The sequence below is a fragment of the Lonchura striata genome, chromosome 4, assembly GCF_046129695.1.
Source record: "Lonchura striata isolate bLonStr1 chromosome 4, bLonStr1.mat, whole genome shotgun sequence".
In the NCBI taxonomy this organism is placed as follows: Eukaryota; Metazoa; Chordata; class Aves; order Passeriformes; family Estrildidae; genus Lonchura; species Lonchura striata.
The window spans coordinates 38,412,437-38,700,794 of record NC_134606.1 but is presented as its reverse complement, the minus strand read 5'-3'; the positions used below and the strand labels follow the sequence as shown (position 1 = coordinate 38,700,794).

Sequence of the window (288,358 nt, the reverse complement as noted above, 5' to 3'; positions counted from 1 at the left end):
ATGATATTGCAGATAGCTCTGTCTGGAATTAGTGGTGTTATAGAAATTGAGTCCCTCTGTGTTGTGTTCAACTTGGAGCTTTATTTCTTTTGCTGTACAATTAATCTACTAGCAAATGATAGATTTACAAACATGGCTCTTGTTAGAATTATGATTCTTAAAGTCTTCAGCTTAGATGTGGGATCTTTTATTCTAGGAGAATCCAATATAGCAGAAAATGCAGTCTTAAAGGGAGTGAAAGATACGAGTCACAAAAAAGCAGAAAGGAGAAGGTCGTATTATTCTTATCTCAGTATTAAGTACGTAAAGAACCAATCTACTAAAACTGAATGACTTGCCTCAATGTGATCCAATTTTTTTTTGTAGCAAAGCCAAGAAGATGATTTTGATTTCCTTAATGCTTAACCCCACCCTTCCTTCACAATATTCATTATTTTAAAGCAATCCCTAAATCCTGTTAATATCAAGTGAGAGCAAAAGAAATCTTTGCATCTTGACAGAGACATGTTGTTAATTTGCAAAGAATGCCCAAAGGTTTGACAGTATAAATCCTGCAGTACCTGGTAGCATATGGATGCATTCCTTGCCCCCAGGGTCTTTGATACAGGGATTAAGGTTTTTTTTTAATTCTTCTTTTGCCTACATGTAGAATGCTATCTATATGTTAAAATGGTCAATCTGCTTACTCATTACTGGCAAGAGAAACAAATTTTGAAACAACTTCTGGCACATCTCCATCCCTAAATCTGCTGCACATAGCTGTTCTAATGTTTCCTTTTTTCCCCAGAGTAGGCACAGTCACTCTTTGTCCTCTACAGAGCAGATCAGTACACAGGGAAATCTCATCTCAGCCCCAGTACAACTTGACTCCTGTGGTGCTTCAGTACTTTATTCTGGCCATCTGTGTCTAACTGCTTCAGCAAGTTTCCTCTTAGTATTATCATTAAGCATTTTCTGCACACAGACTTTGCACTTGGAAATGAGCAATGTTGTGTTAATCTAATTCTAGTGAATCAGCTAGACTGTGTAAATTTGCAGGAACATGTTGTTTGGACCAGAATACATATTTTCTCTCCTCCCCACCCTATATTTCCTATTTTCCTTTCTTCTTTTTCTTCTTGCTACTATTCTTCTAGCCACTTTCTATTCAGATATCTGTCCTATTGCTGATTACTAATTACTTTACTCTGAAAAGAAACCCTGACTTCCTCAGAAATATAGTGCCTCTTTATAACTGAAAATTATAACTGAAAGTTATAAAGGCCAGTTATCAGGCCTTTTTGATGCCAAGACATGATGCAAAGACATTTAGGCAAGAGGAAGGGTTCACAAAGCAGTTTGATTATAGGTGTTGATCTTGGTTTCCTGACACCTGCTGAATATTATATACATAATATCCAGTGGTGTAAGAATATAAACATGCTTTTGAAGAAAGTAAAGAAGCTTCTTTTCAAGACTTTTCTACTGTCATTCTGCAGAGATGTGCTGTTTTTCTCATTAGAGATCTTTAAAATAAAACACAAAAGCAACAAAAACCAAAATAAAAGCCAGAAACACATTTTCTATTAAAAAAAATATTAAAGAAAAGTGTTTCATCTTTCCAATTAATAGTGGGTAACAATCAGAAATCTGTTAGTGATGGGATGCCTGTTTAATTGGCTATTCTTCACAGCAAACAGATGCTTCCTACCATAAAACATTTTACATCTAAATAGATTATGAAAAATGAGCAGATATGGAAGTCAGGAAACATGGACTTGTTGAGCTGCAGTAAAAGTGGGAAAAGATAGAAGTGGGTAGCTCAGTAAAGAAAGCTGACAGCTTCTGCATAGACCAAAGTATCGACTGGATCAGGTTGACATGTGCAACAGAGAACAGAGGGCTTTTGGGCATAGTACCTTTACATTTGAAGTGCTACAGGGTCCTGGAAATAGCTTCCAGTGCAATATACATCCAATTCTGGAAAGCAAATGTTCCATCGTCTTTGTATTATACAACATATTTTCCTCTGTTTTTTGGCTTTGAGTTCAACAGAGGGAGTCTTAACAATTCAGGAACCATTTTGAGCTTGTGAAGCCTGGTCCAAGGAAAAACACTATAGTGAATGTGTTCTCACATTTTTTTCTCTTAGCTCTGGAGCACACTGTATTTTGCAGGACAACTACAGAAATGCAGAACAAGTGGCCCACTGCCACTGCTGCAAGGACAAGTGGAGTCATCCCAGTGATGATGAAGATGGTTGCTGTCATACAGCCCTGCTGTCACATAGGTGTTTCCAGCAGCTGGCTGGGCTGGCAGCTGTAGTTTTCTGTCTTTTTTATCACTATTAGAGTTCCAGAAGCTTGCTTTGTGATTACTTAAGGAAAAAAGTTTTGTTACTATCTGTTGCCTTTTCTTGTCTTTCTGATAGCTTTTCTGTGCTCAGTTGCATGAGTAGGTTGGTCAGCTGCAAACTTTTTACTTGTCTACTTTTTGTGGACAAAAGTTAATTCAAGCAAAATGTTCACTGGGATTTTTTGATTGACTGTGGTGCACAGATACTGCTTATTTATTGCTACTTTTTTGTATTTGGTAGTGACAGACACCCCTGTATTAGGGAGCAAACAATTCTTAGCCTTATTTAATAAGCTGCACAGCCCTGCTGAGTAGAAATAACCACTTAAGGAAAAAAGTGAAAGAAATGGCATAATGAGAAGGCTGTTCTTAATGACCTGCATGAGATTTGCAAGCAGTGATTTAATCTGAACAAGACTGTCCCTATTAAAAAAAAAACAACAAATCTCTTGGATGACTGGAAGAATCCTCCCTGATCCCACTACACGTTGGATGAGGATATTTGCAGATGAAACTTCTTTATAAAGTTGTACTTTGAGAATTCTTTGAATCTCCCAGAATAGGAATTGCATTTAAGCAATTTTTTATTATCTTTGATGTAATATGAATTTGCATTTTTTTTTTTTTTCAATCTGAGGATTAATGTATCAGAAAACTAAATTTGTGGTAATGGGTGCTCCATAGCAGCTGAAAGTCCTTGGGTGAAGGACTCCAACTGCTGGCTTGTGCTGTGGTCTGGCACCTGTGAGCCAAGTGTGGTGAGAGGCTTGGATAATGAGGGAGGTTGATGAATGTAGGATCGTTTGACATAGTTTTTTTTTTTTTTTACATAACAGCACAGCAGTTCTGAAAATATACAAATACATTCTAAATGTTTGGCTCAGGTTGTCAGATTTATTATTCTTTTAGGTTTATTGCAGATGGTAAATTCTTTTTAATCTTACTTTTTCATGTTCTGTACATTTGTTTGTCAATTCCTTTACTTTGGGAACATCTGTATTTTGTTTTTCTCAGTATTATTAAAGTTGCATCAGATTTGCATTCAGAATATCATTATGTGCAGCAGCGCCACCAGATTAAAGAGATTATTATGATTATGAACTCCCTATGCATTTAGTTCTCAGTTCTGTGCCAGTCTGTGAGCTGCCTGAGTGGATCTGATTTGCAGCACGGCTGTTTTCTACAATATGCAGATGATTAAGGCCTATAATTAACTAATGATTTATACAGCAATTTGACAAAACCTTTTTGCTCTTGTTGTCTACTCCCAACAGAAACCTTTCTGTACCTTCAGAGAAATTTCTGCTCCTGTCTCCTCTAAACCTCAGCTATGAAATATCCTTTAATTTATAAAGCAACTTAGCATTCCTCTTTGTTGTGGTGGATATGGCTGTGCAAACTTCACAGCTTAGCATGGAGCATGAGGGGAAATACAAACTTTAAAAGTCCCTAGGTCAAAGAAGAGCTTTTCGCAGCTATCCTCCAAGTGCAGCCAGCAGCAGTGGCAGCCAGCCATCCTCTGCAGAGGGTAAAGCTATAAACATGGCTTTTGAGGGCAGAACAACCCATTATTTCTGAAGTAACTGTACATGTAGCATCTCCTTTAAGTGACAACCTGAAACAATAATAGTGTTTCAGAACAATGCCTTGTTAAGAGTAAGTGATGCTGGAACAAGGGGACCGTAGTCACCCTTGACTTTCTGACAGCCAGTGAGGAAGTGCAGATGGAGCCAGTCTACATCAGCCTCTTCACACTCACTTCTTTTTCATTTCAAACAGCAGGAAAATATTGAGCAGTGCCAAAGTCCAAATGAACCACTCTGCATACAATGGGAAAAATCACAGAGCACTGAAGACCACCTTAGATGTGAGTTCAAAAGAAAAATGTGTATACACATCTTGCAATTGCTGATCCTCTTCCTTTAAATCCCCACTATGAATTTTCTAGGAAAACGTGGGACAAACAACAAAGAGAAAGTTCTCTGATTTATGTTCTATTCTGGAATGGAAGAAGAGAATGTTGGAAAATATTCAGTGTTGTTTAGAAAATGGGGGCACATCTCAGAAAAGCGAATTTAAAGCCCTATCAGTCTCCTATTTAAATCAGTGGCAAACTTCCAAGTGGCTTCAGAGAAAGACTCAGCACTGAGAAAACTGACCATGAACATATTTTTTAGCTTATTCTGTCCACCTCCCCTTTTAAATGACTGAAAACATAAACCATGTTTAATGCAAATGGTTCTCACTGGCAATATGAAATGTGTCCAGTTGTATTGTAACTACTTTGACCATACCAGAAGCTACAATACCACTCCATCCCCCTCCAGAAATTATAACTATGAGGAACAAGTTTCAACCATTAGAAGTAAAAAAAAAAGCTTGTATCTTCAGTTAGAGGAAAGGCTTAGAAGAAAAACTGATTATGGCAAAACAATATAAAGATTAAGAAAACTCTGGTTAAAACCAAAGACCATCTGCAAGAATGGATAATACCTGAAGATCAAATTTTTTGGGACAAATAAGATATTTTCAATTCAAGGAGATGAGCTCATTTCTTTCAGTGGCTTTGAATTCTGGCTTTGAATTGGATTAAAATTATTATGCCACAATATCTTCAGCAGTAAAGGTGTAAAACTAGGTTTTTGCAAGCTGGTGGCCTGCTATGTGTAAGGAAGTCATGGGGTAAGTCAACAAATCAGGAGAAGGTTGTATTTATCCTGACTATTGAATTATATTTTATATTCTGGTCTTCAGACTGTTTTGTCACACCTTTGTACTCCTTCAGCATTAACTGAAAAGATATTCATAATGACAGTTGGGGAAAAATTGAATTCCATCTGTTTCCTCCTTAGTAAGTAACAGGAATGAAGGTCTTAATAAAGAATTCCCCCTTGCTAAACATCACATCAATGCTATTTGTGGTGAAATTCTAGCTTAATGTATTTGGGCCCAGAAAAACTGCTTTCCTATGCAGAAGTCCATATGATCAGACAGCAGTGACAGCTGATCATCCAATCTGGTTAAAAACACTCAGCCATTTCTGCTGTGTAACAGCTTTTGGATTTTTTACTGGTACATCAAGGCAATTTTAGTAGGATAAGTTTTATAGGGAAAGTTGTATGAAAGAGAATTCCAGGTCTTTCTAATGACCACTTTAATTGTGACACAGTCATCCAGAAATTTCTTTAGGTTTATTAAAATGTTTCTCATTCTTTCATAGATTAGACTCTTTCAGGTTCTTCTATCCAGGCTTTTTTTTTAAATTTTATTTTACATTGCTTACCGCTGATCTGCAAGACAAGTAAAAAATAATGTTTTCTGCAAGGACCTAAATGTTAGAATTTGTATGTTGAAGCCTATCTGTCATTACAAACTCTATCTAATACAACAGTCAGTTCTATTACTTGGATGTAGATAGCAGGGTAATACAGAAAATAAACCCAGAGAACTGTAGTCATAGGCATTGACCCCAGCTCTAGTTACCCCTGGGGCCAGGGAAGTAGATCTGGGGTGCATCAGAGCGAAGACAAAGGAAATGGCTAGTGAATATTGTACAAAAATATTTTTGTATGTCTGATATAGCTGAGGAAAATGTGAGGTGAATCTTAAATGGTATTGCATTTCAGCCACCTTACATCTGCTTACTCTCCTAAATTATTGAAGATTCATAACTTACGAAGAAATTGGCACACGTTCCCTGATAGCTTGTTCTGAGTGGTCTGAGAAATGGATGTAGGGTCTGTAGGTATCTGAAAGCAAGTGTTGGCTGCCCCTTTTGCCACAGAACCCACCAGTGCAGGGTGGCATCCCGGTCATTCCCCGGTCATTGCCAGAGATACACAGCTATCTCTAGGACCAAATAACTCTGCTGCTAGAGATGTTTGTCACTGCCACAGATAAAACACAGACTTGAGCTGAATATAGTTGTTCCTGACCAGAGGAACTAAAAGGTGGAGTCCAAGAGCTCTGCACTATGCTGTTTTATTCTTTTCCTGAGAAAATAATGGGATGGAAACTATCACGTATTAATAATTTTCATTATATTTCCTTTCCATGTCCCTCTTATATGTCCTTTCTGCCTAGTTTATGACTTCACATGCAATTACAGTCTCAAAGTGCAGGTCACCATGTTCAAAATGTTACACCCGTTTCTGGCAACATCCTCATAAATAGCCTGGAGCATATGCTTCCTGTATCGTCCCCTCTCTTAGGGACAGAGGCTGTTATTGCTGATAACAAATCAGCTCCTTGGTGATTAATGGGAATTAAAAGCCAATAAAACCTGAAACATTTCTATCTGCCCCAGCCTTACCACTTGATAATATGTCCTTACTCAGGACTTCTTAGAATGGTGTGGTCACCACCTCCTGATGCTCTTTGGCATGAGCGAAGTCTTCAATGCCCTCGGGTAAAATGACTTTACTTTTTGGAACAGAATTTTATTTTCTACATCAGTAGTTTTCACTGATTCCATGGAAACTACTTGCAGGACCTTGTCTATTTTTCACTTGCATTTATGGGCAATTTGCCATTCAGCATTGGGATTATTTTTGCATTCAAATGTTTTTTCTCTGTGACTGTGATTAGAAAAAAAAAATCATTGACAACAAACTGACTTATAAAATTCAGAGAAGTGATTAAAAATAGACTCTTCTCAAGACTTAGATCCCCTGCTACAGTCTGCTCCTTGGATAAATTTCTCTGCAGATCAAGAGTAGTGAATGTTGTATTTAGAACATTTGAAACTCATGGAACATGAAGGGCTCATTGGCTGAACTATGCTTTAGACAGATTTCATCTGTGTCAGTCTTGTACAGTGTGTTTTGTGGATCCTTCACAGCTGGAACTGGGTATTACAGCAAAAATTTCTTTTAACTTTTGTAAGAATCTCTCACATTCAGGGCAAGCAACCTTTTAAAGACATCTCTGTTACAACTGTGGCAAAGTAAACCAAATTTCACTCATAAGTATATTGCAGGTCTGTTTTTCACCTATAAAGCTATATTGTTAAAAACTATGCCATACATGCAAAAAATGAAAACAAATTTATCTGAATCTGCGACTATGAGTTTGATCTTGAAAAGATACAAAAGGAAAAACCCCTAACAAAAGTGTAATCTGAAAATTATTCTAATACTGTGTGTAAAAACATCCTATACATGCCCCCTGTTTAGAGTCAACCTAGATATCCAGTTTGAGAATCTAATCTATCATAAATTATGGTTTTCAAGCAGAACTGATACAATATCCCTGCATTTCTCAGTCGATTTAATTGAACAATCAACCTCACCTTCTGAAATCCAAGGATCATTTCACAGCATGTTGTCAGGATTGTTTATATTTACAACTCTGTCACACTCTCTCTTTGTGTATATATATGTGTACATGTGTATTTTAAAGCAAAGTAGACTGAAAAGTAAAACTTCAATGAAGGCAGGGTTTGAAGGGTCTGTGATAGCTGTTCTGGAATTGCTTGAAGCCTACATTTTTTGTAGCTGATTTGTCTGGGGTTTTCTCCCATTCTCACAAGCACGTGTGTGTGGTTGTCTGCCTATCTGGATTCGAATTAGCATGTATTGCAAACTTCAAAAGAAATGGGTGGAGTCTGAAGTTGTGTAGCTTTTAAACAAAAATGTCAGGTCGTCAGTAATTTTTTTGTATCTAAGAAAATATCTGTGCCTGAGGCACAAAGTAACTCTTAGCCATATCTTTCCATGCCTTGTGGATTTGATTTTATTTAAAGATGTCTGCAGAATGGAAAAAAATCAAAACCAAAATGGCCCAGGAAACTCAGCACTGAAGTAATTAAGCTTGTTGATAATTACTATCACATTTTCAGTGTTTTGCTGATTAATTGAAAGATCTCAATGTGTCCAATGACACAATAAATTTAGCAGATCTAGGAATGACTTTCTGATATGCTAATGTCAGGATTGTTTTCTACCTTTCTCTAATAGCAATTCTACATGCTGCATTCTTTTTAGAATGTAGCCTGTTGATAAAAAGCTCAGTAAAGATGGCCTTTAAAGAAGCCAGGATGATTATTTTCCCCTCACACAACCGACTCTGCCTCTCCTTCTAAATCACAACTCAAAGCAGGCATTCCTGCCCCTTGATGTTAAAGGGTGCTACTTCACAAAGAGAGAAGTCATGATCTGACTAGATACTGTCATTTTTGATTTTCTGTGGATTATAAGAAACATTACATACATTCCTTTGTAGTGTATTTTTCCACTGTCTTTTTGTCCTACAGGGTTTTTGCTGTTTTCTGACAAGAAAGCCGATTTCCCTACACTGATGGTTCTGGGGCAGGGAATAATAAAGCATGGAGTGCCCTCCACTTAATTTAAAAGTAAGCTTTAACAAAACAAAAATGACCAGCAGGCTTTCTGCAGTGCATTAGTGAGATTATTTGCTTGTTTTTTTAATGTTTATTTAAATGCCTTCTCTGATAACCTGCAGTGGGAGGGATTTGAAGCCCTACCTCAACATCTATTCAGGTACCAACTGGGACAATGCAACATTTGTCCTCCCTCTGCACAGAGAGGAGGACGAATGCAGATGAGAAGGGCTCATCCCTGGGCTGTCAGACCAGCAGGGTGCAGGAGGCACTGGCACAGCCCAGGGTTGCACTGTAAATCAGGGTAGGAGGAATCTGGTGTGTGGCTGCGGGGGTGAAATAGGCTCTGTGGAGCAGCCCTGCAGCTTCATAGCAACTAAGGAGAGTAAGATAGGAAGATTACTTGGCAATTTCCATTCAGTCTGATCCTGAAAGAATCTAATTATGCAAGTTAGTTCAAGCATTCCACAAGATGCATGAGCATTCAGCACCTCAACATGTCAGGACCAGAAATGGGGAGAAAAGGGAAATGATTGCTCCTCATGATTGCCAAATATCTGTATTTGTACAAATCTAGCACTTAATAAATAGCAAGCTATGTCCTTGTAACAGTTAATAAACTATAAACATTCATTTAAATGTTTTCTAATCTAAATGTGATGATTAGTTGTTGGTTTTTGTTTTTCTGTTAAAAAATGTAACACACATTCATTTGTTAAAAATCTTGATGGAAGTAGAGAACAGTTTCTGCTTATGTCCTTAGGAAAATTGGCCCATCAATTTTCAGTTCCTATAAAAGGGGGTAGAAGAGAGTTCCCAAGGACTAGACGAGCAGATTGTGGAGGTCCATCCCATCCTACTTAATGCAGTTCAGATGTAGGAGTTTCCACCTACTCTAAAAGATGATTAGCTTCTAGTGATTTTCCATCACTAGCATAATTTTTAATGCTGTGCAATGTCTGTCTGCAATCCAATGGTTCTGGTGAAAGCACTGACACAGATCGTATATACCAGTGTATGTGTGCACCAGGAATTTTTTTCTGTCTGTCTCGACCTCCCTCCTCCAGAACTGAGTTTTCAGACACACCCAAATGTACACTGATTCTTAAAAAACCCAAACAATTATATTTAAAGGAATAGAGAATAGTTGTTCTATTTTTATCTGACTCTTTGTCACAGACTGTGGGGATATAAGAGGCTTTGAGGAGCTGTGGTGTGAGTCATTCCAGTAAGAAGATTTGTAATCACAGGCTGTGTATCTTGTTAGTTAATTTGAAGTACAGAAACAAGTTTCATCAAAAGTTTGTAGCAGCAAAGTGATTTGTCTGCCTTAGGCACCCAGCTAAGGAGAATCTGAAGTTGGAGAGAGTATAAAGTGCATCTGACAGCACTCAAAGCATTTGTTTGCCTCACTGTGCTTACTATGTAAAGCCACCACAGTTTTTGTTACCTTAAATTGATTATAAAATGTTGCTGTCACAGTTTTGGGGTTTCTTTACAATGTTTCCAATATGCTAGTTCATATGACTTTAATGCAATTTAATCTCCAACTTCTTTGGACCTAATGATATAAATATGTGTTATATTTTTTGTTTGGATCAAACATATCCTCTCAAAGGGAATTTTCTGGTCATCCTCTCCTTTCAGTGCATTTTGGATTGTTTTTGGGAGTATATGAGTTAGGATGTGTTTGGCCACTGTAAGCACCCCAAAGCCCATATAGGTCCATGGCAGCTCCTGTGTCCAGCAAATAGATCTCCTGTGCTGAATGGGGTGTGCTCAGCACTGGGCAGTATCCTGGGGCAGTGCTCTGTTCTCTGTAAGGACTGGGGGGCTGTGCACAGCTCCCAGTTCACTTAGAGCATCTCCCTTTGTGCAAGGATGAGGTGCCAAGCTCTGAGCAAGCCAGCACTGTGCAGCACACAGCGTGCTCTTCCCAGCCGGCGCCGTGCACCAGTGGCATGGTGACTGCTGCCGTGGAAACTGCTGCTGTGATGGGCAGTGTCCTAACTCCCTATCTTAGCAGCAAGCTATTCCACCTGCAGAACACCCAATCACAAATTTAACTTAATGAGTAGGACAATGTGAGAAAGTTGCTAAGTGAGGTTCTCTGGGTAAATGTGAATGTTTTTCTTTCAGTGTACATTAGATTAATTTCACTATTTCTATCTTTTTATAATCTCCATAATGTTCAGTTTTGCAAGTAGTCTCCCAGGTACTGTGTTAACATCTATCTGAAAAGCTCCTGGCAATACCCCCAAAGATTTCTCTCCCATCTCCTCTGTGAGTCCTCAGTATTGAATCTGAATACTGAAGGTGGTACAGATGGAAAATAGAGAAGGGAGAATGTAATTTGTAAGAATTGATAAAATAAGCATTGTCAAAGTCCTCTGCAGAATGACAAAGTGAAGAAGCTTGGTAGAAATAAGGGCTGAGAGGTTCCTTTTAGTTTTTCTCCTTTGACATACTCCTGTTGGTGTCACTCTGAGATATTTTAGGGAAGCCTCTGTGTAATTCAAGACCAGGGGAACTGAGTGACCAGCCACTTTACTAGCTTGCTGTAACACCTTTTATTGTGTTACTTGTGTCACAGTATTCATCCCTCCCTAGAGTTTGTTTAAAAATAAAATTTTAGTGAGGGATTCCTGAACTGTAGCTAACATTGCAAAGGATTTTGCTTCACACAAAAAAACTGTGTAACAGCACCATGACATGACACTTATTACTTGGCTTTATGCATTTTTTATTTTTCCACAAATAGCTTTTTGGCTCAACCAAAAGGAGTGCTGGATGAAAAAATTCACTGTCAGCAACTTCATATCCTCTCTATTTCTTTATTTACTTCTTTCTTGAAAAATCTCACTTGTGTTCTTAATTTTACTGGGCACTTGCTGATCAGTTTTCTCATCACAGCAAGACAAATTATTCTCTGTGGACATTATTTTCACATTCGTTGGTGGCAGGGGAGGAACCATGTCGGTTTATCAGATTGGCAGATGTGATCTAGGCGAACTTCAGTTTAACTTCTTAGTCTCTATTTTCCAATTAATCTTCTATGTTTTCTTAAATGGTCTTTTAAAGAGCTGGATTCTGTCTTGTTTATTTATAGAATAAGTAAAACTAAGATAAAAAGAGTCTGGCATAAGACTCTGCTCTGCTTGGTGCTGCTGTATCGAGCAGTGAGGATGGTACAGTACTGTCAGAGCACCTCACAGAGAGGATGCTGGATCCCATTGCTTCTGGGATACAGAGACACTCTGAAAAAGTCATCGGATGATCTTCAAAGTATCAACAGCAAGGTCATTAAAGACCTGCCAAGTGCAATGTCTGTTGGATTCTAGAAAACAAAACACTATTTCAGGACTAATGGAAATTTCCATGAAACAAGCAGGATGTGACAAAAAGCCCTGCACCCAGCCAACCCTTTAAAATATTGCAGGTTATAAGGTAAATGTATTTGTAATATTTTGTGGAACTATAGGAAGCTTTCCACAAAAAGAGTATAAGATGATGTCACAGTATGTGATGCCTGAAATATAGAAAAGAGTTAGGTTTTTTAATGCATAATTATACTTACATATGTATGTCACTTTTTCATTGCATATCACATTTCAAGTGTAAATAAGACTGCCTCTTCCATTTCAGATAAAAATTCCCTTTATTTAAAATATTGCTGCAGAAAAGAAAGAAGTAAAAAACACAGGACTTGGTTCTCCAGTAGCAAAAAAGTCTTGTAAACCAATAGTTGTCCTTTGCTTAATGGGAAGCTAAGCAAGAATATTTCTGTCAGCTCTGCTGGTGTAAGGGATTCAGAAGCAGTGTGTGGCCAAGGAACATAAGGAAGAGTGACCTTGGTATCTTTAAATATTTCTTTGTTTTTCTTCTCTGTTTTGGTGAAGCTGTGCTAATTTGGGGAATTTGTCTTATTGTGATCCAAATGATAAATAATGTACTAGCAAAAGCTGCAAAACAGAAATTAAATACTTTTGAAGTTGTTAAAAATATTTTTAATACAGTTTGGAACATTTTTCTTTGTAGTTTTACCCTAAAGAATAAATCTTGAATATGATTAAGATGAAGAGACAATTTAAATACAGATTAAATAACAGTTTGTTCTACTTACTTGCATCTGTCTTTGGTTGGTTTTCTTTGCTGTTGTTTGCTTTGGGTCTTTTAGGGGATTTTTTTTTTTTTTAATGCTGATTTTTTTTCCTGTTTTCTTCTTTTGTCTTACAAATTCATTCCGTTTTTGCAATATTCTTTCTTAATTTCATTTTACCTGGGAACTCCTAAGGCATAACAATTATAATTGTTTTACCTTTTAAACTCTCTTTAAAAATAATTTATTAATGTGTAGCTATGTAGAATATATAGAATTATGCCCATATATCTAATTCTGATTAAAGTGAAAAATTAAATATTTCCTTTTTGACATGATCTAACAGAACAGGAAGAGTTAATTGACATACTGTAAGAGATTAAAGCAGAGGATTTGCTAATACTTGCAATTTGCCTAGCAGAAAAATGGTGGATTTTTTTTTTTTAATATTGGGGCATTGGATATTACTCCAGCAGGATCTCTCCTCTCTCGTGACAAGTGCCAGGAGTCTAAGGTATGGTGTGATGCTGAGTCAGGGGAGGTTTATCATAGGCTAGATATCAGGAGAAAGTCTTCATGCAGAGGATAGCTGGGCACTGGAAAAGCTCCCCAGGGAAGTGGTCACAGTTCCAAGCCTGTCTTGAGTTCAAGAAGTGTTTGTCCAGTGCTCTCAGGCACATGGTGTGACTCCTGGGGATGGTCCTGTGCAGTTGGACTTGATGATCCTGATGTATCCCTTCCAACTGAGCATATTCAATGAAAATTATAAAGCTAGTGTCTCCCTTTAAATGGACTGAAACAGAGTTATTATTGATGAGTCAGCTTTTCTTCAATGCATGGAAAACTACTGGAACTAAAAATTAAGCTAAGTATTTGTAGGTACTTTGAAAAAGGAGAGTAACAAAAGAAGGTAAGTAATAGTTAATACAGACCTGTCAAAAATACATTAAATCTAATTAATTTCCACTCAGGACTGGCTAATACCCCTTGTCAGTAGAAAGAAGGTATTACATATTGTTACATTAGGGTTGGAGATATTTTTATGAGCAAAGGAGATACCGTCTAGACATAAGATGAATCACTAGAGGATGAATTCAGACTCAGACTATGCTCAGCAGTTTTGTGCAGTCCACTATCCACCCTTTTAATTATCTATCTGGATAGTTGGTTGGGGAGTGTTCTCATTATCCTTGTAAGCAGCATCCTCCTGGGAGAGTCAGCAAGAGCTTTCAGGCAGGGTTGGACTTTGAGATAAGCACTGTGATGGGAGGAGGATCATGGTGTTACCCCCGAGCGCAGGACAGAACAGAACCACTGTCTCTTGGATGGGGTCAGTTTGGCTGGCAGTGACCACAGGTGGGCCTGCTTCACACTAATGTCACGCTGAGATCTGTCAGTGGGGCGTGCTGGAGGCGTGACAGGGCGTGCAACAGCTTCTGCTCAGAGCTGGGACAGCCTTGGAGCTGCTCTCTGTTGTCAGCCTTGGGACACTCCTCTTTCTGCAGGAATTGGCTCTTGGAGACAGTCAGTGGCTGAGCAGCTGATATTGTCAGAACCTGTGAAACTGGGAAAATGTTGAATCTAGAGGAGACAAGTTAAACCTTCACATAAGTAAAAGTTTCCACTAAAGCTGGGTAATGCAAGAGGAAATTAATTAATTGTGCCATGAAAGATTTCTGTTAGATTTTAGCAAAATGTGATGGCTACCCATGAGATTAAATAAGTACTGGGATAGATTCTTGGAAAAGACTTTCATTACTAAGAGCCTGAACAGTCAAATTAAAGAAGTATCTATTTGCCATGAACATCTGACTGCACTTTGATCCAGCTTAGTGGAGGTAGAGAGCTTAATGATCCACCTTTTAGTTTCCCTTCCAACTTTGTTTTAAGATTTCATGATAAGAAAAAAGATTCCAGAGCAAAAAGATAGCTTTATATTTCAGTCAGTGGAGAATGTTCTGAAGAGCCAAAATTCACATTTTGAAAGTAGGCATATGTGAAGTTTATTTGACAAGATCCAAGAAAATATAAAGATGGGCCCATGCAACCTTTAGAAGACCTCTATCTCCTTTTTCTATAACGTGCTAGCAATTAGGGTGACTCTCCATAATGCCATAGCATTGTCTGATTTGTGGAGGGGCTGGTGTTTTCCAGAGATCTTTCCCCCCCAACTCTTCATCTATAAAAATGGCTCCCTCAGAGGTTTTTGATTAACACAGAACAAAGAAATATTATTTCACTTGTGAGGATATTTTTGCAATACTGGAAATTTTCTCAAGACTGTGAACTTTATGGGGAGTGTTTAACAACATAGATTCCACCTATTTTCCCACATTTGCTTTATAATTTCAAGTCTGAGTTCAAACAAAGTTAGCATTTCCACTGAACATTTTCTCTAGTAAAACCCTATTAAAACCATATTTCTGAAACAAAAATTACAGTATGACCAAAACAGTTGGAATGTTCCCACTAAGGCGTATCTGCAGTACTTGATAGTTATTGGCATTTTAGATTTATGAAGGGCCAGCTGCGAGACGTTCACAAACCAGAACTTTAGATTTATTATTAACAAGCAGAAGCCTGCATTGAAAAATAAATTGCACAATGTGACAAGCTAAGGAAATGAGTAAATTCTTTGTGCCAAACATGTGACTGTGCATTTGCATAATGAATTCATTTGCTCATAAATGGTCAGAAAAAGGCCCATCCCCCCATATACAAAATATTCCATGCTTTGATTATTTTTAAAGTTTGTATGATGAATAAACATGATAAAACTGCATTTTAGCATATGCCAGAAATAAGTTTTGTTGGTTGCTAGTAATCTGCTGTCAGAAAGCCATCAACTTATCCATGTGATCTTTAGCTTTGAAAATATATTATTTTCCTCTTTTCAGATATGCATGGCTAATTATTGCATAATTGTTTACAGAACTAGCAGGGGAACTACTGAAATTCATTCTGTTTTTCAAAACAGCTTGTCAGCTCATACATAGATATTGAGACCCATCCAGTTTCCCACTCATAGGGAGTTGCCTTTCTATTTATCAGTGGTATTTACTTCTACCAAATATCTACCTGACTCCTCCTTCAGATTTATCTACAAATTTAGCAATGCTATTTTAATAAATCATAGTTTCAGTTTCTTTCTTCATACATCTTTGGTTAGGGAGAAAGGTTGTAGCATTTGATAATATCCTTGTAATAGTTTATTTCTGTGCAAAGAAAGATGTTATTGCTGGCAGTGTGATAAAATAAATAGTTTAATAAATATGTCTAAGTCCAGTTCATTTAGGGAGGAGCCATTTGAGAAACCAGAATACTCACAGGTTTCTGGTTTCAGATTTATCTAAGTGTTCTTTTTTATTGAAGGAAAAGATATATCTGATCTAGTGCAATTCTACTGAATAGCCAGGGGCCCAAACCACATATTATTGAACCTTAAAAATAGATTCCATTGTTTGACTGTAGTTTAAATTCTGAGGCAATATGCAAAAAAAATCCTCAGCATGTTTACATACCACAAGTTGTACGAACAATAAAACTGGACTATATAGTCAAAATGTCTATTTTATGAGAACATGGTGTTTCATCTTGTAATATCACAGAATACTACTATAAATTCATTATTGTAATTTGGTAATTAAAAAAAAAATTATTGTAGATATGCAGTAGGATTTAAAACAGTACTATTTTCTGTAGGAACTTACTCCAAATAATAGTAAGTCTGCTTCCTTGCCATTGTTGTCCAATGACATTTTGTTATTCTTTTGTTATGCTTCTGGTTGAATTTTAGAATAAAAAGTAGGAGCTGTGGTGATATTGTTTGTTAATGACATGGCTCCCTGTGATGTCAATAAATCCATACCCCATTATACTTACATTTCTGTTTCAGGTCCCATGGGTATGTATGATATTGCATAGGTAGTAATCTCACATAGGTCTATGCTTGTTAATTATGGAAATGTAAATTTAGGGTATAAAATCAGCTTAGAGTATAAAATTTAATAAATTAAAAAAAATATCTATTTGAAAAGAAGTAAATTAGATCTACAATCTACAGGACCCTCTTTTCAAAATCAGTAACCTAATATGGCTTTCTACATTTGAAACTGAATCAGCAAAAGAATGGACCAGTGCTCATCCTGACTCATGTCCAAAACCATTTCAGTGAATGAAATGCACCTATTGAGATCAGTGACCTTTGACTCACACTATGCCTCATGCCTATTGGTGTTGAGATATGTAAAATAGGTGAATATGAACTTGATGGGCCATCAAGTTAGAAAAACATCATCCTACATGATTATTAACCAGCTATCAATTTCTCACTTATGTGGTCTTTAAGTCTCTAAAACCCTCATGGATGTGGCATGAAGGATGCAGAGCTTTGGTTTCTTAGTGTTTCAGCAAAATGCTTAAATTGGATAAAGCTGCAAAATAGTATCTGACAGTTTTGAAGCCCATTTAAAAAATCTGTATGAGTTTTTCTTATTCATTTGCATGACAGCAGTCAAGGCTGTTTACTGTAACATGGCCAAAAATAATCAAATTTCATTTAAAGCAGGTAAAGAACTAAATTCATCTCTATAGGATACTTTTAGTGAGAACTCCAGAAAGTTAAGTAAACAGAAGAGTCATAAATATGTAGTTTTGCCTGGTATTCAAAATTCAATATCCCTGTTTTTTTTGGGGAAAATGTACCAGGAATGCTCTGGTGAAATTCATGTTCCTATTTCAGATTAATTTTTAATGTCTTTCTTACATGCTAAGTCCTTAATGTAAATTGCTGATCATGCTTTCTTTCATCTACCAAATCTCTGAACTTCTTCTTTAACTATGAACAAATCAAGATGTCATTTCTGATAGGACTGAGAATTTCCTGACAGCTCATTTCTCTATCAATAATAAAATCTGATCTTTCTCATATGGGCCAGATTCCGCACTGTGGCTCAAATAAAAATGAAAAGCATGTGATGATGCTGGCTTTTCAAATATAAAATAATGATCAAAATCCTGACAGATATTTATTATAATAAGCTTTCTTTTCTTAAGCAATATTAATAGTTGAATGAATCAGAGTTATTTCTCTAAAGAAGGTTCTTTTCTCCTTGTACCTCCCTTCAGATTTTGGGAAGTTAAACATGCCTCTCTCTTGCTGTTTTTCTTCATTCCATGTCTTGGAAGAAACTGCTCTCAAACAGGTCTGTACTCTTTCTATGCCAGAAGAAAAAGAATATACTGGGGAGCAGGGAACATCTTGAGGTATTTAGAAACCTACCTTGTTAGACTCACTTCACTCTGGGTGAAGAATAGCTTGACACAAACTACTTGCTTGGATATTACAGTAACCTACTATAAGACAAAATACAATAGAAATACATTATCACCTTATATACCCTGAAAATATAGTCCAAAAGTTTTGTTCAGATAGGTAAAAAAGTGAAAAGAAACCCCACTGTTATGACCTACTTAGTGACAGATCAAACCAAGAAGATGTCTCAGGAGGTCTGGTTCTCTGCTAGCTGCTTTCTGGCTATTTAGGGTTGCAATTCTCTCTTATTCTGTGACTGCTTTCCACAGAAGTATCCCACTCCCTGGGAAATGTGAAATGTGCTTGCTTTTATAGCCAGATTCTTTCTTGGAGCCTTCCAGGGATTCCATTCAGATCCAGTTTTTCTTTAATTTTAAATTTTTGGTGGAAGGTTTTGATATATTACCTATTAGATTACTAGGAGTCTCTCCTTCCTTTCTATGTAAAATCATGTCTGCAGCCCTGTCTTCATCTCTTGTATTTGGCTGGCTTGCAGGTGACTGTGACTGGAAGGAAAGCCTAATGATCTTGTCAGTGTCCGAAGGTAAGGTATCCTCTCTTTCCAAGAAACACTGATGTGAGAGGTTTTGGTTGGTTACTGGAATCATTCAGACAGGACTTTCACTTTGCTATCATCTCAGATGTTGTTACACCTTTTTGTGTGGATGTGTTGTAAAAACAGATCCACAAAATAGTTCAGGTTAAGAGTAAACTCTTATTATTCAACAGCATAATTTCTTTATGGAGTGTGTATGTTCAGTGCAAAGGGCCTCCATCCTCTGAAACTTGTAATTGAAAACCTATATATTGGAAAAATACTTAATATACACATCTAGATGAGGTTAATGTATACAATCACAGCATGCTCTTAAGTGAGCCTAAACATATCAGTAATTAAGCATTGCAGGATTATAACATGTATGAGGCAACTACAGTTAAAATCTATATTGGAAAAAAACATTATTGGAAAATATTCTTTGCAAGTAAATTCTAACAGTAATTACCTCTAACAGTGATTATCTAAGATCTCTGAATACACAAGAGACCCCATATCAAATAAATATGCATAAAATATAAATAATATTAGGTTCTTATTAATTTGGGGTTTTTTTCCTGTTTGTTTTTTTTTTTATATCAATGGACCTGTCATCTGGATATATAAATGAGAGGAAGACTGAAATCAATATGCTTATAAGAAATCCCTTATCAGATTTCTTTCAGAGCCTGGGTAAACTTTCTGCAGTGCTTTGGTGTGGATGAGTAGTTTTTCAGGTTTTTTTTTTTTTTTTGTTTTGGTTTTTTTTTTTGGGGTTTTTTTTTCCTGGTACACCCATGTATCTAGGTCTGTCCAGCTTCCAAATCTTGCGCAGTCTCAGAATAGCATAAAATCAATACACATCCAATACTCTTGCTTTTGCCTCAACAGTAAAGAGCTAATGGTGCTGACAGTCTTTAAAAAGCTTTCCAGGTGGCCCAATGTGGCATAAATTATCCTGAAAATGGAGTTAGAAGTCTTTTCCAGCTATGCTATTATCGTAGTGCATTCCATCAACAATACCTATAAGTGTTTAATAATACATTATAGCATTGCAGGTTAATGGGGGATACTACCTTTCATACAGAAAAACTGGTATGTGGTACCTTTGTTTTTTCCTAAGAAAACTACTCCTCAAAGCAAGAACTGGAAACTTTCTATTGCAGCTTCAAACATTGAGCCTTAAAGAAATAAACTGAATGTAAAATACGTGTGTAATTTCTTTAGAAACCAATTTAGAGAAAAAAAGGAGCATAACAATTTGTTACATTTTCTTAACACAGGTGTCAGCTGCGACTTTTTTTCAAAAGCACGTGTGTCACTTTAATTCTGTAAATCTACAGATGCTGATGTGACTTCTCATGTATGAGCATGATACACACATATGCTAAGGGATGCTCTTTTGCCATAAAAGGAGAAAAAAATATCTTATGTGTCTTGTTTCTTCTTCCCTGTTGTATTTCTTTTCAAATGTCCTTGCCTTTTTGTCTTCCTTAAATTGGAATCCTCTGCCCTTCTGGTACTTCTGCCTTTCCGGTGAACAGAGATATCAGATACGAGCTTGGCCAATATCTATTACCTCATTAATGTCCACAACCCTCCTGTGTTGCTGCCTCTTCAGCAGTGCCAACACACTCGTTTGTAGAGTTGTGTAGTGAAACACCTTAGGGTGAAAAAGATTTAATAGGTGTTATTTAATAAATTGTGTTCCGGGGTTACTCACCTGGCTCGCCGTGAGGCTGAGCTGTGGCTGGTGTGCCCAAGCGAGTCGCAGTTAACTGCAGGGAAGCACTGCAGGGCAGTGGGGACAAAAGGGCAGCCATGGCAAGGGTCAGGGTACCACAGGGCAGTGCTGAAGATGGCATTTCTGACAGTGCTTCATATCTCAGATAAGGCCTGAGGACAACACTGCTTTAAGAAATGAACACAGCCTGATTTCCAGATGAGAAGTGGACAAGTCTGTGGGATAACTAGTGATGTAACTGGGTACAGCTTGACCTCTTCAGTTTAGGGGGAAACTGTCTGTACAGCCGTCAAAATTCAAAAGGTCATGTCTACTGATGATCATAAATAGTTTAAAAATATTATTAAATTCATAGCAATGCAGTCTATAAACAATTGGAGTTTGCTTGTTTATAATGCCTTTAAACTTTTGCCTATAAAAAGTTGAGATGCATGCTGTACTTAGAAACAGTTTTTGAGATTCCATGTGAAGTCAGGCCTTGATACTGTGATTCCAAGCTGCAAAATTACATTGAAAAATGTAATCTCAGACGAGATCTCATACAAGGGGGACAATATCATGTTATGTGACTCTTTAAACATGCAGATTTTGTTCCTACTCTTTTTGTACTTTTTTTGTGATGATATGGTGAGTCCATCTGCGTGTGCTTAAAGAAATTCACCTGAAACTTTTGCTAGTAGTACTGTCTGCTGTGGAGCAAGATGGAAATTTCCTAAGTCTAAGTTTTTAGAGTGAAACTCCCCAGATAGTTATATAAAAAAAATATAAAAAGGGATTGTTACTGTAAAGAATCAGAAACTTTTCCCACCATATGTACGATAATTTAACAGAAGAGGAATTTTATTATTTGTATGTTATCAACAAAACAATTATTTTCAAACTTGTATTTAGTTTGGATGTTTGGAAAGGAAAACAAACAGTCACTGGATCAAATATTTATTCTGGCCAATTTTCAGCTAACATAATTCCATATACTTTTTTAAATAAGAAAAAGATTTTTGCAGATACTGTTTTGTGGTTTTAAGTGCTCTTGGCAGGAAGGATAGGTATATAGAAAGGACATTTTGTATGGAGCTGTTTGCTGTCAGATTTTACTATTTATTCTCAAGAGCTAGGTATACAGATTGGGAGTGCAAAAAGAATAGAAGGAAATCAACCAAAACCCCCAACAGAGACAACAAAAATGCCCTTACAAGATTGCTTGTGGGGATTGTAAATAACATGACTGACTGCAATTAGCACAGGGCCATTGTTCTTTATAGATTAATGGATGGAAAACATTTGATTTCCACTTACCTAACATTGCTTTACTTTCAGTTTGCAACCAGACCATGGCTATACTTGACACTGTTAAAACTTACCTGAGTAATTACAGCCTATTAACAAGGCTAAAATGGAAATGAGAAGGAGAGTTGGAAAAATAAAAAGCATCAGTGGTGCTTTAGTACCAAGAAGGGATGGGAAACGGCAATAAATTTACAGTGAAACTGGAGTATAGCCAGGACGATGAGGGCAATATTCTTTCTCTTTTCCCTTATCTAGAGTGAATATAATTATTTTTTTCCAAGATGCTTTTTTCTTCATTTTAGGAAATTCTTGTTTGTTGCACAAACCTCCACAGAAATATTGAATACCTTATATCAGCTAATCTAATTTCAAAGATATTACCCTGTATGGTATTATACACTAGAATATGCCATACTCCTACATTGCAAGTAATTGGAACACCTAAGACCTCAGAGCAAGGGCAGTCAATAATTTTCCTAATATCAAATATGAAAATCTTGCTTTTTTTGTATTTTGGCAAAAGGGACTTCCTATTCCCTTGAGAGTTTTTCATTGATTTGGCCCTTCTTGCCTATGAAACCCAAGCCTGGGTATAACATTGAATTAGTAATGAATGACTGTGATGGCTGACATTAGTAGAAGAAAACAGAAATGGATAATGTGGAGGTATCTATTGAGGTTCCCATTGCTATGGTTATATATAATTTTCACATAGATAGAATCATAACATTAGTGCAGAGTTTGCGTCAGTTCCATGTTTCTGTTGCAGCTGGAGTCTCTTGTTTGTAGATAAGTGGCCCTAATAACTGTGAACACAGAGCAGATGCCCCAAGGTGCCCAGTCCTTTTGGCATGCAGAAAAGATGTCTCTTCTAATCAGTAAGTAATCACTGATTATATCCAAGTGTTAGGAGAAAAAGACTGCTAGCTGAGATGCATAGAGGTTCAAAGAATAGAAGATTTAAACTCTGTAATGAATCAATTTTAAAATTACCATATTTGAGATTTTCAAGTTTGGAACTAAATATTTTCCTGTCTTGAGATTTATGAAGAGTTCTGTTTCTACCAAATGTATCTGCATACTTTCTCCTGAAGAACATAAGTTTACTTCAATAAGCTAGCTATTTCTGAATAGCAAAATGTATCAGTTTCCCCACACCACTTCTAATTTTTTTCCACTGTTTAAAATGTGCCACAAATTAGCATAATCTTATAGGTGATAATATTAAGGACACAAAGTATTTGTGTAGTGTTGTGTTTTACTTATCCTTTCTACAGTTTCCATAGTTCAGGGTTATACCACTTATTCTTCCTGATGGCAAATGCATTCATTTATTATTTACTGAGAATGGTGCTTTACAGCAAGGATGCATGAAATTGAAAAGATTGACATCTAAGGGAAGATTACCTGTACCTATTTGACTATCAACCTGGAAATGACTGGAGCTGTTTATAATTTGTTGAAATACTTGGGAAAATTTCTGTTTGACCTTTTTTCTTATTATTTTGTTGAAAAAAAGCACTGAACGAAACAAAGCATACTACTTTTGACTAGCAACAAAAAAATAGTCATGAATGAAAAATAGGAAAAAGAAAGGAAATATAACTGGAGAGCTGGAAGCAAAGAGCTGGAAAAACTGGAACAGAAGCAGTTTCTGAATGTTCTTGTGAAATTCTTTCAGTTCCAGCTTTCCACCCAGATACTTAGCAGAAATGTGATCACATTGTATTTGCTAAGACATATGCTTGCTATTTTCCCTCATCCCTTTTATCTGCCTAAGTGTTGATAGGAAGTACAACCTCTGTATTTGATGTTAAAGTGAAGTTGCAGATCTAGCTGATGTTTAGTTTGGTGCTGATGGCTGCCTTCCATTTCCCCCAGTGAGAATTCTCAATGTTCTGATAAAGTATAGTTGTTGCCAATGGACCTTTTCCTTCCCTTTCTTCAGCACTGCAATCCAGCTCTCTACTGAGTACAGGGAAAATAGCTGACTGCCCAAGGTTAAAGCAAGGACATTTTTCTCTTGTTGGAAAACTGACAGTGAGCAGAACAACTCTGCCTGAAGAAAAGGACTTACCCAAACCACTCCTATTAAATGATCTTTTCATTCCACTTGACATTCATGCATCTACTGGTGGTGGTTATTGAATAACTAAATCTAAGGCAACCGTTTTAAATCAAATTAACTCTAGAGGAAACTCAAGATTTTCCAGACATTTTTGGCATTGCTTTAAGGCATGTGCGTGCCTTTACCAGCAGGCTGTTAGACACCATTTTGTTTCAGCAAGGAGTTTCTGCTGAAGATGTGTAGACTCAAGTATCTTCTATATAATTTGTATGTCACCTTAAAGAAAAATCTGAGATTGATGCTGTTTAAATAATTTTGAAATTTGATTCCTAGCCTATCATCTGATCTCTACTCAGCTGGAAGATCTTGTCATGAAAGGTCAAACCTCAGTGTACCAGAAATTCAGTCTAACACTGATTAGCAACACTATTAGATACTGTACTCTAAAACTTCAGTACCTCAAGACACTGACAAGTATCTTGTGAGTTTATTAATAATGTCTTTAAAAATAATTATTTAAGTAGGAAAGAAAATTAAAGGTCACCTTATACTTGTCCAGTGTTATTTCTGTCAGTGAATTTAATGGATCCTAAGCACTTTGCTATACGTATTGTCAGCCTTAGAGTTCTGTCAAGAAAGTGGTAAATATCCCTTAAATGTCAGAGCAATCAAGAGTCAAAGGAAAGCCTCCAGCTGATTCTTCACAGAGCTGAAAGTAAGAATAGCCTCTCTTTGTGCTACTGGGTCAACTATATCCTGCTGCTGGTCAGCTTAGTGTAAGTTTGAGATTCATTGACCTGCAGTCAGAATTTTCTTCTGAAGATCAAGAGAGCCAAGAAAGATTAACTTTCCAACATTGTCATAAAGTTTTCTTGCAACAGACTATGGAAGCAAATTGCTTTAAAATTGTTAGTTCTGTTAACGACCTTCCAATGAGTTTTTTGGTCTGAGATCTAAAAACTTCTGCCAGAGCCCAATCACAAGTGTTCACAATCTCATATGACATTTTCAGTTCTCTTAATAAAAATGCCAAAATGAAATAACATTTTAGCTTCATGAACATTTTAACATTTTAACTTCACTACTGTAATATTCAGAAGCAGGTGAAAAGTTAATTCAAAAAGGGAAAAGCATAAATGTAAATAAAATTTTTTAGCATGGGATCCAAGAATATGTCATTAGTGAAAAAGGTAATAATATGGAAAAAGGGTCAGAGAAATTCGGATTTTTTTGCAGTGGCTCAGCATGAGGTTGATTTAAAGATTAGCATCCACATCAAATTGAAATTTGACCCTAAACTTATTCTTGAATTGATGTCTGTGGTATTTACTTGCTAGTGCTAGAACTGAATTAAATTCCCAGTGACACAACAGTTGTAAAGGTGTTCCTGAAAATACAGCATTTGAAAGGTAATTCACAAATTTAGAAAGTAAATCATAATAGCAGACCAGTATAATTTTATGTGTGATTGAATTTTTCTCAAGCTGTACCTTACTGAAATTGAAGGATGACGAAGCTGATGATGGAAGACTGGCTGTTACCTTTACATTGGACAATAAATATTTCTTTTACAGATTGAATTTTAATCTTATATTACAGGACTTAAAATTCTTGCCAGAGGGTAAAACACTAACCTGTGTTCTATGTGTCTCACACAGAACTGATGTTTATTCATATTTTTAAATCAAAGTTGATTGTTCAAAGTTCTCTAAACAATTCTCTGTACACAGGATCATGTTATGAGCAAGCTTTGTGCCAGAACAGTCTTGTTTTTTCCTCATGCTTTTGACATTATTTGGGATTGACTCTCCATTGGGGATATATTTCCTGAATCTCAGTTCAATTTCTATTAAGAATTAAAGAATTGTGAAGTATCTTTATCCTCCCATTTCAGTGGACAGTGGGCTAAGCAGTTAGTTGTTACACTTGCATAGATGCTGCTGGATCATACTCATGTTTCCTTCTAATTTTAAGTAGTAAATCCAAAAAGTGTAACATAGTAGAACCCTTAAAATTAACAAAGAGTTCCTGTTGTCTTATGATAATATTTAATGGTCAAGTTTTTAAAAGATAAGCCAGTTTAAATCAGATGAGGTTAAAGACTGAACTCCTATATCAGAAGAGCTGCATTGTGACTCTGCAGTAGGGTGCTCTCCTTTGCCCCATAGCTATCAGTCTCCACTTAAATTGCCTGTCAGAAAATACATGCAGTTCACATTTGTTACCATGAAAATGTGAATAAATATTAAGTATTGCTTTGTTTCCATCCCTTGCTTGAGGCTCAGCAAGCGTATCACACTGCTATGTGCCCCTTTTCCTGACCTTGTATCCTGGAGAACTTAGACCATCTTAATGGCTAAACATGAATGATGCACAGCAAGAAGTTGGTCAGTCAAGAATCAAATGCTTCTGAAATTCACTGTTATGGACAGTGAATTATCTTTATTTAGTACCATTGCTACTGGTTTTCTGTAAACCAGCTGTTAGCAGTTTTACATGTTCAAAGATTTCTGAAGAAGGAGCATGCTAATGGAATTGAGCGCATAGCAAAATTACTAGGTCTACTCTATTTTAGAAATGCAATTATTAAAAAATAATTATGATGAATCCTTATATCATGACAGAGGCATAAAATACTAGTGAGTCTGACTGCTGGCAGTGAGTTTTGATCCATGTACAGCTAGGTCTGGCCTTGAATGTGGGTAACTAACTTAAAACTTGAAATTCAGTTTAAGAATTTAAAAACCTCAGTGGGTGATTTCTGTCTCTGAGATAAATAGGTCAAAATAGGACACAAAGGATAAAATTTCTCATCTGTTTTCTACCTGTGAGAGAAGAACTATTCCCTCAAATGGGAAAAGCCCAGTGGAAAGAACCTGCTGAAGTGATTGTGGTTTTAGCCATTTCTCCCTTGCAGCTGTCTTAAAAATTGAAGCGCTCAGTTTGAAGTAATGTTGCTGTTATATATATCTTCTCAATAGGATTAATTATTATAGGATCATAGCATCATTTAGATTGGAAAAGACCACTAACATGGTCAAGTCCAACAGTTAATTGATGTGAACTGTACATTTTTTATATTCAATTCTTATTGCTAGAATCCATAAACATATCAGGGTTATGTAATTACAAAATTTCATTTCAGAAACAGCAAGTACATTGAAGAAACATTTATTTCTTTGTGCACCGAATGCAAGTTAATATACAGCAAAATGCTATGCAAAACCAGTGTGATTTGTTAATCTAATAATTTAGTGTCTTATTAGAAAGATAAAATTCTGGATAAAGAAACATATACTTTTGGTACCTTTTTATTCCTTTATACTTTCATTTGAATTTAAGCATATAAAGTTCTTTAAGAAACTCAAAAATGTAAAAAAGGACCAGTTACTCAGTGGTGCACTTTTTGTATTTCTTCCCTTTATTCAGTACAAGACAATAAAAGGGATTATGAAATGTCCTTCTTGTTTTTTAAGTCTCAGACACTGTATAAAAAGTAGAACACCTGAACATATGGAAACTTAGATTTTGACAAATCAAAATCTAAAATTTTTACTTGAAAAAAAATTGCATTTCCTTGTGATCATATGTGCTGGTTTACTTAAAAATCATAGCATTATTTATATACTTCATCACATAAAGAAATCTAGTATTTATTAAAGGTGTCTGTGTGGATAAAATCAACAATTTTATTAAGACTGTTCACAGAAAGCCGAAGTCAAAAATGTTAAATGAGTTCATGCTTCCTCTTCAAATACCTTTTCCAAAGCTTTTTGTGGTGTTCGTGCAGCTTTACTTGGACTTTAAGGCTGCTGCTCATGGCTTAGCTTTATTTAGCCACTTCAAAAGAAGTGAGGGGAGAAGGATCAGACTTTTCTGCTGAGAGTATAGGCTTTTTTCATCTTGCTGCCTTTGACAGAACTCACAGGAAGAGTCCAAGCTGGTGAGGGAAAACTGCTTTTGAAATTTCTGAGTAACATCTCCTGTGTTGTCTATCTTGTTCTTTCATCTCAGGCACTTTTATTTTCAACATGAGTAACTGTCACGATAAATAATCTTCACAAGTTTCAGAGGGCATTATTTGCTCTGTTGAATTTTCTCAATGATCTTGACTCAAATATCAAAAACTCTTCACAGAGGTGGGAAAACCTTTTCATTCCCAAACCAGGGAAGCAATTTTGCTGGTATAGCGATCGAGCCAGCTCAGCTATAGAAAAGAATGCAGTTCTCCTGTTGCTATGCTGGAAAAAAAGGTCCAAGTAATTGTTGTCGTTCTTGTGGCTGTGCTTTCTCTTCCATGGTTCTGTTTCAATCTCTGTGACCTTGCAGCTGCTGCAGCCATGTTGCTTTGTCTCAGCAATGAGGCCTTAGCAATTTTCCTTTATGCTGTGAAGACCGTGACCCATTGACTTGTTATGATTTTTTAAAAGCTCTCCATAGAATTTAATCCAGTTGTTCACATCTGGAAAGTAGAAACATAACTGCCTGATTTTTTTTTTCAGTGGGGAGAATGAGGAGGGGAGGAGAGGTAAAGGAAAGGATCAGGATTTGGATTTTAATTACTTCTACTTCTTGCTGAACTAGTTTTATTGATTTGTAGAAATTGAACCCACACAGAGAGAGAGGCCCAGTTTTATTCTTCAGACAGTTCAAAGTCTGAATTTTCTGTACAAAAATCTTAATAGAAACATGCAATTATGTGGCTGCCAGCTAAAGAAAATACTTAGGAATTAAAACATGTCTTCATCTAGTTTAAATGCAACTTTTTCTGGTTACTAGGGGTTTCTGTTGGAATAGGCTTTTCAGGTTGTTGCATCCCAATTAGTCAGATTCTTCCATTTTACTCAGAATGGATTCAAACAGGTAGCATAAAAGAAAAAGCTTTTATTTTTGTGTTCTAGATTTAAGTTTTTTAAAAATATCATTCATTGAACTAGCACTTTTTCAACCTGTGTGCCGGGTTCTCCAAGCCAAGAACACATTTCTTGTGAGAGAATTAGTTGCAGTGGGAGCTAGTGACTTGAACAGCAAGCTCACGTATTTTTACAATCTGGATCTTTTCATTGTGCTAATTTGAATATAAGACTTGTGAATGCATGACTGTTTATCTGTATGTAGCAGTACATGACACCACCACGTACTCCTCCAAGTATTACAAAAAACAGAAATGAGACAGAAAAATGATTAACAAAGGAGTAATCTGTGTTTAGTAATGGGATCTACGAGCTGAAGCAACCTATAAATCTACAATGTTGATGAAAGTTTATTTATTACTGGGCTGTCAGTGTAACTAGTAATGATCTGGGCAGTAGTTTTCTTACTGAGGCAATAAGAAAATTAGGTGCTTTTACTGGCAAAAAACCTGAAGCACTAGGGAATTATACAATGAGATCTGGGAAATTTAACATTTTCTTGGTAGTGTAGGGGTGATGGAGTTAGGGAAAATGCAAGTCAACATAAATTTTCTAGTGAAAAAAATTTTTTGATACAACAGAGATTAGTGCTCATGTATGGCTTGACCTGTGATAAGAAGAGATAGGACTTATTTAGCCGCAATGATGGTATTAATTTCTGTAAAATTAAATGTGGTAATAACTACATGAATCCTTTTGCTTCTAAGCACCAGGAAAGCAGAAGAATGCTGAAGAAATTCCTTAACAAGTAAAGGGAATTGTCAAATCTAAGTATTTGTAGACACAGCTAGGTGTCAGATACAGTAAGATCAATACAGCTGCATGGAGAATTCTACAGTGAAAGGGAGAATAGTCTCTTCAACTATACTATTGAAATTTTTGTAATCAGGTTAATTGTGAGTTTTCCTCATCCAGCTAATTCTCTGAGAATGAATGAGTTGTGATATTTCTTAGCAATAATAAAGTGGCATAATTTAAACAAGTGAAAATAAATGGAAGGAAAAAGGCAATATTTTCAAAGGTTTTGGTAAACTAATAAATGCAGTCATTGCCAGCATCCTTGAACAACTGGATGTGCATAAAGTAAATAATCTTCTATGCTTTGTATTTTGGCAATTTATGAATTGTCATAATTTTACAAGTCAATCTTCTTGACTTTTTACACTTTTGAGGTAAATTGCTCAACATATTTTTCACTTGATGGTCTACACATTAAATTCTGATCCTGAAATCTTCTACTTATTTTATGGTGTAGGCATTCTAAAATGAATCATTATGAAATATAATTATTAAAAGCTGATGAATGTGTCCTAATGGCTGATTCTAACTCCTTCTAGGAAACCAGTTCTACATGTGTTTGATTAATTCTTAATATTTTATCTTCTGATTATTTTCAAGACTTCTCTCTTATAAAATAATTTGTTCTGAATATAAGAAAACTTATGGATAACTTGGAGTTGCTTTTAGGAAAAAAGTACTATATAAAAACTATTTTAAGGGCCAGATATCTTGATCTTATGCTGATTGTACTTGAGCTATAAATAAGGAAATATATAGGTTAACTGTTTATTCAGGAAATCCAAATATTATTATTGTAAAGGGGGAATAGAAACAATTTTGAAAAGACACTTAAAGTAAATGGAAGGAAATTAAAAGCCAAAGTGTTTTTTGTATTTTTCATTTATATTTTTTAGATAAATATATTTTTGTTTTCTTGCTTGTGAGAAAAAAGTGCATAAATTTTATATCAAGCAGTGTGTTCTACGTGATAACATTGCTAGGTAGTAATATCCAATCTACTTGGACAAGAAAAACTCAGAAATTATATTACTAACCTGGCATTTTGAAATCGCAAAAAGTTTTTAGTTATTTTTGTTCTGGCACTGTTCACCTTTCCCAGTAACATGGATTGTAGTACTGTACTGTAGCTGCATAAACATGAGAAATATAAGGAAAATATTTTAATTTCCTTTAAAAGGAATCGATAAAAAGTGGGTTATGGATATGTTTGAATATATCTTAGTGAGTTTCAATTATGTTTGAATATAACTTACTGGAAAAATGGATTAATTTGAGAGCACAACATTTCTCAAGTGTATCATTTGTTATTTTTAGATTGTGTCTTTATTAATGGGAAATTTGCTGAGTGAAGAGTTTTAACAGAGCTTATACAAAACAGTCAAATGGGACCCCTATTCATTTACCAGTAGTGTAAATAGCAGGTTTCGTTTTTTGGGGTTGATTTGTTTTTTGTTTTCTTTCTTCTTTCACTGGCTGGATCAACTTGTATTTGTGGTATGTAGAGTAATGCTATAAAACTATAGGTGTGGTCAGAGGTGTCTCTGAAATGTCAGATGGTTTTATTCAGATAGGAATAAATATCTAGGTATTAAAATTAGAAGTATTTCTCCTAGAGCCAAGTTTGTGAATAGCCATTGTATCCTTAGTGGTTTGAATACATTAAATTTTGAAGGAAATGAAAAACATTATCAGAATTTGATGTCTTGGTTTATCAGTACTTTTTCATAATAGCAAATTCAGATTTAGTAAATTCATTGTGCTTAATCATCACATGGAAATCACCTATGTAATTTCTGAGTCAGGAGGACAAGAGTGAGCTGTGCTGCTCATTGCAAAATCTGTGAATTTGCTTTCTGTACACTTGGAGCACAAGCAATAAAAATTAAGCAATTTTGCTTATTTCAGGTAGGTCTAGGCTGTTACTCTCTAAATAGAAAAGGGCATTGTAATTTCATTGGTATGGAGCTAGTCAGGGAAATTCAGTTGTCTGGGAAGGTATTTTGTGCTGCATTTGGTTTTGACCAAAAATAGTTAGGAGTGGCCAATTCTAAAGGGAAAGGGTGTGTATTCTTTTATCCAGGATTGGAATTTAAAAAAAACCAAACAAACAAACATAAAGGAGTAAGTTAATAAGTGTTTTATTCAATACACAATTATAAAGTTAGAAATTGAATTAAGTTTATAAAAGCAAGCACACATCAGAGATTCAGTCCTACAGATGACAACTCTTATCACTGAAATAAACAAAACTGAAATAATTGTTGCTAGTGTTATAGTAGCTTTTTGCCTTTTTTGGGTTTCTAAAATAAAGACTTGTGCAACAATTTTTCTATAAAACCATACTTTAACCATACTAAAACCATACCATACTTTAAAAGATGTTAATGACTCACACCGACCTTTTCATCTCATACGTGTTATAACTGTGACTTAGATGAACAAACTCAGATGTAGGATGTAAATGAATAATAGTGGAAGTGGCCAGAAAGACAGGGGCTTGGACCATCAGCTGGACTCGTGTCTTTCTGTTACTTTTCAAGGAAGATGGGTTTTGATTTTGATTTTGAAACGTGTCACGGCCCACAGCTTGCTTTAAAAACCAAAGAGCTTACTATAAAAGTATTACATTGTGATTACTGTCTCCTAGGTTTTTAATCAGTTTTGTGCTTTTGAGATTTTTAACTGTGAGGTCTAGGATTGGCAAGGGTTGGGGAGCATTTAGTTTCGCTTTGTTTGGTTTCAAATACTTCTGGTTTAAATACCCACTTCCTGAAGATGTTTGCAAATTACTAATCACTACTGCTGCATGGCAACTCACAGATGGAGGAGACCCTCTGCTGTGAGGACCCTGTAGCCAGAGAAGGTGCTGAGCACTACCTAGAGCTCTTCTCTGGCTGGGAATGAAAGTGCTCCTGCAGCACAAAAACAGGGGGAATATTCCTTTTAATAAATGGAAGAACTTGCAGGAAACAAAATGACATCTGCATCTTTTCGGTACTGCTGTTGCATATACAACAGCTGACAGTCCTCCAAAAAGTGAAGCAAATGTTTCAGAAGTCTCACTGTAAATTTTATCTGCTCATTTATGGATGGAACATGAATTAAATGAAGTGAGTCCTTCCAGTCTGCAGTTCTCCCATGACTAGATAAATAACAATGAAAGAATTAAAAACAGTGTTGCCCTGGGGACAGTAAGTCTCTCAAGATTACTAGTTTGTATTTTTACTGTGTCAGCAAGGATGTAGATTTGTAAATATCCCAGACTACCCAAAAGGGCAATAAGTTATTCCCCTTTTGTTGTTTTCTTACGTAATATACTTCCTTATTTTCATAGAGGAGGAAATATAATGCTGAGAACCAGTGCTAGAAGTTGCCTACTCAGAGTCTTTCTCATAAATATGAGTGAGTCAGAAGTTGCCAATTTGTTCAGGAAAAGCTATGTAAGACCAGCACACAGAGATGAAAGAAATGTATTTTCTTAAGGATGCCTTGTACTACCAGAAGTTTTAAAGGCTGATTAATTATAAAGGTCAGAAGTTAATCTTTGTTTTCAGGATAAAAACTCTGCTTTAGGAAAAAACTTGAGTCATTTACTGTCAGTAGTGACAGCTTGGATTACATTCATTTATAGCTTGTATTCGGCTATACATGGTGGTGCTTTTATATTGAAATGACCATGTCATAGGAAAGCATGCGTAACAAAGTCTGTGCTAAAGGATGTAGGTATCATTGAGGAGTCATTAAAGTCAGAAAGACTTCTACTGTTAATCTCAGTGAAGGTATGATTTCTACCCATTTCATCTCTAGACCACTGCCAGTCTTAAAATGACAGATTGGGCTGGAGTTTCCAGTAAAACCTTTCTCAGCTTGTAACTAAATTCCTTCTTTGTGTGTCTTGCTTCTGCCACCGTGTTAGCTGTTAGTATCCAGGAAGCTTTTCAACCGACTGGCTGCTGAAATGCTTCTCTGGTGCCTCTGGGACTCTGTGGACTCAATTTCGTTGCCTAAACTTCCCTATTTAATGCCATATGGACTGCCATGATGTATGTGAAGCACTTGTGCAAGAGATATAGAAGGAAGATGAAAGAATTTATGAGAATTTAGTTCAGAGAGCCCTTGGTTACAATAAGGCTAGTTTATAAGGACATTTAAACACCATCCCATAAAAAAAAAAAAAAGCAACTTCACAAAAGCCTTTGTATTTTATTCTCTTTTTCTGATTTAGTGTCTTTGAAGTATTTGTTTTGAAAGCATAATTTACTTTTAAAATGAATACTAATTATTGCAAATAAAAATGGGGCTTAAATTCTATACATAATATTGAAGTTATGGAAGACAAATTCTAGTTTTTTATTTTTTGAACATGAACTTCAAAAAGTGTTCATTTCAGTCTGACGACATCTCCTGCATTGTATTCATTAGTTCAGGGCCTGAATTAATATAAATTCACCCTTTTTTCAGCCCTTGACTTTCCCACAAAAATGCTATTGTAGGATGTCTTTCAGAGTAATTCTCTTACAACTTCTTCCAGTCTGAAGGACTGGTGGGATTTAAAGCACCCTGTTTTCCTTTGCATCTTGTCAAGTTTGAAGGCCATAGTTGGAGCCAGAGCAGTGCCCCGTGGTGTTGTCAGACCTCTGAATCCCACCCAGTCTTGTATTACTGATCTGGCCTCTGGCAGGGAGATGTGGATTCCAGGGCCTGCCAGGTAGTTGAATATTAAAACGAAATCCTCAAACGGTATTGGAACTCTTATCTTCAACATTAGCTCCCACTCAGCTCTGAGTGCTTGGGCTTTAACTGGATGGGATGAATCCTCTTGTCAGGAAGTGAATGGCATGCCAGAATAGGTCTGCTCTGGATAATGCTATTTCCTCACATTTTATGGACTTGGTGTGAAGTTCTGATGCCATTTAGTAGTAATTTTGCCTTCAACTGAACTGGCTCTAGATTTGGTCTTTTTTTTCTTGGAACTTGAGCTATGTCAGGTTTTCTATATTTTTCATATAGAAATTTTTGTCAGTCCTTTGCCAAGATAAATAATTCCCTTAGGGAACATAAATTGAAATGTTTTCATCTCCTCTGAGTCTAAATGATCTACTGATCTGTTTATCTAATCAGCCTGTTTTCTTTCTTATCTATTATGTTGACATCTGAATCTTCATCTGTTATGTGATAGATTAAACTTAAACAAGTGCCCTCTAAAATCTCAGTATTCTCTCACACTTCCCCTCTGTTTCTAACTTACAAGAGATGCTTTAACAGTGGATTTTAAAATTATTCCAGAATGGCTTATATTATTTTTTAATTCAAATTTCAGTTCTCAAAACTAATGCTGATTTAGAGGGAATTCTCTCTCTAATAAAGATCTCTAAAAATCAAGTTACATTTAGGTCAGTGCTTTCAACTGGTGATACTATTTTGTAGGAATGCCAGTGTTAATAAATATCGTATCCAGATATTTGTATTTAAAATCAGTCTTCCTTTGAATTTTATTTGCAAAAATCAGAAAGGAAGTATTCAATTCAATCTCATGGGGTGACACAAAGTTATAAATTCACACAAAAAACCCCCAAAAAGCAAAACAAAAAGAAAATCAGAAAATCAGAAAAGTATACAGTAAAAACATTGTTTTCTCAGTGTCGTTTCATTACATATTAGTCATACTTTGTCAGCTTAGTTAATGGACATCAACAGAAGGGACCAGGAGTTACTGTCTAATAGATGCAAACATTCCTATTGTCTATTTCCTACAGTGTGGAGTGTTTTATTTATTGTGTTAGATCTGTTAGGTTCCTGTTTTCTGACTACTTTGCTGTGCCCTATGTGAGTAACCATACGATTGTCCCCATACAAGTTACTCACACAGGTAAGCACAGTTTAATCCTTCTGAAGTACTAGAATCCCATTGTGTTAAAAAGTTTTCTGACTTTGTGGGCTTTTTTCTGATTTTATTTTTCTAAGGAAGCAAAATATCTTCATGAGGAAAGGATAGTTCTGTGATTGAGATGGTATACAGTAAACCACCATGATTGGTCTAACCTCTGTAATATGTTCCTAAATCATCCTCAGCCAAATTTGTCTGGGTTGTTTGTTTTGGTTTTTGTTTGTTTTTAATTAAGACGTAGATCTTCTGATTAGATAGAGAACAGGTAAGGGCTTTACATGTTTTTTTTTCACAGTATTCTATGATAGCTCTGTAGGACTCCGCATATCCTGCCTCCTAGTCCCTCAGAAAAGGGGGAATCAATTCACTGAGGCAGCAGTAGAAACTTCAAAGAATGAGTGCCTAGCACAATTGAACTGAGAAAACTTGATTCATGCTTGAAATAGTTCAGTCACCGCCTGGATACTGGCATCTGTATTTACTGTCTTAGTGTGTCTGTATATATTTTTTCTATAGAAAAGGAAATAAGTATTATGTGCAGGATTAATGTTAGTAAGAGATCATGAGATGAACGATGCCATGGAGCTAAAAATTGTTTTGAGTATATTTAAGTCCTGAATTTTATTTTTTTCCCCTTAGATATGACTGAATTTCCCTACTAGACTGAAACTAGGTCAATGAGCAGATAATTTATTCACATAACAACAAGTATTTTTTAGGGTTGCTGGTTTCACTGTTTTTCTTGTTTATCGTGATATATAATGAGATTTTGATATGTTCAGCCAGTTTCCATTGGTTACTAAATTTTCACAGTTATCTATTATGTGTATAGAAAAGAAGGAGCAGGTCTTGCAAGGTGCTGTATGGTGTAAAATTTCCTTGACACCAGTAAAGGTCAGCATTTTCATTGCCTCCCAGGACTGTAATGGAATATATGAAAATATTTTATTGCTCCATTTTAATATTTATGGTTTTGCCTTTCATGCAATGGGATTTGAAACCACACTACAAATCGACAATGAAATGTGAAACTTTCAAGAGGTTGATTTTTGTTTTGAAGGCATTGTAGTGTTCCTGTTGAAAAAAGCGGTAATGGACTCCAATTAGTATCTGGGCTGCAAAGAAACAGAATTATTCTTCTGAATCCAGATGACTCATAAAAATATGCAGTCTGAAGAGTTTTTATTGGTTGGTGGCCATAGAATTTCATTTTTCCTTGGATCATATCTATGCTGGCTTTTTGGTATTTTTTCTTAATACTCTTTAACAGTTCAGCTTAATCTAATTTTGATGTTTAATATTGCTTTGTTTAAATAGTATCTCATTTTAAGAAAAATATTTTAAAGGGCATAATTGCACTCTCAGGTTTACATTAACATCTTGTGAAATAAGATACATGTTAAATTAGTACTGGTCAGGAATTAACTATTACCATGAGGCCTCTGTGTTTCCTTGTTTAACTGCTAAAATCGTGAAACTTGAGAAAATATCTAACTTCCACCTCTCCTTAACAACACAGAAGTGTTGGCTGCACTTTTGGCCAACCTGATGCCATTCAACAAAAACTGAAGAGAAATACTATGTTTACTGCAATTAGTAGCATATTGAAATAGTTTCCTGTAGAAAAGCTACTCATGAAAGCAGACTCCATCCTCAAAAGCACTGAATCAAATCCCCTCCTGTCCAGCTCATAGGATATCTTTCTGGAATCTCACTGTATTCACTGATAAAAATCCAAAGACTGAGATATCATATGAAATTTTTTGCCTGGCCACTTTACTCTGGGCCACTAAGTTATGTATTAGATTATTTGTTACTGGCTACAAATTTGCATTCAGAGCATAGAACAAAATCATAGAATAGTATGCAGGGCTATCTTCAACTCCATTAGGTTGCTCAGAGCACTGTCCAGACTTGAATGTTTCTAGGGATGGGCATCTACCACCTCTCTGGGGAACCTATTCCAGTGTTTCAACACCCTCCCTGTAGAAAAATGTATTCCTTACACCTATTCTAAAGCAACCCATCTTTCTTTTAAAATAATCTCTTGTTCTGTTTTGGCATCCCTTGTCCGTTTGCTAAGAGTTTTGTCCCCTTAGTAATTTTACAGCATTTTATCCAGCAACTGACCAAACCTTAGTAATTTTATAATATTTTGTTCAGCAACTGACCAAACTTTACGTGCAAAACCTGCCTTCTCTCCTTCCCCTTCTTCCCATCCCCTAAACTAGAGTAGCACTTTTGCGGGATGTTAGAAAATATTTCTGTTATTGGAGGAGAGTTTTGGAGTAAAATCAAAACCAAAGAGAAAATGTTGAACCTACTTTAGGTTTTTCCAACAGATGTTTCAATTTTTTGCCTGAAATCACAAAGGAACTTAAGTGCCATTCACAAGGTGAGGCATAAAGCATAAGATATGTTTATATCCTTTAAATTCTTAGGCAGTATACAGACCAAAATGGATATCTCAATACAAGTGTGAGGGAAATTTTCCTATTTCCATGTTTTAGAGTAATAAGACATTACTCTTTCTTCTATTAGTAGTAGTCCTCCACTATTCAGTGATTTAGAATTTGAATTTACTATCTGAGAATATTATTTTTCAATATTTTAACTGCTTCAATTCAAACCCTAGTTAATGATGAACATTGTACCCTTTCCACTGGCTATGTTGCTAGAGAAAGAGGTATTATCCTGTCTTTTATCCTCTCGTGATTTTTTTTTTTTTTTGGGAAGTGAATCATGCTAATCTTTTTCTTTGTATATTTGCAGCAAAATAGAAAGATCATGCAGTCTTGGATCTCTTTTGTATATACACTAAATACACTCAATATTTCCCTTATACATTGTGGAAAAAGTAGATGACTTACAAGGAAAATTTTTTGCACTTTTCTATGAAATGAGTACTTTCAAATAAAGTTATATTATTTTTGATCTTATGTACATGATATTATGTTTTAAATTGGAGAAAGAAAGGTAATAGCAAACTCACTGTGTTATGCAAACCAGACCTTTTAAACATGCAGAACTATAGTAGAAGGATCCCGTGTTTTTTATTTGAGCTTATTGAAGATGTCAGTTTTTATAAACTGGACTAAATGCTCCTCTGGCAAGGACAATTTTCCCTTTATTTTTGGCTTCTCTTGTTTCACTAACTGGTATCAGTCCTTGAAGGTGCATCTTTAATGACTCTTCTCCACAGGAGCACTGCAATATTTCAATGAGGGCTGCAGTTGATGGGAATAATGTTCAAAGAGAGCTGGCATAATCCCCAAAGAATTGTGTGTCATATATTGTGGTATGAGATGCAGGCCTCTCAAATCTGGTACTGCTCCTTAGCAGATCAAGCAGCAGACAAGATGAGAGTGGGTGTTATAACACATTTAGGGTTAGGGTCTGTAGAACATATAAGGTTATATGTCAGAGTAAAGTGTAATTTTGTAGTTTTTTAGGGGTGTCTTCAACACTTGACTTATGGTATTAGCATAGTAGAATTATTCACTGTGACTAATATTTAATTCTGTGTTCTAATTTATGACTTTCTATCAGTCTCCTGGCAAAGGCATGCTTCAAACTTATTTCTTTAGCTGAGAAGCATAAGCAGGTACTTAAGTCTTGTAACAAAACAGACTTAAGATGCATGGAAGGGTATTAGTATTAATTTTTTAGAGAGAAAAATCACTAAATTCTTTCCTCCCTATCTGATTTGCTCAATAGAACATGTAACACAGACCAAAATACTAATTTTTAACATTACTTTTGCAAAAAAATTTCTCACTTTAAAAAACAAAACCACCCTGCTCTTTTTTTAAATATTACTGACTCAAACAAATGTATAAAAATGAAATTGTCATGAACAGTCTCTTGCTAAACAGACTACACTCTTTGTGAGTTCAAAGGCTAAACCACTGCCAGAATGAAATTTAAACTTGTCTCTGCTAAACATCTGTGCTCTCAGAGTTACCAGTGATGTGTCCCTTTGACCTGTTTCATTTGAACTTTGCTGGAAATGAATTTTCAAACTACTAAATCTAACTTCAGGGTGTGAATCACTACTGGGTGATGATAGGTAATTGGATGGTGAACTCACAAGGGGCATGAGAGTACCAGAGCTCATATGTTCTCAAATGAAAGAACAAAAAAAGTTAGGGATAGGTGAGGGTGGAGTTTCTCTTTATTATAAAGAAAGCAGATTTTGTGGTGTGTTTGTTTTATGACAGTTAATTTTTATATCAACAGGTGAAGATTTTTTATGTATCATGTATTAATATAACTGAGGATAACACGGAAACATACTGGGTAGATGAAATATTCTTATTTATAGCAGGCAAATAAGCCTCTCTGAACAGATTTTTTGAGTGGAACAAGCATGAACCTATTCTGCTATTGCAGGACTGGTAACATTCAAGAATCATTAGGATTTCTGGATGGCCTGTCCTGGGAGAGGGTAATCCTTGCCCACAGGCTACCTGGCAGCTCATCAGTTACTGTGTACTTAGTGGTGAAAAGAGTGCAAGTTAGACTATGTGATACACACATATTAGTCTTGAAAAGATGAGCTCTACTAGGTCTGCTGCTTTTATTTCTATGTGAAAGAGGCAGGATTTGCCTCTGTGCTGATGAAATATGCTTGTACAATCATTCTTACTAGTACCATCCAGTTCTACTAATGAAATATGTTTCTCCTGTATTTTTTGTAACCTGGGAAAATTCATCAGCCTTGGGTTTCCCCAAGGTTACTTTAATTGAGTCAAATTTTCCTCTTGGTAGCAGTCCTACCTACATGATGGGTTTGCTGGTGTTTGAACAAGAGAACCTATCTGCAATATGTGTTTGCAATCTTGTTTCCATCTGAAATGACTTGTGTTAATTATTTTTTGCCTGATATGATTGCCAGTCTTCTGCTGGGAATGCATTATCAGTGTGTTTCTGTGTAGATGTAGGCTCTTAAGCAAAGTGTGTATTGCTCCACAGGGAGCCAGAGGGTGAGAAGTGGGTGAGGTTTATTGTTGCAGTGAACTATACTAATGGGGATTCAAAACATAGCGGAAAAGGACACTTTGGGATTCATTCAACAACATGCATAACCTTGGCACAGATCCCAGTGTATCGGTGTTGAACTGAATAAAACAAATATTGGATTGCTGAACAGAGCTTTCTGAAGTGTCTTGCATGTGTTTCTGCTTTACATGGTAAATATTTGTAGATCTGTTTTTAGTTAATATTATTGACACAGATTAGGTGAGGAAAGGAGACCCAAACTCAAAAAACATTCAGAAGCTTGCTTAAACTATTAGTTTATCCCTTCTAATGCTCTGTGATACTACTTCAGTATGTATTTATTTCTGTGGAAATACCAGAGTGTCTGTGTTTCCTAACCATACCACATTTAATAGCACTTCTGAGAGAAAAGCTTACTGTATGATTGATATCATATTTTTACTGAAGACACAATGAAAAACAAGAAAGACAAATAATGAAAACCCTTTGTACAACTTTGAATCTTATTTCTTTAATGTTCTATTGCTTGATTAGAAGAAAAGGAAGATGAGAAACTATGTCCTGCCTTCTAGTTAAAAGAAAAATCTAAATGTTCCACTGAACCTCCTTTTTAGAGCTCTTAATTTTTCTCCCTGCCCCTCTGAAGAAGTTCACTACACTCTGGTCCCTGAATATTAAGGTCAGTGCAGATTTTCCCATTATGGAAGGCCATCTGTACAGATTTTTAATCAGTAACTGTGTTCTTTCCTAACTGAGGCAAAATGGCTTCAGCAGCACCTCCCTCTCTGTTACCTTCTCCCACACTGGCACGTTGGGCTGCAAAAACATTTGGCACTTTTCTCAGACGTCTTTCCGTAATTACTTGTGCCTGTTTTCTTTCTCAAGTTAGCCTCTGTGAGAATGGCTTACAACTATGTTTATAGGAACAATGCTCTGTAGAAAAGACCCAAAAATAATGCAGATGTTATGTTACTAATTTATTAGCTGCTATTGTGAATTTGGAGGTAGAGATTTATTAAGAGCACTTGTGCAAATAGTCATGGTTGATAATATAAGGGCTGACGCACGGCGTCTTCAAAACCCCTAAATATAAATGGCACTGGTCAACCTGTCACTGCAGACTGGCCTTGGTAGCTTTGACAGCATATGGCTTTTAAAATTTCCTTATCATGGACATTAAGCTAATTGAAACACTCCAGCCCTTCTGCAAAGCAGAAGAAAATGACCTCAAGCACTAAGCAGACACCAACATTTAGTGTGTCCTGCCCTACTTTCCTCAGCAGCCTCTGCGCAGCTGTGGAATTAGCACTGTTGGAGCAGTAGTCCTACCTGGACACCAGTGCAGGTAAATAGCTCACAGGGAGTTTTTCAGAACACAGAAGTAGACAACCCTTTTCTGCCTCTGGGCTTGCTCTGCAGCAGCTGTTATTGATAAGTTCCTGCGTTCTTGGAGGTTAAGCAAGCATTACAGGTGGTGGCTGGATCTCTCTGGAGGGATGTACACAAGAGTGCAGTTGAAACATGACCCCTCCATTACAATAGCTCCTGTCTGAGAGTCTAGAAGTAATCCCTTTCCAATCTTATTTTCAAACACGTAGTCAATGCAGGGGCTGGCCTGTGAGCTGCCAGCCTATGTTTCTCTTCAACTGTGTCCTTACATCTAAGAAAAAAAAATCAAACCCCAGCTAATTTTATGAGAAATCAAAACTATCTTCTTTGAACACACTTCTTTCTCTACTGAGGTTATCAGGACAAATATAAGGTAGATGGAAGATATATTAGAAGGTGCTTATTTAGGAGTAAATATTGAACATAAATTGTATTTCCCTTTCCATTTTTCCAAAGCTGCTAATGATACATTCAGAATTCTTTGCTCTATATCCATTTCTTATAAATGTACTTTGAGGTTTAGAATATAGAAACCTAGTGTCCTGGGATAAGTGCAGGTTTCTGGAACACAATAGGAAGCAATACATCACAGGAAAGTGTGGCTAGGGAGTGGAAGAAGAGCTCATGAGGAGAAACAGACAAGGTAGGCATATGTGGCAATCTATACACATTCTTAACACCTGACCTTGTCAAAGTGTGATCTCTTTAGTGGAAACCTTACTGAAATGAAAATTAATGTTAAACTTCAGTTAGATGTGTGTGATATTGCACCTTTAAAATATGAATATTTACTGTTTTGTAAGTTGATTAGTCTTTTAATGTGCATTCAGCACATCAGACAGGGCATAGTAATGGTTTCTTGCCCTACTCAATCTGTTATTATTGGCGTATTTTTTCACCAGTACGTAATCATTTTGGCAAACAGAGTGGCCAATAGTGATTTTGGCTGATGGGTGTAGAAAAAGGTCATTGGCTAGCTAAATCCTGTCAAAATTTCCTTTACACATAATTTAGCTGGTAGGGTTTTAAAAATTCCTCTGTAATAGATCCTTTTGCACCAAGCCATGCATGACTCTTCCGTTATTTACAATTAAAACCAAGTATTTGGGATCTGAAATACCATGTCTCCCGATTCAGCTTGTATTTGTACCTACACAGGTCTGATTATTATTATTATTATTATTATTATTATTATTATTATTATAGTTTTATAGATACAGGTTTTCATTTTGATTGAAATTTTATTGTCTAAAACCCACTACCAGGAAAAGGGAGTGATACTAATTTTCCTATTATTTTTGGTTTTTTCCTTCTTCTTTAAAACAAATCTCAAAGTGGTTAAGATCAAATATGAAACCTTTAGTAGATTTACTTTCCAAGTCAATGAGGAGGCCATTCACAGAAAAGTGTTAGTAAAATGGAAGTTATGAGAGGAAAAATTTTCTCATTGTAAGGGACGACAGCACACAGTGAAAAGCAGTATCCTTTTGTATGACAAGCAAGAAATATACCCCTTCCTTCCCTGGTTCCCGTGGTCCCAGAGCAGCCGTGGCGAGCCTTATCTGCACCTCAGCTGGGCCAGGAGTGAGCAGTGCTTGCCTTCAGTGGGCTGACCTGGCCAGTGAGGGCTCAAGGATGTGTGTGAGGTGTGTGTCCTCAGTCCTGCTCCTGCAGAGGCTGACAAGGCTGCAGGAGAGCCCAAGGAATCCCCGAGAGTCTCGTTTCATAAGCACAAGGTCTTATTGACCTCTTTGGATCTGGTGCTTTTGGCCATCAATTTCTCATAAATTGTTTCAGAGGAGTGGAATGACAGGAAGGTGACTTTCTAGCAATTGAAAAATGTATTTTCTGATTCAGCGGTGAAATACCCAAAGAGCTCTGTCTTCCAGGCCCTGATGTTGGCCTCAACACAAATGCTCATAGATTATGACAAGCTACATGTCCACCACAAGAATTCTTGGAAGTTTTGAGCTGTACCCCACTGCTGGCTGATATACTTTGGCCTCCATGTGGCTTTCAGCTTCAGACTTGCACTGGGGTTGTTGAAATAGTCTGTGTGTGTCAGCTCTGTTGATGTCTTCTCATTTGGCCACTTGGAAATGTTCATAGAAGGAAACCTATAGATGCAGGTTCTGCTCCCTGGCAGCCATGGTAGCAGTGTGTATGAGGGGAAGGAGCCTGGTGGTTGGCTCTTTTTGTTGCATTTCTGTTGCTCTGGAACATGATGGACATGGCATGTTTTAAGACACACTGACATGAATTTTGGGCAGGCTGGGGAAAAAGAAATTGCAGCAGATTGTGTTGACATCTTCTGTATGTTTAGGACACCAGCACATCTTGTTAGCCCCTGCATTTCCTTAACATGCTACCTCTGTATTTCTCCTTAGAGTAGCGTCCAGACAAAAAGGAATAGAAACACATTGGGTGGCTGTGGAGATGGGCAAGTGATACATAAATGCAGCTCAAAGCTACTGCAGCAGCTCACAGCTGTAGGCACAGGCAGCAGCTGAATGGTGGTTCAGGTCAGCACTTGGAGGATTCTGCCTAGTTCTTTTTGTTTTGCATCAGATGCTTAGGAAAATTTCATAGTTATTAGGTTACTGAACCGATTTTCACCTGCCGTTTTGTCTTAAACTGGAACAAATATCATGGAAATCAGCCTGACAGTAAGCATTTGGTCCCCCAGCACAGCACAGTAGTTTAGCAATGCCTTTGGGCAGTCAGACAGAGGTAGCTGGCTGTCATATGTGCCATGCAGGAACACCAGAATACACTCCTGGTACTAAAATGGCTCGAAGAATCTCCCGTCATACAGCATTGTGCAGTGCAGATATACTCAAAGTATCTAGGCCAGGGCAGGCACTCCCACTTCCAATGTTTACTGTCCCTCTGTGTTTTGACCAGTGCAGAAGTGCTTAAAATGATGTGAGTCTTTCGGGGTTTATTGAAGTATTTAATTTTATAAAGCATGCTCATTGAAGGCAGGTTTTGCTGTCATCACTACAGATGCAGATCTCATCATTGCATCACTGAAGGTTGCTCTTGGGACTTGTATCTGAACATCTTGTCCTTGCATTCCTTAATAGAGAGGCAAGAGGTTTCAAAACACCTCATTCACATCTTAATCTATTTAGACTCCTTGCTACCACATTTTTAACAATATCATGTGTGAAATGAATACTCTGTGATGCTTTTTGTATTTGTGTATTCCCAAGATTTGAACACACTTGGAGCTGACCTTGTACTTCAGTACCCAATCAATTTAAAATATATTTCACAGTCTTATTTTTCTTCATCAGAAGCATCTAGCTGCTGCTTGAGGCATTTATAAATTATTCGTAGAAGCACATACAAAAATTATATTGGATCAATATTCACAAACCAGCAAGGTTTCAAATAACATGTAGGCATTTTGCTCTAGGCTATTAAAGTCTGTTCCAGTTTTGAAATAACTATTACTTTTAAATCCTTATAAATCTGTGGGAAATTATAATATTGATCCTTTTATTTTTGTCTTGCTGCACATTCAATTTGTATCCTACAGAGTGCACTGTATAACTTTTCCTAAAGTAAACAGGACAGGATCATCTATACAGATGAGAGCTGTGATATATTGCATGTATAAAATATCTTTATAGTTGGACAATGATTAAAAATAAAATGTGCATTGAACCAATCTCATATTTCTGTTCCTACACACTGTCAAGAATCCCTAAGAAATGCCCTTATCAAGAATTGACAGAGTATTATGCAAACATTGACTTTTTATTGCAACTTCAATCTGGATTTATGCCTGAAAACCTCTGCTATATTGTTATTTTGAGTAATGAGAGGCATTTATAATGCACTGAAGCATGAACAAATTTTGAAGGCAACTGTTATATCTCTCTGAGGTCTTTAGTATGCTGAGAGCCTGTAGTTGAAGTCTTCCAGGCCCAAGGATTTCTACAACAGCTACATTTCAGATTTTTTAGCATATGAATTGGGTTGGGTTTTTTTTTAATCTATTGGGACAGATTTTAAGTACTATCAGTCATTTTGAAAATGGCCCAGGATTCTAGGTCAATTCAGATGCAGATTCACAGTTTCCTGAATTATACACATATGCACAAAAAGGTCAGCAGGTAATCCAGAAGAAAACCAGGTGCATTTATGATCAGACCTGCCTGTATTTCATGGGAATTTTGTTGGAAAGACATATTCCTGGGAGGTAGTTAATTTTCAAGTAAGTAGCATTTTTGTTTAGGGCAACATTCTGTCAGAAAATTTAGAGCTGTCATCACCAGATTTTGCTGCTGTGCTTAGAAATGGCTGGTGAAGGTCTCAGCATTTCTGTGTTGAGAATGTTACTGTTTTCCTTTGCAGAATGAGTTAAGCACTGCCACAGACAAAAGCTTCAGTCTCTTTTACAGCAGCCTGCTGGGACTGCTGAGTCTCCTCTCCAGCTCACACTCATGCATTTGGAGAACACAATTTTCCCCACATCTGCTACAGGGAAGACAAGAATGTTGTTAGGTATTTAGCTCATCATTTGATAAATGTTTGAGCAGAAGAGGTGGATATACTCTTCCTCTTCCAATCTGTATAAATAGTTCCAGAGATGCTGATGGCTCTGTGTCCTATAGCATTAACTGTTTTTAAATTAAAATCTAGGGCAAGTGCTGTCCTCTTTTAATACAGTTCTCATTTTTAGTGACAGAATTCTGGACAGAAAGAAAAAGTAGTGTTGCTTCAAGTTGGGCCTAGACTGGAAAGATAGAACAGTCTTTTGCTTTTCTTGGTAATTCTATTATCAGCTCATATGATGACTATAAATGCTTTTTTCCTCAACAGCTTTACTAATGCCCTGACAAACTGAAATGATTTACACCAAAAATTACCTATGTTACTAGGCCTTTAGGGCAGGACATATATAATTTTTGTTTATACACACTTGGGTACTTGTGATGTTCAGACAAAAAATAAAGCATCTGTAATGGTATGCAAGTGACACATCTGTATGCCGTGTCACAGCAGATGAAGTGTCAAAATTCCCTGAACTCTCTTTGGAACAAACCCCAGTATAAACCTTTCATTGCAGTGTATACTGGTCACAAACAGAAGCTCTATATTAGATTCCTGTAAAAAGGCATGTTGGCTTTCAGCACCAGAAATTCAAATGCCTGTCAGATGGACTGTGCTCAATTTCCAAGCCAAAGAATGGGGACTTACTTAACTGCCAGTAGTCCAACTGAGGCAAGTGCCTAAAATTCAGGAAGAGTCATAAAGGTGCTGCCCTTAGAATTAAAATAGGGAATATTTAATGTACAGCTAGAAGGAAAAAATTCTTTCTGTTGGAGTTAAGGAAATATTACTTTGTCTTCTTTCATTTTATAATTAGTTAAGCAAGTGAGAACTAAAATTCAAATGGTGAGGGGATCAAGCACTGTTTGATCAATTACCTATCTAGTATCTTCTTCACAGATAAGTACTGCATTTTGACACTGATATAGACGTAATTTTCAATTTTGTTGGTGTATGTAGTTGGATTTCACAGCAACTTGAGAATATTTTCCTGATAGGAATAGATAAAGAATAATTCAGGCTAAATTAGATGTAGTTGAAAAAGGAACTGAATTTTTTTCATTGAATAGTAGAGGCTTATTTTTTTAAAATATCTTGATAAATACCACTTTTCATTCTATTTTTTAATGGGAAACTCCAGTAGAATATATATAAATTTTTTTAAAGCTCTGTGTTTTCAGCTTAACTTTTATTTTCTCTTTCTTCCTTCATTAAAAGAAGAAGGAATTATGTCATCTGGGACTGTTGTGTATATGTTGCCTTCTATTTTGGCTTTTCAAATCTTTGCCAAGCTTAGAAAAATAATTGTGGGAAAAAGTGGAAAAATACCAACTTTTGAAACTTTGCCATTGTGTACTGAAAGCATGGAGAGATTTTAAAAAGACAAAGGGAAAGGGAAGGAGAAAATATGAACATTATTCATTTTCTTGTAGCTAGTATCATAGCAATGGGAGTACAACACAAATTCAAAAGTCTGATATTTAAACATTTCTATTTCCAATGTTTTGTAGTTTCTTGCAAACTGTTGTCTGAAAAACAGTACTCAGCTTAGAAATTTGTAAGTATTTTCTAAATAGTTTTGCAATAACTGAATGAGTTGTAGATGAACTGGAACTGTGTTAAGGTCATAAGATATGAGATTAACTTGATCACCTTGTCATTGTTGCCACATTCAGTTCTTCAGAGACCAGAAAGTACTCAGCAATGACCACTCATAAAGTAGCTCCATTTATATCAATTAAGTTATGGAAATCTATCCCTGCTGCTGATATGACCTCCATTTAGTGCCTGTCACTATCAGCTGTGAACAGATTTTATTCTTGTTACCGCTGAAGAACCTCACGGTAAAATTAAATCTGTTGTAACTTAGAACAACCGAGTAATTAAATTACTCCTATGATGGAAAACTTAGCTGAGCAATGGCTTATGAACCATGAAATAAATTATATTTGGCTTCTTAGCTGGACACAACAAAGAGATAAATAATTATTTCTGCCAGACAGTCTCAAAAAGTTTGAAGACACACTTTTTTTCCGACAGGAGAAGACCACAAAGAGCTGTGTAACTTGTCCATGTCTCTTTTTAAGCAGTCTATTAATGTGTTGTACTGACAATTGGTACAGCTTTTGAAGTGGTGTTAGCTGCTTAGTTGAGATGAGAAAAGCTTTTCAAGTTTCTTATTTTGTTTCACAAAAAGCAAATTGTTTACTCAGAGGAATAAGGGACATCTCTATTTTGTTTATCATGGAGTTATTTTGGTAATTTACCCTGACCATATTTTTTTTTAGTTTTGTTTCTAAAGCTACCTTATGCCTAATCTTAACAAAATTCTGTCCACAGTTAGGTGTTGTAATGTAGAGTATTAGAAATGTAGCATATTGTTAGGAACTTAAATAGCAAATGAATGTGCAGTGATCAATATTGACCACTTATGTTGTGCTTAGTTTTGACTAGGAAAATGTCTCCCTGAAGATATTTGAAAACGGAAATGTTACTGACATTTTTGGCCTTTCCATTGGATTTTTAAGACATATGGATCAAAAGTTGAAGGCAGTCCTAAAACTCATGCAAAAATGGCAACATCTTTCACAGAATTTCAATACAAGTAAGTCTTATGTGTTCCTGCAAAATTCACCAGGGCTATCTTCCCATGCAGAGCTAGCTCCACCACAGTGCAAGAGCTGTGTTCTGTATACTTTAACCCCACCCCACGCTGAAGTCCCTGAGTACAGTATTCTTTGGCTGTCATTCAGTATCCAGAAGCCAAATCATCTGTGTTTGTGTAACTTGGTAAAAGAGAATTTTAAAAATCTATTCAGTTTAAGGGAGCTTCTGCTTCTAGGTCAGACAGACAATAACTCTTCTCTACTATAAAGCCTTATATGCTGAATCAGTAATTCTAGGCCATCTGAACAATAGTATCTGAACATGATGGTATCATTTATGTATTCCCAAGGAACTAAAACGATTGCTTGAAGAATGTTTTTCAGGCAGTTTTTCTCTGAATAATTCTCCCTTGAAAATTTGAGGCCACATAAATGAATTGCACATGTAAAGTCTCAGATTCTCTTGTCAGCTTATCTCAGCAAGCACTTGAATCTCAGATCATTATCATTATCAATACACAAGTGTAAGAATTCATTTATCAGTGCAGGTGTCTCAGGAAAAAGTGTGCCTACCTCTTTGAAATACTACACAACTATTTTTTGCACTAACTTTCTGTCAGTAATAAGCATGTATATGACTACTTCAACAATAAATTGCTGGCACTTCTACATGAAATATTCATGTTTAATGCAACTCAAGTGTTTATATCTTGGATGAAATAGATGTTAATTTCTCCCAATCAGAAACGTTTGCATTATTCTTGATCTATATGGGAGAGGAATTTTAAACTCCTAACTAATTCCAGGTTTTTTATCAGTTATTCCCCACTATACCAGTCTCACATGTGATCAGGTTATGAGAAACCAAGACTTAAAAGATGATAAGAAGATAACTGTATCCATGTTATTGAGAAAGATTTACCATGGATTATATTTCACTTAGCCTTAAAAATCTGCCTCAGACTGAACAATGAACAGCAGAGCTTATGGATTTTAGGGCTACAAGCAACCATGATAACTCAGAGCCGTGTTTTCCAGTAAAATGGAGCTCAATTGGCTATTGGTATTTAAAGCACATGTCTCAAGTTTGGCTGTTTAAGAATGAGCACCCAAAATGTCACTAGAAAATAAGAAAAATTGATTCTGAAAGATCTACCATCAATGTCTAGGGGGAAAAATGGCAACAAACAAGCATTCTTTTTTAGATGAAATTATTCCAAGGAAATTTTATTGAGAACTACAAAACATTTTATGGTTATAGCTATCCCATTCATTGAGGGATATTGCTTCATGTGGTTGAGGGACTGATGAGTTGGATAGGTCAGTTTCATGAACTTCTCTGCACTTGATCATCTTTCAATATTTTTCATTTTAAGTTATTATTCTGTTCTAGGAATGTTTTAGTGGTGAGAGTGGGGAAGTTTAATTTATTTGGTCTGAAGCTGGAGAATTTCACATCATTTCAGAACTGAGACATTGCTTTCTATTGGCCAGTGGACTGTAACTAGTTAGCAGATGTCAGATCACTAACCCCTAATAAAAGATGTGGAAGTGCTAAATTGGCCAAGATTGAGATGAAGTCACTGTATTTAATTGAAGCTTTGCCATAACATCCTTACAGTCCGTGATCAAACATATCCCAGTGCACTATACAGCTGCTCAAATATATCACTGCTTAGACAGCAGTATGTTTTTATTGGATTCAGCCCATGGAAATACCCTTTCTAGGGGTAGCATTTTACACAAATTATGTTAATTTCTTCCATGAGTTGTTAGGCTGGAAGTGAAGTCTCCTGTAGGAGAAATAAATATGATCTAAGATCATTGGTTCTATTTATTGCAACTCAGTCAAGAAAAAAAAAATATGTTTGTCACATTACTGAATAAAACAAAACCACTTTAGAATTATCCATGCCACAGGAGTCTTCTCTCCATTTTCTACACATTTCAGCCAGATATATCCCTGCTATTTTCTGCTTAGGTCATGACCTTCTTATTTTTTATAATAAAAGTATGTTCTTGCCATTGACCCTCTATTCAGCATGAAGAACTACTGCTAAACCTTATTTCTACTGTAAAAGGTTTCTTTTCATGTGGTCTGTAATCCCTCATGGTTCAGCTTTATCACCAGAAATAAAACTGAAATAGCTCTTTCCCTAATTTTGTCTGAAAAATTTGTCTGTATTCTGCTGAGGTAAAAAAATGGCAAGTTTTAGGTGAAGACACTATACTGAGAAGCATAAGCTGGTAAAGCCATTTATATTCAGTTATTAAAAGATTATGAAAATCTCTTTTCAGGGTGACAATAAGAATTAAATTGGACAGTGAGAGTGTCATGAGGTGGTAGGCAGAAGACCTCAAAGTTGCTGTTATAGAAGAGAAGCAACCTAAAGAGCATATCCTACCTTGCTTGTAAACATTCACTGGGGACAGTAATGCAGTGCAGGCAGCTGTGTGCCATCCACAGCTTTGGCTGGCTCTGTGTGGAGCCTGGGAGTGTGATGGATCCATGGCCACCAGCCTCTTACCTATAGAGGAGCCTTGTGCTGTGTGGGTGGCTTGAAAACCGCTGCTTGCTCAGGTAGGATTTGTGATTGGTTATGATTTTGGAATGCTTCCAAGGCACCTTGCAGCTGCACTCACATGTAATTGTCATTTCTGTATTGTGCCAGTCACATGTTTTATACAGTATGGTGTTATGTGCCACTGCTTCACCACAGGTAAGGTGTAGAAAGTTGTAGGGCAGAAGAACATGAATATCTGAAGGGGTATTATTTGGTTTAACTTGGGAAATGTTTACAGGAATTATGTTGCTATCATATTGAGGAATATAAAATACTAAAATATAGGTGCAGGAGACTTGCCTGAACATAGCCATCTTCCTAGGTCAGAAAATTTACCTGTAAACAGAAACATTACCAGCATGGATGTGCGTGTGATCTGCACATAGGGCTGGACTATGGGAACACTGAAGGCAGTAATGCCTTTTCCAACTGTAGGAGATGTGCTCTTCCACATAAAAGCTACTGCAAAGCATTTTCCTGCAGATAGCAATCTTATCAAATTATTAGATAGGACTTCAGACATAATTTGCTTTCACAAAAGTAATTATGCTCAAAGAAGCAAATATGATTTTTTTTAAAGGTTGGAAGGACATTGACACGAGAAAAGGTTTGGTTGGTTATTTAAGAAATAAGTTATTTTATCTAAGCTATCTTTCTATTTCTATTCTACTGTAGAATGCAGCAAGTGGTACGATTTAGCTGGTTTAGTATTTCACTTTAAGAATTTTCCAACAGAGTCCCTTCCTGCCCAACACACTCAGCTGTGGTTCCCCGCGGTGGTTTGATTCATAGTTCCAATTGCTTCTCTGACGTGCTCACGTCCCTGGCCATAGGAAGCTTTGGCATTAACAGGTACAATTCCTTCTGAAGTCCATGAGATATCCACTCCAGCTGAGAGCTGGGTTTTACTCCTGAACTGTAACAGAACAAAATGTTCCCCCTATAGTGTGGCTGAGAACACATCACGTCTTGAATCTTTGTTTGCCTTGTAACTAGAAATTGTCTTTGCAGCTTGCTGCTAATATGTTGATATGGCACAGGCATGGAATTGCAAAGAGTTTTTGTGCTATCATCACTGCTGCTTAGCTTTGATAGTTTTACACACATTATTATTTTAACAATTTTATCTTGTGTATTTGCCCTTGAATTTGACACTAATGTATACAACATTTGTTGTGGCTTTTTGTCCCAGATGAGGAAAATTTTTGCTACAGAACAAGAAAAAACAGCACAATTTCTTAAAAAAAAAATAAACTTGGCTTTGATCCAGTAAAAAAAAAAAACAAACCAACAACAGAAAGCTGCTGTCTTTATTACCAAACCCAAGGGGACCATTAAACTGTCACTGATGCCCAGATGAAAACATTTGTTTTGCACTCAAGTTGTTATTTTAAATCAGTATAAAATTTAAATTTAAATAAGATGTGTCTGGAAAAAAACTTGTTGAACTGATGTTTTATTTAGATATTCCTTATCTCTTACTGAATAGAGATACTTTGTATAAATTACACTTATGTGGGAAATATTTTATTTTGTCCCTAAGCTCTTTTGCATTTAGGACATAGAATAAAATCAGTAGCAGTTCTCCTGCAAAATACCTGTTGCAACAGGACTGTGGTTTATTTTCTACCAGGCTACCAATCAGTATTTTCAAGACTTAAAAACATATTTCTAACTTTAAAAGGAGGTTTAAGCCATTATGAATAATTTAATGAAGTCATTAGGCTTTCCATTGAGCATTAGCACTCAACATTGTGCTTCTGAGAAAGTGACCTCAATATAAATTGGACCAGAAAGAGCTAGAAGGAGAAATTCTCTGGGAACAAAAGGCATAAAGTAGGGAACTTCTTTCTTGCAGAGCCAATTGCAACAAAGCCCCTAAAACAGGCTAATGAAGTTCACTAGATGAAAAAAACCCCAAACCAGAAAATCCCCCCAACCACTAAAATAAGTAACCATTAAGCATGGAATATCTCTAATATTTTCAATAATAATTACTTGCCTTCTACCTGCAGAATATATTGCTTGTCCCTTTCTCCATTATTTGTCTAGAGGATCTCAATTTTTGCTTTTTTCTATAAACTCTTCAGGCTGCTATTTGCACATAATAATTTTTTGAACATCTTTGCTTTGCTGGGCCATTTCTTGCAATTGTGCTCTCCTGTCATTCTGATGGTCTCAAGGACTCTGCATATGTGTTCCTAGCCAATGAATATTTTTTACTCAGAAATTTCTTTCAGCCTGATATCATAATAAACTTAATTAGAAGGATAGACAGGCAAGAGATTTTATTTTATTGTTTTGTTAATGTCAATCAAACATCCAATCTAGGCTATGGAAGATGCTACTATTTTTCTTCTTTCTCTAGTTTTCTCTTGAAATTTCTAGGACTCTGCACTAGAATCCCAACACTGATCACAGATGTGTTCAATAGCAGTCATGGGCAAGGCTGGTGAGTAGATGCCCATTACAAAACTATTAGTGGGGATTTTCACCTTTTTTGTGTTTTAGTACAGAAGCCGAGTCTGTGTTGCAATCAAAGATCAGCTAGGTAGAATTTTTGCAGAGATTTTAAAACTGGCTGCAGAGAGATTGTGTCTAAAGGGTCTCAATGTTTTAGATGTTTAGCTCATTTGATCTAATATCACATAAACAAGTAATTCCTATAAGAGATGACAAATTTTAATTAAATTACAGCATATTCCTGAGTGCAAATCCATAATTTTATGTTATTGTCCAAGTAAAACTGTGGGCCTTAGAATTTAGGTCAGAAAATACTAAATTTTTCCCCTCTGATAGATTGATATGGAAGGGCAATTGGAACAGAAAGGACTTGTCTTGCTCTCACCTCAGGGACTTATTCTTGTTGCCTTGCCTTGGAGATGGATGCGATTAGGAATGTCCTATTTTATGAGCTCAGACCTTCTCTCAGTTTCAAGAGACAGTCTGTTATTATGAAAACTGGTAAATAATGCACACTGTTTTTCAACATGTAGAGCTTTACTGGAAAATAATTCAGCAATCATGGATAATTATTTTACGTGATGACACATTTCCAGGGATAATTCCATGATACTTGGTACATCTTCTTAAGTGCTTGGGCTTGTAAGTGGTGAAGATACTTTACAAAATACACATTATATGTGATATTTCTTGGATAACAAAATGAATTAAAATTAACTTGTTCTGGAATCACTGTTTCCAACTTCTAATAAGAGATTTTGAGGAAAAGTCTCATTTGAAATTATCACTTAATGAATTAGCAAATCTTGAGACAACATAGATAAATCCTGCCTTTTATTTAAAAAGAACTTATATCTAGTGTGATTTTCCAGAGGAAACTGAACCCAGATGTAAAACATCCATGTTCTGGATGATTGTTTTTCATTATGGCCTTTGATGGCTAAATGGGATTTTTCTTTTGGTGAATACAACAGCCAACATTTGAAATTAATCTTTTCAAATAAACAAGTGGCTATTGTTATGTTCAAATTCTTGTGTGGTCAAACCCTTCTCCTGAATAAACTTTGTATAAATTTCTGTCACTTTTTTATGTGCATTGTGAGCATTGGATCTCTGTAGGGCCATCTTTGAGGAAAAACTAAAAACAACCCTTGGGTCTTATTTTTAATCATGAAACCACTTTGCATGTGAGTTAGATCTCTTTTCCCAAACAAATATTTACTAAAAATGCATGGTATAACAACTCTTGTGAATATAAATGTGTTTTGAATAATTATACTTTCATTTGGGTAGAGTTAAACCACATTCTTTAAATGAAAGAGACTTCCCCAGTAGCAAAAGCACAACATTCAGTCAGCAGAACTGGGCCTGAATAAGTGTTTTTAAAAGGTGCCTGCTAAGTTAAGATCCATTTCTCCTGTTGCTTCTGACCAATCCAGATCTGTGAATAAAAATTGTTAGCTTACATTAGTTCATTGTTTTGCTGCATTGTTTTGCTACTGTCAAAAATTAACTATTTTGCAACATCTAACAATTTCTTTACTAGTCAAATCACGTTTATTTGTCAGAAGGTAGAGATCTACCAGCAGTTTTCAAGACATACATCTCAGTTGCTTTATAACAAAGATGATGGTGAGCACTAAGGCTGACAAGCTGTCTTCATTCAAGAAATCAATTAATTTCTTTTTGTTTTTTTTTACTGTTATCCATTTATTTAGTTAAAACATAAAGAGCTGGCTCATAGTTTCTAATATATATTACAATTCTGTAACTCTTAGACTTTTACATGTGTTTTTTTTTAAAATGAATGGATTAAATTACTATTGATATGAACATGAGCATTTTCATGCAAGGGTCCTTATACTGCAAAGGCTTTCAGAAGTTATTCAGCTTGCAAGAGAGAGTTTACAGGGCATTTAGAAGAGAAGTTAGCAGGGTTGTTTGATGTTGTGTCAGAACATCTGGGTTTTTCACCAACATAATACTGTCATATGGAAGCAGTACATTTCCTTAAACGGGCTTTTGGCTTTGTTTTACAGAATGCTTGTTACGGAATTTATAGAGGATAGTAAACATAAAAGATCTTTACTCTAAAGCTTAGTATAAAAACTTCTGCATGGTTTATTTCACTGTGTAAATTTATTTTCTTCTCAAGTGCTTTTAAAGCAACAACATTGTGAATCTCTGCGTTCAGGCATTAATTAGAATTTTAAAAAATATTATTGACTATCAATGTAGGTTGATCAAAGTTGTAGATTGTCTGCTGAGTTTTTCTGTTTGTAATTAGAAGGTCTTAGGAGAGAGTTTATTTCAGAAGTCATGCAAAATAGTCATCAGAGCATGGTCAGAAGACAAGTTTTCTCAGTGACCTGGACTTGCTGTCACAGTAGGAGGAAACATTATATTGTAACCAAAGACACATTGCCCAAGTCCAAATCTAAAGTGAGAATACAAGGAGCAAGTGAACAAAAAATAATTAAAAAACCCTAATGCAAGTTTGCTGGCAGATTCCTTTTTCTGAAATGTCAGAACTAAATGGCACTTTTTTACTTTGTCTCTTTTTTCATCTTTCTCCCTGCTGTCTAACTATAATGAGCTTGTACATATATTAAAAAATGTATTAATTCAGGTATGCTTCCCCCTGGATAGTGTCATGTTTTTGAGGGCTTTTCCTGAAAGTAGAAAAGGTTGCTCTCTTCACATTTCTCTAGCTCAGAGAAAATAATGAAGGAAATTTTTACTGTTCTTAATGAGCAACATAATATTTGGATAATTCATATTTTAAAGGCAATCTGTATCAGTCCTGCAGTATTGCTTGTGTATACAGGAAAGTGGACATTAAAAAGCCTTTTAAAGCTGAAAATCAGAGTGAAGTATAGCCAACCAGTGAAGGTGGCAAAACTTGCCTTTCATTTAGACTAGGGAGAGGTTGTCCAGCTTCTTGATTTGGTTTATATGCATCTGGTTTTCATCTTTCAATTTCTTCTTTTATTTTTCAAAGTAAGTTTTAAATGCCACCTTTGTTGTTTGTAGGTGGAAGGTTCTGGATTGCCCTTGTTAGGATGTTACATTATTTTTTGCCTGTCTGGGGAAAAAAATGGTTTTTCTGTTTGTTTGTTAGTTTGTTTCAGGCTGACCTAGGATGTTTTCAGTTTTCTGCCCAAAAACTAGAACAAAAGTTCTTTCCAGACCTGCCACACAGCCCAAGCCCTCTTTGTGTAACTTTATACCCGAAAAGAAGTGTGAGCCAGTTTGCTTGGACCACATTCCCATGGACAGCCTGCTATTTTTCAAGTATCTTCACATCAAACAAAGCCAGGAACAAAAGAAAGACATTTTTTTTCTCTTTTAATTCCAACAAAGATAGAAGAAGGGCAGATGAAATACATGTGTGTTGAAGACCAACAACTGATGGGAGAGGTAAATAGTCGTCCAAGTTGGCATAGATTAGAAACAGGGTATTTTAACAAAATTATATATTTAACCCATATAGTTTCTTTAAGCTTCTTGCAGACTTGAATTGCAGCTTTGGCAAGGCTCAAAATCTTGCTGAATAAATGTTTTTTTGTGTTGTCTGTGACAACAGAAAACAGTAGTATTAATAACAAGGAACTATTATAGAGATAGCTCATCATTTTTAATGTAAGAGAGGAAGTAAATCACGGTCATATGTATCGTTTGTCTTGCTTGGAATTATCTCTATCATGTTGGAAGTTTTTATTCGGAAGTCTGTGTTGACTCTCATGATTAGGGACAGGAATCCTACAGCTGACAGGAAAGTGACCTATAAATAATGGTCCATGATGGACTTGTCATATAGTCACTAAATGAAATATTCTAGTACCTGTTTCCTTTGTCTTGTTTCTCAGTTTCTGTCTTGTTTAAGGTTATTTCTTTTGACATATCCCACTAGCTATGTGGTAGGAGTGAGCTTTCTTTGTGCTGTGAATGTATTCCATTTTCATCAGAAAAGTGTCACTGAAAATATTGGAAATTTTTTTGTGAACAAGAACTTCACTTGAATACAACTGGATATATAGTTGTTAACAGATTTCCAAGTCAAAAATAAATAACATTTTTTATAAAGTAAAGGTTTATAATTACATACATACCAATATTTTATAAAATAGAATTAGAAGTCTTACAAAGTAGTATGAATTCAGGATCTTTGAGCAAATGAAAATGTTAGTTTAGTAACAATATAAATTTGCAACACATCATAATAATAATGATCTACATGCATTCTCTTACTACCATGCAGTAATACTAGCTGTAGAAAATCAGTAAGCTCATGATACCAGCCCATTTACACTCTCTGAGTCAATAAAAAATACCAATTTTCCAGCAAGGAATAAATTATTTTATTTAGTTTACTAATGGTGGAAAATGTGCATGTGGGATGATAGCATCATGTAGCAGATGTGCTCTGACTTTGAATTATAACTTGTGTGGTCATGTCTCTAATGATAAGAACCTGATGCTTCTAATTGATAGTTGCAAAAAGGATCTGTGCTAAATCTGTCCTCAAAAAGGGGACATTGCTGTTATTGAGGTGGAGAAAGATGTTAGGAGAGAGGAACCCTGCCTCCACACTAGCCCATGTGAATTTTACCTTTCAGTTCATTGAGTCCAGGGTTGCACCCCAAACTTGTAGTTCAGATGTCCTTTATTTACTCAAGAGTAAAGAGGCAAGCAGAAGCAGCCATGCCAAATGTGCTTGGTTAGCAGGCTTTCAGTGAGCCTGCCAGGAGTGAGCTCCCCTTGCAACACAGTTCAGTCAGTGTTGCACACATCACACTGGCAGCTGACACTGCTTAAAAGTCTACAATAGAACACTGCATGAAAGAAGAGCCATAAATCTGCTTTTGGGCCACCTATATTTCTGCAAAACTTGCAGAAAATTTATGTTGGCAAATAAATTAGGCTGTGCTTCATAAAAAGTAGAAACTCAGTTGTTTTGACCTTTGTTTTAGTTTATAAGATTATGACATCTGCAAAAAAGATATGACAGCAAGACCCTCATTGTTGTGTCTGCCAGTCTCACCTTCCCTCCCTTTTGAAGTCAAGGTGATTTAGTGCAGGAACAGGAATAATAAATATGTCTAAGTGGCTTAGTGGACCAGATACTTCTGCTTGAGATTATGCTTGGTTGATGGAATAAATTAAAGTACTTGTAGTTTTTTTCCAGTTGAACCTAGAAGATAAAATTTATCTCATTTATAATTGAGCTCACTGTGTTTGAGTAACTCAATACATACACTGCTTAGTCATACTGAATTCCAGCTTTTGAGCCTACATCATTTTCTAGAGTAGAAAACATGCTGTGGCCTGTGCCATGACCACTACTTGTCATGACTATGAGACAACTGGAGTGACTAACACAGTTCTTTGAAGACTACTCATATATTCAAGATGCAGTTATGATTTAATTTGCTTTATGAAGGTTGCACATCTGCTCATTAATTTTCACTTCTTGTCCAATCTGGAAATTATGTTTTTCCACTGCAGAGCTGCAGCTCTTCTACTCATCTGTCTAGTCACACACTAACCACAAAAAAGAGGAATCACATTTCATAACTGGAGATGGAGCTATTCCACCCCTATTTCCCTTTTGGTTAGTAAACTTGAACAATTGAGGAGATAGAGCAATAGAAGGTGAAAGGCATGTTTGCAACAGTGATAATAGTAAAAAGCCCTACAAATACCAAAAATCAACTTGCTGTTTCTCTAATCAGCTCTACAAAACACTCATGGAGAAGCAGAAAGTATAATAGCTGCAAAAAAGTTGATAGAAACACAAGGTAGCTGATACAGAGTGGCCTTAAATGTGTAAAATAAGGAAAACAATGAGTTCATACTTGTACTACAAGAGCTTGTTTTAATGGCCGTAATTGTATTAGATGAAGTCAGCTACATTTCAGTCAAACTATTCATTGTGGGCCCTATTTACATACTAATTTTCAGTAAAAAGAGTGTAGATTCCATGTTATGATCTGAATGGGCTGAATAACATCAGTATTGAAGAAAAATTACTAATATTGAAATAAGTTATGATCGCTGTGTGATGGCAAAAGCACATCAATATTCCCAATGCACCAAGTGTGTCCTTTCAGATTGTTCAGGTATCAGCTGGACAACTAAAGGAGCCCACTGCATTCATTGCCTCTTTTTTGTCTCCTCATCCTTGTGTAAAACAAACCTCTTCGCAACATGACAACCAACTTGCTATAGTTGAAAGCATGCTAACTGTATAGCTTCTTATCCAGACAGCTAGGTAATACTAAGAGTATATAATACATATATAATTAATGATACGTTATGAATTAAGAGCCTATAATGAAATAAATCATTACATGAAAATTCAATCTGAAAAAAGCCTTTTACCTAAATAAAATGGGTGGAAATAAGGCCTTTGTTTTTATCACTGTTTGCCGAGTTGAGAAGACTTAAATGTGTTGAAGTTTGGGCTCTTTAATTTTCAGGATAATAGCAACCAAATAATTTTAATTTAGGATATTTCTATAAGCTCAGAATCTCAAAGTTATATAGGAGTTATATAGGCATTGTATAGGCTTGTTAGTAAATAGCACATTGTGTTTTCTTTTCCAAGGTATGGCTTGCTATTTATTTGCTCATCTGCATTTTTAACTTTTTATAAAATGATTCAGAAAATCCACTTTGTATGCTTAGGAAATCTGAGATCCTGAACCATTTCTCAGACTCCTTGAAAAGCACTTAAAAACACATTTGGTAAATTGTTTCATGTGAGTAACACACCAGTAACATGTAGATTTTCAATGATGTCAGAAGTAGAATTTTGATTTCTGGATCTTACCATTTCAGTTTGTTTATATCAGCAGCAAATATTTGTTTGCAAAAAACCTTTTTTTTTTCCAGATGTGTTACAAGGTGGCATCAGTACAAAGACTTGAAATGCTGTGCCTTTTTAGTGAGATAATTTTAATGGATGATTTTCTTATTAACTTCCAGCACTTGCTTTTGCCTAATTCTTCAGTTCTAATATACTTGAATGAATAGTAGCCTGTGGAGTAATGTCAAATAAACACATATTTCAAACGAGAGCAGGGGGAAGTGTAATTTTCTACGCAGTAACAGGCTAACCATATATTCAGAAGAGGTATTTGGCAGGAGTTTTATTCAATAAGTTATGAATAGCCACTACCTGCTGTTTTACTACACCCCCTACACACGGCTGCATCAAAGACCTGCAAAATTCACAATTGCAAATGGGACCTAAATTCCAGGGTGGTAGGAGTCCAATATTTGACATCAGCAGGAGAACTACCAAGCTAGCAATGGCCAAGGAAGAAACAGAACTCTAATCAAGAGTGAATTAATGTTGACGTGATGACTTGAAACCCATCATGAAAAACAAAACAATAGCAGATCTGGCCCTATATGGTCTGATAATGCCACCCAGCCTGAATTGCTGTTGAGAGCTTGTAATTTATTGCACCAGCATGCCTGATTGCTGTCATTGTGCCAGAGGTTTGATATTCCTGAAATCTGGATGGGAAAGGAAAGTAGATCATATCTGAAAATAAACCATCAAATGAAAATTTCTGTGGCAGAATTTCTGTGTTTACCATATCTTCAGATAAGCAGCTGAAGTTTGCTGAGTATGAATTTCATAAGGATTGTATGGTGCTATTAATACTCAGCTTTTTATTTCCTGTAAATCTATACAATGAAACTGAGCATTTTTTCTCTACTTTATGGCATTAGATATCAGACTGTATAAGTCTAGGGAGAGATTATTCATGAACAAGGAGTTTGAATTCCTGTTCCCTTTTGTGGTAGAAACCCACGTCCACACAGGACTTGATCAAGAGAAAAACCAAAACAAAATAAAACCACTGGAAATCTTCAATGGAATACAATTGGATTTGAAACAGACCACAAGTCAGCTGCATCAGAGAGGCATAACAGAGCCCTTTTTATGTCCTCTAGCTAATGGCCAAAGCAAAACAGTGCAGCAGTAATATAGCTTCAGACAGCTATGGTTTAATTCAAAGGTCTGATCTTCCATTGATTTTTGTCCTTTCCACGCTCACTGAATCAGAATGGGTACAGTCGGAAGGGACCACAGCAGCTCACCTGGTCCAGCATTGCAGAGAATAAAGAAGCAACAAGTTACATGATTATGGGCCTCCAAGTTGATTGCATTGAAAAGAACGTCTCCTTAAAATTTGTATTACCAGTAATTCTCCTTGTATGTCTCAAGTTTAAGACAGTAGCCAATGAAGCTGTCATTTTGGCTCTCATCACTTGGGTTTCTGACTTAGTGTAAGGCCATCTCCAATCCTCAGGCACTGTTAGAAGTACTTTCCTTTAAAACAAACTTCCATTACTGTCACTTCTGTATCTGCAGGTTCAAGAACATCAACATTGTGTTGCTGACAGGCTTTGGCAATACAGTAAGGCAATTACATTAGGTGGGGTTTCCCTTCTACTTAAGAGATCTTGAGCACAACTTCTTCCATCCTGACAGCAGCTACTTGACATTCAAAGCATACTAGGGGCAGATAATTTACTAAGAACAATGACAAATTAATCCAAAAACATTTTGGAAAAGCAATGAATAATAGGCTTTAATTGCTTCAGCCATGTTGGTCAAAAAATTCCCTAAATCTACTAAATCTAGATTCAGCCACACCCTAGCCAGTTGTTTCAAGATTGCAAGACCAAGCCCATTAGTACAGGGTCCTCTATTTATATTTTTATGATAGTACATGGTTCAATTCACATATTATTTTATTTATGTCCAAATATGTAACAGAATTCCAACTGACATGGCATACAGTCAATTTAGAATTGAGTAAGCTATATTGAAATCAGGGAGGCATTTGAGGTGTAACATGCTATTAACATAACATAGAAGAGAGAGTCCAACTAAAAAACAATTCAATGAAAAATGTTTCTCTCACATTTATTTTCAAATTATTTGTAATGGTTTGATTGCCTCCCTTCACGGCTCATAAGAATGACATCTGTTCTTACTGATAACCTTCAAACTGCACATCTGCTATCAGAATTTTGTATCAGATACCTTCTGTCTTCATCATGGCTGATGTGTTTATATACTTAAGGTGCTATGTTTGTTACTGAATAGATAAGCACTTTGAAGCAGATATTTTTATAAGATCTTGAAGTGATCTAGGTCTGGACTTCAGGTCCCCTACTCTTTCTGTCTAATTTTATCTGTATGTGTATGTTTGGAAATATATAAAATAAATTTATAAGCAAGTTGTTGGAGTTGAGTTGTGAGAAGATATCAGTGAAATTAATTTAAGTGAGTTTTGCATCCTTAAGTTGGTCCGACTTTGAGCATACATGGGGCTTAAAGCCCATGTCCTGTTTAAATGTGACTGTTCTTCATCTACAGCAGGTGGTTCAAAGAAAAACAATCCTTAGTGTACTTTAGCTTTGGGCTGTCTATTTCCAGAGAGATCCATAAACTTTGCAAAACAGATGGCTATATTGACAGCTTGCCAGAAGCCTAGGGACCACACTTAGTCTAAATAGAAACATGAAAAAAATCACTATTTATTTCTATCATGACACATCTAGTAACTGAATTAAACTGAACTGCTGCTCTTTAAACCTAACAGTGATGGGTTTTGTAAAAAGCTGGGGGTAAGTGGTGATGATAGTCCTAGTTTAAGACCTTTTCAGGTACTATCTTAGATAACCCTTTCTTGATAAATAAATAAAAAGGGACCTTAGTAGAAGCCATTTAATCAAGCATGCTGGCAATGCGTGCTTCAGTTCTCTGAAGGGAGGAAATGGGATTTCCTGGCGTGGTGTGCCAATGTGAAATGCATTACATGCTACTGAGGGAGCTCCTGGCCCACCCTGTACCAGGAGGCTCATTTAACAGTTTTGCTAATGTGGTTTTCAGTGCAAGGTACCCTGCTTCTCCAGCTCGTTAACCTCTGCTGTGTTCTGAGTACATGAGGTACAGGCAAAAGTAAGCTGCAAGCAGTGGTGTATACCAGCTTTGTCTAAGATCAACAACTTTTCCTTTATTCAGTGAGAGTCAAGCAAAAAACAGAAGATGCAGTCAGCAACCTTGGCTTTCTATAGTTTTCTGCTGACATTCAAATGTAGAAAGTTTTTTTTTTATTTCATCTTCAAACTTTGAGCTCTCCATCCAACCTCAAATATCACCAGGAAGAAATGCCACTTAAGTCTGAGAGGAACATACAGCAGAACATAACATATTGAAGCTGCAGTTCTTAGTAGGTTTTTCAGCAGCTGCTGAAACTGAAGGAATCAAATGTCTATCAAACAAATGCAGCAACACAGACCAAAAAGTTTTGTGCAAGTAGGAGGCTGAGTACACTTTGTATCATACATTTTACTCCTTCTGCTTTCCCTCTTGTTCAAACAGCAGGACTTCAGGGCAAACAGCCAAGATGGATTCAGCCCTTTGCTGAGACTGATTCCACAAGCCTGACATCCTTCCACAGGCACAAGGCTATGCCTTTGCAGAGTACAGCTTGATTGACACTCAGTGTGATGACTCATAAAGTCAATATTTGGATGCTATGTTTACCGGTTGCACAAAAAAATGAAGATTCCCTACTAGTGTCTCCTGAGCTGTGTGAAGCTTCAAGTGCAGCCTGACCCAGAGCTGACCTTAGGAGCTGGCAGTGGAGGTTTCTGGTTAATGTATTAGGCAGTGAAGGGATCTGTCTGTAGGGTGAGGTTTGGGGCTCCTGTGCAAAGTACTGTTGGAAGAGTTGGTCTTTACTGAGCTCTTTCTTTCACTTTAAAATCCATGTGTAGAGATTTATCTTTTAAGGACTTGACAGGATTTGCAAGGAATCCCATTGCTATCATCCTGGACATATATGCAGTCCTGGCAGGCTAAAGTATTCTTGGCTGCAGGGATGCAGTTTATGATAAGCACCTGCTTTTCCAGTATACCACAGAGCTAGGAGAGCTGTTTTTTCCCTCAGTCTCAGTATTATGAATGGTCCTCCTCAAGATGAGATAAAGTATCTCTGAGCAGTCCTCTTATTAGGTGGGTGCCTGGGCCTGCATCAGAGAAGCCTTATTGCTGTTGCCAAGAACTGATTGGGCTGGGAGTTATCTACCAGATTTTACAACTACTATCTAGTAGATAATAATTCCTGTCACAAATGCTGTGACCTCTTAGCTCCCACTGCCCTCTAAGCTCTATAAGTTTTATTGTTAAGGGATTTCCACCCCATCCCTATTCATTACCCTGGAAACAAAAACAGAAGCATTACTGAAAATGTCTAATAATGAATTTAGCCTAAGCACCCTGCTGGGAGGTAGAGGAACATTATTATCCCCATTTTACAGTTGAAGAATAAGCTGCAGAGTTCAAAGCTGTCCACCATATCTCCTTCTGCCAAGTCTGTTCTGCCTATCTGACTAGGCTATTAACTTGAATTCCTCTTCTGACCACGAATACAACAGAATCTATTGCAAGATAGGTGGTCTCTCATGTAATCAGATTTGAAACCTTTGAGGCTCCCTCTATATTAAAAACAACAGTTTAAATCCTGCCCATAAACTTGCTAGCATTCACTACAGGTTTCTGCAGTGTCAATTTAATAGACTCTCTCTGTGAAACACTGCTTATTAGAAGGCAGAATGCAGCTGCTGCTGCTTAGGTAAGTATATCACCTCTATGTGCAGCTTCCTTGCAAATCCCAGAGCAACAGTTTAACATGACTGAGAGCCATGTACTTCTCACTCTTTCACAACAGAAATGAAAAAGTCGTTGGTATCTCAGTTTTCCATCTAGATACAGCTTATTTTAAACATTGAGAAATCAAGGCATTGGCTTTAAAATAATGAGATTTTAAACATATACAGTTCACTGAACCTCTCCTAATTTTGTGTGAGGAGGATTAATGTTTTTAAGTATTTCTTCAAGAGAAAAAGAGCTTCAGGTTGGTGGGGTTCTTCAATATAGGAGAGAATATTTGTATAATCTCTTGAATCCTATTGTGTGGATTTTAGCAAACCAGCACAATTCTGGTAAAGTTGAAAGATATGGAAAAATCTCTCTTGCAAGTGCCTTAAACTCTGAGGTGGTTGTCATAGAAAAGCAGATGTTGCCAGTGGCATAGAAATTAATAAAATATCTCAGATGGGAGAATGGAACAAATAAAAATCCCATTTTAGTTGAAACTCTTTGGCAAATTACAAGTCAAGTGAGGCAAGTTCAAAGAATGCTTGATTCTATATGCTCAAACATGAATGTCACTCAGAAGGAAAATACTGAAGAATGTGTTATTTTGTACACTTTTAGTCTATATAATACTTCTCTGTTAACTCAGGCAGGTAAAACAAACTGAAGTTATAATATTGTAATCTGTGTAAGGAAGCAATGTGGAATGTGGAAGAGACATTTTGAGAGGATTGAAAAGAAAAATTCTATTTGGAGCCCATGCCCATGTGAAAAGAACTAGCAAAGGCACTCAAAACATCTTTATGTTTTGAGTGCCTTTGCTGAACTCTGTGGAACCAGACTTCAGCATGGCAGCCAACAACAGTTATGTGAGTCAAAGATCTGCAAAAAGAAATGCACTGGGATGGAGTTTGGGTAATGTTCATCATGAATAAAAAGGACAATTATACCACTCACTCAGATGAATGTCTTTTAGCTCCAAGTATGTGCAGTTTCAGTGAAAGATAAGTAGACTTTCCTATAAAATAGAGGCTTTAGTGTGTCAGTCAAATGGAAGAAAACCCTCAGAAGATACACAGGCAGATTAAAATTCAGGACACAAGTAGGAACATTTCCACTAGAAGAGTACATGAACCACTTATGATTAGTTATTAGCTTAGAAGACACACAGGAAGGTGCTAATGATAAGCATATCCAAGGTTGGACTACAAATCCATAAAACCTTTGATCTCACGGAAGGGGGTGTGTATTAGAGTGGAAGACAAATGTGGTGAGTGAAGAGCCTTTGATAGTGTTTTCTTGGAAAGAGAGTAATAATCAAGAAAAGAACAGAAGTATTCAAGCTTTCCATGCATTAAATTATTGAGGGAAAATGAATTATAAAAACATTCATAAGAAAGAGGAACATTTCTAAGAAGGAAGGGCACTGAGGATAAGTCAAATGCCCCTTAGCTTGATAAACCTGCAGAATTCTGGTAGGTACTATTTGAAGAAACAAGATCCATGCTTGTGCATGCATCACTTACTAGATTTTTTTGGTTTTTCACTGTCCCTTGAACAACAAGGTGTTTCAAAAGGATTCTCAGAAAAAAAAAAATATTCAAGGCACTAGGAAAACAGTTTCTCGGTGACAGGAAAACAAAGTATAGTGGTATAAAGATGGATTATTTTGGTAGGAATTTGAGCTGCTGCATAAACAAATCCAGGGTGCACTTATAAGAAAAATTAATTCTGAGCTGTATGGTTAAAGCTTTCAAGAGGCAGGGATTCTGTAGTTATCTAAAAAGGTTCTGTGACAAACTATGCAAAAAAAAACCCTGAAAAAAATGCTTACTGGGCTTGCTCAGAAGAGTAACCTGAGTGTGCTATTTGGAATAGATATCCAGAGTACATGAGAAACAATTCTTAATAAACAGTTTGAGAGATGGCAATTAATTAATCTACAGCCAGGAAGGATGTGGAATAATGGCATAATGAACCTTATTCTATTACACTTGTGCTGTCAGCTAGGTCCAGGAAGAAGGCTTAAAGTGGGAGGCACTGGAAAGCCTTAGGAAGCATGAAACTTGTCCCAAACTTCTCCTTGCTGAATCAATAGGTCTTGGGGTTTGTATAAAAGTGTTAGGATAGCCTATTGCAGCTGTGGGCTTACTGTGAAGAAAACCACTGGTTAAACCAAGTATTTATTTGAACTGTGCTTCTTTAAAAATCTTGAATACTGTGCTTGAGGGATTTGAACTCCTGAGTAGGAGCAAGAACACAGATGGAGTGGATGGGGGTAAGACTGAAACTTTGGAACAATGAGACAACTATTTTGTTTTTCTTTATAGTAATTTACCAAATTCCTATACACTACAAGTGTATTTTTCTCCAGCTTTCTGGTGACATAGCAGAAATGTGCCAGGATCATCCTCGGCAATTGGATGGACCTAGGAACAGCTGGGCAATATTTGTAACCTTGGTCCGTGGGCAAACCCTGCTCAGGGGTAAAGGACTCTGTCTAGACAGGCACATCCCACCTAAAATATGAGCTTCTGCTCTTCCAGCATTTGGGGGCATAACTATTTCTAGTGTTAAAGTCCTAAAGAGATACCCAGGAGAAATAAAGTGCTGAGGTAGAAATGAATTGCTAGTTAGGAAATTCAAGGAAATGCTGTCATTTCCTGTGTTTACAGAGCAGTACACCTTATGTATAAATTCTACATTAATGGCATGAAATGTGAGGAAGCTGATGGCACTGGCTGGAAGCCAGAAGTGCTGTTCTTGCTCCTTCATGGCTGCTTTTACACCGGTCCAGTGAATAAATGTTCATTAAAATATTAGAAACTTACCACAACAGCTCAGTGTCTCCATCACTTTATGCCAAATTCAGGGCAATAGTTGGTAGCAATGCCTTCCCCTAGCTACCCTACTGCCAGGTTCTCTAGTGGGAGTTTTTCTCAGTCCCTGCAGCATCAGCTCTTTGAATCTGCTTTAAAGCTATAAATACTAAGATATACACATGTGGCCAGGTTGGATAGGGCACCAGTTTAAGTGCCTCACTAGATGGCCAGTCACTTGGAAAAACAAGAGTGTTATTTTCTGTAAAGAACAAGGACAGCTGTAACCACTACAAGCACCAGCACAGGCCAAAGCAAGATCCCGTCCTCCAAAGGTGAATTTTGAATCCTGATCATCACCCAGATTCAGAATACTTATTTTGGCTTCCCTTATCCAATAGCTTCTCTTACCCAATAGCTTATCCAATTTATTCCTTTCTGTTTAATAAATCTATTTTCTGTAAAACCAAAGCTTTTGTGGCTGAAAATTTTAAATATATTAGTTCCAAATTGATTAATCATTTGGCATGGACAAAACTACACCTTCTTGGTAAGTGAACCATTTGTCAGTTACCTGCCTAGATCTAGCTGTGAATGTCTTACTCATGTTTTCATTTACAAAGGCAATAATCATGACCTCCACAACATTGCTCCTCATGAGGCAAAGGCCCTTACTCATGTTGGGTGGCAATCCCAGCACGACTTTCAAAGCTATTTCCTTGAAAGCTGTGTCTAGCAAATAAGCTCCTTCAAGCATTTGCAATCTAAAAGGACAGACCAACCCCAAAAGTGGAGAGTGCCAGTCTTTACTCTATTTGCACTCTACTGCAGAAGCTATAAGCCTCTGATTATAGCTATAAGCTGTTCATCTGTGGGCCTGCTGATAGAAGGGAGCTTGGTGCACTGTGGAAGCTGAACTAGGAGAAATGATCATGCACGCTGGCAGATGATACACAGCAAAAGGAATGGAAAGTTCAGGGGGGGAAATTATCACATATAAGAGTGATAATTTCAAGAAAGTCAAGAGCAGAGCTGAGAAACTGGCACTTGAGGAAAAGCCTAAATGAATTGTGAAAGTATCCTGCAGTAAAGGATGCAGCTGTCTTATGTTATCCACCTAATCTTCCATCTCCTGGGGCAAAATATACTAAATGAATGATGCCAAATTTGTTCTCCTTGCAAGTAGAACACGTTGTGTAGAACAACACTCATAAAATGGAATCTATCCAATATTTCCCTTTCTGAATGTCCTATGTTAGTCTTCCTCAGACTTCCTTTGGTCTTCCTCTGGGTCAAGTTGTTCATTTGCCAACCTCACTCTCACCAACACAGTCATACACACAGGTATCAATTATAGTTTTAGATGGGAATTTAAAAATTCAAACAATTTATAAAGCATATTTGTCCTTCCTAATAGCTACAAGATCTCCTGTTTCCAAAGTAGCAATACCAGCTAAAACTGGACTTTGGACAATACCAGCTAAAACTGGACTTTGGATAAATCACTTACGGGACTACAGTTGGGCCACCTCATTCATTTGGTAGAGTGATTAAAGGAGAGTGATTTAAGATCATTTTCATGCAAGTGGGGGTACTCTTCACAATATTGATTCAACTGCTTTATATGCTGGTAACTCTGGGTATTCCTGCTGTTGTCAAGACATAACATTTGCAGTAATGCATATGGTAGTCTAAAAATTAGTAGGTTATTAAACAGAGTTGAAGTACTGTCTGAAACTTATAAGAGAAATATACCATGTGTTCATGTAAATATTATTCTGAATTATGTCTAAACTCTTGGTTAGTGTTTGGCTCAAAATGAAGGGAGGATGATCTTAAACATAAATGCTAAAAGAGTTGCCTACAGTAACTGGCTTTCTCTGAGCTTTGAAAATTCAACCCTTTCTTTTTAAAAAAAATTAAATAGGGAAGAAGAACTCTTGACTGGGTTTGGATTTATTGAATGATTTATTCACTGATGACATAACATATATTATTAATATAGATTTTAATTTTATGTATCTAATTTATTGCTGCTCAGTCTCCTCTCCCTAGACCATGCCCACACAGTTTAGATATATTGAGAGTATAAAAGTAAAAATGCTGTGCATCAGAGGCTGTCATCTCCAATTTGTTTCTTATGCAGATAGGTAGGTAGCAAATTTTGTGAGTAAATAGCACATTAATTTATCTTTTTTGGTACTTAGAAAGCCCCACATAATATATATATTTGGCATTAGTGACATTTTTCATTATGACCTCCAGGGTCACAAAAGGAAACTCTGAACACTCATGATAGAACCTTTAAATGAATAGTAGAAAGAAAAACTCTATATACTTTCAATTCTTTTTACAAATCTGCTTGTTTTAAGAGAAGGGTTGGCCAGAAAACAAGAATTCTATTTGCAAAACTATTTGAGGTTTAAAATATACAACAATTTTGCTGTGGAACATTCACATGACCTTTTAGAATTTCTTATAAGTATTGATTCATTCTGGCATAACTAATTTATTGGGTAGAAAACTTTTCTTAGGCTGTGGGGAATTTTATACTTAGGGTTTCTTTCCTCTAGTGTATAGTTTTTTCCCATCTGTCTTAATATTGGTATTTAATAGAAAAATACATAAAATGGATAAGATAGTACAGCTCTTACAGAACAAAAAGTGTTGAGCCGGGAAGAAGATGGATTCTGAAACTTGAGTCTTCCAGAATCCCTTCAAGTGGTCAGGCTCTTAATTACTTTGGTTTTGGCCAGCTAGTTCATTCTGGACTGGAAAAAAAATAGCAATAGTGCTGACATAGAATCTTGCATGATGATTTGGGTAATTGTCAATACTCTAAGAATTTTTGATGCTCTTGTACAACCTGGAAGTTGCTGCCTTCTGAAATCACAGTTAAGCAAGATTTAAGAAATTGTTAGGGTTTTAATGATTAAAAAAAAATCAGTATGTTTTATTTCCTGTTTAATGTCCCTTGAAAAATATAGAGAACATAATTCTTGTCCAAGCACAAGACTTGTAACTACCACAATTCAGAATCAGAAATTAGATTAAACTGTGCTTCTAAAGTCAGTAAGAAAGCACATCACCCAAGGCTTATAAAATCTTTCCCTTCCTTGCTACACTCAATAAGGATTTCTTTCTAATTACTGGTTGGTGTAAGTTAATTGCTGAGTGTGTGAGGAAAGAAAAGAACTACTTAGAAATTACAAACTGCATTAAGTTTATAGTTTACCAGTCCTTTTAAACACACTGTAATAATTCAGTATCCAAAGTGCTGATGTCTTCTGGAAAATTCTCTCCCTCAAAGGAAAATAAAAAATAATACTATTAGTCCTTAATTGTGGGTGTGGAATACTTTGCAGTTCTGGCTCTGACCTGAACTCCATTACACCTAGTGATACTCATGCACTGACATATGGATACACCCTCACATCAGCATCCTATTTCTATTTGGCCCAGTTAGCTCTTAGAAAAACAAATATTTCTAAACCAGCATAATTTTCTTTGGTTCTGGCATGAAATAACTGAGCCACAGCATCTGATGATGTGAAAGTGCTCTGCTTTCCCTGCCTTGCCCATGTCAAGCGTCAGTCTTCCACATGTTTTCGTGACACAGTCTTGTAGGAGTCAGCAGAGTGCTGTATAGACTTTGGCCCAAACAGCTGGATGACTGACTGGATCTGCTCACTGACTTCAAATCACATGTTATCAGTGAAACCTTTGCTGCTGTGTTTCCTTTCATTGTGTCCTTAAGCTGACCATTTCCTGTTCATGTCCTTTAAGCAGAGAATATGCAGAAGATCAGGGTCAGCCCCGATGCTGCAAATGCTTCACTTATGGTTTGGGAAGATAAAAGTGTTATTTTAATAGGGTTTGAACAAACATAAAAGTTGCCTACACTTCTTTTTTTTCTAATCAGTCACAAAGAACTGATCATAAAAATTGCCTACCTCACCAATTTTTAGCCAATATTGAACCATTTTTTTTAAGCATGGTGTGTAGTTGCAGCTGGATACATGCAAGCTATTGCAATCTGGTGGAGAAACCAGAGTGTTTTTAAATGACCCTGCACCATAACCTAAGCCAAGTAAATATAATGATTCACCCCGGGAAGATAAATTATTGCCTGGAAAAATACCAAAGCATTTTAATTTGTAACTCCAACATGTCTCTCTTGGAACCCATTGTAGGGTGTCTGGGATACAAATTTATTTTCCAAAATGTTATATAACTTCATAATTCATTGTGAGGTTTTTTCCTTTCTCATCCAGCACACATATACATATGCTTAATTTAGACAAAAAGTTTGCTTTAAATAGCCACCTGAAAATCTTCTGCTATAACACCACGGGGGGGAAATTACCTTAGTTGTGATTTTCAGTAACATTCAAGATTTCAAATTAGAGCTGCAGCAGGTGTCAGGGGGCTACTTGTCACCACAGCTTGGAAATGTGACAATTCGTCAGAGCTGGTTGGATGTCCTAGGCTGTTATTAGCCATCTGTTTGCAGCTCTGGGAGGGTCAGCTGCCTGGACTTGACCAATGCCACCCCTCAATTACAGAATTTACAGTTTCAGCCAATTTAGAGCTGATTTTGTTTACTGTTTATAAAAGAAAGATGTACCACATGGTGCTGCGCAGGCTTGTTTATGGGATTTTGTAGAAATTGTGGTATACAATTTAGGATTCAACTGCCTAACTCTCTCCTGGGCACAAAGTGGGCGTGAGCCTGTACCTCTGTGCCCTGCTCTGGGTACCTTCTCTTCTGACATGTCAAGACTTTCAGCTGGGAAGGAGAAGTTACTGTTTGCTGTTTATGTTCATTGTATGCCATCCTTACAGCAACCAGACTCAGGGTTACTCTTGCAAACTCCCTTCTCAGCTCCCGGTGCTTTAAAGAGATCATTCGTTCCTGTAATAGCTCCCAGAGAAGTCAGTCTTCTGAAATTTAAAAGTTCAGTGGCTAAAAAAGGATAAAATATTGTTATGTCCTATTCCTTTAGCAGAATACTGAAGTTTCATCATGTTCCTACCATTTCCAAGACCAAATAAATACTTGAAAACAGAATAGAAAGAACTGTATTTTGATAGCTCTAGCAGGCTTTCCTTTTTTTCTCTGAAACATATTTGAAAACACTCTGTAGCTAACTGGATTTACTTTGCAAACCAAAGGAAGTTGTGATGAGGTTAACCAAAAATAAAATTTTTTTATTGTATTGTATACTTTGTTAGCTATCTAAAATATTTTATGATATTCATCAGAATAGAAGGATATTAATGATACCACTTATATTTTTAAAAATTTCTTAGTGTACTAAAGTGTCTGAAGAAATTAATGGCACACTTAAAATCCTGAAAAATTCTATAAATTATATTTTACTGTACTGGAAGAAAAAAACAATTCAGTATATTTGGTACTAGCATTCTGTACTGTTAGTTTTCTACTTAGGAAGAATTCTTGTATGGGCAATGACAATGGTCTAATACATTTTACCTTCTTCTATTTTTATAATATAATTAGCTTATTAAATAATAAAAATGGACAGGAGCAGTTACTGTGTCTTGGCATGTTAGTCAAACTCGCTCTGATACCTCTTTGCCATAACTGGCCTGCACCTCAGTTTAAAGTAGCTATCATGAACTGAGTTTTTAGTATCCCCTCCTCCTTCTGTGCCTATAGCCTTTAGAGTTCTGTCAGGATATACTAATGCAATATGAATTGACGTGTGCCCCATAGTTTTGTTGGAAGATCAGGCAAGAGAAAGCTCTTCTGTTCAGGAATTGTATAGGACACATTTCTGGAACAAGCATGGATCTCTCCTTTTCCTTGTATTATAGTGTAACTCTGGACATCAGAGCCATAAAAGCCTTATAAATCAATAAAATAACAGTTTATATATTTTGTAGATGATGTGCATCAAAATATAACAAGGGAAGTTCTGACTACAGAGAATATAGTTCCACCGAGAGTTTCTGCTAAGATCATGCTGTAAATCAAGAATGGCTTGCACAGTTTAAAGAACATTAATGTAGCATTCAAGATCCTTAACTAAAGTTACCAAGCTTTAACAGTGAATGGATTAAACCTATATTGTGTGTACATATAGGTCTCTGCACATCCTACCTATATCTCAGTGCAATTCTTGGGTTTGTGAAACTATATGCGGGATCTGGTGATCCTTAGAGTTGAACAAAGATTTCCTCAAAGTGGCATTTTTTTCCTTACTGAAGTTACTCATTTCCCCCCCATCCTTCCAGCTTCTTTAACATTTCACAGAAACAGGTATTGGGAAATTTCCATTAGCCTGCACTATTTGTCTGTGGTAACAGAATATGACTACAGTGTTATCACATGTCAAGCCAACCAGGTTTCCCTTGTATGGTAAGGTGAGCAAATGCAGCTCAGTGAAACTTTAGGAAAAATCAGTGGCAAAAGAAGGTTAGGGACAGGATGAGGAAGTCATAATTTCAGACTGAAAGAGGGTAGACTTAAATTAGATGTTAGGAAGAAATACTTCTCTGTAAGTGTGATGAGGCACCAGGAGAGGCTGCCCAGAGAAGATGTGGATGGCCCATCCCTGGCAGTGTTTTGGGCAAGGCTGGATGGGGCTCTGAGATCCCATCTACTGGGACGTGCCCCTGCCCATGAAAGGGGGATTTGGAACTAGATGATCTTTAAGGTCTTTTCCAAATCAAACCATTCTGAGGTTTTATGATTCTAGGATAAGGTTCTCAACAAAATTATATAATTTTATAGTAATATATTCTACAACTTTTTTCTAATATATGGAAGTGAATTACAGCTTACACCTGAAATAGTGTTTTACCTAGATACTCTCCATCTACTGTAAATAGTAATGGAGATGCATCTAAAGCACATAGTATTCAGAGTCTATGCCTATGCATCTTGGATCCTCCCGGAGAAAACAAGGACGGGAGAATTTTATAGTAAGTCTGTCTCAGATAAGAAATAATAAATGAATTCTCACTTGTATGACACTTGCTAAGAAGTTGACATTGACTCAGTCTACATAATCTGCCTGCGTGATCGTCATATACATTTAAAAAAATTCCTTAAATTTTAGAAAAACTTATTTCAGTGGAAAGGAGAGAAGTAATGATTGTGTCACACAAAATAAGTAACTATTTTCTTGTCTCACTGGGTATTGGTGTACATATATATTTGTTGATTGAAGGACATGCACTCACAATCAGTATGACTGATCAGAACTGTAATTGTATGGATTTATGGATTTTTTTCTTGATTTCTAAACTAAGAAAACACTTCCAGGGAAAGAGAAAATTAATGTATAAGAATAGAAGTGGGAGAGAGGTTGAGCTCATATGTGTGTGTGTGTGTGTGTGTGTGTGTGTACATCTGTTAAACTCGGTGTCTTTCATTTAAAACTGAAAAATAAAGAACTGGGTTAGTGGTTTTTTTTGTTTGGGTTTTTTTTTTTTTGTTATGTAGTAAATAGAAGTTTTTCTTGTTTTAAAGGTTTGGTTAGTAAAAAATTTTGACTTAATTGGAGCAAGGAGTGTTCAAAGTCATCTTTTGTCTGTGGAAGGTTAACTAATTTGTAATACACTCTCTCCTCAAAGGGAGCAGATTTATATTTCCTAGCAATAGTGGAATGTCTGGACCACAGAATGAGTCTTAAAAACCCTGTTTTGAAGAAATCTCTGCCAATACTGGATTGTCACAGTAATGTTTCTTTTTCCTTCTGTTTTTCATGCATTATTTGGGAGGACCACACAGCATAGGGAGCAGTGGTGTACCATAACTGCCACTGAAATAACTGCAGTCTGAGAAAATGTGAGCACAAAGAAATAGAAGATATTTGGATTGGAACTACTGAGGATTTATGACCCAAAGGCTGCAGAAATGTTTATGTTTGTTTACATTTTAATAATAGTGGGTTTCCAGTTTCTGCTGTGATCAAGTATTTTAACTGGATGGATACTCATAGGATGCTACCAGTCACTGGCTATGATTAAATGTTATCCAAACACAGCCAATTAAGTACCTGTTACAGCTTGTTCCTTTTATTTGCAAAAAACCATAGCTTGGTCTGCTAGGAGTCCATAAATATAAACACCAGATTTTAAGGCTTTTACTCTGAGTTTGGAGTTTTTAGAGAGTAGAACAAATTTTGTTTTAAAACTTGGTAATACTTTTTCAAATATAAATAACGGATACTTTTCTGGAGAACAGCTAAATTTCATTATTAAAAACAATAAAGACCCCATCAATCAAATTCAGCATACTAGAAATCAATGAAGAACAAAACTCTAACAGCATCAGACCATGCCAACAGTGTTAGACACTAATTGGCCTAATTTCTGTGTTATGATATTAATTACAACTTGGCTGTGTCTGTCAGGTTGGGCTGAACAAATACTAAACATGGCATGACTGAAATATCTGCTACAAACTTATTTGGCTTTTTATTATTTTTAACTGTTAAGTTAACAGGAATATAAAAGTTAAGAGTAGAACTTCACATTTCATAGTTGCATTCTCTGTTTAAAGTAAGATTGACGCTGAATGTTTCAAAGTTTATTAACATCTGTCAATAATTTGTACTCTAAATTTTGACCATAGTGTAACAAATCAGTGAATAAAGTAAAGTAATACAGATATCTACATGTGGGGACTATGCTTAGAAGAATATTTACATATGAATAGGTCAATCTTTATGCAAAAATGTACCTTGAACTGCCCAAATTATTCTCAAGTGCATTTTATGAATTGAACCTCATTACTTTAAATTATACTGACCCAAAGGCACTTCACATTGAATTTTGCTCTCATACCCTTATATATACCTGTATTAAAAAATAGTCATATTTAGCAATTTCATATGGCAATTAAAACTTTAAGCATTGTCAGCACTTCAGGTCAATATGTATTTCAGAGCTATGTGTGTTGTGCTACTCTTACACAATGGGGAAAGAGTTTTAGTCCTGGCTGTCTGTCTTCATGAATTTGAGCTGAGGCATTCTCTTTATGCAAATACACACTCTTTTATACTCCTTTTGTAGCTTAATTACATACTGCAATCTTCTTCCCAAATATCTAATTTCACTGAAATTGTTAGTAATTCTATCATGACATATGCAGATATATTGGGGGAAATACAGTGAATGTTTGGAATGTCCTTGTTAGTGAACTGGAAAACTGATGTCAAATTTATCTTTTGAAAAGTGTGAATTGTGAGTTTAAAGTGAAAAAAGGATGGTTTAAACAGTCTAGTTAATTCAAGTCCCTTGAACCAGTTCCAGTCATCTTGTCATTTTTTAAATCTTTGCTAAGTTTAAAAGGTTTTCATTAAGAAATGCAATGGGTAAATTTTGCTCAAACTGTCAATAGCAGCAGCTGCTTTTCCTTTATGAATTATCTGTAAAGACAGACACATTTGGGACCTTTCAACAGAGGAGAAAATGTATTACTTGCTATAGTGGCAAGTTTTCCATTTCATGATGTAGCACCACTTAAGGGTCATTCTGTCCCCTTCCAGAGCCATGTTTGCACAAGAATTGTTTAATGCAAAATAACAGGACAGGGAATTCTGTATTCCTGCTTTTGTCTGAGTGCAGTGTAGCAGATGAAGTAAGAGTGTGCTAGGTGACCAGATGACTCTCCCTGAAGACAGAAAGTAATCTCTGAACCAGTTATGGATTATAGGCCACAAACTACTGAACAAAGGATATATTTGAGCTGTTAATTTCAGCCAAGATTTAAGATTTCTCTCTGTTTCAGCTAACTCTTTGCTGCTTAATATTTGTGGTCAGTGACCACATGACTGAAGAAGGAAAATCAGAGGTTTGAAAAAGTCCTAATGAACATTCCTAGGCGTGAGCCTTTGTACAAGTACTCATGAGACTTCTTGTTTTCCTCAAGCATTTTGGCTAAAAAAACACTCACATGTTTTCTGAAAATAAATACAAAAGGTCATAAATACCACTGAGGTGAATTCATGGTTTTACTGTAATACATATCTCTGAGTACTTTGCAGTATTCACCCATGTCTGAATAGTGACAAGGGAACTCTTGGAATGCTAATGTTCTTTATCAGCTGGGAAACAAGAAAAAAATCCATGTTATATACAGCATCGTGCCTCTAGATCTGAATCTGCCACACATGCAAAAACACAGAACAAAAGTAAAATTGTGAAAATAAAATTTCATTGTGCCTGGGAAAGGCTGAAGGAAAACACCATTAAAAGTAAATCACATTTAAACTGTGTAAAAAACTGCTGTATAGACTGCTAAATGCTACTGAGGGACTCGATGTGTTACAGCTGCAGATGTTGATTTGTAATAATAGGCCATGCAAATGTTCTTCTAGGGACAAATACACTGTAGAACTAAAATATTACTAAGTTAAAAAAAGTCTTATATAGTACAATTATTTGTTTATGGTAGAAGCTTCAAAACTGCAAGGAAAATCATTAGAGAGGTATTCTTAACCTAACATTGCTGATGTATGCAATCTTAGAAAATGATCTTCAGAAGTGTTAATTTTAATAGAACTACTGCTATTTATGAGTTCCTATGTATATCACAGTCCTGCAAGCAGAGCAGGCAAATGGGAGCTCTGGGGACTTAGTGGACCTCATTGACTGAACAGTGAACACCCAGTTTTTCTTCATTCTGTCAGATGTTTTGTACAGAATGCTGAGCTGCTTCTAAAAATTAAATTAAATGGGAATTTCAGAAAGCCTGGATTTTCAAAATCAACTTACATTTCATAAGAGGCTGTTAAATGTATACATTATCCTTTAAATATTTTTATCTATAAATGAGTATTCTTTTCTTTTCATTTTAAAAGAGAAATGAAAATGTAGCATTTTCACAAAAGAACTGACTTGGTTTACAGAGATCCAGAATGACTGTTGTTCTTGTATCCTTAATAAATGAGAAGTTCATAAGATTCTTTTAAAGTAATTTTTATGAAAACAGAGTAAATTAATATCTGTAAAAAATATTTGACATGATGCACAAAATGGGCAATTCCATAGCATGACATGAAAGGGTGCTATGCACAGAAATTATTATTCTCAGAAAAAAATTGGTTGTTGAATTGTCAAAAACTGACATGGAATGGCATTCTTTCAGCTATAGTAATATATTGGTCATGGATGCATTTTCTGACTCCTTAAAATTTCTATTGAGCTGGGAAAACTGAAAGTTAAAATCATCGGGTGGCAGGGAGAAAATGATTTACACCTTGTAATCAGATAAGAACAAAATAACCATTTCCCTTTGACATTCTTGCCATTTTTTATTACTTCTCTTATAGCACGGGGCATTCTTATTTGAACACCCTTTTAACACTACTTAGTATGTCCTTCAACGCATGCACTATTGATATCAAAAGTTCATTGTCTTAGAAACTTTTTATTAGGATTCATAGCCTTTGAACTTTGTATTGTTATCTGCCAAAACAAAATGACAATCAAATAATTCTGCCACCCCTTTTTTTCTGTCTTTCCACTTTTTTTCAACTTCCTTGCTTTTCATTATGACTGTTACACTGAAACGACATTATCACAGTGGAACATAAACAAAAGATTAGGTATCTCATCTGGATTAGCTTCGTGGCCTCTCTCCTTTTCACCCCCAAAAGCTCGATGACCTGCTAAAATATGATATCAGCTGCGTTTTCTTTGGCCAGCTTGGTTCACTTGACTTGACACTAGCAAGATCAAACTACTGCAGACTGTCAGCATAAGGGATATCCTTTGAAAAACAGAAGTTTTTCTTCTTTAGGGTCAGACCTTTTTCCTAACTCCTTTCTCCTTTGTATTTTGGATTCCCCTTCCCATCTTCACAAAATTAAAATAAGTCATTGTATACCTACAGTTGTGCTTGCAGTGTTGCTCTATAAAACAGCAATTATATATTGAATATTGCAGCAGAAATTAAAAACCTATTCCAAAGATAAAAAGCAAGTAATGTTTTTCCTCTATCTTAAAATTTAGATCTCAAAATTAAGAAAATTTTGCTTTCCAGTTTGCAGATGTTTAAGCAACTGAAAGATAACTCCTCAAAATTATGCTGATATTAACATTACTTTCTTCTAAATTTTATTGTAGAAAGGAAAGAACTAAGCACTTTTGAAATATTAACCTACTAATAAAGCTAAAAATACAATCATGGAAAAGCTCTTCTCAATGGAAGACAAGACTGTTTACTGGGTGAAAATTTGTAATTGCATTATACTGTCTTTACATGCACATTCAGAAAAGAAATTGTTTGCATGGTTAATGATTACAATGATTTGCTATGATAAAGGCCAATACAGTAAAGTTCCATTCTTCCATCAAGGAAGCCATCTTCCCCCATTACAGACATGTGCCTGAGTATTCCATTTGGTCCCGAGGGCATCATGAATTCTGAGCAGGGTATGGTGTTCCATTTGATTCATTAGTTCTGCTGCTGAAATTGCTCTGATATCAAAGGATTTTAGGGAACAGCTTAACTTATGAAAGCTGACTATGATGAAGGTTTTCAAACCTCTTCCACAAGTCTTGTGGAAGGAGAGGAATTATGACCTAGTAATTTCTTTTTCTTAATTAATCTGGAAATTAAACTGTGTCTGTAGAGCTTGGAACTCTATAATGGTAAAATATGAGAAATTATGAAATGAAGATAGAACTACAGTTCACAAATTCAGGGTTGAAAGAATCCAAATTAAAAATGGAGGTTGAACGGCTTTTGCTGCTTCAGGCAGTTCACAAAGATTTCATGCAGCTGTATAGATTGAGTAGGAACCCAATGGCATTACTGAAAATTGAATATTTCTGGTTGAGCTTTCCTGGGTGAATGCAGAAACCCATTTCTATATAGTGCTTTATTAATTGTTGTTCTAAAAGATACACCATCTGTATGCTTTGCTCCTGTAAGGGAGACTGAGCTGGATACAAAAGACCTAAATATAAACATGTAGCCTGAGAAGCTCAGCAGGGTATCAAAGAATAAGCTGACCCACTAATAAGTAAGGGGTATGAATTTTATAGCTGTGATGTTTATGAAATCTCTTCAGTGAACTGTGTGTGTATGGCACTATTGTGTAATGGTTATGAAACATTCAAGTTCTAGCCTTTGGAAATATTTTAGTTTACTGAAAAATAACTTCAAAATAGCAGTTATTTTAGATTAGTAGATAGAAAGACAGAAACAATATTACTATAAAAGAAATTTCAATCATAAAAGTAGACTATAAAGAACTGCAATCTATACATATAAGAAAATATGGACATACTGTGTGTCTACATCCTGTTCACTCCAGAGGTAATATGATCCCAGTTTTTTCTTATAGGAGACTTTTAAAATGTATAGTGACATTTCCCAAAGATATTATCTGTACTTTGGTATGAGGCATGGTGATTGTACGTGTAAGTTTTATATTTTACAGTATATGAAATTATGGTGAATTGCAGTGAGAAGCTCCAACTTCTGACTGGTTTTCTGCACTCTTCTAACAGTGTCACTTTGTGACAAGTCTCTATGAACATGAGGAAGGAAAAAACGGGGCAAAAAGCTAATAGTTACTGGGGCTGCCAAAAACCCTAGTTAACAAAGGCTTCTGCCTCAAAGCCACAGCATTAACAGGCAAACACCGGTGATCATCTGGCAAATGTCTTGGGCTTGTTCTGTCTCCTGTAGCCCCATTTGTAGGGCCCATTTATATCCAGCTCCTGCTGTGCACCACTAGGCTGGCTTTGCTTCACACTCATATACACTTCCTTACAATTCCCATTGTTTATTTTGCCCCCTGTCTGCCTTTAGGTTGTGCTCTTGACTCGCTCTTCTGGGATACATGGACTTGCTCCTTTAACCTCTGGCAGTAACCTTGTTTGCCTTCTCCCCCAGTGTTTCAGCTCAGCTGGCTGTGCAGATGTGTCTGACCCTTCAGTTACCTGTAAGCAGCCCATGCTCAGCCACCAGGCCTTCCTACTGATCTACTGCTGCAAAAAGCTCTGTCCCCTCCATGAATGTCAAAACTAATCTTGAACTCACGCCTCAGTGGCTCACTCTCACCATAAAAGAAGATTTTACACAGGTAACTAACATACAATGGGAGCCCCACAGAACAATTTCCATTTATTTTTCTCAAATAAAACAAATTTGCTAGGTTTCATTTGAGTTGGTGCTCAGCCTGATTGCAGAAAGGAGCTGGAGTCAGACATTCCACTCTGCTCAGCACTTAGAGTCCTCACGTTGCCCAGGCAGATGGAATATGTGCTTCTCTGCACAACATGTCACTGTGAGCAGGAATTTCCATCATTATAAATGTAATTTTAAATGCATTTCCATATTAAATTTGTTGCCAAAAGTTGTATTAGAGATGTTTGTTTCCCTTCATGCGGGCTTTCCAGACACATCTTTCTCATTTTGAGATAACCAATACTGGCTGTGAACAGCTAGTGTATAATGGACTTTGCACTTTGCTAGTCATATCATTATAACTAATACAATAAACACTGAAGTGGATTGGATTGATTACAGTATGCTGCATGCACAAAACCCAACGCTTTCAGGGAATAATATATTTTTAAGAGATTCTGTCTATTCAGTATATCCTCTGAAGAGGCAGCCCACTGAGCCAACGACTGCTAACATAATGTACTTCTCCGGTTTTATTTTTATGATGTATTTTATTTTATTTTACAACCTAGTGAGCAGCATCCCTCTCCACAGGTGTGGAGGGCTGGAACTAGATGATCTCTAAGGTCCCATCCAACTCAGGCCATTCTGTGATTCTACATGTTTATACAATTTTTTTATTTTTAGTCTCTATAAATTTACAGCAAAGTGCAGAATAGCAGAGTGACTGGTAATAGGGATAGAAAGTCTCCCTGTTTTAGGCTATTGCTTCTTAATCTGGTCCTGGAAAAGAACTTCAGGAGGACAAAATCCCCGCTGTGAGACAGCAGCTGTGGTGTGAGTCACATATACCCTTCCAGTACAGTTGGACTTGTAGCACAATTGTACAAGAACTAAAGAAGGTAATATTTTAATTATTAACACGTTCATCTAGGAAACTTTGAAAGTAAACCAAAGAGAGAGTCATACATTCATTTCTGTTTCCCTATTAAATGATGGCCTGGCATAATTTGGTCAGCAGTTGCATTGTAGAGCAACTCAGTCAAAATATTATTTTGGAGTCTTTATTAAGACTATTATGAAGTAGTTCAGATTTGGGGAAATTTTTTCACTAAATTGTTTTTGGGTAGTAAAAGCTAGAGCTCTCACAATATACAATCACAAAATCAGAGGTAAATTTTGCTTAGGTTTTTGATAATCTATTAGAGTTGAGATCTTAGCTTCAAGAAATTTTTGATTACAGATGATGCAGACAGGTGATCAGATACTCAACATATTTTTCAATATGAAAATGCAGCCCATACTCTACATAACTTTTGAGATAGCAGCATCTGTGGAAGAGTGATCCTCTACAGACTAAAAATAATAAAACCTTACTCACTTATGGGGAGAATTGTAAACAGTGAGAAAAACTGTCAGAGGTATAAACATGCTTGGAGGTTTCATCTGTGGGGAGTACTTTAATACGTGGAGCAGATGCTATTCATAAACATAATTGGAAAAAAATATGATATCTGTTCTGTACACATGACATTCAGTTCTCCCTTAAAAACTTGATTGGAGTTTTTACTTTCACTTGACTGGAAAAGATACCTTGATTAAAAAAAAAAATAGATATATATATATATACTATTCCTTATATCCCTGGCATCCTCAGATACTTGGAGAATAAGCACAGTGGTCCACATGAAAAAAAGTAAGACAGAAAAAGGAAATCAAGTTTTTGCTTTGTCTTTGATTTCTGTGGAGCTAGGTCCTTAACATGAGCCTCGTCACAGCTATTCTTAGAAGAGGAGGAGGAGAAAAAGTAGTAACCATGCCACATAGTTACTGGTGTCCTTCTAATTAAGAAATATAGCAAGGGCCCCAAGTGATTTGTTCATTGGCCTGGGTGCTGATCACCCTAGAGGTTATCAACCCATATCATTCTCCCCTTTTCAGCCAAGTCTGTTATGGCCACAGAAAACAATGCTGAAGACATAATTTCTAAAAATATGATTCTGTCACAAAGGCAGATGGTTCATTTGTTCCATTCAGCAAATGTTAGCTTGATCCATTTTATTTATTCTCTATTAAATGAATGGAACATACAAAAGGAGTAGCTTCCTGGATGATAGTTATGCCAGGCTCTGATGAAGCATCTTATTTTCCAAAAATACCTTACAGCTGAGCAGACACTGAGGCTTTTAGGTTAATAAGACATATATATATTCAAGGTCAACTTCACTGAATTCATGGCATTTTGATAATGTAAGTAGATAAAGGCAAGGAAGAGAATCCCATTTGAAGTAAAAGTATTTTTAATAAACACAATAGAGTCTAGAAACATACTTACTAATCATGAAATAACCAAAATAACAAATAGGTATTTGGCATGTTACTGATTTAATACAGTCTCTTTAAGTTCTCAAATTTCATATGCAAAACTGATATACCTGAAAATTTGTGGATAAGGAAATGTTTCTGATGCAAAGTGCTTTTAAGAATGACTATAAAAAATTTACTCTTGTAATCATAAGAATAGTATCACAATTTATGCAGCACAAGTTTTAATAATAAGTTTAATTATATTCGAGATGGTTTTACTCAGTGTTAGAATCCTCCAGTTACATGGACTTGTAAAATAACTTTTTTAAACTATAAAATTAAATAAGCCTTCTCATTTCTTGCTGTCCTTTACTATGCCCATAAGTGAAAGGGAATATGTATTTGTCATTGTAATAATTTTAATTTCTTAGCCATATGGATGCTCCAGAGCCTTTATTGCAGACAGATCTGGTCTGTTGCTGCATGCTGGAGAGCCTTCTGTCTAAAGCATTTTCCCCTTGAGCATACTGTTGTGTCAGCTGTGCAACTGTTCAAGACTTGTGCTTGGCCTCAGTGTGCTTCCTTTTTCTTCCTTCTCATCCTTAAACACGTTTAAACCCACTTTCCAGCAGTGAACCTTTACTTGCACCATGCTACCAGATCTAATCCTGAATACTCATTTGCTAGTTTTGCCTGGAAGAAGCTGGTGGGGAGATAACACCGGGTTGTAAAAGAGCCGATTTCCTGCTCTTGGTGCTCTTGACTGTGTGACTCTGGTCCCCTGTGCCAGGCTGTGCCCTGCATGCCCTGTGCACCCTCACCAGGCAGCACGGTGAAGGTGTTTGTGTTACAGGGCTCTAAGACTATTTGTACTTCTATTTACTGAACAAGGATTCCTGCTAAACGTTTTGCTGCATTTAGAAAAGATTAAAAGAGTAGGCAAGTTTAATTTAGCCACAAGGAGCATATATTACCTGAGGATGCTTTCCTCTGTTGGTTTCTGATCATAAGGGAAAGGCCAAGGGGGACAAATACATAGTTTTGAAAGAGCTGAAGAGTCATTCTTGCCTTCAATTCTGCACCATTTTCTAATGGTGCTTTTTTTTTTTTTTTCATCTGCATTACAGAATCTTTATAATTAGAGGCAATTTCTTAATGTTTAAAAGAAGTGGGAAAATAATGTTCAAGGAAGAAGCAGGTATGTTTGAAGGCTCTGCTCTGCTGAAGGTTGGAAAAGACAGGATCAGGATTTGGAAGTGTCAAACAAAATCTGTGCATGCAGGGGTAAAAATTAAGGAGTTTTATAAAATATTGGTTAGAGATTTTAAAGATGCATGTTCTGATACTGAACATGCATACATGCTTTGAAAATAGGGATCCATCACTTGTGAAATATTTTTTTTTTCCTCAATATCACTCCCTCTAACAGGTCTGCAAAAGATATCTTCAAGATCTTCCATTTTGAAATTACACAAGGGGAAATAATCTTGCCAAGAAGTTTTCCATCTCCAAGTGTTAAGGTCCCAGCTGAAAGCATGGCCAGTCTCATTGTGGTCAGCATTGTGGCCAGCCTTCTTTCTCTTTCTTCCCCCATTTCCTTTCTATTGTGGAAGAACACAATAGAAACTTCACAAAGAGGAAAATACTTGTAGTATTTAGGGTGGATCAAACACTAATACAAAGACCAAGGAGGACATTCATCCAAATAGCAAGATATAAAAATTATGCCTTAACTAAAAATAACTATGCTTTTCCTAGATGTACCTTGTAGGTAGTCTATGCTAGTTCTAGTTCTTTTTCCTGTGTTAAGTTCTTAATTATAAATCATCACATATATTCTAAGAGTATTTGAAAAACTAATAATGTAGTAGACTGCTGTTTATGATACTGTTTGAACTTCTACCTTTCATTGCCCTTTTTTCCCACTTTTCCTTTCCCTTTTTTATTACTTTCATCACAGATTGCACCCAGGCACCAAACACTGGAAAAATATTCTCCCAGAAGCAATAATGTAAGATATGGGCTGAAAGGCTCCTTCTCTCAGCAGCTTTGCTAACTGTTTTCCAGATGCCTTTGCTCAGTCTAATCAAGGTGTTTGAGTAAAGTGGAAGCTACAATTTCCTAGAGGCAGATGACTGCAACAACTGACTAAAGATATTTTGCTAAACTGTTTTGTATTTTCAAGAGATTTAGTTCTTAAAAACCATATTAAAAATCATATTAATCAACTCTGGAATGAATTTGCTGATTCTAATGAATGCATGAGCATTGAACACTTTGATAAAAGGCGGTTCCAGAAACCTCTTTTGGGATGTGCTTTAGATTTTGGCACTACAATGCTTTGCTCAGTCTTTACTCGTTATGTCTGTGTGTGTTAGCCTCTAATGGAGTGTGAAATCTCACTGACTGTATCAGTAAGTTGTGAGGATTCCATCACATGTAACAAAGGCAGGGCTTCTTGCAGCAAGGATATACCAGTACAACAGCAGTGTAGGAAGAAGACATGGGTATTATCTGGTACAGAGTCAGGGTAGCTGCAGGGAACTCTGAGCTATTTAGGTCATAATAAGAACAAGAGAATTTCTAGTATAGGTAAACAAGACCTTCATCTCTTTCCAGCTAATGACAAAATTATTTTGATGGCAATGTTTATATGTGGAGATTATGACCACAGTTATTCTGATCTATTCACATACACTCCTATAAGTTTTGTTCATTTCTTGGTAAATAGCTGGATGGTCCCATTGTAGTTACCATTCTGTGAAAGAACATGTGTGAGTTAATTAGAACAAGCTTTGTAAACCTCAGCCCCTATTGCTGTAATCCAAACAGCAAAAATACTCTGTTTAGAAGTAATAGCGAGACAATAATTTGTCTTTTTTTTCTTTTCCCTATAAAGAAGGTGTATGTCTTTCTGGTTCTGTGTGCCTTCTAAGAAGGATCCTAGGAAAAAAGAAAACTGTGTAAATAAATACCTTTTCAGAAAAAACCATAGGGAGTCCATCAACAGTCCATCAACATATCCTTCACCCCAATGGCTATCAGATTTGCTACCATCAGGCACTGATTTTCACCCCTTACTTAAAAACATTTTCACCAATTTTTCCCCTTTTGTTTACAGATCACCCTAAACTTCATTTTGTTGCCTTTGCAAACCACTAAAAATCAAAAATAATTTTTAATATAACCTTGACTAATACAATAATATGAAAAAAGTGTTGAATTTTAAGACTGATGCATTCAAATAAAAGCTGAAACTTTCAGAAATTGAGTATTAACTAGGTATAGATTGCTTAGTGAAAAAGAAAAGGACTTTGGGAAAGCAGCTGTTTTTGGTCTGATGTCCACACATTTTTCATACTTTGGAGGAAATATTTATTGGGGATTTTTTTTTTTTGCTGTAAGAATTTTGTAGGTGGGAAGCTGACAAATGGATAGAGAAAAAGGACTCATGAAGTGTCAGAACTGAGTTTACTCATCTGCTAAAACACTATGAGCTCATTATGTAGCACAGGTCAAAGCAGTGTCAAAGTATAATTTAAGAACAAATGTGGAAGGAAGATGTGAAATACATAGAAAATGAACACTGAAGTTATTAAAATAAATACTGAAAATTAACTGTTGTTTAATTAAAAACAGAGAATAAAATGTGCCAGACAGTTGACAAAATGTACAGCTGGAATAGCACTAAAATGAAAACAGTTTCTTTAGTATCACAGGTTTAATACTTGACATGGGTTTTGTAAATTAATTTGACTTTCAGAAGTCAAAATGTGTAGATTAAATTTAAAAAGCATTTGTTTGGTGGGTGTAAATATATTAAGAGGGGTCAATAAACCTTTTTTTAATTGTGAGTGCATTATCAGGCAAACCTATATTGCCTCATGCTGCGATAAGAAAGCAGATAAGGCCTTTGCCATCTGTTCTGAAGGTCCTGAGTTTAATTCTCCATGGGAGTTAGTACATTATGCTGGTAGGAGGGGAGGTATTCATTTGAGAAACTGTTTATCTTTCCTTTGGAGAAAAAAAAAAACATTTTAAAAATAATATTATTTTAATCAGAAGAGATTTCAACTAATTTCTCTGCTTTTTTGAGGTTTACAGTGAATTTTAAGTAAACAATCCTTGCAGGAAATAAATTACTAAAGGAGACAGGGATATTTATCAAAAGTGGACTTTGGTGGTTTAAAAGCAATGTATAAATATCCTGTTTGTATTATATCCATGTTCACAAATTTTGCATGTGTACTACTTTCTAAACCTTAACATTGTCATGATGATTAAACTCCATTCACACAAAATTAATAATATTCTGATGGATGAAAGAGAAAGAGCAAATTGGTGATATACAGGAACTGGTCTCTTTTCTTTTATTTTTTTGTTTTACTTTTTCCACAGGTAGCAAACAAGTTTTCAGCCTATTGGTCAGAAGATGAGTTCTTTACTTCTGGTAGTTTTCGTCCAAATAACAAACAAATGCAGGACACTCTACTCATCTAGTGTTTTCTTTCTTATCCTTTCCCACCAAAGACATTTTAAAGAGATGATCATAGATGTCGGTCACATAGAGCTATCACCTGCTGACTTCTTCAAGTCATATGAGGGTTCACTTAAATCTGTGCCAAAGACCCTGCTTTATAATTTTATTTCCACCTTTATCATTGTGTGCACAGATGTATCTTTATGAAATATATGCATGTGATAAAGATTTTGCACACAGATGCAAGGCATTGGTTCTGGTTAGATGTTTCAGAGACTTTTTTACAACAATGTCCTTTTACAGCCAAAGTTAACAAAGCCAGAAATCCTCATTAATATAAAATGAAACTGAGTTTGTAACAACTGGTTCTCTCCACTGTGCTGTCTCAGAGTTTCATGACTTTTGCTTCTGGGATTGATTATGGGGGAAAGTGGTAATGGTATATGAGCTTATAAGTGATTCTGTCTCGCATATTGATCTTCTCTGACTAGACATGTTCAGGAGAGGGGCAGCAAAATGATGTGGAGGAACAGGAGATGCAGTTGCAGAGTTACACAGCTGTTTTGTTCAAGCTGGGAATACAGAGATCAAAGGAGCTCTGCACTATTAAATGGGCTCTCTGGGGAGAGGGAAAGAGACAGTGAGGATAGAAGGATGCAAATAGGAATTATGGGTCTGCTGTTCCTGCTGACGAGGCAGATGTGAGATATAGATGTAGAGCCCAGGGGATGCAACATAAAGCAGTGTTTCCCCAGCTTCTTGGGAATAGTAAGACATAGGGAATGATAGGAATAGGTGCTGGGCTGTTTTAAAATTCTTTTTTCTTGGAGATACTTCTAATTACGCTTTGATCCAAGGAGGCTGCCAGGTACCAATGGCATTGCTCCTACAGAGACCAGAAGCCATAAGCCACCACCGCTGTTCCAGTTGGCAGTGGTGGGAGCTGTCTGCAGGTAAAGATTTGCTTCAGGGTGGATTGACTCCACAATGACACCCCGAGGGAAGTGACAGCTCTGCTTATGAGGCAGGGAAGTGGAGTTATTTGGCATTGTTCTCTAGTGGCACTAGAGAGCCTTTCTTTCAGGAGGCAGTGAGACAATATTGCTGAAGAGCGATCTAAAATGGGAGATTCAAAATCTCACATTGTACATACATAAGTAGTAATCTGCTTTTCTTCTACTACATTTTTCATTAAGAAATTTTGTCTATTTTCTAGGTTTCATGTGTACAGAATGACTGAAAATCATGACTTTAACAAGACAATAAAAAACTCTTAGAATTACTTCTCCAGGTGTTTTAAATAAAGCAACTTTTTATTATTATTTCTACTGGTTCTGATAATAAATAAGGCATCATAGTGGTGATCTTAATAGTATTCAGGTTCACAACTTTACACAAATATTTTGTTTCCACTTGAAGAAAGGGTCCGGATCCTTACAGTTAAAAGGCATACATTGAAATAAAGGACCAATGACCTTATAGTCCGATAGCAGGATCTGTTCTTGTAATCAGAAATTACTTTGAGTAGAAAGACTTTTCAGAAGCCAAAAAACCATAAATGTTTTGGTTCCCATCTGGGTTTAAAATAATGGGATTTATAATTCTGACTTAAGTGCTTATAAAAATGTTGCCCTTGTGTATTAAAAAATGCAACAAAGGGACAAATACACTTGAAGTTTAGATATGCCCCTAAGTTTCTTTGATTTCAAGGCAAATTGAGAGCCTAGAGGCTTATGAAAATTCATTTAAACACCTAGTTCAGCCCAAAAGCTGAAGCCTAAGTTTCAGTCTTGTGATATAACTCTATAGAGAATTAATGCGAACATTGTGGATCTGGACCTCTGGACAGTTTCACCTCTATAACATTAATTACTGGTTGATGTTAAATGTTGTTTATTTTGAAATGACACAAATATTAATGCTACTGGGACTTTTATTTTCTAGAAAATTTGTCTTTTACTTTTTTTGGGGTCACTAAGTGATTCTTTTAAGTTAACAGGATAAGCAACATGATAGTAAGCAACACAACAGAATTACTTAAAATTACTTAAAATATTTAAGTAATTTACAATTTTCAGAACATTTTCCATAATTGGGTTTTGAGCCTGGATCACTGCTGTTATATGCTCTGCCAGTATGGAACTTCTCAAATTAAATAAATAGCAATAATTTAATTTGCAATATATTTAAATGTAGTAATGCTGTAACATGATACTGAAAAGCTGTAATATAATTTGGGTAATTTAAGAAAAAAACAATTACTTAAATTAGATTGCCAAGCACCTGTACTTACATTGCTTGTCTTTGTACAGCTAAGGAAGGCAAAGAATAAGGTAGTAGAGGGAAGCTGTGCTGGTATGTGTAGTGTATATGTATCTGCACACATCTGCAGACATGCTAATATATAGATTTATTCACACTTCCGTCCATGGCTGGTGAGTGTGGAAGCAGGATGTGCTGTAACTAACAATACTACAGCTGCCTGAAGGTGAGATGGGCAGACAAATTGTGCAGTTTGGATGTGGAAAGACTCATAAATTTTCATATGAAAATTTTCTTAGAATTTACTTTGAATAAGAAAACACATAGTGATTGCAAGAACCTTTGCTGATCAGTTTTAGGGTCTGGTTTTCTGAAATAGTTATCAGTTATTACTCTTATATCCAAACTCATAAATTGGATAATATTAATATATCATAAATATGAAAAATATTTTCAGCTATAATGAAATTCTCTGAAACATCCAAGTTGTTCTGACTGCACACATAAGAAAGCTGGTTTGAGATGCTCAGGAAAGGTCTGGGTCTCCTCTATGTCTGAGTGCTAGCATGCCTACTTGGGGTACACGAAAAGAGCCCAGATTCCTCTCTCAGCCTGGTAAGAAGAAGGTTTTCCCACCTTCCAAGGAACTGCCTTAAGCCTGGAGCTGCCAGGCATTTTGAAATGGAGATCTTCTGGGAAGATATCAAGCTGATGGAAGGAATGATCCTATAGCTGTGTTACAGTATGAATAATGCCTTATAAAAATGAAGCATCTTATCTGTGTCAGTTCTGTGTGTTTGGATTGACGTCAGACCATTTGTCCTTCTGTTCCCTAGCTCATCTTGCATGACCTTTAGAATAACAGCAGAAGAATATTGGTACTGCTCCAGTTTTCTGACGTTGACTCAAGTTATTAAAAAGTCTCAGAAAATAAAAACAATCAGCAGAAATCCTCTCAGCTTCTCTTCTGGGAGTCCTACGTGGAATTTCAAAATATTTAACTCTAGATAGCATAAGGTTTTTCTACATATTCTGTAGTAACTAGCCCAGTTTGAAAAAGTTTATTCTTCCTTAAAGATTGAGTATCTCATCCTTCTTTCCAGATAGAAAACAGCACTGCACAGAATAACCTGCACTAGTAAACATTTTATTTTTGCTTTAGTCATTGCCAAGTACGTATACTTTCTTGATCTTCTCAGTTTTATCAATTTTGCCTAGGTCATTAATTTTACGTAATATATTTTTCTAGTTGTAACTGTGGTACTTTCTAAGTCACAGTGGCTGTGTGCAGAGGAATGGAAGCTGCCTGATAACCTGATGGTTGCAATATCCTACTGGGAGAGAGGGGCCTTTTTCCAAGTCAGTGTGATCGAGCACGTGAGCTGCGAGTAACCTTTGGCTCTCAGAGCCAGAGCCATTTCCGGATGCGCTGGTGAGCCTTCTCCCCGGCTAACCTCTGCCCAAGTCCCAGCATGTAGAGCAGAAGGCCCAACAGAGGGGTTTTGGCTGGCAAATCACTGTCATATTTGAACTGGAAACCTACCTAGAAGCTGAACCCTCCTTCATTCTGATGGTCATTTGCAAGATGTTGCCTGACACGAATCCTGGTGGAGTAGGGCATTGGCCTTCCCAGATTCCCTCCCTCAGCCTACCCTCCCCCTCAAGCCCTGTGTCCTTCTCATGCAAAGGCACCAATATGTTTATAGTTAACTTCCTCTGTGGTATTCTGTTCTATACAGTAGGTCAGTGAGGCCTTTTGGATTTACTGGAAATAGTGCACACATTTCAGCATGCCATTTGCTGAAGAGGATGGTCAGCACATTCAGGTCTTCACCCATGCTCAAACAAAAGAGAGGAAAAAAATCTCAATCCATGTTTTCTTTGTGAGCTCTGGCTGCTATTGATTACTGTGCAGATGAAATGTATCCTGGTGTCAGCCTCTTTATCCAAATCACTTTATTTTCCCCCCTTTTATGCCAACAGAATAAAACCAAGGCAGGAAGTACCCAAAATAAGAGCAGAATGAGTGCATATCATACAAGACCCAAGAAAAGTAATGTAGTGTTTGCAGAACTAACAGCAATTTTGACGGTCTTCTAGAAACAGGCATCAATAGTATATGATAAAGCCAGAGATAGGGTTTCATTTGATTAGATCAGTAAGTGCTTTGAAAACATGGAAGAGACATTTAATGAATGTAGTTCTATTATACAGCTGGCTTTATAAAATGGCTTTGTAGTTTATTGTTTTGTGACATGTGGCCCACTTCTAGCACTTTCTTTAGATGTTCCAGGGATCTGTACTCCCTGATACTTATCAAGTATCCTCATGTATTAATGACAGTTTGTGTTGTTTTGGGATGGAGCAGACAGAGGAGAGGACCACAACACAGCTTGTGTTAAATAGGAGGAACAAGTCCAGAAAAAGATAGCTGTTGGATATAAAATAAAATTAATCAAAAGAAACCTTACACAATAAGGTTTTAGAGATCCACAGTATAGAGACCTAAATGGACAAGAATGCAAAACTCTCCAGCCTCAGCAATCAAGGAACTGTATTATGTAAGCTGTCTCAGCATATACTTCTGCCAGAAAAAAATGAACCCAAATCTACTATGTCTTGTTGAGATGTTTTATTTTCAGTTTTAATGTTAGGATTTATTGCAAGTTTGGAATTTCACTGTTCTCTTTTTATTGCTTGACACAGTGAAGGGTCAAGGTGTTTGCACTGAAAAGTTCTGATGTCTAGTTGCTAGGATACTGCCTTTTTCAAGTTTTTTATCAACTAAAGTAGAATATAATGCTGTTTATTTTTTTTCTAACATAGATTTTGCATCAAAATACAGTCATGAAAACTGGTGAAGATTTGTTTAAGCCCTGCTTTTTTACTGTCTTGCTAAAGTTATCTGAGCAGTTCAAACCCAGTACCTGAACACAAAGCAATTGCTACATTTAAGTCAAAAGTCAGTGGTTTGTTGCTATTTATATTTGGCAGACTACATTTCAATATCTGAGACACAATTTCCTCTATTCTGTTTATATGTACTAGAATTCTCTAAAACTCAAAAGTGCACTGTATATGTTCCAGAGTTACATTTCAAAATTTGCTAAATATTCAGTGATCTCAGAAGGGGGAGCTTATAATTTGTGTATGTTTAAAATATACTTATAATATTAGAGAAAATGGTTTAATTTAAATGCATAAGATAAGTTGAAGTGGTGAATTAAATGTTTTTATAATTATCAAAGTATTTATAAACAAGCATGACCATAATACAAAATCTCATATGCTTAAAGTTAAATCAAGATAATAGAATCCAAAAATCACAGAATGGTTGGAGTCGAAGGGCCCTCAAACATCATCTCATTTCAATGCCCCCTGCCAAGGACAGGGACACCTTTCACTATCCCAGGTTGCTCAAAACCCCATCCAACCCGCTCTTGGACACTTCTGGGAGTGGGGCGTCCAGAATATCTTTGGGCAACCTGTTCCAGTGTCTCATATCTCCACTGTAAAAATTTCATGCTTATAACTGATCTAAATATATCTTCTTTCAGCTTAAAACTCTTGCCCTTTGTGTTGTCACTGCAGGCCCTGGTAAAAGTCACCATCTCTCACAAAATCTCCATGAGCCTTTTCTTCTCCAGGTTAAGCAACTCCATCTCTTTCAGCTTTTCTTCATAGGAGAGGTGTGTGCTCCAGTCCTCTGGTCATATTCATGGCCCTCCTCTGGAATTTCCACTAACAAGGGAATTTTACTTTCTTCCAAGCCCTCTACCCCATTTCATTCTGATTTATTCATCACTAAAATATATTTTCTGCTTTATGCATAATTAAATGTTTGAACAGGTTCAATATTGTATTTGAGTTTGGGCGAGTGCTTTCTAACTAGAATTCAGTTCAGTTACTTCAAAATTCTCCCAAGAACAGCCTCTGCACCAGAAAGAGGATCAGGAGAACAGCAGTTCTTTAGGTATTTTAGCCCTACTTTGTATCATCAGAAGAATCTTTTAGTAAAACCAGCAGTGATGAAGCTGATCATTCTTACTCTAGGCCAAAGCTTGGCTGCTCCAAATCTGCTACACCACATTAAGGAACTCACCTCATATGCTGAATGTTTTTGAGAAGTCTGTATAAAGGGTTCCATTTAGCACTGGTCAAATGAATTACTAAATGCATATTTATGAATTTTGATCATCTTCTCACTTAGAAAGCCCAGAGTGCTTTGCTCTGTTTCTTGGGCTTCAGTGAAAAGATATAGAAATATGTTACTAGATTGGAAACAGTCCACTGGAATAATGAAGATATGTAAAAATGCTACGATAAGCATACTTATCTAACCAGCATAATTTGTTTTATGTAAGCAGTCAAATCCTGCATCTCTAACAGCTTGTTTTAACATCTTAAGTAAGATTGGATTTTCTAGCACTTGGGTAGCTGTCCAAGTACAAGCACATAAGTCATGACACCACTTTGTTGACTCCGTGGTCTGTAAAGCATTTAGATCATATTAGCAGGGAACCGTGTCTAAGCTTGTAAATCCTGCTTGCTTGTGCTTCATAGAGAGGTTGAGAGGGTCAGCTTCTGAATCTCTGAAGAATTTTGGGACATTAAAATCTTGTGTGGTGCTTGTGTGGTCAGAGAGCGAGTGAACTAGTTCATGACTGTCTGCATCCAATTGCACAGGGAGAGATCAGCGAATAACAGCAGGGGTGAAGTCAGCAGAGAACCCCGGTGCTACACCCATTACTCTAGGATGATGTGTATCAGCTCTGTTGTTGGGTGCAACTTCTTGTTGTAACAGGTACACACAGATTTTTTTGATGTAACTGTTTGATTCTCACAATATATCTGTACTGCTCTGAATGCTCAGTGCATCTGAAGTCCAGTGTTGCATGGCATCAATAAGCCCAGTGAAGTTCTTCCACACTGAGAGCTTCCTGTCTGCTCTGCCAGCAGGGAAAAGGAAACAGAACACAACCAAGACTATTACCTACTACCTTTGGTGTCAGAATTTATTCAGTAAAGGATGGTGCTTTCTGGTGTGAAATCTTTAAAAAGTTGCTCTGGCAAAACTCATGAAACAGCACCCTAATATGCCCTGAGGTTCAAGTGATTACAGAACATTTTTTCACCATCAGTGCCACACTGCTTTATTGTGTTGCTGTGCTACTCACCACTTTTTCTTCACCCTAGAAAAACTTAGAAATCGTTCTTGGAAGTGGAGCTCCAAGCATATGTGATGGGAAAACCTCCAGGAGTGAGGAACAAAAGTTTTTACATACTTTTTGCTCCATTGGCTCTTGTTCCCAACATTAATGAGTTCAACTAGAGTTGAGGAACTTGTTCAGTACTGCAGTCCCCAGAAGTTTACATTTCAACAAACATATAATATGAACAAAGGAGACAAAAAGAACAGAGAAAGGAAGGATATGGCTTCAAACAAGTGAAGCCAATATAAGTCAAAATATAACTAAAGAAAGAGAGGAAGAGTAAATCCTTTAAATAAGTGTTATTAGTCACAAAGCCCCAAATGTATATGGGAAAAAAGAAGAACAAATGGGAATTATTCATAGAAGCTCACACCCTCCTCTGGAGCCTGCAAACTGCTGAACATGCTGAGGCTCTGAAGGCCCTTCTATTCCTGGTTTTAACACCAGCACTGAACATAGCATTCCTCTTTCCCTGAGTGCACTAATAGGCATTAGGGTCCCTGAGCAGCCTCACTTGGGACCCCCACCCACACACCCTCTGCCTACAGGTCCTGGGTCTCCATAAAGCTCAGACCTGCAACTCCAGTTCCTTCTAGAGCTGTGCTGGATCTGTATGTCTGTCCATCCCTGCCGGACCTTGAACTTGCATTGCAGGTAGCCTGTTGCTTAGTGCTATCCCTTGCTTCCTGTTGCAGCCTTAACTCAAGTCTTGTCTCCACCTGCTCCCTACTGGAGTGCCTGGATGGACCCTGTGTCCAGTGCCTCTTCTGCCCATGGTGTTGATGTGCTGTGGGGCTGTGCCAGGTGCTGGGATTGCCCTGGGCTCCTGCTCCTCCAGAGCAGCACTGCCTGTGCTGCTGCCTGGCAGCACCAAGTGCTGGAGCCCTGGTGTGCTGCGACAGAAAACATGGGGCGTGAGCTTCTGAAATCTGTTTCTCTGCTGCTTCAAAACAAAGTACTTTCCAGATCTAGAATTTCAGGGAGGAGGGATGTTTTTTCAAAATAATCTCTTGCTGTGAGATGGCTGTCAGGTCTTGCAGAAGGTCCAGCTCTCAGGAATGGTCAAAGAATAATGAAAGCCTGAATTTCGGGCTTTTAGCTTCTAAATGAGCTGTACACGTACCAGAGACTTGTGCTAAGGGAGGGAAAGGACATCTGTTTTAGGAGAGATTCAGAAACTTAATGCCTTTAAATTAGAATTTCTACAAAAAGTTAAATTTCCTTCAGAATGGAATGACAATTTGTGTCCAACTTGACAGAGCACTCAGAAGAGAAATGACACAGAACAAGGTCTGTAGGATCTCTGTGTTTGTCAGGTAGGCCTGAGGAATATGAAGAGACTCATCAGCATCCTTCTGGAGTGAGCAAGCCTGTGACCTGGAGGGAATCAGAAAGCAGGATTTGAAAATAACTTAATCTGCCAGAATTACATTAAAATCAAAACATCTCTGGAAGACATATAAATATTAGTGGATAGGCAAATTGAGAATAGAATGTTCAACAAAAGGAGCAGTGTTGTTGTTTTCCACTCCAATTGGATCCACTGGTAATTCTCCTTCCATACCATAAAGCAGTAGTTGGTATGGTTCCATATGGCTTTTTTTTTTTTTTTTTTTTTTTGGAGTTTTTGGTTATTTTAAAATTTCTTTGCTCATAACTATTGATTTAGAAAACAAAAACCTCTTAATCGCCCAAGAGTTAAGAAATAGAATTAAGACTGTTGAGGCCATTATAGTTCAATCCCTGTGTACATTATGAGATAGTCTTTAATTACATGATCTCATCCTTTGTTTTCCCACAGGAATGCCTCATTCAGTGTGCAGGATGAACTGTGCTTGGAATGAATCAGCACAACACAGTGAAAGAGTCTGTTGTTTGCAAGACTCATCTCAGTTTTGCTGAGGAAGTTGGGATATGTGTTTCAAATGAGTTGGGATGTCAAGAAAAGAAAGGATGGTCTTGTAGCTGAGGAAACTGTGTGTTGTCCTGGAGAATGAGTTTCTGTCATTGTCTTTGCTAAAAAGATCCTGTGAGATACTGTTCTGGGAGAGAAAAAGCAAAACACCTAATTTCCTGAGAAATCTGAGGGCATGGGTCCACATTCTGTGCTAGTAATATGAAAAAAAGTGTTGAATCTTGTGATTACTATTATTCTTGCACTTAAGGGAAAATGTAATGTGCAATCACATTAAAAGTTGTTTTGCAAAGGAATCATATAAATGTATCTTGTGCTTTCAGTACACCATATTCTACACTCATTATAGCTATTTGAAGTATTAATAACAGTTATCTGTATACATATATCTAACATTTAGTCATCTGTTAAATAGAAAACTAGAAAAAGTTACTAGAAGCAAGTTAGTCTTTGGTATATATGGATATGAAATGGTAATGCAAACTACCAAACATATTGATTACAAGTTTCCTAATTTATTGTGACAATGTGCATTTATCTTTGATACTCAGATCTATGTCTTACTAGAGTAGCTTCAAACTCTCTGTGAAGGACTTGTTTTCTTTTATAATGTTTTGAAATAATCTGTTTCTTTTCATTATAAGGGATTTTTTTTAAATCACTACCAAAATGAAAGTGATGTATCAGCTTTAAAAAATTCAATTTGCATCTGGTCTGTTCTCCATATATCTCACTATGATTACCCTTTCCATTTCAACACCTACTTTTAGACATCAATTTAGCCAATGCTACAATGATGCAGCCAGAATTAATTTTTCCTCATTCTAGAACAAAGTAGAAGTAATCCAGTTGGCCTCTGTTCCTGTGTAACTAGGTTTTACTTAGGAAGGGTTTAATCAATGAAGAGTAGAATCCACACTGCACTTAAAAGTTGCACTGCAGGCTCCAAACTGCTGAGATGAATTATTACTAAAATGTGAATATGATTTTTCTTCAAATCATACTATCATAAGATAAAAAAAATATTTTTCCTCCTTATCTCTGACATCTTCAAACTATGTGCTTTCAGCAATACAAACAGGATCTCTATGTCATAGCTCATAAAGGGATTCCAACCTTTCTATCCCACCAAGATATTATTGGTTTCCAGTCCCCATGCTTTGAAGTTACTGAACTGAAAATCACTTCATTGTTTTACACTGGAAAATCAACCTGAGATTCCCAAAATCTTATTTTCTAAGTGTTTGATCACTTAGCACATAGTCCCATTATCTCTTCACTTATTACATGACAAAATATAATGTATATGGCAATACATTAGTAATCTCAAAATATTTCCTAACATGTGAACATTTATCCAACTTGTTATTACTCTACATTTTAGCAGTTTGTTTTCAGGATTTTTGAATGTTTAAATACTTTTAAAAATATTCTGGTAAGAATTTGGATTTTGGATTGACAGCAAACAATAAAGGAAAAGGTAACAACAAGTGAAATTAATCCGATGGTTCTGCTGGATTCTCATGTATTTTAAAGTCATAAAATATTATCTTGCTTTAAAAGTAGTTATTCATCATAGAAGCTAGGCAAAATCATAAACTTGTATCGGATGTTTTTACTTAAGCTTTATCTACAGCAATCAACCTTAGCTGGGGAAATAAAGCCTGAGCTTTATGAGACTATCCCAGGGTTGAGGAGGGTCCGGATGCGACGGTGACTGTGAGCATGGCCGTGTGTACTCGGCACGGGGGGACACGGGGGGACACGGGAATATCTCTGACACCGCAGCACAAGCAGCCTGAGCCACACAGGAGTCAATCCAGCTGAGTAAGTGAGGCTTCCAGCCAGGGATGGGAAGCCTCAACAAAGCAAAGCTCTGCTGGGTGCCACACTGTAAGATGTAGCTTAAATCAAACAAGGATACTGGATTTAGAGGGTAGAGAATGACTTAGAAAGGCCAGATAAGTCATAGAACTTTTTCTGTTCATTTCCTGCTTATGTACAAAAAGCTGTGAATCTTCCAATAGTCTTCTGAATCTTACGTTAGAATCAAATTACAGCCTGGGAAAAAAAAAAAATTATAGGAGGGTTTTCTATCTTATCTCCAGATTCTCTTATTAAGAGTAATAGCCATGGGCCATTTCCAAATTGTCAGAGCCATCTGTTTCCTTAAAACTTTCTTTGGATGAACTATGAGATGTGTTACTTTGATTTTTCCTATATCCTGTATCAACTATAGCAATCTGATGTAATTCAGGTGGAGGCCAGTATTTCTAAATCTGTCATGACAATGGGACAGTGTTGAAATAAATTAATTTTAAAAATAATAGTTAGCCTTTTTGTCCCATTGTTACCTAGAGATGTACAAATGCAGATACTGTGACAGATCAGGTGACATCAGCTTTTCCTTAACACTAATATTAGTACTTAGCCTGGGGATATAGAAAGTTCTGTGCAATTCACTGCCTTCTTTCTGAATGATCAAATCTCTTTGTATGAGAAGGGCTATAAATACCCTCTTTGTTTACTCGGCAGCCCAAGGGCAAATCTGTGATAGAGACAGAATTTCTGCAGCCACAGAATTATAGAGAACTCAGCATTCTACTGTGCCATTAATAGGAGCTTCTAAGTACTTTTGAGATGACCTAAAAATAAGTCAGTGTAGCTCAACAGTTTTATGGACAAATTTATTAGAGACATGGTGGGAGGGGGCCGGAGAAGACAAAAAGTTATATATAAGCAAATCTTTAGAAGCAATGTTTTCTAAAGGGTTTTTTCTACATAGGTAAAACTTGCACTTAAGTCCAGTGTGAACTCCCCATCTAAATTAAATTACGTAACTCAAAAATGTTGGTTGTGAGCCAGCTAGTGCTGAGAATGAAGCAGCATCTAATCAAGGTGCTTTTCAGTTGTAGTGGAGAATGATAAACCCAGTCTAAATAGATTCTGGGACTACCACTGCAAAAAAGCCACAAAATCTCCTCTCCCATTTCACTTAGACAAACTGAGACTGTCCACAATCAATGGCTGTAAGTAGTACTTGACTTTATCAATAGATAAAGGTATAGCACCAGGTTCAAACCTGTAATGCAAATGAAACATTGAGCTGCTCAGGCCTCCCTGGGACAAAGATTCCATCACATTCTTAGACAGGTCATATGTTCTCTTTTGAAATCTCTTTGAAAAGTAGATGGGATTTCTTTCTTTATTATTCCTTTTGGACAGTGGTATCAGACTATCTTTACCAGTTAATGTAATTCTTGAGCAGTTTGTGAATTTTTTTTCTTGTGTTGACTTTTCTTACATAGTTAATTTGTTTTCCACTGCTCTTATAGGAACCTAACATATCCCTTCAAATGATTTTGAAGTGCTCTCTTAATAGCCTCCTGGAAAAGAGGCTCTCCATTCCTTTGATAAAAAGAATGGCATATATGCACCATTACAAGTAATGTTCATTGAGCTTGTAATATGTCATCGATGTTTCTTTTTTTTAATTGAAAATATCTTGGCTCAGAGATGCTGGATTGTGTTTCTCTTTCATGGGTATAGGAGGTTGATAATAATTTTGTTTGACTATTTAATTAATATCATTCTTCAATCACTCTTTATGCCTGAGATCCCAGAAACAATGCTTGTTGTTATGCTTTATTTATGACCTTGCATTTCATACAATTCATTTTCATCCAATTACTATTACTTTGGTTTCCAAGGTCGTTCACTTCTAGTATGGTAGTGCAATTATTTTCTGCGTGGATAATTCATCTCAATAATGTATTATCAGCAGATCTCAGCAGTAGATTTTCTTTTGTATGATAAGTTTATGAATGAAAGTATTAAATAATATATGCCCTATAGTAGCTTTCTGAGAATCCCACTAGAAAATACAAAAAACTTTTTTGGGTCCAGTTTAAAGTTTCTGTCTGTGTGAAGAATGTAGACTCACAATTTATTTAGCATTTATTTAACTGATTTGTTGTTCCCTGCAACATTTGAGAAACATTTGCAAAGCTTATATGAACTTTCTCTTTGCATATATACAGTTGATATTTATTTGAAAAATAAATACAATTAAAAAGTTGTAAAAATTCAAATGGGTGTATAGGAAAACAATGTAGGTTTTTTGCTGTACATTTGTTTTGGTAGTGAATCTTTTAGTCTGACATAGGTGGTAGAAAAACTAGCAGCATAAAAGTTACCTTTGATGTGGAAAATGACAAGTCTGCATGTCTTCTTTCTTTGAGAAGAAAAAAATACAGTTCTCTATAACAATATAAAGCAATGCTGACACCTACAGAGAATGTATGTAAATATCAACTTACAATTTGCATTTTTCGTGAGAATTTCCAGAATTATTTGGTTAAAGAACAAATGACTATAGAAAGCTTTTATAATGATGCAGAAAAAAACAGATCTTTATTTTTTGCTTAGATCAGTCTTCAAAAAATAAGATACATAAATCTGAACAAAAACTATATGCTTTATAAAATATATAATTTACTTTTAGTAATGTACACTTCCAATTGCATAAAAATATTTTTAAAGAAATTGATTTATGCAGCAGTGAAGGACCCAATAGCCTTGAACCAAGCCATCAGCCTGATGTACATTGCTGCCAGAATCAGGTTTACTCCTCTGACAGAGTGTTTGCCCTCCCTCTCTCAGTGTGACACAGCAGGATTAGATTGGTATTTAGAGGGTTTGCAGCCTCTCTGCTCAGCCAAACAGCTGTACAAAAACTCCTGTGTAGCAGGCTGCCCCTATGTGGGGCAAAGTTAAAGAAAAATTAGCCCAGCAGATTGAGGAGAGGTTTTGCAGAAGAGACACAGCTCTTTTACTATTTGTTCACTGATGTACTATTATGGGTTATGCAAGCTGTGATATTCACCATACTGCTGCAGAAAGGTGAACTCCTGTCTTTCCTTTGAAGTGTATAATAGATAGATGTTTTCAATACATAAAAGAAGTATAACTAACAATGAATTCTCCACACTAGTCATTTTCTCAGAGGCAATATATAGGCTTGACAGTATGTTGCTTAAAGTGGTGATTTAGCAAAGTAAGCAATAGATAGGAGGCACTAAACCATGTAAGAGAAACTTTGGAAAAATAGGAGATGGCAGTTGTAGGCTTGTCTAACATTCATATTATCCATGCTCCCATTATGTAAACCTCTGTGAGAATTTTAACTCTCAAAGAAAATCGTTTGAGTGAATTCAAAGTAGGCTTTTAAATCTGAACTGCTGAAGATCTTTTAGTTTTGATTGTAAACAGATGGAAACTTCTAGGAAGACTGACTAGAAGGCTTGAATTTGAGTTTAGTGGGTTTTAGAAAGCTATGAATCAGAAGACAATTCTATTCATCAAAGGCAAGCCATAATTATTTTGATGTAAAACACTGAATAAACCCCCCTCATTCTAGGCCTCTACTGCTTCTTTAGAAATTTATATATTACAAGAAATTAATATGTCTCTTTGAAAACCAGGTGCATTTCATAACCTGGAACCTTTTAATCTGACAGATAACAGTGCTTCGCCAGTAAGATAGTCAAGATCTTCCCACTGAAAAAGTATATTATGTATATATATTATGTATATTATAATTTCAATTGGATACTCACAACTAAATTTCTGGCATGTATATTTTTAGCGTTAGGTAGAATTGTTTGTATGTTTTATTTGTTAATTGTAGGAATTAAAACAGCAGACTCTCCCCTTTCCTACTGCAGCTGTGGCCCTGCACGTGTGCACAGTATGTCTCTATACAGAGCACAGTTTGATATTTACCATTGTCTGTAAGTTCAAACACACATTCTGATGCACGTATACCAACTTAATCTTAGCTGAAGGAACTAAACCAAGTTGAGAAATACCCTTTCCTCTTCCATAATTGCATGTTTACATTTTCAGCTTTTAATTCACGTATGTGTTTAGAACAGAACCAATCACTGTTTTAAACTCCATTGTTCTGGTGGATCTGAGCATGATGACAACAGCATAAAGCTTAGCTTGCAAATGTGCGTGCTGTGAGACAAACTTCTCACCAAGTTTTCCTAGCAGCAGCGGGCAAACAAACACATTTATTTCTCTACTGATCGTCGCTATTTGCAAAGGCTTAGGCCTCACGTGCAGATAATTAAGTAGAAGTGGAGCTGGCAGTTTTCTTTTTTTCTGTCTTTCCTGGGGTGCTATGTAGAAGATGAGTCCTGTTTCTCGTCTCTCCCTCCACTGCTTTGAGAGTTTACAGCAGCTTTTTTGTGAAGCTGCAACACAATCAGCGCATTGTTTCGAAGCAAGCAAAGGCAACGCGTTATGATGTTTTTATAGCAGCTTTCAGTCAGTAAACGGGGGAAGCGGCAATCCCCAGGGAGATGTTCTGCCCGCGACCTGGAAATCGCCGGTGCCCGGCGGAGCCCGCCGGCGCTGGCAGCCCGGGCGGGGGCAGGGGCGGCCCCGGCTCTCACTAGGGGTCGCAGGATGCCAAAAAATCGCTGCCTGCTCGGAGGGCAGGGATGCCACCACACGCCTGCACCTTACCTCCAATGCCATCGCTGGCGAGTTTGCGATTCCTGGGAAAACGCGCGCAAGTGTCGGGACGGTGCCGGGGCCGGGCGCTGCCCTCTCCGGGTGGTTTCTTGCTAAAACCGGGCTTTGATCAAGACAGGAGGGTCGAGTCTGGGAGGACGATCCATCTACTTAATATTAACTAAGTGTTCTGGGTAATCTGTAAAAAAGGCCCATCGCTGGGACACGTGAGATTATTTTTGTTGCAGACCTTAACCTGGACATTAACAGCAGACTTGGTCAGGGAGTGTTTTTCGTATTATACTCATTAAGTGCTCACTGTTGAAAATTAATAAGTTTTCTTTATAAGTGCCAGTCTCTTCTTTCACACAGAATCCTTGCTTGTGGCGTTTTATCACTTCTCTGGCTAACTATGTGATTAACTTAATTATGTGTACACTGTCTGAAGAACTAGTGTAGGCTACTTCAACGTGATTCCTTGTTAATGTTCTGATACTAAAATGTAACCACAGATTGGGTTTCAGAAGAGAGCTCTCTCGTCTAGTTTGCCACTGCTTTTTAAACCAAACCTCAGACACAGTCCACTATCTTTATTTCCCCAACAAACAGATATTCTGTTCCTGTGATGACACTGACGATGGAAGTTATAGAAAGAAATGTAACAAGTGATAACCACCAAAGATCCAAATTTACTGATGGAGACGCTTGGCAAACTGATCTGTTCATTAAAGTGAATGGAACTGGGACAAGATTAGAGAATTTGTTAGAAATACATCAAGCATCTGTATTAAAATCAAATGAAATATGCAAATATGAAAAACTGTGTTCAACAGTTTGACATTTGACATCAAAGAAATAATTACTTATAAAGATAAAAATGAACTTACAGCATCAATTTCTATAGAGATCTGAGTGACAAACGAATGGGTTTCAGCATATTTATGACAGGTTACAGGAACATAATACAGAGAGCAGAAAACAGGTTTAAGAAGGAGGAAAAGGAGTAGTAGGAGGGTTTCTCACAAAATGAAGGCTGGTTGAATAGTTTAGAAGTTGTAATCTCTTGCTTTAATGTACGTTAGTCTTAAACCACGAATATTTTTGACTGTTTTCGTTACTAGCATTTTGTGCAAAGTTTATCTGCAATGTCTGTCCTGCAAACTGCTACTCATGTCACCCACTGAAAAAGAAGATCCACGCAGATACAAATTTGGCTATGGTATATGAAGGTAGGGAGTTTTTTAGACATTGGAAATTAAGTGCAATTGGTAAGTGCAATTCTTTAACAAATAAAATGCACATGCGCACACATACTTAAAAAATTCTACCTGTTGTGCAGTTCTACATGATAATAAACAGGAATGCAAATGTACGCCTTGATTCTTATGCTTCGTACTTGAAGATTCTGAGTTGTTCATGTATTTAATGTTTTAAGCCTGCACTCATAAAGTAAGGGCTTCAGTGACTAATTTGACAAGGGCATCCCTGCCAGCACGTGGGAAACACAAGCTTAGATGTCTGGAGAATGTATAATAAATCCAACTGTTCAGAAAACCCTCACTGCTTTGAGTGAGAATGGAGTCTATTAAATACAACACAGAACTGTGCATACACAAATGGTGCCTAGGACCTCTTTCACTCTTCTTGGAAAGATAAAGTCTTTATGTAAATGCTGTTTTCAGATTGTGGAATTAATTCTGGAAGTGCTTTGGTCTCAGAGTTTAGTTTGGGTGCTTTATATTGAGTATTCATAGATATGAGCTCCCAACTGACAATAGCTATCCCTACTCAGTCATCTCTGACATCTCTTGTATTGCAAATTATATAGCTTTAAAGTGTGTGTGTGGGGGTGGACAAAAATGAATTGCAAGATCTTAGTACTGTAATCATGCTGAAGGAAAATTATACTAAAATGGCTTGCAAGTTAAGCTTAAATTGTAAAACGTATATTCCATATATGTGTGTGTAATTACTGTGAAATATGTATTATTTACAGCAAATATTGGTTGTGCCTGCACAAAACTATCATCTTAGTGATAAGCATGTGAAAGAGCATTCAGCTTTAGAATACAATATCATCCCTGACATCTCCAGACAGAGGTTGTTAATTACTGCTGCATGGTGCATCACTGCCTTCTTTCAAAAGAAGCTCTTGCTAGAAAATGTTCTATTTTAGTAAAGAAGAATTGACAATAAGCAGAGTGCAAATAATTTTGGATAGGGCAGGATAATGTGGATGCAATTAAATTAGTTTTGCCATAGACATTTATGATCTTATGACACTGAAGATAAGAAAAATGTGCCAAGTAAGACACCTTAAGTATATGAGGAGTTTTGTTTTTTTTGATAGATGCACCATAAATTTCACTGGGCATTTTACTACCTGTATTAATGAGAAATATATGTTAGATGTTGTTGAAAAAGGTAAAAGTTCTCTGCTGTTTAGAGAACTTAGAATTCTAAGTATTACCACAGCTAAAACAATGCTGATAACTACAGGACAATATTTCTGTCATTGATAGTGCTTGTATCATGGTTTCATGCTGCTTCCTGTAATACAATTGCCATTCTTCTTCCCGGGTGCTGGTGATAGACCTTATTTATCTTCAGTGAGCCAGAGTTAGAATACTTGTGTCTACATAGAAACCCAATTAGGACAAGGTTCCTGTTACTGTATTTGCTTGGATTTCTTACCTCCAGTGTCACTGTTACATGTTTTCTGCCATAAGTGCCAGAGATGTTATAAATGATAAATTACAATGCAAACTAAACCAGAGGTTTTTCATCTGAGTGGCTCATGGCTCAAAACAGTGACTCCTGTTTGTCAAGGTGCTGAGCTGCTTTGTTTTCCAAAAATGAATGGAAGATCAAAATGCTGAGCAGTCACTCAAGATCAGGCTCATTAGAGGCTTTCTTCTGTCAGAAATCATCCACTGACTCCCAGCTATGTGACAGTATGCTGAATACTGGAGGGCAAGATTAACCCTGTACGCCTAGTCAGTCTAATAACAAATGTCACTTCTGAGTCTAACAGCAACATTTGTTCATAGAAGAACAGATCTGGGAGTAATTTTAATATTTTATTACACTTACATTATCATAGAATTACCAAAGAAACTATAGTCACCAGTTACCAGTGTCTAGAATGATGATTGAAAAGTGACCCTGACCAGCTCCGATACAAATCAGCCGCAAATTTGCTGTCGACTTTGACAAGGAGCAGCATCTTACAAAGCTGAGAATTGGATCCTGAATGATTTATCAACTTGTAAGCATAAACAACAAACTTCAAACCAAACAGCTTTTAGCTATTGTTTCTGGGGGATGGGGGGTGTTGGTTTTTTGGGGATGGGGTGGGGTGTTGGGTTTTTTTTTTTTACTTGGTTTTTGTTTGTTTATTTTATGTTAGACAATAAAGTAAACCAAACAAAATCAAGTTAGCAAATATTTACATGCCACTTTTTCATCTGGCAACCTCTATCTTCTGAAGAACTGCAAGCTAAGCTCTGCTAAGCTCAAAACTCACAGACTTTGTTTTTTTAATTAAGAGAAGGTCAGGATGCCTCCTAATACTTGGAATGCAGCTGTTTTCAGACAAGTGAATATTTAATATGACCTCTTATACTAACCTCCTAACTTTGAACGTTGCTTTAACAATTAAGCTCTTCTGGCCCTGTGTTTAAATAGCTGTCCACAGCTACTGCAAATTGATTTATTGCTTGATGAGGATCAGGGATGCTGAGCAAACACAGAACAGTTTCTAATTTAAGTAGTGCCCCAGTGGTTTTGTTGTTGTTGCTTGATTACTTGTTTTAACATCAGTATATGCTATCAATGTGGTTTTGCTCACTGCAGCTTTTAGAGGATTAAAAATGGAGAGAACATAACACAAACCATGTTGTAAACACAATCTGGTTGGGCATCTAATATTAAGTGTTTTTACTGTTTACTGGTAGATATTTTTAAAGTTGCTTATACACCTTTACTTAATGGTGAAGGTTTGGTATGATAAAGTCATACTAGTATCAGCTATGAGCTGATTTTCAATTTTAATTTCTTCATCAATCTTTCCTTCAGAATGTTAGCTCAAATTATCAAGGTATTTCAAAATGAAACATGGAAATATATGAGTTTGATCCTAATAAAAAATCACAACAGTATTTTTGGAAGGGCTTCAGTATGCTCAGCCTGTAGGAAATGTTAAAGTTAAATCTTGAGCAAAATATAAAGAAGGATAATATCCATCCTTATGCAAAGTGATGTATTTTTTTTCCTGTTAACATTAGTATGGACTTACACATGACCACAGCCAGCCTTGAACAGATGCAGTTTTAAAACCTCCCTTACCTGAGTGTGCCACCTGCACATGATCGTTTGGAGCAGTGCCTTGCTTGGAACTCTAACTGAATTGAGAAGAAGCTGTAATTCCAGGTGCTTAATCCACCTCAGCCATACCTGTGGCATGGGGAGGGGAAGGTTGTCTCACTTGAATAGATGGGGAGGAAGAACTGATTTTGCAGCGTGGTAGAGCCAGCACAAAGCTCCTGAGAAAGAATGTGGATCAGGAGAGAGAATGTGATGAGGAGAAATCAGCAGTGGGAATGACAGACATATTTTGAGACAACAAAATTTTTCGTGTAAGGAAACTGTGTCTGAGTAGTAACAGAGTGAAGAGGTAGATGGAAGGTAGCAAACAAGCAAAAACTGCCTCAACAGCAATGTAAGGACTGGAGTGAGGACTTTCCCTCTGCAACTGGGAGATATGGTCAAGGAGCAAGACCAGCTTTGTGGTGCACACCTGGAATGAAGAATAGACAAGGAGGGTGGATGTCAACATATCTAAAAGTTAAATTGGGTGAGAAGTCAGAAGAGAAAGATCAACTAGGTAAAGGGAGTGAAAACAAAACAACAGCAAAAACAACAACAGAAGAACTCTGCATCGCTAAAGACTAATCTGAGAGTGAGAAGTCCCAGAATGAGAGCAAAGAAAAGTACAACTAGGGCAGCTGGAACTGGGATGATAATCAAACACTAGCATTAACTAGATAAGAAAAACAAAAGTAGGATCAGCCAAGACTGAAGAGATAATGAAGACAGGTTTGAAATAACAAGCCAAGATAAGGCAAAGCATGGACATGGGAAGCAAGCAGATGTGAATGTGCTATGTAAAAACACCCTCTCCCAGAGTTTGGAAGGGATCCCAAGATTCTTTCTTCTGCCATGAAACCCAGTGGTGAAGAGAGACACATATTTTCAAATGCTGGGCCAAACACAGCATGACATATTCATGCTAACAGGTAATGTGTTGAGGAGCAGAAGATTCAAAGCAGTGGATGAATTACGTGAGTATTATTAATTATGGGGCTGTTGCTGGCAAGAGTCTGGCTGTGTTTATTCTAGAAACTGAAGGAAGCATTGAAGAAAAAGAATCCTGGGAAGACAAGTGCTGTCAAAAGTCTTGAGAGAGCTGAACAGTTTGAAATTTGTCTTAGCTCTTGTCTCTGCCACAGAGTTTCTTGATAGAGCTGGTTCTAGGCTTTTAAATTACACTTCTTGATAATTTGCTTCTCGTTTTCAGATGCTTGAAAACTCCAGAAATAGTTAGTCACTGACTAAAATTACTGCAACTGAAAGCAGTGGAAACCAGGCCTTGAAGAAATAAGCTTTTCTATAATGCCAAGTCCTGACAGGTCTACAAGATATCAAACCAGGTAATCTGTAACTGTTTCCCAAATGTAATATTCATATCCTGTCATAATATCCTCTCTCTGAGAGGCGTATTATAAAACTAAAATAGTTAATTTTTTTGAAGCCCATGAATACTGTGGCAACAAGGTCCATAAAATGCCCATGAGGAAATTAATAACTCTGTATGCAGAATAGGATCTGAACAAATGCATAATGAATAAAGCATGGGAAATGCTTTCAAAAGTAAAACAGAAAGCATAACATTGGAGGGATTTTTGTTTATTAAGCACAGAGGTTTGCAGGAAAAAATGATATGTGAACATACAATGAGCAACTTTTATAATATATGATCACATGTACAAGAGAAGGGAGAAGTATGGTTTCTCTGGTGAGCTCACTGCTGCTATGATCATGAGTGCTTGATTCTTCATTTCAAAAGTTTATTTTTACTTTGTATGGTTCACTCAGTACAGAGTTATGATTGTGTATATGCATGTTTGTTACTGTAGACACTTTATTTGTCACAATGTGCTTTCAGCTTCAGTATTTCCCAACAGAATCACCACTTGGAGAGTGGGAAAATACTTAAACATAACTACAGCTGTCTCAGAAGTGCTCTAGGTGCCTCAGAGTGAATATGTTTATCACGAGATAAGGCAGGAAGGTAACCAGCTTCTACAGAACTTCTCTGTTTCAGCCTCCTGAAAAGTCCCATGAGTCCTGGTCCAAAGGAGCTGACCCACCACGGTCTTCAGCCTTCAAAGCCTTAGGCATGTGCTGAGCTTGATGTTTTGAATAAGCTCATTGTGTCCACCCACCTAAAACTCCACACTAGATGGAGGCCTAAGCAGCAGACAGATAGCCAAAGAATGAGGAGGAGGTGTGAGCAACGATGTTTCATATGTATTTTGTTTTTTAGTTCTGTGATTGTGTTTGTCTTTTGTACATACTTGTCCTTTTTTTAAAGTTTTTTTCTGTTTTGGTTGTTTCTTTTTTGTGTAGGAAGAGCTGAAAAACCTCCAGCTTTCTGGATTAAAAATAATAATAATATATATACAAAAATGCCATCACCACTTTTAACATAACTACATTTACCATTATCTCTGTCCCTGTAATATACCCACAAACCAGGAAATTTAAAATAAAAGGAAAATGGCTTTGTTGTTGCTGTTGTTGTGTTCCTTTGGTTGGTTTCCTTCCAGCTTAAGCATTCTGTCTTCCTGGCTATGTATTCGTTTCTTTGGAAACGGCTGTAGGATGGATTTTTGATTGACTGTGTTGTCAGATGGATTATCAGAGTTGTGAGCTTTTTGGAATGGTAGACATGAATGTGTGATAAGGAAAAAATATTTTTTACTTAAAATGTTTCAAAAATTTGCATCATGAAAGGAGTTAGGTTGAATAATTAACAGGTTACTTAGGGAAAAAGTTTTTTTTTAATGTGGAACAGTTTGATTTCTAGGAAAAAATTATTTTAATATAAAGAAAGCTTTTTACTCGTGTGACTGATGGGAATATTAATACCTAAGCAATGTCGAATAGTTTCTGCAGAGCTGCAATGCATATTTTAAAGAGTAATTCTAATGTGTAGCTGCTTTGGGTTACAAGCAGAAAACAGCTTTTACCCTGACATATACACACATTTGTTACAGCACTCATGTGCCCAGATTTCTGCATGACTCCCATCTAGCGTTTCTGAGTTTGTTTCCTGTCTTAGTCAGGGCTCTGCAAGGCCAGCTGTCCTCAAGGCAGTGAGTGCTTGGTGCTGCTCTGCCTGTGCTGGGGATGCTGAGGTCGGGGGCAGATTGAGGCTGAAGGTGACGTCAGTGCCTACCTTGCTGGGAGAGTTAATCTCCCTCTGCAAAAGCTCTAATAATCTCATCACTTGGGAGACTGGCATGCTGAGGATTGCATACTGTACATTCCTCTTCTTGGGCTGTAAAGCAATCAGCAAAACCAGTGTTTCTAAAGCTCTGTTGACAAACATGTACTTGCTAGACAGAGATTGTTCCTTTTTTGGCATGGTGGTGCAAAGGCACAGGAAAGAAAATTAACTTTTTAAAGGTGTGTATATATGAAGTAAGAGCAAGCAAAGTAACAAAACCAGGTTAGGGGGATCCACTTTTTCAAATGAGCCTGTTATTAATAACACTGCAAAATAAGCTGCCTCCTTTGTGGACATAAAAAATACCAGAAGCCATATTTCAGATTGGATCAGGCTGGTTTCCTTAGCAAAACACAGCCCACCAAACCATCACACTGCAAACAAAGGTAGTCACCAGCCCCAACACTGCTCTGAGGGACAGACAGAAAGGGTCTCTGGTAACTAACTTCCTTGGAGTCAGTTCCAAGTATCTGAGGTGGCCATTCATAGAAAGTATATTGAGGAAGAGGGGAAAAGAGCAGGCCACAAGTTTCTCAGGCTTTTCTTTCATCTGGTATATGGTGCTTTTTGAGGTCTTTATGAAACATAGCAAACTGAACTGCTGGGAGAAAGACTGCCTAGTGAAGGCTGCACCTTTTCAGTGGCAACTCCCCATTGCTTGGCTTTCATGTCTGCAGCAAAAAGACTGAGTTAGGAGCACTGTGGACACAACCTGCATGCCAAAAATAAAAGGAAGCACATGGATGCTTCAAAGACACTGACGCTACTCGGTGCCAGACTTCTTAATATTGTTAAACACCTATTAGCTCCGTCTTAACCGACCGTTCCAGTTGTAATGTTATGACCTGCCGAGAGTGCCTATCTATAGCAGCACTAACCCTTCGTTCGCAGGACGGCAGGGGCAGACGCAGAGCATCCGAGTAGGCACTACAGGTTTCGTCATTCGAAAGGAGGCTTTGCACCTTGCCCCCGCCCGACCCCCGTGTTTTGGGGGCAGCTAAGTCGACAGCGGCGATAGGAAGTTGTGTCCCTTCCCTTCCTCCCTCCCTCGATAGCTGCGATAGCACAGTGCCCACCCGGAGTTTGGGAAGTGCCTCCGGCGCGCCCCCGCGGCACCTGGAGCGGCCCGCGGGGCCAAGGGGCGCGCCGCCGGCGCTGCCTGCGCTCCTGGCACAGCCGGGGGAACGCATTGTCTCCGGATTTCCAGCCCTGTCACACAGGGAAGGCTACCGGGAAGTGCTGCGGGGAAAGCGAACCTGTGCGGGCTTGGACGTGAGAGAAAGACGCAGCCACTTCTTCGCGGCAGCCCTTTCAAAAGCCCGTGTTAAATGTGACACCCCGGCGAAATGGGAGCAGAAGAAACACCCCTCTACCCGCCCCTCGTCGTCCCCCCCGCCCTTTTCCATGGAAACTCGTAAAAGGAGGAGGAGTAGAGTTTGCTACGGAAAAGTCTCACCTTGGTCTGAAACAGTTTCAGGCGTTTCTGCAGGATCGGAGCTGCCCGTCTCGGGGGAGGGGAGGAGGCAGGCAGGGAGATCTCTAGATACCTATACATGTATACATATTTTTTCCCCCGCTTGATCTTATTTTATTCCAGCAGCACGTATCTCTGCCCCTCCTCCCCCTCCCTCTCCAGGTTGATCGGCTGAAATGAGGCTTTGCGCGCTGATCCCTTCTCGGGCTTTAAAACAAAACCCGGCCCCGCGCAGCCGGCGGCAGCTCGGGGCGCCTCGGCGCTGAAGCGCGGCGGGGCCGGGCGAGGCGCGGCAGTTCACCGCGGAGCGGGGCGGTGGCTCCCGCGGAAACTTCGCTTGGAAAATAAACCTCCACCACTTTCCTGGAGACCCACGTGAGAGCAGGAAAGCCCGACTGCAAGATCTCTGCGCTGCTGCTGCATGCTGCAATTTTACTTTTTGTTTGCCTTGATTATTTTTTTTTCCTGTTTGTTTGTTTGTTCTTACTTTCATTTTGGAACGGTTTCCCATCTGCTTGGCTAAACTTCTGGAGACCAGGAGACCAGTGGACCTTTTATAATGCCTGCTTCTGTTTTAAACAAACTGTGGGCTCTTAAACTTTTCTCTTTCCCCCTCCCCCTCGCTCCTTAACCCGCACCCTTCAGCTCATGGGGCTAGCACTGCAAAGCAGCAGAGGGGCAAATATACAGACACTGATTTATTTTCCTGCCTCCTAAATGGTAGTTAATTGTCATCGTCCTCCTCATCACCCATTTTCTCGCGCTTTTTTGGCTGCCGGGTGTCGATCTGTGCATTGTTTTATCTGATCTCGATCCTTTTGTTGTTGTTGTTTAAATGGCACGCACTGCTTATCTAGAGAGAAAGCTATATGGAGATAGAGGCGTATAGTGAATGCGCGTGTGTTTCCATAAGACACACTATCAAGGGAGCAGATCAGAAGCAGCCCGGATCCTGACCCTGACTGTATGAATAAGTAAGCAGGATGCTGACGACTGTGTGTTAGTTGCCTGTAAGGTTTTCGTAAGTTAAAGGGGGACGGAGGAGGGGGGACAGGCCAGAGACAGAGCTTAGAGTGTTTGTGCAGAGGGGGGCGAAACTCTGACACTTTGCTCCTTCCAGCATAGCTGCTGCCTCCCATCAGTAGAGCTCCGCGGTTTGCTGTAGTGCACCCCACCTCCCTCTCCCTCCTCCCCGCTCCCTTTTCTTCCCTTCCTCCTTTTTTTTTTTTTTTTTTTTCTCTTTTCCCCCCTCTCCCCGAGGTAGTTTGCTGATGTGCAGCCCGGATCCATCTTCTGGCAGCATCAGCGGGAGCGGGGTCGGCGGCGCGGCGGTCGGCGGGCGCGCAGCAGGGCGCGGGCCGGGCGCGGAGCGGGACGCGGGCAGCAGCAGCCACCGCCGCCGCCTCCTCCTCCGCGGGAAGTTTGGCTGGGTTTTGACAGAGGCGAGGGGAAGCCCTGACAGACAGGATCTCCCGGACTGAGTCCACCCCCTGCGCCCACCCACACACCCAGCGACTTTTCCCCGGCGAGGGGGCAGGGGGGGCAGCGACGCTCATGCTCCTCACTCTGTGTCGCACCCGCCTGACTGGGGCTACCTAGGGAGCACCGTCTCTTGGAAGAGCCTTGAGGTGGATAAGGAAAAAAATACCAATCTCCCCCAAAACCTATGGGTTCTCCATCCCTTACCCTCCTTTCCCAAGCCGGCGTGGACAGCAGAGCCGGCCGCCTAGTTCACCCTCGCCCTGCTCGCCACCTCTCCGCCCGAGGGAGGATGAAGATGCTTTGCTGGAGGATGGCACTGTGGCTGGCTGGGTGGACTGTCTGCGGGAAGCCTTCTTCCTGCTCTGGCCTTGATTATGATTACACTTACGATTTCACTGAAGAGGATAAAGCCGAGGCGATAGATTATAAGGATCCTTGCAAAGCCGGTAAGTGACTTCTACGTCTAATGCAGCTCCCCGCCCCCTCCCCAGATGGTGACTTTGTCTCTGCTTTATTTACGCGGGGTGCGTGTGGGGTTCCGGGCTCACCTGCTCCCTCCCGGGGCAGCAGCGGCGAGCGCAGCCGGAGCCCGGCGTCCAGCCGCCTTAGCTGGGGAAGGTGCCCTGGACCTGCTTTTCTGGGACTTCCCACTTACTTCCTACGCTCTCCGGCTGGGCTGGGAGAGAGGCGCGGCGGCGGGCAGGGCTGGACCGGCGGGCAGGGCTGGACCGGCCGCCAGCGCTCCGCGGCCCCGGGGCCGTCGTGCCGGCCGAGGAGCCGCGGAAGTTCGGAGAGCATTTCGGCGGGGCTCGAAGGTGTCGAGGCGGGACTGCACCCCGCAGCACCAGCCGGGAACACGGAGCAGCCGGCCCGGGCTCTGCCGGAGGGTGGCGGCTCCTCCCGGGGCCCTGCCCGCCCCCGCGGCGGGAGCGGGTGCCGCCTCCGTCTCCCTGTCGCCTTCTTCCATCCCAACCTGTCGCTCCCCGGCCGGGCACCCCTTGCCGTGGGCCGGGGCGGGTCCCATGGATGTGGATGCGCTAAGTGCGGCTCCGAGCGGGAGGGCTGCGAGGGATGGTGACTGTGCCGGGCTCTGAGCCGGGCGAGCCCGCGCGTCCCGCTGCCGGAGCCCGACTGGTGGTGCTGCGGGCTGGTTCCACAGCCTGTGCCGTGGGGCCTCCCGCCAGCTCGGTGCCTGACCTTTCTCCACTGTGCGGGAAGAGCTGAGGTACAGCCTCTTCTCACTTCGTACAGTGATTTTCTAGAACGTTTTTATCCTACTGATTTAGGACTGCAGCCTCTTTAATGTGAGATACAATTCTTCACCGATTAAAGTTCTCAGTAACAAGAACTGACCTCAGGAACCGGGTTCACTGGTATTTCATTAGACAAGTGTATCTCGATGATGCTTTTTTATCCTCCCCAAGGTGTTATCAGTGGCTGTCCATTCCCTACAGCTCTATTGTTAAACATGCGCTCAAGTTTTCTAGTGGCCTCCTTTGCATTAATTAGTTACTTTATATTCTGAAAACTAGTTCAGCCAAAGGTTGTGTTCTCTATATCTGCGTGGTTTTCTTTAATTTATTGAAGAGAATGTGGTGTACATATATGCCAGATATGCAGACGCTCTGTTTTTCTAATCACAAAAATATTTTGTTCCTAAGTGTGAATTGTTAAGTCTGACTTGCTTACAACAGAAGAATGTTCAAGTTCAAAAAGAACAGAAGCAGCTGCAATCAAAACATTATTTTTTCCTAAATTAACACTCACAAATAAGTATAAGTAACTGGTCATTTTTAACCTGAACTCTTTTCTTCTGGTCTGTAATTATTTAAGAAGATTCATATGCATCATTTCATATAATGAGAAGTTCCTGTTTACTCTCAGTTTGCTGTGGGATTCTTGTTTCATAGTGGGAATAATTAGCAATTATAATTCATGATACTAAGTGTTTTGAGGTTATGCATGAGAGAAAGACAACAGTAGGAGACTGCAATTTGATCTGCATTGCCAATTCTCTACCATCACTTTGTTTTGCCTGGAGAAAGAAGCATTTGTTTGGAAAATTTGGCCCGTAGAAACATTTTACTGAAGTTCTTACTTGTGCTGCTTCACAAGTATAGGGACCTTAGGTACTACAGGGACAAGAGATAGGTAGGTATACAAAGAGTTACCTGTGTGTAGTTCCTCTTAGTCTTAAAAGTTGTCACTTTGAGGTTGTCTATCCAGTAAAAAAACCTTTTTTTTTTCTTTGCTTCTTAGTGTGTGGTAGTTCTTCAGAAATAAAAATGCACCTCACTGTGTACCATGTACGCATCAGTTTTAATCAAAAATTGAAAGCTCTAGATATCAATGAAACTGATCCTCCAAGAGTATTTCCCAATTTACTTTTCCTGGTAGATCTTCCTTAAAGGCTCCATTAATCTCAGCCTGTAAAGTACTGGTGCCTGATCAAAGATGCTGGGAGCAGCGGGTGTTCAGCCTCTTTTTGCAGCATAGCCCAAGTGTGTGTTCTCCCTAGGTCAGCTCTTATCGTCTGGGGTGGGTTTTCAACTCCCAGGAGTAAATTTACTATCTCTGCCATTAGGATGGGTTCCGCAGTGAGGCCCTATAGAAGGACAAAGCCAGGCTTCACACTCAGGGGTGTGAGACGCTCACACTCAAATTTGTGTGTTCTATGCACAAGGTAACAGGATAAAATAAGTCAATTGTTGCTGAGATAACGCTCAAGGTATGCAAGCTTTGTAGATATAATTAACACCTGCTTTTACTGCATCTTGAGGGCCTGCAGCTGAGCCTGTAAAAGTGCCTTTTTTTTTTTTTTTTTTTTTTTGCTGTTCAGGCTGGTCAGTTGGGTCAGTGTTTTCTGTTAGGAATGAGATATGAGTTTCTGCAGCATAGTAAACACCCAAAGTCATTTATGGTTTTATCCAGTTCAAAAACTTCAGTGATACCCCTGCAAACATGTTAGAATAATTTGACCAACCACCAAATATGCTGATGCAAGATTATCTCACCTGTGTTTTAGAAGTTATTTGCATTCAAATTTTCTCCAGTGAGTGGTTTTTGCTGCTTAGTTTTTTACTGCATAGACTACGTTTGCAATCTTGTGACAGAAAGCACTGCCCATAAAGCGTGAGATCCATAGTTAGATGAAGTTATAATTCTATATCTCCTTACACATACCTGCCTCTGTTGAAAAAATGTTTTTTTGGTAGGTCCCTTTCTCCCTGTTTTATAGTGAAGAAACGGAAGGAATTTACCAGAAATACAATGTGACAGCTTTGTGGCTGTCATTACCAGGCACAAGGTGACTCCATATATGAGGAGTTATTTATAGGTATTCTGTGGGATTTTTTATGGGTACTATATGTGTGTTGTAACATTTTCAGAAGGAAGGGATCATTTTAGTGAATATGCCTAGATTCACACTGTTGCTTTGACTTAAAACTCCCAGGAGCAGCACAGTACAGGATGCTATAGAGGCTGAAAAGTATATTTTCTTAAAATATTTCCAGCTTTCTGAAAAATCTACAGATAACAGGTGTCTGTCAGATGCCCTGTAGCACTAGGAGGTGTTTCTGGAGCTGATGCTGTCATTTGCATCTAAAACAGCAGCTATTTTATGCAACACCAAAGTACAGTAGTAAAGCCAGCAACTGGGAGCCCTGGAGCTTCAGGGAAAAGAAGGGCCTGGAGAAATGTTGTGATGCTGTTGGGGAGACAACCTCTGGAAGGAAGCTGTTGACATTGTGCAGAAGAACTTGATGAGCTGTGTGGTTTCCCATAGGTTTGTCTGCAGACCTTTAACCTGTGTGTGAATTTTGGGTCACGCTGCTCCTCCTTGTAACAAGAATCCTGGCACACTGTAACAGCGGGATATGATGTAACACAGTTTCTGTGCTTCTGATGTCTCGGATATTTCCTTGTGTCTCTCTGCAGGATATTGCCCTCAGTGTTTACCGTTGTGAGTTCAAGTGTAAGGCATTCGTAGTTCATCTTCAAGATGTAATTTGCTAGAAGATGTGAAACTGGGAACGCCATACTCTAAATCTAAGGACATAGATCAGCATTTGTATAATCAGATATAATTCCAAAGAAGAAAATGCGGAGACAGATTTCAAGGGGCATCATCAGACTTTTCAGATTGCAGCATGCACCTGCATTTACTTGTCAATTCCTGAAATTTTTATTTTTTTCCATTCTTAACACAGTTTATAACTGATTCAGGATATCTGCTAAGAAATGTAGAGAGTGAGATGGCTAAGAAAATAATTTCCCATCCTGTAATACTTGTTCATAGCCTGCACTTAGTTGATAGTCAAGGTTTTTTGAAGGCTTTAGTTTTGTTTTCTCAACAACTTTGTTTTCCTAAAACAGAGCAAAGCAAATAAAAAAAGTGGGCGTACTCTGGTGTTCCAATTAAAATACCATGAACAGTGGGAGATTAGACAAGAAGTCTTAGTTCTGTTGTATAGCTACAGTGCTGAGCTCTGTTTCAGCCTCTGGACAGCTGACTGTCCTCAGATAAGTCTCTTTTAGCATTTCTTCTGTGAGGTATTTCACTTCCTAAAACAAATGTTAAAGGTTTGGGGAATAAACTTGTAGTTGGGATCCTTGGGCTATTATTTTTCCCTTTTGTGGGCCTGTCTTTTTTTTGCAGGGGTTGGGGGGGGGGGGGGGGCGGGGTTCGCACTGGAAATTTTGTCTTATACTAGGAGAAGTTCTCCCAAGGAAAACATCATTGAAACTTTTACAGTTTTCACTGCTGTTAGTTTGGATTACTCCCCTTGTGAAAACCCAGTTAATTGGGACTTTTTTTCCTTTCAAATGATGCATGAATTGCTTTTATTTTTTTTTCCCTCAGTAAAGCTAGATAAAAATGTCAAAAAGAAAGAATATTGTAAACAAGCAATTAAATTTACAGCCTTATACCTTGAAAGTTAGTTACCATGCAATTATTTGACTAAGAACAAATTCTGTATGTATGCATGCTTGTCTGGTTAAGAATTAGAGATAATTAAGTCAGGCTGTCCTTAGATGTCCATTTCTCCCTCCTGTGAGAATCTAAGGAACTAGTTTGTTTACTCTGCACCTTTATAAATAATAATAAAAAAAGTTTGGATTGTCCTTAATATTTCCCTCATCACTGAAGTGTCAAACCTAGTAATATATTTTATTTGTAAAATAGATGAACCGGAAAGATTGATGGTAAATGTTGAGTACAATTATTAAACAATGTCATCAACAATGTCATCAACAATGTAACTGCAGTCTAACTATTGTTTCCTGATGTTGTAGCAGGAACTTTCTATATGGCTACATTTTAATTTTAGTTTCCCTCTTGTGCTCTGGGACATGTGTTCAGTTGTAAGCACTCTAATTGTGCATTCTGGTGATAGGAAAATTCTTAAAACCTCTGATTCTGTATTTTGAATCTGTTGCATGATTTAGGTAATTGAGATCTTTCATATTTACAGTTCAGTCATGTAGTAGACTCTTAAAGCTATATTATGCAGTTTGTACTAATATAGAGGTTGTGCTGCTAATATCACTTGCCAGATTGTCAGGACTGTGACTGTTCATGTAGTAAATGCATAGTGTAGGCAGCTGAAAGAGAAACAAGCTTTTCTGAAGAGTCTTCCCAACTGGTTTCCATCTTGCTGTGGATAAATAAGTACTTAAATAAGTAAGTAAATAAGACTACTGACAAATTTAGCTTTTAGATATTTTTTCTCTCAGAATTCTCCACCGTTACTTTATCTTTTATACCCTTAAATGTGGTATCTCAACACCTTTGAAAGAGATTTGTGAGAACATAAAGTTCTTTTCCTCCTCAGCTTTATTGAAAAGATTAATTCATAAAACTCTGGGAAAACGACATTAAATGGATATGTTTTATGTTCTAACTTTGTGAATGTCCTTCCACACCAAAGGCTCAATTTCATGTCCAGACCACTTTCCATAGGCATCTGTTTCTGAATATATATATCCGGTGTGTCGAACGAGTGACCTGCAAGGAGCAGTATGACATCACTGCAAAATTAGTCTAATTGACAAATCTAATTGAGCTTGGAATCAAGTCCCCAAGGCAAACTGTGAAACATTCACCACACCTGGATATCTGTCTTATGTCATTGTGATTGCCCCTCTGGACAATAGGGTTGATAGGCTTATGACATCATTTCATTCACTTCTTTTTGGAGAGAAAAAAAATGGTGCGTTCTGTAAAATGGAAGAGCTGTAAGATTGAAGAGTCAACTTCTGGTTTTCACAAGCACAATGGACCCTGTGGAGAGGAAGACTTCTTTCTTCCCTTCCTGGATGCATTATAGTAGTCTAAATTTTATAACAGTGAATGAACAATGCAAGAAATCTCTAGTCTTTCTTTAGACAAGATGTATTTATGCTTAAACTGAAATAGCTTTTTATAGTCTGGCTTTCAACATAGAGAAAAATATTCTATTATTTATTTTTTGTTTTTAATATGTATTTGTAGAAAAGATAAATTCTAAGAGCAGTGTTACAGAGCAAAACTAAGTTTTGGCTTTTCAAAGCTTTCAGTTGGATGAGCAGCATTTCATAGGGTTTTTCAGACTTTTCTCAGCCTCTTTAGGAGATTTCTAACCTACTTGTTTCAGTCACTAGTGAATGCAGTCCATACACCCCATTCTTAACCAGAAGCAGCCTGTCTCCACCTCCCTACTACATCTCTTCGGAGTAACAGAACTGAAAGTGTGACTAGAGAAATCTTTGTTTATTTTTAGTTCTGTCTTGTCAGGATATTTTTCTTGGCTGAGAGTTAATGGCCAATCTGTTAATGTGTTTTAATGCATATCCATTCTTTGTGTCTGCTGTGTATCTTCTACTTCTTTTCCTATAATTTCTTTCAGTGTTACTATGGCAAGTTTCCTTGTTTCTGGATTCTCCCTCCACTGAAGTCACTTTTCACTTGTTTTTCAGCTTTTCCTCGGGCTGCCTGACCAGTCTTCTACTCCTGCCTGCTTTCTTCCCTCAATGTGTTATTATCTTGCTTACAATTATCAGTTATTCCCTCCAAATAGAACTTCTAGCTCATCATCAGGCTTTCTGTAAGATTGTCCTCTTGTGTTTTGATAGCTCTGTAGCAAAGAAACTGGGCACCTGTGTGCACAGCTGGAAACGAGGAGGAGGAGAAAGATGAGTGGGCTGTGTGTGACCAGCATGTTCTCAGAGGCCTCGTGCTGGATGCTCAGTGGGCTGCACTGATCTGTTAAGCACTGCACAGCCAGTCCCAAAATACCCAGCTACAAATGTTTATGTACAATGCATATGTGAGCCTCCTTCCTCTGTTGGAGTCACATACCTAAATATTAAGATTTGATGCGAAGACAGTCCCTTGCTGACCAAGAGGAACAGGAATACTCTAAGTACTTGAGGTGTAAAGGTTGTATAAATAGTAGCAGGGCAGAACAGGTTGAGCTGGGAAGTGTGAAGGTGGAGGCTGTGCTGGGGACATATGCAGAGTGTCGGTGTGCGACCCATGTGAGTGATTGCTCCTGCAGGCTGCTGCGGAGGCAGCTCCCACTCAAACAGATACTCTCAGATGGCTTTTTGGGGGGGAGTTTTGCCTGAGTAATGGTCTGCAAGTGCAAATGTTGAGTGACTATGAGTATCAGGTGTTTGAAAATATTTGAGCACAATCAGATAGCTCTTACAGGGCAATAATGCTCCAAAATGTACGTTTGTGGGTTTTCTCTTCAATATTACAAAACAGAGACTGTCAAGACCAGAATGCCAAAAAATCAATATTATTCTAAAAGAGCTCCTAATTTTATTCTTGAGGTGTGTGAAAAATGATGCCTAATAGGATATGCAGTGTCTATTAAACCAGTTTCTTTGCTATAAATACTTTAATGATAAAAAGGTCCATCAATAATTGATTAGAATTGATTTAGAATTTTTTCCCTTCATTTTGATGGTCATAAGTGATGCCTGATCAGGAAATAATAATCAAAATCAGGATACAAAATTGCAAAGGAAGGAGGTTTATTTTAAAATTCTTTTTCCGTGCATTTAAATCTGACTTTGGAAATTCTCTATCTTGCTCTCCTTATGAATTTCATGTCTTCCTACAAAAACTGAATGACAGAGACACATTGCTGCATTTGAAAGGTGCCAGTGCCACTCCAGCCACATTGTGATTTTTGGATATTGTAAATTGCATTGTGGAACCTAAGTATCAGCTTTTGTAAGAAGTGAGGTGACAGGGACAAGGACATCAGCTGGGCAGGTTGTATCAAAATAGTTGCCCAGACAAATTACATTATTCTCATGCTGGTAGCAGCAGTTAAATATATTCCTAATAACAAGTTTAATTGCTAGCAAACAAGAATATATCCATTTTATTGGTGTCTGATGTTTTAATTTTTGCTAGTTAGGTGGGTTCTTGCTCTCATGGGCACTTGCTGTCATAGTAGCACTAAAGATCTTCCACACTTTTCCACTTTCCCAAAAATGTATAAGGAATTTTGCTTAGGGCACAGTGATTATCCAAAGAGTGGCCAAAGGGCAGAACTTCTGATGTTTCCAGATGATGTATTCAGATAAGCAATGATAATAATTTCAGATAGTTCTTATATAATATCTAGATTTATTTAAACAGTTTACTTGCAGAGTGAATTATATTTGCTTTCATGAAGAGTAGTTTTAGAACAACTCTTGAGTGTGAGAACATGACGATGGACTGCCCAATTTCTCCATCTGGTAAAATGTCCTTATATTTATAACAAATTTGCATACATCTTCTTTTTCACTTGTACTTACTTTTTTCCCTTACTCAACATTACTCCTACAATTGTGCACATATTTCAGCTTTATTTGTAGGTAGGTTATGCCACCCTACTTTACAACTGTTTCCATACTTATAATTCTGCACTTCATCCCTTGCATAAATGTATAGGCAAATGGATAAATTAGGTATCTTGTGTTCAGGCAATATGCTGAGCCCTTTTCTAATGAAGAGCATAGTATATTTCCATGAAAAATTGCCAGCACCATGTTGATGGCATGTTACCCATTGTTTATGATCTTAAGTTTAGTACCAGGATCTCTGATATGTACATCAACCCACCCTTTTGTCATAATATAAACTACTCAGTCTTTAACTGTGGAACTCTTCAAGACTGATTCAGGACTGAGTTGTGGAATCCTTTTTCTGTTGTTACTGATATGCCATAACTGCATTATGTTCTGATAACTTACAGAGCTTAATCTTTTATACTTGGAAAAGAAATTGTTAAAGAAAAACCCAGAATAAACCCTTAGACAGAAAATATTAATTCAGCCTGTAAAACGCTAAGGAATGAGTCTTACGTGGATATTTAATTCCTTCAAGGTTGCATCATTAGAAAAACTGTTTAACAAAAACAGGGTAAAAAGGTGTTCAAGATAGCAAAGACAAAATGAAAAAGAAAGAACATGATAAACATGAACAATTTCAGAAATTATACAAGAAGATTAAATAGAAGATATTTGTTTCTACTTCTATTAGTCTGTTTAATTCTGAAGTGGAAAATTCAAAACAGAGACGTGGGGATTTTATGCAAGTTCTTTTTTAGATTGAAATCTGCTAAAGGATTCCATGGAGTCAGTATTTCGTTATATGATATGACATTTACATAGGTAGCAGGAATATCTGGAGGGCTGATATTTAGTAATGGTAGCAATAGTGATTTTCCAGTGGATATGTACCTCAGGCTTCAGAGTTCAAGCCAGTATTTAGTAGCTTTGAAACAAAGATGAACCCTAATATGTGGCAAGATTATGCCTGTCTACCTACTGCAAATTCTTGTTTCTTTCTGTGAAGCAGCTGGTGGTGACTGCTGTCAAAGACAGGACCTTGGATATGATCCAGTGTTGCAGTTCCTTTGTTCCTCAGCCATCCCTAAGTGCTATTTCAAAAACTCCTGTCTTGTAGCATGCCTAAAAGATAAATGCAATTTAGCTATTTTGGGATGTGAATGAATTTCAAAGCTCAATATCACTGAAAACACATTGACCAACTATAGCTGATGAAAATGAATGTATGCAGGCATACAAGAAGAAAACTGTGTTTAGCTATGTCTATAGATTGTCAGTATGGGTCCAGTGGATCACTTGTACACATTTATCTAAAAACCACATGTATGCACACACTCACCTGTCTACCTAAGGAGGTACCATGGAAGCATAGATGCCTGTAGAACTATCTATAGAGGCTCTTTGAAGGCATGTGTTCAGATTGTGTGGGTGCTTTTCTTCTTTTTGCTTTCCCCCCATTTATAAATGCCAAGGTAACTTGTGTGTAAATCTAACCTAGAGGCCATTAGACTCAGTGTGAGTGTTTCCAGTTACTTCAGAGATCATGTTTATAGGTGAATAAGTAATAAGCAGAGCTGACTAATTCAGTTCTGTGTACTTGGGCTATGGCTTACTTGTATGCATGTGCTCACATGCTTTGCAGGCACATCAATGAAAGCAGTTGGATTTTTGCCCCAGTTTCTGTAGTTGTCATCACTAACACAAGAGTATCAAGAAATCTTGCATTCAGTGACCTTGTGATTACAGGCTCTTTCTTGCTGGACTGGGGTGTGAAAAAAATCCAGCAGCTTGAAGAGCATCTGATTTTCTCTTTTTTTTTTCTCCTTTATGAGAAGCCACAGGATAAGACTGGATTTTGATTACTGCAACAGTTTCTCAACTGTTAGAGATAGGTTTCTTATCATAACTGAATAATCTATTAACTGGGCAATCTGATAAATGGCTCAAGATGCTGAAGAACATGATGGTTGCAGTTGCATATACAGTTCCTTATATGTATAATTTCAAGAAATGTAAAGTCAAAGATAAGAAGCCATTTGTTACAAAATACAGCAGGCATGTGAAACTGGTATCAGTCATGTACCATTTAGGTAAAGTTTGACAAGCCCAGAAATCTTCAATCACAATCAAAGCACTGAAATCTTCAGGGATTTGCAATATCCCCAAGATAATACATTTTATAATCCAGAGGCTGCTGGAAGCTGAAGAGATCTTGAAAATTAGGAGGAACAAGTGTACTAATATTCCCATTTATTTAGTAAATGGAAGAAAGTATTTTTTTCCCCACAGCTATGTGCAGTTTGGATATATTGGGAAAGCTCTAGATTGCTGTGTAGAATTAAGTAATCTTGTAACATAGCCTAACTCTGTGCAAATCTTGCATTTAACCACATAGTTTATTACTTTCGTGTTTTGAAAACTTCTGTTTTCTTTCTGATGTTGTTTCTTCAATGTGTTGAACTTAAATCATAGCCAGAATGAGAAAAGCAGATGATAAACGAGTCTAGATTTGACTTAGGATTCTTGTTGAAGAAAGTTCTTTGCTTTAGTCATGGAGTTTTCTGGAGTTACTTGGTAAGGAAAAGAAGTAAGGAGAAAAATCTTTCCCCCTCATGAAAAAATTAACTTTCTACAGTTTTTTGATCCTTTGATTACTAAATGACAGATGCAGTAGAGATGCACAGAGAGTAAGAGAGGAGTTTCTTGTGTTTTTTTCCAGTGTTTTAATGCATTCTTGAGGATAGGATGAGACCTTTTCACACATGAAATGCAGGTGAAAATACAGGAACCTAGTCCAAGTTGTTTGGATGTTTTCATTCATGATACCTTTAATTTGGAAGAAGCTGAATTAAATATGAATTGTAGTGCTGATGGATCACAGTCAGTGTGTCTACACAAGTGAAGCATGAGTAAAGAGAATTTATAACATACGCTTCCCTTTGCATTATGGAAGAGAGCCAAACACAAAGATGCCTCCTAGATCAGTAATGTGTTTATGGATATAGGCAGATCTTTTAGCTAAAGCTAAAATGTTAGGGAGAAATGCAAGCTATTCTATGGTGCTTTAAATCAAAAATGTGGAGAGCCAGCTAAAGTCGTGACAATCTTTATCAACTTGGACAAAATTAATTTTTCTTGGCTATTTTTTGAGATTTTAATAACGTGTCTTAGATTTATTTGGTATATGGTATAGCATTCCATCACATATAATGTATTTTTACTGATTCATTGATCTAGACATTCTAGGTTCAAGTTTGTATAAGAAATTGAATACTTTCCTGAATGACTCACACTTATAATCAAGTCTTTCCAAATATTTTGTTTGTCTTTCCTAATTATGAACAAGGTCAGACTAAATAACAGCCATAAGGAAAAAAATCAACAAAAATAAACATAAATAGTAATCCTTAATTCTAACTACATAATCTTGTAGAAGAAGAAAAATTATTTGACCCTTGGTTTCTGCTCACATAATCTGGCTTGACTTCAGTGATCTAAAGTATCCTAGGAGTTTTATCAGTGGAGAAATGTTTTTCTCCTTCCAACAAGCATATGATGTGTCATCAAAATTAGCAAAGACCTAGATGAGATTTTGGGTGCACTTGCAAATGCTAATGAAAAAAGTTAACATTCCCATTCTTTATGTGATTCATCACTTGTGATTCCTTTTATGCTGTACTGATATGGAAATAGCTGGCTGTCCATTGGAAAGGACAATATGCAATATTTGCTCCTGCAAATAATAGAGCTACAGGTATTCCATGCCCCCCAGCCAAAAAAAAAACCACTGCATCTTTCCTTCCTGGCCTCTTCAGGATCACTTCTGGATTTAGTTTCCCTTCCTGCTTGTTGTCTGAGGAGTCACAGGTATCTGTGTTTTAGGTTGGACAAGTGCTTAGAGAAATCACAGAGAATGGGTTATTTGCCAGGAAAAGCCAGTAATCAGGTAAAACTGAGATGCAAACGATAAGTAAATTATCCTGTACTGAGCCTTCTGCAGCCACAGATGATTTCCAGCAGAAATTTCTGTGAGGGCTTTTTTCCTGCAGATCAAACTGCTCTCTGTAGTTTATCTGCTGCTAAAGTAGTGACTTTTATCTAATGATACACATATTGAAATTCCTAGTGGTATTTTGTTCCAACCTGTTGTTCAGTTAAATATGGATGAATTGCTCTTGCACAGATCTTTTAGTTTTGCTTTTGGACACTGCTGTGGATTGTTCAGTAGCTCTTACACCTGGAAAATGCCTTGGCTTATAAAGATTTTGTGTAAGGAAGTTTGTTATGCTTTTTCTTTCTGTGAGATTGGTCAAAGGAAAGGTAGCTACCTTCCTTGCAAACTTTGAGTTTCATCTCTTTGGACTATCATAGCTAAAATAGCAGTGCCTTGTATCCTGCCATGGGATACAGCAGATCCAGCAGGTGGGATGTGGAAGAACCTGAAGCAATGATATGTTACAGACCCAAGGCTGTGTTGGATGGGCCATGATGTGGCCTGTACAGCAGGGAGCTATGCTCTGGGCAGGACCCACAGCAGCCAATGAAGGAGTTTTGTTTTGGGGTTTCTTTCCCTCCATGATAAAGTAGTGTTTTCATTTTTTATCTGACTTTTGTGTCCTGGCACATTTATGTATGAATACTAAATGATTTATGTGCTGCAACCTATAAGACTGAACTCTTCACTCAGGCTGTCCTTCCTCTTAGTATTTCCCGTTACTTCTAATGAGATGAATGGCATGGTGGTGTTCACCTTAATGAAATCAGAATATACAGCTGAAGAAAAATTTTTGTTTAGGGTTACTTTACTGAAACTTACTGGAGGTGTATTTTTTTTCAACAATCCATTACAGTGGAGTCAAGAGGTAACTGGTTCATTATGGTGTAACTGAGTTTTTTGGTGTTTTATATATATATATATGTGCAAGCATTATATATGTGCAAGCAATGGGAGAATCTTTTTAAAGTGAATTCCCAAGCATGATCAGCTGTTTTAAAGCAAAGAAATAGTTGTTAATACATCATAAGAAGTTGAAGTTGATACACAGTAATAATCCATGTTGTTTAACCAGGCTCTTTGAATTGGATGCAAAGAAGAACTAATTTTAAAAGCTTTTGTTGTCGCCTTTACAGTGGGAAATTATATGGAGAGAAGATGTTGTAGCAAGGGGGAGCATAGAGGAACTGTTCTGTGCTGCGAGCCAAAGGACATCATTAGGAACACTCCTATTATCTGGAAGCCTGACTTCCTGTCTCAGTTTCCTCGTGGGTCTCAGTGAATGGCAGAAGAAATGGAACACTTTCCTGCTTGGCCAAAAGCTCTGCTAAATTACTCCTTTGGCTGTGTGCCACACCGTGCTCTGGAATAAATCCTGCAGCTCCCCCCTGAGCTTGGAGGGTACTTGCTGTATTTCCTTGGGGCTGGTGGAGTGAAGTTTAGGAAGTTTGGGAATACTGTAATGCTTCAGGTGTCCTTTTATATATCTTGAAAAATTCTTTTTGTGATTGAGACCAAGAGATGCATTGACATTTTATTAATGCAAGCTTTCATGGGATGTTAAAGAACTGCAAGTATGTTAGGATTTTCATATTTGGTAAATGATTTTACTACAATGAAAACAGTGTAGCGTGTCTTGTAAAATCTACCAGAAACATGTAGAGTAAGACGTTTTAGACATGCATTCAACTAAATAGCTAATTTTTTGGATTTTTTACACATAGTTTTAGCACATCAACTAGTGTTTATGTGCTAAAGTTATTTTATTACTTTTATTGTAAAGTATAAAAATAAGGTAGTAAAGATTTTTGTATATAGAATAAAACAAATTTCAATGTGGTAGATGATACATCTTTTATGCCTAGAGTGGAGTTTAAATATTTTTTTCTTTCTTTTAATTTCTGGTCTTTGGTACATTCTTTAACATGCATATTAGCCACAGAAACTTGCAGTATCTTCTCTTAGCTCTGATTTTAATTAAAGCTTCAGCACCGAACTTTTGATTCAGTTGTTACTGTCAGTTTCTGTACTTTCTATTTTAACTACATTTGGCAAATAAGAACCTCGCAGCTGACTCAAAGGAAACTTGGCAAAATATACACAATTTCCCAATAGCCTTTCTCTATAACAGAAGATATATGGGACAGTGTTTAATAATTTTTGTCTTGTTTTGCATCCAAGAAGAAAAATATTCTTAATTATCTGGAGCAGGGAAATGCTTACCATAGTTAGTGTTCTGTATGTGTCATCTTTCAAGGGTGACAAGCAGCTGTCCAGATGGTAATGTTGAGCATACTTGAAAAAAAATACAAAAAATACCTAATGCCACTGGTATATTTCAAGAAGTATTGATCAGGTTCTGGTTTGTTCAGCTTGTTTTGTTTTGTTTTTTTCCCCTGTTAGTTTGCCTCATAGTTTTTACTGTGTGTTCCTTGTTCAGGCTTTCCTGAATTTCAATGCAGACTTACTCTGCATGACTTCCATGGTGTACCAGCACGGAGGGTGGTGTGAAACAAACACTTCTGCCACTGGAACAGCTGTCAGCTTCATCTGTGGGAATGCAATTGTGCCATACAGGCTTGATGCTGAGGTCACTGGTTTTTTTTCCAAGGGAACAGAAGTGCTGGATTATACTTATCATGCCAACCCATCCTGTAGTCTGTCTTCAGACTCCTTTGTGTAGGTGGCTAAATGCTTTCTAACATTTCTTTTTAAAGCCCTTGGCTGACAATCAGTGCTCCCAGCCTTGATACCTGTGCATTTTGAGACTTGGCACTAGTGGAGGCATAGGGGATGGCCTTTCCTATCCGATGGGTAAAGGAGGAAAGCAGAGAGTTCCTTTTTTATGGCAGTTTATTCATATTAAGGTCATGATTTTGAAAGCTGAAAGTTGGGAGATCTCATTTATTCCCATTGCTTCCTGTCCCTGAACAGCAATACAACCTTGTCCTTTCTGCTGCACCTAAGAATTCTCTCCCAGATGTTATTTTCCTGTCTCCTCCTGATTCAGAGGAAGATGGAGAGACTGAACTGTGCTTGTCCACAGTTTTCAGAGAGTCACTGGTAAGATGCCACCAAAAGTTCTTCAACGTTTACACTCATGGCACAAAATATAAGATTTCCACTAACACAGTGCAGAAATGTTGATTTGTATTGTTAACATGGGTGTATCTCAGAGTCTGTAGTTAATAATTTCTGGTTATTTTAAAAAGGTGTAATGTGGTTACACATTTTAAATAAAAAAACAAAAAACCCCACCCTCCTTCATTTTTTGAGCTCCAAGGAGAGACAACACTAAAGGTGTAGAAGGCACTGTAAATACATATTTCCAAGTTATTTTGATTCTGTATTTATTTTAATTCACTGTATTTTTATTTTTTGTGCAAGAGGAACTCCTCCAACCTTCTGTGGTCTAAATTAATTCCTATAATTCAATGTAGATGTTCTTTCTGAGAAAAAAAATTATAAGCTAGCAAATTCTGCTATTGCCCTTCTAACAGGACAGAATTTGGCTCAACTATTTATATTATTTTCATCCTAACTTTTGAAGTAAGGATCTGGGTCCAATATTAAAGCTTTACCTTTTAAAAACACAAGTGTATTTATGTTTTACCACTATTGCATATCATCATATTATTGATGTTTTTCTGACACTAATGTGGGAGAAAGTATGTCTTTAGTAGACAAAGGGTACTGCCAGTTTGTGAGAGGGAGTAGTGTTTCTTTATGTAGACTGGTCTGTAAATTGATTTGGGGTGGATTTAGCTTGTAATAAAATGCAATATTGGTGCACCCAGTGACATGGCTGTGAGGAAAGCTTGCCAGTGCATCACAGGCTTGTAGGTGTAAACTGAGTTAAAAGCTGTCCCAAAGAGGACTGCCTGAAGGAGATTGTTAGAGTTTGCCCTGACTAGATCTGTCAAGTTTCTGTTCACCAGCAAAGCTAGAAGAGTAGTAAGAAACTGGGTAATTCTAAAATTCTTATTCCAGTTGTTGCTTATATAAATGACATTTTGTTTAAATTCTTATGTATTTGGGTAGCTGTGGCAGTTTCAATTTTTTTAGATCATCAACTTAGACTTGAGATACTTATTGTAGTAAAACGTCAGCAAGTCTTGGTTATAAAATGTCTCCTTTTGCACTGTCAAAATGAACATAATGTGGTTACAAAGCTAGACTGCGCTCTCAGTCAGCTCCTTAAGGTCAGTTAAACTGAGGGTGCTGGAACATCTAGCTGTAGTATATGTTGACACAGGAACAGTTTGATAGACCAACTGTAACTTGAAGAAGTGTATGAACTTGGGTTTTAATTGTGAAGGTTTAATGTAATTTGGTAATAATGCAAATTAAAAATGGGAACTTGCTCTCATTTTGTGTTCTAGGTAAAATCTTATGGAAGTGTTTGCCAGCCACTTCACTGGTTTACAGGACAAACTAATATTAAATTTAGGGGAGTAAAATTTGTATGGAGGTACTTTGTATTTGAAGATGACTTGCTTTAAAAGCTTACTGATCTTTGCACTATGCAGATTTTTCCTGGAAACAACGTATGTCTTTGTATGCCTTTCAATCCATTTACTGTATTACAGAAATGTTTGTGGTATAGGAGCTCGTGTTATTACAAAACAAGCTATTCCAGAGTGAACTGCAGGTAGTAGTGAAAATGTTGCTAAAGGTAGAAAGGACATAGATTTCATTGTTTCAATGTCCCAAGCAGCTGAGGTCACTTGGCGTGTTCAGCCCAGAGGAGACTGAGGGGAAGGGCAGGCGCTGCTCTCTTCTCTTGGTGACCAGCGAGAGAGCCAGAGGGAATGGCCTGAAGGTGTGCCAAGGTTGGTTTAGGAAAAGCTTTCTCACCCAGAGGGTGGCTGGGCACTGGGACAGGCTCCCCAGGGAAGTGTCAGAGCACCAGACCGGGGCAGGGGTCTCAGATTCATGGCGAGGTTCTAGGGGAGCTCCTGTGCAGCACCAGGAGTTGGACTCGGTCTTTGTGGGTCCCTTCCAACTCGGATTCTGCAAAAAAACACTTCAGCTGCATTATGTGAAGCAAGGTAACCAGTGAAACAGCTGGCCCTTTCTGTGTCATATCTGTCATTTAGGGTCTTGCTCTCAGATCTAGCTGTGTGTCTTGGCTTTCAGCAGCAGCAAGCAGCAGGCCTGTGCTGCCTGCTGCCAATGCCCAGTGAAAATATTCACTCTCGGGGGACTCCAATTCCCTGATATACAGAGGTTAAGATGGAGTAAGAAGAAATCACCATAAAACTGAGACTTTGTGGTGACTCTCAAGGTTTGGCGCTGTGGAAAGCAGTTCCTGTTGCTCAGTCTCTTAAAGCTTGAGCACAGAAAAAGTGGTATGGACTGAGTAACAGGCTGGGACAAACTGTAGGAGGGTGAGAAACTGGATGGCAGAGGGAAAACAAAATGATGCCTTTGCTCTGCAGTTGCTGGGTAATTCCTAGAAAAACTAGAATTCATTATAGCCCAGTTAAATGGTTCCACACACAGCTGGTTACTCTTTTTGCATGTCAGGGACAAGTTTTGGTAAAAATGACATATTCTAAAGCATACAGGTCCCTCTCTGTGGTTAAATCACTTTTCCAGACAGTTTCATGTTCAAATTTGAGTGTTACAGCTCCTCAGTTTCAAAGATATTTTTTTCTTCCACACTGGCCCTCCTCCTTTTCTACTCAGGACAAGGTTAAATTTTGTTGTTGATAAACAATAAATATTTTATTTTATTAAAAAAATAATTATTAAAAAACTCTGTCTGTGTACAGAGCCTTTTTAGGTTTGTCTGTTAAAATGTTTCACAGAGGTATTTAATGAATTCCAGGATTTCTGTCTCCTCATCTTTTAGGGGGATATTGCTGGAACGCAGTCTTTTAAATTTGCTTTTGGTGAATGAAAATTTGGACAGATCAATTTTGTTTGTTTCTTTTCTAGTTAGACACATTCATTCCTGAACAGTCTCTGAAAGCTTTTATTGCCCTCTCAGCCCATCACAGACATCCTTCCCAGGAGTGCATCTCATGGAGTCAGGCTGTTGTGCACCAGTAGTCTGGAACAAGGCATCACCTTTCAATTTGCCCAAGACGCAGTTTTGTTAATGGAAACAGCAACAAATAAAAGCTTGAACCATGACTTCTGAATAATCAGGTAAAGTTTCTTTAGTGTAATGACCTTTACCTTCCATCAGCATAAAAAACACCCCAAAAGGCAGTAACAGAAAAATAACTTTCATCTGACAAACCGCATTCACCTTTGTGAAACAGAATTGCTGTGTAGCATCTCCCATCTATCCAGTATAATTTTGTTTTCCAGTGGACTTCCCTTCTAGAGCTTGCAAGTTATAAGGTTGTCTCTGGTTTTGTTCAATATATTTAGAAAAGATCCTATTATGTTTTTCTTTTCTTTTATTGTTTATACTGGCTGAAAGAACAAAACTACAACTTTCATCTCAGGTTGGAGCATAATTCGGTGTGATTGCTCAGCTTCTGATCTCACTACCAAAAACGTCTTCTTTTAGGAGCTGATAAAAATATTTGGCTCTGTTTCACCTCAGCCACTCTTGGCAGTTCTTCATCTGATCTACTGGGGTTTCCATCTGCTCTTTTATGCTGCAGTTTCTTCTTCAGGCCCCAGTTCAGCAACAACAATTGCAAATAAATGAAAACATCACTGATTTTTCTGAGGGTATGAGGTTGGATGCAGGTGCTATTCTGCATCTCTGGCAGAAACTTCCAGGATTTTATCTCATTGCTAAAAGGGAGAATATGGCAATTCCCTGAGGCTTTGAGTATTCCTTTGTTCTTCCTCCCTCACAGGTGTCCAAAGATTTAACCTGGAGCTGTATACACTACTTAAACCTGAAACCAACAAATCTATGAAATTAAATATGTTACAAGGGCTAAGGAATTTTTTTTAATCTAATGAACTTTTCAAATTGAAGTCCTCTTAGTTACAGAAAAAAGTGTATGAATTCATGTGAAGTTAGATTTATTAAAAAGTTTTTGTTAAGTTTTTTCCCAGTAACTTATGTTATTTAGGCACTTTTAACTTAAAAAAATTTCACAACTCATAATAGGGGTTATTGATGCTGAATAATCATTTGCTCTCAAGTTATTAAGCTGCTAACCAGCACTCTACATTATATTAAAAAAAAAAATTACACATATACATGACTGTCTGCTTACTTATGTATTCCACTTTCAAATGTGTTTGCCATTTCACAGCATTTTTCACCTCTTATCCATGGATTTTTTTTTTTTTTTTTTTACAGAAAGCACAATCAAAGTTTCCTTCATCATCTAGCTGGTGAAAATGTAATTGTAGTTGTGTAGTGCTGGTGTACCAAAAGGCATATCATTATAGCGAAACCCCTATATTCATTACTTGTAGGAGACAGCTTGTCTGACTTAATGTAAAGCTTAATCAGAAGGTTTAAAAGGGGAAGTAACAGAAGAAAAAAGACCTTAGTAGTGAATACATGCATAATGAATTGATTCATTCAGTGCTTTCCTTGTATTTTTTTTTCACTTGCTCTTGCAATGTACATTTTGTCATACTGAGAATTTAATTAATGGTAGGGAAAAAAAAGGTAATAGTCCTGTGTCAGCCTAGCACTGACATTTATGACAGCCTCCTATTGAGTTAGCAGGTTTTTTTTTTTTCCTATAGAATGCTGACAACTTATCATGTAAAAGCTTTTTAATAACTTTAACAGCAAAAAAGATTATTGAACAAAAAAGTGGTTTAATAAAGATCTTTACATTATCCATTCCCTGAAGCATGTCTTCTACACAAGCTCTTGGTTTCCTTTCAAACAGCTATTTTATATATTCCATTAGTACTTTTTGCTGTCTCAGAGCTATTGTGTAAACTAGAGATAGTTTTACAGCAGAAGTGTATATGACAGATTTTTTTTGTTTAAATTTTATCTTGCTTTCACTTTCAAAAATACCCATGGATAGAAGTGCTTTCCTTTGACCACTAAAATAGTCAGAATGTAATATTCTGCTGCTTGTACTGGAGATGAAGCTGAGGGAGCCTAAAACATCTTCTAGACTTTAAAAGAGGGGATTTGCTAATACGTGTTGGCAAATCAGCTTTTCATGGTGTTTTCAGGCACAGTGATGTGATCATGGTAGACAAAACCAGGAGGAGAAATGCTGTACTGATTCACCTTTCATTCCTTACTCCCAAATGCTAAGTCAGCTTTTAGCATTTCCTACCAACTCTGAGAGTTGAAGGCAGGTGGTTCTTTCTTTCCTGCTATACCTGGGGCAGCTGCTGGAAGAAAGAGGAGTGCAAGTGGGAGCATTGCATCAGCACTCAGCAGAGTTTGCAGACCTGATGGCTACAGCTGTGAGCCTCTTAGCCAGTGCAATCTTCTGCTTTTCTCTCTCTAGTGCACCTTGCTGATTAAGGATGCTTTCTCTCTTCTGTCCACTTTAGAGTGTAAGAAGTCACCTGGTGTGTGGAGTCTGCATGGGAAGCTGCCTGTTATTCTTTCCAAAAACAGAAGGGGAGAATTGATTCATCCTTCATCACAGTGGAAACTTGTTCCCTGCTTTAAGCCCTAAATTAAACTTGGCAAGACTTGATGTGCCCTGAGTCACGAGAATCTGTTAGATAGCCCTACTACATCATCTTCTGTATTCAGAAGTGACCTGGTTTTCACACAGCTGGCTCTGCAATAAACAGATTAATGCAGGCAGGTGCTTGCTATTGCTGCCCATTAAGTCCTTAGAAACTCCTCCCTGCTGATGTCACCATCCCTAAGGGCTGGTGGATGATTTGTTGCCTGCGTGGCCCTGAAGAACTGCTAGCAGGTAGGGAAGTTGTCATGGAGGACCTTTCCTGTGATGGTGGCAGGGAAGAAGGAGTGAAATGAAAAAAAAAAAAGATTCTTTTCCTTAATTGTTTTTGGAGACTCTATGCAATTGATAGGTTTTTGGAGCTCCTGGAGAGGATTCTGAAGAACTATTTGTGAGTCAGGAAGATGTTTTTGAGGGAGGTACTTGCATAAAGGCTGGCTGGCTTCTATGGAGTGAAACAATACAAGTAGTGTGGTGAGGCAGAAGCTCTGGTCAGATGTCCATTTACTACTCCACTTTTAGTCTTAGCTTAAAAGCTTTCTCTGAAGCTTTTCTTGGGAGAAATTTTACTTCTGGCTTCTATACAGCCAGAAATTGTCCTTTTGTTTTGTTTGTAACTAAGGAATTGTCCTAAATACTTCTGTTCTGACATTAGTATAAAAATTTAAGGTGGTCAGCATCACTGTTTGTAACATACTGGGTGTCACTGGATTGCAGTGTAAATCGTTATAGCCATACATTGGTAATACTGCCTAAAATACATTGTAAGGCAGGTGGTAATGTGTGTCAGTGGAGTTGTTTGGGGTTTTTTTTGGTCATTTTAACTAACTTTGTGGTCAGACAGCTGCTACTTATAACTTCACAGTTAGGTCTGACTTGAGTCCAAGAAATTCAAGGTAGTGGATGAGAGAAAAAATTTAAGATTGCTGAGATGAGATTTGAAGGCTCAAAGGCAGAAGAACAGCTTCCCAGTAGCTCTGTTTTTTGATGTGAAGTACATTGTCTACAATCTTATCCTATTTATTTATTCTACCTTTTTCATGCCATTACAGGGATAAAAATAGGACCTTTGAAAAATGCTTTTGTTTATATAGCACCTGAGGGCTTTAAATGAAATGTATCTTGCACTCCATCTGGAAAAATGATCTCTTGCAAATTCTGTCCAGGCAAATTCTATATTTGCATAGATGGATGTTTGGCCTGGAAGATCATCTCTGGTGACTCAGTGCATATGCCACTATGGACAAAAATGGAAATTCTGGCTAGAATATTTCTTCCAGGGACTCTGTTAGGATTTGGCCTCATAAATTCAAATTATATTTACCATTCTTGTGGCAGTATTCCAACACTGGTATTAGGTGGGGAACAAAACTTCTATGAAAGATGTCAGTTATTGTATACTTTATTCTAGAAATTCCCAGTTCCCCTGCTGTCTGAAAATACATGGTGATGCTCTCTAAGATGCTCAGGTCAGTGAAATAGTGAATAGAACTGTTTTATAAGTCATGTTGCTCTTGTGGGCAGGTGTATTGGCTGCAAATCATAAAAAAAAAAAAAGACAAGTTTTTCAGTAATAGTATGTTTCCATGAAACTGATGTTAATAGTTTTTCCATTGGTTTAATGAAGTAAATGGAGCTCACAAATGCTGTGGTTTTCTACTTTTGTATGTTTGCCTCTTCAGCAAGATGCATTATGCAAGTTACAGTGTAGAGTTTGGATACTTTCCTTTACATCCTTGCATAAGTGGGATATTTATCCAATATTCTTGAAATAATTGTGAGTTGCTTGCTTATTTTCCTCCTAGTTTCTCAGAATCCCCTCCTCCCAGTCTTCCTTGGCTTGAGAACCAGCTTTTCACAATGAAGAAAACCCTCTTTAACTACTCAAAAGACACAAAATATTGTCACAAAAGAAAATAAAATGCTATGTATATGAAATGAAATCAAGTGTGAAAGCAAAAAAATCTTACTGCCTATCCCTTGGCCTGTTTAAGGCATGATGTGCTGTTTATCTGTAGAGCACCTTGCCCATCTGTGGGAAGTGATCAGGTCAAATAAATAAATAGTACTCCAGATTATTGAGGTTTTTACTCTGGCAGTAAATGAAATGAAAAATTGCTCATGTTGAAATCTAAATGAGTATTTCAGAGCAATAATAAGGTGATGGAAAATACCCAAATATGCTAGTACTGAAGAGCTATAGAAGAGCAGTGACAAACCCTGGATCAAACTGAACGCCTACAACCACAGCTGACACCAGAGGTGGGTGTGAAGTTCAGGGAAGAGCCAAAAATGAACTGGGATTATTTACCTCCACCAAAAGAACTGTAGTTTGCCCATATGGAAATCACACAGGAGGCAATGAAACCTCTACTAGCTTTTAAAAAATCTTTTTGCAGAAGTTTGTTGATTTCCTCATGTGTAAGGGATAGTCTGCAGAAAGCAAGATGATTTCCCAGCCACACCAGCAATGTATTGGTGGAATGGTGTCTCTGACCTCTCTCAGCTGATGTAGGATAACTGGCAAGGTAGGAAAACCTGGAAAAAATTATGTCAAATCCTTTGTTAATGCTGTCCATTGCCCCTGGTAGCTTCATTTTTGAGTTGGCTACATCTTCCCTTCTTCTGATGCAGATCTATTCTGTAAATGAAGAGAAATGAGGCAACTGTGTCACACAGAAAATGCTTCACGTATTCCATGGATTAATACTTTAGAAGAAAAACGTGAGACATTTGCCTAGGTTTTTTTAAATGTTCAGTTTTCATCTGGTAAAGTATGGCTCTGTACTAGAGGAAGCTGTCTTCCATCTGTCTTTCAGATGCTCTGAAAATCTGCTGGAAATAGAAGAGGCATATAAGGCAGGAATGTACTCTGATAATAATTGCTGTGATTTGAAATAGCAAAAAGAATTGGCATTTGTGCTCACTAACTTGTGCAGGTGCTAAACTGGATTTTATGTGTGTCCTTACACTTAAATCAGTGTTCTGTCTCCTGTATCAAGAAAGGAGGTTCCCCTCTGCTGTTAGGCATTCTAGATATTTTTTTATTGATTATCAAAGAAGATGAGGTGAAAGGGGAAATTTAAAAGCACGAGAGAAAAATCTGTGAGCAAACAGGAAGGTATAGGACAAAAGGGAGAGAAAAATCTTACTTTTAGCTTTATTGACCTGGATGTGAAAATTCAAGCAAATTAATAGAACAGTAGGGGAGAAAACAGTAGATTAACTGACCCATCTTTCATATTTTACACAAGTATAAAATCTGAAGAAGCTATTAAAATAATTGGAAAGGAGGTTAAAGGGCAACCTGAAACCAAACCACTATGAGATTCAAAGGCCTAAGAATCTTGAAAAGGAAATGTGTATAGAGGTCTTTAGAAGCTGCCCTGAGTTATCCAGCAGCTGGTGAGAATAGTGTTAAGTGTTGCAGGAGGAGAGGGGAAGCCACAGCTGCATGCCCTTGGCACAAGGACTGTCAAGCACCTGTCAGTGAAGGAAGTGAGGTGGGGACCTGCCTCACTGAATTATGCTTTTCTCCCCAGGCACTGTAACAGGAGCGTGTGCACTGTCATCCACACAGACTTCCATTATATTGCAAAAGGCAAGTGCTACTGGAGAGAAGTTCATTATTCAGATTGCTTGTATGTGAAATTTCCTTTCACAAAGATATTCTTTTGTTTTGCTTAGGCATAGACTGTGGTAAATTAAATCCGTTTTGCTAAATGTAAATTATTTTCTGAGTATTGCCTTTATTTTCTTTTTCTCTGTGTGTGTGTTCATGTGGTGCTGCGTAGATTTTGAAAAATTAGCCTATCTAGCCTTGGCTTGCCTGAGTTACAATGTTTTAGTTTAGTGTAGTGGCATAATAGGTATCCACTTCTTCTACACACAGACTAGTTAAAAATCTATTTCTTTGTCATGCAAATACAACTAGCCTATGAGCTGTTAGCATAGGGCAAGCTGGTTAGGAGGGAGTAATCAAACAAAGCCTTGTGTACCTAATCTGCAGCTCCTTTTGGATTCCTGGTCCATCAAACTTCTCTCAGTGTCGAAGCCCCATTTCAAGGAGCTGCTGTAAAACAAGGGCATTGTGTACACAAGAAAAGTGTGGTGATTAAATCACTTAAGTTTAGAGATCAGTTTAAACAAGACATTGCCTTCTCTAGACATTCTTTCTTTAATTTAAGAGCATCTCATGGTAATGTTTCCAAGTTAAATCAACAGGAAACATTCTTAAAACAAAGAACTCCAGCAAACCTTGTGTGTAAACAACATTAATTAGTCTAATCAGTTGCTAAAACAATGTTCTCAGATACAATTGAAGGTTCTTCTATGATGTTTCTTCTCCTTAATGCTTTATTGAAAACAAAGTAGGAAATTATAGATTAAGATGAGTTTGTTAGCTTTACCTTGATAGAGCAAGCAGGGATAGATCTGGCATGGAAGAAGAGGCTGCCAGCCCACCTCCCTGTTGCATGTCAGTGGTGCCAAGTGCTGAATCTCTCTGCACTGAGGGGCTCTGTAGAGCATGGTGGGAAGACAAAGCATCTTAAAAGTGAATGGCAATGATAATAAACTGTTGCCACTAAATGGCTTTAGATGAGAGAAGTAGTAGTATGTAATCAAATCTTATTTTAGTTTCTATGGTTTGGAAATTTATTATTTTTCCCTAATGTGAAGCACTAGGTCACTATAATGGAATCACAGTGACATCATATATAGCTTATTTTCTGATGGGGAAGATTTTTCTGAAGTAGGAACTGTGAAGAAATATGTTTATTTTTGTCTACCCAGCTGAATTTAAAACTGTCTCTTACCAAGTATGCATGAAGAGTTGTAATGTCTAATGTACCACAAACATTTAGTTTTGTGAGTTTTTTTGATTTTAGAGAATATGAGCTATGAAACACATATTGAAAATCCATTGGTGTGATTTATGAGATACAATTCTCAGCTGAGCTTTTTTGGTTATATACCTGCTTACCATTTAGGACATAGATTTTTTTTTTTTTTTTTTTTGGGGGGGGGGGGTAAGCCAAGAGAAAGACTGACTGAATGCTACGATTGAGGTGACCTGATTTGGCAGAGTAGAGAGCAAGATAACATAGATAATGATTCCACTGAAATTTAAATTAGTTTGGTTTTGGATTGAATTAAATGCTTTGTAAAGAGTGCATCTCAGAATTGAGATATTTTGAAAGCATGCTGACTAAACACTGATCTGAGCTTCTGTTTAGGTGTCTGATTTCTATCAGCAGGGCTTCCCTGTGTGGAATGGGAGGAAATCTGAATAAGGCAGAGTGTGTGAAATGTTAACGAGGCTGAATTAGTTATATACAATCAAAGAAAGATTGAAGAAAGCAGCTGAAATATTTAATTATTGAAGCAACTCATTATAAAAACTCAAAGTATGTGCTTTAAGTTGAATCTGTTATTCTGTAGGTATGTGAAAGAAGTCTAATTCTTTTAATTACATGGGTGCTTTCAGTAAGCCCCTTAATTTTTACAGTGAAGACTTTTGTTTGTCAAACACTTTTTGATCCTGTTTAGCTGACAAAACAGAAGTTTTTGCTGTGAATAAGGGCCGGGTGAGATAAGATGTTTCAAAAGTCTCTGTTCCTAACCACTTTAAGTGAAGCTCATAGTTGTATGTTTGCTAAGCTTGTGGCTGTTCTGCCACTTGCTCTGCAGCTGTAGTCAAATTATCTGAGCAGCTAAGGTGGGCCTGGCGAGTGCTTTTAAATTGAAGTGGTAGGCGTGGTCGGGTTCCTCTGACTTTCTTAGTGTGTTATCAATGAAGATAAGCAGATTTTTGTCTTGTGGCCACTTAGCTAAAGTCAATAAATAAAGCTTCTGTTGACATCCTTGGCCAGTTCCATTGGGTGTTGCTGTAACTAAATATTTGCAGGAACACAGTTTATCTCAGTACTTTAGTTGGATGTGCAGTGTTTGGTTCGAAGAGAGATTACACATCCCTCTCTGCATTGTGTTTCTCAAATCAAGCTTGAAGTCATCTTTGTTTTGGGACCACTGATTAAGAGTTTATGGAATAAATTTCTGCAGTTAGTGGGAATGTAAAGTAAATATTTACATGACCAAATGTTTTATTTGAGCTTTGTAGGTGTAAAATTTGTGCTTTGTAGCTATACATAGAGCTCAATCTATTTGTGTATTTAGAGGAATAAAAAAATCAGTTTATATTAATATGTGCAAATGTTACCCTTGTAATCCTGATTTTTTTTTTCTTCGTTGGGTTTTTCTGTTTTTTTGTTTTTTTTTTTTTTTTTTTAGAACAAACTAGAGAAAGTTGTTATTGTTAAATGGGTTGGAAGGTAACTACTAATCATAGAATCTTAGAATATCTGGGGTTAGAAGGGATCTTAAAGATCATATAGTTTCAAACTTCCTGCTGTAGTCAGGAATGTCACCCATTAGTTCAAGTTGCTCAGGGACCAATCCAACTAAATTAAAGGATGAATATTAAAATATGGAACTAGAAATGGTTGTAAAATTGTATCTTTCAAATGTCACTGAAGGTGCATCTCGGAAGGATCTCACCCTTTCCCTGTCAAATCTGTTTGCCACTCTGATTAGGCATTCACCAAGGAATACATTTGAAAGAATTCCTGGTAAATAGGCAAATGGGTGACATTTTTCTTATGGATACACATGATGGATTTTGACAATGATAAGCCATGTGTGTTTTCTAAGAATGTTTTTCAGATTTAGAATTGCCATCAGCTATGATACTGGTGGGTTTGTGTTTCTAAGAGGAGAAATTGTTTACATTCAGGAAAACAAATACATTTTACCTTTTTGTGAATTTGGATAAATCTATTCTGTAAATTATGTTTTGTTTTTCTTCACATAAAATTGTCTCCTAAATACCAGCTGGCAGAGAAGTTGCCTTTTGCAGAACAGATGATTTTTTCACAGCAGCTGCTTGATTCATTCCATAGCTGTCGTTTTTTCAAGGAACAGATCACAGCAAACATTCCTAAAAGTAAGGATTTTCTTCTTGACTCTTATCAACACTGAGTTTGAACTGATGGGAACTTTCAGAGCTTTTTTGTTGTTTTCCTTTGGATTTTTGTTCTTTGTGTTTTGGCTGCTCTCATTTATTTAATTCTCTTACTCCTGGAGCAGTAAGGATGCCTTGGTGTTTTGAGGGACTAGAGATTATACCTAGCTTTCCTGATTTTAGTGTTACCTTTCTTTAAATGTTAGTCCCTTTGTCAATTATGCACTAGTCTATTTGCCTTTCAACGTGGTTCTTTCTTTTCAGGGATTTAGAATATTATTGAGTTAAGGATTCTCACCGTAGATGATAACGGAGAAATACAGTTAAGTAAGTTTGTTTAAGAGTGCTGATTAAGTAAATGTTTCTGAGACTATTGCCTTAAGGCACTGTTTAAAGAGGTTTCATTTTACTTCTTTTGGTTGAAAATGTAGTTTTATTGAACTCTTTTTATTAAGCACTAACTTTTTCCTACCTGCTTAAGAAAAAATGTAGTGATATCTTCATTGTTCTTAATAAAATGGATAAGTAAATTGTAAGGGGATTAAGCATTTTAGCTTCTGGCCTCTGCACTTAATTGCAGAATGCCTTTCTGGAGAGAAAAAAAAAGACCAACAACAAGTGTATTATGCTCTAGCTTGAACTACTTCTCTCCTGGAGATAGTTTCCAGGTAAACTAAATGGTCTCACCTACAAGCATATGTCATTTGAAAATCTGTCTTTTGTTAGTGGGATAGTGAATGATTCTGCCTTGTAATTAGGCAAATTAGTAATTTAGTGGGTAGGTTAAGTTATTCTCTAAATTAAAGTAATTGAAATGTTGCCAATTAAGAGTTGGTGTGGTATCATAAATTACAAGAGGTCTTGCTTTTTGTCCAAGGACCTTAAAGACTTTTCTAAATGTTAATTAGGCTGAGCAGTGTTCCTTTGAAAACGTATAGCTCATTTTTTGGAAAAATGCAATCTAGTACCTAGAGATATCAAAGGATTCTATTAAGTCTTGTAAGAAATACTCTTATCTCTGAAGCCTTGTTTAAGATTTGTCATAATGCTGCTGTTCAGGCCCTTTTTTTGTGGTCTTGAGAACTGAAGAAAATGCAAGTTTCATAATCTTTCAGCCTCATAATAAGTCTCAACATTGTTTTGCTGATGATTGTGTGTACTCCTGTTGGCTCAAAGTATGAAAATAGGGTATGGGCTGTGCTATGTTCTACTGAAGTGATGGGTTTTATAGAAGAGCTGAAGGATGTACGTGGGCATGCATGGGCATTGCCTGCCCTGTGGCATGTCAGGAGAGACCAGGCAGCTTCCATGGAGCTGAGCTGTGGTCCCTGGAGTGAATATTTATGAGCATGCTTAAATTTTGTCTGGAAAATAGCAAGTTGCAGAAATTTGAAACAGTGAGGGAATGACAGGGAGAATGGATAATCACATGCCCCATGCTCAGATTTATTTGCTTTGGTCCCCTTTTTACTTAGCAATCAATGTAAGACCAGGAAAACCATGAGAGCACTATTTCTTCATGTCTGAAACTACTGGACTAATTGGTAAAACTCTTGACAAACCCTTAGAACAAACTTTTCTAATGTACAGAGTTTTATGTATGGCTTAGTTAATTTCCATGTGGACCTCTTTTGCCAAAATTTGAAGTTACCAAAGTAAGTGGTAATTGTACAATTCCCTGTGCAAATTGTCTTAATCTTTTGATGGAGATTAAGACATAATTTTGGCAAGCACATTTGAGTATTCAGATTGTTGTATAGTAATAATAAATGAAGCTATTAATTTGTTTCCTCAGTTTAAGCACACTGTTAGGTTAACGTTTCAAATCCTAGAAACATAATTTAAATAGACAAAGTAGAGAACTTGTATCTTGAAATGTGCAGAATTGTTTTATAGGAACTTAATGTGGTGATATATTTTGAACTCAAATCCAGTATTTTAGGGTGTTTTACATCTTCATTTTAAAAACCATCTGCTCATGTATATATAGCCTTGTATTTTCTGATTTGCACACATACCACACTTGCCTGAAGATCAGTTCATTGCAACTTGTGCTTCCATTGGAGAATGGAATTATGCTGCAAGAATAAATAAGGAATAACACTGCATCCAATTTCTCTATTGCATTTGAGGATACAATACTGGGGAGGAAATGTCAAAAAGCATTACTAACACTCAAGATTAATTCTATCTCCCTTAAGGCCAGCCTTGTAAAAGACAGGTGTTTAGTTTGAACTGGTCACCTCTCATCCTCATGTAATAAGTTGAAGAGAGAGATGTGGCATTATCAGTCAGTCACTAGGTCTGCCTGTGTTAGACATCTGCATTAGACATGAGTGCATGACCTGGGCCTGAAATGCCTGGTCTTACCTTTCTTCTTGCTGGAAAAGTGGATGTAGATGTGTATAATCCAGTGAGATGCGCTTTGGATACTCTTGGGTTTGGAGGGAATAGCTGAACTTCCCAAGTAAATGATAATTGAAATTGTCTGTGCCAATGCCTGTTTACCTGGTGAATTCACATAACTGGTATTTGATTTAAGTCTACACAGACAGATACTTTTTTTTTTTAATCTGAGTTTTCCTTGTAAAAGACAACAATTTGGAAGCACATTATCTGTGCACTGGATGTTTCTTTACTTTGCAGGCATGGTGACCCCCTATTTTTTTTCCCTCTAGTTTTCACTTTTCCCTTTTTTGCATGTTCTGTAGGCCTTGATTTTTTTACATTGAAGAATAGGCTACAGGACATAAAAATGGTATTCAGGCACTCTTTCCAAAGATTTCCTGGTCTGTAAAATGTCAGTTTTGAGAGTCAAGTCTTTCCTTAATTGTTGAATGAGCTATTGCAAAACTGGAGGGGTACACTGAAGCTTGTCCAGTTATTGGATTTTACACAAATGGAGAGATGTTCAAATAGATCTTCTGAGGCATACCTGAATGTTCCCTTTTCTCATCTACTACCTGTTCAGTAATTTAGCATTAGACTTGGAGACTTTCAGAGGATATTCTGAAGTCAATGGAACCAAGTCCTGGCTTATGTGCTTCACAATCACACTCACTTATGAAAAAGAAATAGATTCCATTTTAGAAACAGATAATGCTGTTAAAGAAAATAAAATATTACTAATTTATTCCTCAATAGCTTTCCTTTGTATTATATATTTCTTCCTGGCTCCAACACTTGCTTTGTCCTCATAGCAAAAGTAAACATATGTCAAAAGCTAAACACTTTTCTTGCCTACAAAGAAGGAAAACAATCACTTTTCATAAAAAGAGCCAATGTTTTATTTTAAAGACAATATAATCCAAGGCTTTAAAAAAAAAAAAAGTAGTGCCAACTTCTCATCCTGAGAAGCAGATGGGAAGCAAAGAGCTCTTTGAAACAGCTGATAGCATTTTGTAGTCTGCAAGGTGGCTGGTGGGGTGGGACTGTGGGATAGGCTGCTTTTTATTCAGGGGAAGTAACACCGGTATGGTAGTCCCAAAACCTGTTTTACTAAACCATAGAAAGCAAACTGTATATGATTCTTTTTTGGTTGGTGAATGCTCAGATTTTTCACATATAGCAAATAAGAGTAAGTTTGGAAAAAGGCTTCCTCAGTGTACCCATGACAGCCTTGCATAATGTGGACATTAACTTTTCTATGAAACTTGCTTTTCTATATAGTTCTATATAGTTATTGTGTACTTCCTGGAAGCTAGCTTTTGATCCTCACTTAATACTATTTTTGTGTAATAGGTAGTAACTACTTTCAAATTTATTTTGCATTCAAGAAATATGATAATTTGAATAATTAATCAAATACGTATTTTAATATTTTTAAATAATTCAAGAATCTGAGTATTTACTTCCAAAGTTTCAGAATAAAGCATTGATGGAAGCACTATACTGAGGTACAAAGTTAAAATTGTGTAGAAAAAAGGTTTGCACAAAACAAATGTTAGGATATGGTGAAAGTTGAGGAAAGTCTTAGTGTCTGTTGGATGTTACTGCTTTCAGCCCTCTGGGCTTTCATAACCACATGTCTGCCTGTCTGTTCTTCCATTCACCAGTTACTTGGAACACAAGTATTACTTTGGGCAACAAAGACAAATCTGCAAAATATGTATGAATCTACAAACACTCTGTAAATCACCAACTGTGCTTCATAGTTAGCATTTAGAAGAGAGCAAGCCAAGAACAGGAATTATGCTTACATTTATGGCTTAAATAAATGGCAAAATTTTTTTGACTTCACATCCAAAAGTTTTCAAGCTATCAAATACATATAATCCAATAAGTATGAATGAACCCACCCAAATTCCTCAGATTTTTGTACAAAAACTCTCATTGATAAAATATTATTTACAGTATGGCTCTATGCTACGTACACAAAATGTATGGACAAATAAATTTCTCACTGTAGCTTTTTTTTCCCTATCTTTTTGTGTTTTAGGAAGTGGTGCAGAATATGAAGTGCCCTACATGGCAATTCTAGGCTGTTGTGATAAAGATTCTGATGAACCTGCTAATAAAACTCTCAATTACTTATAGTGTTAACATGTGTACTGGTTAGTGTGGGCTGAGATTCACAAATGCACTTCATGTAAGCTTCCCCTTAGTTAAGCAGTAATGTCTGCTAATCATGACAGGATTTAGACTGGATTTTAGCTACTGATTTCAGTAGCTGAAGGGGTTGGGCTTTGATGCTGAAGAGATGTCTCTTGAACTGTCACCTGCTCTAGTCTGTGTTCTGGCATTTGTCCATTTTGCCCTCTCTGCTTTATTGCAGAGTTAGAGAATTGGGGCCACAATCCTCAAATGCAAATTCCTACAACTGCCATAATTTTATAATTGGAGAGGATTACGATACTCATCTGTAGATTTGATATTGTCTTTGGTATTTTAAGATTATTTTGACTGTTGCTGGAGGATGGGATAGAGAAAAGCTATTACATTGCAAATCTTTGAAAATTGGAGGGAAAAAAACCCTGGAGCTAAACCCTCACTTTTTTTTTTTTGTAATTCACATCCAATTTTATTCAGATTTAATTGAGTTTAAACAGTTCAGTTTAGACACCCAATTTCCCTTCACTTGGTTTTTTTTCTCAGGAAACTGGTTTCAGCCTGCCAAATCCATGTCTGAATGTGGCTGTTCCAGGGTGAGGGTCCCAGGCTGCCACAAAAGCACTAGACTACATTATGCTGGGAGCTGACAGAGCAATATGATTTGGAGGGAAGCAAGTTAGTGGAGTCCTATCTCCTATCCTGAGCCCCATCAGCTTCTCAGAATGCCTCCTGGGAGAAAAGGTTCTCACAATTGCTGGGAAACTTGGAGAAGCAGACAGCCTGACCAGGCTATCTCCATTAAACCATAGTCTCTTTTCCCTCCCTTGGGGGCACAAATATGTTGGCACAGATCCCACCTCTGGAGTGGGAGAAAAGAGTGGGATAAATGGAGCCATGGCTCCCCTGGCTGGCGTTGGAGGTAGCACTCAGCTCCCAGAGCCATCTCCCTCTCTGGGATAAGGCCTTCCTCTATTGCCAATTGACTTCCTGCATCTCAGCTGACAGAAGACTGCTGGAATTTCAGGCTGAAACCCGTGATGATGGGTCCTTGTTGCTGGCCCTGCTAGAAACTGACTTTTCCCTTTTTAAAGAAAAAGCTAGAAAATTGCTTTAAAATAATTTTTACTTGTTTTGTAATTATACATAATAGAAGCACATTATGACACAATCCTCAATGTTGCAGATTATTTTGTTTTAAAAATAATCTTACAATAGAAAAGAATTAAAATATCTGTATATCTGTATAATGGATAATATAAATTTACATTATTTTGCAGTAGAGTTTTTTCCCCTAATCACAGTATATCATAATACAAGGACCCAAACCAGGAAGCACAGTGCAGTACTTTATTTTACCTTTCTTTTAAGGGATTAATTTATGTGAAATATCATAGGAGCTCCTCCAAAGGACTTGTTTCAAATGTGCTCTCTCAATGAAGTTTAGGTACAAGGAAAACTAAGCATTACCATGAAGACTGCTGTATTTGCAAAACAGCCTTAGTTGTTATATCTGTTTCTTGAATTCATTAGCTAAGGTCTTTTGGCAGAAAACTGAGTTTTACTAGTGAGATAGTCTTACATGTTATAGTGGTGAAATGTGTAACAATGGCTAGATACTTATCATCTTTACAGAAAATTGTCTTAATGAGCTACACTATCGCTTTCTTTTCAGAAAGAGTAGTTTTTAAATTAAATTTTATCTAAATGAAAGGTCATCTGAGCATACAGTTCAGAATAATTTTTCTTCCAAACAAAATACCATTAAATTTTAGTATTGCCAGGTATTCCTGTCCATGTTATTGTGAGGAAAGACACGAAGTGAATATTTGGCTGTCAGCTTATCTGATACTATCTTTTCTATTAAAGAGCAGAATGCACATTGCCAACCTTTTGTTATCTAGTTTCCCGACTGCAGCACAGTGTCGGGTTGTGCCAAACTGGCTTACGTTTGTTAAGTGTTCACCATGGACTTTAGTTATCTTTTCCTGCTAGTCTGCATCCTGCCACTTAGCTGTAAATGTCACACACTCTTCTTCATTCATGCTTCCTACTAAAAGTTAGTTTTATTGAAATTATGTGCAGAAATATGCACGTGAGCAGGGGAGAAAATTAAATTTATTCTGTGCATAGGTGCTGCTGAAAAGATTTCTGTAGGGAAAAAGTAAAAAATATTATTCTTGATGGCTGTGCCCTGTCTGGTGAGTGGAAAATGGGAAAAGACCCATAAAAAATGTCCGACTGTAAAAGATTAAAAAAAATAATTCTGATCTCTTAAAGCCTAATTTGTGTGGACTAGTCTTTTTTCTGCATTTGTATAACACGTACCTAAATTTAACTTTCATATTTTAGCTGCAGGCATTGGTTTTTCAGATGTAATCTTTCCCTGTAATTAAAGAGAGGACAGAAATAATAGAATAGAAGCTAGTATACAAAATGCTAAAAATTTGTTACCGTTTAACTGGTTGCAGGATATGCTCCTTTTAAGTATCTGATTTGCTGACAGATTGAAACTATGCTGCAAAGTACACCATCAAACCAACTCCTTGGTACTTCTGAATAATACTACAAGAGTGTTTTGCTTTTTAGGACATTTTACTGCAAGTAAAATCTTGTTATACATCCACACAGAAAATATTATGTCAGATTAGAACAAAATGTTACTTTGTCCCAAACCAAGTGAAAGGCAATTTTCAAAATGTTATCATAGCAGGGAAGAAATTCCATGTACTCAGAGGGGGTGGAAACCCAACCCAAAAAAACCCCAAAACATCTTATTGTGAAAGGAAACTGCCTTACATTATTCTGAAGAATGTCAAAGTCATAATATTCAGTAGCACAGCATACCTACATGTGATAACAATGTACTTTTGACTGTTACAGAAGTAAGGAGTGTAGGATGCAAGTGTTAGAATATATTGGTACATAGGTGCACCCTTGTGTACTCTAGCTGATATTTTTTGGTAGGAAATCAAGCATTTATCTCCAGGAGCTACCTATCCTTAAGTATTTGTTATGTTTTAAAATTTGGTCAACATATTTTCATTTCTCTGTTTTTTTTTTTATGGTGACAAAAATTTCTGTTAAGGTTTTTTTTTCCCCTCCAAATCTAAGCTACCTTGTCTTTCAGACTAATCAGGCCAAAAGCTCAGTCTTTCTCCTTTTCCTGCCTGATATGAGATTTTTGCTTTGATTTAGTATTTCCCTGCTGAAGATGAGGGTGCTTCTGGCCGTTACAATTTCAGTAAATACCTTCTTCAGTGGTGCGGTGTAAATATTGTTTGTACAGTGCTCCATGTTAAATTTCACCTCATTGATTATCATAATACACAATTGCCTCAGAAGTTTAGTTCTGCCCAAGTGGAAAATACCAAAGATTCCATTCCTGAAAGCTACTTTTGCTTCACTAACAGATGACTTTTCCAGATCAAATAGGATGATAGGAAAAACACAGGATCAAATCTGTTCATTTATCTGTCCATCATGTATAGCCAAGAGGTTTTTTGCTTTTCAGATAACTTTACCACAAGTCAAATCTTAATATATATGTCTTTTTTGTGATTACCTTAAATTCAAGGATCATGGGATTACTGTGAATCTTTACTGTCATTTCCTGTGCCATTCAGAAAAATAATGTATATTTCTGTCAAGGCATTTGAACCAACTGAAACCAGATGTTAAGAATTTGTCCTGTCTTTTCAATTCAGAATTTACGTAGATTTTTCAGGGTATTTTGTAGATCCAAGGTAGAACAGCCACATCTTGGTGGCAACAGCTTTTGTTGTCAACTGTAGAATGCTCACTCGCTATCGGCTTACCATAAATACTCTAAAAGTTTTTGGGTGAAGCAAAGTTCTTCTGCAAAACATCAGGCATCAAGGACAGCCAAAAGAAGACAGATCCATGAAACACTGGCTGTCTTGTTCATGTGTTTGTACTGACATCTCACTAAGCAGTGAGAAGGAAAATGTTCTGTCAGTTTGTGTGTATCATTTAAAGCATCATAGGAAAACTGCCTTTTGTAACTGCTGGGATGCATTTTCTACATTTGTTAAACATCAAAATGTTTTGCAACAAGAAGCTTACTTGTAAGGCATGGGCAGTTAAAAGCAGGTTGTCTGAAAGCACTGGAAAGTGTATATTCGACCTTAATATTAAAAAAAAAAGTGTGAAATTTATCCGCTGAGAGAGATGAAAGAAGTTCTATATGGCCTTCAGAGATGAAGCTTATTAGAGCTGTCTGTTATTTTGATTGCCCATGCCAGATATATTTTACGTACAGCTTTCTTGAAATTGTTGTTTGCTGTTCCAGAACTCGATAATATTGGTATTTTCTTTGTTTAAGAAACTAGTTAACTTTTGTTGGCTGCTACTTCTGATAAACTTGTGCGAGTGATTTTGTTTTCTCATTGTCTCTTTTCCAGATGTGTATTTTGTCCAGCCTCCAAGGAGAGGCTTTACTCTTCTGTGGGATATGTAGAGCAATGACAGTTGTTTCTCTTATCTTTATACCCAGGGATTAGAGTTCAGTAACCATAAAATGAATATTTTGAATTGATAATTCACTTATTGTAACCATCACATCAAGCATTTATACTTTTGACTGCTAACTACAATTCTGTCCAGTTCCTCACTTTCTATTATCTTAAGATGGCAAAGGGTGTATTTGCAACTGACTTTTTTCTGGAGTCTCATTCTTGATGAGCTACAGACAAAAATTAGAGGAGTGATGATTAATGATTAATAAAGTTAATGATCACTGCTGCACTCTAGATGTCTTCCCAGCTCCAGTGTGCCTTATTCCCTAATAGTGTGTTATGTACAGTTTGATCTGTCCTCTTACCAATTTCTGTTTTCTTTGCCATTTGTCAGTGGGACTGAGATATGAATAAACCTCTTCTCTTTATTATTTTAATGGTGATCGAATAATCTTTTTTCTGTTACATTTTATATATGGTGACTTCCTCAGGTCTCTGATTGTACCTTGAAAAATCATTTGCTCAGATCCCTTATGAACCTGTTCCAGCCTGTCAGCATTCTGTTGAGAGAGCATACATGAAAGCTGAAATAACTGTTCTGCCAATGGCCTACTAAGTTTGTTTGCCAGGTGAACTAACTACTGTTCTTTTATACCATTTGTCTATTAAAATAGCTTGCACTTCTGGGGCCATCATGTTGGCCTGAAAATCACTTTTGCCTGGTTATTCACCATTCTGCTAATTCCATGTTGTATTGGTGAGTGGGTTGTTAGCAATTTCTCTTGTTTCTGTCCAGCTGCATCCCTAGTGAACCCTGACCTTTTTCCCAGCTCTCTCCCTTGTTGTTTTCCATTGCTTGCCAACTTGATAAGATACCAAGCAGGTTCTGTTTGATCCACATGCCTAATATTTCTCTCATGAGGTGGACAGAGGTATGAACAGTGAAAGGGTGGCCTCTCAGTTGTCAGTCAAGGCATGCTCTGCTTCTTGGCTGCTGTTGAACAAAACTGTTGATTTTGAGGCTGTATGTCATGAAAACTCGCGATCCTTTTCGGGAATTTTTGTTTTCTAGGATACATCTGCTTCCTATAATGTGGTCTACATTCTTCACAGGTGCATGCACCTGTGTGCCCCTGTTTTGTATGTATGAGTTTTCTAAAATGTACTCGAGTTAGCTGTTAATGCTTGGTTTGGACAATTGTGGTTTCAGTTTAGCAGGAAGTCCAGGTCACTCTGCATTTAGGACTTGTCTCTCTTATTGTATACAGTTACTGTAGCACCATGCTAAATGCTGATTTTTTCATAAATGTTTCTCTATATTTTTCTAATTGAAAAATAGTTGTATAGCTTTAAGTTATGAAATTACTTGCAAGAAAATAGATGCAGATGAATGATAATTCTTTGTACTTAATTGTGCTTTCTTTTGTCAAAAGGCCATTTTAATCAATTTAATATGAATTACTCTAATGGTAGTAATATGAAGATAATGGCTTCAATTGTGTATGGAAGAAACATTTCATTTCTGACATGAAAGTGTGGTATAGCTCCCAAATTAAAGACAGTTAGTTTATCTCTCTTTTATTAAACTAGAGATTGAGAAGTATTATAGTAATTATTTTTATCTTTGAGTGTAAAGTTTTTCTGATAAGTTGACTCCAGCTGGCATCATGCCTTTCTGTAAAAGTCCACTTATCTTCATTACGTTGCTAGTAATTTTAAGCTATCTGCATCTTGCTCTGCAGTAAGACTTTAATCCAAATACATTATTGCTATTATTATTGTTGTTGTTATTAGTATTATTATTTATTATTTTACTGCTTGAAGGATGTTCTTAGTTAAATGCTCTTACAGAATTTTATTGCATGGTAGGAATTCTAGGGATACTCCCACAAAATTTTAATCTCTGGCTTGATGTATTTTAAACTCTTACAGTAGGAATGGTCTCTACATTTGTATTTGTGGTATCGATTTATGAAAATTGAATAGCAGTGCTAATCTATTTTTCAAAAAATAGCTCTAAAGCCAAATAACAAAGGTCAGCTTCAAATTGAAAGACTCACAGAAAAAGTGTTCAGTGCTAACAGTGAAAGAAATGTACTCTTTTTAAAGTGATTCTTAATAAATTATGGGACGGTTCATGCAATAAAGTTGGTGTGCCAGCAGGGATCTGAATTTAGTAGCTCAACCAGCAGCATAATTCTGTTAACAGAATTCCAAGTGAAATGTTTTTATTGTATTGCTAAGTACTGTGTTGTTAAAACAGTGAACTTGTGGGTATTCCGTGAAAATTTTGATTGAATATATGGTTGAACTTTCATTTTGGGTACTATGATACAGAGAAACTGAAAGTAAGATGGAAAAGACTAGGTATATTGTTCATAAGCTAGGTTATAATGTTTTATAATTTCTCCTTTTACTCACTCATTTTGTTTTGCAATTTAAATAAAAGAAAATTCCAGTAAGACAGACTAATCAAAAATAGTGACTTTGATTTTAGTTCTGTTCTCGAAATGTGGAAAATGGGAAAAATTCATTTACCCAGTGGAAAACAAGGTAATCCTTAGAAAGAAAGGTTATTTTCTTACTCCTATGCTGGAATGAATAGTACTCGATTCCAAACTTGAACATACCATATTTGTTGATGTAGTGACAGTAGTCAGGCAAATGATGCTTTTGTTATTATTTCCTTGAGATGTTTGTCTCATTTTATTAAGATAACTTACTTCAGTGCAAAACCAAAAAATACCTCTTGAGATATCACAGATAGACAAAATAGGTGGGATCAGTCAAGTAACTCAGGCATAGGACTGGGAATTAAAGTATTTGTTTTAGTAACTTGGAAGCTTTTTGGTCTTTTCTTCCAAATGGACTGAACTGTTGCAGGTGGAGTAGCACTGATATGCACTTTGTAAGTTTTTCTTTTAATCTCCTAAAACCTGTACTTGATAGCTCTTTAATTTACTATATTTTCTCAAGATTTATAGGAACCTTGCAGTCCTTTCTATGTAGTCTTGAGCTCTAAGGTTCTAGCTCACTTTCTCTAGGTCACAGGAATGTAAAGTACCCTTTGTCAAAGTCAAACAAGCATTCAGAAAAAAAATCCAATATCTAAAACCCTCCTGCCAATTTCAGCTCTGATGCCTTAAGTTGCTCCAGAATGCTTTCCTGTCCCGACAGATGTTCCTCCCATGTTTTATGAAAACAAATGCAGTAATTTTAGCACATTAAGATGTCTTCTGTTCTCATCCTTTGTGTTAGGTCATTTACTGCTCTCTGAAGTGTCCTTGTGCATTCATGATTTTCTAAGACATTCATCAAAGCTAAAAGCTTTTGGGATACCACAAAGACAGTTTCTGATATACACACAACCCAAAGCTATGCTTCTTACTTTTATCTGCCATGAAAAAACAATTAAATCCTGCAGTGCAGCATTCTTCTTTTTTCTTTTTTTTCTCAACATTATGTCTTGTAGATTATATGACAATTTTCTGTCTATTCCCATTCTGCCTTATATCTTTATTTGGTATTTGTTAGTTCTAAGATTAATATGTCAGTCCTTCACTTGAAAATGAGCATGACATTTTTAAAAGATTGTGGTGATATATTTCTACTGATTGTTCTAAAAAGCTGACTATTTTTAAATATGGTTCTTTTTTTCCTGTTAAGTTATAGAAAGAAATGTACTTTCAGAACTAGTGCATTAATAATTTATAAATCATAAATGTTACTAATTTTCACAGTAGTGAAGGTGCTTCTAGTTGACACTTTTATAGATTAGTTTTTATAAGCCATTTGGATGATTTGTCCACATGAATGTATTTATACCAGTAATAGTCATGTTATGATAAATTTTTTTTCTTTTTGCGATTCAAGTTTTTGGAAATATCTAGTAACTGAATAACTTATGATTTTCACAAGAGGACTGTGATATTACAGCTCTCTAATAACTGAAGTAGTATTCATACTACCGATCCACAATCTGAACTCTTGTCTTCCTAAAAGAGCTTCAAACAGATAATTTTTAATAAAATGAGGGTCTGTGGATACTTTAGTTGTGAACAGAAAATTTAAAGCATTCATTTCCAAACATAGGGGATCACCCAGGATCATTCACCTGAAATCTCCTCTGTCCCAAAATACACTGTATTATTTGAGCATTCTTGTATTCAAAGACCAATGCCTTAAAGAGCTCTGCTTTAGAGCACTGGCTCAGCAAATCCTTCTGTTTTGTTCTTTGTTAGGAATTCTATTTTCAGCTACTCTTGTATTAACTTGGGGAAATACTTAAAACGAGTATGTGTACTGACACAATTTGTACGTGAGAAATGTGGACATGGAGGCTTATGATTTACAGACCTGAATTCATATAAGAAGAGATAGTGAGTAGAAGAAAGCATGTTTTGTATGCCTGGCTTTTTTTTCCTCCCACATGTGGAACACAAGTCTCTCAAATATTTATGGGAGTGTGCTTTTTGATAATATAAGATTTGTCTCTAGCACCATGTCCAAAAGTTAAATGAAAATGGTTTTTAAACACAGTAATAATACATATGGTCTGCTTAAAGGGTAAGTGATACAGTAGCACGTTTTCTGACAGCTCTTTACTTACTAAAGTGCTTTTCCTTGGTTTTCTACATTTTCATGTTTATTTCTGAATTGTTTGCTTTGAAAGCATAAAAGAATAAAGAAATAAGATCACCTAGGAATTGAAGAACCTACTACAGTTCTCCATTTCTAAAATGTTAATAGTCAAGGAAATTTGAAATATTATACCCTTAATGCTATAGGCAAAAGAGCAGTCCTCTGAAAAGGTTAATATTTAATTTGGCATATTTGCTCTGAATGTTAGCTATATTAAATATTTGTATTTTCTCTGAGCTTGAAAGAAGCTTAGTATTTTCAGCATCTTGTGTAATTCCTATTTCCAGAGATATATTAAGAGGTTATTTAAGGTCACCACTGTGTTGCTGTCAAAAGACACAGCCCTCCTAGCCAGCAGACCATGATAGCTCAGGGTGAGCTGGCTAGAAACATCATGCTTGGCTCATGTACTTTGTTTCGGCTGCGGAATTGTACTGAAAGACATCTGAAAATACTCTGAGAATAATTTAAGCAGTAACATCTTAATTAATAAAGAAACAAATCCATTAAAAAAAATTAAATACTTAGTATCTGTCTTCTCTGTGTTCGTGCAAACAGCAGCTGCAATTAAGGCTGTTGTAGCTGAAAAGGGAGAAGCAGTGTCTGCGAGTGGGATGGCAAATGGACCCTGGTACGCTGTTCCTGCTAACATATGGGCTGCTATTAGAAAGGACCACAAGAAATCTGGTGGTGAGCAGTACATAAGGAGCTGCAGTGGCTTCATGGAGGCAAGAAGAGAAGATTAATTGACATGGAGAACAAGTATTTGAATTGGCCCTTTGGTGTTTCAGTTTGACATGCAAGCTAAAATGCTCTATAAAATGAGGATCAGCATGAGACTGACTTCATGGAAATAGAAAGCCTAACAAAGTATAGCTGTTTGCTTTCTTTTAAGATTTGTGAAATTCTTGAACCTTCACATAGCTACCATTTTACACCACAGAATGGTCTGTATTTAAACTCATGGAACTCAGGTGTTTCTCACCATAGGATTGATTTTATCTTATTTTGCTTGTGATGCATCACCCTAATAATTAGATGCAAACAAATAGCAAACTAAGTCCTTATGTAAATCCCACTGCAAATTTGCACAGTTTAACCTAATCAATTTGTGGCAGCCTGGGGGTGGCAATAATTGTTGCAGCCTCACAAGTTTGTGGATAAATACAGCCTTGCAAAGAAATTACAGGCACAGGACAAAGCTGAAGTTGTGTATTTTTTTATTGTCCTCTCCCCTGCCTCCCCCGCTTAAATTCTGTGGATGACACTTGAACTACCACTGTGCCAAAAACTAGGAAATGAGTAAATGTTGAATCGGTGCCATAATTCTCTTCAGAACGGGGTGGGGATTCTGCTGGCTTGCAGCAGAGTACTTGCAAAAGGCTAATACTCTTTACTGGTTAGAAACAAGGATTTAAAAAAGCTCTTAGCAGTTATGCTGTGAATTGTGCTTTTCAAGAGCAAACAAATAAATGCAAAGATGAAATGAGTTTTCATTGTTTCATCAAGAGGCAGAATATTACAATGATGGAATAAGTTCTGTCTCAAGTATTCTCATGGCTAAAATTGCTCAGAATATTAAGCTATGTAAGAATCAGATGCATCAAATATGAAATTCTACTTAATAACTTGGTGTTAGGCATTGGACAGCATCAAAACTCTTCCACTGTAAATTTACTGTCACCTCACTAACTCTGAGGCTAGTTTTTCACTTTCTCTTTTACTTGCTGTGTCCAAAAAATAATCGGCAGCTGTACAGAGTCTCCATGGGAAAATAAAACCCAACCACTTAAATTACAAATGTAGGGGGAGGGAGAGGGAGGAGACAGTATTCGGAGACAAGCAAGGAAAATAGTTGTGATACATGAGACTCATAATTTCTATTTTAAACGATTACATGAATTGGATGATACAGAGTTAAGGAATCAGCCTTCAACTTTTTTAGCTTTATTGACTAACATTTGTACTCTGGTAAGAAAAAAATGTGGTAGGAGTCAGCTACTGAATATGAAGACAGAAATGTAGAATTGCCTTGGTCCAATACCCAGAACTGACTGTATTAAGCACTGGATCACTGCCAGAAAAAGCAGCATTAAGAGCTATTTAGTCTCTTTCCTTGTCTTTTTCACAGAGCCAAGTCACAGAATGATGTGCTAAAATATGAGATAGAATGACTTAAGTGAGGTTCATGACAAAAATGATGGAAACAGGAAGCTGCAGCTGATAATGAAAATTACTTCTCAAACCTATAATAGGGGTTTATTTATATACAGTTTAATGATTCTCCATGTTTAAATATAAGATGATGCAAATGGAGCAATATTTATTTCACATGGTATGATGACAACTTTGATCCTGAATGCCAGATAATCCCTTAGATATGCACTTTCCTTTCTGTGCCATTTGGCTTTCTGTATAAATCTTTGGTTGCATTTAATGATTATTCAGGATTTTCTGTTTTTGAGGTACTACTTTAGCCTACTTGGGGTTTTATGTCTGTGAGAAAAGTAACATTTATTTCATTTCCCATAGATGAGGAAAAAGTACAGAAGGGGAGGGTTTCCACATATATCAGTGCTTGCTTTATCGTAACATTATTTGATGTGCTTATTATGTTCTAATGCTGAGTTATAAAGAAAGTGTTGCTCTGGCCTCTTATTGTTGTAGCAGAACAAAATTACTAGGGGAGTTCTCTCCCTAATTACTGAGTTCCTTATCCCCTTCTACTCTATAATAAGGTTCTGTAACGTTAGAGGAAAGATGTTATGGTTGTGGAATTTCTTGAAGACTGGTATTGTCAGATCCAGATAGCTTATCTAAGTAGTTATTCCTTTTAAATTTTTTTTTAAATTGTGTTTCCTCTCCCCAGATTGCTGCTGCCGCTTCCCTCTCAGGGTTGCTGTGCAGCGCTTGTGCTCTGCTGGCTTTGGCCATGCTTGTGCTGTCCTTTACCAGGATTCTTTCAGGGGAAACCATTCGTATCTGACTTGCCTGGGTGTTGTGGAAGAAGAAAGTACCCAGGGAAATATGCTTACAAAGGTGTAAGACCAGGAAACTACCATTCTCCTGTAGTGTTTATAAATGTAATCCTTCATCTTATCAGGAACAATAATTTTTTACTTAATTTTGTAACTTACTGTCACTGAACGGCTGGGATGGTAAATTGAAGTTGAGATCAAATCTGATTTGCCCCATATCAGCTGTAGTTTATGTATAACTATTTTATTAATTTTGTTCTTCATCCTTGAAAGGCATTTTATTCTCTGAAATCCTTACAATTCAATCATACCTCAATTTCATGGAATGGTTTGGAAGTTATCTTTTTTCTTTCCTGAAATCTGGAGATTGGAAAAGCATATAAAAGATTTTATCTCTATCTTTTTAGCTACTTAAACTAACCTTTTGGTTTGTGCCATGTAATTTACTTGGTGCTGATAGTCTGTTTTCTTGGTGTTTCAGTGAAAATGTCTGAGGGTTGCATCTTTGGGGAGGCCTTGTAGCAGCTGCTGTGTCTGTCTCAGCCCTAACAGCTGTTTCATGTAGGTGGCACGCTCAGACTGACGACTTTCTTTCCAACAAGGATTTTTCTCCATTCATCTATATGTGGCTTATTTCTGAAGTTCTCCATTTCTCTATTCTTTAAGTAACTGAAATAATTCAAATCTGTTCTTAATTTTGGAAGAAATTAGTTTTGTTTTTTTTTTTTTTCTTTTCAAGTCTTACATGTTTATGAGATTTCAATATTAAAAAACAAAATCACTTTGAGTGATAATTTTGCCTCATGGAACATTTTTAAGAAAGCATACCTATATAATTAATTTTGTAGATCTTGACCCTAAGGCTATCCAGGGTAATGGAGTTTCAAAGTAAAATGAAGGTGAATAATATAGCATTATAGTGGTCACACAGGACTATCTGGGGTGATTATGACTGTTGTGATATTATAGATCTGAATTTGCCCCCTGGTGTATTTTTCTAGTCTACTTAATAAAGCTAGTCATCAGAAGTCATCAGCATTTGCAGGTGTCTGGAAACAGCAAAAAAACCCTCATGACCTGTCAGCCTTCTTTTCCTATGCCAGAAGTCACAGTCAGTTATCACTAAATTGAAGTTCAGCTAATATGCTGCAATAGTTTCTGTTAGGGGGATGATGAGCAACTTTCCCAGGAAGATGGAGAATTTTTTTCTCCACTCTGCTATTCAGTGGCAGAAGGAGTAATAGTTCAGGAACAGGAGTAACAGGGCCAGGAAATGATGGTTTTCTTGCATGTGGTTTCACATAAAGCAGGTCAGCATTTGCTGTGGTAACAAGTAATATCTCTGATTGCCCTATGTTTTTGGCACTCATGGATCTTCCCAAGAGTCACTTGGGAAGTTTCTTGCTATGGCTATTCTTTCAAAGTGGTTAATAACTGCTCTGAAGAAAGCCTCATGTTTCAATTTATTTTTTATTAAACTCCTGTTTCTGCATACTAAATAATTGAAGAAGTAGAAAATTATAATAAGAAATATTAATAGTAGGATGGATAAGTGGATCTCCTTGGGATGATTTCTCTGTAGCTTTGTCTTGCCAATATCTGGCCTGAGGCAGTTATGAGGGGTGAAAAAAAGTTCTTTGTGTAGCTGCTTGTTTTGCTAACAGTGTGCAGCCACCTTTACTGTTTGCTGAGCAGTGTCCTTTGCATTCAGTTCAGTAGTTAACCTATTATATGAGGAATTGATTTTACCAACTACAAAGCATGTATGGTGTTGAGATGATCTTGTATAAAAAAAGAAAATAGTTACTGAAAGTCAGGAAGCTTGCCAGGTTGAGCAGTTTAGCCAAGAACAAAACCTTTCACAGAGAAGTGGAGGCAATATTCAAGGGCCTGTCCTCAAAACACCTTGCAGTAAATTTAGGAGTGAAGATTGTCCTTTTACCCAAGATTGTGACTTCTGTCAGAATTGACTTTGCTTTTTTGAAGTTTTGATGAACAGTGATAGACAGAGTTCAGGGTATGGCGTGCAGTGTTATGCTTATGGCTGTACACAAGGTCTTTTGCTGTTTATTTGCTCTATTTTGTTCTCAGTTTGATAATTTCTAAAAAAAAAGTGCATTGCACCTGAAAATCATAGAAAGACTGAAATAATTTGAAGACAATGGTAATACAGAATAAGGTTTGTTACAGTAGTGTATGTTGCTGTCCTTGTAATGAGGTAAAATTTTCTTTACTTACTTAGCTTTAATATTTCCATTTTCTGTTCAGATTTAGTGGCAGTTATGTAAATTGTGAATGGATTGTATGGAATAGAGTGACTCACCAAGACAGAACAGAGTGCACATAGCTGTGTTGGTACAGGGAAGTGCTCAATGACTCAGCTATAGGAGAGTCTGCTAATTAGAACTGCTGTACATGTGGATTTAGATGAATGTCTGCCCTGAAGCTGTCTAGCACACTTTCTGGCACCTCCTACTGCATGAATTACTGGCCAGGCTTTGCTTTGTGTTGGGCACTTCACCTTTAAGGATGTTAAAGGAGCTCTTCAGATTTCCTTGTTATGCCTTGCAGTTTTCTATTTAATATTTTTTGTTGTCCATTCTTGGCAGCTTCTGCAGTGGGTATAAAGGACAAACTTTTTGTGCTTTGCACTCCCAATAGCATACCAAAATTTGAGACTTTGATTTTGAAGTGTCTTCTAGTATTGCTTTAATCCTGTCATTGGTACCTTCTCAGTATAGAATATTGCCACTGACAAAATTCTGCATCTGCTCACAGGACAAGTTCACAGTTTACATCTCAATTTAAGAAGATCTCAGTTGAACATGTTTCTAGCTTGTGGAGTCATCAGAGCAAATCGGGTCCTGGGAATGGTTTCTGGGTGGTGTTGCTCTCTGCTGAGCTCCCAACCTACCCCAAGCTCAAGTTGGTTTTCTTCAGCTGTGCTGCTGTGCTCTAGGGACAAACAGTAGCAATCCCAACTTACTTGCATTTTATGTTGTTACTGACATTGGTATGAACACTAGCAGGAATAGATTTTATTAAAAAATGGCTGCTTATGATTTGAGTTTTAAAAAGCAAAATTGCAGGGGGAATTGTGATGAAGCTTAAAGTAGATAATTCTGTTATTGCAAATATAAAAACATACTCTTGTCTATATTTTGCAGACTTACATGTTAATTGATATTTCAAATCCTAGAATGAGCCATCCTGCTACATATTGCAGCCCTATGCTATTTAGCAAATATTTTCTCTTCCAGACATTTTGAAAGTTGTGAAATATGTTTTTATTCTCACTGTATATGCTCATTGATTCATACCATGTATGTACATCTATAAACATAAAATAGTTCAAATATTTTTTCGCAATTATTTTATAAATTTATGTTTCTTTCCTGTCCTTAATAGCATATTTTATTCCTTTAGAATACTGGGTATTTTTTGTGGTGGTGGTCTTTTTGGGAGAGTGGATTAGCACAGAGAAGTTTGCAGATGCATACTAATTATTTGTCATGAAATAATAGATGCTGTTACAGGTAGTAGAGCATAGCTCTACTAGTTCCTGTGCTTGTGGTATAGTTTATAGATAATTATCTTTTCATTAATATGGTTTGTGTGGCAATATTAAGGTGTTGTTCTCTGGATGGAAAATATATCTTACAACCTACTTATTTTTCTGTTTGTTTTCATGCTTGTGAGCTAATTGGTTACAGGCTGCAAACTTAGCTACTTCTGTGGCAGTGGTTTGTCTTTATAAGACCTTTTTGAAGGTGCTGTTCAACTGAGCTTTTGAGTTGTGTGAAAGCAGAACAACATCTGCTGGTTAAGTGTCTTCTCTATTTTAACAGCTCCACAAAAATCCTTCTCCACTGTTACAAAAGAATGTACCTTTATTGCATAACCAAGTTTTGTCCACCATTCTGAAACAAATGCATGTATTTTTTTCTGTTGAATTTGTAGAAGTGTATAATGTTGTGGCCATAAAAAATACATAAAAATAGAAAACAAAAACTAACTGGCATGAAATCTGGTATGACAGGGTATTGTCTTTATCAAGTATTGGACAAAAAGGTCCATTTTCTTTTTTCTTAAGGACCTTTATATAATAAAAGCTATTTGAAATACGTCTTCTCTACAATTAATTCTGTCTCATATTTTCAACAGATATTTAAGTTTATTGTCAATCTTGCACTTTCAAATAAAATGCAAAAGCCATCTGTAATATCATGTTTTTGTGATCATTGAATAAATAGGTAGGATAAGAGATAATATGACACAACCTTAAATAAGCAGAGGTACATTAAAATTCCATTTGGATAATTTTAAAAGTTTTTCTATCCATTTTTTTCAGTTTTCCTTGCTTAGTCAGTTCATTATCAGATTCTTACTAATTCTCCAGATGAAACATATGAATTAAATATGTGTGAAAAATGAGTGAGCAGCTGAACTGATCAAGTCTGTCAGAAGTTCCTTAGAGGGAGCAACTAAAGCTCTTAATCCTAACATGCTCTTAGCAAGGCCTTTAACATCATGCCTTGCATACCCAAACAATCCTCTGCTTGCTTTCTGTAATGTTACCATTGGTTTGTGACATGATGAAGTATACAGAGTGACTTCTTCAGATGGTTTCAGGCCATAAAAACTTTAAAGCAGGAGATAAAACTATGGTCTTCTCTTGTTGCAAAGTATTTTGACACTTAAACTGGCATTCCCAAAAATTAAAGGACACTTTTAATAGTTATGTGGGATAATTTTTAAACTTGTTGATAATTCTGTCATTGTTGTGCTTTAGGCTTTGAAAGGCAGAATTAATATTCAGTGCAGGCCTTTAACTGGAAAAATGGTGAAATTTTTAAAAACAGTTATCACCTTCCTTTTTATCTCGGTTGCTGATTGCTTGGACTGCATTGGAATTAAAGAACATCCAGTTAACTGTTGTTTCTTCTGCTAGGTAAAGTTAAATTAATTCAGAAGAACAGAGGTTTAGTTCAGTAGAAATAAACTGACACTTATTAGATTGTTGCTAAACTCAAATGAGATAATTGCATTAAGGTTTCTGTGTTTTGGCATGTTTATTGCCTTCTGCAAAACAGAATTGCCTTGAGTAAAATGAGCCAGTGGCCTGAATAAAGTTCCAAACTTTCCATTATATTTTAATCAAATAATCTTATCTATTTCTGATGTTAGTGGATACTCATATTTCTTTAGTATGTCAGAGAATATGGCATAGCTTACTTGTTTACAGTTTACATGGCACTTGTATCAGCACTCATTATTATATTACTGTGGTGACATTATATACTGTGGTTGGTAAACTCAACCTTGTCCTTGGTTGCTAATCAAAAACTAGCTAATGCTCCAGATGTCTAACAAAAATAGCTTTCTTTTCCTTTCTAAGGCAACAAAGTTACTACACACTGCCTGAACATTAAGTTATATTTTACATATATACACACCAATTTGATACTTTTATGTCAGACAAATTCACATGAATTAGTATTTCCATTTGAATTTTCATCTTTTAGTGAATGTTACCACAGTGGGGTGATAAAAGTGATAAAGTTACATCATCAGGACTAGGGAAGATATTTTCCATTTTTTTTCTACTTAATTGATAGTAGGAGATTTGATTTGCCTTGGGTTTTCCTATTTGTACATCAGTATTGCACACAGAAACCAGTGATTTCTACTAATGCATTTCTGTCAGTGGGCTTTCTTTTCCATCATCCGTTGTTAATACGGAATCTTCCTTTTGTTAACTCTCAGTATCACCAAGAAAGTAAAATGGCCTTGTTACTAAGCTTTAGCACTTCATCAAGTTTTGTGTGGGCAATCTGTGTGACCTCTGCTGGGGCACACTGTGTCTCTAAAGACAGAAATGTTAATAGTTTCTTCCTTTTACAACTTTGTTCTGATTGTTCAAGTTTGCAGTCTTTCCACGTGCTTGTACAGAGGTCCCTGTTATGAATGGCATTCAAAAGAAAACTCCATAAGATGTTTGTAAAAGTAAATAATATTTAGCTCAACCAGATGGAGACTACTGACTTTCTTTCTTCACTGTTCAAAACCCTGATAATTTGAGATTTTTTTTTCCTAGAAGCTTAAGGGAAAAGAGACCCAAACATCTTGAGCTGTCACTGGCTTTTTGTCTTGATGGATGTGATGGTAAAACTATCACTGGTGAGGGCAGGTTAGCTAGAGGAATGATGTCCCCAGTGTGTCCAACATGAGCATGACAGCAGTGACCCTTAGAAGGAGAGTATTCCACAATGTGCTAGACTGAACAATTTCAGTAATTGTCTCAAGTACTTGCTGTTTCTTAAAACTTGTATAAAAAAAATGTGGATGGTAATATTAATATTTGGAGGAGACATGGAATGTTGGTTATGTTTTGAATTAAAAAGGTCCATTTTTAATTTCACTAATAATTTTATTATTAACACTGTCTAGATGATCTGGGACTGTTTTAAAGGTATTTTACAAGGCAGGCTAAAGGCATATTCAGTGTAATTTTTCACAGTTGTCTTTTGTTGAAGAAAAATCATGTAGGTTGGAGGAGGCAATTCAATATCTTGGAATTATTTAAAAATACCTATCTTTTTGGTTAAGTAAAAACTCGTTTTTAAGTGGATTTAATTGAACACCAATGAATGTGAGCATCATATTCTGAGAAATGGGTAACTTTTGCAGCAACATGAAACTACTGGGATGAGAATATTGTCTGATGAGTGGTCTTTAAAGTGTGGTATATAAAACAGACAGAAGAAGTATAGAATTAACAGAAATGTTTAGGATCATTTTGAATGAAGGAAGACTAGAGAGGTTGATTTGGTAACAGCTGGACTTTGGACTAGCGTTTATTTGGATGGAAGTGAAGAAAGTTTGCTGTAGAGCTGTGTAATAACCAAACAGTTACTGATGTCTCCCTCAATGGGGGAAAGAAAGAAAGGAGTTGGAGATGACTTCAAGATTCAATCCAGGGATTTTGTGACTCTGAGGGAACAGGAAAAGGAGGAATTTTTTATAAAGATTATAAACAACTGCTTTCAGCTCCTGTTAATTGGTACATGCTCTGTTGACTTCATTCCCAGCAGTTGAGAATATGACTGAGTTCAGCTTTAATGCTAAGTTTGAATTGGCAGGGAGATCTCAGGATAAAATCTCAGCAAAAATAGGTGGAGATGAAAGTTTCAAGTTATAGATCCCAAATTCCTGGAAGTGGGATTGTATCATGGTCCACTGAGTTGTAGAGGCAGCTTAGGGAAGATGAGCTACCTATGAAAAAGTGAAGAAGAAAAAACCTGAAAGAAAAGAGAGCAAAAGAAAAAGCAAAGAGAGAGGAAGAAATCCACCAAAAAGGCCAAAGGAAGGTTGGAGCTTTGAAAAGCAAAAATTTGAAAGCATCCTAATTGTGAGATTAACTATAAAAGGAAAGCATACAAATAAACTGAGAGGAAAATAAAGGGTTTTTCTTTTCTTAGTTTAACAGAAAACAGATTTAATTATCTGAGCAAAACATAATTTAGTATACAAAGCAACTGAAACATAATAAAAACTACTTCAAATATTTACTATTTTAAGAAAGATGTTAGGAAACAAAAGTTCAATTTTCTCAGAAATGTATATGTTTTACTTCATGGTTCAAATATTCACATCTCAGGGTCTCTTATACTTTGTTGTATTTACATAGAGAAAACTATATGCTAAAAATTATTAATATAATTACTCTAGGTTTAAGTTACTGCATTTAGGTAATGTACAAAGAAACTAAATAGACTAAGATTCTTGAATAAGTTACTAGTCTTTTACTGGGTAGTTTTCTTATTTTGTCCATATAAAGATATAGATCAGTAAGGAAATATATGTGATGTAAATATGTCTTTTTCATATGCTTTCCCAAAGGTTGTGAACATGAATATTCTTCAGATTGGCTTTATTGTCCAAATAATTCTTTAATTAAATTGAGCTCTTTTTTATTTAAAGCTGTCTTTTGGGGAGATATTGCCTTAGATGATGAAGACTTAAAAATCTTTCAAATTGACAGGACGATTGACCTTACGCAGCACTCCAACGAAAGACTTGGCCATAATACAGGTATGCTATTTCAACCTTGTTTTAGTTTATTTTTCCTGTTAGTTAATTCTGTGCATAAGGCAATCTGTGTTTTAAATGTGGAAAGTCAGTATAATGTCTTGGATAACATTAGTTTACACTTAGAAGAGTTATTAAACAAGAATTATAGATTCACATTAGGGAAAAGAGAAGCAAAATAATTAATTTTATTCCAGCATTTCTGTTTAAAAATATCTTGTTGAATTGAGGAGCAGAAACTTGTAGGAAGATTAGAGTCTACTCTGCAGGTGGTCATGTGGGAAAGGAAATTGTACAAAGCTTTGATTTCATCACTGAAAGTTCCTGATAGCAGTACCCAAACACACTATGGAGAACATATGTGGTATCCTGGAGGCAAAATTGAAAGCCTGGCATTGCAGCACTTCCTTTTGATTTTTTTTTTTTTTACTGTTTCATCCAGTTCTGTACTCAGACCTAGAGGGAATACTAGAATGTGCTTGTCATCCTTGCTAGAGATGCCTTGTCTAAAGAACCAACTTTTTATTTGACATTTTAATACACGTTTCTATGCTATTGTTACCATACAATGCATTAGCACCAGAAGCTGCAATCTGATTAACAGAGGCAGCTGGATATTCAGACAGATAGATAAAGAGATTTTTTTTTTAATGTGTAAATGTCTGTTTGCAAGAGAGAAAACATAATCCATGCCTAAATGGATGTCTGTCTAATGTCTAAAAATATTTATGCTTTCAGGCTGTGATTTGTAAATTGATAACTGAGAATTTGTAAACTTTCAGGTTATGATACCAAGAAAGCCAATTTACTGAGAAATAGTCTGGAAAAAATGCTATTAGAAGATGTAAGAATGTATTGTTCAAGTTTGTTTTTTCTTAAGCATGTTTTATGTGTGCCTGAATTGAGCTACCATAATTTATTCCTAATAGGTGGAAAAAAAAATTCAATCCAAAGAAACAATTTTGAATTTAAGCTTTCAATATTGATACATTCTGGGTAGATGCTGGGATTAGAGTATTTTCATGGCAACTTGAAAATTTATTTTATCTCTTTTTCCATCCACTAGTTTTCCAAAACAGGAAAACTTTTGATCACATCTAGTTCTGGATTAGAATTTAAAATGTTAATAGAATTAGTGGCCTCTGTGCTCTCCTCTCCTCCAAACAGTTTTAATTGCCTTTGGAGATATCTCAGACTAGTTTTGTTGAAAAAATTTAGAACAACATTGGTCATTTCCCATTAAAGTGGATCCAGTCAAGTGATTTCTTTGGCTTGCTGACTCCCACTTCTTTTTGCTTTTCTACTTTTTCTTTTTAGTTGCAAAGTTATTATTTCTCAATTTCCACACAAAAATATAAATTTCCAAGCATTTTTTAAATATTTCTTTTTTAATACTTAGTTTTTTCTTTTTTTAAGTGTTTTGTGATATATACATTACTTTTTCTTGTGGATGGTATCCTATTCAGAATATTGAATCATCCTGTTAAGTACTGCTAATGCATTTGCATCAGTTTTTTCTACTTATATTGCACAACAAGAGTCAATGCAATTGTAATGATCAGTGGGACTAAACTTTGGAGAACAAACTCTCCTAAGTTAATGTCTTCATAACTGCTCTCAATGAATCCTCAGCATTCTTGATCTTTCCAAAAAGAGCATTAGAGAAGTCAATTTTTCACTTCACATATGTAATTTATTTTTCTAAATGTACAACATTCTTGATGTGTAAACTAGGAATTGTGTGCTCATCTCCCCTGATTTCAAAAGAGCAAATTGCCCGCTAGGTCATTAGTATTAGGTAGCAACTACTTTTATTTAGGAATAAAAGCAATGCTAGATATATGCAATCTAGAAAACAAAATTTAGTCTTAGTTACAGGCACAATGGCAATGAATTGTAAGCTTGATTTAGGAGCACTTTCTGTTGCAGATTTTCACAGACTAAAAGTGACATCAGTTAGAAGGATTAGATACTTGATTGTAAACCGTCAAGATGAAGTGGTGGAGTCACAATTGTTATTGCAACACTAATTAAAATCTTGAGGCTGACAGGCTCTGATTCACTTGATGTGACTGATACTTTTTGTGAGGATTATCTGCCTGGATTTGAAGGGTCAGATAAAATGTGAGCTTCTTGGAGTATGGCTGTGCCATTTTATTTTTCATTTTGTTACAACCAAAATGCATAATCACTGTTAACAGGAAAAAAAGGGTAAAGCTGATAACATTTATATGTATATTTTTAGAAGTCCAAACTGCCAAAAGTATCTTCGTTATCCTACCTGAATTATGAGAAGATGCAGCAAATAGGAATTAAAACTTTTGTAGTCTATATGGTCTGGCAAGATTGCATGTTAGTCATATAAGGCAGCTTACTTAAGTGAGAGACTGACGTTGGTTTTTCACTAAAGTAAAATACACAGACTGCAAAAAGAGGAGTGTTTTGGGGTTCCCCCCCAAAAAAAAATATAGTATAATGCTTTCTTTAACCCTTTAGGGGTTTTCTGTTATTTTTGATGGTGCTTATAATGATTTTTTTAAAATATTTATTTGGAATGCTTCACTATAAGCCTTATTTTTTAAGATGAATGTCAACATGAGAGACAATTACATTAATGATGATCAATGTTATATTCTCTGCACTTTATCTTATAGTTATCCTGTAACTTGTTGGAAAGGAATGTGTTGATCTATTACCTCATCTATTTAAAATGTTTTTAAAAATTTGGAAAATTTTTCTCAAGGGAGCCAGGAACTGTGACAGCATAATGCAAATAATTAGGCATGCTCTTATTCACTGAGCAGCCACACACACACTTGCCTTATATGGAATTTTCTCCTCTATAATATGAATTTAAGTTGTTGTTTAAAAAATATATTTTCTGCATAGATATTAAATTTTTTTATAGAAAGTTGTGAAAGGCCTTTTTAGTGGTGTTGGAGGTATCAATAATCTTTTTTTTTATATACTTTTACTTTTTCAGTTGTTAGTCATTAAGAAACTCTCTTGTCCTGTAACAAATAGTGACTTGTAAAATACAACTTCCTGCAAATGTGTAAAATCACCAAGCTTTCAGAAAAATTCTGAATTAATTAATTGACTCAGGTAGTGTAGTCAGTGTTACTGCTTCTGGTTTACTGGTGTTTGAAAAGCCACTAGTAGCCACAAAAGGTTTATGTGTGAATGGAGGATGTGGCAGTACCCAGATGCAGTAAACCCAGAAATGTGTTTTATTTCTGTAAACAGCATGGTAAATTTTAAAATAAACTACTTCCTAGCTTAGATTTTCATTGACTGTTGTAATCACACACACATATATGTATATATATATATACCTGCCAGGTCTTACTGCAATACACACCAGTATGTGATGTTTCAAAGCCTTAAAAGTGCATTGACATCTATTTGCATGCTAGCAAAGAAAAATATTTTGTGGCAAAACCAACCATATTAAGTTTTGCTGGGCTGGTTGGTTTGTTTGTTTTCCGATGAAATTTTGGCTGTTTGCTTTTTCTCCTTCCCCTCCCTTGAAATGAGAAAATTATGGCATGTGTTCAGGAAATTTCTTTGAGAGTAACCCCTTTAGCTGTCAATCAATATGACTCTGAGGATGTCAAGGTCACTAGGAAGAAAACAGCTCCAAATAATAATTAGATGATGTAATTGTCATGACTTGCCTGAATAGCAAAGACATGTTGGCTTGCATTCATGGAATGCATATTAGAAAAACTTTCAGCTAATCATGTGTTTTTATTGCATTGTCAAGAATACTTGAAATGTTTTTATGGAAATTATTGAGGAATACGAAGCTTCCTTTAGGAGGCTTCTCTAGGCTAATCTAGCTGCTGTATGTGTAAAATTCTATGGTTTTAACTTTTGAAAATTCCTTTTTTTCTTTTTCTTTTTAAAGGTGGCTTTGGAGAGCATGGAATGTCAAAAAAACGCAGTGCCCTGTATCAGCTTATAGAGAGGATAAGAAGATTTGGCTCTGGTATTTTCACTGTTTAAATTAGCGAGTTGCCTGATGTGATTGTGTATCATGAGCATTAATGATGATAGTACTTTAACACTTTAAATCCTTTCTGTGTTACTATTGGCATAAACAAATTATCAAATTATTAGTGCAAGAATAGTAATGAAGAGATTAGCTCTTTATTCTTATTATTTCTTATAATTCCTCTTCCAGCATGAAATCTGAAAGCTAAAACACATAGTTTTAATTGTCTTATTAAAAATTGCTTAACTTTGTTTTACGACTGTGTTCACAGTCATGGGCTTAACTAATGTCAATGCAGTGTCTTTTTACTGCAAGTAGACTATGCTGGAAACCTGCTAATTTATTTTGTTTCCTGATTTTTTTCTGGATCCAGGTGGGGTGCTCTGATTCATACTGTGAAGCATTTGTGGTGCATTATGCTGAGCAAGCATATTTTTGTATTAATCATACTTTTGTCAGTATGAATATAGGTAAATTGAGCAGCATACAGAAGTGGAATCCCCCAAACTCTGGTGGAGTTTATAATATATATTTGATGCAAGAAGACATCACTTTAATTTTGTTTGAAGCTCCACTTCAAAAAGGAAAATATGTAAAACTCCATTGTAATTGCACCACATTGTGTTAATCAGAGCATGGTAACTGCCTTTGCAGAGGTGCTTTGATATATAATCTTCAGTCTTTAAAGGACAAATAAAATTTTAGTGTTGCATAAATTCTTGTCATCTTTTGGGTGCAATTTGGAATAAATTTCTTGCTTAGACCTCTAAAGGGCATCAATAAAAAGGATTTGGAATGGTAAAACATCTAAATAAACATGAGATGTGGTTCAGTAATGACCCCATACTAAGTGTAAAAATAGTTTTTCGGTAGTCTGCCTGTACTGTAGACGCTTTGTGTGCAATTTGTTGTGTAATTCTCATGTACACACTCATCTAATTACAAAGATAAGTAATTTGCTTTACCTGTTTGTGTTTTTTTGTTTTTTTTTCTTTAAACCCTGGAATTTTCTGTATAATTCCTGGTATAATTCAAGTTACATGTTGATTGTCACAAAGGCAGGCTTTTCTTCCCATGTATCAGAGCTTCCTCCCTGCCTTGTGCTGTAGCTTCTTACTTTTCTTCCTATTGCTGCTCTCTAAGCCTTGGGACTATGCCAACATTCCCTACCATGACTCTGCCTTGGAATCCTCCCCGATTCCGACATGGTCATTAACACTTCAGTGCAGCTGGTACCACAGGGGATTCTCACAGAGGGAAAATGTAATCTTCCACCAAGAATAAGACATAAGGCTTCCACTGCGCTGACTAGAATTTGTTAACCATCTTTTGAGGGATCCATTTTGATCAGCTGGCCAGATCTACAAACTAACGTATAAATTGTTGAGAAGCATCACCTGTTTTGGTGTCTAAGTCCTTACCTAACTGCCCTTTTCCTTTTCTGTTCTCACAGTAGGTTTCAGCTGATTTAGAAAGATTTGCCTGTAGTGGGATGAATGGTGGTAATACCCCTGAGAATAGTACACTTTTTTCTCTTGTAAAGAAATTCCAGCCACGAGTAAAACCTACCTGTGGGGTTCCAAATGTTAGTTTATGGAAAATGTATGATTTCTTACTGTCCAGTGTTTTAAAGATGGTACTTGCTTTTTCCAGATCATACAATAAAAATTAAAGGGATAGTGAATGTCTTGATTAGTTTGAGTCTGTCCAAAGTCTAACATTCATTGCTGGAAAAATCCTCATTTATTTAAAAAAACAGACCAAAACAAAAGCCAGGGAAAAAAAAAAAGGCAAAAAACACCACCAAAACCACAGGGAGTGTGATTTCTTAAATATTTGTATTAAATGAGAAAATCTAGTTGCACTTACGCAATGCACATTCCAGTTGATAAACATATGTGCAAGATTGTTACTCTAGATATATTACAAAAATGAGCATTCAGTCTTCATGTCTTTCTCAGAAAACTATGTAATAATAGACTGTCACATAGCAGCCGTGTTCTACTTTGAAAGGGCATAAAGAAGTTTGAGTTTGACCTGCTAGAAAATAATTGCTCTCTTTTTCCATGTGTGTGTGGTCTCATTCAGTGTTTTAATTATCACTGCAGGTTTTGAGCAAAATAATACATCTAAAGGAAGAAGTTCTGTAAAATTCTCAGGGAAAAATGAGAAAAACCGATATCCCAGAGCTGCTACATCACGAACAGAAAGAATATGGCCAGGTGGTGTCATTCCATATGTAATAGGTGGAAATTTCACTGGTAAGCTTTGTGCTTTGTATGAAAGGAGGAAAGATAATTTTTTAAAATTGTCTTCCTTATTTTTTTTCTTTAATTTTTAAAAGTGAAGTCATGCTATGCAAGTCAATAGAAGGATTTCTGTTGGAACATGCCTGAAGTACATCTGTTTTGAAAATATTAGTCATACTTAATTGTTTTCAAAGGCAAGCTACATAATAAAAAATGTATAACAACATTTTAGAGAGGGAAAGCTCTATTTCTTACCCAATATTTATTGTTGCATATTTGTTTCCATGAGCCTAAGTAATGGAATGTCAAGGATTTTTTTTTTTAATGCAGTATATTTAGCACAAGAATATCTTTGATTTAACTGGTGTGACATGTATTCTTCTAACTGACTCAAATTTGTTTTGTTGTTCTTTAGTTTGGTTTTCAGATGGGTACGCACAGACACTGTATATGACAAAAAGAATGACTGGCTATGCTGCATATAAAATTCTTAGCAGAAAACTGTAGAAAAAGTTAAAACATTGGTTATCATTGAAAAATGTAAATAGATCAATATCAATGTGGATGTAAGAGATAATTTAAAGTAAAAATGGAGCAAGGAAAGCAAAGTGATAAGGGAAAATATATGAAATAGCATCTTCTTTATTTTATATGATAATAAAGGGAAGAAAAAGAAACATGCAAATGCTCACACATTGTATATGGAGAAACCAGAGTCATTCTTTTCAAACTGACAGCTACAGTCAGGCTTTGAGTTTGGGTATTTACATAGTACTGTGCTAAATGTGTGACCTTTGCGTTAGGATTACTGCCTTCTGAAATAATCGTAGTGAACTAAAAGGAAGCACCATATTGAAGATTTTGCCTTTTTCATAATGAAAGATAGATAAATTCTAAAGATTAGAAAAAAGGTCTTAAAGATAAAAGAAAAGGCAAGATGGGATGGAATAACCTTTATTTTTTTAGAATCTGATGTGATTTGAACTTGTTATTTTTACAGTTTCAGGTTTTGTTGTCTGTAAGTTTTAAAAAGGTTAATTTTTTGTTTAATTATCCTATGTTTTAACCTGTAAGATGAGTGTATTTCTGCTAGCATGTTCTTGCCAAATAATGCTCTTTGTGGATTTTCAGCTCAGAAGAAATACAGATATATTCTCACATGTTGCCACTATGTCAGGAAGCCTTGTCTTTTGTCACAAATGAAATTACATTGCTCTGCTCTCTGAAGTTGTGTTTTGTGCTGAGAGTTGGCCTGGATAATTAATTCTGCATCTGGGGGATAATTCTGACCTTTTATGAATGTATTTCTCATTTTAAAATGAAATATCTAGGTGTGTTTTTACCAAATTCTGAATTTCCCACTTTTGGTGGATCATTTGTTTTCTGATAGATTTTGATGCAAAAAAGGGGAGATTGGTCCCTGTTCATGACATCCTTATTTTAATCAAATGTTTTTACAAGTATGCCTATTTGCATGGCTTAGATTAAACTGGTGTCCAAAATTGAAGGCTGTAGCATTTAAAAATTTTTTTTTCTTTCTACTGGATAGATAGCTATGGTGTAAAGTTAGTAAATTTTGCTTGTTCTTTTTCTTTCTGTGTTTTTTTTTTTCTCCCCTTATGTGGTTCACTTGATAGTTTCATCTGGGAAATTGCTTAGTGAGGGCTATGCTGATGCAGGCACATAAGCATCGCTGTGTTTCTCCTGCTGTCTTCCTCTGGTGTAACATAGCTGTGATCTTTATTGCAGGTTTTATCTTTACTGGGGTGTGTCAGGCAGCGTTAGCCCTATTGCAGGCACATGTGTTATGATGAACTGATGGCCTGAGTATCCCTTCAGCTGGAATCTTGCCATACCTGGGGCTGCTGGGACACACAGGGCTTCATGATTCAGTGCCTACTTCCAGAGCTGTATTCCTAGTGTATTGGCTGTAAGAAGGGAGGTGCAGATAGGAGACGCCGGCGCTTTCATCGGCTGCCATTGCTGTTGCAGGCACGCAGCGCGCCATGTTCAAGCAGGCCATGCGGCACTGGGAGAAGTACACCTGCGTCACCTTCATCGAGCGCAGCGACGAGGAGAGCTACATCGTCTTCACCTACAGACCCTGTGGGTAAGTGTGCACCTGTGGGAACGCACAGGCCCGCTCTCGGCCACGGCTCTCAGCTTTGCACCCGCAAGGGAATATATACGTCGCAGGAAAATCGATAATTACGGCGTTTAAATGATGCACGTGTTCTGCCTGGCTTTTAAGTTCATTGAAACAGGTATACGTGGTAACTTTCTCAAGTTGCACCTCTTTTCTCTATTTCTAGATAAAATTTTCTTAATGCATGCACATATAGATATAAGACTTTTATTTTTTGCTTTCTGCCATGCTTCCAGTATTCAATGATTGATTCAAATAAACAACAATATCTGGTGTTCTAAAGGTATTTCAGGTTTATCATTTGTTTGTTCTTAGCTTTCTCCATGTCACCTATTTACTGCTGAATTAAATATGGGTATCTACTCCCCATCCCTTTTCCATCTAAACTGTTCTTTGTTGCAATTTTAACTCTCTTATTGCTAGACTATCCTTGCCCAGATTTGTTTAATCACCAAATTTATGGCCATTTTGCAAATTCCTTTTTCTGGGTCGCTGATGTGTTAAAGTGAACAGAACAGGTTTTATTACTTGGGAGTGCAGCTTTCCATTAATTACCATGTTCCATCTTCAGATATTACTGCTCACAAATGCCTCTGTCAGCCATATTTTCTATTTATTCCACTCAGAATTCTTAATTTTATATAGTGCTCAGTGAACTTCCTGAGTGCACCATGTTAATTTCCCAAGAAGAGAGCACACTGCCTGTGGAAATTCTGTGCTTCTGACACTCACCTCCTGATCACTGAGCCCTTTGCTTATCTACTTTTGAATCATAATAGAATAGGGTAGTGAAAAAATGTTTTGGGACCTCCTTGTGTTTTAGGAATGATCCTGAATGTATTTAATTTATAGCCTCTAAAATTACATGTCAAATTATTTGTCTGAAGCACCCATTGTATACTTCTTAAGGTATCAGACAGCATAATAAAACCTACTCCAAGGCTACTTTTGAAAGTATAAAAAAAGCATTGCCTTTGCCCCTGAAAGTCTCTGAGCCTCAGATCCTTGCAGCAGGAGAGCTTATTCTGTGCTTTCCTGACATGTTCTTGTGCCACTGGAGGTTTCTGTAGACCCCCCCTTAGAAATAGTGCCAAATGAAATGGACTTTTGTTCTGAGCCAGCATGGGTATTATTTTAGTTAATGACACCCCTGAGATAGGATTCACCCATTAAGTAGGATTCAGGGATGCTGACACACAGCTGGAAGAAAAATGGAAAGCAGAGAATAATCATGATGGTTCCCTTAGACTCACAGAGGCAGAAAGCAATTTAAACATGAGAGTGTGAAAGGTGTAAGTGTTGTCAGGCACTTTAGAAAGAGATTTATGGACTGTCTGCCAAATGTAAATTCTACAACTTCAAAATACCCAAAGCCAAATGACAAAAAAAAAGATCTCTCCAGCCAAAGAACTGTTCTTTAGGCTGCTTGATGTTTCATGAGATCAAATCACTTCAGGGGGAGGCTGGATTGTGACCAGCTTTAACCAGAAGGTTGGAATATACTCGGTATCCACCCCAAAGTCTATATTACTCTTTGTCACTAATGATATTTAATTGAAGGGTACTTTGCAAAATCCAAATATTTTTAACTTGCTACCAAGGCTGTAACAAGTTAAAAATAAAACCAAAGAAGGGTGTAGCTATGAAAAGTCCATCACTGATGAAATAAAGCCAGGCCAAAGAGAAGGGGCAGCTCAATGATTTTTTTGGGGGCTCACAAGTCTTTGCAGGAAGACCCAGCTGAATAGGGACATACATTCTCTGGGTGAGCAGGAACTGTGCACTACCCATCAGCATCCAGTGCTGACGCAGGATTTTCCACGGAAAGAGCCCAGACTGAAGTGACACCAAACCAACTGCAAACACTTTGTGCTGCATGGCCAGTCGCATTGAAACTGATCTTCAGTTCTTTCCCATGGCACCCTGCTGTGTTGGTTTGTTAGCACATTGTGTCAGTATTGTTTGTACTACCATGGCAGCTAACATTCACAGATGGTGGAGACTTTATTGTGCTTAGCACTGTTGAAATTAAAAGCTAAATGATAAACCCTGCCCTAAAGAGCACACAGTCAAAACATAACACATTAAATTAAACAAAGTGGATAGTCATGTATGTGGAAATTCAGGTGGCAGTATCTATGGAGGTGTCATATGACAACATTAGCACACTAGCAAGTGAAGTGTTACTGAGCCTTTGTAAACAATAAGGGTATTTTGGAGTGTAATGCATCACATCTTGAAACAGTTCATGGGAAGATCATCCCAGAAGGGCAGTGATTAAAAAAGCATATTTGAAATATAGCAGCTGGTTATAAGAGATATATGACTTTCTTAAAGTTGAGAGGTTCCATATCAGCAAGGAATGAGAGATAAGTTTTGATTGTCATAGACCCATAGGGACTGAAATGGATCTCAGAAAGATGTCAAATGTATTCTTAAGACAGAAACAGTTATTCCTATATCATCGCTGATGTAGGCTTATCTAACTTGGTTCTAAAAATCTGCAGAAATAAATATTTCACAGCCTTCTAGGAATTGCATTGCTTCGGCATCCTTAATATAAGAATTGTAGGAAGTTTGGGCAGCATTTTTTGTTATAGATAAACCAGGTATTTCTTACTGCAGTTAAAGAACATTAACTTTTTTACCCTATGGTCATAGAAAAGAAATCCCTTTTAGTTTTTGAAGAAGCCTAGTGTGTAGTTTGATACTATTTTGAAATCTCCTCTCGGCTCTGTATTCTTGTGGGCTAGAAAACACCTAAATCCATTTAACCTTTCCTGGTAAATAGTGTTTTCTAGGCCTTTAATCAGACTGCTCTTTGAAATTCTTTTCAGCTAGTCCACATAGTTCTTGAAATTGATAGCCCCAAAACTAGGGCATATTTGTCCACAATGAGTCATCACTTCTGCTAGGCCAGTGCAAGAGCTCATTCATATAATCTGTAGCCTCCTCATCCTCTTGGGTACCTCAGCACAGTGCCTCTCTCTTTGTCAACAGCTGCCATGTTCAGCGCATGGTTAGTTGGGATGTTATTCCAAAAAAGAGCCAGAGTTCTTTCCACAACACAGACACCCCATCATTGGTTCCAGTCTTTGCCAGGTTACGTATCTCAAGATGTCAAGTAATTCTGTATTTCCCTTTCTGGATCTCTTGTATAATGTAGGAGATGATACAATAAGTTGGCTTGTCTTCACAGCATTTAGCAGTGTTTTCTATGACTGCAAGCTTAAAAAGTGTCTTCTCTGTCTAACTTCATGTAATATTCCAACCAGTCTTATATCCCCCTTGATATCAACTTCTCTAGTTTGCTTACAGAGAGTTTGGAAAAATGTCATAACATTTTCAGATGCATCCCTTCTTCCCATGAGAATAATTTAATCTGCTGAACTTGTAAACTATAATTATTTCTCATCATGTCTGGTTTATTTAACCTGAGTTTGATAACAGTTAACTATTAAAATATGGTTTAATAATATAGCTGAATCACTAATTCACTACTTTGAAATTTTCTAATTAGTGATAGCCATTTGTATCCATAAGCTGCAGATGTGAAAATAAGAATATAGTATTAAGATATTAGTGTTTATGATTCTACTATCAAGCAGTGTACACTGGCATTGATATAAATTACAGCAAGTATTTATGCATCTAGTTGAATAAGGCAAATAAAATTCTAATGGGTAACAGATTCAAAACACTCTTTGCTCACTGCTGCTTTTCTATCCTTGTGTTTCTTCCTATCAAATTGGAAGGGCCCAAAGATTCAGTCAGGATACTTCTCTGTATGCAAAGCCAAAAAAGGGTCAGCATGTTGGGATAGCATCTAGTCACTATGTGTTAATAAATATTATTGAGTACAAGATCAAGGTTCTTTCTAGGTTCTTTCTACATAGTAGAACAAAAAAGAAAGGAACAATTATTCATATTGTTCTGGTAGCTCAGCATGCCTTTGACCCTAATTTGTTCTCCATTAAGAAGACTTAAACAATTTTTATGATAAAATTTAGATGACTTGTTGCAATCTCTGTTGTATCCTCTTGTCTAAGTATTTGACAGATCCATTTGAGATACAGGAAAAAAATTCTCTTTCATATGCTTCTCCAAACATTGTAGAGTGAACAGATGAATACTTTTAACCTCTTTGAACTTGCCAGTGTATTAAAAAGGCATTGCAGGCAAGTTCTTCAAGTTGGTGAAACAGATAAATTCATTTTTTTGGTACACCTTTTAGCGTACTTCAGCTAAAGAACATATTATAAAAGGTTCTCAATCACTCTTATAAAACAAGAAGAAAACAGAGTGTGCTAAATAATCTGTGGTGTGGGGGAGGGCTGACTCATGCTTTCAGGAGTTGAATAACCCTGGCAGCTGGCACAGCTTCCCTGCTGGCTGTGGTGTGGCTCCTGTGTGCAGGAGGGGTCTGATCCTCATCAAGGCATGGGTTGCCACAGTCTAGAGCACGGTGTGCTAACACAAATGGTGAGGGGTGGTTTATATAAATATTGGGATAGGCAGCTGTGAGCTGAGGAATGCTGGTTGTAGTATTGGGGTGGACATCTCCACTGATCAGATAAAGATGCAGAAGGCACTTCTGCCATCACAACAAGTTCTCTTAGGCCAGTGAATTAGAACATTTAGTAACCACAATTGTATCTTGATCCCTGACAAAAATCAGTCATAGCCAGTATCTCCTTTGTATAAATGGAGTTATATCTGTGATTGAAAGAGGTGTTTTGACCAAGAAAAACACTCTGCTTCATGAGTGAGGTTCTGTTTGAAAATTTTGTGAACCTCTTTTTCTTGCTTTGTGTAACATAAAGGTGATCATACACGATTTTAGTATGCTCATGAAATTCACTCACACCTTCATGCAGTCAGTGCCCTGGCAAGCTGATGTTGTGGTCTATGATTTTTATATTGTCACATTTTCATGTGTGCACCTTTTTTAAAAAAGGACAACATTGACCCTACCTGATTCACTCTTCCTTTGTATCAAGAGTATTTTTGACAGTAGTTGTGAAATAATATTACTTAAAAGAATGAGCTTATTGTTCCATTCATTTCACTTTCTCTATGTCAGTTGTTTCTCATTGCTCACTATCACTGATCAGCTAGACTGATTAAGTGGAATTAGAGATTCATAAATAGTTACTGTCTCCAAATGTTGTCTGGTTCAATAAAGATTAAAGAGATGATCTTTAAAACCTGCCAGTTGATTCCATTTAAGGGGTGTGACAAATGCTCATACAGCACAAAGATCTTGGTTTTTTGTCAAACACACCTTGGGTCAAACCCATAATATTACAAATTAATGTACTTCATAGATTTTTTAATTTTAGTTGTCCTTATTCTTTGTCTCAGTGCAATTGTTGAAGCAAACTGTTGTAGCTTAATTGGATGTATCTGGTGTGCTTGACAAGACATTCAACCTAACAAATCCTAATGACCTTCTGTAAGTGTGAGCTGCTGCTGTTATTTTAAGACTTGGTGTTAATTCTATTTTCCTTGGCATGTAAAGAAAGACTAAATAAATGTCTTTATATTTTCTAGGGAGTACTTGAAATCTGTCAAGTAACCAGTGTAAGGGAACTCTCACCCTCTGGCTGCTTACTGTTTAGGAGCAGGTTAGCATTAAAAAAATAATTCCCAATATGTTGGGGTTTACATGTACAGTGTTAGACAACCTAGAGGAATATTATATAAAATATTGCAATTAATTTTTTATTCTGAAAAAAAAACCTTCTTTAAGATCTGTCAGATGGGGTGCTCTCAGTCATTAAACACATTTGAGAATGCTCAAACTTTCTTTTTCATTACTATAAGAGTAAAATGTCAGATTTTGTCAGACACCCAAAAATCTATCTGATTTATGAAATACCACTAAAAGCTTTCAGAGGTGATCTAAAACAGTCTTAAAAAGCTAGACCCTCATTTGCTCCAAAAGAGTAAGAAAGACAGGAAGAGAAGCTGTAGTTATAATCTTGTTTTATTATTTTGCCCTTGTTATCAATAGTTCAATAAAACCAAAGCAGGAGATGTCACAGAAGGTACTATTTATAATAATTTATTTTTCAGTTTTTCCTTTATATCTGTTCATCTCCAAAGTATCACTGTGAAAAAAACTGTATTCAATATATAGAGAAATTTTTGTTCGCCAAACATGTCTTTTCTAGCTGAAGCATGTAATGTATATGAAGTCAATAAAATAGACATGTTAAAACTATTGAAAATATATTAAATAATCTATGACTTTAGGTCTCAATAAATTGATTTGTTTTAAGCCATAAATAATAATTAATATTCTTTAGTTCTGCATTGCAATTTTTCTCTGTGGAGTTTCAACACAGTGGCAAACATGAAGGCTCTGCAGAGGTATTTAAACAAAGGATTCTTTCTGCTTTTTCACAGTTATATGCTCTTATCCTAACTTTATTCTCATCAATCCCTTGCTCTGCCATCATGTGTTGTATTAAGATCATAAAGGTTTTTAACTGCAAATTAGATTCCAGGACTTAAACAAGTATGTTTAAATGTGTTGAGTCTTCAAGATGATTTTGCAGGACTATAGGTAAATGAAAAACTAAGTAGGTTAAAATTGTTTGCATGGTTGGGTTTGAAGGGTTGTGGTGAATGGATGGGCCACAAGCTGTGACTGAAAGGGCAGTATCATGGGCTTATCCTGCAACCTCTCATTTTTAACATTTTTATCAATGATCCACAAAGAGATGATGGTGCATGCTGCCATCAGAGCATTGCTTATTTTTATTCTTTTGCTGAAAACATGTTCCTGTGTCATTCTATAGAATGACTGAATAGACTGTCATGACAGTGAGAGTTCTGTTGATCAAAGCTAATGTCATTTAAGACCTTGAATAACATCAAAAAAGCCCCACTTGTGTGCATTTTGAATAATCAACTGCTCTTATAAAAGTTCTAGAGTTTGTGAAACATTCAAAATTAGATTGTTAATTTAACTGTTGAATCTTTAGATATGGTTTTCTCAAGTTTTAACTGAATTTGCTATGAGGTTTGTAGACATATATATGAAAACTTTCACCTGTGTTTGTATTTCAATTACAGGTGCTGTTCTTATGTGGGTCGAAGGGGAAATGGTCCTCAAGCTATATCTATTGGCAAGAATTGTGATAAATTTGGCATAGTTGTTCATGAGTTGGGTCACGTGATAGGTTTTTGGCATGAACATACACGACCAGACCGTGATGACCATGTCACCATCATTAGAGAAAACATCCAACCTGGTGAGATTTTCTGATAAGTATTTTGTAAAGAAAAACTCCTGTTTATTTTTGATGCTTCCTTCATCTACTTAACTATATTGGAACTGAGTGCTGAATAGCTTAAATAGCTTTTATGCCTGCTATTCTTCTTACCTTGACTGATCTCAAATTGATTTACAAATAAAATACTGAAATGATAGTATAATATTTTCCAAAGGTCTGGTCAACTAGCAAGCCATTAAAATAGAGGGCTAGAATGAGCAAAAAAACAATCATGCTCAAAAACTGAAAGAGGCCATGGCTCTTAAGGCTCTATAAAAGTAATATTTCTGTGCTTGAGGAAGGGCATTTCTCTTGTAGGTTTTAGTGAATGATAAGTAGAAATATGTCTGCAGCTGCTCAAGAGGCTTTGACCTGGGAGGTAAGGTGAAGGACTTTAAATTTGTGGCAGACAGGCACAGGCCCTGCAGTTTACACTTTTTTCACCTCACTCTCAACAGAACATGCAGCTTTAGTCAGTGTCCTTGGTGTTGTTGCGATAAAGCATCTGGGGAACTTGAGAACTTTAAACTGTGACTGTCAGCTCTTTGCCACCCTAGCTGTTTGTGCCCTTGCTTGTGTTGAGTAGGCAAGATGGGAGGGAAGTAGGCGTGTTTCATTTGCAATGTCCATAAATGTGTGTGGTCTTTGCATCACATTTACGTTGACTTACAGGAGTTCTGTGCTCAAAAAAGGTGAAATCAGAAATTGTCCAATGATAGCTTGTAGTATTTGTCTGTTTTTTAGAAAATATTTTAAAACATTTGAGATATGATGAATCTTTGCCACTTCATTTAGGACTTGGAAGGAGACTGGCAGGTGATACAAGCTCCCTTAAGTCTTTAAAGTCCTGAAAGGGCATGCATGTTTGGGCCTTCTTTCTTGTCTCACTGTATTATTGATTTGTGCAGATGCCATAAGAGCTCATCTCCTTTTCTTTTACTATGATGAGAAAATCAGCTGGAGTGACATCCTCAGCAGCCTGCTCTCCCTTTCAGTTGTCTCTCTGGTTTCTGACTGAAACTACTTATTGCGGTGTGGCATGAGCTTGAGGATCCCTAAATGGGATCAGGAAGCCATGACCACTGACACATATGGTTTTTGTTATATTGTGCAGCATATGTTGGTTAAAATCTTGATGTCACTGCAGGGTTTTTTGCAGGACTCCAGTGGGAATATGAACTGGAGTAAGGGGTGCTTTGTATTGCTAATGTACTGATTAGGTCAAAGAACTTAGGATATGGAATTATGAACTAAGTATAATTCCTTTTCTTCTGTTCTGGTCTTGTCAATTTGTAACAGCTGGATCTTGAAAATATGACTTTGTAGTGTCTGCATTACATGAAGCCTCACAGAGAAAGCTTTCAGACTTTGCTAAAGCCAAGTCTCCAGTATCCAGTACTTTAGTGCTAGATTTAGTATCTAGTTAGACTCTTCAGTCTAATGCATGAGGAGATTCTTCTGGAGTCTTTGCTGTCAAAATGATTTCTTTTAGGAATTAAGAATCAAACCAGAAATTTGTATGGACTGTACATGAAGTACATCATGATGTGTGGGGCCTTTATGTTTTAGTTGCATGAGACTAGTCTTTCTAAATCCAAATATACATATTTGATGTGTGTTTCAGAAGATGTCTGCCCTATCAATTAAGAGGGCATAATAAAGTCACACACTTTCTCCCAAATTGCAAAGATTTATGAATGTCAGTGAGCAATTAGGTTAGGACATTTGTTGGTTTTCTTTTTGTGTTTGGCTTTTGTCTTTACAGAAAAAGGTATTAAAGAATCTATAATTATCAATCATTTGTAGGTCAGGAATATAACTTTTTGAAGATGGAGCCTGGAGAGGTGAACTCCCTGGGGGAACCATATGACTTTGACAGCATTATGCACTATGCCAGGAACACCTTCTCAAGGTTGGAGTCTCAGGTTATACCTTTTGACTTTTAATTCTCTTCCTGTCTGTGAGTGCTAAGAACTATGCTTTTTGAAGTATTTTTAAATCCCTTAAAATGTCCCTTGCGACATAATATTCCTACAGCAGTCAAAGCACAGCATGTTTATTTTAAGTCAAAATAATTTAATTATATTTGAAAATACATTTCTTTTCTGTTCAGTTTCAAAGCAACCTTTTGATCTTGCCTCAATTCTTTAGATTTTCAGACAAGATAAACTGGAAACATCATTTTATATGATACTTTCTTTTTGTGTCCACAAAAATTTGAATTTTGAAAAATCAAATGAGTGAAATGGCTAGGAATGTTATGTGTAATGTGATCTGTTCTCTAAAAGAAAAATAAATCTCCTTTGCATAGGTTGCATAACTATGGATTGTGCAGGTAGAACACAGGTTATTTGGACATCTACAACACAAGCCACAGCCTTTGATAAGGACTGCAGTCAAGCATTTATAACAGAGGTTGCAGCCTCCTCTCTTTATTTGTACAGATTGTTAGTGTAATCAAAACCTTATAGTAAAGACTTCTACTGGTTTTGCTCTGTCCTGTTGCAGGCTGATGCTTTCTCAGCTCCTTAGTAACTCAGTGGGGCTCTCAGAAAGGATGCGGAGTTGTGGGGAGCTGTGCAATGAGCTGGCCCCATAGGTCAGCCCTACCCTGGAGAAGTGAAGGAGGCATTCATCCAGTCTCCTATTACATTTCATCAGCTAATTATTCTCCACAAATATCAGAGCAATGTAAAATTAAAAGAAACCTCTCAAAAACACCCAACAAAAAGTTTTAGTTTAGAAAGATATATACTTGGATGTATACTTGGGTGGGTGGGGCTTTTTTGTGTGTGTGGGGGGGAGGGTTTGGTTTGGTTTTATTTAAAATATTTTTCCAATTCATGCATTTTAAAGCAAAAATACTAGACAATCCGACACTTTGAAATAAACTGAGGGCCACTAAAACCTCACCAGCCTTTGCAAATTTGTTTGGCTTGTTCTCTCAATATAAATTCTATTATTATATAAAAATCCAACCAAAGGCTCTATTACTCAGCATGCACATAATTCACCCCTGGAAAAGCATGGAAATGAGCCACATGAGGTAGCTATTAGTCACATTGCTTAATCCAATTACACATACCATTACCTTAAGGAAGAGATTATAAGAACCTGTATAAAATAGAGTGATTGAACAAGACAGGATCCCCGCGAGTCCTAGGGCAATGACAACCTTAAGGTAATTTGATTTGTTGGCCCTGATTTCACCACTTTCCAAGCTGGCAAAAACTGATAGTGCCATGAATAGGCATGCCCTGCCCAAAGGTACAAGGGCTTGTTACTTCATACTGTCTAAAAATAGCCAGCAAAGCCCTGAGGTTGAGTATTGATTTGCACTAATTCATCCTGCAAGCATGAGTGATGCCCAGTGAGGCATATAGCCAGCTGTTTGCTAGACTTTGCTCACCCAGATAAGTAGAAGGAATCACAAAACATCATGAAGTTCTTGTTGTACACAATGGTTTTGTTCATGCTGTATTAAAATTTACAGTATGTCGCTTTATTAAACTGCTGAGGCATTCAAGAAAGGATCGCTTTCAAAGTTTTTCACTGTATGAAAAGCATCAGTTTGTTGTGCTGAAATTCAGTGGAAAATAGAATTGTAACTTATAGATGCAATCACTTTCTAAAGAATACGATGCTTTTGTTCTAGAAAATGATTGATGCCATATGTAGTTTATTTCAATGTTTAGGGTGACATCCTGAGATTATTCTGTCTTTACAAAATTTCTAGTGATGCCTCAAATATCTAACTGGATAAAGAGAGATATGTATCTGCAATGGTTCATTACTTATAATTTTAAAACCAATATGTGTTTATAAATTGTATTTCTAACTACAAGGATCCTTACCATTCATTAATTTTTGGATCTATGTTATGTCTGAAAATACTGGTTTTACTTTTCAATATAACTCCTACAGGTATACATGTGATTATAAAAAAATTAAATAAAAAGAGACTACAAATATATTCTTCTGTTAACTGCTATTTTATGGGATTTGAAGGCTTTTAAAGTCTGCAATGTGGTAATAGAATGTAGTTTTGTATCTTATTTTATTAAAATTTATTTGAGAATACCAAAATGTTTTAGATCATATTTAAAATCTGGGAAATTTTGAATGTACTGCACATTTGGAACAAGTGTACTTCTTTATGATGTCTTGTCATTTAAGGTTAATGCCACTAAAATCACATATGGTAAGTTGATATATTTTATTGTGAGGCAAGTAAAGGCTGGCAAGTAAGCATTTCTGTTTTGAAAGTGTCAGCAGCTAGAGTGGAGTTAAATGTCTTGCAATACTTGACAGACTCATGATTGGCAAATGTGTTTGACTTTACCTGCTCTCACATGCAAGTCAGACTATAGGGTTTCTTATAAAAGCTAGAAACAGGAGCTTTGTGATTAAGAATTTTGTGCTTGAGAGTCACGTATTTTAATGAAATTTTATATTTTTTCCCCAATGTAGCAATAGCTTAATGGCAGTGTCTTTTCCCTGTGTGGTCTTAATAGCAGTTAGAAATCTCCTTCCTCTTTTTTAGCAGAAATATAAAAGCTGATATGTTAATTGATGTACTGAAAGAAGATTATTTTTTGGTAACTTTGCATAAAGTTTGCCAGCCTTAGGGGTTTTATGGCATGTTGTCTGCATTTAAAGTTCTATATTTTACCCTGTCATTTATGCCAAATGTAAAAACCAGATTTATAAAACAGGTAAATTCATGGAACTCAGTTTTATGAGAGAAACCTGATAGGGGTTTTTGGGGTCTATTTTTATTTTATTTTTTTTTTTAGGGGCATGTTTCTGGATACCATTCTCCCTTCCCGTGATGACAATGGTATACGACCTGCCATTGGCCAGCGTACCCGTCTAAGTAAAGGAGATATTGCACAGGCAAGAAAGCTGTATAGATGTCCAGGTATTGCACCACAAACAAACAAAAACCAAATACTAGCAACTGTTTGATTTGTTGTTCAAGAGAAATTATAAATTTGAGTCAGCTGCTCAGCATTTTCTTTCTGTGTTGGCAGCTGACATAGGCTGCTGATGAATCAAATCACAAAAACAATCTTATGGATAAGGTCACTGGAATGCAAAGCACCTAAGGACAGATGAACTGTATGAAACAACATGACATTTCAATCTGCTTTTCTTAGCTGTTCAACAACTCGAAAAAATGCATTTAATGTCACTTCTGGTTTGCATACTGGCTGGAGTCCTTTATTTGAATTCAAGTTGAGTGCAGAAGGAGCAAAATGAATTATTGCACTTGGCTGTGAACCCATTATATTTTTTTAAAATGTGTCAATGAAAGAAGCGAGGTAAACCAAATTGTAAACTCTTGTGGATAAGATGGTTAGATCTTTCCACAAAATTTCTATTGTTTTAACAGATAAATTTAAAATTTAAATATATTCTGCCTAACTCTGTCATTCTATAATTTGAATGCATATTAATTTCTTATCTCAAGGTAATGTGGTTGAGTTACTGTCTCAGAGACATCAGTGGCAGGCCTGAAGTAACCCAGAGTCAGCCCTATGGTTCGTGTTGTTCTCTAGTGCTCTTTCTTCACTAAGTGCTGCCAGAATGGTGGAAATCTCAAAGGAAAAGGTTTTAATCTCCTTGCTCAAGGTACTGCTGATATTGGTAACCACAGTTAACCTTTGGTGTCAACAAAGAATTTCAGAAGTGCCATCTCTCAGTCAGAATTTACCAGCAAGATCCTTGTGGGAGGCTGGACATCCCTGCTCTGTGCCATGTAGGCTTACAGCCATACTGCTCCTCATGGGAATGAATGACATCTCAGGAACTGTTTTAACTTAGATACATTGCCACTTTTTACCAGCTGGTCAACACAAAAGGACTAAAGAAAGTGATCAGTGTTAAAGTAATGAAGTTGCTTCAAACTTGTACCAGCAGCAATGAGATCTGCTGAAGATGTGGGGGTTCTGATGTGCATTTGGTGTACACTGCACAGCTGAAATGCACTTTTCCTTTGTGCTGTGAGTGTGCTCAGTCATAGTCTTGTATATACCGAGGCCAAGCTCAGAGATTCTGGGCCTGCCAGAGCAGAAATCGCTTAAACACCTTTTCTTTAACAACTGTTCCTTTGGGAACAATTTCTTCTCTTTCCTTTTGGTACAGAAATACTTTAAAAATGAGAGTCTTGGCAGCATTATTTCTAAAAAAATCATATAGAGCAACAACTTCATGAACATAAAGAATACATATATTTTGATAAAACACAGGTTTTGGAGGAAAAAAGTAGTATGCAAAACTGCTGGGCAGGTAGGTAGTATCTCATGATCATATTGACTTAAGAAAGACAAATGGAAAGAAATTATAAATTAGTCTGTTTAGTCTGTATATAATACTCTAATATGCACTTTCAAAACTGTAAAAGATGCAACATACATTTATAGCTAATGTTCAGTGTTGTTCAGAGAAAATATCCTTTTCATATATGTCATGAAAATGTACTAAGAATTATAATTTCTTTCAATGTCATGAAAGTCTTGTTGAAAGTTCTTTTCACAGTATTGTAAAACCACTGTGGTTGTTCAGTAGCAGTTTGCACTTAAAAAGTAAGATTTTTTTTTTTGCAGTGCTAGTGAACATGGGTCACATGAATAATAAAAATGAATGGTGGTTGAAGGATTATGATCCTTTTCTGGCACCCGGCTTTGCAAACTTTGGGATAAAACATATGGCTTTCCAGCCTTACTTAGATGAGCTATGCCATAAAAGAAAGTGAGTTTTAAGAGAGAGAAAAAGGCAGAAGTTTTTTCTACAGCACACTATTTAAAACGCAGTTTTCTCAATTAACATTTTTAATAGAGGCTGCATAGCTGAATAATGCAACCCAGACTGAATCCAATAAAGAAAGCAAATCTCTGGAAGTTGAACAGTACTTCTAATAAATTTTCCAGCAAATACTGAAACTGAAAATTCATACAGGCATAAAGCTTTTAGTTTTATGTAAAGAATCAAGTGATCATTGTAGTACATAGCAATAAAATCCCTGATATGTGTTGGTTTTGGAGGTATGTTTGATTACCTGTTTCAGACAAAAGGTATTAATCATGATGCCTGCTTGGGATAAAACAGCAGTGAATATTTCAATCCTTAATAATCCTTAATACCTGCATTGTTTCATGTGTTCATTTGTGTTGCCTTAAATGCAATGCAATGAAAATGCAGAAAACAATTACTTAATCAGCCTTTTCCAGAGACCCACACATATTTGAAAAAGGATTTTATAGTATTGTGCATGTTTTGTTTGGAGTTCTAGTTATTTCTGCAAACAATTCCTGGCCCACATCTTTTTCTGGGGTCAAGAACATGTAGTTGAGCTCAGGGCTGCCGGAAAATACAAGTGATCCTCACAGCAGGGAAGAAGCTGAGCCTTCCAGAGGGTTTTAGATAGTCAGGATATTCAGGGTCATTATTCAGGAAGGGGCTTACTGACCAAGAAACAGTTTTGAAACTGGTGAAGCCAAAGACTGAGATTTGACAACCTGCCTTTCAGCAGCAGGGTAAGTGCCAGATCTCTAAAATGTAGCAACAGTAATTTTGGTTTGTTTTTAACTTTTCCTTAGTATTTTTATAAAAGAAAAATGTAATTGCTGATAGGGATCTGTTACATTTTAAAACCAAATTATACTGTTATGTGATGGAATAATAAGGGGAAAGAAAACAATAAAGTTGAAATTCTTCCTCTGTGAATCTGATTTTGAATTTTTACTGTCTTGGTATTTGAGAATAAAACTTGAATTCAAGGTTGGATAATTAGTGGTTTTCAGACAGTCTAATTGAGTAATAAAATGTGTTTTCTTCTAGCTGGTAAAATTTCAACACAGGTCTGCCTCTATAGTTTTATATAGAAATTGTAGTTAATGTTTAAATAGCTTAATAGGAGCAGAAGGATAAGAAAGGAACATGATGGAGAAAGATACTCATATGCCAGAAGACAGAACAAAAAAAATAGTGTATAGAGTGGGACTGCATAATGGATAGAAAAGGAGTCTCAGACTGGTGGGAGAAATCTTGTTTAGAGGAAGAGAATGTGGATGGACGAAGTTCAGCAAATTTACCAATTGCCTGGGTGTGTGATGGTGTGTGTAGAAAAGAGCAGATGAAGGCTGAAGCTGTTTCTCTTTTGTGCTGTTCTCCCTGTTCCTCAGGCTTAACTTGCTGCTATCCCTATTAGATTCAAAAAGAATGTTCACCTTCAAAAGTCAACCTTTGTTTTCTGCATAAGGAGAATTAAGGCTTTTAGATTGACTGTTTCCTTATAGCTATAAAGAGAAATCAAGTCAATAGTAAGACCCTGAGTTGCAGTAAACTGATTTTAGTTTTTGATTTAACAAGAACATGATCAGTAGTAGATATTTTTAGGGCTTTGTGGCAGCTTTATATGCCATATATGTTTAGTTGTACAAACTTGTGTCTTAGTGTTAAAGGGTGAACTCAAATTAGCCATAAATGATAGTATGCATTTGCTAGTGCTATGTACAAAGGAATGAGACTTGGTTCCCTAAGTGTCCTGGGGGATCTGGGCTTCATCATTTGCAGATTTCACGGTAATCCTTGATGGGTCTTGACCGTGTGTATAGGCCAGCCCAGAGAGGTGTCACACACAGGCTGTGTAATTAAACACTGCAGACTACACTGGTGGGAATTGATTTGTATAAGCACATAATCTACCTGCTGCCTACACCCTACGCCCTGCTAATCTTTACAAGGAGAAACAAAAATAGTTTCCCTCTCCTAACCACAAAGCCTTATTAGATGTCTAACCTTCTCAAGCTGAAAAGCAGAGGAGAGTGGCTTTTATGGCTAGAGTACATGTGTGGGGAAAGCTAAAGTGGTGTTTCTGCAAGTGGTCTAGCTTAGTAAAATTGATATAAGGCATGATATTTGAAAAGAGGGGGGGGAAAGCATCACAGAAATCCTTGGCAAATATTAATGATTAACAAAGGAATAAAAATTTACAAATGCTTTTTAAAGCAGAGCCATATAAAATTGAGGTTGTAATTGATATCTTCTGACTTGAAATATACTAAAATAAGTATGTAATGAAATTTAAATAAGTGACCCTAACCACTCATTTTCCTTCCACATTTCTCTACCAAAGCGGATTTCATTACTAGTGGACCATTATACAGTAAAAAATTTGTCATGTTCGGTCTTATAAGACTAGTCATGACTACTGCAGTTACTACAGTCCAAATACAAAGAAAACCTTTACGTTCGTTATATTAGTGATAGAATTTTAACTGTTTCCTATTGCCTAGAAATGTGCTTTTCAACAAGAAATTCGCAAATATCACCCTGTCTACTGCAGCTTTGGAAGCCAGACTAGAGCTCCGATCCCATAGAAAATTAATTCAACTATCGATTGGTAAAAGCTGTTCCTGTTATAGCTCCCTTGAGTAATAAAGAATTTACAATTCAAAGATAAATATGGCAAAACACATGAAGCCCAAGTGCATTTTATAAATCCTGATTGTGCTAATTCTTAGTAGAAGCTATCTACTTACAAGGTTTTTTTATGCTTCTGTTAGAGATGTTTCTTAAAATAATTTAAATTTGATAGAGAGCTCCCAGGAATTTAATAAGCATAGAAGGTAAATTTTCATATTTAATAGCTTTATTCTGTAACTCTTAGGGGAAAAAAAAGAGTTCCATAACTCTTTTTTCAGCTTAAAAGACTTTGTTTTAGGTCTATACACATCTTCTGTATATGGAACATTGAATGTTCCGACGTAGACTTAATGCAACCGTGGATGAGAGAAAGAATAACAGAGGGCTCTAAAAGGGGTGAAAGGAGTACTTGGATTCTTGTGGATGTCCCATCTTTAGGCCCTACTGTCCTCTACTCCAACAATTTAACTTCTGGCTTTTTCTGAAGTGCTTTACTTATGCACTATAAGCTACAGCACAATTCACCAGCTCTTGGGGTACCGAGTTCAGGACTCTGCAACTTAAATGTCTTTGCATTCATTGTTATGTTAAAAATAAGGTGTGGTTAATGACAGAGCCTTTTCACTGAAAGAGCTTTGTGCAGAAATATCACTTGCTGTGTCTCTCTGCAATTTTTTAAAGATAAAACCACATTTTTTAAATGAAGTGAGGAAAATATTTCCTTTTCCTGTTTCATTTGTAAAGGACACTGTGATGGTGCCATTACACTTCTTGAGGACCACACTACTGTTTCCTTTCTTTTCTCATCATGATAACCATTTGAGTGTCAGTGAGCATATTTAATGCCTTGAATATAATTTACACCTGATATAAGTGTAGTTGTCCGATCACATCTTAGATGCATTTTAACAAAGCTGTGTTGTCCTTTTGTCATAGGCAATCTTTTCCTTTGTCGTCTTTTATTTAAAGATTTTTCCAGAACACTTATAGTTCATTGATATTTTGATTACATGGTTGCTCACCTGCTGGCAGTGGTAGCCCTGTAATTTGAAAGCATTGCAGATCTGATTACATTGTTACTCATGAGATAATATCAAATTCATATCTTGTATCACACCTGCAAAATCAGGGGGTGAAAAAATTTGATTAAGGTCAAAAAAGATGACTAAGGTGCAGCACCCTACCAAAATCAGTTTTAAGGGTGGAGAGTGGCAGTAACTTCTAATGTTATATTTTAGTGTGAAGATGATTTATTAGCCAGCATCTAGCAGCATGATTGACAGGTGAGAGAAGGATGATAAAAGCTTCAATAATAAAGAATATAAAAGCCTTTGATATTTTAAGGCTTTATATTTGCTTTGGTTTTATTACTTGTATCTCTACAAATCACTCTTACTAAGAGACTGTCAAATATAGGATTTAGTTTTTTATACCAACACAAATAAGTGAGTTTAGGTCAGACCAGTTTTTTATGTGGGTAAAGGACTAAATTAAATGACACCACTGAAAAAAATTCAGTGTGAGGCAAGTCATATTGTGCTAGCATTTCTTTTAGTTCTTAAAGGATGTTTACCTTTTTTTAATTACAAAAAAGGTTCTATATATAATATTGCAGTTGATTGACAGCAGTGATATTTTTTAAGGCTGCCATAATTTTGGTTATGTCAGCAGACAACACACAAGTGAAATAGTAAATGGAATAAAAACATCCTGCATAAAATGGAATGAATGTCAGATTTGCTTAAAACCATGGCTTTTAATAAACTGTAAACTAACTAGTTTATTTTCCAATCTGCATCTGCAGTGAGCTAAATGTATTCTGAGTAGATATTGGAAAGATGCATTTTTCTCTGCTAGGCACATTAAATTTTATATTTTTACTGTAATTTGTTTCTTTCAGCCTGTGGAGAAACACTGCAGGAATCTACAGGCAACTTTTCTTCTCCTGGATTTCCAAATGGCTATCCTTCCTACACACACTGCATATGGAGAATCTCTGTGACCCCAGGAGAGAAGGTATTTTAACATTCCTTTAGCTAGACACAGATACTATTTTCAAAGTAAAATGTTACTTTTTTGTTTAAGTCCAAATGATGCATATTAATTGAAAATAATGGTGTGTCATAAAAAACTGGACCATGGACTATGTACTATTGACTTTGATATGTGGCATCAGAACCATATCATCAATTCACTGGATGTACTTGTGAGATAAAGACATGACTTCAATCTGCTGTATGCTTGCACCATGAACTCCCTTTAAAACTGGCTCCCAGTTCAATTTATGGTTCAGTATAAAAGTAGAAGACAGGATTCAGGCTCCTGAATGATCCATTTTCCAGCATGGGCTTGGGCAAGCTGGCTGAGCTGTATGGGGCTGTAACTAAGGAAGTTCTTAGTGTGTTCAATAAGATGTTTCTAAAATTAAACCATAATAACATGAGTAAAGAAAGTGCCATTGTGGGTGTTACCTGGAATTGGTTCTAGTGCATATAGTTTTAATTTCTGGAGATCAATTTTATGGGAAAATGAGTGGGGGGAAAATGGGCTTGGTGAGAGCCGTTTGGAGAGAGAATTGTGCCATCCAAGTGAAAGCAAAACCTCTCCTCCTTGTGTGCACTTTCAAAATGTGCTAGCTAAATCTCATTTTAAATTATTGGCTCAAATATCAGCCTGCTTCAAAACAAATAAGGATAGAGGGAAGGATAAAAAGCTTTAGCTGAGACATAATATGCAGGAAAAAGGATGTAAGTTTCCTTACATGAAGCAGTGGCTAATATCAAGCAGTCAAGTACTAAAGACAAAAATACAGAATTCAAAGACTGAAATACAGAGCCTAACATTTCAGTACTGGCAAGTTAAAATAGGAAGACTCAGCACTTGCCCCCAGATATTTCAGTCATTTGTCTCTGAAGTCTCCCACTCTGTATGAATCGGACATTTTTTTCTCCTGATTGTGTTACTTTGTTCTGTGTTTCTTTCAGGTCAGGGCCCTTGTAGGCACCAAGAATATATACTCTTGTTGTTCTAATAGATCTTGAGGAGCTGTAAGGGCATTTGCTACTGTGGTGAATGAAAGAAAAGTAATTTGGAGAGTGTTTTTACTCCTCTGGACAAGAGCCAGAGACAGGAGGAAAACTAAACACTCTCTGCTGGGAGGAAAAGGGTGGCTCAGCAGGTTGACAGGGAAAAATTAGGAGATAAATAAGAGAATGATTGTGCAGGAGATGAAAATTACTCTAGAAATTGAATTTGCATCCCCATTATTTGTGTTACATTTTAGACATTACTGCGATAACAAAAATAATGGCTTAGGTTTTTTTCCACAAATCCATTAAAAAAAAAGTGTGTTCATCTACAATTATTTGCTCTTGAAAAAAAATACTTACATCTGAGTTAATGTTGATGTTTAAGTATTTATAACATACTCCAAATTTGTGTAAACCTATCTATAAACACCAGTGTAATATTAATATGTTTGTAATCTAACAAGAAAAATAGTCTTGAGTTTTTAACCACCACTGAAGCTTTATTATACTAGACAAAATCTAATGGGGGAAAGCCCCTATGTTGAAGTCAGCAAAGTGAGAGGACTAACTCCTCTCCCAATTTACCTGCTGACCCAAATGAGGAAAAGAATAAGCAGAATTTTCTAGTTGAAATTTTACATGACAAGTCATGTCCATAGGGCACTGTTATTACCTCCGAACTCTCTAGTCTCCGTATAGTTCAGTAAGAATAAAGTAAATTGTATTTGTGCTAGTGTCAAAAAGTATGTTTGTCCATGCTGTTCCCATAGGATATTGGCTGTCTTGGAATAAAGAACCCTATTTACAGCCATGAGGTCTAAATATTAGCTAAAGCATATATTATGATACCTTGGACAAGCATTATACTTGATCTAAACTTTTCTCAGTAAATGGTGATAACACTTTCATATAATGAAGGGAAAATGAAAATACATTCAAATTTTTGTTCCTTTGCTGCTTTAGCCCTGATAGATCTCAGGAATATTGTGTGGTGATTAGAGCATGTGTAAGTGCATCATGCCATGTTCTGAAAGGCCAATGAGCACTTTAGTCACCTAAAAATAAACTGGAAAGGCTTTGCCTAGCTCTTTTCTATTTATTTTTTGAGATTTAGCATTCTGTTGTATGAGCATAGTTTGGATGACTTCTATCCATGCTCCTTTCTGCAAGTAAGGACTCTTCTGATCTTTGATACCCAGAAATTTTATGAAAACTGGAACTGCAGTGGCATGCACAAGTTTTGGAATTCCCTTTATTCACAAGGCATGATGAATTGCCAAGCCAACATAAAATAATAAAACAAGGTAGTCCATTGACATTTTACTTTTGAGACTTAAGACTACATGGTAAACTACAGCTATAAAAGCTGTACTCAATATAATATACACAGAAAAGTCTTAGAGGGAGGATGGTGTTATTCATGCTCTGTGCCCCCAGCCAGAGTGAATCCTACTTCTGGCGTGTAGAAATTTTCTTGGCACAGGGAGAGTTGCAACCGTGCCAGTGTTTTATTTGAATTTGCTTTTTTGAATAGGTTGCACTACTTCTGAATTTTCCTTAATGTTTTACATGAACGATAAAACAGGACAGAAAAATCCTTGATTGATATGGTAAAAAATGCCACCTGCAGAAACTTAGGTTCATATTACTCGTATTTGTTGTATATTTTGTGCTTTCTTGTCTTGGGCAATAGGAGGTATGATATATTCTCTTGGAAGCTGCGGTAGCACAATCAAATCTGCTGTGTAATCAATAATTCTTTAATTGTGCTGACAAATACCCATTGATTGTTTTTCCTGGGAAGCCTCTCAGCAGTCCTGTCCCCTTGAACAGGCTCTGCCTTGTCTGTAGCTCGATTTAATACTTTGCAGAATAGCAAATCAGAGTCTTAAATACATTTAAACTGGTTTGGTTTATGCCCAGAAATCACGCTGTGACAGACTGGGGGTTCTGCCTATGTACAGCTAATGAATTCTGGTCAGTGTTAAGAAATTGCTGTATCATCAAATACCTTGGCATATCAGAGTGAGAAAAGGCTGTGAAGGTTATTTCATGTAGTTTCAAAAGCAGGAGCCATTGAGGAGGCTCATTAAATTTTAACCGTTTCCATTTAGATAGCAGCACTTTGAGACATTGACATGATCACAGCTAAGTGAAACCATCCATTTCCCATCCCTATCTGGGACACTGAGGCTTGGAGAAAGGTGAATTTCCAAACAAAAACCAGAGAAGAAATCTGATGTTTCAGCTGTGTCATGGAAAAAGGAAAACTTGGCTAAATGCAAGCAGAGATACACGCTTACCTTTTAAGAAAAAAGAAAGTAGGTATTTAGAGGGAATCTGAACTGCAAAGTGGATGGTTTGAGGAGTACAGAAGTTTTTTTAAGTTGGTGTGGTGTCTTTATTTGAAGGAAGAGTTGAAGGAGAAAAATTCTGTCAAGGACAGAGAATTTCTGTGTATACAAGAAGTTTATGGCAGTTTAGGATTAATATTTTGAAAACATGGATAATGTAATTTAATGTCAGGGTAGCCTTGTTAGTAAGTATTGAAAATATGCCTGTTTACAGACATTCTCAATTACACTTGGAGTTCAAGTGTAAAAATTCCAGAAATGCACAGAACTTCAATTTCTGTATAAAAATATTTATTATAGTTTCATTAGGAATCATTAAGGGACTGTATACTGTTTCTTATTAGTGAACTTTCTTTCAGAATTGCTGTCCAACACTGTCAACATTTATGTCTGAAAGTAAAATATCTTGTCAAAACAGTAGTAGGAGAAGCACAATTATTTATTTTTTTTTATTTGCAGCTGATTATATTCAGTGCTGGTTATAGTCAAAATGTAATAGAAGAGGAATTGGCAGAAGAATTGTCAAGTAACATACCTAAAATTATATTGCTCTTATATTTTACCTAATTAGCATTTTCAAATTTTTATTTCTCAGTGGAAAGCCTCCTGTGAGCAAGTAAACGTGAGTCATTTGTCTTGAATTTGCACAAATATATATGATTCAATACAATAAAATTTTCATGTTCCCAAGAAACTTTTACTTAGTCAAAGAAATAATTGAAGAGAGGATAATTAAATATCTGAATTGTTGGAATTCCATGACAGGTGACCACTCTGGCTTCAGTTCTTCAGAATGTTGTTGAGATTGTTTTTCTCTTATTTACCACACATGATGTATTTCGGCCTTCTCATCTGATTGCAGATCATTTTAAACTTTACCACCATGGACCTTTACAAGAGCAGTCTCTGTTGGTACGACTATATTGAAGTAAGAGATGGCTACTGGAGAAAATCCTCTCTGCTTGGTATGCAACTGTTTAACACTGCATTGTCCACTGCACCACACTCATTGGGCTCAGTGGACCTGCTGTTGAACCCACAACAAACTTCTTGGGTTTCAGGTGTCTAGAATGGATCTAAACTTGGGGATGGGGAAAATACCCTCTAAATGGCCTTGACTTCAAACCTCAAGCCTTAAGTTTGCTGCCATTATTCAGCTGCCATTGTGGAAAGATGACAACTACAAAATGGGCGAGATTTTGCTTTGCTTATGGATATTGAATTATGAATCTGGCATAGTTTTTTTTTTTTTTCAGAGAAATAGGGAAGAAGTGTACAGACAAATCTGTAGAGCTGATGGGAAATGCATAGGTCATGTGAATATGTACCTACTGTAAAGCTGTTCTCATGAGCTCTGTGCCTGTATGCTTAAGATTGTGAGATTGCTTCTCTTTGTTCTTTGTGTGCCCTTCCCTGCTCTTTCAGAGAAGAGAAAAGCAATAGTGAATTAAGTTTGAGTTGCAACTGAAATGTAAAAGCTGTACTCATCCTATTTTAATTCAGAAGGCTGGTGGGAAGATTTCACCTCTTATACTGCTAGTGTCCAGATAGAGAGGACAGCTCTCTAACAGGAATGTCTATTTTCTTGGCCTTGAACAGTAAAAAAAGAAGAAACAATTAAGACCAGATAATAATTATCCTTTTCACCTGTTCTCTCTCAACTAGAAGAACAGAAATTTTACTTACCTAGGCAGACTTGAAGAGGGTAATGTAGAATAGGTAATTTAGATGTTACTTTTTGAATCTCTTTGGCCCTTGGGCACAATCAGTTGTATTACTGTGACCTACACTGGTTCCTTTTTTAAGATTAGTACTCACTTTTCCCTTCCAAAATGCATGTATTTGCATGTATATAAACCTCTAACAATATTTTTTTTCATTAATTCCCTGGAGGTTTTATGCTTGGACTTTTGAGCCTGACTACAATAAAAAGTTCCAAAAGCTTTGTAATAAAATCTTTGTGTGTTAGGTCCTGATCTGCAGAAACACATGTGCTTAACCATAAGCGTATGGATAGTTCCACTGAGTTGGTTCTGCTACTTCTGCCTGTAATGTTAAACACTTGTATAAATGTTTGCAGCATTTGGCTTCAGAGGCGCAGAAAATGCAGTTACTGGTTGCATGTTTTTAGGCAGGTTTTGTGGTGACAAACTGCCAGAAGTGCTCACATCCACCGACAGCAGGATGTGGATTGAGTTCCGCAGCAGCAGCAACTGGGTTGGAAAGGGTTTTGCAGCAGTTTATGAAGGTAAGCCTCTTACAGCATTAAAAATAAATTGGTTATGGAAGAATGATATTAACCAGATACCTTTTGATATTAATCATGCCCCACCAAAATTAACCTACGAATTAGTATTTTATCACTAGGAGACAGTAGGTGCTAAATTACTAGGCAGGGCTTTTAGAAACTCCTCCCATGAGTAGATTTCAGCTGAGTTCTTTCTCAGGGAAATCACTGATAATAATCACAAACATTTTTTACTATCTTTAATTTACTAAATATGCATGCTCTTTTGTTTAGTGTTTGCAAAGATTTCTGTGTGTATTTTCTGTTTATCCTTCAGAAGAATCGGCCTTATATTTTCCATATATTCTGGGCAAAGTTAAAAAAGGCACCCTTGCACATTGGTTATATTAGCAAGTCAACATTCACCTGTTTAAAATAGAACCTGTACTTTTCATCAAAATATTTTTTAATTTATATTAACTGTTTCTTCAAACTGAATGCAAGCTTGAAGTGATAAACTAACTGTAGGTTAAAATGCATAGGTCATTTATAAAATATGAGATCTTGCTTTCATTTTTCTCTTTCTAAAGGTTAGTAAATATCAGTGAAGAATGTTTATTAAGTATATTTCATGGGTGAACAAAAATTTAATTATTTTGACTCTTTAAATATATTCTGTAAAATGTATAGGTTCAGATTATCCATGATTACAAATTCATCCTCGACACTGTATACATGTTTAGAGCTATTATATTTGCTAACAAAAGTATATATAATGGTTTAAATTTGTTGCGTTTTCAATAACTTATCCTTGGTAGATTTAAGTATTGTCCAGAACAATTTTATTATTAGTTTTGAAAATGGGAGCATATAATGTCACTTTGGGCATGGGAAAATGTCATTATTAACAGTAAAATGTTATGCTTTTATCAGCTATTTGTGGAGGTGAAATCCACAAAAATGAAGGCCAGATCCAGTCTCCCAATTATCCTGATGACTACAGACCAATGAAGGAATGTGTGTGGAAAATAACAGTTTCAGAAAACTACAATGTAGGATTAACCTTTCAAGCTTTTGAGGTAAAGCTTTTTAACTAATCTCAGACAAGCATCTAGTGGCTAAGTGACAGTGAAATTTAAGGGGATATTTATTAAACCTGTGAATGAATTTAAGAGTTCTCTCTGAAAAATTAACTCCATAATCCATGAAGTTTCTCTTCCCCAGAAATTTTCAAAATTAAAGGTTTTTTGTTACCTCTAATATTTGAATTAGAATGTTAAAATTACTGAAGATAGTCACATTTTACCAAGTGCATCATCCAGCTCAGCAAGGTTACTTCAATATTCTGTTAAATAACTAGGACTTTTTTTCTCTGCTAAATCTTATTTTCAAAAATGAATACATAGCTGGACAAAAAAACTCACTGTGTTCTTTGGCTTCTGCTTTGAAAAGAAAAAACCCTAAAATTAATATTCAGCTCGCAAACCTGTATTTAACGAGGAAAGAAAAAACATGTGGTGAGTTGTCGTAAGTGTATGTTTTTAGTGTTCATCACGCTGTGTATAACATTGCTAAACTGTGGTAAACTATTACATAAAAAAGAATGAGTAATATTTTGTGTCTGTTTTAATCCTACACAATACACTGGCTTGAACTTTGTAGATAACTCAAAAGTATGCTACTAAATTTAAATTGTTTTATTTGAATATGCTTCAGCAGTAAGGGCACGAAGAACGTTTTTTAAAAATCTGGGCTTTTTGGCTTTATGTTGTACATAGATTTAAATACCAGTATAGTAAACATAGATGTAATTTGCAACCTGGTGCTTTAGTCTTGCAGACAGATTTCAAGGTTATGGCACATTTTTGCTCTGACTGGTAGAAAGATTTGAGCATGACACAGCAAGGAATTGGGACTTCATCAGCAATTATGAATGTAAAGTATAGAAGTTTGACTATTTTTATGGATTCTACTGAATTTTCACCTTTTTTAAAATCCTGAATTAATGTCAGTTCTAGGGCAGACAAGATCAGCTTTCCCTGATCTTCTGAGTCCGCATGACCTGGCTCAAGATTACTCACCATTGTATGTTTGTCTCTTTATTTAAGCCCTGTTGAAAATGAAAGTTTTGAGTACTTTTATATCATTTACTGACCAGATATGGGGCTTTTCTAGTCTGCCATTGCTGCTCAGCATTTTTTAATGTGATGGCAAGGGAAATTAACCTATTCCTCTTCAAAAGAATCTTGCTGTAATATTTGGTCTGGATGCAGTTGATCAGCAATGGTCTACATGGGCTTAAACTGATCTCAGTTCAATAGCATCACTGGGAGAATTAAACATCTCTTCCTATCTTTCAGGACCTTTTTCTAATCACCAGGTTAGGGACTACTTACAAGTGTGAAGATGGCATGCTTATGCCTCACCATGCAGGAAACAACCAGAAGCAAAGGACCAGCAAACAACAGAACATTTTAGTAGACAAGTGATTAAGGCCTTAGGAAGAAATATCCAGTTTTTCCTCCAGACTGTTTAGTATTATGGCACTCTCTCTAGAGGTGAGACATGTGGACTAACACCTCATAAGAAGAAAGAGGAAATTAAGCAGAAATACAATCAGGGGAGTCTCAAGTTGGGGCTTATACTTCATATGTTTTGAAAAGAAAAAAGTTCCAACAGTAGGGACTTGAAATACTTTCCCAGGGAGAGTCTGAGCTGTAATTCCAGAGTGGCAAGATGCCCTTGAGCACCAAATGAGGTACCCCAGACAGGCACAAGACTGTTATAGCTGTCTTTGTGGCATTTCTTACTGGCTCATCCACTGGGCTCCCTGCTGAGGATGGGAGTTGCTTTGGGAGCTGCTCTGGAGTGCCTGGACATTCACCACTGGGTCCAATTTCCATTTCTGTTCCCAGCTCTTGAAGGTAGGTGTTTTGGTTTATGGTACTGAGTCCTGCTCTGGACTGAACCCTTGGTGCACTGCCCAGTAAAACAAAAAGTTGTTTAAAAATCACTGTTCTTGGTGCCAGGTGAGATAGAAAAAAGTAAGTGTCAGGCCAGAGAGTTATTGCAGTGTGTTTGTGAGAAAATTACTTCTCTGTCTTCTGAAAGGTACAGTTAAGTAAGAGGAATTCTCATTATCCCTATGCAATACTAGAAAAAAAATAACTGTATAAATAACCTTCATTCTGGAATGAAAGCACTAAGGAAACTGAGAATTTCAAACTCTATCAATGAGTCATCTTGTTTTGCCTGCTTGGGCAACACATTTTCTACTGAGTGCAGGATTCTGCTTTCTTATTTGGCTGCTGTAATTTCCCCTGTCTGTGTGAGAGTAGAGATGTTGGGACTGGGAACTCCATATTTTTCATTGTTACTGTCACCTTTACAATATTGTTCTTTGAAAATTAGCAGGTTTTTTTTTTTGTAAGTTTGTTTGCTTTTTTATTTAAGAACTCTTTTTGGCACACAATCTCTCCAGCTAAAAAAAACTGGAGGGTTTGTAGAGCAGATTCATATTAATCTTCCTCATTTGAGTGACCTTGTTAAATTCTATGTAGATAGTGATCATTTAAATAATTTTTACATAAATCAGGGAGTAAAATTTATTGATCTACTGATTTCACTAGGCATGTATGGCACTTTTTATGACTGAAGTCTACAGCCAGAAGCAGATATCTTTACCTGTATCGCAGTTTGATTTATGAACAAAGAACAATGACAAAAAATTATGTAAATATTTTTCCTGCAATAGAATTGCTCCCAAAATTGCCATTCATATCCTTTTTTCTCTCTCTTTTTTATATTTTGTTTTCTTCAGTTTTAGGGTTTTTTGCTTGCTTGTTTTAATTTTTATATTTTATCTTCATTTTTTCCTGTTGGAGAAGTGCTATAAGACAAAGGCACTCTGGATGTTTATTTGTTTTTATGTGGGTTTTTTGGTTTGTTGTTGTTTTTCTAAACCTGAAACTATTTATGAGGCCTATTTCTTTGAGAAGGGATGTAGAGAATGTCTCTGGCTTGCCATTTCCCTGGGAGATTTCATATTTTCCTGCTCTTATGTGCCTGCTTTAGTAATTTTTCTGACATTTTCTTGACTTATTTCTCTGATGCCATTTAAATTCTAGGTTTCCTCCAAGGCCTTCAGGAGCCAAGGTTATCTTTCAGATTCCTAGAGGAAATGCATTTTTCTGTAAAAACTTTTTAGATATTATTTATTTTCTAAAATTTGCTAATATTCTGCGTATTTCTTCTCATCAACATGTAGTATCACGTGAATATCTTGTGAAATTTTAGTGCTCCAGTAAACAAGATTTATAGGATCAGTCCAGTTACAACTGAACTCACCAGGTGTCCTTTCATTAACTGGAAGAGATTTTCCTCAAGAAACAAATAGGAAGTAGGAAGAAAAGAAAGATATACAGAAAATATAGGAGGCAGCAGGAGGAATAAGAGTCTATTGCAAGTCTAAAAGGCCTTTATATAGCAGCGTTCCCAGATGATAGTACCACATAATCTTATAACCTGAGGTATGGAAAAAACCCGCACATTTTATAATATTTTCTTTCACTGATTACCAAGTACCAGTTATTTCTCAAAACTACAATACTTCTCTGGTAGTTTACATATAGGTGTAACACTTTAATATTGATAATACTGGCATCACTTGCACTAGTAGTAAACAAAATATAAGTGAATATGGCAGAACAGGCACCTTTCAAATGGGTTTTATTGTAACTCAGTAGCACTTTGCAAGTTGGTTGATTCTTATAGTCTTAGCAAGTTTAGAAACTCCTATACAAAATGTATTTTTAGCTCTTTTCTTCTGCCCAAAGTAAAGTGATTCTCAGAAAAGAAATTACTAATTCACCTCAATGGAAAGTTGGCACATGTAACTCAGAGCCACACTTGGCTGGGGGATAATCATAATTTCCATACTGCCCATAAAAAATGGAAACATGGAAAAAACTGATGTTAATTACATGTCTTGAGTACTGAAATTACTACAGATGTGTGGGGAAAATGCACAATTCCTTCATTGATATTAGTGAGCTTTGGACCAATTCAATTCTCAGTTTTGACTGAGATTACAAGGGAGGCTTTATTTCAAATTAGAATATGATGTCATGAATTTATTATTTAGATTAATGAAAATTTGGAATTGATATTATCAAAAACTTACCAGTGCTCGTGTACTGCATTAGTTGCATACAATTTCCACTAAAGTCAACAATAGGTGGTTGTATCCCAAATCTTCCTGGCTTTCCTCACTCATTCCCAAACTCTCTCCCAAGCAGTTCCTGAGCAAAATACTAGGAAATTCAATAAATTGCAGAACTGTTAGTGACAGAGGAGTGTGTGGGAGAAAATTATGCATGTAAATGCCTGGAGAATTGGAAATTTGGAAAGAAGACAGAGAAATGTCTAAGTGTGTAAGTGCCATATTTTGATGCCACTAAAATGGCATAAAATCAAACAGTTCTTTCCCCCCAGTTTTCTCTCTTACATAAGAAATCTTCTTGTGATAAGTGGAAGCTCCTTAGTCTGTGGCCATTCCTGAGCTTTATGTTGGTCATGATACACAGGTAAAGCAGAGAACCAGTAGGTACTTCTGCTTACTTGAAGATTAGGTACAAGAAAAATGTTCTCTGGAGATCAAATGTAGATTTTTTTCTGGGCTTAGTTTAGACTTTATTGATTTAACAGAATGTAGATGTGCTGAATTAGATCTGAGGCTTTCTCCAACCCTTCTCCTTGTCTGTGATCCCATCTCCCTCCCCATCCTCTCTATCCCTAAGCTTGCCTTTCCCAATTCAGTCAGTTAGTTTAACAAAAGTGTTCTTATAGGAATTATTTTTGAATGCTTGGATCTAGTTAATTCTGTTATTAATAAGACTGAGTGATGTGAAATATTCCAGCAGTAAAATGACCCAGCTCAAGAGGGTTTTTAATTCTGTTGAGAAAGACACACTCTCAATAAAGACAAGCACCATAAATTATCTGGTTTCTGGACAAGGTCATGTTTGGGCTGCTACTGCTTTCCTCTCTGGTGCAATTCCCATTCTGATCAACTCTGCAAATACTATTATGTAAAGAGCACAAGGCTCAGTACTCAAGTAGACATGCACACATGCCCACTCACATATTAGTCTATGTTTGAATGTCATCCAGCAGAAAGTTTAAATGGAAAAGGGAAATTTTCAGATGTTCCAGTTTCAGTAGGTTTCTCCATCAGTACAGCGAAGATTCACTCACTGACCCAGAAAATCAAAAGAAATCAGGAACCTGAAATCAGGAATTATGCAGGAGAAACTTGGCTGTATCAGCCACAGAAAAAAATAGTCTCTTTTTGTCCTCTGTTCTCTTGTTAACTTACGAGCTGATCGTTTTAAGTGTGTGTTTGGATCTAATTTTTCAGATGAATCAAATTCCTTACACACCTCAATTTTTTACCTTTGTCCTGCAACATCAGTGAACAGCAACAAATGCAAAATTTTTCTCTGTCTGGAGAATAAAGGGATGTTCTAAAAATCTCATCATATTGATGAAAATTGAGCTTTTTCATATTGCTAAAATGGTGAATATTTCTGACCTGTTTAGTTGCTGAGCCATTAATCTTCTTTAGTTGAGTATACATGAGAAAAGAGGACTTTACTTGAGATGAGAGTAGAAGTTTAGCAGAACATTAGGAAGCTTAGAGGTGAGCATGTCTTTTTTAGTTTTTTTCCCAGTTAGACTGTTGTGTCCTTAGCAATATTTAAATTATTTTTGTGTAGAAAAGAAGTATAGTCAAAATCCATTCAATTATGTTCATTCATCTTCCTGCTGCTTGAACCCTAAACAGAGATCTTAACCTTAACATTGAAAAATTTAAATTCTTTTTGTTATCTGACTGACATTTATGGTCAAGTAGGTCATTTTGAAAATTGTGTTTTACAGATTGAAAGACATGACAACTGTGCATATGACTACTTGGAAATCCGAGATGGAACAAATGAGAACAGTCCTTTAATTGGTCACTTTTGTGGCTATGACAAGCCAGAAGACATTAGATCTACCTCTAATACCCTGTGGATGAAGTTTGTTTCTGATGGAACTGTTAATAAAGCAGGGTTTGCAGCTAACTTTTTTAAAGGTAAGTATTTTGGGACAGCTGTTATGAACAGCTTATCACTTCTTGGACTAGGAAAATTATGAAAGTATGTTAAAAATATTTCTCAATATTTTTTTACTAATAAAGTGTATTGTCTCTAGAATAATTTTTCCTGGGCATACAATTTATTTCAAACAAAACAATAGAGATTTTTGTGTCTCCTAGTAAAATGTGTCCAAGGAATGAAGGAATATATTCAGCACAACTTTCTACTGTCTTCAGGTTCAGTTAATCAACTTCTGATTAATTTAATTTTTGTAAGAAAGCAGCACTTTTTTTACATTGTGCTGTCAAATATAAAGTTAAACAGTATAATTGAAAATGGCTTTTTTTTCCCTATTTAAGTATTTTTTTCTTTTCTTTGTCTAAATCTTGTCAGATTTTTTTCTTATTTATTTTCTGGATTGTTCTGCTTTATCATTTTATTACTCTCTCTAAGCAGGGAAAAATCCCAAAAGAACGGAACAAAAATCATATTTAGCAATAACCTCATAGTCTTCCTTCAGTTATGGGTGTTTTTTTGGGAGAGGAGGATGTCATACAAATTAAGCTATGCCTGAAGAATACGATGCATGGAAAGTTGTCATTTGCACACAGCGCTGCTGGTGGCACAGTTAAAGCCACTGGCATTGGTGTGGCCATGGTGACATCTGAAGTACAGGTCATGCCACCAGGAAAGCCTTTTTGCTCTTTTGAAAAGAAACCATCTTTTTCTAATCCTCATAGTTTTCATTGTAGACAATTATAACTTTGAAGGCTATAGGCATGAAAGTAGGAGCTCTTATTTTTTTTCCTGAGAAATTACTTGTCCTGGTGTAAGAAAACAATATTCCAGCATCCAAGGAATATTTCAGTAATGAATCTCATGGGCATATTTCAGAGCTAGTAGAGAGAACACACAATTCCTTTCCCTCCCCCAGTCCTGATTCATCTTGTTCCTTTTAATATCAGGAGAATAAAAACCTAGGATTTGAGGATTCTGTTAATCTGTTTTTGAGTATGAATTCAGGATAATGTACAGATTGATTCTGAGGGAGATAAAGTGCCCTTCAAGTGACCCTACTGTGGATTTTTCATTTTTCCTTCAATACTTTGTACAATCTTTAGATTATGGCTGCCTGAATTACTGTATGCTGCACACAAAGTGCTTATAAATTAGTTCTGCAGCTGTCAGTAGATATTGTTAAAAAAACACAACAAAACAGACCCCAGAAAGGAAAAATTTTTATTTGCTCTGTTGCAGGCCTCCTTAGCATTTGAAAATCCTCTAGTCAGCAACCACAGTGGTTTATGTAGTACATCTTATATTGGCATGCATACATTTTCTGGGTTAATATTGATCCAGTAGTTACAGCTGAGGAAGGTAATTATTTAACACATTTTTGCATTCTTGCCTGTCTTGGCAGAGGAAGATGAATGTGCCAAACCTGACAACGGTGGCTGTGAGCAGCGCTGTGTAAATACCCTGGGCAGTTACCAGTGCGCCTGCGATCCTGGCTACGAACTTGGTCCTGACAAGAAGAGTTGTGAAGGTACAGTGTGCTGCTGGCTTATGGGCTTTTAAAGCTCTCTGAGTGCCATTGCCTGAATGAAATGCTACACGTTTCTTAGGCTCTGTCTGAACAGCATGAGATCTGTGGAACCCACCCTAGAAAACCAGTGCTGTCCTTTTAGTAGTCATGCCAGAGCCATGTTTGTCCCATGCCTGTCAGCAACTTCATTTTGCAGATTTTGCTGTTCATCAATCAGGAATGGTACAAAGTAGGACTTCATACCACTTATTACACTATTCTTACTCACTAAAGCAAAGCCTCTCAAGAAGACAATTACCAGCAGAATAATGTGCCACTTTCTCAGAATCAGTTTAATGACCCCTTGGACCACCTCTGACTGGGATGTGCCTGGGAAGCTGGCAGGTCTAAAAGAGAAAGGTCCTCTATTTTAGCTCAAAGAGAGAGGAATCCTCTCCATTCCTAGTCACACTGTGGGTTTTTCTTACTTTACAGGGTGAGCAAAGTGTGTTCAAATAATCATTTGGAGAAAAAAGAAAGAGATAAGTGGAAGTCTGTATAAACATAGGATTGAACTGAGATAAGATTTTTCATTCTATGCATATTTCATATCAAAGGAAAGAACCACAAGCTCTTGATCATTATGCATCAACTATTGTTTGAGTTTTACTTATAGACACCAATAAATCAAAGATTGCACAAATTTATTCTTAGCTCATCTGTTTGACTAGTGAATGGATTTTGGAAATTGGGGTGCTTGAAGTCCTGGTTTTCTTCTGATGCAATTCACTGGTCTCTCTTTGTTCTAATTTCCTGTCTTTAATTCATTTTTTTCACAGTTTGGGGTAGTTTTGCCTAGTTTCTTTGCAATTCCTTTTTGTTATTTTGCTTTTGGATCTGCAGGGTTGGTTTTTTGGTTTTTTTTTTTTTGGTTTTTTTTGTTTTGTTTTGTTTTGTTTTTTGGTTTTTTTTGGGTTTTTTTCCCTGTTTCTTGTATGTTTGTGTGAGCTGGTGGAAGTCCTAGATTAAAAGCATGTTAAATTGTGGCTCTCATCAAGCTGGTCGGGTTTTTTGGTTGTTTTTCCTCCCTCCCCCACCTTTAATAACAAGAACATTGGAAAAATAATTTATTTGGATGTCTGCACATTAAGTAGACAATAAGAAAATTAGTTTAATCAAAATGGGGGCCATGAAGACAGAGGTTTGCTTTCTGGGCCTTTGATCATCAACCCCAGTTTATGTAAGGAATTGAGTTTAGTCTGCTTGCTGACTCAAGTCAGAATATTAGAGAAGTCTTTCAGAATTCTCTTCTGTCTGCATCTGAAAAATAGAAAAAAAATTGCATTCCTGGCACCCAAACAGTAAAGCAACTCTGTCAAAAGAAGTCATTCTAAGCACTGCAGTGCACTGTAGAGTGAAAACCCTGAGCTATCCATAAAAGTGTATGTGTTTGTTTCAGTTGAGGTGGCACTCACTATATGTAGATAGTACTTGGAACTGCTGAATCAAAATTACTGTGTAGTCACTGTGAAAATTCCTTGTTGTAGTTTGGGCCTTTGCGGGGTAAGCTAGCTGTATTAATTCATGTGAGTAGGTGCCTCAAGTCAGAAACTTTGCCCTATGCTTCACTGCAGTGTTGACATGCACAGAAATTTGCTTTATGATCTTCTAATCCAAGTCTCCATCAATGGCAGCATATTAGAAAGGGTTAAGATTTTCTTTTTTCACTATTTCCACATTTCCTGCCCTTGCCTCAAGGATCAATAGAACAATGTTTATAAGCAGAAATTGAAATCTGGCAGTAGTTTCTCTGACCCAGACTGGATCATTTGAGAGGACAGCTTGTGTCATCTGGGTACATTCTCTAAATCTATGTCTGGTCTCTTTTGATACACTGAGATGTGACCAAGGGTCTTAGTACAGCCATTCCCATCAGATTACTTTTACATGTATACCAAGAAGTGTGCTGCATGGAATACTAGGGACCAGGAGAAACACTGGTGTGTGTCTGAGCTGACAAAATGAGCCTTGACACAGTAACTGCTGAATTCTCCCAGCTGTGCTAGATGGAGTAGATGCAATATGTGATATCATCAGCTAGACTGCAATAGCCAGTTTTTAAAGCATTTGGTGTTAGCAGAGAGCAGTTGAGTAGAGCTCCCCCCTTCAGCTCTTTGGAAGGAGATTTGTGGATGATTTCCAGGGCTGTCACAGTGCTGTAATGGTTATCAATGTAGCAGAGTGTGATTGAGAGCTTCTCTAAATCCCTTTACTTTCCCTAGGAAAAAAAAAAATGCACAGATGGAAAAGATTAATGAGTTTATCCTTTGCTAGTTGAACTGCATTCAAGAACGTAATACAGTATTTTTCTGTTTTATGGAGGTGATTATTTGGCATATATTTGGAAATAAGAGGCATTTTCTCTCTTTATGGGACATCCATGATTCAGCAAAAGCAATTGTGACTGAAGTGTATGTGCCTGTTCTTCTAAAGAAGTGACCCTACCTAGTAACCTGTTAGGTTATGGGAGGTGTATACAGCCATATGAGCTGAGACAGGTAGGGCTGATTCTGATCAAGGAGAGAAGCACATCTTAAGTATCCTTCTGTCAGAAGAGGGATGGTCAAGGTCTTAGGGAGGGCAGTGAGGTCAGAGGGCTTGCATGGGAAAGGCTGTGAGAGAATAACCAGAGTCTTTGGAGGGAGGGGAAAAGAATGACCATGATAACGCCTTGTGTAGTTCTGAAACTTATCTCTGCCCACAAACCTGCAAGCTGTTGAAGATAGGGGCTGTCTTTTTCTCTTTGTTTGCACCAAGCATGATAAAGCAAGATTCTGATTAGTCTGTCTGGGCATTGCAGCATATAAGTAATGAAAGGACTGATTCTTCTCAGCATGCTTCTGTTTACAGTAAAACACACTGCCAGTCAAGAAATTGTGTTCTTTTTTAATTTTACAGCTGCTTGTGGAGGACTCCTGACAAAGCTAAATGGGACTATAACCACACCAGGGTGGCCAAAAGAGTATCCTCCAAACAAAAACTGTGTGTGGCAGGTGGTTGCCCCAACGCAATACCGAATTTCAATGAAGTTTGAGTTTTTTGAGTTAGAAGGGAATGAAGTAAGTAACCGTGAATGAAGAGCTGCACAACCTGTTATACTCTAAACGGTTTCACAAGCATTTGAAAATAGATATTGTCTTGTAAAACCCTTGCTGACCTTTCATGTGCTGACAATAAGCATGGATATTCTTGTTTTCATTTTGGGACTGTTTCTGGATTCTTTCAAAACAAACATGGGAAGAATAGCTCTCTTTTACATATCATCTAAATGTATATGTGTTACAAGAAATTTTTAAAAAATGTTCTCTGCTGAGTCTCAGCTGACTTTTTTATCAACAAAATAAAACAGAGCAAATGGGGCTGAAGCATATTGGAAAGAATTCAAGAGAAGAAAATCTGGAGAAACCAAATCATCTTTACAGGCTGACTACAAAAAATACACGTAAGCTGTGGTTAGTGATGGAGTGAGGGAGCATTTAAATCACTTGCAAGTGTCTCTCTAGGGGAATACTTTGAAATGAGCAGTACCAGAAATAAGTTGCAATAGAACAGCAGCAGTTTTTGAGCTGGGCAACCCCCAGAGGCATGGGGGATCTTCTGCCCATGTAGGAGGAGGAACAGAGCAGAGCCCTTCATGTGCTAAAGGATACTTCTTACAGCTTTAAACAAAATTGTGGGGGTTGCAGGGCTTTTTTTGGATGATAAGCAATAATGTGGGTTTCAACATTCATTTCAGCTTTTGTTCTGCTTTGTGGGCAATTCTTTGTCATATCACTGAATTCCCTGACCACACTCCAGCCATAACATGCTGTAACCACTGAGTTTATATGCACATTTTTTTACATGGCATTAAGAACACAAATTCCAGGATGTTATTTCTGACATTTCTATTTATTTTGAAATAAATTTGTAGCAATGTATTTAGTATAAAGATGCCCACCTTTTGGGCAGAGGTATTTGAAGGGACAAAATCTGGAGTTTGATTTATAACTAAGAACCAAACCAGCCATGACTTCTCCAAAATATCTCAATATTACTTTCTGTGGCAGCAATGTCAGATTTTTTCTCCCATAATTTTTTGGAGTGGGTTGTCAACTCCATGAAATTCCAATTTTCAATGATATATGCAAGTTACATTCATGTCCTGTCATCATTATTACTGAAAGTGCAAGAGATGTAATAAAAGCTTAAAAATCCCAAAGAATTAAAATCTAATTACGATTTGATCAAGTCATAAAAACCTTTTTCTCACACTTTTTTGGTACATGGGCAAGATTTGCAAGGAAAACATCTGGCATGTAATAAAATTAAATAACTTCTCTAAGGTCATAAAAGACATGTAACATAAGCAAATAGAAAAATTCTAAATGTGTTTCAACAATCAGAACTGGAGTTTGATCATCCCGTGTGCTACTAAATCTTGACTTCATACTGTTAAATAGTAGTACTAAGGATAGATGCCTGTGAAAATCAGAAGAAACATATAATATCTGGAATATTCTAATATATTGTCTAAATCTATGCAACCATAAAAACCACTACTGTATTGCTGGAATTGTTAGGATTTATCCATGTAAAGAGCAATATTGAAAATCACATGCATTATTAGAAATCTGTCTTCCAGTTAGTATAGATCAGCATATGCCAGTAACTCAAGTTTTTGATTCTTTGTGTTCTTTATACTGTACAGGAAGAGTTTCAACCAAATTAGTCACTTTTCAACTCTGCCACATGTGAAAATTCTTCCAGTGGCAGTAAAAGTTAAATCTACATCTTCAGTGTATTATATTAAAACCAACTGGAAATTATGACAAATTTTCATATATAGAGAGAACAACAAAGGCCAAAACATCCTTTTCTGTTGTTTCCTTCCAGCTCCCCTGACACTTTCTTTTTTTTAGAAATTGCAATTTTTCAAATACAGCTTAGATTTAATGGACCAATATAAGCTCTGTCCTGGCCAATGTTTTCTCTTAAACTATTAATTGCAGACAACTAGGACATTTTTGATTAAATGATTGATAGTTGAGCCTAAGAAGCTTAGAAGTTTTTGGCTGGGTGGCTTTAAGTTGACCAAGGGATTATGCATTGAAAGTACTATCATTAAAACTAAGCCTTGCATAAGACTTCTTTAATTACATTATATTACTTTATTTTAACCTTTTAATGAAATGGCATGCATCCTGGTCCAAATTATAGCTATGCTGCTGTTGGTGAAAGTTGCATGGTTTTAATAATGGAAAGTTATATATTTGGGAAAAAAATTAATATATCTTAAATGTGTAATGATGAAAACTTACCTTATAAGTTTCTAGGTAAAAATTAACTTTTTAAAAAAATCTTTGAGATGCAAACAGTAAAAGGTTTTTAGGTGTGGAGAATGTGGTTTATAGCATGCAGATTGGTATAATTTTTAGGATGAATGTTTCTAGATTTTCATTTATGACTGTGGAATATTTGCTTTTTAAGTTAAGTGGAAATGCTTCTAAGCATCTTGAAATTTAGATATTAAACATAGGTCAGCATTTATAAAAATATAAGTTGGAACGTAATTCATAGTATAGTTATGTGTTAGTGACCTTAAAACGTTCTTACCTAAAATCAACAAATGTAAGAATTTACAAATGCTTTCAGAATCAGGAGAAAGTGAAGGATATTAGTAATTTATTCTTCAGCAGCAATATATATACTGATCAGAATTCTGGCATTTGTAAATGGCATCATGCTTTTATTTTGATTGGCCAAATATTTTTTCTATCTATCTTTCTTTTCTCAGGTTTGCAAGTACGATTACGTGGAGATTCGCAGTGGCCTTTCCTCTGATTCCAAGCTCCACGGCAAATTCTGCGGTACAGAAGTGCCTGAAGTTATCACCTCTCAGTACAACAACATGCGCATTGAGTTTCGCTCCGACAACACGGTCTCAAAAAAAGGCTTCAAGGCACACTTCTTCTCAGGTATGGAAAAGTGCCCTTGTAAGTACCTCTGGGTGTCCACTGACTAGGTGGTGACCACAATTTTGGGATGAAAATGAGTGGCTTCTTTGTTTATGGTTTTCCTGGTAGCTTTGAATTAGTTTTATTTACATAAACATAAACCACTCTCCTGTCTTAAAATACCATTTTGAATTGTAATGTCTGTAGAAAATATATGGAACATATCTATATGTACTTAAATAACAGCAGAAGCAAGTAAACTTTGTGAGATACAAAGGAGTACAAAAGAAAATTTACTATGTTTCTATATTTTTATTAGATTTCTTTTATCCTAAGTTTTGTTGTTATTTTTTTCAAATCCCAGTTGTAAAGTGATGCAAATTGCACACTGTGTTCTCTTGTATTTTTTCTACTCAAGTCTCTTAATATATTCCATTTGTTGGGAAATTACCACTTTGTTGTACAACATTTGTTTAACATTATGGTTACATCTGTGCCAAACTTTGCACTTCTTAATGTTTTGCAGAAGAACAGGGTTTAAGATCTTGATCTTGCAAAAAAAACCTGTGTCTTTTTATTTATGAGTTTAATTTTACTGAGGGAGATCAGAGCGGTGGAAGTTTATATCATATTAGGACTTACACTGTTGAATAAAGTTACACATAAGTGAAGCTTAAGATGTGAAGAAATATTTGCTCAACAGTGAGTGGCCTCTGCAATTACCCATTTAGTGAGGAGTATAGAAATCTGGCTCTGGCAGGAGACCACTCAGTGTTTGTAGAAAAGTTTGCTTAGTATTTTTCCTGCATGTGTACACACACATATAGGGATAGGTAACTTACCTTGTGTAAAAGAACAAAAAACACCAGTTCCATCTACCCACCGCCCTAAACCAGATATCAAACTGAAGAATTTGGACGTTGAATTGTGCCCCAGACTTTTTGATAGCAGTGAAAAATCTGAATTTGGAGAATCCTGATTTCACTTAGCATGCAGTAAAATATACTAGCATTTTCAGCATTTGTTTGCTTAAAATATTTTATCAAAACTGAAATGAAAAAGTATTGGTTACTGATAATAACTAATAATTATGACTAATAAGACTCTGTATAATGTGTAAGGAATATGGTTTGAAAAGTGAAAAGATATCTACCATGGCAAACAGTTTAGACTTTTAAGTATTTTCTTATTATATGACTGTTTTGATGATTTTATTAAGCATCTATGAAAGATGGCAAGAGGTGTTTTGTCTCATACAAAGACATAACAAACATTTAATCTCTTTTAAGTATATCTCTTTGCTAGTAATCACATTTCTCTGTTCATAATGTTCCAAAGATCCATCTTTGCCCATAGTAACACTTTTTACTTTTAAATTTATGATTTAGATTAGCAAGAAGCATTCAAGATTTACTCATTATTTGTAGTAAATACATATGTGCACACAACAGAGCTTCCTCCTGGAGGCACACAACTAGTCATTTTATGTTGGTCTAGTTGTGCCAGCAGGAATTGTCACATTGACTTTTGTAGGAAAACATGTTCAAGTTCTAAAAACTGCAAATGAAGTTTGTTAAATCTTCTTAAGATCTTGCAGATATTTCAGATAAGACTAGCAGTGATAGTGTAGTAATTTATATAAGCTCTGTGGTTCAGAATTTGTATTTTTTGGACATCCTGGTCATATCTATAGTCAGTTAAATTTTGGTGTTTGTTAAAGTAATAGTTCATCTTCATAGATGTATTTATTTATTTTGCTTAAGTGACTTTTTTTAAATGAGTGAGTTCCACCAATGCTGTATCTTGGGGAAAGACTAGACTAAAGATCATGAATTACAAAGCATAACGTTGTAATTCTTCAGAACTAATTTTTCCCTTGTATATTTCAGTTCTGAATGAAATGTTATCTTTCTCTCAAAAGGTAATTGCAATAAGAAATGTTTTAAGGATGTCTTTAGTCAGGCATAAGTTTGAACTAATTAATTTTTTAATGAATAGAATGCGTGATGTGTCCTAGATATAGTCTATATCTAATCTCTTTCAAAAAAAACTGGTTTGATATAGAAAGCCTTTGAATCTATAAATATGTAAATTTACTGAGTGCTTCATAATCCATTCCTGCCAGCATTTCATGAGTTCAAATATCTGAATATAATATGAATATTTTATTTTTATTCTTTCTCAGCTATCTTCCACTTGTTCTAAATTCTAGCATGTTCCATTCTTCTATGTCATCTGTCTTTCTCTGTTTGACAATGTTTTCTGATTAAAACAAATTTTGTAATGCTTTATAGAAATCAAACTTCTGAATTTAAATTCTCTAAAGAAGATGTCAGCTCCAAATAATTAATCAGACATCTTAGTACTGTCAGAAAACACTGTTACTTTCTCATTCCTGAATTCCTTAATATGGGCATAATATGCTGTTGATCTGTCAATGAGGAACAGACTTGAGACTTCAAGAATTTTGTCTTTTGGTAGTTTATGGCATGATTTTTCAGCTGATGATATGTTGGTTTTTTTACCTGTTTATATGTATATTAATCTTCAGAATACAATAATTTTAGAATGATATGTGGGTAGAAATACTTAGTTGATTTCAGGCATTTACCAGTTTTATTAATTGAATCACAATAGATAAGTGTGGAATAAGTGTGTAAGCACTTAGTTATAAAGTCATAAATAATGAAAAAAAAATGTAATGAGTAAAACACTGCATCTTGCACTCTATTCACCAGAAAAGGGATGCAATGCTCAGCAAGATAAACAGGTGGATAAGTTAAATTAATGTGAAGTTTAGGAACTGAAAAATGTTCCTCAAGCACAGCCAAAGAATTACTCTTTTCATCAGCATCTCTTTTGGTGGTGGATTCTGCACCACAGCTAGAGATGAAAAAGCATGGCCCAGCTCCAGCTTAGATGACAGAAAGCAGTTTTTGGGTGGTTGAAACCTGCTGTGATAAACTGTGAAAGCAAACAGTGACATAGGTCAACAGATGACCTGCATTAGGAAGGTATTTATGTTGATAGAAGACAACATGTAATTATATTTTTGGCTGTAAAATAGTGTTAACAGCCAGACAGGTGCCACTGGAAAGTGCAATTTTTTTTATTTTCAGCATTCTGTAAAATTTACATTTGATGGGACAGCTCTCAAGAAAGCTCAGTTTGGGGTCTCTGCAGGGATCTAACTAAACTACAGAGACTCTATTGTATATTTATAATCAAGATTCTCAAATAAAGGGAGGAAACTAGGGAGTCACTATATATTATTTTAAAAAATTACTAAAACTTATTGGAAATGGATAATAGGTTTCTTAACAAAAAATTTCCAATAATTAGTTTTTTATTCTTCTCCCTCTGTCTTCTGTCCTCTGTCTCCTGATTTTGTTGTAAGACCAAGACCTAAGACTAAGTCCCTGCAGGACTTAGCACACACTGCTGGGCCTGTAAGACTAGAGAAGTATTAAATAATGCCAAAAGGATAACAATTATATATATTTATATATGATTTTTAAATATGCCTCTTTTTTTTCTGTGATCTTTTTTGAAAAGATAAGCTAAGGATTAGTCATAGTTTAACATTAAATTGCTTCCATTTATCATAAATTTCAGACTTACTTCAATGTTTTAAATAAACATGATTGATTCTTTGCATAAATATTCAAAATATACAGGGATTTTGATATAATGTAGAAATGAGGTTTGTTGGGACATCTCTTCTGGGGGGTGATTCATTGAGCAATTAAAAAGAGAAAGCTAGAATGTTTCTAGCCTTGAACAAAAACTCATCTCTGGTGCTATCCTGGTACATTTTTTTCCACAGACAAGAAAGCTGCCTGCAAAGAGAAAATTTTTGTTTTTGACTCTTGCAAGGACTTGATACAGGTCCCTTCAGGCCGAGTGCGTATTATTCACAGACTGGTGGCCTCTGAGGGTCTCAGAGGTACGACCGCTTGTCCTCAGAATTATTCAATCTATTATTTTCTTGAGAATGGATCTTTCCTTTTTCTGAGTTCTGAAATGAGAAAAGAAAGAAAGTATCCATTTAAAACTGGGGGTACTCATTTCCATCTGTCAGCATAACAAATGGCTTTGTTTTTACATGGCAAAACATTTGTTCTTGTAACTAATAAAGACTAATTGTTTTTTTTTTTTTTCACAAATTTTTAAACTGGGCAATCAATTTGACAGAAAGTCTGTTCTCAATTATGAAGTGTGAGGAAGGCTTGTTCAACAGTTGCATCTTTGATTAACTATGTACAAGTAATTATTGTAGTTCAAATGTGTTCCAAAGCTTTTCCTTTCTAACTTCTGTCCATTATTTTATTTCTGACGATATCCAACATGGGATTATTTGCTTATGCACTTGTTACTTACGAGATTATTTTTAGAATATAAGCATATCTAATGTTAAAATACTTTTCAGTGTTTTCAGAGTTTGGTGGATGATGAAAATTGACAGGGGCTTTTATTTAGAATTTGTGCTCCTACTCTGTATTTGAAAGCTAACTGGAATGCATTTTGAGCTTGCCTTCCTTTCATTTTGTTATTCTGGTGGAAAATTACAAACTAATATTGAAGACTTTTGTTCATATTCACTCTAATTTCTCACTTGCTACTTTTCACTTGTAATGTAGAATTAATTTATGATAGTGCTTGATTTTGCAAAATTATGACTTTGGTTCAAAATTGCATAGATTTGCTACCTCAGAGGCTTGCTTTGCAAGGTACATAAATAGTGTATTGTGGAGTTTCTGTGCTTCCTATCATCATCAAAATGACAAGTAGTATCGCTTTGAATGTATGGTTCCAAGAGGTATCTATCTATGTTTTCAACTGTTTCTTAACCTTTGATCTGTTTGCATTTGCACAAAGCTTCCAAAAACTTGCAGTGCAAACAGATTTGAGATTTACAGTACAAAATGCAGTGAGTGCTTAGGTTTGACTTGCAGAATTTACCTATAAATGCACATTATCATGTATTATAGGTAGAAGCTGATTTTTATGGAAAGACCTGTGAGTCAACAGGTTAGGTGCTGAATACATTTTGCAGAGGAAGATGTCATTTATGCAATTACAATGCAAACTTCCTTTGCTGTGTTACTGAATATGAGCATCAGTAAGGGCAGGGAAAAAATGCATGAGTAAGGCAATGAAAAGAGACTTAAATTATCCATGGTGGCTTCTCATCTATAGAAATTCTTGCTGTACCTGCTGAAGTGTGAAATATCACATTGCCTTGTTTGGAGATAATGTTAACTGTTATTTTCCAAGGTAAATAAGACAAAAGACTAAACTGTCTGCATTCCAACCCACAACAACCAGCCCCCTATGATGACCAAAATTCCTTTTCTCCTTTTCCTCCTCTCTTTCATATGTTGAAATGGCACATTTAGAAAAATACAGGGGAGGTTTAATATGTGTATGTATATACATATATATATATGCATATATTTTTTTATCCAAGAATGTGTATATTTATATGTGTGTGTATACATTGATAGTTATATACATGTGCACACATATATGCATGTATGTGTCTATCCATGTCAGGAGCAGTCCGCTTCTTTTAAAGGGACCAGCCTCATCTAAACCAAGAACAGCTGAATGACATAGAAGCGTGGCAGCAGAGGCCTCTTGCTGCAATGACAGCCTGTTAATCTAGTTTGGCTTTTTTCCATGCAATGAATTTGTAGCTGTTTAATGCAGGTCATATTTCCTCCGCTACTCTCTGCTTTATTTCTAACACACTAAAAGCTCTTTTGAAGGATTATATGTTAATAAACAGAACTGCGTGCTATACTGTAGCTTTTGAATTAACTAGTGCCAAATTCTTTTTTCTTTTCTTTCAATGAAATGTTTTTCTTTTTGTGATGGTCTATAATGTCCAGATTCATTAAAAGTAAAGTACACTGTCACTCTGCTGGGGAAAAAACCCCAACTTATTAGAAAAGCTTATGTGAACTCTCTCTTACATGTTTAATGTGTAGAAGTTGAAGTCTTTTTTGATCTATATGTTCCTTTCAAGATATCAGCATTAAATTATGGAATTTGTACAAATCTGGAATAATTTGTGTTGTCCATAAACTACACTACCATTGTTTCCAAAGATAAAACAGGATATTTATGAAACTTTTACCAGCTAAACCACTCGAAAGAGCAAAAGCTGGTGACTCTCTTACCTCCTTTGTTCTAGCTGGTTTATTTTACTAGTGTTCTCCTTTAGGAACTAATGCTCATTTCCTAGAAAGATGAGACAGATTCTGTGCCACAGTGAAGGCTGCAGGCTGAGCAAAGAGCAACTAGAGCTAAGGCACCACAAAAATGCCTTACTGGGAAGAGTGACTGTGCTGTACCTTATCCTGCTCTCAGGCTCTGTGCTCCTCTTGGTAGCAAGGTCTGCTGGGAGCTGTGTGCTTACCTGAGCTTGTTGTGTATTTTGTAGACAAGGATGAGTGTTCAAAGGACAACGGTGGCTGCCAGCACGAGTGCATCAACACAGTAGGAAGCTATGTCTGCCAGTGCCGGAATGGATTTGTGCTACATGAAAATAAACATGACTGCAAGGAAGGTGAGTAGGAAGGCAGCGGAGTGGTTGGTTACACAACTGTCTTCTAGAAAACTTTCTGCAGCTCTCCTTTCAAACAAAAGAAAGGAAAAAAAGTTCTCGGTATTGGGATGTTAGACATTTGGGCTTAAGCACTACGACATCCCTCCCCTTTCCCATCCCCTCCATCCCCAGCATTTGTGTGGGCTGAGTTCGAGGTCCACAGGAATGAAGTTTGGAAAACTTGGGATCATTGGCACAGAGTGCTACTTTCAATACTTCTGTGAGGTGTAGAATATTTAAAGTTCTGATAAAGTATTTATCTAAGGCTGTATTAAACACAGGGTGGAGTTTCTGGAGAGAAGCCTGGCAAAGTTATGATTAGCTGCTATCAGTAGCAGTTAGTTTCCTCACAGCTGGGTTGAAACCATATCTACCCTTTCTGGCTTTGTTTTAGGTGACATATTTAGACAATATAAGTTCCAGTCAGAATCTTCCTCTTGGCTCACTCCAGGTGTGGCTACCATCAAGAAAACAGTAGTGTTTGGGACTTATGTAGAATTTAAATGAACCTCAAGTGTGCACTATTACGTGAGCTGCTGTAATGTCTCAATGTTTTATATCATGGATTTAATCTGAAAGTAAAGACATGCCCTTTGTGAATTATTTGCATTTTCACTGGTTTTAGAATGCTACTTGCCTACTCTAATTTTTTTTTTTTTTTCAAATAATTCTCTGATATTTAGAAAACAAATTGAGATTGTTAAAAGTAAATACAAAAATGCCTTCTTTTAGTTCTGGGTACTAGTGGTTTAGTTGCAAAGTCAATGGTTAAGCTGCTATTTGTACATACTCACAGTTTAGTCTTGGCTGTTTTCACATTGTGTATATGTGAAACTGTGAGGTACAAATCAAATTGATTGCTCTGTAGCTACAGTGAAAATTACTGAGAATAAAAATAAATTGTTTGAGAACTTTCTTTTTGAGAAAGTAATGAGTTTTCATATGGATTTGTGTATATATTTGTATGTAGGATGGGGAACAGGAAAATACTTGAGTTTTACATAATAAAAAAATAAGATAAATGTTTAATATTTATCTTATATTTATTCCTGTATAAGACTTTTTCTGAAAAAAACCATCCATTGTAAACAACAGTGTATGTTTCACAACAATCCATAGAGAAACGTGCTGGGTTAATGCTCTAAAGCACATACCTGTGGGGAAGAACATGACAGTGCACTCTGAAAAGCATGCTTACCTATCTTCCTAAAGACCCTTTCCACTTAGTGGCTGCCCTGACAAAAAATAGCACTTTTTTGACTGCTTCTGAATGCAGACCCCCAGACTAACTGACGCTATCCCTATTGGCACAGCTGAATGTGAACAGAAGATCCACAGTCCCAATGGCATCATCACAAGTCCCAACTGGCCTGACAAGTATCCCAGCAGGAAGGAGTGCACGTGGGAAATCAGTGCCACCCCTGGGCAGAGGGTCAAACTGGTGAGTCTCTGCCTTCCCTTCCTTTTCAGCTTTTCTTGCATCAAATCAGCTTCTCAAATGACTGCTCAATGATATGAAACTGTTACTAAACTTTACTGTCATCGTGCATCCCATAGGTAAACTATTTTAAAAACTTGCTGAATCCTGTCCATTTCTGGCCAACAGGGACTACTCAATATCAGAGTCGTGATTTAAGTTTATAGTGATTGGAAATACTCTGCACAGTGAAGGCAAGAGGAATGCTTTCCTCCTGTCAGACTTTACTATGTTATTGTTGAAACTCATAAAACTTGTGCAAAGTTTTGGCAAATATGGCAGAGGCCATTTACACAAATTCCAATATATAGAAAAGGCAAAAATTTGAGTTATGAACAGTCCTCTATACACACCTTTTCCTGTTCTGTTTTTTTTTGAGGAGGAAAAAAGATACAAAACCCCTGAGAATCTGGATTTCTCATTTAAAAGTGGTTTCAAATTTTGACATAAGTAGCAGAGCAGCCTGGAGTAGATTTGTCAATTTTGTGTCCAGCTGGCTGAGGACAGAGCTGGTGTCCAAAGACAGGCCTAGCAAAGCTTAGATAGCTTTGCAGGTTTACTGAGGCTATGTAGCCTCTGTATGAGGCCAAATGCATGGTGCTGCCAATAGGGTTTCTGCTTTGAGCTCAGCTCCAGCATTTCTTTAGCAGCTTATTTTCAGGACAGCCACAACAAAAGCTGGCCTTGCATATATTTAAACTTCATAGATTGATTTTTCAACTGTTTTGGAGCAAATAAAATTAAGGAGAGAGAAGTCTCTGTTTCAGAGGTAGAAGCAATAGCCAATACTTGTGCAGGGATGAAAAGTGTATTCCAATCTCATAACTGCTGACCTTAGCAAACCCTAACCCCTTGTCCTGGTTTTGGCTGGGGTAGAATTGATTTTATTCACAGTGGCTGGTATGGGCCTGTGTTTTGGATTTGTGCTGAACAATGTTGATAATGCAGAGATGTTTTTGCTATTGCTAACAGGGCTTATACAGAACCAAGGATTTTTCTGCTCGCAAGGAAGTTGGGGTTGCTCAGAGAGTTGTGGGGAGACACATCCAGGACAGGTGGCCCAAACTGACCACAGGGATATTCCAGACTGTTTGACATCATGCTCAGGATATCAAACCAGGGGAAGCAGGAGGAAGGGAATGGTCTTTGGAGTGATGGTGGGGCCCATGCGATGGCTGAACTCCTGCCTGCCCATGGGAAGCAGTGAATTCATTCCTTGTTCTGCTTTACTTGTGTGTGTAGCTTTTGCTATCCCTATTAAAATGTCTTTATCTCAGCCCACAAGTGTTCTATCTTTCACACTTCCAATTCTCTCTTCAGTCCTATGGTGGGGCAGTCAGCAAGCAGCTCTTTGGGGCTTGGCTGCTGGCTAGGGTTAAACCACTCTTACTGGTGCTGATGTGGGATTGTGTATTGATCCCTGTTCACCAAAAGTAAAACAGTTGAACTGTACTGGAGGGGAATGGTGGCAGTGGAGAATGAGTGCTGTGCATGGTCTGTCCATTACAAGGGTGAAAAATAGGTTTCTAATTTGGGCAGCCTTCCTGCTGCTGCTTCTGAGCAAGTATTCTTCATACTGGCTGAATAAACTAAAGCCAGCCAGGTATAGGTGTGTTACTGTAAAAGCTTTTCCAATACTTATACCACAGCAGGTGAAATTCCAACATTCAGATATCTCTAGCCAAATATTCCATGGTCTACTTTACAAAGAAAAGATTTTTTTAAAATTGGATTTTGCAAATGGACCTGAAAAACATATACAGAATTTTACTAGATAGAATTTTCAACAATACCTCCATAATTTAGTGTCAGAGATCTGCTCTTCTGTGCAAGCCAGTAGGGTCAATTACTAAATTCTATATGTACAATATCTATAAGTTGTACAGCAAGGTCCCATATCAATAATACTAATGCCATAATTCCACACTGGATGATTATTTTTTCTTTCACACTGTAGTTAAGTTAACTTTTCATAGTTTTCTTGTACAAATTGAACGAGAATTGGTTGCTTCATGGTAACAAACCACATTAATTGTGAAGCTGTGCTTTCTTTTTTAAGAGGGGTATGTGTATAGAAACTAATCTTTTGTTGTGATTGCCCTCGCTCTGCTAATCATTGAAAAGTGTCTTCCTGAATGGGCTAAATTCAAGTATTTAGTGCAATTAAGAAACCGATGAAAAAAAGGATATGCACTTCAGAACTTTTAAATGAAGCATGTAGATAAAGATGGCTTTGAAAATGTACATAGCAGAGAGGCTGATTTCCATGAGCTAATCAGCCGGATGTTTATAAGAGACAGACTGAAGTGTCCCATCCAGGCAGCTGTCCATAAGTGCCACCGGCGTATCTGCTCAGTTGAGTGGTGTAGATAGAAAGGACTGGATGGCCAGAAGCTATATGTAACATTTCTGAACACCATTCCCACTAAGGAGACAAAACACATGTGGTTAAAATAGTCATGGTGGGGTAGCAATTCAAAAATATTTGTCTCAGGAAGAGAGGGTGTGATTGAATTATGCTACTAGCTTTATTAGATCATTTGTTAGCTCTGTTGGCAGCAACTATTCAGTTATGTTTAAGGGAAGTTTGTGTACCAGTTCTTCTCTTTCAAACCTGCAAGAAATTGGCTGATTTTTTTAAAAACTGTCTATGGGTCTTTTAAAATATCAGGCATTTTGAGATTTTAAAGAACTATGTGCCTTAAGATCCAGTTTTCCTTTAAAAAGCAAGCTCCTTGCACTCTCTTTGGAATTGCTAGAATAGATTGCTACACTCACAACATATTTAGGACTTTTTCTGCTCATATTTGGGGGACACAATATTACATGTACTGTGCTTCTGCAGGCTTGGGAATCCCAGTGAGAAGTCAAATATTAAAAACAATAGGTGTGTATTACAATTTATAGTGAGATATGTTTCCTAGAGAGTGTTGTTTTCATTGGAAGTTTTTCATGCTGGTGAGAAGTGAACAAAATAGATATAATTTTCCTCTAAAAGAAAATTAATTTCTTCAAGCTGCCTATTGCTCCCATTGATTCCAAGCTGGCTTGACTCAGCACTGTGTTTAAGTAACTCCCTTACTGAGACCTAGTCTCTCAGCTTTCTGGGGTTTTCTTAATCCACCAGATTTTATTTCTGTATAAATGACAACACATAGCTGGCATCATAAAAGTAGGATGGCTGACCACAGTTTAAGAGCAGCAGGAGTGACTGCTGTACAGCTGTTTTCATTGCCTCTGCAGTTTCAGTCCCTCCAAACCTTCACAGTGAAATGAACCTACACCCACTACATCACACAGCTCTTCACATAAAATAAGTGTTATTCTGAATATTGAGGTTCTCTGGGAAAAAAACTGTGTTAGCTCTTTATTTAGGTCAGATCTTAATATAATTTACCATTGCATGTCACATTCTCCACAAGTGATTTGGTAGGTCAGATTTGTTCTGGTGTACCAGAGAGAATGCTTAATTGTGATATTTGCTCAGTATTTGGTAGCTCAGTTTTATTCCTTTCAATTATTGTTTCTTAATCCTATTCTGTTTGGATTATGTTGTTTTGTTTGGGGCTTTCTGGTTTGTTTTTTTTTTATGAACAGTCAGCTACATGACTACTCGTGAAAGCATGTGTATTTGGTGGTTTTATGCTGTTTTGTTGAACAAAATAGATTTTGAATTCCACCTTAAATTGTAGCTTATGCTATACAAAATTCACAAAGATGTATATTGCCTTCATAGTGTTTACATGAGGAGAAATTACCAGATATTAAGCTTCAGCATTGTTGAAATTTAGTCCTGGTCCAAAAGTCTTATCTGGAAAATCTTACATGTCCCCTTGAAATAAGTTTGTTTATATCATTCTAGTCTTGGAAGACAGTCTTCTAGATCAGAAAAGCAGGCATTAGTTGTATGTGTGTTATCAGTCTCTGTCAGGCATGGCATACACTTTTTGGAAATGCCTGAAGTTTTTTCCAACAATTAGCACAATTTTGTTGTTTTTCACAATGCTATTGCTAGCAAAAATGTGGCCTTAGCATGAAGGGTGAAGCCTGAAACATCATTAAGTTGTAAGAATAAAAAAATAGATTTCTAAGTAATTAGAAAATATAACTTTCATGCATAAACCTTCATGTGGAAAAGTCATTCTCAAGAGGCTTTAGTTGCAGTGTGATGTAGGTTTTAGAAAAGGGCAGGGGGGAGCCATTATGCTTTGCAGATGTTTCAATCAATCCTCAACAATGCAAGGAACAGTAATTTCTGACTTTTTGCTGTTTTGAATGCTCTATGAAATTTGGAATAATCCTAAAAACAGTGCACATTTAGCAGAAAGGCAGCAGTATTCTAGATTTAATACTCTCTTATAGGTAGTAGTTGTTATAAAGATGCCTTTCTGTATGAAGGATGATGCACTCTTGAAGTTCAGTGTCTTAGCTTTTATTCCACATTCTCAAGATCAATGTATTTTTCAAATCTACAGGCTTGTAGAAGCAGTAATGTTAAATCTGTCGTTTTAACTTCATCCTTGTATTCTATAACATATTAATATATATGTGTACGTACCGTGTAAATACAGTCCCACAATGGATCATTTTACTTTTTTTCCCCTAGACATTCAATGAATTTGAAATAGAACAACATCAGGAATGTGCTTATGACCACTTGGAAGTGTTTGATGGTGAAAGTGAAAAATCGCCAATCCTGGGACGCTTATGTGGCAATAAAATACCAGATCCTCTCATTGCTACTGGAAACAAAATGTTCCTCCGCTTTATTTCTGATGCTTCAGTTCAAAGAAAAGGCTTCCAAGCAACTCACTCTACAGGTCAGAGATCAGGATGTACTTTTTACTAATAACTTACCCATTGTTCTTTAGTGGTAGATACACAGACCTTTTTTATTTTTTATTGAGTTCACAGATGTAACAGCTGTATCTAATGAAGCCTTAAGCCCAGTAGAAAAAGTCTGAGATTGCAGAAAGTACTCTCTAATATTTTAGATGTTCTTTTCTCTCTGTCTCTCTCTCTCTCATAAGTGAGAAATTAAAAGGTGTTGCAACCGAGTCAAATAAGAAATGAGGGTCCTCAGGATCCATGACTTGAGATCATAAAAGATTGAATAACTTTTCACTGTATTGGCAATGACAACACTTAACTGGGACATGTGATGCACCTCCATTACTCTCTTGTTCTAACTTAGACATTAATCTGAGTTTTGTGTAAACAGATACTTCTTTCCCATAGTGCTTAAAGGAAAGACAAACCAAAGAATAAAAAAAACCAAAAAACCATTAACGACTTTATTAGGACCTTTAGAATATAATGTTCTTCATATTTCCATTCAATTTTCGCAACAAGAAGTTGGAAACAGTGGTTTGTAATAGCATTTATAGAGTTTTTGGGATATTTTCAGTGTATCGATTTTTCCCCTGATGTTGCTTGGCTTACAGTGGCCTCTAGTGCTGAAGCTCTGAACATCCAGTGCCTGCAGGAAAACAAGGGGACTTGAAACTTCTTGACCTCTACTTTAATCTTCAATTATAATGAATTCTTTCTTTACTTTCCAGAATTCATTCTTATTTCTCCAGGCAATAAATATTTCAGAAAACATTTCATAAATATATCCTCTAGGAGAAAAGTTTTAGTGACAGGTAATAGTTATGAATAGAATTATCAAGGTAATGAGTTTCATTACATTGTAATAAAAGTTAATAATATACAATAATTTAATAATATAATTGTAATATTACAAGGTTAATGTAATATTATATTACCCAAAGTATCCATCAAGTTGATGTGTAATGCTCAGCTAAAAAATCCTCATATATATCAATGCTGGCATTTTGTCCTTTTATTCCTTCTGATTTGTTCTAAGTAATTAAAAATCTTTATTAGTTTAATTTACCTTTCAGAGAAAGACAGTAGACAACAGTATATGAAATCTTTATGATCTGGGCCTTGAAAGTGAATAGTTTAGCTACCTGTAACTCAGTTATTCTTGTGGAAAATCTTGTTTTATAAGCATCCAATATTTTGCTTTCCCTACTACAGTAACTTTTTCCCTTAGATGCAAAAATGAAGTAATAATTACCCATTTCTAATTACCTCAGGGTATATAGTTAAAGGTCAGAACTCTTGCTAGAACAAGTGTTGTAAAACTGCTGTTTCATTTATTGTCCTCACTTTCAGTTTGCAGGACTGGAGCAGTAAGTATGCTAACAAAGTTCAGATGCATACTCCCTAAATTCTAAAGATTGCAAGTTTTGTTATGACTTGCTGAGTTTTATGTGCCTTAAATATAAAAACATCTGTAGCATGGACAAGCATGTGCTTTTCTGAAAAACTGCGAAAAATAAAATCTACCCAGTTTTTTAAGAATGTTATAAAAAACTACAAAGTTTACTTCCTTAAGAAAGGACATTTATTTCTGTCAGCTGCTGTTGCACAGCCTGCTCCCTGAGATGAACCCTCATCTCTGGCATGTAGTGTTGGAATGAGGGACAGCTCAGGTCTTGCAGTCTACTCCTCCAGCCTTGAGCCAAACACAGATGCTTGTGAGAATTCTGTGAGAATTTTACCTCTGTGCTGTGGGCACATGTGAATGAACAGATACCTAACAAGTGTATGGGCAGAGGATATATTCCCTTAGTTAATCTTTTCTAGAAAAAAACTGGTTGAATGGTGTGCAGTGGAAGTAGACAAGTTGTGTTTGATCCTGCACAGCTGTGCAGACAGACAGGGAGTGCTGAGGAAGATGCTTCTGTCACTTCTAACATGTTGGCAGAACTCAGTGAAAGGGCTGCTGTAACACAACAGCAGTGAAAGAGCAGCTGGATTCTGTGCCCAGAGCTGCTGCATTCCTGGCATCTTCATGATTTAATGGCCCCTTATTATTCCAGTAGATGTTGTCAATGATGATTTCCCTTCTATGACACTTTTTGGCTTGAAGTGCTATCCAATTTCCAAATTTCCATTTAATATTTCAGAAAACAGGATAAAAATGTAGCAGCAAATACAGTAAAGCTTAAAAAATAAACTGTATGGAAAGGCTTCCTTGGGTGGAGCAAAACTTATAAAATGCTGTTTTGAAAGTGCAATCCAATTTTAGAAGGAGATTGTCATATTTTCCCCTCAGAAAAGGCATAGCCCATCCAAGAGGAATTCATAAAAATGCTCCTGACAGAACATTAAGCATCTTTGTTCAGGGAGTGATCTGATTGCCCTAACTCAGGCATCTAGTTCTCTTCTGGACTACTTCATTTATGGTGCCTGACCTCCAGATACTGCTCTAGGAGGTAACAGATCTACAGGTCCTATTTGTATATGTCAATGCTGGGAGGATATCTCAAACCAATTTGGATATCTCAGATGTCACTAAGTTTAGATGCTTGTGTTGCTCCCAAAATAGCTGTGGTAATTCAGTATAGGAGTGCTGAATCAAATTTATAATCTTGTTTCATTAGTTCAGATGGAGTGGATTTAAGCTTTTCCAACTGTCTGGCTTGTTAGACAGTCAGGAAACTACTGCTTGATTTGTTACGTTTGTAATAAGCCTCAAAGTCCCCAGAAGGGTCGTGAAACATGAGAGGTTTTTGTGCCTTAGCTAATCTAGAAAGAGTTTTTCACTGAAGCTTTGAGATCACCATGGTTTTAGAAGCTGGACATATTTCCTTATGGTCAGAAGCAAACACCCTGCCTCCAGCAGAGCAGCTGTGCCTGCACAGTGGAACCCACAGTGGGTTAGCTGTGGCACCAGGGCTAAGCAAGCAGTGCTGGGTGGCTCTGCTCTGTTCTGTGCCTGTCCCACGTGTCCCAGGGCAGAGCCTCGTAGTGCAGGCTAGATGTAGACTTCTGAAACTACACCTTAATTCTTATGAAACTGAAAATTTGGTTGTAATTTCTATTCTAAAATATGAGGCTATAATCTGTAAGAGAAGGGCAGGGGAAAAGGAATGGCCATTTTTTGTGGTTGTATGGCTACAACTTTCCTTTAAGCTCATGCCCTCTGTAGCAAACAGAGGGAAAGAATGCAGACAGTTCATTAAATGTTTTCTTTTTTTTCAGCTGTTTGGTGTCTGAGGCAGTGAGATGTTCCTAATGTTGGCAAGAGCCCAGTAAAACAAACAATAAACCCAAAACAACCCCTTCTCCCCTCAACAACAACAAAAACAACAACAAAAAACCCCACAAATGAAATTCAGAATAGGGAGAAAAAACAGTATATTAGAATATCAATGAGAAATAACTGTTTGAACTATCTTGCTGATGTTTTATGATGTGCTCTTTTTTATTCTTTAAGAGAAAACTATTTGAACTGATCATGCATAATGGATTACTTACATAATTTATATTTCCTGGTTTTATTCCTTCATTTCCCTATTAAGAAAAAACCCACTCTTTTTAAAGAGTAAGGATTTGGTCATTACCATTATTAACTATCAGCTGAAATGTGTCTCCTTGCAATATACTAGTGCAATTGGTCATGTTTAGTGTGGGTGGAGTCTGTGAAGTAAAATTCAGTATCCCTTCACCAAAGCTTAGAAAGCTTTGAATCTTGCTCTTCATTTCAGGTTACTCTAAAATAATATCTATATATATTTAAATGCAAAGAAAATTATATGTTTATTTATAAAAATTAAATCTAAACTTGTGAGTCGTAATATTTTGTTCAAGCTCATTTGCACTTGATGTTTTTATCAAGTGCTGTAAGAGGTGATTTGTTCTTGATGAGAAACCAAAACAAAATTATTCTGTTTGCATTGAGTTCTTCATACATGTAAAGTAAAAAAGTCTGCACCCACCTTTTGGAAATATGTTACATTTTGGAAACAATGAATTTTTTTCTTAAGTACAATTTTTGTCTCTTCTTCATTGGGTTTTAATAACATTTTTACTTATTTGGTTTACACCTTATTCACCTATGCACTAAAGCTAATTCATATTTAAATTCTGAACTCTTTGAGCAGTTACAAACATGCTCTAAAGCCCCACATCCATTTTTCAACTGCATACAAATAGAGATTTATGCTAAAATAATGGTTTTGACAAAAGGCACGGATGTCCTGTCCAAGTCTTGCCTCAAGAGTAGGCTTTCACTTACAGGACTTTATCTGGTAGCAGCAGCTTTCTTCCAGCCCACTCTTTTGCAGAGAAATGCCTGCCCATGTACTACATAGCAAGCAAGGAAGCAAGCTTTGCAGTGGTGTTTAGTATTGAGCTGCCTCTTCAGGTGCCATATTATGGTTTAAGCTGACACTACTGTGAAACAAAAGAGTTTTGCACTCAGTCACTGACTGCAAGTGTGCTGGAGCTGATCATCCTCATCACTTGCAAATGGTGTCATTACCTCCTGTGGAAGTCACCACTGCTGGCCACAGGAATCTTTCCAGTCCTACTCAAAGACTGTCATACTGCTTAAACCACATTCCTTTGGTGTTCCCTGTCTTCATCTTTCAACTGAAAATGATGAACTGTGTCCAAGTGTCTCTAGTTATAAAAGAGAATTTGTATAAGAAAACTCAGAATGATGGAATTAAATTCACACTCTGTAGTACTTCTCTCTCAGCTTGTTTGATTAACCTGCTTGTGACATTAAAATGCACACAGCCTGAATGAGACTGGGCATCTATGAAAAGAAAACACAAATTTGCACCGAATAAGCTTCATCTTTTTTTCCCTCCATTTAGAGTGTGGTGGTCGTTTGAAAGCTGAACTCAAGCCCAAGGACCTGTACTCACACGCTCAGTTTGGTGATAACAATTACCCGGTTCAGGCAGACTGCGACTGGCTGCTGGTGGCCGAGCGTGCTGCTCGCGTCGAGTTAATGTTCCAGACTTTTGAGGTTGAGGAAGAGGCAGACTGTGGCTATGATTATGTGGAGCTTTTTGATGGTCATGATAAGACAGCAGTGAGACTTGGTCGATTTTGTGGATCTGGGGTAAGTAAATAGGTAGAAACCTTTCTATTTTTAATTTCTACAAAAAGAAGAAAGGCAGGGCAGAGGAAAATAAGGGTCATGAGATTCAGTTACTACACCTTATAGTGAAGGTACTAGATTATCTGTGTCAGATTTTAATGTATAAATTTGCAGGCTTGTAGTACAATCATTCCCCTGAAATATTCTTACCTATTTTTTGACCAAAGTATTGTTATGTTAAGCTTTAAGTAGCTGGCAGTGAGTGGCGTGTTTATCAGCACACAAAGAAAAGTTAGCAGCTTTTTTTCTTACATAGAGGGAAATGCACCAGTGTTGAATATTAATACATTAATGTTCTTTCAATTGGAAAAAAGCCACATTTTAAAGTAGGAGGGGCAGCTAGGAAGCATTTATAGTATGCTTATTGACTTTAAAGTCTGATTTCCGTGAAAAAAAAAAAAAAATGCTCCTAAATTAGGTGATTAATATGGGCCTTAAGAAAACTGTGAAATCCTTTATGCATTGTGTCACATTTTAACTGTGAGGCATGGAGGAAATTGGCCAGATGACACCCTGAAAATGCTGTATCCTGTTTCTCATTTTAGACTTGCACTGGTCTGCGGGCTGCCTGCCTTGTGAAAACTGGTGTAATGATCCCAGAAGTCTTCCTCAATTCTTTATATGTGTGCCAGTGCAAGCACACTTTTGTGCAAATACTCTTTGCCTAGATAAAAGGCTTCAAAGACTATATAAGATGACAGGAGCTCAAGTAATTTTGTGTCACTTTTTTCAGCCTCTGGGATGGATCAAACATCTCACTCATTCAGACAAGTTACCTGTAAACTGGCTTAAATCCTTTTAGTGCATTTCTGAACACTAATTAATGCTGCACAAAAGGTACTTCTATTTGAACTGCAGGGGATGCATTCTAAGGGAAATGCTACAACTGAGCCTAAAATCTACTAATTTACACAAAACAATATTTTTCTTTGTAAGTTACCACATTTTACAAGTAAAAGGGCAGCTAACCAGAAAATGGGCTGAGTTATTTTCTTTTTTTGGGGGATTGGGGTGGAATTTTGGTGATGGTTTGGTTCTGATAAGATGTAAATGAATGGCTTCAGATGCCACATAGGATAGATACAGTTAAATAGAAAGGCTATTTAAAATAAAAAGCATAATTATTTAAACTGGAGTGGGAAGAAAATATGTTAGTACATACTACCACCTTCTCAGCTTTAGAAGGAGGATTTGCTAGTGCAGCTGCTACTTCTGATCAATGTGCTTCAGTAATAAAACAGGACATTGTGAGGGCTGTGAAGAATAAGATAGAAAATAGTATTAGCCTCTGTTGTTCATCTAAATTTAGAATATTGTATATGGTCCTGCCCAGTCACTTACTTTCTCCAGCAGAACTAGAGAAAAACTAGAAGTTTAGGTTATTTTCTTAGTCTACCTCTAAAATTCTTAACCTTTAACTGAGAGCACAAGAGATTGAACTATTCTGTCTGATGTCAGATGGCATTGTATAAGGCACAGTGTAATTATGTGATGAAGTGTAGCAGGAAAAGCAAAATATTCATAAAGAAAATAATAGTGTATGAATACACAGAGTGGACAGATAATTTTTTCTTTTTATTAATTTATTTTAGCCACCAGAAGAAATTTATTCAGCAGGAGAATCTCTTCTACTTCACTTTCACACTGATGATACAATCAACAAGAAAGGATTTCATATACGATACAGAAGTATAAAATATCCAGATAGTGTGCACACCAAAAAATAACACAAGAACCTCTATGCCAGAAAAGAAGAGTGAGAAAGAACGCACAGTGAAAAGGAAGGAAGGCATGCCATTTTCTTTTAAACTGAAGTTATTAGCACAAATGTTTAACAGAAGTTCAGTTGAAATGCTGACTTATAATACCAGAGACTGAAATAAAATAAAAGAAGAAAGTCACCTACCCCAGTGAAATAGTCAAGACAACGATGTGCAGGCTCCATACTTGACTGTCTCTGCAGAGCTTGTGAAAGGACTTTGCATGCAAGGAGAATATAAAAGCTTTTGTTCATGGTCCAGTATTTGCTAGAACCGCGTGTGGATTCAATCAGTTTCATTCAGGGGAAGTTACCCTCTAGACTATTCTTCCTTCTGACAATTGTATGGTGTCTAGAAGGAAAAGAAGCTCTTTTAGGTCCCACACTCAAAATACTGTCCTTCTACCTAGTTGTTTTGACTTTGAATCCTGCGTACAGTGTGTACAAGGACTTGAAAGAAGATAAGAAATGAGAAGGCCTTCCTGCATTGTTCTGTATTTTTTACAAATTCACGTGTCATATCAGGTTATTAGTGTTTTGAAACTGGAAAATCCTACTTCTGAAATGTAACTGATCTATAGAGTATTTTGTTTTACTAAAGACTGAGAAGTCTGAACTGTTACATTGGTCAGCACTAGTGACCAATCACTAGGTGACTGAATTTTAATGGTGTAAGCATCTAAAAAATGTTTGGTTTACTGGTTAAGTAAGCTATCTCTGATGATGTGCTCTTATTTTGCACTGAATATAGAAAGAGACTGAAATAAAAACCTGTCCTGAATCAAAATCTATATCCATGAGAGGGAGAAATGGTCAAGGATCATCCGAAACTCCTCCTACTGAATTTGTTTTCAGCAGTACATTTGAAACAACTGCTAAGCTTTATTTCCTTAGACTTTTTTGTGAATGAGCTATTTGCCTGATTCAGTTACTCAGAAATGAAGCTGCAGTAGTGTCCAAAAGACAAGTTTCCCAAAGAGGTTTTTGTTAGTTTTTTTCCTAAGAGTAAGACTATCCATGATAGTGAAGCAAAACAAAACAACAGACCCAGGATCTTTTTGATATCAAGTGTGAATTCCTATGGTGCTATTCCATGAACATTAAAAAAAAAAAAACAAACAACAAAACATGAAGTTTTAGACTTTTGAGCCAACAGTTTGCAGATCATGAATGTCTCACTACACCTGGCTGCATCTGGAGAAGGAAGGCATTACTGCTCCGATGGAAAGTGGGTTCCAATGGCAGTGCTATTCCTGTGGAACAACTACTATTTTTGCCTTAGAATCCTCGCACACAATCAGACAGATCTTCCTGTAGATACACTCCTAATTTGATAAATAATTTGAAATCTTGAGCATCTTAGCATACGCTAACAAAAGGATCTTCAAGCAAAAGCCCCATCGGCAGAGAGAGATCATCTCCTGTAAATACAGAGAGCTGCTTTTGATGTAGAGATATGTTACATTTAGAACTGAGATATTCTATGTGCTTTAGGCCATACACGGCTCTAGTCATAATGTATATGCATTTTGTAAGTATTGTATGAATGAGTGCTCCAGGAGAGTGAGAGGTATTGTATGGGTGAATATGAAATTGTTTCTTTATGTGCCAAGTTCTATCAGGACCCTGTTTGACTGTAGCAACTTTTCTTTAAAGGCTTCATAGACAGATAACAAGGACTTCTAGTTTGCAAGAATCAAGTTTAAATGAAGTATTATGTTTCACTTACAAGAAATATTATTTTGATATCCTTTGATGTAAGTTGCTACTCAAATTAGCTTAGTTTTTGTTTCCTTCTATGAACATACATTGGCACTAATAAATCTGACCTTTTTTTATAAAAATAAAAACTGAATGTCTGTATAGTCTCTTTGCTTGTTTTAACAGCCCTGTTATTACTCATAAGTATTTTTCTTTTTAGATAGCTGATGTGTGTGAAGTTCAAAAAACCTTATAATATCTGTGTTTTTATAATTATGCTCCAGTGTCTTTTTGGCTCATTTTTCAGGTTATTTGATCTAGAAATGAACTACAAACATTTTCTCCAAGGTCTTTTACTACAAAGTTCAGGCAGAGATATTACTGAAGTTAAAAATATAAAATGTGTATTCTTGGTGTTGTTACATAATTTATTAGCTGGGTGGAATTTCAATGCTTAAATTTCTGAAAGGAAAGCAAGCAGCAGCAGAAGCAGTGTCTCCCTGGCATTTTTTTAAATCAAAAATCCCAAAACTGGGAAATTCTGAGGCTGAGAGCAAATGCAAGTTCCCATGCTATCTTATTTTCCACTTTTCTATTCTCATCTCCTCACAATATTATCTCTCTCTGTTTGCTAAAGCCTTCCTTTCTCTAAATTTGGCTTTCTTATTCCCCTCAGGATTGCTCTAATAACCACAGGGTTGAGCCAAGATCATTACTTTTTGGAAAGGTTTCTTTTGTTGTTGTTGATTCATACAGGTACCTGTATAAATCCCGCTGTCCTAGATTAAATAGTGCAGCAGGAGCGGATGGAGAAGAGGTTGGACTGAGGGCAACACATTATGGTGTATTTCCAAAACCCTGTGAAAGGTGATTCTTTATGGCCATGTTGAAGTATTGCTTTTGAGCAGAACATTGCTGGGATTTTTTTCACATGGAATATGTAGAAGTCAGAAGAGAATAGTTGCCATAACTTTAAATACAAAGTTTGATTTTTCTTCTCTGATTGGTTATTCCTTTGTAGATCTCATATGCTTCAGAGCGGTGAAAATGCAGAAGGTGTTCTTAATGATTATCTTGCTGATAAATGGACCCATATGGGTTCTATCTTCTCACTGGCCATGATCCTAGTCAGTACCTCATGGTGCTATCAAGATGCTATTAAAAACACAGCTATTTACAAGTCCTAGGAGGTTTTTCCTGATGTAATGAAAAATGACATATGCAATGAACTCCTCCCTTATAGGGGAAGTATGCCTTATAGCTAGCCTAACAATAAGAAGATAATGAAAAAAGAATTTATTTTGATTCTTGAAATTGTGAAAAGCAATATGGGTTATCTACATGTATAGTTCCAGCTTTGTGGTCTAGTTACAGTGCATTTACTGGCAACATTCCCATCAGGATGAAGATGATACTTGTTCTGCTTCCTATTTGACACAAGCATTTTTTTGACTGTGGCAAAGTCACTGGATTTAAATTACTTTTCCTGAAGAATATCATAAAGTTTTCTTCTCACTACATAAAGAACCTCTGATGTGCTGAGTATTACTCTTTAATGTTAAATTTATCTTAAAGTGTTATTTTGATGGAATGTACTGGTCTTCATAGCTGACAGGTTCTTGGAGAATTTAAGTCTGTGGCAGACCATATCCTGTGATCAATATCACACTCAGGTAAGAGGGAAGGTAAGGTATGCTTGTGAGAATCTTTCCTTGTGTCCTTAAAAAACCCTCCCAAACAAGCAAAAGAGACAAAAAGAATCAAAGTCATGAGTGAAAGTCATTGAAATTGTTGCCTTACATACAAGCTGTGGAGGTCAAGCTGAAGTGAATAAAACAAGGTAGGTGCACACACAGCAGATATTCTGTTCTTTGCTGACCTTTTGTTATAGTCTACAACATATTTGAGTAATATTGCCTTGCTGTGAGACCCATGAAATAGCAAGTTGACCTAAGCATGGGTAAGAGCCAAATCAGATCCTTAACACAATATTGCAGCATTACTTTTTCATTTAAAGCAGATTGCTTTTGAACCACTGTGAAAATTAAATTCATTGGATGGAAGCTTTATCCACCTGGGGAATCAGTTTTGCACTTTTGCTAAGCTGTCAGGGGGCAAGTGGCACACCTAATTTGTTCTAACAGAGGAAATTGTTGTTGACCTCACAGGCTGTGTGCGTGCTGCACTACCTGTGTGCTGCACCACCACAGAGAGCGGTCACTGCCGAGGCTCACTGGAACTTTTATAATTAAATGGTTATGTTCTGCCAAAATTTACAAATCTCAGAGTTTAGACACCTGATATGTGTATGCAAGTTCAGGAAAGTATTCAATCTTAAAATAGACCTGGCCAGTAACCAGAGGAGAATTTTGCTTTGACTTCAGGTCTGAAATTGGATCCAAATGAATAATAGGAGGGGATGGTTTATATCACATTAACATACCTGATCATACAGATTGGCAGAACCTTACCGGAGACTTGCTCTGATTTTGATTTTATCATTGCTGATTATGATTCGGTTATTAATTGGTAAGTCAAAAAAAATAAAAAAAGAATGAGGAGCCAGAACAAAGTGCCTGAAAAAGCAAAATATAAAGCTATCACAGATACAACTACATTACATCGAAAAAAAGGAGTCTCTAAAATCAGCACTGTTACTGATATATTATTTTTCAATGTATCCTTCATATTCTTAAAAAATGCTTTCTGATGTATTGCTTTCATCTCCCTAGGGAACAGTTAGATGATTTATTGCATTGGTTAGTGAAATTTTCAAACAGAGAACTGAAGACAATCTAAGAAATAGCATGCTTTGGTTCCTAATGATGTATGTCTAGAGTAACTACCCATTTGTGAGAGGGGGTAACACTGGGCTATAGCTTTTACAGGTTGAGGGGTTTTTCTCCCCTCTAGCACTATTAAGTTTTTCTGCTCTAAATTGTATTCTTGGGACTACATTTTAATGCTGCTTTGCTTGATTTAATTCAGTTAATCAAAATAATAAGCAGCTGCTTAATATTGTTTTGTGGAATTGGGATTAATGAACTCTGATTAAAAAAAAAAAAAAACAAAGGAAAAACACGTTTTGCAAGTTAAAGTGTTCTTGTTTCCCCTGGTTTTTCATTCTGAGTTCACAAAGAAAAGACATAGCAGTGGCAAAAAATATTTACGGTACAGTGCTATTGGGTGGATAGCAAAAGGAAACATTAGCAAAGCTTAAATCTCTCTATTTGAATCACATTTCTGAAATTGTTTTCCTTGGGTTTTATTTGTAACCTATCAAATCTCATAATGATGCAAGATTAAGTGATATGACAGACAAAAAGGCAGATGACAAGTTTTTTTTTTTGTGCATGTGAATGTCTTCAATGGCCTTCAGTTGTAATAATTCTTCTGTGTTGCAGCTACTGGAAAGGATCCCTGAATTTATGCATGTAGGTTAGAGGGTCTTTACTGTGTGATAGCAACATCTGAAATACAGGAATGCTAATAATCATTAGGAATATAAAATCTTTCAGAGCATGCTCAATGACCTTTCTCTCCTTCCATAGTAATGTTTTCTAGGGATGTCACATAAGTGTCTACGCAATGAAATGCAATGAAGGGAAGTTAAAGTGAAAAAGGAAAGATGAAAAAGACATTTTGGCTCACAAATGTCATGTCATTCATGGACCAGAATGAGATTGTTTAGAGCACAAGAATATATGTTACAAGAATATATAAAATTAATCGGAACAATACAGTATTAAAGCTGAGTGTCAGGAGACCTCTTTAGTGCTAGAGACAGAATAGTTTCCCAGGGATGATAGTCCCATCTCTTAAATGTCAGGAGCCATATCATAGAGAATGTTGTCATGGGGAGAGAGTAATAGCCAAAGGTGCCTTTAAGTTATGAAACTCTGCTCAAATTTGTGCAAAACATTTGCTATATGTTCAATTAATTTAATAGTAATAACAATATGCCTTTGTAATTGAAAGAACTGTAGCTATTGAAGACAAAAACACTTCTATAACAATAGATAGAATGCAATAATGACTCACATCTGCAACCTGGACATCTTGAGTAATAATTCTCAAGTAGAATATTAATATATAGCAGGTGTTGACAGTTGTTGAGATGCCTTTACGGAATTGATGTTCTGAAGAGCTGCATGGACAAAACCTGACTTCTTGGAGATATCTTTACTAATATGCTTGCCTTTCTTACATTATTGCTATTTCTTCTGATCATCATGAGACAAACAGCTTTAATTACTAAAACCCAGAGCTTTGACTATGCTATATAGGAAGACCATACAGAGCTGAAAATATTACCTCTTGATATTTAATTAATTACTTTAAAATTCTATTTGTTATTATGTCAGCAGAGGCAATGTTACTATGAAGACATTGAATAAAATGTCTTTGGAATATGTCTAGGTAGTCAAAGTATTAACTTAATTTTTAGCCTTAATGTGAAACTTCCTTGAGATTACTGCACCATTGACATAATACTTTTTAAAATGTATATTTTAGAGCAGATAAATCCTGAATTTTCTTATTCAGTTTGCCCTGTAGGACATAAAATTATGTTAGTGTTAATTTTAGTTTACAGCTGTTTAAAATATGGGCTGATTCATTATATTATTGGAAGAAGTTGTTTTGTTGGCTTTTTTAGTGTGTGGTAGCCCACCATTATGCCTATTAATGGTGGTGAGGGAGAGATGCAAGCAGGGAGGGGCAGTTCTCAATGTTGTTTACACAAAATCTGGCTCTCAAATTGCAATGGGCATATTGCAAATGGCATATTAGTGTTATGTTTATGTATAGCCAGAATAAAAGTTCTGCTGAAAACTTTTCAAAGTACTTTTGTTTCAGGAAGCCTTGAGAAAATGTTGATTCTAATTAAAATAGCTGTATGAATAAAAATCAGACTTTTATTATTTTATTTATTTTTTTTTTTAAAGCATTGATTCCAAGTCTTTCTTAGTGTTGGTTTGGCAGAACTAGGAATGAAAGGCTGTTGGGCTTGCCTTTCTAAAAGGACTTTGAGGATCTCCTTTCCTGAGGAGACCAGCATAGAGGATGGTTAGGTTTCCCCTCAAAAAGACAGTTGGCAATCCATGCAGTTGCTGGTTTTTACCCAGAAAGCCTTGGATTATTTGTTGGATTCAGTGTATCACACTGAAAATAACGGAAAAATAAATACTTAGAAATAGAAATTGGATTAAATTTGTTTACTTTATACTGAGAGTACTTAACCAAAGTCAACCAGGATCAAAGACATTTGTCAGAAAGTAAGATTACATATGTGCAGTTGCCTCTCTTCCTTTTCTTGAGAACAGCATATATCCTGTCTCTTCTGGGAAGTCACAAATTCACTGCTTTTATTTAAAATCTCTGTCACAGTGTGCCTTCATGAGGAGCTCCTGAACATGAAATAGGATTTGACTACAGTGTAGAATGACTGAAGAAGAACAGAAAAACTGAAATGTGGTGATAAAATACGGTGGTGTTATTCCTTCTGCACATACAGGAAGACCTTTTTTTTATTTATTTTTACTTTTGGTCATGATCTTCCATAGCAGTTTTCATACAAATGCAGAAAATACACCAAATATATCCTTTAAAATCCCTTATTCTGTGTGAAGTTGTTGAATGAAGAACAGCTGTTTGCATCCTAAGTGAGATTGATTGTTTCAATTGAAAAAAAAAATAGTCTCTGGAAATAGTGCTCAATTGAAAAATGTATGCTATTGCCAGCATCCCCAGTGCTTGATGTCCTTCCAAAAAGAAGGACTACAGTTGCCTGTTATGGCACTTCATTAAATACTGTGTTCTGATACAAGTCACCTGAGGAATACTTCAGAATTTGTTGTTCTGTTTCCCACTTCATTTATTCGAAGTGTAAGAAACACAGTGGAAATCAGACAGAGTTTGTAGCAAAATTTATGGCAGAATAACATCAGGATTGCATTTTGAAATGGATCCCTGGCATGAACAGTAGAGTTCTGAAAGAGACCTACAGTTACCCCAGCCTACATTCACATCTTGCCTGTTCTGTATTTTGTCATATTTCTTCACTGGACTGAATTCCCACCCAGAAAATCATTTATCAAGATGCTTTTTAAAAGTTGGTTCCATCTTTCACACTGGAAATTTCTTTTGAGGGAAATTCTCTTCTAGACAATCAGAGTTAACTGCTCTTTAATCAGGCATGAAGGGAGAGACACTGTTTATACTCATTTCAGCTAAATCTTAGTGACTAACATGGCATAATTTGTGACATTGTTTCTTTTGATTATTCCCTTATGGACTCTCAAATAAATTGTGAGTGCTTTGAAGAGGATATGTTGGATTGACTGAGTATGAGTGAGTTTTATGTTAGTTAGATGGCTTCTCTTATTTCATTAAAGCACAGCAATTTTCATTCTATTCCTACATGTCTCATATATATTTCAGTGCAAGAGAAGCTCACCAACTACTATTTCATTCTCTAGCATGCCCCTGCCCTTGAACACAGCCATGCAAGTTGTAAATGACCAGTCTCACTATCTTGTTTGTAAGATAAAGGCTCTGATAAACAGAGTTTTCAGTCACCAGTCACTAAGAAGAAGCAAAAATTACATAAAGAACAGGTTAAAAAGATAATATTTCGCAGGTTTTTGTAAGGAAAAAAAAAAAAAGCCAAATTAATCCAGGGGTGAGAGAAATCTAATGAATACAAGAAGAAATGGAAAGTAGAAGACCTTACTTTCTTATACTGGACCTCTTCTGTTGTAAAGAGTATGTGAATGGCAGGACAAAACCAAGGCTAAGAAAAATGTGAAGAGGTTTGTGGTGGGTTTAGCTATAATAGAGTTAATTTTCTTCAGCATAGCTGTCTTTTGGATTTGTTCTGGAAAGTGTTAATGACACAGGGATGCTTATTGCTAAGCAGGACCTGCACAGAGTCAAGGCCTTTTCCACTCCTCACCCCACCCAGCCAGTGAGGAGGCTGGGGGTGCACCAGGGGTTGAGAGGGGACACAGCTGGAACAGCTGATCCCAGCTGACCAAAGGGATATCCCATACTGTAAGACATGCTCAGCAGCAAAAGCTGGGAGAAGAAGGAAGGCAAGGACATCTGCAGTGATGGCTTCTAAATTCTACACCAAGGGTGCATTTCATGCAAAATGGAGATGGAAATAGTGGCCAGGCACTGCACAAAAGCTTCAGGGACATTTATAATGGTAAAAGCATTTCATTGAGGTTTCTTTTTATGTTGTTGTTTTTCACATTTTTCTATTGATCATAATATATAATCTAACTGCCTGTGACTTAGATTGGTGGATGAATAGCAAACCTTTCCAGCTTTGAAACAAACTTTATTATCACTTTTTTTTTGTTCTGTACAGAATGTTTTTAGTGATTTTTACCTTATTTTTATGAAATCTACAGACTGTAGCACTCTTCTCATGGCCTATGCCAGGACCATGTGTCATTCATTTGGGATCACGTGAAAAACATAGGTAATGTCTAGTCTGATTTATAGAGTTGATGATTGCTATTAATAAGCATAAGACTTCTAGAGTATCTTTATTGCTGTATGACATAGCAGGACCTAATGGCCATATCCAGCCAATCTGTGTTTTTCCAAGGTCTGTTTTTCATCCTACAACTCTTTCCAAAATACCTGTATGGGACCCAAAACAAAGAGGATAGTATCAAGTCATTAATTAAAATGTGTAAGAAAATTTGTTCCCACAACTAAAGTGATTTGAAATAATGATTATATGCTGCAAAAACACAAATAACAAAGATACAACATTTTTTTCCGGAAATGCTATTAGCTTTTACTACTTTATGGATTTAACCCAAAGAGCATGTGGAATTTTGGAATTTTTTACTATTCCTTCAGAAGGCATACCATGTCTAAGAATAGATAGACACTCATACAAAAATGGAATAATGTAGTTGTTGTGACATCTATGGAAGTAAGACATGCAACACCTTTCACTGGATTCCATATTTGTCATATCTATTTTAAAATAAATCACCAGCAGCTTTCCTTTGGCATTTTCTTTGACAAATGCTGGACAGAGAAACACTTTGTGTGCTTTCTATTACTGCACATTTGTCTTTAAAGCTGCTATCAGAAGTAAAAATAATTTTTTGCTTGTATGTTGAAAAACGTAAATTAATAAATGCAAATAAAAGCAGTCATGTGGGTTTTGGTGTTGCTGGATTTAAATTTTTTTTTCCTTCCAGGCAAAATTTTAGGAATATTTCCTTTAATTTTCTATGTTTCAACTTATCAGTTCACTTTGCCTTTTTCCTGAAATACAGTTTATCCATTTGTATCTCCAGAAGCAAAAACATATTCTTTCTGCAAGCTAGTCTTTCTTTCCTCCAAATTCACTTGCGTACAGTTTTCAAGGAAGACATATTTTTATCTGAAGAGCAGTCTTTTCTAATCTGAATTTAGAGCACTTTATGATTTAGCAATTTGCTTTTCTCCTGTCTTAAATATTTATTTAATCTGAAGATTTATTAATGTTACTCCTTTTATTCTTAAGCCTGCACTTAGACTGCAAAAGGTCCTTCTGCTTTTCGTATTTCCTCTAAATTCAAAGATAGTCCATATTTCTTATAACGCTGCTTCCTTATTTATCTTCCTGTCAATCATTATGTCTCTTGGAATTGCTAGGAAATCAGGTCTTTTCAGCTCTCTGTACAGCTTAAGTAATGAAGTTCTGCTCTGCAGTTGTTCAGGTCAGATTTTGACCCTTGCAGTTTATCACCCAACATCCTTCCGGAATGACAAGTCTTTAGCACCATTTATCTACATATTTTTAACATACAGATCAAAGTTAAAATAAGGCATCTCTGAAATTTAGTGTAACCTTTAAGTCCTAAAGTAAAAAATATGGCAAGTCATTTGCAGAAGGCACTTGTAAATGCACTGAGTAGACTCAAAGTGAAAGATAGACTTGACTGAGACAATAATCATCCTTTTGTTTGGAGGAACTCTTCACCTCCTGTATCCCATTCCCTTACAGTTCCTTAAATAAGTTTTTATACAAGTGCTATTGGCTGTAGGTTGACAGGGCACTGGAGTGGGCTTGGGGTATCAGTGATGTGGAAGAAGGAGTCTGAGGTGAGGAGTGTTGTTTGAAGTCCACCATTATTAATGGGAAGGTGAGAAGTTGTCGTTTCGCTGTTGCAATGGTGCGGACTTCTCATTCCAACATTGCCTTTGTTTATTGGCTATCCTGGAAGGGGGTTGGGAGAGAAAGAAGCAGAGCAGTGCCTGTATTGTGCTGGATGAAAGAAGTGAATGGGATTGATGTAGCCTCTTTTCCTGCTGCACAGGGAGGGGACCAACCTACAAAGCAGAAAATGAAGAGAATCTTCATGTGGTTTAGCTGTGGAGCATTATTGTAAAACCAGGTGAGAAGAAATTATGATGTCTGACCCTAGTTCAGAAGGTTGAATGGTTTCTGTATTATAACTATACTATAATACATTAATATACTATTTAAAGGCAATAATAAAACTATTTTTTTAAAAGTACTAATACTTACGTTTTTAAACTACCCCAACTCCCTCGCAACTTGTGACTCTCTTGTGAGAGTCCAGACACAGGTGGATCTGATTGGCTATCAGGCTCAAACAATCTTCGCCAGAATCTAATCAAGAAATCACCCCAGGTAAACAATTCTCCAAACACATTCCATATGAGAAAAACAAGGAGCAGAAATAGAAATTGTTTTTGTTTCTTTCCTCTGTGCTGCTCTATGAAAAATCGTGAAAGAAAGAATGTCACTGCAACAGAGCATTGCCTTGGTTTCTTGTTGCCTTTCTGCATCTGGCACAAATGAAAGCTCATATACTCATAGACCGTTCTTGGGCCCCAGTAACCTGTCAGGAAAGGGGCTGGAAAGTACAAACCCCTACCATTTATATAAATCAACACCTACAGCAGTATATTTGGAAGAAAGAACAAGTCATGTCCCAGGGAGGGAAGGGATTTGAAGGGCCATATGGTAAGGATCCAAAGGGCTCTGCAAGCTCAATCCATGTAGGGAATTTGCAACCTCATTCAAAATCCCTTGCCAAAATAAAGTAAAACAATGTTGACTTTTGTGGTTTAGGCCGCTGACCAGAGTACTATGCTCCAAGGTAAAGTAATTTTAATTTCTAGAGGGATTTGTGATTGTCTCTTATCTTTATTTGCTTTAATGATCTGGGATAATGAATTTTTGCTAATTAACTGCATTTATTATCATGTAAAGTAGTAAATAGGGTGAGCTGTCTTCTGCTTTCTCTGTGTTAGTCCAAATACACTCTCTTCTCTTTTGGATTGAATTGTGGGTTTGGTGCCCAGTATATAGAGGAATTTTTTGTCTCCACATTCCTGCTTAAAAGAAATTGCTCCCTTTTCCGCTGGTGAGGAAGAAGGTGAGATATCAAATGAACTAGCCTTCATTTTAATGTCATTTCCACCTAGTCCTTTGGACTCTAATGACTACAGGAAGGGGTCCACAACTCTGCTGGTCAGTGGCCTGTGGGTCTGCTTCTGCTGATATATTTGGACAAATATGAAAGGAAAAGAGGGTATTATGAATCACATCCCCACAGGAAGAGGCAGATGAATTACAAGACTCAAGGACACCAGTTACTGAGTTAAACATCTGTTTACACCAATGCACAAAGGAGCAACCTTGGCTCATGCTCATATAGGGTCAGGGTAGGAAGGGAGTTGATTTTCTTCTGGAGCATGAGATGAGTAAATGAACAAAACTTGCCCTCAGAATATAAAAACTAAATCAATGTTTACTTTTGTATAGCAACCAAGTAAACTTCTGTAATGGTGGACTCTGAATATCTCCCTGCTTGTGTGCTCTGGCAACAGGAATTGCTCCTTTGGCATGCCACCTTGAATGCAAATACAAGTCTTCCTATCACCTTCACCTTCTGAGCACAGTGACAGGCAATATTTCTGCTACACCTGCAGTATATTGCCTGAGCAGGTAAACTGGGGGCCAGCATCTCAGCACCATAAACTGTATAAAACAAATAAATAAATGAAGAAAGACCCACAACTGACTTACAGTCAAATTCCAAGAAATAATAAGTCCATCTTCCAAACACATACTTTTTGACTTTCTTTTGATAGTAGATATTTATTGTTTTATAAAATAGAGTTGGTCAAAGAGAACTCCAATCTTGCATTGTTTTGTGGTGATGTGGGCTTTGCACACTAAGTCTAATCTAGACAATGACACAACTTTACTACTTGTTCTGTAGACACAAATTATATCAGTGGGTCTCTCCCAGAAATCATCCACGAAGTTAGAGGGAAAGCCATCTGTAAGTGATTAATTTCAAAATAGATAAATGCATTGCATCAATGTGGAGACTTAGGTGGGTTTTAGGTCACTAAATGATAGTAACACTGGTTTCCCTTTTGTTCTCAGTGGAAGTAATATGAATTTTACCAATGACTCAGTGCAAAAGATTTAAGTCAACTTATGAATAAATGTGAGAACACTTTTGCAGGCAACTTCAGTTGTGCAGTCTCTTAATGTTTTTCTTGTGCATTTGTAAATTTTTTTGTAAACAGGATAGTAGATTGAAGTGCAAGTTTATAAACCTTGGCCTGAGGTATGTAATTTTCTTTTTATGAACATCTCTTTGGCTACTGAAGAAGAACAACCTAGGTAATTTTAGCAAAAGGACTTGGAAATTTTTGTCCCTCCATCTGTTAACCACTTAACTCATAATCCTGTGTGTAATGCTATTACAAATGCATAAACAATCACTTCAGCCTTAAGCTGCTTGCACTGCTTAAGCAATTTAGGAATATATTACTTCCCTAGCAGTGACTATGGCTTACAAAACACATAGAGAGCTGCAGCTTCCTATTTCTCTTCCTTACATATGCCGACAGCTTTTAGATAATAAATACTTTTTTGTCATCTCTGAAGCAGCCAGCATTAAAATGAATAGTGACTTCCCCCTTCTCCATGAGCGGCGGTATTGGACAAGCTCCAAATGGCCTGGATGCCCTGCTGTTCACGTCTAATTGTTTTCTGTGGGGAAAGCAGTTTACTGAGGGCATTTCAGGAAAGGGGAGCCAGCAGCCAATGGCTCAATGACTTTTACACTAGACAGTATGTAGATGAGCTAAGAGTGTTGGCTGGGTTAAGAATTACTAAATATTGTGATCTGCTGCTGCAGGCATGAAAGGGATATAAGGGCTATTGCAAATAAGATAAAAACATTATTTCAGACTAACTCCTCTCCCCCTCCTCCAAATCAGAAACCTAGAGGTTTTTATGTCTTTGAAAATACAATTGTGATGGATTAGAAATAAAGCAATGAATGTCTGCACTGAAATTGATACACATCAAGTATTTCAGTTCTCGTTTCAATCTCACTTTGTGTCTCCTAGATAGTAGAAAGTAAAGAATGTAATTAATTTATTTTAAGCAATTTTTGGTATTTCATTTGAGACTACATTTGGATAGAATTTACCCAGGAGATGAAAGTGCTTATGAGTTATATGGTGTTTTTATTAGTAATTTAAATCTACCTTAAATATGTCCAATACTTGAGAAGAAGTTAAATTTAATGAAGTTGAATATAAATGCAATGCTATCTGCAATTAATTAACTGTTGGTTCTGGTTAGTACCTACCAAACATTTCAAAAGTAGCAGACTTTATCAGCTATCACTTATCAGCTATCATTTTTTGTTCTACTATTCTATTTTCTTCTGCATGAAGAAAATAGCCTTGCTCTTTTTTCACCTTCTCTCTGGTTTTCAGCTTGAGCAAATGAGTTATTGAACTGTAATAAGCAAATAGCAGAAGGAACTACTGGGCTAAAAGCTAGTTTAATACTTCAACAGCTTCTGCTTTAGGGAGATTAGTCAGTGTCTTCCTCCAACTACATGGCTCTGATTCCCTCAAAGCAGTAGCAATGCACAGTTGCACATACAGATATATTTTTAATATGTAATAGCAAACTTAGAATTTTATAAGATTTGCTTTAAGTTATTTCTTTTATGTTGTCTTCTATATGGAAAATACAGGCATGAAATGGTCTCTCCTTTCTTTTGTTTTAGAGCTTTAAGCACTGTAAAGGCTGTTGGTATCCTTTGTTGGCAGTATTTTTATTGTCTAACAGGACACTGGTGCTAACACGATTCTAACTGGAAAACTTCAGTCTTGCTCTTCTGTTTTAAGAGATGAGCACAGTTTTGACTGAGGCTTGGCAAGCTTTATTATCATAAGGATCCTGTTTGGGTTGGTGCTTTACTGAGGTGTCAGTGTCTGTATGCCTGGCAGAAAGCAGCTCGCTTTTGGTCAGTGCAGTGTTATGTGATTTCTCTCTCCAGTGATCAGAGGCTATGTGCTGACCTAGGCCTCCTGTGTGTGTGACCCAAACCACCTTCACTGCAGCCCTCTACAGGCACTGGTCATGACCTGTCCTCTGATCCCCATGCTCACATTCCCCCTTTATCCTTGGCCTTGCAGCATCCTGTGATTAATAAATTGATCTCAATTACTTACTTTTGACAGGAGTGTGTATTTTGTAACATTCTCCTGACCTTGCTAGCACTTTGATCTTGTGTAAACAGTTTATCTATCAGTCACAGCTCTGTGCAGTCCCTTTTGGCCAACACTTCAGGCAAAGTTTTTATTTGAGCACTGGGTGGTCTGAGCTATGTTCCAATGAAACTGATACCAGTGATACAGAAGTATACCCTAAAATGGGTGTTGTAATAATTTAGTATGGTGTAACTTCAATTTAAGCATTAGTAAAATAATGATGGTATCCACAAAGTAATTGGAATGTTTTATTTTTCTTAAAAATAGAATGAAACTGATTTCCTTATGGTCTCTCGTTGATATAAAGGGAACGTCTCTGTTTGTTATGCCTATTAAAATATGCCCTCATATACCTCCTAGTCTGAAAAGGCAGTGACAACACATCAGAAAATTTTATGATAATACAAATAATAAAGAAAAATAATAAAGAAGCTTCAATACTGATAACTTATTAATTTTATTGGTGTTTGGCAATCTGGTTGACTAAACACCTAAGACACAATCTGAACCTGATTTTTGAGACAGAAAGGTAATTAAAAAATCTAATGTTTCCTAAAATGTCCTAAGTCTCCTAAAATGTCCAGATAATTGTAAATATTTTTAAACACCATCTGCATGTATAAAACATACACATTTTTGAGTACCTACATAAGATTTTAGTGGAAAAGTGTAATGGAAAACATCAGACTTGACATTTGATTCAATAACATTGAATTGCCACCTTCCCCCTATTCATTTGCATGTGCTTTTGATTAAACCTGTAATTATCATGATTACAGGTCCCTTCCTATTCACTGCAAAGAACAGAAAGCGCTCATATCACGTGTGTGACTTTTTTGTTCCCCTGTGCAACCCAACACTTATTTCCTGTTCAGTTGTTCTCTGAAAAGATTTAACAGATTTCTTCATGATCTACGTTTGCCATTTCATCTGTTGCATTTGTTGTATTTGGAAGGACTTTTGAAAGGATGACTTTCTTTTGAGCACATCTTCCTTAGTGCATTCTCCTTTAACAGGAAACAAAACATGCTGCGTAAGGGAAGTGAGGAGCGGTGGTGTGTGTGTCACACACTCCTGTCATGCTTCTGTTAGTGATTAAAGGTAACCAGCAGCCAGACCTTCAGCAGTCCCAAACAGGCAGGGGTAACAATTACACCCTCTTTATATTCTTCCTGACCAGATGAGCAGAGGTAGGTGGTTGTGATGAGAAGCAGGAAAATGGGAAAGAGGTATTTTTTTTCACGGGGCGGGGGGAAGAGGCCATCAGATCATTTAATGGTTTAGCAGCCAGTACTGGGTGTGGTTGAGACCCTCCATTTCAGATTTTGCATTGACTTGTGGTGTCATATAGGACTGGGGGCTGAATTCCTCTCTGTGTTTGAGATAACTGCTCCCTTTTGCTTCGGGTTTAGAGAAGTAAAACATTGATCCCATGTTTACAGCTCAGAAAAAAATTCATAGTTTTGAGCAATGTGTGCTTTTCTTATGACCTGAGTTGCTTTAGGTTCTTTTAAAATAAACCCCAGTAAAGAGTACTTAATGAAGGAAAAGGACCCCTTTTGCAAGTATTACTGTAATTCTGTAATACTGAAGTAAATATATTAAAAAGCCAAAGAAAATTTTGATTATTTCTGTGGGTTTTGCTCATTATTTATTTGTTTGAGAAGTAAGAGATTGCTCACATTTTTAATGTTTAGAGTGACCTTTGTGATTTGAGTTAAAAACAAATGGAGCAGAGCAAATTACTAGGGCACCCAAGCATGTTCTCAGCTTTGCCACACTGAAACGTTTGTTCTGTAGGGCTTTGGGATGACAGCCCAAAGGCTTTGTGAGATTTAGAACCATAAAAGATGGATCAGGTCGGAATGCTTCATCTTTCCCTGTAGTAGCTCTTAATGCACCATTGCTGCCTCTTTGGGGCATTTTTGTAAAATATGTGCATGCCAAACAAAAGAGACAAGTGATGTAGACTGTATGTCAATGAGATGGCAATACAATTACTTGTTGTAGATGATGCTGAACAGTATTGCATCCATCTGTACCTATTAAGTGAAATGGGATGTACTCCATTCTCTTTATGGTTAGATGACAACAGGACACAAAACCAGGCGTGTCAGAATTATTGGTTACCATAGGCATTATTCAGATGATTCCATCTTTATTCTTCCACAACTCCATTCTTTTCTGGATTTCTGTATACACATCATATCTCCTGAGTTCTGCAGTCAAGAGCACATTGCTTTAAAATAGCTCTAGAAAAATTGCCCATGGGCTTTCAGCAGCTATTTAGAAATATGAGGTTTTTTTAATAAACGTCTTTTAAATTCTTTGATATCGCTTCAAGTGCAGCAACTGAACCACAGAGAAAAGTAATATAAGAAATCTCTCAAAATGTTGTTTTATCTAAGCTAATCATCATAAATATACATTGATAAAATTATTAATGTGGTTTTGGTACCTCTGTTGGATGAGGTTCCTCAGCTGCATGCCATAAAATATTTATTACTTCTAGCTACTGTTAGGTTCTGATCACAGCAGCTTTAGTTGCTGAAGTAACTGAAGATTTGTAGCCCTACCACCAATGCAAAATCACAAATGAATGTGCTCTGAAAACAGGGGTGTGTCTAGTTTTAAATGGATGTAAATTAGGTACACCTTCAAACCTTTTTTTTTTCAGATAAACTTCCAATGAGGTTTTAAACCAATCTTTAAACTGCATTCTTAATTTTTTTCTGATTGCAGATTGATTTACCTCACGGTGTTGGTGCATTGTACATATACAGTGCTATGTCACGGAGTACTGAGGTGTGAGGTGTAAAATTCTTAATGAAAAACAATGTTATTCTTAATTTCTTTACCCATCTCTACATGACTTTTCAGTCTTAATGCTGTCTGTGAAATAGCATTTTTTTTTTTCATGTGACAGATTGAGATTGCAATAAATGAGCGAAATTCTTTTACTGGCCTGTGAAGTGCTATGGAGATGGGACTGAAAGCACAGTCTCAAGAGTCGCTTACCTCACTTCACTCTGTAAACTGTTAATGGGGATGATTCCTCTCTGGGGTTTGTAAGTATGAGAAGAAGGTGAACCTATTTTCTTTCTATTGGAAAAGACATTAATTTTCAATTTTTCAATTTTCACGTACAAATTTTCAATTTTTCAAGAGCACCTGAATGTAAGTTATCTGAAATATATTCCAAAATTAAATATCTCCCATGGGGATTTTTGTTTAAAAACCCTATGGAAATTAAAATCTAAAATGAAGGAGTGAAAGTTTAAGAATACTGTTTAGTTACTGCAAAGGGAGCTAGTTTAATCTGCTTCTAATGAATGTAAATTAGATATGCTTCTAATTCAATGTAAATTGAATTCCATATTACCAGACTTCTGTTGTTAACTACCCATTATGAAAAACTAGTTCCTTCTTTGGAGCTTAAAAGTAAATAAATATCTTTGTGTGATAACTTTTAATTTTATGATTCTGTACTTCTAAAGTCATGCCAGTGTGGGTGTGCTGAAGTAATTTCTTAGAACAGGAAGCATTAGAAAATTGTGGTCAAGAAAACAGAAAAGTCTGTATTTTTTAGATATTGTGCACAAATGCTGTGAAAGCAGACTCATCTACCTGCCACATTTAGGTCTGAGTTGCTCATACTGAGTTCAGTTGTATAATAGATACATTCTTGAGGTTTACTACAAATGTCTGTATTCTCTGTTCCATTGCAGAGTACATAGAGTATGGAGTACAGGTCACTATGCCTGTGACCTCTTTGTGGAGAGGCTTGAAAAGAAGGTGCATATAGTATGCTGTATATTTTACATAATTTCTGTGCTGCAAATGAAAGCTCCCGGCTGAACTCCCTGTACTGAAAGTCCTTTAAAAGATTTTATTAGAGCTCACAGTGGTGAGACTATGCAGACAACCATTTTCAATGTATGGTTGAATTTAGAGACAATTACTTACTCTAAGTTATTGGTCTGTAAAACAGCTCTGAAAAAAAAGGAAATTGTTGCAGAAACAGGCTGCAGATGGAAGAACCAGGCATCTGAAGCATCTGAAGACCTGTAACACTTGTGTTAGCATAGAGAAGACAAAACAGTATCTCTCAGACTTGGAACATGATTTAAAGCCTTGGCTGGTAACTGTAGGCCAAGACCAAACTTGCAACATGAACTACAAGATGAAGTTGCCCCTCGATATCCAATAATTTTTTTCCCTATGAAAGCAGCTCCAGCTTCAGGTCAGACAAAGTGTCTTGCTGCCTCAGACACAAACCACCTTCACATTGGCCTTGAATAATGTAAGTAAGCTAGGTACAGGTTGCTCAGAGTCATGCAGGAGAACCATGGGCAAAATTATACTCTTTGAAAAATATTTTATGCCTTAAAAAAACAAATGTGATATTGGCAATTCACCCATGGCTGGCACTATTACACAATCTCCAGCTTCTTGATGAAGGGCAGAGTTTACATAGGAGTTTGTAGGAGGTGGACCTGCTGTTGCATCAAATCCCATAGAACAGTCAGTCTTCTGTCAAGAGCCAATTCCCACAAAAGCCTCTCTTTTTTGACTGGCTCAGAAATGTGGCAAAACCTTGATAAAATATATTTTAATCCCTTCCTGGATCATTCCAGCCAGTTTCTGACTGCATTACAAAGAGCCCCAGTGAGGCCCTGGTGTGGCTTCAGGGTGCACATTCACCACAAAACCTTTGAAAGTGCAGCGAAACAAGTAAGTGTTATAAGAAAATACTGGATGGGAAGAAGAAGGTCAGCAAGTATCTAAAAAGGTTAAGACTATCCAAAAATGGAAGATAACTTCAAAGATCATGTGAGGATGAGAGGTACACAAGAAGTAAGAAAAATAAAGCTGGTTCTAAGTGAAGTCAAAGAAGAAAGAAAAGCAGCTCTTCAGATCTTTTTCAAAGATGTGAAGATAATGTTTTATTTGAATTAGGAGGCGAAAAATCCATGGAGATACTGGCAATACCAGGATGATGATGCAGGAGGAGACTGAGTACAGTAACTTGCCCCTGAGTCCACAATGAGCTGACAACAGGGCTTGAGGCTGTAACTGCAATAGGAGATGAAGATTTAGAGAATGGATTTGTGCCAGGCAGAGAATCTTGCACAGTCAGCCGAGAAATCAAACTACATGTAATATGACCATAGAAGTGGAAAGGTTATGGCTGCATTCTAGAATCACATTAGAGACAGAAAATTATGAGAAGAGCAACTTTTTCTGGTTTTAAGGCAATCAAATATGTAGCCTTAATCATTAACCAATATCATATTTGATGGGTGAGTCTGCCTTTTAAAAAATGTAAGAAGTTCAGGCATAACAGGACTCAAAAAGTGAAAGCTCTAAAAAATCAGTTATAAAAGCAAAAAATACCCCAAAAGTTAAAGCTTCAAACTCAGAAAAAACTGAGAGGCCCATGCAAGGTTTCATGGTTCCTGCTGAGCATAGTTTTAATAAGTCAGGAGCAGGGAAAGGCAGACACAGTGGTGAATTCAGGGAGAGGACACTTGTGGTTTAATTTAAAATTTCTTTTGAGGTGAAAGTTCTGGCTGAGGTGAGAGGTTTCTGCCCAGCTGGCAACCATGTGTGGGCAGGATCTGCTGTCCATGGGGGCAAGCATGTGCTGCAGGTCTCCTGTAACTGTGATTTACTAGCTCTTGCTCCATGGAAAACATGAGATCTGGTTTTGGTTTGGCTTGAGACACAGCATTTTAATAACTCCAGTGGCAAACTTGTCACGGTGTAATATGATCCTTTCAGCTTGATTGTATTTATCTGTGTTTTTTAAGGCCCTGCTTGTTAATTTGGGTTTGCATTTGTGACAGCCCATTTGTACTCTGAGATGATGGGTAAGTATGTGATTCCTTTTTGCTATGTTATTGATATACTTCTCTTTTCTCCTCTTGTTAATTTCCTCTCTAAATTAAGTAGTTTTAGTCTTTTTTTGGCTACAAACCTCCAGATGTCACTGAATAATTTTTTGTTTGTCCCTTGGGCTCTTCTGGTTTTGCTGCATTTCCCTGGCATTTCTTGATGTCTGGAAGAAGAATCCTCACTTGAGACTGGCTCAGGAGAAGGAAGCCAGCCTTCTTCAAAATTCAAAACTGTTCAAAACATTCAAAGTAATTCATTTCCTCACAATTCCTGACCATGATTCAGTCCTTTTGGAGTTACTATATAGTAGCTGACAGAACAAGTGTGACCTTGGAAAGTCTGGAAATTTCCATGGCATACACACACAGAATCAGCACCATAGTTGTGGAAAATGTTGGCATTATTGTGCACACATTGCACACTGTATTCACACAGAAATGTCCTGAAGTCTCTGGATCTACAGCACATCTGCAATGCAGTAGGTCATCATGTTTTCCATATTGGAATTCCTTGAAAGAAATAGAGCAGTTCTAAATTTCGTGTTCTAGTTAGACACACTGTTTCCTCCTTTCTTGAGCCATAAGGATCTAAAAAGTTCTTCAGCACTCAAAACTGACAGCTGAAGACAGGGATACTGCAAAAAAATACAAATGTCTCTATTATGAGTAAGGCACTTTGTGTAGCACTCTCTTCCTTGGCAAAGTGGCCACAGTGTGAAGTGACACTGTAAAATCTCAAGTGAGAGAAGGTAGTATAGAAAGCATATCTGGTATTTCAGGGTAACAGGACTATATCTATTTTGCACCTTCACCCATTATTTATGTCAAGTAAAACTAATATTTAGACAACAGGAGCTGAACAAATGTGATCAAAACATTTAATCCTCTGCTGTACCACTATGAAAATGTCTCAGCATTATCATCTTCATTCTTGTTCCTGTCATGCCATTTTTATAGCAAATAATAGGACAGTGTTGTCATTCTCCACTTTACTCATTCTGATGAGGAATTATTAAATACAACTGAGCAAATGCTTCCTATTCAGACTCAGAAGCACAGTTTTAGTTTTTTAATGCTGATGGCAGATAATTCTGAAATTTCTGCTGGGTCTGAAATTGAGATGTAATTAACTTTCTTCCACCCGTTTAAGCAGCATTATTCAATAAAATGTGAATTTTGAACACTCAATTATAAAAGTGTAGGGTCCTAGTTTTTTGTATGAAAAAATTGAAATAGCATAATTTATTTAATGTCATCTCCCATATTTATTTCTTCTCCTCCCTTCCCCCCATATTGTTAGACTTGGCATTTAGATGTCTTTTCCCCTGTGCTAACATCAGATTACATTGTCATTCTCTTATTTTTCTTATCTTCAGCTGTCTTGTAATTGTTCTCCCTTTTCCTTTTCAAATATCTTATTTTCTCTTTAGCTTTGCTGAGCGATTCTTTAGGTAACCTTCTCTATTTTTTCACTCCCAAGCAATATTTTCATTCTCTTTTTTATCTACACAGATTTCTGTTTAGCTTTCTTCTTTTCCTTTGCATAAGAGACACCTGCGATCAGTGACCCTGGTACAAAACTGCCTGTCAGGACTGCATGGTAGGTCCCATTTTTTTAAGAGCACATCAGAACTAAAGTTGCATTTCTTCCTTTACAGTTTGTTTCTCTTCTACATCATAAGTGATTATCTTTTTTTGACTAACCAAGACTTTAGAAATGAACATCAGTCTGATAAAATATAGCATCAAAGTTCATGTAGTAAATTTATTTTTCAGAAATTTGACTGGTAATAACTTTTGCCTCAGTATTTGAAAAAATGAAAATAAGGTACAAAGCCGTTTCTGGGCCCTGCCATGCGACATTATTGCACTAGATGTCACTGTTATACTTCTTAGAATAATAGTGGTCATATAAATGCAATATAACCTCATGCTGAAAGGCTCTTAAAGTCTGCTGTGTATGAGAAGGTGTGACCAGGAAATTATTCAATAGCACGGTGCTTCCTGAAGTGCTGTTTTCTTTTGATTTGTGTCTAAGCCACTGTTCCTGAATACTGAATTAAAAATATTTCTTCTCATTACAGCCAAAGACACTCTAGCTGCTGTAGATGTGGATGCTCTTCAAACGATTCCAGTGCAAATGCTTTTTAGTCTACAAAAGCTGATTTTTAGCAGTGAATGATACTGAAAAGTAACACAGCTATTGCCATATTGACTAATGAGGAGTGGAAGCTCATCTTCATCTCTCTGCTTTTTAAAAGAAAATGCAAAAGAAATGCAAACCTATTATACTGACTGAAACTAGTAATATTCAAGCAGATGAATACTTGTACCTGGCTTCCTCTTTGGCTTGTCTTCTATGTGAAGGAGTAAAACTTGGTAGATGTCAATCCAGGATGAACTTTACTTCCAGTATCTGAGAAACAGTATTAGATTTGTATGATACACAGTAATTGACATGATTAATTAGGTTTAAACTTGAAGTGTCTTAATGTTCAGAGAAAATGAAAGATGTTAACAGAGGATGTAAACAGAGCTGCTTTTGACTGATGAGTGCTCTTTGGGTTCTCCTCAGAAGGAGGCGAAGGCCACCACTTTAGAGTATTTAAAACCAATACAAACAGCCTCCTCTCTTTCTTTCTTTTTAGCCTGTTAGACAAGTAGATCAAATGGTATATCAGTTCTGTGAGTGGGTACTGAACGATCTCTGTACTTCTCAACAGGCAGACATCAATTAATTTTGGCATGTCAAAGGAGATGAGATAAGCTAGGACTAGCTAGATGTAACAAGAGAAAGGAGTTGCATGCTGAATTTTGTAGCTACAAGTGGAGCAGCATCAGACAGTCTTTGCTGTCCAAAATTTCTGACACTACAGTACGTTAGCAGAGCCACAGCCACTTGCCTCTCAGGATGCATTTCCAGAAAAGAGCTTACCCTGCCTGAGCTTAGGGACAGCAGAGCATCTCTGTGGGTGTATCCTATACGTGCGAGAAAGTATTTAATGAAAGTAAGATGTCAATTTTTACAACAAGGTCTGAAATAGTATTTCAGTTTATCCTGCCTTTTCTGCTTATACACTACACTGACAGAAACTCAGGGAGAACAAGTGGTTCACATGCTGCTTGGAGCAAAGTTACTCCCAAACACCTATTTAGATTTCTTACATGCTTGAGATCCTCCATATAAAAATTGTCATTGTCTTTGTATAAATGTCTTACATGACAATCTCCAATCATCTTTTCCATCTGGTTCAAATTTACCTGAAGCCTTTGCATCTGCTACTTCATTATCATTCATATGTGAACAGCATTTTTTACCACTGCTAGGCTTCTCTTTTAAGGTGAAAGCTTCTCCTTCCTAGTTCAACAGTTCACATGCTGAGTAAACTGATCTTTAGTGTTGTTAGGTAGATATCCAAAATTATTATTTTAAAGAGAACGTGACCCCACTGAATTATTTTATAGTCATTTAATTGTTTAATTATTTTATAGTCATTTAAATGTTTATAGGCATTTAATTGCTTTGTTGTCATCAGAGCAAAGGCATAGGCATTTTTATATTTAATCTTTTCTTATTGTAAAATCATCCAGGAAAATATAAGGACATTATCTGTTCCATCAGTAACAGCTGGATAACTGAATTTGTAATATCCTTGACTGTTATCACCAGGAAATATAGACCCTTCCTCAGCTAAAAAAAAATCCCACTTATTATAAAAAGCATATTGATCTAAATTATAGGAAGTATTATACTTAATTATGCTTGACTTTGTTTAAATTGGAATGACTTCTACAGTCAAGGTTTCAGAATATAGACTTTTAAGAACATTTTCCATCCTTATGTGCAGTGTACAGCAGAGTAACTGCATTCCTAGTGAGAAATAAACACTTTTTCTGCAGGTGTAATGCCATCCTAGCAATTATCCTAAAGAAAAAGGGGCTGCACAGAATTAAACTCTGTCTCCTCCTTATGTGAATTCTGAACTGCATGTCTGAGCCATTAGAAAAAGGCAAATCTTTCCAGGCAGACAGTCTATTATTCAGCCAGATGAGTGCACAGGCCAGAGCCAGAGGGCAAACTTTCACTTGACTAGGTCACTTATTTCATTTTTACCATATGCAGTGTTTACATAAGGAGGTGGATTTTTAAAATGACTCACAAATTTCCTAGCTCAGTTGGTATTCAATTTGAGCTACTCCAGCAGCACAAAAATCCATAACTAACTGCAGCAAGTTTACAGCTCCAATATACTGTGAGAGAGGAAGCCTTTTTTGTTGATGGTTTTTCCTCTGTGTTTAGACAGTTTGATTTTCTCACTTAAAATTTTTGCTTTTATAGACTGCTAAATCTATAACAATCTTGCAAATAGTTTAAAGATATGCAGATTTGAAGGTCTGTTTTATACCCAAATATCATACAAGCTAGATATCCTTCTAGATTAAGTCCTGTCTTGCCCTATCTTTGCTGATGCAAACAAGTGGATTGTCACTGGAAGTTGCTCATGCTGCTGTAGAATGTGAATGCCTTTATATATGTTTATTCTTTCCTTATGCCCACATACCAGATGGCTCCTGCAGCAAGCAATTGAAGGTGTTCAGTATTCTTTTTCATATTTAAAACAAACCACACAGCAAAATAAAGAACATTTTGCTGAATACTACCAATGAAAGCAAGTAAATGTGTTGCACATTACAGTAAAGTTATTTCCAGATTGTAGTATGAAGATGTCTGTCTCAAAAAATGTAAAATTTAAGTTGCCAAAACTCTAACTGAAATTCCTCTATAAGTGAAGATAATAGTATCTTCCTATCAACTTGCAGTATGCTTGTAGTACAGGGCTGCTTTTGCAGTATTATATAATTAAAAACATCCCTTAGGAAATTGTTGGGAGAAATTATGCCTGCTATGAAGAAATGCTGACTAAACTAAATACATACAAACATAAATATTTATATATATACATTTTTGCCTTTGAGTAAATCTAAACTTCCATGTTAAGTATGAAATTTCTTTTTCTTATCTTAGATGCAGTTTTATGGCATTCTTAACATAGGTGATTTTGTGCAGTTATGAGTAATAGAAATCATCTTGCAATGATTCTTCAAAGACAACATATACATATACATATATGTGTTTTCTTTTGTAGGCAGAAAGTAGCCACTGAGGAAGCCAGTGAAAGTTAGGCATACAGTTAAACATATGCATAGAGCTATGTACCTTGCCAAATAATCATTGTTAAGGTGAGCAGGTCCTGGCATGCAATTTGGCTAGCTGAGCGAACCACAAGAAACTGCTGGACATGACATGAGAAACTGCTGAGCATAAATAACAACAAGAGACTCACAAAATTGCATCAAGGACCTTGAGGAAGGACAAGATTTCACAACTAGTTAAATGGAAGTGATATGAGAGACTGCCACACTCCACACACAATTTTAGAGGAGCACTGGGGACATTTGGAGAGCTCACTCTTGCAAGGCTAAACACACTTAGGTGTAACTGCTTAAGTTAAGAGGAGAGCTAAAGAGAGTTTAAGGCTGATGAGAGATGACCCAGAACAATTATGGAAAGATAGGTGGATAAAAGAAGCTAACCTTGTGCCAGTAGGTCGAGCAGCATGCTCACCAGGCTGAGCCAAATACTTGATCACTGAGGGCTTTTCTTCTTCTTCTTGTCCTATTATTTTCCACTCTGTATACTTCCATGTGTAAGAAACATTTAAGAGATCCTAGTGCTAGAAACTGGAAGAGGGACCACAGATGCCTTTTAGACTCTGTGTGTGTGTGTGTGTCTGTGTGCTGGCTTTGGCTGGGGTAGAGTTAATTCTATTCACAGTGGCTGGTATGGGGATGTGGTTTGGATTTGTGCTGGGCAGAGTTGATATCAGAGATGTTTTGGTTTTGTTATTGCTGAGCAGGGCTTACACAGAGCCAAGGCCATTTCTGCTTCTCACACGGCCAGGCTGGCAAGGAAGGTGGGGATGCATGTAAGGCTGGGAGGAGACACAGCCAGGACAGGTGATCCAAAATGACCACAGGGATATTTCAGACCAAATGACATCATACTCAGCATATAGAGAGGGGGGAAGAAGGAGGAAGGGGAGGATATTTGGAGTGATAGTGTTTGTTTTCTCAAGTAACCATTAAATGTGATGGGGGCCAGCTCTCTTGGGCATGGCTGAGTACCTGCCTGCCCACAGGAAGTAGTGAATTCATTCATTGTCTTGCTTTTCTTTGTGTGTAGCTTTTGCCTTCCCTATTAAACTGTCTTAATCTCAGCCTGTGAATTTTCTCCTTTTTACCCATTTGGTCCTCTCCCTGATCCTGCTGGCGAGGGAGTGAGGGAGTGGCTGTGTGGGGCTGGCTGGGATTAAACCAGGACCCCCAGCATGGGCCAGCCCTCTGTCTGTGTGTGTATCCACGTGGCATTCCCTAGGGAACTTCAGCCCCACCTAGGAGGGTGATAGAGGCAATCTGCACCTGGAAAATCCCAAGCTCTGAGTTAGTGACAAGGGAAGGGGCCCAGTGGTTAGGCAGGCATAAGGGGTTACATGAAAGCTAGAGAGGGACTTTCTACAAGGGCATGTAGTGATAGGACAAGGGGAAATGGTTGTAAACTGACAGTGGGTAGGTTTAGATTTGATATTGGGAGAAATTCTTCACTGTGAGGGTTGTGTGGCACCAGAACAAGTTGCCCAGAGGCCAGATTGGATGGGGCTTTGAGCAACCTGTTCCTAGTGGAAGTCGTCCCTGCCCATGACAAGGGAGTTTGGATCTAGATGATCCTTAAGGTCTCTTCCAACCTAAAACATTCTATAATTCTTTGATTTTATGATTGGAAGGAATTCAAGCCTTTATTATCCACAGAAAAAGTGTCAGTCTTATGAATCTAGAGAGTGAAGCTGGAGAGGTGATACAAGCCTTGGCTATCTGTGCATGCATGTCTGGAAGACTGGGATTTATGTGGATACTGGAAAAAGCACTGTGATAGCCATGTGAGAAAATGACAGTATTGAGAGTTCCTGCATCTTGCTGCTTGGCCAGACCTGCCCAGGGGAAGAGCAGCAACTGCATCTGTCAGGTTGGGATGGGAGAAACCTCCTGGGTTTGAGAGTACAATAGGCCTTACCTCTGATGGGTTGAGAAGCTCATAAAGTGCATTTGATTCAGCCACTTCCTAGCAGTCATGAAGTTTAACTTCAGATTGATGTTGAATACATCCTTACCAGGATTAGCAACAGGAGACAAATATCAAGAGCCACTTGTCATATTTCTGAGGACTCAGAAGATGTGTCTGCAAAGATAGAGGTCTCTTCATGCATACACAATATTTTTGTGCATCTTTACAAGACTTTTCCAACTCAGAAAAAGACAGATTTATTTTTTTCAATTTTATTCTGGAGGGAAGAGTTCCATGCCTAAATTATCAGTCTAGCAGAAATGGAAGAAGTACAGCAACAAACACTGCTGTTTCATAGTGTTTGAACAGCTCCTTTGGCACTTTATGAATTATAGTTTTTTGTCTTGTTCTTTTTTATCTGGGTAACAGATATTTATTGCCTTTATCAGAACCCATCTGCACAAGAAGGAAAGATTATCAGTAAATGGCAGGAAGGAAATCTACAGCTTTTAGATATGCTTGTCTGGGGATCTGAAATTGCCTTCAAAGAAAAGAAAAGGAAAATGGAGTCCAGAAATATGTCAGGGCCCAGATTTCTCTTTAGAGATCCTTTTTTGCTTTTTGCCCATTATGATTCACATCTTTTATTAAGGAATTTGTTACAAACTCATGCCTATGGCAGAAGATTGAGTAGAAGAAAGGGATGTTAAGTTACAGAACACGTTCAGACTATATGAAAAATTGAAATTATAAGGTAGCACCTTTCTTGATTAGCTGAAGTAGGTAAATATGCAGGAAATGGACAATGCAGAGCAAACAGGGATTTTTTTTAACCCCAAGATACCCCTTGTTTCCATATTGCATATGTCGTCTGTTGTATTGGGGTTTATTCAGGACAATGGTGGTAAATTACTAGATGTAGGAGGGAATAGAGTGCATAATAAAGCGATGTGGACAGGCTGAATCAATGAGCAGTCATATGAGGTTCAACAATGCCAGCGTCAGGTCCTGCCCTTGGGTCACAAAGAAGCCAAGCAGTACTACAGGCTTGGAAAAGAGAAGCTGGAAAGCTGCCCAGCAGAAAAGGAGCTGGGGGTGCTGGTGGACAGCAGCAGACCTGCTGGCCTTCTTGCCCACCTGGGCACGCTGCCACCTCCCATCCAGCCCGCTGCTGCCCAGCACCATGGCCCCATTCTGCTGAGCAGCTCTCAGGCCACTCTACTCCGAGGCTATGCCAGTGCACGGGGTTTTGACAAAACAGCAACAACCCTCTCTTACATGTGCTTCTTGCCTTCAAGAACAGCTTTTGAATGACATTGCAACAAGCACACTGTGACAAAAGTTTTGGGGATGTTTTCCTTGTCTTGCTGCTTATCCATCCAGCAGCTCTGCCTTCCTTAGGTGCAGAGGCAGTGATGGTTTCCAGCACTGTCACGAGAACTCCCACGACAAAAGGAATGAGCTCAGGTCTGTCCGGGTAGGATTGGCCATTTCTGTGTAGTTTTCTTGTGGATCCCCTGCAGTCTGTAAGAAGAAAATATGTTGTGTGAATTCCCTGTATTGAGCACAAATTGGCTAAAATCTAAAAGCTACAGTTCAGTGGTCTGCTTTCCCAAGTAATCATTTATGTCCTACAGTTAAAACAGCTAAAATTTTGCTGTCTCACAAGGACTTGAGGGCTGAGTTTGAAGCTGTCTCTACCATGATAGCAGGAGGCCTCACAGAAACAGCTGTGTGCTAAATTAGAAAAATCAGTACCTATTTTGAATACATACTGACAACTAATCAGGCAGGAATTTGTGAACTATCTGAAAGCTCTGCAAGTGTAGCTATGAGATTTTGTGTGGCAAATGCATAAACAATATCCAGGGTATCCTAACTTGAAGGCTACTTCTCCCTTAATGTTGTCTCACGGGATGTACAGCTGTATATACAAGGGTCTTTTACTGCTTCCCTAAATTTTCTCTCTGCTTTTTTACTGTACCTAATTCATATTTTTAATTCTAACCACCTGCCTTTAGAGTTCCCTAAGTGTTTTAATAATTCAGTGCTGAGCTGTGGGAAATAGAAAGATGTAATTGAAAGTTCTGAATCACCTGCTACAGGAGGTGCAGGCCTTCTGCCTGGCTAGTTTTCAAAGTGCTAGTTGATAATGGTAATATTGTCTAAGCACAATTCAATCAGGGGGAGGAGGCAGGGGCTCAAAAGTGGAACTGTGTACCTTTTTTGTTACACTGGTTAACTCTTTTAAGGTTGTGCATGTTGAAGAAGGAAGGAGGAGTCTCAGAGAAGAGACACAGCATTTTCTTTAATCAAAACCAGGGAACTAAGAATTTGAAAACAGTAAAATCTTGGGCTGTATACTTTAAACTGGAAAAAAAGTGTCTGCTCTCTGAAAATTACTTATATTGAAGATGGGAATTTTTTTTTTTTATGAATCAGTGATATGCAATATATGTAATTTTGAACACAATCTTTTAACAAGAACATTTAGCTAAGAAATGCTCTTGTTTATTTGTGGAAATAGCAATGACACACAGCAAGGAAATAGATTTTTCTCATGCACAAACTTTCTACCTTATGACATAAAATAAAGTCACAAAGAAAATTACGTTTTCCTTGAGCAGAAGCATTCAGTGCAAACAAGAGCTTTCTCTTTCATCAGTGTCAACCATATCGTAGCAACAGCCTTTACTCTCTAGTTGTAAATTTTTTAAAAGCCACCCTTAAACCTTTACCTATGATGAGTCTCCTACACTGGAGATGTGTCATAAATAGCCACAAAATTTCTTTATTATAATCCTTAAAATTTCCCTCTACGCACAGAAAACAAAATATGTTTCTGATGTAGAAGGAAGATTGTTAATCCTGGTCAGTAGAATTCCATCTCTATCTAATGCAGGAATGATTTCTTTGTCTAACCAGGAAACAGAAAGTCCTGTTTTCTGAAATGTCAATTATTTTTCACAGTATCCACCTGTTATCTATTGTGTATCTGGCTGTGGAATCTTTGTGCCAGAGACTTTTTCTAGGTTGTCTGTACATTAGTGGGTTGGTTCTTGACAAAGGATTTTATTCATAGAGATAATCTAAGTAAGAAATAAAAAAATAATTATATTGTTTTAATCTACCATCCTCTATTAATTGTGACACATAGACTTTAAGACCCTGTATTCCATCCTGGCGGCTGGTTACCCAAAGAACAACTGGTTTTGCTGTTAAAGACTGAAGCAAAGAAAGCATTAAGTACCTCAGCCTTTTTCTTCTCTTCTGTCACTATGTTCCCCTGGCATCCAGTAAAGGATGGAGATTCTTCTTAGCCCTCTTTTAGTTACTGATCTATTTATGGAAACATTTTTCGTTGTCTTTCACAGCAGTAGCTAGATAAATTTCTAACTGATCTTTGGCCCTTTTAATTTTTTAACCTGAATAACCTCACAAACATTCTTGAAGTTCCAAGTTTCCTACTCTTCCAGAGAACATAAAGCCTCCTCTTTTTTTCCTGAATTCCAGCCAGTTCAGTCTTCTTGCCTGCCAGCTCATCTTTCCCCTCACTGAGACACACTTCTCCTGTGCCTTTAAGATTTTGTTGAAGAATATTCAGCCTTGCTGGATTCCTTTGCCCTTCAGGACTGCCTTTTAAGGAACCCTGCCAGCCATTCTTCCAAACAGACCAATGTATGCCCTCTGAAAGTCCACAGTGGTTGCTCTGCTACCAGAAAAATGGGATTTAAACTCTGATTTTCTAGGCTTTTGCATTAACCTTTCCATTGCAGTGCTATTCTAATACAGAGGGAAAACTCATACAGATAAATCTTAGCTATTTTAATGCCCACAGAATGATTAAAAAATCTTTCAGTAAATGTGACTGATCTAAAGGAGAATTCTTGAAAGGAAAACACAACTTATAAAGATGCTAAGCACAGGAAAAAAACAGAGGTAGGATAAGGCAGAAGGTGAAGATGGAGAGTGGCAAAGGAAAAGGTCCTGACATGAAAGTAGCTATGAATACATAGCTGTATATACCTGTAAATACATGAAACCTTCAACTTCTTCAGTGAAGTAATCTTCTCTTTTGAGTCAAAATGGAACTATATATAGTGGTGGTGCTTCCTTAAACTTGAAGTTTCAGAGGAAAATTTAAACATAAATGCATTGTGCTGCTTTTTGTATTTGTGTTTTACAAAAACTTAAAATGGATTTTATCAAGTCCCTGGACTCATCCAGAAAACTGAGGAAGGTAAATATTGGGCAGACTATACTATCTTGGTGATTTTCACAGCATACTTGTGCTTTCTCACTGGTGAGAAAAATGCCAGACAAAGGATCCCTTACCTTACTAATACTTTGTTGTTTGCACCATAAATACAGCTTGTTCAGAAAAGCCATTCTTGTCCTGAAACAACTCATTCCTGAAGAAGGAATGCATTAATATTTTTCAAAAATAATTTTAAGTATTACTGCACAGCCAGGAATGGCAGCCGAGCATTCAGACTACATTATGCTTGTTACCTGTCTATCATGAGACATCACTAAGCACCAAGGTACAGTAGAAAGAGGGAATGTGCCACATTGATGTGGCCCTACAATTTCCACTGCATCTGAGAGCAGTGGCAAGTTCTGAAAGGAGTTAAGCTAAAAGCAAAATCAGATCTGGGGAAGACACACTGGGTTTGGGCTAGCAAAAGAAAGGAACATCTCTCTTGCAGAGCTGCAGTGTTAAAGCTGATTTGGGTGAGCTCTCAGTGCAATGTCTGTTCAACTGTGTCAGGCGGAGCACAGGCAGTAACATAAAAGCTCTGAAGTGTCAGCCTTTGATGTTCAGGAGACAGACTCCCCTTTCAAGCTGAAGTAAAGAACATGGGTTTGGTGGTAGAACACACAAAATTTAGTAGTCTGAGAGTGGTGATGACAGGTATTAAGCGGCATGAACACTGTTGAACAGTAAAATATGACTTAAACATTTTGGCTTTAAAAAATCTTAGAATGCAGAGTTGACATAGCATTGATAGTTCTATTCGTATCTATCAGAAGGAATTCTGTCCTGAATGATATCAACAACTAAAGCACAAATTAAACAATGTCTTGGTATTATATTATATATCTAGAGATCCATATATATATATATATATATGTACATTTTAATGGAATTTGCTATTTTATATAAGTGATGCATAGTTAGGATGTTTGCCCTAAGGAATTGCTTTTTTATTCCTAAGGATTTTTTTTTTTTCATATACGCATAAAGGTGAAGTAATTTCATGGTAATTGCAGACCATTGGAACTCTAATTCTGCAATATATGCTCCAGAAAGATTAGTTGTGCTGTTTTATCAGGGTCACCACAGAATCTTGAATTGTTATATTAATGTAGCTTTAAATGTAATTTTCCACTTGCTGCTAGGATCAGTTTGAAAGATTCAGTCTTGTTTCTTTGTCTTATTACTTTATGAGCAGTTGAATGTCAAGCATCTCCTGGTGTCACTAACAGGAGCTGCTCCCTTAAGTTAGTGAGAAAAGTAATGACCCTGTAAATCAGTTTATGTCTGAGTATGTACTGCTGTGTATTCATGCTGCTACCTGATTGATTCTGGTTGTGAAAGTCACTGGAGAAAATACTTAGCTGTCATTACACATTGACAGGAACAATTGCCATAAACACAAACACCCCCAAAGCCCCCAGACAGTTTTCAGAAAGCTCCTCATCCTTTAAAGGTAAAGCATTGCATTTTTAATACTGCAACACATAAAAGCATGCCTTTTAAAACACTTCAAAGCAACCTTGTCTCAAAACTAACATGAAAGCAAGCACAGAGCTAATTTAATATGTATGTAGATATTTGATGGTTAAAAGGTATCACTTAGAAGAGCACATCAGCATTTTTCAGGAACACTCAGCATCAACATTCATAGGGAATAGAATGTGTCTCCTTTTAGGAAAAAAATTGTATGAATTTAACATTCCTGACATCACGAACAGCAGACAAAACATTCAGTAGAGGGCAAAAGGACAGAAAGTGTGCATAGTGTTTTGTTGACGCAATGAAAACATAGAGCACACAGAAGGCTGATAGGAGTCGGAATAGCGTGGTAAAAATCATGTTGATGACTGAAAGCCGTGTTACAAATTATCCTGATTAAGAGATCATCAATGGTTTCAGTAGGAACATAAACATGAGGAAAATTCTTGTGATGATATTAAGACTCTCATCTGTTTGTGGAACTAGAAGACTGTGGAAAAATAATGCTTAATCTAGGAAAGAAGAACAAGTTTTTGATGCCAAACTACTGTTGTGCCCTTTCATGATGAGGAATTGGAGACAGTGGAGAAAATGTATGGTGGATGGACCTGTCTTCTGGATGAGGCACTAGGTTGGAGATGCCTAGAGACTTGCTGAGGGAGGCATTTGTAAGGGATGAAAAGACCTGAGGGAGAAAACAGGCCAGCACAAGTTGTTCTGCCTTTAATGATATGGTGGTCCCAGAACAGACACAGAAATATTTCTTGTTTCTGCATGCATCTGTAGGATGGGCTGTGGGAACTAGCAGGATTTGGAACTGGTAATTGTTAATCTTTGCTCTAGAGGGCTGGCAGTTCTTGCCACTTGAGTTTCCAAGGCTTCCCTTCACTCCCCTGCTGCTGAAGGAGACCTTTTACCAAACAGAGCCTCCACAAGCCATAGAATCTGTTGAGAGCCAGCAGAGTGGCAAAGTCTGCTTTTAGGCCACATAGAAGAAGTTTGGGCTGTTAGCTGTTTCTGAAGTTCAGTAGCATGAGTTTAAAAATATACTCTGCAATATCCCGTTGATAGTTCATAACTATATAGAATGGAAGGAAAGCACTAAGGCAGAAATTTTTGCTGTGGTTTAGTTGCCAGTTGTAGGATGAAGAATTAAGGGGAAGGATAAAAATTTCACAAAAAAATATTTTTCCCCTATCATTTTGAAGTTAGTATTTTAAAATAAGCAGAGGTATTTTTTTTCTAGTGAGCAAAAGAAGGCCCTAGCACTAATCATCCAGATGTCTATTGCCACTGAAAAGACACTTTTTTCTTTGGAAAAGCCATAATCACAGAAGGATTCATGTGACAGAGAAAGGGTGAAAAGTAATGGAGAGTCTACTCATTTGTATTTCTTCATACAGGGACCTCATTTGATTAATATTAAGGAGACTAAATGAAAATTAAAGTATCTATGAATTAAGACTGTTGCATGCCTTGCAATGTGAATGACAATAAAATAAAGACTTTAAAGATGTGAAATAATTTCTAATTCACTGATGCTGAGATACTGACATAAGAGCCCTTTAAACAAAGGCAGGAAACATAAAGTAAACAGACTTTTTTCTCTGATTATAGTAATGTGAATCCCAGCTGTCTTCAGAATAAAAGTTGAAAATTCTCTTTGTATCATTAAAATTCTTTCCAAAGCACACAGGTAGGCTTTGAACTTTGAACAATACTTGTGTTTACAAACTATAAACTCAGTGGAGTTCATTGTGGCATGTACTACCTAGCTTATAAAGAGATCTTTGATGGTATTTGTTTCTCAATAGCAAATGACCTAGTTGAAATCTGCAGTTGAAGAAAAATTCAGACTCAAAAGAAGGTGCAGGTTGTCAATGGTAACATTATTTTGTTTATCAACTTACCTAGAAAAGTATTGTTCTATCAATAATATCTTGGATTAGTGGAGTGCAAATCAGGAGTGCTATAGCTCAAAACAGTATTCAAAAGTGTAGCTCTCATTTGATTCTAGTTTGCTGTATAGCATGTGAAATGCAGGTTGGATGGGATGGTTTTCATTCTCCTCTTCAGCTTTAACATTTCTGACTTTATAAAAGGTGGCCATACTGGCAGCCCTGGAGCATGAGCATTTCCCTTTGTTTGCACAACAGGAACCATACAATGAGCTCCAGTGCACAGATCCTTTGTAATAACCCCAAAAACTTTCTCTGGGGTCCAATTCTGTGGAAAAGAGGATGATTTCTTGAGATGTGTCCATCCTGCAGAGGGATAAATAGGTGGAGGTATGCCAAACAAATCTGGAATACTGTTTCTCTCTGAAAGGGAATAATTTTACTAGGATTTAGACAGATATAGCCACTAATAGTCAACAGATGGTAATTACTACTGTCTACTAAAAGCTAGGTCAGATTTGAGTCCAATGACCCAGAACTAAAATGCTCCATATGCCATCACTGTGCTGTCTGGTATGCTCACTAGTTGTGACCCTCCCACTGAAATAAGGCCTCCCTACATGCAGGGAGCTTTAATGTTCTCAGTTAGAAGAAACAACTGCCTAGACACTTCTGCTCTGCCATTGGTTTTAGCTCTTGCTACATGCTGTTTATAACACTTTAATATTAACCTTGGGGTGACCAGGGAAAACAAGACACTGTGAAAGACAGGATGTCATGGAAATAGTAAAAATCCTCTTAGAAGAGGACATCTCCCTAAATCCCTGTTAGTCCATGAACTAGAATTAAGGTTGGATTTTTTTTCCTTCTCACTGTGCCCTTCAAGGTCTTTTCCAAGGCCTAACCAATTGTTAGCTGATATCAGTCATCTTAGGTGGCACATTTAATTACATATCTTTCAGTTAATTTAGACTGTATTTAATCAGTTAGGTGTAGCCTGGTCAAAATCTATCTGGGAGTTGTTCATCAGCCACATAGCAATGAGCAAAACAGCTTGCTGTGTCTGGAAAAGTATGAGTATTGCTTACTATTAGGACATGCAGGACACAGAAAATTTATATACCCAGTCATTTATATGCTCTTCATCACTACAGCATCTTATGTTTTATATGTGTACATAAAAACTCACAGTGTTCTCAGGCATTAATTTTCTGCAGATTAAGAAATTGAAGAAGTTGCTGTGTAGTAAGGATTGAAATGTTGCTACTTCAAGTGACAATTAATAGGGAGGAAAGTTTTCTGTGTGTAGGAGATGAACCATGTCTCCTCTGTTTTTAATTTTTCTGTCTAACAAAACACCATCTCTGCTGCCTACTGTTACAGACACAAAATTTTTAGAAGTTCTGATCTAGGCTTAACAGCCACTATTAATTACATTACAGCACCAAAGTCATACATTTATTAATGCATGGGTTCTTTTTAGTCTTCTCAGGAAATGGCCCTGAACTGTTATCATATTTATGATATGCCATATACATGATGAAGAATTTCCCTGGTAGGAAACCACATGTCTTCAGCTGCAGATAGATACAGGATTTACTTGGAATCAGATCTTCTGAATTCAGGATTTCTGAAAAACATGTATTGAACCTTTTATATAATTTTGTTTATTCTAGCTACTGTTGGTAAGGAAACACCTGAGAATGCATAAGGTGTCTTCAGGACATTGCTTGTTTCTTTGACTGCTGCAGGATAAGCACTTCCATTTTCATTATTATGGCCTATTTCATTATAATGTAAACATCAACCTCTTAAAGAAAAACTTGTTAGCAATTGCATAACAACAGTGATGCTGTATTTTGTCATTCTAATTTATTATATGTAAAGTCCTAGCTATGTGTTAATGTTTCCTTGTGTCTGTGTGGTAGCTAAATAGATATTTTTTTATTTTATTTCTTTTTTCCTTATGAAGCTCATAAAATATCAACTAAGAGGCCAATATATGCATTAATACTAAAATAACATAATGCTGTATCAGCAGGTCTTATTTAATAAATTAAAACAAAGGAAAAAAATCAAGAAAACTTCTTGTAATACCAAATCCTTTTTAGATAATGCAAACACATGAGATAGAGCAAGGAAACTGCAAAATCTGCAGTTTTATAAATCAGGAAGTCAGCAATAGGATAGTAAGCCACAGAAGTATTAAAAAAAGTAGATGAAAAAAAGCAAACTATGAAAACCTCAAAACCATTTTCATAAGTATGTAACTAATTTCAAGAAGATGCATAAGAATTTAAAGTTTCCAGAAAAGTACCATACAGACATATTGAATGATAGAGAAACTAGAAAACTCAGAGGTATTTGTGACTGTCAAACTAATGTGTTGAAATTACATCTTCTTCTCTTGAGTACCACTGCAAGGCCTGTGCTACATTAATTTCCCTTCACTTATTTTTTTCCACGAAAAAAAAAAAAAACCACAAAAAAAACCCACAAAACATTACCAACCTGTACTCATTAGCAAACAGATTAGAATTGGTTGCTAAAGGATGTACAATTAAATGTGTCTTGGCTGAACAGTTTATGTATTTTCAAGTGGTTTTAGTTGATACCTATAACTACAGAGAAGGTCTATGCTGTCACACTGCTATGAGGTTTTGTTCACATGCTCAGTGATAAAATCTAGGATAAAACATTTGTCCCAGTGGTATCAAGTAGACACACTTTTGAGGATAGGACTAAGGTTTGCTTCTCTTCTGCTTTGAAAACTCCCTTTGTTTTAGAATTTTAGATACTTAGGAATCTAGAGCAGTCTGTATTTAGCATGAAAATATCTTGCTGGGTTTTCTTTTGTTGGAGAAAAGAAGCTCTTGAATAAGACCTATTCATATGTGTGATTATAACAATTCTTCATTGCAGCTTATCGCAAGGACTCTGAATACAGCATCCCAGAAACTGCTCAGACAATATAATAATTGCATATATGTTTTTGTGTAAGGTATGAGGCTGTTGAAATGCAGCTCGCTATTTTTAGCAGAGCTATTTGCACCTTTCTTGTGTCAGAATATATAGATATTATTCCCATCAATCGTTAACCAACTCCAGTATTCACAGCAGTAATTGTTCCTCCTGCTATCTGTGGCATCACTTATAGTCTTGTTTAAGGTATCTTGGGGCTGATGTCTCAAGCAAGGCAATTGTCAACAGTTACCATGAGCCAGAGAAACTTGAGAGCAGTAAAATAAAGAGTTTGATTCTTTGAAGGATATTGAAACATGCAGTCACTCAGGAAAGAATAGAGTAATTAGAAAATGTTAAAAAAACTCTCCACCACCCAACCCTACACATATGTCACTTCAAATGACACACAAAAGATTTTACTAAGAAGACTTTGCCTTTTTTTCCTTTTTTTCCTTTCTTTTATTTTTTTACAACCAACATTTTAAATAACATTAAATCAATTAATAAAAATGTCAAAGTAATAATTTTTTATCTGTGCATACCAATCATCAACTGAATCACAAAAGGCTTGGCTGTCAAACAACACAACTAAAACACTAATGGATATCATAATGCATAGCATAATCTTCATGTGCTACAGCTGGATCTTGTGCATGGGCACAAATTGATTGTTAAGTTAATGCTAGATTTCCAGTCTTCCACTGATGTCTTAATTCCTCATGCAGACTGAGGGATAATTACTGTTTTGTATGTCAGCTCACTCCAAAGCTTCCCTGAATTCTGGGACTGGGTGAAACAGAGGGAGAAAAAGGAGAGGAGGGTGGTGTGTGCTGTGGCTTCTCTGAAACTGCGAAGGTGCTGAGTTGAAATTGGGCATTCACAATGGAAAAAAATATGAACAGAGAATAATTAAAGATGGCATTTTGGGGTTACAGCTGTAGAGTGCCTGTTCTAACAAAAATAAAATTAAATTAAAGCTGAAAGAAACAGCTGCACATTAGGCCCTGTTTAATACTGATGCTAACTGAAGTGTGGATTTGAGTCCTTCCTCAAGATCCTTGCCTTGTATCACTGCCTTATTATATAATAAAAAGGTTTTCTAATTAAAAAAACATAGTGATCACTCATGTATATGTCCTCACTGTACTTTGAGAAGGAAAAAAATCTTTTTCCCACTGTAAAGCTCTTTCAGTGATACCAAAATAGTTAGGCTCCATCAAAAATTAAAGTATAGTCCCCATGAGCAAAATACCCTTTGTTTTTAAGTGGGGAAATGAATCTCTGTAGTTTACTTAGATCTGATACTTTAAAAGTAAAGATTTCTGTTGAAAATCCTTTTAACCAAAGCTGTTTTCTCAGACATATTAATTTGTTCCACATATGTTAGTTTGCTTACAGAGACACTGTTTTATTTAGTCAGTTAATACACGTAGATGGTGAAAGATCTTATCCTTACAGGATTTCTTATTGAAAATCTGATATTCAGGTTGTTAACAAGAAGCATCTTATCCAATAGTTACTTGCTACTGAGTGGTGTGTTTAAATCTTTGCAGAGATCTGCATGTACTGCCTGAAAGAAATAAGGCAGAAAGCATGTTGTGCTGAAAATGATAAGAGAACCTTCTTCCTTACTGCAATTATAGGAGAGGAACTTTTTATTTAGATTTATTGATATTGGTGTTTTAGTTGTTATTTTCTATGGCTTTCTCATCCTTCCCATGTTGATCATCTGGTAAGACACTACTTTTCACAGCTCAGTTTCAGGTCTGACTCGGATTGCTCTTTTACTAGATTAGTTGTCTTTGTAAAGATGATGAAGAAGGACTTAATTTCACCTGCTGTGTCTGTAGTGCCTACATTAGCATTGTGTTTTCAAGCCTAGTCGCTTGATCAGCCACACAACCTGTGGTTTTCTTTTACATCAGGGAAAGGTGATTGGCTGCATAAATCTGATCCCTTCAGAGGAAAATGTGCTTGAAGTCCTGTAGGGAAAACCCAGCACGCAAAAATTACCAAGTGTTCAATCTGCAACACCAGCGGCAGCCCAGAGGCACATAGGTGACATGGCTGTTAGCACCATCTCTGCTGCTCTTCAGATCCAGTTCTGGTGAGCTGCAGCTCCTGTTAATGTGGTGTGGCTATTGCTGGCATGTCAGCAGCCTGTGCAGACCAGCTAGAGTTGCCAAGTGAGAGACAGAAGGATGCCCTTGATCAGTGAACTGCTGATGAGCTATCTGGTATCACATGGTGGGTGAAAAAGTCATGGCAACATGCACGTTTTTTTCTCACGCTATCAAAAGGAAAAATAGCAAACAAATTTAGCTTGAACATTATTCAGTTAAGTTAGTGGAAATTGTAATGGCAATGTTTTTGGTTGGCATTAATGACAGGGTGTGGCCTTTGGATATTTTCAGGAAAGTCAAGCAGACTTTGGACTGAGGTTAGGAAATACTGCCCTTGAAGGTGTTTCTGGACAACTATCAGTCACATCCTTCTCTGTTCAGTATGACTGTGAAATCACTTTGATGATTATTAAGGATGTCATTGGCTGAATTTACTGGGAAAATAAGACAGTATTTGGATTAAAATAAACTCTGAGGGTTAACTGCCTTAGACTCTACCCAAAGTACATTTCAATACATTTGGTACACTGGAAAATGGAAAATAAGAACAGATTTGTATTAGTTTCTGTGATTAGGAAAATGAAAATATTATGGTGGTACAGATTCAGAGCATACATGTCACCACATGCAGCTAGAGTAGTACATGACTATATTTTACCATTCACAACTGGTGAAAACAGTACAGGTTTCTTATACTAATTAGTTTTGTGGCAAATATTTCTGTCCTGGTAACTTCAGCAGAAGAATCTACCTACTTACAGAAAGAATAGGCTGACTCTAAGGTTCAATGATAATTTTTTCTACATAATCCTTTTGCCTCCTATACCTGTGCAATGCTGGGATTAAGGATTTTTTTTAAGGAAGGAAATGTCATTAATAGACGTTAAAGCATTCAGTGCTACTGTGTCACCAAATACATTGTTTTAACAATTTTCTCAAATGTTCTGGTTTTGAGGGAAATTATTTTCTGCTTGGTGTATTATTTGTGAAGGTATCTAGATTTACATAAATTTAAAGACCTAATGAAGCTAAGAAAGAGATGAAGTAATGCGAGGTATTTTTTTTTATGATTTTGCCTTTTACTGTCTTTGAATTCCATTATTCCATTTTCTAGCAATGTTCTAGATTTTTTTTTTGCACTCTTATCAAAATTTTATGAATAAAAAAAAAAAACAATGAAAAAATGAAAATTCTCAGTTATGGAACTAAGGGTAGTCTCTTGACAATAGAGGCTGGTAGGCCAGTGCTGTGCAAATCCATTTATTTTATAAAATAAATGGAATATTGGTCCTCTCTACTTCTCTGACTGTCTCATATTGATATGTAAAGGAGTGTTTATAAGCATTTTCTCAAACATTTTGGGGAAAATAATCTGGGTTAATATGAAATACTTATTTAAATTTTGAAGACTAGCCCAGCTGATTTTGGCTCAGGAAATCCAAAACTATTCAAGTGTAGGGATGGAATGTTCAACAACAGAATGGTAACAACTACAAGAGAGGAATGCCAATAATTTATACACTGGGAATCAAGGGGGGGCTATATAGTAAGCAAAAATTTCAATATTAGTATGAAATATTTAGAATAAGCTTTGGTTTGTTCTATACCACTATTCTTTTATTATTTGTATTAAATTATTTTCTAACTAAACTGAAGTTGATTAGTTTCTAATCAACTGAAGTTTCTAATCAACTGAAGTTGATTAGACTTAGGGGATATTTATTTCCATTGAAGGTGATCAAAATGTCCCAGTCCTCATGTTTCCTTTTCAGCCATCTTCCACTGGAAAAATTATTTTTCTAAAGTATGTGCTTGCTGTTTGTAAAGCCTTTTAGAACCCTTCAGACATCTGATGTTTTACAGAGCTCTCATTCACACATCTTAAAAGAGGTTTTGTGGTTTACATACAACTTCCATTTGTGGGATACACAGGAGAAACATGTTACTGAAAGGAATCCAGGTGGATATCTGCACTTTAATGAGAGAAAAGAGGGCTTTGCTATATAGGACACTTAAGAAGCTTGGAAATCTATTATAAGACCTTTCAAATTCCTCAGCCTCAAGCTACTATTTTACAGGTAAATGTACTTCAAAGGGACAATGAGGTCAAACAAGTGCTAGAAGCTAAAAATCCCTCAGATGTGATTCTGCTGCTACTTGCAATTTGCTGTGTGAAATTCAGTGAGTTGTTCGTCTGTGCTTGAAATATTTCATCCTTACCACAGGGATAAGAAAACACACAACTTCCAGCTGATGGAAATATTTCAAGACTTGATTAATTGTGTAGTCCTTTCATGAGAAAAATTGCCTTTACATAAACTCTAAGACCCTATCCCCACCTGGAATTATTCAGAGATGCTTAGAGGAATACTTTCCAGATAAATCAAATTGCGAGCACGATGCTTCCGTTCCAAGTAACTAAGCTTTGGACTATTTTTATATACAGACAAGAAATATAAACATCAGTGTCCCATGTTCTATTATTATCAAATGAGCTGCAATCAGCTATTTAAATTCAGAAATATATATATGGTTGAGAAACAGGCATTAAACAGTAATATTGTAAAATCATATTAAGGATGTTCAGTGTCCTGGAGTTATACATGTGTAAGCTAAGCAGAATTCAGTCTTCAAAAACATTACTTAGCAGCAATTGAAGGGTGCTCTGGAAATCTGTGTGTGTAATGTACTTGTATACACTGTGCTTTGATTACTAAATATTTTAAACAAAAAAATGTTAATCTGTCTTTAGGTATTTCTTTCAGTCTTTCTGAGAAAGAGGTGCCTGCAGACTAACTATAACATTTTCCTCATAAAATGTTCCAAAACAATGTCAGTTGTTACATAGCATTTCCTTCCTCTCCTTGCATTTTAGAATAGTCACAAATTTTGTAAGTGGTACAATATACAAGGTATGGTCTGCCGCTGTTGGTCTCCTCAAAGCCCTTTCTGTGATAAATTGAACATCATATTATATCTCAGCACAGTCAATCTGTTTAACAATCAGCAATGTTTCACTTTATCATTTATCTGTTTTTACCATGGTGCTTTATGTCCTAAGATATTCTGTGATTCTTTATTAACATTAGTAAAGAGTATATTGAGCACTAATTCAATTGAACTCCCTCCTTTATGCAAGTTTTGAGATACTGTAATTTCAAACCTGAAAGTTCCCAGAGTATGTTGCACATTTTCTGCTCCTGCTCTCTTCACCTTTTAGAAAACTTCTTTTAGAAAGCAGCCTTTCACCCGGAGTTTTAAATATATGAAAAAACTTGCAAGGCTTTTTTTTCTAGCTATAAGATTAATTTATTTTAGAAGTATTATTGTTCTAGGATAATGTTCTGAAACATTTTGGAAACGGGGAGAATTTTTTTTTCCCCCTGACTTATTTGAACCCTGAGCTTTGAAATGCAAATCTGATTTTATATTTTAGGTGACAGTGGCAAATTTAGGTCGTTTACAGTTTTTGTTGAATGTGGGACGTCTTTCATGATGAGCCAGCATAATGATTGTATTTGGAACGAGTAGCACAGCATAGACAAAACTGTACTCCAGGGCAAGGAATGAAATGTTGTAATCTGTTCAAGAAGGCTTGATGCTGATCTTCTGCCACCTTCATAACCTGGCAGCTGGCTCTGGCCTGTAAGACCTCAGAGAGGAGTTGGACCATGTATGAGAGGACTCCTTTCTGTAGGCTAGTGTGAAATGGAGGGAAAGGTATAAGATGCATTTGAGCATGTTTTTCCCTCTAAAGTATTTTCCTTAAAATTTAGAAGGCAGGATAAGGAAATCTTTAACTGGTATGAATTATTGTGGGTATAATGGCTGTTCTTTTCTGGTAAGAATTTAGTGCTTGCAGCAAACACTGGATTGCCCCAGAACAAAGAACAAGACTGGTACGAAATACAAATGGCAGGGAGAAAACATAAAATCCTTCTCAGAATATAGCAGCAGTTTCCTTTGTGACAAAATGTATATGCTCTTACCAGTTTTAGGTATGGTATTTTTGAGTCACTTATAATTTTTTATTTGCATGAACCTAGAGTCAGCCCCTTGGTTTTTGGTGCTGTTAGCAATTGTGGTTTCTTTTACAGCAACAACAATAATTTGTAGATTAAATGCTAGCATTCTCTTCCCCAGAGAGTTTATTATTACTTTTGATATCAAGACAAAGACTGTCACTGATGCATGATGTCCTTACAAAGACTCTGGTGGAGACCTTACAGTGGGAGGAACTATAAAGGATGTACAACAGAGAGCCCTGAGTGTTTTAGTTAATCTAAGGATGAGCAGATGTTGCACTAACATATCAATAGATATGTTGCAGTAACATTTTATGTTTTTTCCTTTCTAGCATTGCTGTGTGGAAAAGGTAGGACTCAATATCTCCTAAATATGTAAAAGTACAGCAAGGTTCAATCTCAGCAACAAAGTCGAATTGTCCAATTGCAGCACTTGCAAATGAAGGTATTTGCTTTGTATCATAAAGAGGACTGTCCTTTTGGGAATGTGAGCAGAAAAAGTAGCTCTGACAGTTTTGTTCATTAGCATTTGCCTGTGGGTAGTGATCAAAAGTGGCTAACATGCCAGACTAACATTTTCTGCACCAATTTTTTGGTTTTTAGCACTTCAGGCATTTTGGAATATTTCTTCAAATGTCCTGAAAACTGGATTTTCTGTTGCCCTAAAGTGAACTCAGCAGTGCAGATGCTGAGGGGGTAAATATATATACTTCATGGTTGCTCTGAAGCTGATGGTAACTTGCTATAAAATTGAAGATAACAGATAATATTTCCAAGGGACTGTCAACCTTGAATAAGCAGAGCAAGGTATGCCTCAATCTCCTTACCTTCTAGCTAACGTTTCTGCAGTTAACAACTTTATCACACAGAAATTGCTGTCTGGAAAATTTGGAGCTACAAGGTGTCTCACTTCGTATCAGGGAAAGGAAATTAAAATCCCCCATTATCACTTCTCTTCCTCTCTCTACACCACCAGAACAAACAAAGCTCAAAGAAAGAAAGAAAAACACCACTCATTTCCTATGTTTTCTTTGGATTGCTTCTTTTCCCACTCCCCAGTCAGGTGTACAATAAAAAACAATATAGGGATGTAGTGAAAATTAGGTTAGGAGCTCCTATCCTGACATAAGTCATTATAGGGCACAGGCTAATTTCTCATTTCCAGGTCATAGGGATACTGCCTGCTCAGCTGATGTGGTATAACAGTTATTCTCTTCTGCTTGGCTGTGGAGAGCTTGCTGCAGAGAGCTGGCCAGCCTGTAGTAGATAGGGACAGGCGAACGGAAGATTTCAGGATGTGACGGAAAGAAAGACCCCCATCCCCCTCTCACCCTGCAACATGTTATCCATTACCCCAAAGAATGTAACCACACCTAATCCAGTAGTCTTCCACTCCTGACTAACCCTAGAGACCCTACCAACCCCTCCTGACGTAGCAGAGTCCCCCAAGACTATTTAAACCCATGAGATAAGATAATAAAGGCTTTCGACCGTCCACCACACTGGTGCCTGCGTGTGTCGTTAGCCCAGTGGCCCAGGGGAGACTGGGCTGCCGTGCTGTTCCTTGCAACCAGGTCGCCGTTGTCTTCCATGAAGGCAACACCAGCCAAAGTATGCTTTAGGGTGGTGACATCTGTCTCTTTGTGCCAGTTCTGCATATGATGACATATCTTCAGTGCCTGTTTCAGAAATATGTCTTTCCTCCTAACAAATCCAGCTGTATTTGTCATCATTTTGACATAAAAGCTGAAATATTTGTCAAATGACAACTCAACATTGATGCTAATTAAAGGATGTTGAGAATATGACTGCAAATTCCCATTACTGTTTTGTCTTACAACATCAAATTTTACATTAAGTTACCAAAGACAATTTTTTCCAAGGAACTAAAACTATTTGAAATGCAGGTATAATAATGCTAGAGCTCTTACTATCATCCAGGGAGCCACCTGTGTAGACTAAAACAGCACAACACATAGTAGAGAAAAGGATTTTCCCTGATAACCTCACTTGACCACTGCATCTTCACAACTGATCTTCAGTCTGGCTCTTGTGGGTTGATTAGAAGGAACCATCTCTCAGTTTTACATTGATTTATTCTGTCAGGAAAGAAAAAAATATTTTCTGTCCCAGGAAGGTGAAATGAAGCTTGAAGTATTTTGCTGTTCCCTTATATTATAAAATGTGAACCACCATCATTTTGCACAGCTGTATTTTCTTTCTGAGCAATTAATTTGTTTTTTTTTCCCTGTTCCTTTCAAATAGTTTTGAAAACTGCTTTCATACCTAGGATATCAAGGATCATAGGAAAAACTTTACTAAGGTTTTTCTTTGTAGTGGTATAAAAAAAATTCTTGCAACATTCTGTGTTGAATCATATTTAGGAATTATAAATGTAGACAGAACTATCCATTTGAAAAAATGGACAAACAGTCATGAGGTTTTATCATGATTAATATTAATATTAGAAGTGGGTTTTTTGTTATCCATGGAACACAGAAGTACATCATATTTGTCTGGTCACCCACATTATGTTAGTGTGCAGTTGGCTTCGCTTCCACTTCTATTGAAATCGAGGACATTGGTTGTGAGAATATTAATGGGTGGAGGATTTTAATTTTATATCTGCCATGACTTCTTGGGAAACACCTAGAATCGTGGAATATAAGATTAAATTTATCAGAAGAATATAACTGAGTTCCAAATTAATATTTTTATAATGCCTATAATTTACCAAGATAGACCATCTGTGTTCACAAAATGAAACTCAGCATAGCAGTTAATTCATGACCAGCACAGATTCTATTACAAAGCTCTATCAAATACATTGTTATAGTGAGACGTAGTTAATGAGTATAAATTACTTGTTTACTAAAATAAGAGAAACAGTATTTTCAGAAGGATTAATTTCTCAATCTCAGTGAAAATCTTGGTAAATCACTTAACCAGAGAACAGCAGTTTCAATCCATGAGTGTTCTGGAAATAGTCTGTAACTATGATGCACTATTTGTCTAGACACAGGGAGATTCTTAGTGAGTAATGGTTACTGTAGATATTCTGAATATTAGATACCAATTTTCTATTAATAAGGCAGTAATTTTATGTCTGTCTTAAAATTTCGTTTCTGTATTGGTTTTCAGATATAAATACATACAATAATTTTATGAAAGTCATATATCTGTGGCATAAAATTTCTCTGAAAAGTGCTTCAAAGATCTTTTACAGACTATATCATCCTGGCATTTTTGTTGAGCTTTTCATCACATCTCTTCTCTTTCAAACAAAGTCTTCTGTTTTCAGTCTGTAACAGTAACTAATCAGTAAATAATGAAAATTATAAATGAAAGGAAACTTTGATGTAGAAAGTTGTTGAGAGGTACATTTGCTTTCAAATAATATTTATTGTTCTGTGAAAAGGCAAAGGAAGTTTTCAGCACTTCTTTTACCAGCGTCGTCTTACTGGTCAAACTGTGTTCTGGTCTGGTTTTCCTGCTTTTTCCTGGGAAGCCAATCTGAGTGTGGTCATTAAAGATGCACAATTGCTTATTATTCTCCTAAACAACAGGTTCCACACACTTAATAGTGATACTTTTAGAAAATCTTCTCTTCTCAGGCTTCTCTACCTTTCTTATGACTTTCTGTAGAACCAGGTTTCAGATGTTTAGCAGGCTGCATTCTACCACTTTGTCCAGGTACATTTTGGGTGTAATGACAAGCCAGAGTTACTGCCATGAAATAAGGTGACATAATAAAATAAATGAGTGAAGGTAAATAATGTCTCACTATAAAGTTAAACACATTTTATCATGATAGTTCAGGTACAGATTAACTAATATTTGGCATAAATTTTCATGCCACTACCAAATTGCATGCTAACTGCCATTAATCAGCAGTATGCTTCATCCTTTTCTTCATGATCAGACCTGCAGTTTTGTATCTACATCGATATTTATTTTTCTTATTTCTATTATTTGAAACTTTGTCTTACAAAATTTTCTATTCTATTTTGCACATGGATATGTTAAAAAACTGCCAACTATTCAGTTTTATAAAGTACTCGTCATTTTTCTCACTGAAACATCAAGATGACATTGAATTCTGACATTTGTGTTGTTAACTAACTTGACAATGGAAATGCAGTTCCTACCTTAGAAAATAAATGATGATCCTTTATTTCAGTATTTGTGTCACATATTTACATCTTCTTTAAACCAGACTAGTTGTAATTTATTGGCTCATATAATTTTAGTTGAAATACAGTAGGGGAAAATGAACATATTTACATGTCCTTTTTCAGATTAATATCTCATAAATTAACTCTATTTGGGTAGTAATCGTGGTGAGAATACTAAATTTTGAGTTCCACGTACTGCTAATCCAAATTCTTCAAAGAACAATTGAGGTGAACATTCAGAAGTCGATTACACAACCACTAAATTTAGTTATGGTTATTTTAAATACCAATCCATCTTAATTTTCAATTACAGTTAAATTATGTTAATGGAAAATAAGGCTAGAGTTTTACTCACTATTCAACATTGTATTGTACCTGGACATGCATTTATCAACATGCATTGCTTTCTCTAATTAGAAAAAATACCAAGCAGTCCAGAAATTCATACTTTGTTTTAGAAAGCTCTGACAAAAGGCAAGAGCTTAGTGACCAAAATCTAGGAAGCCCAAAAACTGTGGTGTTGGAAAACAGTCACATAATTATTTTAATTTGCTTCTGAATTTCCTATCACTTAGGAAATCTTCTAGAAGCTGCCTTCTTTCAGCACCTATTACAGCTTATAAATTAGGGTAAAAAGTCTACCATTAATTCCTTGCAAACTGGATCATGTCCCTACTGTGTTCCTAGAAATAATAGTAGGTTTTCAAATTAATTCTGTCAAAAATGGGAGGGACACTCCAATAATGCATCAGATTTATTATTTTGGCCTGACCATTATCCAAATCACTGGGTGTGGAGGGAGGCAGTAAGAGGAAGGCAGGGGAGCTGGGACCAGGAAAAGAGTACTTTGCTAAATGCATATTTATGCCATTACAGGAAAGATCAATTAAATTGGGATGGGTGCACTGATATGTAATGCAGAGAAGAAACAAAATTATGGAAGCTTAAGTTACTAGTACTGGTGAGTAAATAATACAGTGTATATATGTTTAGAAGTCAAACCTAAAAGAAATAAAAGAAAAGATGGGAGCTGTTTTAAGAAACCCTTTTCTAATTACTTCACTTTGTAGTCACTTGGCCCTTATAAAATAATTGCAATATTTTCATCAAATTTTAGCAGCTGGAACTAAGTTGCAGTCAACATTTTGAATATTTTTTCTGTAACTTGGTACTTTATATTTTAGAACTTTTAATGTAAACCAGAGAATACAGAAGAAGCTTATATATAACCTTGTGTATATTATGTACTTAATGTACATAATAATAATGTGGAACAGACTTTCTGAATTGCATTCTTATGTTTAATGTTTATTTAATGAAATGTTTATTTTGCAGAAGCATGAGGTCTCTCACTCATAAAATATTTTAGAGCATAAGATGACAAAACATGTTTCTCTCTAGTTTTTCAGTAGTCATCGTTACCTATGTGATCAAATGCAAGTTCTTGAAAGGTTGTACAACTGAATAAAGGTGAGGCTAATACTTAATGTAATCTGACTCTTTTCTTGAAGAATCCGCATGAATTAGAGGGCAGTTGAAGCACAGAAAGCAGCAGGAGCATTTCATTGTGAACTGTTAGCCTTTCATTTCCAATTCTATTCCATTAAGTAGGTTTCCATGATTGATATTAAAGATATTAAATCATCATATTAAGGACCAGCTTAATTACACACGGAGAAAGAACTTGTTCTCTGTTTCTGTGTGGCAAGGTAATTATGTATGCTTCAGAAAGCCAACTTTATCTGATGGATGGTTCTCTAAATAGAGAATATGAACAAGTAAACCCACTATTAAAGCAGTTGCACTTTGATGGGAAACCTGAGATTTAGTACTGTGCCTCATAATACAGGTACTCTGGCTCTCATGTTTAGCTTAAAAAGTGAATAGGCTTTTCAGAAATATCTGTGGAAAAGCCCAAATCTTGATTTTAGTGAGACTGACATAGGTCATGATAGTCTTATGGCCAGAGAAACATTCATGTCTCAGAATTGACCAGAACATTTTTATAAAACTCACAGGTTTGGAAAAGAGAAGTATCTTTTGACTATCTTATATTTTGCTTGATATCCCTTTCCTAAAAGAGTCTTTCTTCTGGTTTTGGGTATCTTTAATGCACAGTATTTGATTATGTCATCTATTTCTAGACAGATAAAATAAAAATATCTTAGTAGATCTGTCCTCATTATCACTTGATATTAGACAGGTTTGATGAGCAGCACCAGTGCTCCTTTGTTCACTTTTTTACAAGCTTGCAATGTACAGAGTTTACTGTGTAAGCTCTGATGCTTACATTGAACACCATTTTACTTCAGTGAACCCCCTAGCAATCATTTGACATTCTGGACTTCAGTTAGCTTTTTCAAAATGTTGTTAATGTGCTGTAAAAACTGCAGAGATGTGATTTTTAAAGCTATTTCTGGTCAGTCTTAAAAGAGTTGCCATTAAAAGAAATATCTGTAAGGAAATCACAGTTATTGTATCATACTGGGTATGACATTAACAGTCTCTCATTAACAGCATATATGGAATCATAGAGATATCCATGCACACATATCTTATTGCATGGAAGAAACCAGGTAATTCTTAAATTAGTCAGCCTTTTGTAATAATTCTTTCTTGCAGATATTTAATGAAAATACTACTTGATAAAGAGATGCAGTGACCTATGCCTGGAGCAGAATTCTTCAGGGTAATGCCTGAGCACCCTGAAATATTTGGGTGTTTTCACTGCATGGACAAGCAGACTAAGAATATCTATAACCTTAAGCATTAATATTTATTATTTGTATGCACAACTCCTGTTATTTTTGTGTGATTTCTAAAATTACATTTTCCAGCTAACTTCATTTTGTAGATAAGAAAAACCATAAAGTGATGGTAAACAGAATGTCACTGTCAATTATTTGTGTCAATCACATATTCTTGGAAACCTAGCAGGAAGATTCAGGAGGGCAAATAACATTGGCGTATTGGTTGTTTCTAATTTTTATCC

At 36.7% G+C, this 288,358-nt stretch overlaps 1 protein-coding gene across 2 annotated transcripts; it reads left to right on the top strand.

Moving 5' to 3' along the window:
* The first annotated feature begins 115,721 nt into the window (after positions 1-115,721).
* TLL1 (tolloid like 1) lies at positions 115,722-238,015 on the top strand. Of its 2 annotated transcripts, XM_021555681.2 has the most exons (21): positions 115,722-116,212; positions 168,845-168,955; positions 172,863-172,943; positions 175,058-175,210; positions 177,191-177,308; positions 184,428-184,606; positions 186,434-186,539; positions 189,424-189,548; positions 195,957-196,072; positions 200,302-200,404; positions 201,571-201,687; positions 202,600-202,745; positions 208,606-208,801; positions 210,226-210,351; positions 213,289-213,449; positions 216,167-216,347; positions 222,775-222,900; positions 224,253-224,380; positions 229,023-229,236; positions 234,097-234,347; positions 235,979-238,015. In XM_021555681.2, the coding sequence occupies exons 1-21, from the start codon at positions 115,951-115,953 to the stop codon at positions 236,111-236,113; spliced, it is 3,135 nt and encodes a 1,044-aa protein (XP_021411356.2). In that variant the 5' UTR covers positions 115,722-115,950; the 3' UTR covers positions 236,114-238,015. The 2 variants fall into 2 exon arrangements, with proteins under 2 accessions (XP_021411356.2, XP_077639035.1); XM_077782909.1 differs by lacking the exons at positions 115,722-116,212; positions 168,845-168,955; positions 172,863-172,943; positions 175,058-175,210; positions 177,191-177,308 and adding an exon at positions 182,893-182,971 and having other exon boundaries at positions 186,434-186,552.
* Positions 238,016-288,358: the final 50,343 nt, after the last annotated feature.

What these genes read in the sequence shown, in the direction of transcription:
- TLL1 (XM_021555681.2), top strand. Translation starts at nt 115,951, where the DNA reads ATGGGTTCTCCATCCCTTACCCTCCTTTCCCAAGCCGGCGTGGACAGC. An exon ending in GATAAGAAGATTTGGCTCTG is followed by an intron (nt 172,944 to 175,057) that starts GTATTTTCACTG and finishes TTATCACTGCAG; the next exon opens with GTTTTGAGCAAAATAATACA. An exon ending in AATAGGTGGAAATTTCACTG is followed by an intron (nt 175,211 to 177,190) that starts GTAAGCTTTGTG and finishes TTGCTGTTGCAG; the next exon opens with GCACGCAGCGCGCCATGTTC.